This window comes from Bos indicus, chromosome 2 (assembly GCF_029378745.1).
Source record: "Bos indicus isolate NIAB-ARS_2022 breed Sahiwal x Tharparkar chromosome 2, NIAB-ARS_B.indTharparkar_mat_pri_1.0, whole genome shotgun sequence".
In the NCBI taxonomy this organism is placed as follows: Eukaryota; Metazoa; Chordata; class Mammalia; order Artiodactyla; family Bovidae; genus Bos; species Bos indicus.
In genome coordinates this window covers 120,151,867-120,438,944 of record NC_091761.1, presented here as the reverse complement: position 1 = coordinate 120,438,944, position 287,078 = coordinate 120,151,867, and the positions used below count along the sequence as shown (strand labels likewise).

Below are 287,078 nucleotides of genomic sequence, written 5' to 3'. Positions count from 1 at the left end.
CAATCTGTATCAGTTGCCTTATCTGTTGTTGTTTAGTCGCTAAGTTGGGTTGGACTCTTTGAGACCCTATGGACTGTAGCCTGTAAGGCTCCTCTGTCTATGAAATTTCCCAGGCAAGAATACTAGAGTGTGTTGTCATTTCCTTCTCCAAGGGATCTTCCCGACTCAGGGATCAAACCTGTGTCTCCTGCATTGGCAGTCAGATTCTTTACCACTGAGTCATAAGGGAAGCCCCTGTTGTATTATTACCAAGTACTATTAATGATAGAGGATTATAAATGGTTGATAATTATACCATTGGACAGAACAATGGCCGCAAACTTACTCTGGGGGGATTTGTAGACAAAAATTGAAAGGAGATCTCAGATTTGCTCTCTCCTGCTTCAACATCCTTGGCAAGACCCAACACATGGGCTCCAATGGGGACCCCCAACATTCCTTCTGGGACCCCTTAGGTCTATTTTCCTGGTACTCATATATGCATATTGGTACATAGACACATACAGGTATTTATACACACATTGCCATGCATTATGCGTATTGTTACACAGAAAGTAAGAAAGTGCTCCAAACAATGAGGAGACTTCCAAAGGGCACAGGAGCTAACTTGAAGGGGTTCCCACTGGCCGTATCAGGGACAGTCTGAAAACCAAAATAATAAACGATAGTAATGGATTATACACCATCGAGTAAAACAGCAACCTGAGTCCCTGTTGATACAAATGAATGAATGAATGAGAAGGAAATGGTTTTTTCCTTATCATAGAATGACAACTACTAAATATGGATAGAATGAGAGTTAGAAAATCACCAAGGGATGGTATTACAGAACCGGTGGGTAAAAGCCTGATGAGGAACAAGGTATTAGTGGGGTCTCAGAGTAATTCCCCCTTGTTCTTTATTAGTGTGCCTTTCCAGTGGTTTCTACGTTCACCTAGTGTCGAGGTAAGCATCGTCAATATTGGGATAAGCTGACGTGCTGTGCTTTCTGATATGATGTCCCGGATCAGCGGTGGACCAAAGATGGAGCTATCTGGTGGGGTGTCCACTGCCCTGGGTGCAGGCAATAAAGACATGAATTGTATTTCCAAAGAATTTAAAAGTAGTAAAACTGACTAAAATTTATTTGCTGTTTGTGATGACCACATGCCAGCAGTTTGGTGATTAAAATATTGGAAAATAATCTAAGCAATTGTCACTGTTACTTTTGAGTTTTAATTATATATTTCGTATATATACACATGTGTTTCACATGAACATATTTTAGTGACTTATTTTTTAATAAATATTGAGTTCAAAGCAGAAGTGTATTTGGAGAATTCCCAGTTATACAGCTGACCTTGGCATATGCAGCCTCTGAAAAATGTGGGGGGTTTTTTCCACTTTTTTTTAGAGTACATCAATTTCAGTTCTTGAAATCATTTGAGCCAACTTTGGTGCTGTTTGTGCCCCCAACCTCTGTTGTACTATATATTCCAGTATTTAAATAGTAGACTCAAGATAAGCAATAATAGAGTGGTGGCAAAGAAACTGATCTTGAGATAGTTTAATTCTGACATTCTGTGTGACTACCTGGAGTTTTTCCCCCACGTGTGACATTTTTTTGAACTTTAGAAAACGTGTAGTCACCTTTTCAGGTTCACTTCATTGATGGAAAACGGTGTAGAATGAGGAACCATGAAAAGACTTTCCCAGACAAAAACGATTGCTCCACGTGAAGCTGTGCATGCAGTAGAAACAAGGCTGGAAAAGTTAACCTCAACCTTTGAAGAACTGCACGATCCAAAGGAGAACCAGTTCAGATTTTGCTTTCTGCGGTGTGTGACAATTTTCCCCTGAGTTATCTTTGATCAATTGTGAAGTTTTCAGTGAGGTCCATTAGACGCAGAAATATCTGAAGCAGCTGGAATCAGCCTTGATCCCTGTACAGTAAAACATCAAGCTTGGAAATTGCTTCTTGAAGGTTGGTGGACAGAAATTGTGGAGAAACTCATTAACTATGCAACAGCAAATGTGAGGAAGTGACCATTTACATAGAAATGATCATCAGATTTCGAAAAATAGAGCTGAGAAAATAAAAGATGCCGGTCTTACCTGGCCAGAAAAAATAAAAGGGAGATGTCTGAATGCTGCAATCATTTTCTCCAAGAACTGGATACTTTTGAAAAACAGTGTATCATAGAATGTCGATTTTCAGCCGTTTTGCCAGTTTTCATGAAAGAAGAAAAACTGTGGAAGTTTTTTTTTTTAAAACCAAGTATAATAGAAATATTTCCACTGTGGAGCTGTTTGAATCAGTATCAATTTGAAAGAAACAAAACCATGAGCAGCACTGAAATTTCTTGGATTTATTGTGAAAGGGGATTTTCTTGAGTGTCTTAGAAACTTCCCCGTTTTTCTATTTGTTTATCTGTTGATTCATATGCAACAAACTTTTCTAAATTAAAATTAATAAAAACTATTCTTGGAACAACTAAAAGGACAGATTTATCAATCTAGTTATGCTTTCCATTTATCATGAAAATATGAATAAGATCAATTCTGCTGAAGATGTGATAAATTTATAGCAGTTGAGGCACAGAAACAGAAGCTATTAAGTTATTATGCATTTCAGTGACAGACCAATATGTAGGTATATTTTTCTCCCTTCTTCTAAAAACTATACTGATGTAATTAAAAATCATTAATCCATTAAATTTTTTGGTCCTAGAATATGTTTTAATATTTCTGTTTCCTCATATTTTCATTGGCATTTCTGTGTTTCCTTTCTGGGTCATTATTATCACTCATACCATTTCATGAACATCTCTGAAGATAATTGTGTCATATGTACGAGGAGAGTCTGTTCTGGGTGTTGGGTGCCCAAATAGGACACTGAGAAGGATACAGCCTTCAGTGGTATTCCTGCCAAAAGTGTATAATCTGATTCTGATCATGAAGAAACATCAGACAAACCAAAACTGAAGCCATTTTACAGAATAACTTGTCCATGAATCTTTAAAAATGTCAAGGTCAAGAAAAACAAAGAAAGACTCAGGAATTGTTTCAGACAGAAAGGGACTTAAGAGATACAACAATTAAATGCAATGTGCCATTGTAGGTTGGATCCTGGACTAGGAAAGAATAGTAACAAAGGACATTAATGGAGTAGTAATTGACAAAATTTGAACATGGACTGTGGACTAAACAAAACTGTACCAGTGCTAGATTTCCTGTATTTGATGATTGTGTTAATTTCTTTAAGAGTACTTTTTTCCTTAGAAAATATTTAATGGAAAGGGGCAAGATGTCACCATATGAGTGTGTGCGTGTGTGTGCGTATGCAGATATATGTATACACAGACAGATATACATTTTTATCTATATACAGATAAAAGATACACTCTTTTTAGAGTGAATGAGGCAAAATGTATACAATTGGTGAAACTGGGTAAAGGATATTTGGGAGTTTTTTGTACTATTGTTGCGACTTTTCTATAAATTTGAAATTATTTCAAAATGAAAATTTACCCCCTTCCCACAAAACCAAGAATACCTACACAGGTTAAGCTGGACCCAGTGGTATGTGAGGTAACGGGAAGAAGATGACAGCCATCTGTTATGGGTGAACAGAAAAAGGTGGGCGGAACATATCAATGCAGCAAGAAGAATTACGGGAAGGTGACGAGGAGGCTGTGAACAGGTGGAATCTCAGCCACTGGGTATGTGATCTTGGTGCTGGAAGGACCTTTCAGAGTGGCGAGAAGTAACCTTGTGCAAGTCCTGGAAAGAATGGACAAAACTTCACGGAGAAGAGAGAACAGGGGTGAACCATAGGGAGAGCAAGATTTCAGAGCTGGCTGAAGAAGAGAGGTCTGCAAAGTAAATAGAAAAGCAGTGATCAGAGGGCAAAGGGAGAGTTAATGACACTGGTGTCACAGAAGTCAGGGAGGTGAGAATGTCAAGCAGGAGAAAATGGTCACTGGGGACAAATGCCATGAAAAGTCAAATAGGACAACAGGCTGTTAAAGTGGAACCTAGCAAGCAGTTAGCAATAACCCCAAGAACATACCTATAAAGACTCAGGAAAGGACAAAAATTCATTAAGACGTCAAAAACCAAGGTTGGAACTCCAGCCATGATTGGAATCAAGACTTCCTACTGACTAGAACCTGAGGGAAGTGGATTAAGAGGTGGAATTAGCAAGGCACAAGTGATATTTGATAGGAAAGGGCAGGTTGTAAATATCTCATCCTTCCTTCCCTTTCTGTCCGTGGGGCAGACACTTAAGGTATGTTGCAATTGGAAAAAAAGGGCAGCTGTGCTTCTAAAGCTTATGCTTTTTGGGGAGCCAGAGTGTTGTCTCCACAACAATTCTGTCTTAAAAAAGTCCATATAAAACTTGCAAGTCCTAGAAAATGACCAAGTAGGTGGTGGAGAGAGGGACCTAGGAGTGCATTGTATCCTGACTTGGAGGATTCAGGTTAACATTTCTTTTTTCTTTCTCTTTTTCTTTATGTACTAATTTTATTCATGTATTATAATAAGAGAAGAAAGATATTCAAAATAATTATATGAAAGTTCGGACAAATGCCTTTGTGAAAAGGCCTGGGCTACAAAAAGACTGGAGGTGTATACATTCAAATATTGGCCATCAAAGGAGATTTTCCCCTCCTCCTATGACTTTTATTAATTCATAGATTTAAATGTTTCTATCATAAGCATGAATTGCTTTTATAATGGAGTGAAATTAAAGAAAAATTTTTAAAGGAAAAGGAAGTTGAAAAAGTGCCTATGAGTTTGGAGACTGGTGAAAGAATTGTTGAGGGATGGGATGGAAGAAGCAGAAATGCAGTTGCTATGAATAATCGCTGACATTTCTAGAGCACTTTCTGTTTTGCAAAGTGTTTTTATAAACATTATCTCAGTTTGTAGACTTTGCTGGCTGAATGGGACCCAGGGTCAACTCCATCACTGCAGTATAAGGGAGATCTCCCTTAAGAGTTGACAGTGGGTACTGGCCCAGCTCATGTATTGATAACAAAACCACTTAAGTAGCAAAAGTGCCTGGTATTTAGCTCATTCTCACGTGAGTCCCTATTTGGCTTCCCTATTGGGCTTCCCTGATAGCTCAGTTGGTAAAGAATCTGCCTGCAATGTGAGAGACCCTGGTTCAGTTCCTGGATTGGGAAGATCCACTGGAGAAGGATAGGCTACCCACTCCAGTATTCTTGGGCTTCCCTGGTGGCTCAGCTGATAAAGAATCCTCCTGCAATGCAGGGGACCTGGATTCCATCCCTGGGTTGGGAAGATCCCCTGGAGAAGGGAAAGGCTACCCACTCTAGTATTCTGGCCTGGAGAATTCCATGGACTGTATAGTCCATGGGTCACAAAGAGTCGGACACAACTGAGGGACTTTCACTTTCACATGAGTCCTGTGAAGTAGGAGATATTATGGTCATCTTCATGTTATGGATGTAATGCACAGAGAGGGTAGGGGATTTCCCAAGGTCACAGAGAACCAGAGAGCATGGCTCTAAATCTCCTCTGCACTCTGTGGGTGCTCCAAGCCTCAGCAAGACCTGCATCCCAGCATCTTCCTAGCCCCTCCTAGCCGTGCTCTATTCCCGGGTTGTGCATTGGTAGCCCTGAGGCTATATTTCCTTCCCCCTTGCACCATGCAGGGCACCAGGACCACCGGGTTTGCACATGTGCCTCAGTTATCAGATCCCAAGAGCCCTCTGGAGTTCCCCTCTCAGGGGAGGGCTTCCGCATTCTAAGCTTTGTTTCCCCTTCCCCTCTCATCCTTCTGTATCTCCCCTCCCTCACAGGCTGGTGAGTGCAGAGACGGTGTCTTTGCCAGCCTCTGAGATTATCATATGTTCGCTTAATTCTTCGATCTTAGATCTGGGCCTAGGCTTTTGACACAAAAGTCCAGAACACGAGCCCTTTGTCACCCCCACTTTCATGTCATCTCTTCCTGGAGGCACTAACCACAGGAGTGCCCTAGCTAATGGAATTATTTCATGCAACAAATATTGATCAAGTGCCAGGTGTGTGCCAGGCACTGCTTCAGGCACCAGGCATACAACCGAGAATCAAAGCCCAGTGGAGAAAGGACTGGAGGCACAAGGGCATTTTAGAAGGGGAACCCCTCAGCTGATGCTTCAGAATGCTCTCCCTCCCTGCTTCTAAGCACCCCACGCCACTGTGAGGGTGAGAGGGAGACAGGCAGAGGAAACGGAGTCAGACCAGTCCCCAGCATTCACTTGCTGTGTGACCTTGGCCACTGACTTCATCTCTCTGAGCCTCAGCAACATGGTTTGTAAAAATGGAGATCACCAAAGCTGTCTCATGGGATTATGGGAAGCATTAAAGGGGGATCAGTTGCCTGAGTGTGGAGCCTGGCTTGGAGGAGGTACCTAGTAGGGAAGAGCTACCAATATTGTGTTTTTCTTCTCTCTGGGATTTCCCCCACATGGCCATGAACCTCATTTAATCAGCCTTCAGATTTCTTTCCTTGGCCCTCAGCTCTGCAGGAACAGAAATTTGATTTTGTCAGGTCCCGGGGTTCATACTCCTGGGATCCCGATGAAGAAATCAGGTGTCAAGTGTCTCCTTTGTAGTAACCTGAGTACTGGGTCTACCTTCAGACCTGAGGCGACAAGCTTGTGTGGAGTGTAACCAGTGGGGCTGGGTCTTGCTTTAATCCACTCAGCCTCCCTTTAATCCACTCAGCATCCCTGTGGATAGATAGATGGTTCCAGGTTCACAAAACAAAAACTGAGGCTGAGAGAGGGACTGCATTCCTGGAAGGATTTTGAATTAATTAATTTATTTATCTATGTACTGGGTCTCCGCAGCTGCCCACAGGCTCTCTCTAGTTTCTGTGAGCGGGGGTTCCTCTCTGCTTGCAGTGCATGGCTTCTCACTGTGGTGGCTTCTCTTGTCGTACAGCATGGGCTCTAGGGTGCGCGAGCTTCAGCAGTTGTGGCGCGTGGGCTTAGTTGCCCCATGGCACGTGGAATCCTCCCAGACCAGGGATTGAACCCTTCTCCCCTCTTGCCTGGAAAATCCCATGGATGGAGGAGCCTGGTGGGCTGCAGTCCATGGGGTCGCTAAGAGTCGGACACGACTGAGCGACTTCACTTTCACTTTTCACTTTCATGCATTGGAGAAGGAAATGGCAACCCACTCCAGTGTTCTTGCCTGGAGAATCCCAGGGACGGGGAGCCTGGTGGGCTACCATCTGTGGGGTCGCACAGAGTCGGACACGACTGAAGCGACTTAGCATAGCATAGCATAGCATTGTGGAGTACCTGGATGGGCCCTTAATCCAATAACAAGTGTGCCCGTAAATGACAGAGGAGAGGAAGGCTGTGTAAAGACCAAAGCAAAGACTGGACGCTTGCAGCCACAGCCCAGGGACGCCGGGAGCCACCAGAATCTGGAAGAGGCCAGGAAGGATTGTCTTCTGGAACCTGAGGAGGGAGTGTGGCCCTGCCCACATCTTGATTCAAAACTTCTGGCCTCCAGAACTGAGACAGGAATAATTTCAGTCCATCAAGTTTGTCATAATTTGTCACAACAGCCCTGAAAAACTAGTACACCTGCCCACGTGTAAACTTGCGTACTGTAGCCAAACCAAGGGAGGGGCTTGCCGTTAGGCTGAACTTGGTGGTGGCTGGGCTGAGGTCTTGGGGTGCTGCAGCACCTTCTTTGGACTCTAACCCTCTCAGCATGAGATTTCTAGTCTCTCAGATGGCTTCTTCTGGGGCCATGGCTTTAGGTGACCAAGGAAAGCCCAGGAAAAGGATTCTGATTGGCCTGGTTTGGGTTATGTGACCCTTTGGTCCCCACTGGAACCACCTGGTTGGAATAAGAAGCACAGCAATTTCTTTAAAGAGGGAGGCTGTTGTGCTCATAGAAGGTAACAGCCTAGTAGGCAGTATGAATTGATGTCCGCACACAGGTATTTCATCCAGGCCATTGAGAAGCCTGGAAACTGCCTCTCTACAGGTGGATGAAGTGTCGAGAAGAGATGTTCAGATAGGACTGGGTACTCAGCTCAGATGCTCAGACAGGACTGGGGTCTGAAGTCAATCCTGTAAGCTCTCTCCTTCCTCCCCACCCCACCCCAGCGGTGCGCCTCTAGTATTTCTGCATTCCCAGGGATTTATACCACTGCTTTGGTTTAATGGCATTCCTTCCCTTTCAGTCTTGCAGGGATTTTTGTTTTTAGTGAATAACCATGATTTTGCCTGCCTAGTGCCCCGTACTTCTCCCTGGGCAACTTGCCCCTTCTCTTCCTGGCTCTCTAATGCTTCTCTGGGATGCTATAGATGCTGCCCTACCGGCTGCACTTGATTGGTCCAAAAGTGGACACCTGACTCAAGCCGGGCCAATGAGAGCAGACTCCTTCAAGAGGCTGAAGCTCTGATCTGGAGGTTGGAGTAGCCATTGGTGCCCTTGCACTCTGGAGAAAGATTAGCACTGGTTCTAGGGAGGCTGAGAGGAAAGGGGCCTGAGGTATTCTAGTCCCTGGGCTGATTGTTCCTGAGACCTCTGCTTCTTGTACAGCTTGGCTGTTAAGCTTTTTTTGAATTCTGTGAGCCAGTAACCCCTTTCTCCTGCTTATTTGCTAGCCTGAGATGGAGTTCTCTTTCTTGCCATCTAAAGTGTATAAATACTGCTTGGTATTACTTGTGAACAGAATGAAGTCTAGTACAATAGACTCACATCAGGTCACATGTTGGCTCTGTCTCATTTTACCTATGGGAGACAGCTGACCAGAGAGGAAAGTTAGCCATCCAGAGTCACACAGCCTGTGAGCAGTGGAGCCAGGACTTCAAATGCAAGCCCCCAATTGTCCACCACTGAGTCACGTCTTCACGGACTTTTCCATGACTCTGACATGCTGCTTTGTGAGTGGCTTGGAGTGGCTGGCCTTATTCCATTCTCTGCCTCCATTTCCCCATCCCATCCCTGTGGGCATACAATTCCTGGCAGAGGAAAAGGGAGCCAGATGTTACCCGTGTGGGCTGCTTTGAGTTCTTGGGGCCTACAAAAGTCTATTATTATTTAATTACTGCAAATGGTAATTATAAGGGAAGGTAATTGTCTGCCCTTTCATTATGGCACGTTTGCCCTTTTCCTCTGGCAGCCCCTGGGCCAGTCATAAAAAAGAGCTGGGTTTAGATCTGCTGTGACAGCCAGTTGCGGAAGGCTTGTGGAGACCAGCTAGGGAAAAGGGCTGAAAATAAAATAGTCACTGCCATCACTTTCTGAAGGTGATTTGTGGATGATAAGGCCCTTCCATACCCATGAACTCCTTAGACCCTGTAGGGATGGGGGAATTAACACTCCCTGAGCTCCTTCCAGGTCCTAGGCACTGTGCTTCTGGGTGTTGTAATTCTCCAGGTGAGATCATGCCCATAAAAGACCCAGCAAGGGGCCTCACTTATAGTAAATTCTTGGTCAATGGCGCTGTATACAATTTCTAATCCTGACACACTGCCCTGTGAAATAAGAATGTGAGTGAAAGCTCAGTCGTGTCCAACTCTTTGCGATCCCATGAACTGTACAGTGTATGGAATTCTCCAGGCCAGAATACTGGAGTGGATAGCGTTCCCTTCTCCAGGGATCTTCCCAAGCCAGGAATCAAACCCAGATCTCCTGCATTGCAGGCATATTCTTTACCATCTGAGCCACCAGGGAAACCCAAGGATGATTATTCTCATTTGATAAAGGAGCAGACTAAGATGCCCTCTGGTCCTAAAGCTCATGGGAGCCAGTATTTGCACCCTGTGTGTCTGATCTCAAAGCACTCAGGCTTTTCACTGACAACTTGCCCCAGGTGCTCTTGATCCATTTCACAGTTGAAGAAATTGAGGCCCAGAGCTGCAGCATGGCTTACCCCAGCTCACTGACGTTATTAACAGAGTCAGGACCAGGATCTACGTGGCCTGCCTTGCCTGGTTAGGGCTCTGACTTGCTTCTGGCTCTATTCTTCCCCCTATCCCTGGCTTTCCTTCTGTACCTTCCTCTATCCCACCACCCCCAGCTCATTACTGACGATGGAGACACATAGACGACCAAGACATAGTCTTGTTGTTGTTCAGACTCTAAGTTATGTATGCGTCTTTGTGACCCAATGGACTGCAGCACACCAGGCTTCCCTGTCCTTCACTAGCTCCCAGAGCTTGCTCAAACTAATGTCCATTGAGTCAGTGATGCCATCCAACCATTACATCCTCTGTCACCCCCTTCTCCTTCTACCCTCAGTCTTGCCCAGCATCAGGGTCTTTCCCAATGAGTCAGCTCTTTTCATCTGGTGGCCAAAGTATTGGAGCTTCAGCTTCATCATCAGTCCTTCCCATGAATATTCAGGGTGGATTTCCTTTAGGAGCGACTAATTTGATCTCCTTGCTGTTCAAGGGACTCTCAAGAGTCTTCTCCAGTACCACAGTTCGAAAGCATTGATTCTTTAGTACTCAGTCTTCTGTACGGTTCAGCTCTCACATCCATACATGACTACTGGAAACACCATAGCTTTGACTATATGGACACTTGTAGGCAAAGTGATGCTCTGTTTTTTAATATGCTGTCTAGGTTTGTCAAACTTTTTTTTCAAGAAGAAAGTACCTTTTAATTTCATGGTCGTAGTTACCGTCCACAGTTATTTCGAAGCCCAAGAAAATAAAATCTGCCACTGTTTTCCACTTTTCCGCCTTTATTTGCCATGATCTCAGTTTTTTGAAAGCTTTTTCACTCTACTCTTTCACCTTCATTAAGAAGAAGCTCTTTAGCTCCTCTTCACTTTCTGCTATTAGTGTGGTATCATCTGCAAGTACTAAGCTCAATTGCGGACCTGGAAATTCCTGAAGAAGGCTCGCCCAGCCCATAACATTCATTAGTAAAAAGTCACAACATTCTTCCTGACTAAAGGCCAGATTCCTAATCCTTTGAGATCTAAATAAAAATTGACTGGCATTTCCTACCTCACACTTGGTAGAAATCCAATGATGTCCTCAAGGTTTCTTCAAATTCCAGTGAGTTAGAGTCCCGGTCTCTTCCAGCTCTGACTTTCTCCTTCCCCGCCTTTCCTCTCTGCTAATCCAGCCTAACTAGTACCAGCCTATCAGTCAGCATACACTTCATCTTACTAAAAGCTTAAGGAAGCAGAATGGGGGTTGTATCAAGGCAACACAATGAGCAGAAAGTTGAATAATAGATATCACTGTGCTTACAAGTCCTGCAGCCCCCTATTCACTGGCCACCTCTCTCCTCAAGCTCTTCCATTTTCCTGCTCATCCTCACATTTCAAGACAGTGCTCACATATTTCATTTCTCCTTGCCTTCAAAAATTCAATCCCCATTATTTTTAATTGAACGAATGAATGCAAAAATATGTACGGACTATCCAATTTGCCATCTGATGTCCAGTGAAAGGATTAGCAATATGAATGCAGAATTACATCAGGGATAAGTGTGCACAAAAGGAGAAATTTATAGAGTTATGGCAGCATCCTGAAGACACCAGAAGTTCCTATTAGGGGGTGGGTGTTTTCAAGGAAGATTTTTTTCCAGAGGAGATAAGGTGGGAGTGGATTCCTGAAATAAGTACGGGTAGTTAACACTGCAATGGCCTAACCCACACATGATCTCACTTCCTATTTCCCCTGTGAAGTAGGTATTGCCATACTCAGTTTGCAAATGAGAAAACCGAGGCTAGAGAGAGAAAAAACTTGCCTATAAGAGAAAAAGTTGAGGCTCACCTAGCTCTATTGAACTTTTAAACTTATCTATTAACTCTAAAGTCTATGGCCATCTTGAGAGAAACAAAATGAGCAAAGGTAAAGAGAATTAGGTGGGCAGAGAACTCACATGCTCATTCATTCATTCACTTAGCTAACAAAACAAAGCTGTCACCAGGCACCAGGCCCTGTAGCAAATAGAGCTCTGCACTAGGAGTCCAAGGACCTCAGCTGAAAACCTGACCCCAAACTTAGCCAACCATTTTCCTTCTTTGGGCCTCAGTTTTCCCATCTGTGAAGTGGGGGTAACATCCTGCCAGCCATCCTCCCATGGATCCTATGGGGGTGCAATTAGAAGGTGTGTGATGAGGCTCCAGATTGTTGTTTTGGTTCTGATGGGAGGTACACCCCTGTTTGCAGGATGAAGAGGCAGCTAGCTTGAAGGGCAAGGAGAGGAAGATGGAAATTTCATGGCATCAAGGGTCCCACTGTGAACAGGCTGGGGATGCAATGCTATGAAGCCAGCCTTGTACTTGCCAGATGGGGCTGCGGTGCCTGGGACTCACCTGGAACTCACCTGGGACTCACCTGGGACTCACCTGGGGCTCACCTGGGACTCACCTGGGCACCTCCTGCTTCCTCACTCCCCACGTCTATTTGTCACCAAGTCCTGGTGACACGAAGTCTTTAATATGTCCCACGTTTGTCCACTTTTTTCCACCTCTGCTAGTGCCACCCTGGTCCAATCCATCTCCATTGCCCATCTGGCAGACTTTAAAAGTCCCCCTCCTGGCCACCCTGCCCTCCTGCTTTGCCCCATTGCAGCCCATTCTTTCCTCAGCAGTCACAGAGACCTTTTGAGAAGAAGTCTGGCTACTTCTCTGCTTAACACTCACCTCTCCACGACTTCCTATTGCTCTTAAACTAAAATCCTAAATCCTTGCCAGAGCCTGTCTGGGACTTCTAACCCTCAGTGTCCCTTTGCAGCCTCCCTCATTCCATTTGCACTCAATTGTCTTTCTGGCCTTGGGATACAGGAAGCTCCTCTTTGCCTCAGAACCTTCACATACTGTTTTCTTTGCCAGAAGTGCTTTTCTCTTATCTCTTCCCTGGTCTCAGCTTCAGTGTGCCTTCCTCTGGGAAGTTCTCCTTGATCTTCTCTTATCCCCTCCTCACACGCTTCAAACCTCCCCTTTGAAACTCTTATGAGATGAATTAATTATTCACTTGGTTATTTGTTAAATTCTGTCTCCTGGAACAGATGGTGGGAGAACTCACTAAGACCCACTTCTCTTCACCTTCCAGAGAAACAGTCTTCCAGTGTCCCTTGGAACACACACAGTTAGAATATAACCAGAGACTAAATTGTAAAAATTAAAGAGGAAGGAGGTGATTCTCCAGAGGTCCAGTGGTTAAGACTCTATGCTTCCACTGTAGGGAATATGGGTTCAATCCCTGGTCTGGAAACTAAGATCCCACATGCTGTACAGCATGGCCAAAAAAGATAAAGAAGAGGGAGGGAGGCAGATCAATGGGCTGGAGTAGTCATGGCGGGGTTCCTGGAGGAGAATAAGGAGGATTTGAAGAACTGGAGAGGATAAGGTGGTGTTTTAATCGCTAAGTCATGTCTGACTCTTGTGACCCCATGCGCTGTAGCCCGCCAGGCTCCTAGGTCCACAGGGATTCTCCAAGCAAGAATACCAGAGTGGGTTGCCGTGTCCTTCTCCAGGGGATCTTCCTGACCCAGGGATCAAACCCAAGCCTCCTGCATTGCAGGTGGATTCTTTACCAACTGAGCTACAAGGGAAGCACCGGAGAGGATAAGGGTGGGTTGCTGTTCACTCTGTCGTTTGTCCTTCCATCCAGCAAATATATATTCTAACGCACCTGCTCAGTGCTTTACCAGCAGTGTGGCCAGCGGGCTCTGGTACTCTTGGGAACCAGAGGAAAGTGTCCTCCGCATGTAGAGGACCTTGAATAGCCTCCCAGAGGAGGTGATGTTTGAGCCAAGCCTTGATAAGTAGGTGTTTGCCAGAGAGATAAGAGACGAGTGAAAAGAACTGAGGATCCCAGTCAGAGGGAACAGCATGAGCAGAGACCTGGAATCAAGAAGGTGCACAGTGTGTTCAGGGAAGCAGCAGGGTCCAGTGTGCTGGGATTTGGGGGCAAGGGGTCTGGGTACCACTGGCAAAGAGATGAGTTCAATCTCTTCACATCTGGCTTGCACCTCAACACACACTGACTCCATTCAGATGATATTAAAAACCTCTGGGAGGGTCCCAGAAGGCTTTTTAGAGCACATCTAAGTAAAAGTGACCAGGAAAGGTGAGATGAAAGGACAAGGGAGGGAATTTCAGGCAGAGGGAATGGCATGTGCCAAGGCCTTGGAAGACAAAGGGTCAGGCCTGAGATGGCAGCTCACTTTGTCTGGCTGAAGCATAGCTTTCCAGGTGGTTAGACAGGAGGCTGGTGAGGCAGGGCCAGATAATGTGACCCTCCTCTATAAACCCCTTATAAAGATTCCAGCTCAGCAACAGTCGAAGCCTTCACGGTTCTATCTCCCATCTCCCTCCCCCCCATAAACTCCAGTGCCTTTGCCTGTGATATTAGTGCCTAGAATTACAGTGAGGATGGTGATGATAATATAATAACATTTGTTGCACTCTTAAAATGTGTTAGGTGTTGTGTCAAGCACCATTTCTTTGAACAACAATGACATCAACAATCACATGGATTGGTGTGTATTTTAAGTAATTTTTCTTATTAGATTTTATCTGTTACAACAGTTTTAGATTTACAAACAAATTGAGAAGATATTAAGAGTCCCTGTATGTCCCTCACCCCATCCAGTTTTCCCTATTAGTTATATTTTATGTTAGTATGTTATATTTTTAAAAAATTGGTTGCAATTACTGATGAAAACTTTTACTGATCTATTATTATCAACTAAAGTTCATTGTTTATTAAGATTTCCTTAGTTTTTGGTCTAATGTCTTCTTTATATTTCAGAATCCCACGTAGGATGCCACATGACATTTAGTTGTTATGTCTCTCTAGACTTTTCTGGGCTGTGACAGTTTCTTAGACCTGGCTTGTTTTTTGATGACCTTGAAAGTTTTGAGGAGTACTAGTTAGGTATTTTTTTCGGATGCCCCACTATTCTAGCAGATCCCCTGGAGAAGGAAACGGCAACCCACTCTAGAACTCTTGCCTGGAAAATCCCCTGGTAGGAGGAGCCTACCAGGCTACAGTCCATTGGGTCACGAAGAGTCGGACACGACTGAGCAACTTCACTTTCTACTTTCTACTACTATTCTATCTAGTATGACTTAAATTACAGGTTATTGGGAGGAAAACTAGAGAGGTAAGTGTCATTTTTGTCATATACTGTCAAGCATACATACTGTCAATGTGATTTGTGACTGCTGATGTTGGTCTCAATCACCTGGCTGAGGCAGTTGTCAGGTTTCTCTACTGTGAAGTTGTTCTCTTTTCCTCCTTTTTTATACTGTACACTTCGGAAGGAAGTCACCCTTGTAACCCATTACCAAAGAGTGGGGAATTATCTTCCACCTCCTTGACTTTCCACATAAATTATTTCAAATTCATTTTTTAAATGTGCATTTAAAAAAATTAAGTTTTTAAAAATTTATTTATTTATGGCGGTGCTGAGTTTTATTGCTTTGTGAGCTTTTCTCTAATTGTGGAGGGGGGGGCCCTACTCTCTAGCTGTGGTTCGTGGGTTTCTTGTTGCCATGGCTTCTCTCCTTTTGCATGGGCTCTAGGGCACACGAGCTAGAGTAACAGTTACTGCCACATCAGTAACTGTGGCACTGGGGGTTCAGTAGTTTCAGTTTGGCTCCTGGGCTCTAGAGCACAGGCTCAATAGTTGTAGCTCACAGGCTTAGTTGCTCCGAAGCACGTGGGATCTTCCTGGATCAGTGATCAAACCTGTGACTCCTGCATCGGCAGGTGGATTCTTTACCACTGAACCACCAGGGAAGCCAGTGGGCCAACAGGCAAGTCCTAAATGTGTATTTTTAAAATGGAGTATTGTTGCTTTACAGTAGTGTTCAAATTCTTCTGCATGAGATATTTGTTTCCTCTTCCATTTCTTAGCTTATCATTTCCCCGAACTTCTCAACGTGGGCTGATATTTATCACCCCTACTTTCCTGGAAACCAGAAAACTGTCTCTTCTTCCCAACCAGCTCACTCCGGACCTAATTTCTGAAAAGCTTCTCCAGCTCCCTGAGGAAAAAAAGAATGACCTTCTCCCTGTCTTCTACAAGTCCTTCCCCTTTATAACTACAACTAATTGCCACTACACATACCTATCGTAGGGCTTCCCAGGTGGCGAAAGTGGTAAAGAATCCGCCTGCCAATGCAGGAGACATAAGAGACCTGAGTTCAATGCCTAGGTCGGGAAGACCCCCTGGAGGAGGGCACAGCAACCCACTCCAGTATTCTTGTCTGGAGAATCCCAGAGCAGCCTGGCAGGCTACAGTCCACAGGCCTGCAAAGAGTTGGACACGACTGAAGCGACTTAGCACGCAGCACGGCATATGTACTGTACTCTGCTCTGCGCCAGGTACTGTGCTTGGAACTTATCACAGTCGGTCCACATGAGTCCTCTAGTTGTTCACAACCTTGACATCCTGTGCTAGACTGGAAGCTCCATGAGGGCAGGAACTTTGTCCAATTTGCTCACAGCTGTGTTTCCAGCCAACCAGCAGGGTGTCTGATAGGAGGCCCTTAATCACCATTTAACCAATTGGGAAATGCTTCCTGGAGAAAGGCAAACACTGGCAGGTGATTGTTTATGTATGCCCTTCCCCAGGGACTGGGTGCTCCCTGAGGGTAAGGCCAGCCTCGATTCATCGGGACCTAGAGGCCGAGTGGCAGTTGAGTGTCACAGGAGGTCTGAGCCCCTGAAAGGACGCGGGGACTGGCCGCCGCCTCAGGTAGAAGTGAAGTTTGGAAGCTGACACAGCCCGGGAGGCCGGATCGGGAGGACTTGGTGACTGATTGGCTGGGGAGGGTGAGGCGGGAGGAGGAGTCACACACAGATGGCTCTGAGGTCTGGAGCTGGGGGACAGCCGGTGCCACCTCTGAGAGACTCGGCGAGGAGAGCCGCTGACAGCCTCCGGCGGCCCCACCCTTTGGGGGCTCAGGCCTAGGGCCAGGGAGGGCTGGAGCTTAATGAGGGAGGGGTGGCCTGGCATGTACAAACTTCTGCCCCCATCCCCGTGTCCTCGACTTAAAAAAAAAAAAATCTTAGGCTGGATTTTGAACGCGATCGTTGGTTATCAGGTGTGGAGGGCCCATCCTAGGGGTCCCCTCCTGCCTGCGGTCTGCGAGGAAGACCCCCGGGTGCCGCCTGGCCCCGCGCAGGCTCGGCCTGGTCCGGGCCACGGCCCGGCAGGCCCAGGTCCCCCAGCCCGCCGTCGCCGGGGAGGGGGCGGCGAGGCGACGGCCGGGCCTGGGCGGGACAATGGCCGCGGCCGCCGGGGCCCCGGGAGCCCCCGCGCTGGGGAAGGGGCTGGCCTAGGGCCGCGGGCTCCGGTGCCCTCCCCGCGCGGCTCGGGCGGGCGGAGGGGGGCGAGGAGTTCCTTTGTGGCTCTGCCTCCGGCGCGGCGCGGGCGGGGGGCGCCGCGCAACTTTGCGAGGCGGCGGCGGCGGCGAGCTCGAGACGAGGCCCCGGGGCCCGAGCGGGGCCCCCAGCGCGCGGCCCGCCCCCGCCCCCCGCCCGGCCCCCTCCCCTCGCGCGCCGTCGCCGGAGCCCGGCGCTGCCCACTCGCGGGAGCCCCCGGGGCCGGACGGGCTGCGCAGCTGGAGAGGCGGGGGCCCGACGCGGCCCCCCCGGAGCCGGGCGCCTGGCGCGGGGGCTCGCCGAGCGCACGGGGGGCCGCGCGGCGCTGCAGACCCAGCCTCCCGCCGCCGCCGCCGCCGCCTCGGCGCTTGCAGAACCCAGAAGTGAACAGCAGGCGACCCGGAAGGTTTGCGCGCGGCTCCGCACCGAGCCGGAGCCGGAGCCCGGAGCCGGAGCCCCAGCCCGGCCCTGCTCGGGCCGCCGGGCGCGGGGCTGCGGCCGCGTCCCGGAGCCGCCGCCAGCACAGCCAGGTCCGTGCGGGCCCGGGGCGCGGGGAGCGGGCCCGGCGGCAGCGGGCACTCGCCCGCGGGAAAGTTGCGCCGAGTTGCGGGCGGGGGGCCGGCCGGGGCGCGGGCGCTGTCAGCGCGGGCCGGGGCGCTCCGAGGGCCCGGGGCCGCCTGCGCCTCGGGCCCGGCCCGGAGCGGCGGTGGCGACAGCGGCGCGCGGGGTAGGAAGTGTCTCCGGCGGCGTGTCTGGTCTGTTCTCCGAGTGTGCGTGTGTGTGTGTGGTGTGCGCGCGTGTGTGTGTTTTCTTAAGCCGGGCTATTCAAACCTGCTGCAATTCTCCGGTAAACAATGATTCATGGGGCTTAATGCAAATAAACGGATTGCAAACGGCGCGGTTCGCGCACTTTGCAGCCGGCCCGGTGGAGCGGCCAGTGCCGGATTTCTCCCTTTTTTTGCAGATCTGCAGAATATGGCGTCCCTGTCCTGTTTTAAAAATAAGCCAGGCTGCCATTTTTGTTTTTCTTTTGTCTGAAAATTTTAATAAAACTGTCTGAGAATGTGGGAGAGGCGGCTGGAAGCAGAGGGGGCACCCGAAGGGTTGGCTTTTTTCCTTTTCTTTGGCGAGAGCCGCGAGCCTTTCGGGGAGGTGAGACACAATGCAATTGCACTTTAAAGAAAAAAAAAAAAGGAAGCCGCTGGGCGATTTGGGGGGGAGGGTTGGGAATTTAAAGTTAACTCCGAAAGTTTTCTTTTTTTTTAAGCTTTTTTTTTTTTTTTTTTTTGGAAGGCGGTGAAATGCCGCGAAAGGATCTCGGGGCGCATTTCTCCCCCCAGCCAGCCGCCTTTGCGGGATTTTTGGGAAAAGTTAACTGCCCATTTCCTCAGAACTGCGGGGGGGATTGTGGAAGGTTGGGGATGGGGGTTTCGGGGACCAGGGAATGTCTTTTGGAAGAGGCATGTAAGGAGCTATATTCTCAAATTTGGAGGAAAGGGTTGGCAGTAGGGGCTCTGAGTGGGCCCCCGGTTTCCAGCTAAGACCCTTGGCATGAGGAAATAATCCTGCTGTCTGCCACCGTGCCCTGGAGCAGTGTGCAACCCTCAGAGCTGTGAGCTCTGTGGGGGGTGGGGGTGGGGGGGTGGGCCTGTCTCCTTCATGGGTGGCCAGGGCCCTATTGTAGGCGGAAATCTTGTCCTCCGTGCTGGGGTGGCTCCTGCCGGAGAGCCCCTTCCCCTGGTGGGCCTCCTGGCCCTGGTAGGTACCATCTGGGTGAATGCCCTCAGGTGGTTGGCTGTTTGGCTGGGGGCAGGCGGGCAGCCCCAGTGGGTCCTGTCTGAGGGGAGGGGCAGGAGAGTTTGGTGGTGGGGGTGGTCTGAGCCTCTTCCCTGTGGTGTGCTCTTACCGCCTCTGCCCTGCATCCTGGAGGCTCCCTGTTGAAGGGAGTTTACACTTGGGTGAAGTTCCTGGAGCATCCCTCTGGACAGGTCAGGACTTGCTGGCTTTCAGGCTACAGAAGGGTTCTCAAGGTCTACAAGGTCTGGTGTGGCTGGCGCTGTCCAAGGCGCCTGGGCAGGTTGGGCCTGGTCTTGCCCTTCTGGAAAAGTCTGTCTGTCCTAGGAGGACCCTAAGCCTGTCTAACTCCTGCCCCAAGGTCTCCTGGAGGCAAGACCCCTCCAGTCACTCCTATGTTCTGGCTCCACTGGGCAGGGTGAGCTGAATTCAGGCAGAGCCAGGGGTTGAAGGCTGAGACTTAGGGATTCAGGGCTGCAGAACTTGGTGTGTCTGAGCCAGAGGGGAACTAAGCTAGGCATTTTTCAGATGGAGAAACTGAAGTCCAGAGAGGGGAAGTGACTTGCCCAAAGTCACACTGCCAGTTAGGAGATCTGAGACAGAGATGTTCAGGTTTTCACGTCTGGGCTCTCTCCACTGTTCTCTGTTGGCAGAGTGACAGGGGAGGTGGGAGTTGACTCCTGGAAGAGTCATTTTGGACAGAACTGGACTGGGATGGAAGAGCATGTCCGCCTTCACTTGTCCCCCTGCCCCCAACATCATAATCCTGCCTGGGTGTAGAGCATGGTTGTTATCACATCAGGTTCTCCCAGAAACTCATTTGGGTGAAATTGTCAAGGTGAGGATACTCAACTCCATTTTAAAACTTAGGAAACTGAGGCTTGGAGAGGTTGAGCAGTGGCAGAGGAGGGCTTAAACTCAGGCTTCTGGATTCCTTGTCCGGGGAGCCTTTTCCTGGGTAGATTTTGGTACTTGTGGATAGGTGTCTTTCCTAACTTCTAGTTTTTGATTTTTCAGATTCATCTACTGACCTCAGTGACTGTGTAAAAAAAAAAAAGAAAAATGTAGAAGCCTGCCCCCTTAAGACTATCAGAGCTGGTAAGGCCCGGAGAGGTCATCTGGGCTCAGAGAGGGGAAGCCACTGGCTTGAAGTCACCCAGCGATTTGGGTCTCAGCTAGGAGCAGAGCCATGGTTTCCTGTCTTCTTTTCTCTGTGAGACACTCAGAGGGAGAGGGAACCACTTTCCCTGGTCACCAGACTCCACTGGGCCCAGGATATGACTGGTTGCTGGTTGCAGTGATGGGGCCGGGGGCATTATAATGGCCAACACTAGTCTATCTCTAGCCCTTCTGTGGGCAGATGCTTCCCTGCCTTTCTGTAAAGTGAGTCCCTTCCTTCTTTTCTCCCTCCCTCCCTTCTTTCCTTCATCTCCACCCATTAGTTCATTCATTCGTTTGCTAGATTATTCCTTTATTCTTTCATTGTACATTTGTTAATTTATTGGTTAGCCATTTCAGTAGTCATTCATCACCCGTCCATCTGTCCATCCCTCCATTCAATCCCCAGCTTCCCTAGTCCGGGTTGGACAGCCATGTGATATACAAGTACAGTCTTCGAGGGCTCCAAAGCCAGTAGGGTGCAGAAAGCACTAGCTCAGGCAGTATTTGTGGTGCCACATGAGTTCTCAGGGAAGGTCTGTCTGAGAAGTAGAGGCTTGAAAATACTCTTGTGATGGTGAATCTGGGTGCTGGGACCAAGATCCTTTTTTTTTTTTGTCACAGCGTGGTATATGGCTTGTACGACTTTGGGCACATTATTCTCTCCGAGCCTCTACTTCTTGATCTGTAAAATGGGGTAATCTCTATGACTCATGGCTTGTTGGGAACCACCACAAGAGTGTCTACGACCTCTCCCTGCCCTGGCCAGGCACGTGATAAGAGCTTGGTGTGTATCAAGAAGGATTGTTGATTACTAATTCAGGCCCTGCCTTGATTTTGAAAACCATTATGGTTTCAGAATGAGCCCAGTGATCTGGGGACCCTGAAAACCTTGTTTAACCTTGTCATTCCCCTGCTGAAACTCTTCTCATATTTCCTAAGCATTTCAAAGACCAAAAACCCAGTGTCCTTTAGGGGCCTACAAGGCCCTTTATGAGCCTCCCAAGTGGCGCAGTGGTAAAGAATCTGTCTGCAATGCAGGAGACTCAAGAGACACAGGTTCAGTCCCTGGGCCAGGAAGATCCCCTGGAGGAAGAAATGGCAACCCACTCCAGTGTTCTTGCCTGGAGACTTCCATGGACAGGGAAGCCTGGCAGGCTACAATCCTTGGGTTCACAAAGAGTTGGACGTGACCGAGGACATCACACAAGGCCCTTTATGGTCTGGGCCTGCCCGCCCCTCCATCTCAGCTCCCCTATCTCCCAGTCTCACCATGTTCAGCCAGACCAACTTTCTTTCTGCAGCTTGAATTTACAAAGCCTATTGACAGGGCCTTTGCACATCCACCCAAACCTAGAATGCTTGCATGGCTGGTGCCTTCTTGTTTCACCGGCTTTGACTCAGTTGGGGCTTCCCTGGCCACCTGCTCCGTAACAGCTTCCCACTGTCACTCATGGCCACATCATCCCTTGCAGCTCTTACCAGTATCTGAAACTTCTTCCTGTATTTATTTGCACTTCTTGCCTGTCTGCACGGCTGGCAGGTGCTTAAACCCCATGCAGGTGAGTGGGCAGGTGGGTCTAGTGTGGGGTGGCTGTGGCTTTGATGGAGGTGAGGAGATGCCAGGGAGCCCAGGTGTGGCGGAAGCCCTGCAGCGGGGCGGCTCCTGGGAGATGAAGTGACACCGAGCTCTCTGCCCTTCTCTCCCCTGGGAGGCTCCAGGCTGTTGTCAGGAAATAATGAGATGATTAAATCACAGGATCTAAGAATCCCAGTCTCTTCCAATCTCAGAACTTGGCATCTGAGAAGCTTTCTGACTCAGAACCTTTGACACTGGAGTCTGCATTTGATCCAATCTGGGGTTTTTTGTTGCTGTCTAGTCGCTAAGTTTTATCCACTTCTTTGCTACCCTGTGGACTGCAGCCCCCCGGGCTCCTCTGTCCATGGAATTCTCCAGGCAAGAATACTGGAGTGGGTTGCTATTTCCTTTTCCAGGGGATCTTCCCGACCCAGGGATCGAACCCAAACCTCCTGCATCGCAGGAGGATTCTTTACCACTGAGCCACCAGGGAAGCCCCGATCTGGGGTTTAGACCCTTACGTAGAGGCTCTTCACTGCCTTATTTGTTAGTGGCCCCGAGTGCTCACTTTGTGCCAGGCCATGTTCCAAAAGGCTTTGTAAACATGGACATGCTTAATCTTCATTGTTATCACCCCCATTTTACAGCTAAGGAAACAGAGGCACAGAGACATGAGGTAACAGCCAAGTCCACAGAGCTCATCAGGCACATTGTGTGACTTGAATGCAGCACTCCAGGACTCCGCCTTAGAACCCCACAGCTGTTGAGGGGAAGCCCAAACTCACCCGACCCCTCTGCAGAGCGGGAACCCCCTTCCCCCATCCTTGACAAGAGGGCCTCTGATCTCTACTAGAGTGATGGGGAGTTCCCTCCTGACCAGGCCCCTCAGCCTCCCTTTGTCAGACCATCGTCATTTCTGGAAAGATCATCTTTACAGAGGGCAAAGTGCTGCTCCCACCCTGTGAATAACACTTGGGAAGTGATGTTAGCGTTATGGTTTCCCAGTGCTTCTGACCTTGTTGTTTTGTGACTTCAGCAGCTTCTTTCTCCCCACTGGGTTGTGAGCTCCCTGGGGGCAGGCCACCCGGTGCCTGGTGGTGTATGTGTGACCTGGCACCAAGCATACATGCCTCCCTAGCCCCTCCTGTCCCTGTAGCATCGCGCTTGGCCCTGGTCCAGGGTATTGGACAGGCTTGGTGTACTTAAGGCAACAGGACAGTGACATCTCCATGTAGCCCCATATGTACCCAGTCCTCGGAGAACCACTCGATCTAAAGTCACATGTTAACTGAAGAGGCAGACCTCACAGATTAGCCAGCCAAACCTCAGTCTGTCCACTGGGGAGACTGCAGCGGGAAAGGAGAGGTGTGGGCCTTGTCCAGGGCCACCCACGCCTCTGGGTGCCTTGCCTGGTAGGCTTTCCTCTCCCCAGGTGTCACTTGGCTGCCATGGTATGTGTCTTGGGGTCAAAGGCAGCAACAGCCCTGGTAGGGGAGCTGCTCCCTCTGTCACAGCGCCCTCCTTATCTCCACTTTGGTGGGGAATGTTCTCTGATGCACAGGGCTGCAGAGGGCCCAGCACCCCACCTGGACTTGGGTGGGATTGAGAGGTGGGTGGCGTGGAAGTGTGTTGGGGGCTGTGGGTTCAGCTTCCTACTGCCAGGACTATGGTCAGACTCTGGAAGCTGGTAAGGATTTGGGGAGGGGACTGAGTGGTGTGTTGAGTGTTACGGTGTGTGGGGAAGGCCTTGGGATTTGGCTGTGGGGCCCACAGCATCCTGCCTTGTCTCTGCCTCATCCATGTGGCAGAATGTCCGTGGGGGTAGTCCTCATCATTTGAGTCCATCTCTGAGCTTTGAGCAAAGGCTTCATGCTCCTTGAGGGGACAGTCTAGCCATTTTAGCTTCTGGGATTCAATGCAGGGGCACCTGGTTGGGGTGGATACACCCTCCAGACATCACGCACACACATATTCACACCCCCAGTCCTTCCACATTCACCTTTGACCCTACCTCCGCTACCCCACTTTTGCCAGTTTGAGGGGCTGCCCTGCTATTTCAGAAACACTACCAGAGATGCCCTGAACTGGGGCTATAGGAGCTGGGCATTCAGAAGACAAGTCCGCTAGAGTGTGTGTCCACACACGTCAATACAGGCATGCACTCCTGCCACCCACGGATTACACACGGTAGTCATATACCCACGTGTACCTCCCAGGAACCCACACACGGCCGCCTGCCTGCCCCTGCTCAGGTCCTTCCACGCTCATGTGCATGCTGTGTTGATCACCTACACGCAGCCATAATCTTGCACACGTGTGTTTTACACGTCAGTGCATCTTACACGGGCCTTACATCCTTTGGCCAGGATCCCTCCCGCACACCTGTGCACTCACGTGTGCCCATGCCCCACCCAGATCTGCTTGCAGCCTGCCTGGACCTCCCGCCTTCACTCATCAATGCTTCTCGAGCACTTACTGTGTACCAGGCCCCCTGCTCGATGCTGGGGACACCAGTGGGGGGGACCGATGTCGTCCCTGCCCTGGTCTGGAGACTTGAGGCAAACACAGCTGAGGATATGATTACAGACTTTCCATTACCTGCTGGAAAGGAACCACTTTCCTATGACGAGGGCTGTCCTATAGCTTAGTGCTTTTACATTTACTGTAACCAGTGATGATGATGGTGTGTATAGGGGAGAGGTGCTTCAGGGATGAAGTGATCTGGCTTGAAGTTTTCCGGGTGAGGGCATTCCAGGCGGAGGGAAGAGCCGGAGTGAAGGCCCCGAGGTGGGAAGTCAAGGACCACGGAGAGGGTGGTGGCCCTGAGACCTGGGGGAGGTGGGCCTGGTCTGCCGGGGCTTGTGCTAGGTCTTCCGTGGCCTTGACCCTCCCACCCACATGTCCAGCCCAGACCCAACCCATCCCTCTCTCTGATCAGCCCAGCCCTCCCTTCGCGGCTCAGGGCTCACTTTGCAGGCTGCCACGCCAGCCTTGGGCCCCATCTTTCCTGCCCCACAGGCTGCCCCCGAGGAGTCCTGAGATACAGTCCCAGTACAGGCTGTGATCACCTGCTGGGGGTTCCCAGCCTGGGACCCCCAAGGACCTATCTAGAAAGCTCCTGGGGGCCAGGCCGCAGCTGGGGTTCAGCAGCTGGCTCTTGCTCTGAGCTAATCCCAGACTTGGCTCTCTACCAGGCCACCGGGCAGCCCTGTGGGTCCTGAGAAACTGCACCCCGCCCCCTGCCCCCAGCCCAGTTGACATCTCTGGTTGGTCCCATTTCCAGGAGTCTTCAGAAGGTTAGGAAAGGCTCCCATGTGCCTTGGAGAACCTCATAGCAAAATGTTAGCAGCCACCACGGAATCCTTACCACAGACCAGGCTCTGTTCTAAAGATGTTATACCTATTAACTCATCAGATCCTCACAGCAATGCTGAGGAGATACTGTGATCATCCCAGTTCGGTAACAGTCTCTGTGGCTTTGACCTTGTCTTGTTCCAGAATCTGTACTTTCAATACTCAGTGGCCACATTGCCCCTCAGAGGGTCCAAGAACCCAGGCTGTGGTTTAGTTGCATCTCTTTGTTTTATAGAGGAAGGAACAAAGGCCCAGAGAGGAAATGGACTTGCTAAAGGTCACACAGTGAGTGGACAGAAGGGGCTCCCTCTGCCCCCACCAGCTGCATGGTTGGCAAGTTACATCCTCTCCAAGTCTCATTCATGAACCCAGACAGGCAAGGGAGAGATTGCGGTAGAAGCCAGCAGGGTGGAATCTTTGTGGGGTGTGGGGGACTTTGAATAGACGTGTTGAATAGACATGGGTGGGGGCTTTGGGGCACCCTGGATGTGGGCTTTGTAATAAGTCGTCAAGTTGCTCATTTTTGTTCCAGGCATCTTCCTGAATGTGTGTTATATTTCAAAATGTGCACAGCATCCACCTCACAGGGGTCATTAGGAGCCTGAGTGAGAAATGCTTGTAAAGCACCTAACGGTGCCTGGGATGGAAGAAGCGCTCAGTGACTTATTATTATGGTCATTTCACACCGGCAGAAGGAGTTCCCACTGGGGATGGGAGCTGGGGGTCCACAGGGGACGTGGCAGCAGAGGAGGGCATGGGTTCAAAGCCTGCAGAATGTCCTCTCAGCCCTGAGAAGGCAGTCATGGCCCGTTCCCTGGCAGAGATGCTGGGGCTCCCAGAGGGGATTACCACCCTGGGTGTCTGAGTGGCCGATCGTGGGAGAGGGGGGACTGGGAGGGGAGGGTGCAGCATCCCAGCTCCCACTGACCAGGGCGCAGACAGCAGCCCCCTTCTGCTCTGATCAGCCCCAGCCTCACAATGAAAACAGCCCTTCCCAGCCCTGCAGGGCTGCGGAAACCCAGCCTAATTGGATCCAGGACCCTCGGGAGCCTAGTTCCTCACAGGAAGTTCCCAGGAGCAAGTTTCCGAGGCTGGCCTGGGTCTTGGGGATGGGGTGGGGTGCAGCAGCTGGGACTCGGGACTCCGGGCTGTGTAGAGTAGGGGCATATGGAGGGCAGAGGGGTCGTGGGAATGGGGTCTCAAGGTGCTGGGAAGACAGGAAACTTCAGCTTCTCTTTCTCCTAGACCAACTCCTGCTTGTCCATGCAGGCCATCCTCCTGGCCCCATGATGACCTGTCTACTGAAAACCTTGACCATGGCCTTTCTCAGCTCAGGGACCCCTGAACATGGCCCCACATGGCCTTTCATCTAAGTGTCTAAGCCTGGGACTCTGGCCCTTTGTGAATTGCCCTGGCTACCTTTCCCTCCTTCCCCTGCGAATTCCTACACTGGGCTCTTGTAGACCCTATGACTGTAAGTTCTCCAGGTTCCTTTCTCCATGGGGTTTTCCAAGCAAGAATGCTGGAGTGGATTGCCATTTCCTCCTCCAGGGGATCTTCCCGACCCAGGATTGAACCTGTGCCTCCTGCATCCTGCATTGGCAGGTGGATTCTTTACCACTGCACCACCTGGGAAGCCCGTGAGAAGCCACACTGGGCTCACACCAGACCAACATGACGCTGGGTGCTTTCCTGCCTCAGGGCCTTTGCACATACAGTTCTTCCCAGCCAGCCTGCCCTTCGTTGGCATCTCTCTTGACATCTCCCCTTCCCTTCATGCAGTCTTTGTTCATCCCTCAGTGGGATGAGCTCATCTTCTCAGGAGCACCCCTACCCCTAGCCCAGCCCTACCCCAGCAGTACCTTGTTGCCCCTCTCTGGGGCATGCCTGCATGCTGAGTCACTTCAGATCAGTTGTGTCCACTCTGTGACTCTATGGGCTGTAGTCTGCCAGGTTCCTCTGTCCATGGGATTCTGTAGGCATGAGTACTAGAGTGGGCTGTCAGTTCCCGGGATCTTCCTGACCCAGGGATCAAACCTGCATCTCCAGCATTGCAGGCAGATTCTTTACCAATGAACCACTGGGGAAGCCCCCTGTCTGGGGCAGGGGACATATTTTTGAACACACTGCTGTCCTAAGAAGCAAGCAGCTTTTCCCATGTCTTTGCATCCGTGGTTTCTGCCTGGAATGCTCTCCCTCTGCTCTCTCGCTTTCCTGGCAAATGTCCCCATCTTTGAGGCCCACATGGACACATCCCCTCCTCCCATGTGTTTCTTCAGTGAACATCTGTTGAGCAGCTAGGGTGAACTAGGCACTTAAGCACCTACTGTGCGTCCCGTGCAAGGCTCTGGGGTTGTGGCAGGTTCTCAACCCTGTGTTCAAGGGTAGCAGCGGTGGGGAGGGGGATGTTTAGAGCCAAGATACAGAGGCAGGGGAGGGGAAGTGTAAAGGGCCATGGGGTGTGTATAACAGGAGAGGGTCAGAGAGTGACCTTCAGCTGAGACCTGAAGGAAGAGCCCTAGTGGGCTGTGCTGCTGAGTCCCAGTATAGGGTTGTCCAGGAAGTTGCTCAGCCAAGAACCAGACTCAAGCCCTGATCTTGGGAAGCTCACAGCCACCCTGGGGCTCGGGCAGATAAGTCACCAGGCAGTTCTAAGGTAGTGGGATCAGTGCTTTGGTTGCAGTGGAGGAGGAGCCCAGGACACTGCAAGAGCTCAGGGGAGAGGCTGCAAATAGAGCCTAGGACCGGGGTGGTGATCAGGAGGGTTTCCTCTAGGCAGTGACACCTCACCTAACTCCTGATGGTTGATGGGTATCTGACAAGGTTCCCGCTGGGTGATGGCCCCCACATGGAAGGGCAGAGCCTGTGCAAAGTCACGGTGGCATGAGAGCAGTTTGTTTTGGGAACCTGAGAGTAGTGTAGTGAGGCTGGAGGGAGGGATGCTGTAGGGATGTACCTGTCCGGATGCATGTGACCAGCAAGGCCTCCTTAACAAAGGCCTCTGGGCCACCCTGGAGAGTTTGAACTGTGTTCCCAAAGTTATGGCAACCCAATAAGGATTTTAAACAGGAGAGTGAGTGAGAAAGTAGACAGGCTTTCCTTTGTCTGACTTTGGCTCCAAAGTCCCCAGATAGGAAAGAGGAATCCCTTTCTGACTGCACTCCTGGCTTGGGTCTGGAGTGGGGCTCGAGGCTTACTGTGGGCCTTTGAACAAGCTCCTGGCCCTCTCTGAGCTCAGGTCTCCTGGGTAAACCTGCAGGGCCTGAGGCCAGAATCCTAATGGGACCATAGGCGGGGGCTGGGGTGTCTTGCTTGGCCAAAGCTGGCTGAACTGTTAGTGTTATTAAAAATATTCCTTAAAAAGTCATGTAGCCACACTGCAGAAAAGTCAAGAATAGAGAAATGAAGTAAACCAAAACCTACCCCCATTTCTGTCCCCACCCCAAGCCCGAAACACACAGTGCTAGTATTTTGGTATTTCCTTCCTATCTTTTCTTCCAGCACCTGGTTTTTATATAGATGTCATTGCTCTATCTATACAAATAATTTCAAATTCTCCCCCCACTCCCATTATTGTTGCATCACAAGTGTTTTCTAAATGACTGCAGGGTGGTTTTAATCCTTTCTAATGGATCTAGTGTCAGGGTGGAGAGCATGAGCTTCGGAGCCTGACTTTCTGAGTTCAGATCACACACACACTGCATGACTTTGGGCAAGTTACCTAATTTCTCTGTGCCTCAGATCTTTGTGAGGTCAATATGAATGTAAAATGAGTCATTACAATGCCAGTAAACATTGGCTATTATCAATGACTATAGCCTGTGTCACTGTGTAACATGATTTACAGAGCCATCCCCCTGTTGTTTAAAATTTTGGTTTTTCCAGATTTTTGCTACTGGAAAAAAAAAAAAAAAACAAACCCCACTGAAGCAAACAGCTTTGTGCATAAAATTTTGTCTATATTTTCTAGGGACAGATGACCAAGAATAGGATCGCTAGACCAGGAAGTTTGAACATTTTTATAGAGCTCATGACACATTATTGCCAGATTGTTTTCAGAAATGACTTCCAATTTACACTCCCAGAAATAATGCAGGAGAGTGCCAATTTCACCATACCCTTACCAGCATTGAGCATTACCATGTTCTTCTTGCTTTTTGCTATTTTAACATGTGAAGCTCATTTAATTTTCGCTGCTAGGGAAGCAGAACCAGTTCTATGTTTATTAGCTGTTAATAACTTTTTTGGGTCTGCTAGTCTACAGCACTGAGAAGGCAATGGCACCCCACTCCAGTACTCTTGCCTGGAAAATCCCATGGATGGAGGAGCCTGGTGGGCTGCAGTCCATGGGGTCGCTAAGAGTCAAACACGACTGAGCGACTTCACTTTCACTTTTCACTTTCCTGCATTGGAGAAGGCAATGGCAACCCACTCCAGTGTTCTTGCCTGGAGAATCCCAGGGACGGGGAAGCCTGGTGGGCTGCCGTCTACAGGGTCGCATAGAGTTGGACACGACTGAAGTGACTTAGCAGCAGCAGCAGTCTACAGCACACAGTCTCTTCTCAGATCAGTTAGGAAGATAGGGCTTAAGATACAGGAAATAGGGAAGAGTATAACACAGGGGACAACATAGTGCCATAGTGGGTGGCGGGGACTCAGAGGAGGGGGAGGGGACTTTCCTCTATCTAGGCCATGACACTTTCAGTTCCCTCTACTTAGACTATTCATTCATTCAAACATTTATCAGGTACTTTTTGGCTTAAAGGTAAATGACTCAGCCTCTATTGTGCCCTGACAGAGAGCATGTCCAACTGCAGAGATGGATGAGAAAACAGACAGAAAATGGAATGACAGGTGTCTGATGATGGAAATGCAGGGCACAGAGGGAACAGAGAAGAGGGGCGCCCAACATAGCCTCGCGGCGCCCAACATAGCCTCGCAGTCCCAGAAGGCTTCCAGGAGGAAGTGGCCTTTAAACTTGGGCCTAAGGAGTAAGTTGTAGTTAACCAGTGAAATAGGGGAAGGCAGAGAGTTCCAGGGAAAGGTGAGGAAGTGAGAAGGGAAGTGGAGCACCGGGGAAGCCCTTGGTCTGGCTGGGGAGAGCAGAAGGTGGAAAGAGCCAGTGAGGCCAAAGAGGTCAGCAGAGGCCAGTCACGGAAGGCCTCAGGAGTCCAAAGACCTGGTCTGGAAGGAACGAGGGAGCCATTGAAGATTCTCATGAGGGGAATGTTGAAGATTCTCATGAGGGCAATGTTGTGATCTGATTTGTATTTTAGAAACAGCAGAGGGACTGCAATAGGAGAACAGTATGGGAGGCGTGGGTAGAGGTGAGGGTCCCTCGGAGGAGGCTCTTGGAATAGCTGAGGCCAGAGCAGAAGGGGGCCGGTACCAGGGCAAGGAAGGTGGTAGAAATACTCCCGGATGGATCCTGGCCAACACCTGCCAGGACACCCACCCCCCCGCCCCGGTCCTGTGTGCCTGGAGGATGGGGCCTGTGCGGGATTCAGCATGTGGCTATCAGCTGAGCACCCACCATCACTGACCCTGATCCCACCTGCTCCCCGCTGCCTCCAGACGCTTGTCTGTCGTTCCACCCCTCCCTCCGGCTACCAACCACTTTCTTTCTCTCCTTTTTTAAAGAATAAATTTATTGTTTTCATTATAAAAGCAACAACAACATTGCAGAGTATTTGGAAATCAGAGAAACAAAGACAAAAAAACCAGGTTAGCTCCAGCTGCCTCCCCCAGCACTGCCAGCCTCCCTCTGGGCGTGGTTCCCCGCAGCTTGCTTTTTCTGACGCAGGTTTTTATTTTTGCCTCTTTGTAATCATAGTATCTGGACAGTTTTGGGTCCTGCTCTCTCCCATTTGCTTGTTGGGAACTAGTTCCCTGGTGGCCATGGGGTCTGGGCAAATCTCATTTTTTAACGTATCTGGACTGGCCTGGGGATGGGGTGGGTGGGACAAAAGTTGCTTAAATATACCCTCTGTTCTGCAGTGGGCAAAGCTAATCGCCTTCCCCTTGGGCTGCCCCATTTTCTTTGCGACTGTTTGTCTAGGCCTGAACCTCCCCAGGTGGGAGGGCCTGGCACCTGGTGTAACCCTTCCTCAGTGCCCCTGCCCCTAGTTCCTCTCTGTGGAGCTTGCTAGGCTGCCCTCAGGGGCCACCCTCCTGGGAAAGCGTGATGGACTGACTTGGTTTGCGATCCAGACTCAGCTCTGTGACCTCAGGCAAGTTACTTAACCTCTCTGGACCTCAGTTTTCTCATACGTACAATGGGTCTATTGCAACAGTTAAGTAATGGCTATTAAATGCCCTGATACCTTTCTTGGCCTACTGTAAATGTTCAGGAAAAGATGGTTGATATTGTACTTTCTCATTCTGCAAAGAGTTTCTGAGACCACCTTGGACTAGATGCTGGAATGGCAGAAGTGAATGAGCACCAGGTCTACCTGTGTACAGAGCTCAGTCTGGTGGGGAAGTCACCCAGGGAAACATGACTGCACCAGAATGCAACCACCCCTGCACTGCTGCACCAGATCTGGGTGGCGTCCTAACTCCATCACTTGCTAGCTGTGTGACTTTGGGCAAATTGGCCGACCTCTCTGAGCTGCAGCTTCCTTTTCTGTTAGGTGCCTGTCTCACGGTGACATGATGCGTGCAACATACTCAGCACAGTGCCTGGCACTTAATAGGTGTTGAAATCAGTAGTAGCTGCCATTTTTATTATTACTGTTATTGTTATTCCCATATACAAGGTGCTGTTGGGAACACAGAGGAGTGACTGACTGGGGGTTCAGGGAAAGCTCCGTAGAAGAGGGAACACTTGAGCTGGGTCTTGAAGGATGAGTAGAAGTTCACCAAGTGGGAAAGGACACTCTAGGTAAGGAGCCTGTGATTCCAGGTTGAAACCTGTCAATGAGGGGTTTGTTCTTTGGGTGACTGAGGCATCGTGTTCATCCCAACTCCCCTGAGTGCCCCTCACCGCCTCCCTCTGGGTCTGCTTGGGGGCTTTGTGCCCCCACCCTCCTGTCATAGCATCCACCTGTGACTCTGTCCTGGAGGTTGTGGGGTCCCGCTCACGGGAGCTGCTGTGTCCCCATCTGTTCATGTTTGGGATCACAGATCTGTGTCTGTCGGAGTTTGGTGCTGTCTGTCTGCATGTTCCTGTGACTCTGTCTGTCTGCGTTGGTATCCAGGGGACCTCCCAGGCCACACCATGGTGCTGGGGGGCAACCTGCATGCTTCCTTGGTCTCTAGCTCTAAGCAAATAGCCAGGCCTCCTTGGTCATTCTCCTCCCTTGCCCAGGGTAGCTCCTGCCTCTCACCTCCATTCTATTCCCTGGGGACCTTCAACCGGTTCCCTCCCACTGCTGCCTCTCCTGGCTTCTCCAGTCCCACCTACGCTCAGCAGGCAGAGGGGCCTTTCTAAACCACAGATTCTGTCCCATTACCCAACTTCTTCAAGTCTAGACCCCAGGCCTCGAATTCAGGAACTGCCTTTCTAGGTCTAGCAGTGGCCAATGGCTTCAGCCTCATGTCCTGTCTCACGTCCACGCTGATCACTTTAGCTGCCCTCCCACACCATGCTGTTTCTCACCTTGGGACTTTTGTTAAGACTGCTGCTTCCACCAGCAATGTTCCCCACTCCTTCTTTGCCTGGCTAACTTCCACTCATCCTTTAAGACCCAAAGCACGTATCACCTCTGCTGGGAAGTCCTCTCTGATCCTTTCTTTGCATCCTGCTCATCCCTGACTTGGGGGGTAAGAACAAGTGACTTGCCCAAGATCACACAGCTAGTGTTTTGGAGCCAAGATTTGAACCTGGGTGCCCTGGGCTCCAACTAAGGCAGGTTGTTCCATGGTCCAGATGAGGGGACAGTAGCTAGGACTTGTGAAGAGGATGCAGTGGATCTCAGTTTGGAAATGGAATCCCGGGGACGTGGCTGGTGGTGGGTCTGAACTGGGAACGGGGAGGTCAGGGTCTGTGGCAGGAGCACCTGGGCAGGTTGGGATGCCCTACTCAGAGGGGATGGCTAGAGGGTTTACTTATCCCAGGGGAAGGCCAACTCCAGACTGAACAGCCCATGAGCGGTCAGGGAGGTAACTGGAAGGTGGTCCTGGATCTTCAGGGGGCAGCCAGGTCTAGGGGTGCAGACCTGGGGATTTTCTGGTATTTAAAGTCCTGGAGTGGATGGACCATCCAGGGACTGGGGCCAGTGGAAGGAGGAGGCTCCCGCTCACCCTGAGAAGCCTAGGCTGTGGAGGTGCAAGCTGGGAAAGAGACTGAGAAGATGTGGAACCCAGGGCTCATAGCACTGATCTCCAAGGGTCAGGGTGGCTGGGAGGCCATGAAAGATAGGACTGGGAGGTGGCCCACTGGCTTTAACCACATGGAGGTCCCTGGTGGCATGTGGCAGGTTTCATAGCCCAAAATTCTTTCTTTTCACAGAAGCTTGTGGGTCATGTGTCTGTTTCCTCCACTTAGCTCGGGGCCCCCAGAGGACAGGGCTCTTCTCTTTGCCTTCGATTCCCCAGCACCAGTCCCCAGTTTGGCCCAGAGGATGTATCCAGAACCAGTGGATGGGTGGATGGGCGGGCGGGTGGCTCTAGAAGGTGTTTCATTGACCCATCTGACTTTTTCACCTTTTTGAGCAAGAAAAATAAAATGACACCTTGCTCGCCCTACTGCAAGGATCAGGGGTGTGTACCTTGGGGCCCACCGCCCAGAGTCTTGGCTTCTGTCTAGAGCTTTGAAGCCTAGTCTGCATGTCCTGCCTGACTGCCAGCATGTCTCTTCTGCCCGTCTGGCCTGGACACTCAGCCTCCTCTGTCTCCGGTTCTTCTGTCCCCCGGTGCTGTCCTCAGGCTCCACCTGCTGACCTTGGTCCTCTGAGATACCTGGCTGCCCCGCCCAGCACACTCCCTGATGCCTCCTCACAGACAGCATTCCTTCCCAACCACTAGCATAGCCTTCAGGATGCTGCTGGCTGGCCTCCGTCTCTCCCCACTTCACCACTCTCCAGCTCTCTTTGGTGTTAGTGGGTAGCTGCTCACTGTCCCAAACCTGCTCCATGTCTGCTCAAACTGTTGCCTCCACCTGGATGCCCTTTTGCCTTGTACACCTGTCCTAAGCAGATATCCAGCCATCTCTATCCTGCTTAAAATCTCTCTCAACATAAGGTCTGCGTGGCTTAGCTTGGCCCCGGTCACCTTCCCACCCTGTCTTGCAGGTCCTAGGACTGCACAGACGCACACTCACCTTGAAGGTTTGTTGAGGGGCTCATGTGAGATGCTCTTGATGTGCGTCTGGCAATGAGTCGGGCCCTCAATAAGGGCTCAGAAAATCCACTCCTCCCCCTGCCTGTCTTCCCTCAGCTAACACAGGTAGACATACACCAGGATCTGGAGCATTGACCAAATCATGGAGTTCCTTAAGCCCAGCCCGAGAAGGACACAGAGGAGTGAATGCTGTGTGGATCAGATTCCATGACCCAGGGCAGACCCTGCTTCTTGTCCAGGGTTAGGGGTGGTTCCCTTCCTGATCAGGGGTCTGATAAGTGGCAGAGAGGATGCTCTATCCCAGCTATGGGACCCCCTACCTCCCTGACCAGTGAGGAGCTTTGGGAAGCCTGGACTTGGCATCAAACTCAAGAGGAGGAGAGGACAGTTCCCCTGGACCAGTCCAAGGAATGGTTGGGTACAGTGGGCAGAGCACTGGGCCAGGGCAGGAAAGAGGCACAGGGGCCTCTGTCAATCCCATTTTACAGATGAGAAAAACAGAGGTTCAGATTGCCGATGCCCAACACTGCAGGGCAGTGCTTGCTTCTGTTTTCCCATCTGTGTGGCCAGGAGCAAGTGCTTCCCTGGTGGTGGCCTAGCTTCCTCCTTGGCGAAATGGGGGTGCAGATCTTCCCAGATTCCTGGGGCTCTGGTGAGAATGCTGCTGGGTACAGAGGGCATTGTACACCATCAGCGGTGGTGGATAATTGTGTGGGATTGCCTTTAAAATGAATCTGATTATTTATTCCTTCATTTATTCATTCTATCCCGCAACTCACATTGTTGATCACCTTTGGGCCTAGGCACTGATGATGCCAAGCTGAATGAGACAGGTGTCTTCAATTCCCAGTCCTCTCTGAGGCAGCTCCCCAGCTCCCCTTTCCCTCAGCCCTGGAGCCTCCCTACCCTGGCTCTACAGTTCAGATGACTTCACATTTTCCCCAGTGGACAACAGCAGGGGAGGGACAGGTCTGAGACTTCTGAATGGAAGGGTAGTGGGTGCCATGCCATCCTAACACAGGGCCTGTCCACAATCCTAGTCAGGATGCTTTGTCCTTCCTCCGAACAGCTGGAGGGACTGATGAGCTGGACGCTGGGAGTCGGGCAGATCAGAGTGGGGATCTCAGCTCCCTGCTTACTTGCTGTGTGACCTTGACCAAGTCACTCTACCTCTCTGAACTTCAGTTGTAAAGTGGGGATGAGGAGTGTACCTGCCTTTTAGTGTCAGTGTGCCTGGCACAAGGTGGGTACTTAGTAAATGGCAGCCTCCTCACTGATTTTACTGGGTTGAGGTCTTTCTTTGAAAGGAGATGATCCAGGGACCTGGAGCAGTCAGGGAGAACTCCAGGCAGGAAGTGCTGGTATTGGGTTGTGAGGGATGGGCTGTGTTGGATGGGTAGAGAGAAGGGCAGCTTGGTGTTTGTGGGTGGCGGAAACAGGAGGGCTTTTAGAGCTGCCCAGCCACCCAAGAGGAGGGCACTCTGATTCCCACCTGGCCAGACTCAGACCCAAACCGACCCCCAGGCTGGGAGTGAGAGGCAAGACTTTTATATACAGGTATTGAGTTATATGCATGTGGATAATTGTTCCACCAAGGGCTGGGGTTTGCAAAACACATTCCCCAGAGGAAACAGCTTGAGCAAATCTGATGTCTAGTTTTGACTCTTGGCACCCTAGCCCTGTGGTCTTGGACAGGTCTCTTCCCCTCTCTCCAAGCCTCAATTTCTTCACCAAAAGTGGGATAATAGCTCCTGTGACTACTCTTCAAGTAAAGATCACAAGCAATAATTTATATAAAAGATCTTTCTTAAAGTGTTGAGATTAGGTTGTATCCTTACAGAGGGTTTTTTTTCCTGAAACCCTCTGCCTGCAATTCCAGTAGGGCTTCTCCCGCTTGTAGAGCCAGGAAAAAAAGGTTAAAGACACTTCATTTCAGCCTTGCCTGTCAAAAGAAGCAGTTCCATGTAAGCGACCAATACCAGTAGGCATTTAGTTAGTGATTTCTGTAAGGGACAGATAAAGAAGAGAAATTTGATAGGGAGCGAGACTTCATGGAATACCCCTGTCCAGCACAGTCTCTGTAAGTCACTTCTTGACTTACTGTAGGGCCACAGGAAGACGTGAATCCTCTGGAAGACAAAGATAGCTTTGAAGGCCCATCCTTCATAGTGCCCTGGTTGCAAAGCCCTTCTCACTGCACAGGAACTTGCCAGAGCTGAGGGCCACCAGACAAATGGTCACATTCTTCTACTGAAGGGTCCCAAGCCTCAGGCCTCTTCATTCCCCTCTTAAGTACAGTGTTCTGACACATCCTTATAAGCAGAATGTTGTACCTGGCCATGCTTGTTTCTTGAGGAGAACTTTCCAGAGGTACAATTCCCTGGGTCAAAGGGCAATACTGTAACCATTTGAGTCCCCATAAATCATCCTGCCAAATTGCCCTTCACACACAGAAGCAGTTACCTGGTGACCCAAGTTGCCCGCTGTGTTCTGTGGGTCAGAAGGGCAGGGATCAGGGAGGGGCGGTTGCCTCTGCTCTGCGGCCATTGACAAGGTTGCCCCAGGACTCCTCAGTTTGTCCCTGGGCAGCAGACTTGTGTGTCTAATCCATGGGGTTGGCTCTGCAGCCTAGGGTCTCTGTGGGGGGACAGGGAGTAGTCCACTGGCATCAGGGTGATTTGGGAGGGGTGATTTGGGCTGGCGGGTGCTCTGTTCGGGATAGGCCCTTGCTCTCTGGGGCCCACTGTGGGAAACGCTGAATTCCAGAGCTTCAGCCTGGAGGTGTGGTTCTTTGGGCCTGGTGGAAATCCTGGTCTGCTGTGGGGTGAGGGTCCCACGGGGGCAGGGATCCCAGACACTGGCCCAGACTTGAGCGGGCATAGCTGATGGGAGCTCACCCTTGGCCGATGGGGAGGGCCCTCTTCCCTGTGACAGTCGCTCTCTCCCCACAGGATGGCCGAGCCTCGATTTAACAACCCCTACTTCTGGCCCCCTCCTCCCACCATGCCTAGCCAGGTAAGACGGAGCGTCTCCCCTCCTGCCGCCCTCCCCTTCTCGGAGCGGCTTGGGTTTCCGCCGGGCTTTGGCTGCTGCCTGCGGGACAAGGGGTTCAAGGGTGGCCTGGCTGCCCGGGGCCGGGGCCGGGTACGGCCCAAGCCCTCTCAGTCCCTCTCTGCTCCCTCCCGCAGCTGGACAACCTGGTCCTGATTAACAAGATCAAGGAGCAGCTGATGGCGGAGAAGATCCGGCCGCCTCACCTGCCGCCTACTTCGGCCTCGTCGCAGCAGCCGCTGCTCGTGCCACCAGCGCCAGCCGAGAGCAGCCAAGCGGTCATGTCGCTGCCGAAGCTGCAGCAGGTGCCGGGCCTGCACCCGCAGGCCGTGCCGCAGCCCGACGTGGCGCTGCACGCGCGGCCGGCCACCAGCACGGTCACAGGTACAGAGGCCGGGTGGGCGGGGCTGGTGAAGACGGGGCGGGGACTAACGGGGAGGGGCGTGGCCATGTCGCCCGCAGCGGGGCGGGGCAGGCAGGGCCTGGGACGGGGGTGAGGGGTGGAGCTTCCAGCCTTGCCATCCTGTATCCTGTTGACCTGCTTCACCAAGCCAGCCGGAGAGCGTCGAGGTTGGGTTGCTTGCCCGTCAAGGAAGCCAATTCCAGCGAATTTCAGGAATCTAGAGGAGAACCCTAACCAGACTTGTGTGGGGATTGAAGGGTGAGGGAAGACTTCTTGGGTGGGTCCCCATGCGAGGAAGAGTTGGTGGTTGACTAGGGAAAATAGAGCAGCACGTGCAAAGCGAGCATGTGTGTCGAAAGCAAGAGTAGGACGGCGTCCAGGTGGGGAAGGTCAAAGGGTGATGAAACTCATCACCATCACGTGGCAGCTAACTCCAGGTGAGCATCTGTGTTCATCAGTGTCTGTGTTATCACTCCCCGCCCGTTCCGTGAGGTGGCTGCCTTTTACAGACTGAAGTACAAAAAACAGCAGCTTCCTGTGGTTCACCCTAACGTCTCCATTCAGCAGATGAGCGAACTGCGGCCCAGTTTCACAGCCAGTAAGCGGCCGAGACAGGCAATGTGGTTCCAGAGCCCAGGTGTGAACCCTGTCGCTCTGCCGGGGCTCTGCTGAGGCCCCAGATTGTGAAGGACCCCGTGGGCCACCTGGGCAGTTTGGGTTTTTACCTTCAGGCAGTGGGAGCCCCTGGAAGTAGGTGAGGTTAGAAAGCTAGGTCTCTGGCTGTGAGGTGAAGACTTGGCTTGGTGGGACACTGGCATGGAAGCAGGGAGAGCTGCAGGAGAGGGTGGTGGCCTGGGCCAGGCAGCGGCAGAGAGGATGGAGAGAAGGGAAAAGAACTGAGGGATGCTGAGAAGGAAGAGCCCACAGGGCTGGATGAAGGAGTGGGAGGGTGGGCACCGGGGACACCCAGGCATTGCCAGTGAGATGGAATCATAGGAGGAACGGGGTAGGGGACTGACTGTGAGCCCAGTCCTGGATAGATTGAGGCTGCGGGCTGGAAAGACATCCTAGGCAATATTATGGGTCTGGGCTGCCTGGTGCCCACCTCACCCTGCTGGACAGGCTTTTCCTGGTGGCCACTGCAACTGGGCCATTGTTCCTCCTCTAGCTGGCCCCTGCCACCAGCCAGACGCGTCTCCCGCCTCCCTCTCAGAGATGCTTAAGAATCTTGGGGCCCCATGAGCCTCCCTATCCAGGCCTCCTCCAGCCACCCTCTGCACATTCCCTCCTTATTATGACCTTATTAAATTTATTTTTTCATTATAAAAGTAATATTAAAAAAGTAATATAAGCATATTAAGGGAAATTTGGAAAAAAAAAAAACTGAGAAAAAAAAAAGTCACTCATAATCCCCAGCTTGTAACCCAGCAGCTTAGAGAGCCTTTAGTCCCTTTCCTTCTTTTTCCATCGTTTTTGTTTGTTTTTTAATGTGCAGGGGGTGTGTTTTGCTGAGTTTGTGGTAAGGCTGTACCCATGCCTTTAATTTCTTTTCCTACTCACCATTTTATCATAAACATATTCAGTGCATTTTTATTATAAAGGTAATTCATAGTCATTATAGAAAATTTAGAAATTGCAGACAAGCTGAAAGGAGAAAAAAAATTAACCCTTGTCCTACTATTGTTAGCATTTTCATATGTTTTCTCTGTATTTATTTTATTTTATCCTTTAATCACAGATATAAAAAATGGATGAATTCACCAGGTAAAAAATTCAAATAATATGGAAGCAGATAACGTATGAAAATCTCCTTTTACCAACAAATTCTTTGCCCTCCCTAGAGAGAAGCACAATTTACACATAGTTTGGTGTGTCTCTTTTCAGACCTCTTCCTGTGCTTTCACACACACACACACATATTGTCTGTATATACATATGTTGTTTGGATGTGTGTATTTTTTGAAGACGTGGGTTCATGCTGTGTAGGATTTGCTTTTTCACCTGACAGCAGTTTGGCATTCTTTCCTCGTCACTGCATGTCTGTCTTATCTTCGTGGTTTCCCTGTTCTTCATCTTGTGATGAACCACATCTCTTTACACAGTCCCTACTGAGGATAAGCAAACTGTGTCCAGTTTTGTCTGATCATAGTTTTGTATGGAAGGTCCAAGTACACAGATCTTTGTGCTTATGTGCAGATAAATATCTCTTTATGGGCAATTTCTAGAATTAGAATTACTTTGTCAGAAGTCATGTACATTTGAAGTTTTAATGGCTGTTGCCAAAGCACCCTTTATGATTAAGGTTGATAAGCATACACTCCCAGCATGTATGACACACACGCCAAATACCTGTGTCAACTCTGGATATTATCTTTTCCAGTGCGCAAATTTGGGGTTTCTTTTTTTTTTTTCAAGTGTAGTTTTAACTGTATGATAGATATCATTTTCATTTTTTGGTGTACTTTTCTTGATGTTATAAATGTTTCTAGTCCCTTTGTTTTTAAAATAATAGCTGTTAATACAGAACTTAAAAAAAGAAAAGTTCGTTGTCAAAGAATCAGATAGTTAAGCCAAAAAAATTGTTTTAAAATTACCCCTAATTCCACCATCCATATCACATGTTGGTGCATCTCCATCTCCTACTTAACTTTTTCTGTGCCTTAAATGTTTTTGTTTTTTTTTTTTAATTTTACAGTCTCCTTTTTATCGGGCAGTTGATGTTCAGTAGAGAAAATTAATCACAATTTATTGAAACCTTCCCTAATATTGCATATTTCAGTTGCCTCTGATTTTTGCTGTTATAAATGACATAGTAGTGAACATCTTTGTGCTTCAGAGTTTTTTGTTTGTCTGTTTTTTGTTGGGCTGATTTCCAAAGTGCCCCTGTTATAGATAATCAGGCTCATTTAGTCTTTAGATGGGCTTCCCTGGTGGCTCAGTGGTAAAGAATCCACTTGCCAATGCAGGAGACAGGGGATTCCATCCCTGGGTGGGAAAGATCCCCTGGAGAAGGAAATGACAACCCACTCCAGTATTCTTGCCTGGGAAATCCCATGACAGAGGAGCCTGGTGGGCTATAGATCACGGGGTTGCAAAAGTGACTTAACAACAACTGTCCTTAGATGTCTAAAGAATCTTACACAGCTCTCATTTATTGACCCCTGAGTAAAACTCTGCAAAGGGAAGGGGAGGCTCAGAAAGGCTGGCGACCTCTCAGAGACACACAGCTGGGTGGCGGGGGCTGACCTGGCCTCTGGCTGCCCCTCACCCCTGTCCCCACCCCCATGTCTTCACAGGTCTGGGAATCTCCTCCCGGACCCCGGCTGTGAGCACGTCGGAGTCGAGCGCGGGCACGGGTACCAGCAGCCCGTCCACACCCACCACCACGAGCCAGAGCCGCCTCATCGCCTCGTCCCCCACCCTCATCTCAGGGATCACCAGCCCCCCCCTCCTGGACTCCATCAAGACAATCCAGGGCCACGGCCTGCTTGGCCCCCCCAAGTCCGAGCGCGGCCGGAAAAAGATCAAGGCGGAGAACCCAGGGGGGCCGCCTGTCCTCGTAGTCCCCTACCCCATCCTGGCCTCGGGCGAGACTGCCAAGGAGGGCAAGACATACAGGTGGGGGTCTTGGTGGGAGGGGTCCAGCGGGCTTGGGACAGAACCTGGTGCCTCAGGGCTGCCTCTGGAGCCTAGCAGTGGGAGATTGCAAAGAGGGGGGCCCAGAGGCTTGAACGTGGAGGTTGTGGCCCAGAGGGGTGGGGCCTCCTGACGCCTCCCACCCAAAATCCCACAGCCTGGGATTTTGAGAGTCTACTTCCTTCTCTCTTCAAGCAGTATTGTCAACCCTCAATGTTAGGATCATCTGAAGAGCTTTTTAGAAATGCCAGTGCCAGGGCGGTACCTCCAGAAATTCTGATTTAACTTATTGAGGGGAGGCATATGGAGCGCCTGGGATGAGCCATTTCAGAAAGCTCCCCAGATGATTCTAAAGTGTCTATAGCCAGGGCAGAGAACTCACCGAGTGTTGGAGCCCCTCTCCCAGAACCACGGCCCAGCAGGCAGCTCTTCCCGGTGAGGTGGAAGCCTGCTTCCCAGCCTGGTGTCAGCGTGCCTCGAGGGGAGGATGTCCAGGCTGGGGGCCTGCCTGTAGCACCCCCCCCCGGACCCTCCTCCCAAAGCTCTGGCCCTGGTGCAAGGTCTCTCTGACAGAGAGGGTCTCCCCTCAGCTCTCCAGGCATGGTTGGAGGGATCTTCCCAGGGTGAAGCTGCCTCTTGCCCGCAGGTGTAAGGTATGCCCGCTGACCTTCTTCACCAAGTCCGAGATGCAGATCCACTCCAAGTCGCACACAGAGGCCAAGCCCCACAAGTGCCCGCACTGCTCCAAGTCCTTTGCCAACGCCTCCTACCTGGCCCAGCACCTGCGCATCCACCTAGGCGTCAAGCCCTACCACTGCTCCTACTGTGATAAGTCCTTCCGACAGCTCTCCCACCTCCAACAGCACACCAGGTGAGTGGCCAGCCTGGCGCTGCCCCACTGCAGCTGGCTTCAGCTCAGCCCCTGCGCCCGATGCAAGGCCCTTCTCTAGGTGCCTTCCCCAGACTCTTGCTTGGCATACAAGCCCTTTTGTGATACAGCCTCTTTGGTCCTCCCTGGCCTCAACTCTTACTACTTGCCCTGCCCACCATTTGTCATCTGTCTTTGCATGTGCTGTGTCCTTTACCTGATGCACCATCCCCCTCCTTTCCCTTGTTTTTCTGGCCCTCTCTTATCCATCTGTCAGTAAAACCTCCTCCAGGAAGCCCTCCCTGGCCCCCTGTGCTGGTTCCATAGCCCCTGGGCTTCCCCATCCAAGCAGTGGTAGACAGTCTTCGACTTGCCTGGTTATTTACCCACCACCCCCAATATATTGGGGATTCTTGAAGGTGAGGGCCCAGTCTCCTCCATTTCCACATCCCCAGTGCGTGGCACATATTAAGCAGTGAAGCATTTATTTAATATTTGTGGAATAAATAGAACTGACTTTTCCAGGGCGTGTGATTCATCCCTTTAACGAATATTTACACAGCCCCCACCATGTGCAGGCATGCCCCTCGGTGCTGGGAACACAGCAGTGAACAAAACAGAGACAGATTCCTGCCCTCTTAGGGTGTGCAGTCTAGTCGAATATGTGAAAGGGAGATTCAGAGATAGACATGTTTTAAGGGAAAAAAGTTTTTGCAGGGGAGTACAGGCATCAGACTGGCTCACCAAATAAAAACACCATAGTATTTAAAGAAATAAACTAAAGGTTACCAAATTACAGTTCATCTCTTCAGAGGAAAGGAGCCCAGCAGTTTTCTCGCATGATGGTTCTTGTATCTCTAAGCACGGCTGTCTGCCAATATCAGCATTGCAAAAGTCAGGATAAAGTAGTTTCTGCTGCAGAATTCGTAACTCACAGAAAGTGCTCAGGGGTTTCTGTCTTTCGGGCACTAAGACTAGACAGAGGGACCTGAGGTTTGGTTTTGTTTTTGTAATTTATCCATGTCTGTCCATTGTCTTTGTATGCTTTGTCCCAGAGTGCAAGATGTTATGTCTGTTTCTCGGACTTTGAGGCATGATGAGTAGGTTTGATCGTAAGGAACAAATAACAGGATGACCTCAAGATGGCATCAGTCTGCTTTTCTCATCCCCATGCCTCCTAAGGCATGGATTTGACCACATAGATTAGTTTCAGAAACTTTCTGATTTTGTCATGAATTTATTTTTTGAAGTTTGGCTAGCTTTATGGATATGCATGCACGCGTGCTAAGTTGCTGCAGTTGCGTTTGAGTCTCTGCAACGCTATGGACTGTAGCTACCTCTGTCCATGCCATGCCCTCCTCCAGAGGATCTTCCTGACCCAGGGATCTGGCCCTGCATCTTTTAATGTCTCCTGCATTGGCAGGCAGGTTCTTTATCACTAATACCACCTGGAAAGCCCAGTGAAGTGCTGATCAGTAAACAAAGTCCCTCTGCTTGTTTGGTTATTAAAATGAGAGCATGTGACCCCCAAGGTTTGAAACGTAACTTCTGTCAGGAGATTTTTTAAGGCCCCGGGCTATAATTTTAATCTGTGTATGTGTGAAAAGATTTTTCTTACCGTGTTATCTAATCAAAGATCTATCTAAGTTCCTACGTAGGATTAGGAACCTAGACCCATCAGATTTCACCTCTTGTTCAGGTTGTGCCTATACAACCTGTGATGGGAAAGTTACCATCTGTTTGGAGAATCCCTCATTGGTCAGTGTTTCTGGGCTGGCAGGAATGACTTTGCTCATAACCTTAAAGGCAAGGATTCCACAAGCCATGGAGTAGATTCAGTCCGGTTTCCTGGAAGCCTGGGGAGGCTGTATTCCCACTTATGAAGTACAGGCCTTGTTTCTTGCTATCATGCTGTCATGCCTAATTCAATGAAATTTGTCTTCAAATGTGACATTTCTGGCATGGTCATGGTTACAAATTTGATTTACCCAATTATATCCCATTAGGAAGGAGGACAGATTCTCAGTGAACCTGTTTAGAGAAACGAATGGTTCTACGAAGGACAAGTCTCAGTAAAGGCACTTTGAGTATTTTTTAGCAATCGTTCTGGGTAGATTTGCAGACACGGCCAATTACATGTCTTTTTAATAGAACTATCATTTTTAAATTTCCTTGATATTTCATCAGTTTATGTTAAATGTGTATAGTCCCCCTGCACCCTACCCTCTGTGATTCTGCAGGACTAACTGGAGCAAGGAACCATTTAAGGAATATTCTAGTCTAGTTTGTTCAAATATAGCCTTCTAAACTGAATAATAGTGGTAGATCAAAGGAAAGAAAAGGGGGATTTCTCGTATATTGGTGATGGCTCAGTTGGTAAACAATCTGCCTGCAGTGCAGGTGACCCAGGGTTGACCCGTGGGTCAGGAAGATCCCTTGGAGGAGGAAATGGCAACCCCCTCCAGTACTCTTGCCTGGGAAATCCCATGGACAGAGGAGCCTAGCGGGCTACAGTCCACGGAGTCACAAGAGTCGGACATGACTTAGCAGCTATTTCTGTTAGAAGATGGAATATTAACTGCAATTAAGTCACTTTTATCCAGTCCCAGATCATAATTCCTATTCCCTGATCTTGGGGAGTTATCTGCTTTGCAAAATTATCTCCTTCTGGACTAGACTTGGATCCTGGCTGCCTTGGCCTCAGGCAGTATAGGTCATGGTGATGGGGCATCTTGGAAGCCTGTGCCCTGGGTCTCTTCCCAAAGTGTAAAGAGCCAGTGCACTGGTCCAGTCCTCTCCTGAGGCCACGCACTCCTGATATTTCTTTCAGAAGACTCAAGCTCTGACCTGAAGCACAGGGCTTTACGCAAGTGTGAGGCAGAGAGCCAGATGTGTTGCTAAGATTGAATGACTCTGGTCTATTTATCACATACTCAACAAAATCAGAGTGGAGGAGAGTGGGGTCCTCTGTTCAGGTGTGATGTATAATCAGTTGTTCAGATTCAGAGCAAATTTTTTTAAACTTCTTACTTTGTATTGGGGTATAGCCGATTCCCAGTGTTGTGATAGTTTCAGATAAACAGGGAAGGGATTCAGCCGTGCATATACATGTATCTTTTCTCCCCCAAACTCCCCTGCCATCCAGGCTGCCACATGACATTGAGCAGAGCGCCCTGTGCTAAACAGTAGGTCCTTGTCGGTTATCCATTTTAAATGTAGCAGTGTGCACATGTCTATCCCAAACCCCCTAACTATCCCTTCCCCGCATTCTTCCCACTGACAACCGTAAGTTCATTCTCTTAAGTGTGAGCCTTATCCTATTTTTAAGTAAGTTCATTTTTCTCATTTCCTTGTAGATTCCACATATAAGGGATGCCATACGATATTTCTCCTTCTCTGTCTGACTTTAGTTCACTCAGTATGACAATCTCTGCATCCATCCATGTTGCTGCAGATGGCATTATTTCATTCTTTTTAATGGCTGAGTAATATTCCATTGTGTATATGTACCACAACTTCTTTATCCATTCATCTGTCAATGGACATCTAGGTTGCTTCCATGTCTTGGCTATTGTAAACAGTGCTGCAGTGAACATCGGGGTGCATGTATCCTTTTGGATCATGTTTTCTCCAGATATATGCCCAGGCGTGGGATTGCAGGGTCATATGGTAGCTCTATTTTTAGTTTTTTAAGGAACCTCCTTGCTGCTGTCCATCATGGCTGTACCAGTTCACATTCCCACAGAGCATATTGCAGGCAGCAAAGGCACTGACTCATCATCATGATCTTTTAATTGATCTCGTAAAACAGCGGCCCCCAGCCCTCAGGCCATGGACCAATAGCAGCCCATGGCCTGTTAGGAACTGGGCTGCATAGCAGGAGGCGAGCAGTGAGCAAGCGAGCAAAGCGTCGCCTGTATTTACAGTCACTCCCCAATGCTTGCATTGCCACCTGAGCTCCACCTCCTGTCAGATCAGTGGCAGCAGTAGATTCTTAAAGAAGTTGGAGCTCTGCTGTGAACTGTGCCTGTGAGGGGTCTAGTTTGTGTGCTCCTTATGGGAATCTAATGCCTGATGACCTGATTCCGCGTAACGGTGAGTTGAATAATTATTTCATTATAGGTCATCATATATATTATGCACCATGTATCATTTTATTATATATTATGTAATAATAATAGAAATATAGTACACAGTAAATATAATCGGGTTGAATCATACTGAGACTACCGCCCTGCCCCTCTGTGAAAAAGTTGTCGTCTGCAAAACTGGTCACTGTGCCAAAAAGGTTGGGGGGTCACTGTCAAAGCGTGTGTTATGACTGGTACCAATAAGTAGTTAAATCTAGGAGAAAAATCTTTTCAAAGACATTTCTCTGTGGATACTTCTAGTGCTGGTCTCTCTATACATGAAAATAAATTGTTGGGTTTTTTTCCTCCATCTTAAAAAGTACACAAATATATATGTTTATATTACATGTAATTATATATTACATATTATATTACTATATATTATATTTATATAAATTATATGTAATTACATATATACACACATAAAATTAACTCGGAGATTGAGCTTCTTTTCTTTTGATTTGCCAACTTTCTTATGCTAGAAACTTCATAGAACATGGGTACTCTAGTGTTTGGCTAATTAATAAAATGCGAAGAGTACAAAACGTGCTCTCATTGGGAGCATTTGTAAAGCTGGGGAGCAAATCTTTGGTGTTGCCCAGTGGCCAGCTGGAAACTCCCAAGAGCATCTGGGTGTAAAAGATACCTTGATAATTTATTATTCTGAATTGGGGGCTTGGATTTGAGAAATCTGGCAGAGTAGGCACAAAGCTGGCAGAGGAGGCAGAGTTGGAGCGTCAGTCTGGTAGGAAATAAACCCAGTAGCAAGTGATAATTAGAATCCTAGTGTTTTCAGAAATAGCTGTTTGTTTGAAAATATTATTTAAAGCTGTGACCAAACAAAAAATTCACAGGCCCTTGAGGGGAGAGTATTTTGTCAGAATGTTCCTTGTTCAGGGATTGCTCTCTGTTCTTGAGGGCACAGTTTTTTTTCCTTCTCTTTTTTTTCCCGAGTGATTTGAGTTCATAGTGGTTGGAAAGTAAACAAGCAACATAAGAGGGTCCTATCAACATTTAGGACAAATTATTAGTCATTACGCAGTGGCGTATGTAATTAAACCAATGTGTCCTAACCCAGTGACAAAGAGGTGGGTGTCCCCAGTGCCCGCAAGTCCCAGAATCCTTTAGATAAACAAACCCAAAAAAGCCAAACATAAAGAAGCAACCACATTCCAGGTTTCTTGTTTGCCACTATTCCACAGAGACTCCTGTTTTTTGCCCCTGGATCGAGAACCAGACGGTCAAGGCATATAATCAAATCCATCTTCCCAACATTGTGCCAGCAATAAAGGGGGTAAAAGAAGGTCATGTCAAAACAGAACCAGCTCCGGTCAAGTAGTAAAAGTGGAGCTAGAAGCAGGTTGAGCCGGATCCCCCTGGGAGTTGAGAGAGCTGTGCCTGGAAGCATGTGGGGGCTCGTGTAGTTTGAGTGGCCTGGCGGCTCTGGAGCGTCTGGGTGGGACCTCCATCTGTGAAAGGAAGGCACAAGATGGAAAGGTGACTTGCAAAGTGTTTGCGGAAATCCAGACTTCAGAAGGGTCAGCCCTGTAAGTCATAAATACCACGTGTCTTTAAGGAGAAATGAACAGGAATTTGTAGTGAGTCTATTCATGGTAGAGATACAGCAGATGTCTTGTGTTTCTGTAGATGAGGTAACACATCTGTAGGTAACACAGCTGTCGATGCCATGACGCAGAAATCAGGGGTAACCTTGTTTTATGAGGGGGTTAGTCCTCATAAACTAGCCCTCATGAGGGAGTCAGTTTGTGAGGTCTGAGAAAGGGCTCGGTGTTTTTACCTGTTTGGGGAACACCTGCTAGACAGTGGCCCTGGCTGTGCCTGTTTATTCAGGCTGCGGAGTGGGCTTTGCCTCTGTTTTCCTCCTCCTGGCTTTGTGATGCTGTGTGCGTGTGCGATGCTAATTGTGGCAGGGTCGGTTTCCCAAGTGTGATGACAGTGACATCCTAGCAGCAACCGCTCCTTGTCAGAGAGCTTCCAAGTGTCCGCTCCCGCGTAAGGCGTGCAAGGTATGCCTTATACCTACTTTGTATACATACAGGGTATCCATAAAGTCCGTACAGGGTATCCATAAAGTCCTTACACAGCATGAACCTGTTTCTCAATAAGAGATAATGAATCTGAAAAGTGCCACAGAGAGAGAACCATCTCAAGGAAGGTCCATTTTTACTGTGTCTATCATTGTTTTAGTTACAAAACACAGTGGGACTAAGTCACTCAATGTAACATGCCATTTCTTACCTGGAGGATAGAGGATAAATGGTAACTAATGACTTCTCGATAATTCTATTTAAACATAGAATAAATTCCCCCTTTGTTTTTCATAAATTATCTTAAAAGAGATGTGAGTGTATTAAAAGCTAACGTTGTGAAAATGTCTTAGGAACGCTCCTTCTGTAAGTTACAGTCCTTAACAATCCATATTTTTAAAAAAATATTTATTATTTTGGGGTGCATCAAGTCTTAGTTGCGGCATGTAGGATCTTTCGTGGGGAGCACAGGCGGCTTCACTTTGACTTTTCACTTTCATGCATTGGAGAAGGAAATGGCAACCCGCTCCAGTATTCTTGCCTGGAGAATCCCAGGGACAAGTGAGCCTGGTGGGCTGCTGTCTATGGGGTCGCACAGAGTCAGACACGACTGAAGCGACTTAGCAGCAGCAGCAGCACAGGCTCAGTAGCTGTGGCACATGGGCTTACTTGCCTCGTGGGATCTTAGTTCCCAGACCAGGGATTGAGCCTGAATCCCTTGCATTGAAAGGCAGATTCTTAACCACTGGACCACCGGGAAAGTCCCTACAATCCTTATTGTTATCCCCATTTTAGAGGTGAGGAAACTGGAGCTCAGGGAGGCAAAGTCTCTTGCCCAAGGCCACCCCGCTAAGAGGAGGCAGAAGTGAGATGTGAGCCAGAGTGCCCAGGAGCAGCCTGTGGCTTGGTGGGGGTGCGTGGAGGTGGGTGGGGTTGGGAAGTCAGGCTGCAGAAGAAGGTGGGGCGAGGTCCAGGCAGGAGAGAAAGGCGAGTCTTCTGGATGCCAGGGTGAGCTTGGGGCGGTTAGTGGGGTGAAGGAGCAGCCCAGAGGCACTGATTTCAGCTCTGCCTCCTTGCACTGCCCATGCCTGGAGTCGGTGGTGAGCTCCCCCCCATCACTACAGATGTTGGGAGTCAGGGCCAGGTGCTCCCCTAGTGGGAAGATGCCCTACAAAGAGATGACTCATTTTGGAATTGAGGACACGGCCCTGACTTGAATTTCAGAGGCTGAAGAACTTGGGGGCCAGTTATCAGGGGAACTGTGGCTCCCTGAAGCCCTTCTGAGCCAGCCCAGTGCTGAGTGCCATGCATAATGAGAGATCAGTGGCCAGAGGCAGGCTCTGGGCCAAAAGAACTCCTACCACGACCTGGGAGGCCGATGGATGTGAAAAATCCCATGAAAGCGGGAAATATGTGATGGAGGTTGGGGAGGATCATCTGGGTTGGGTGTGGAAGGGTCCATAGCCCTTTCTAGTGAGAGATGGGAATGGTGTTCCCAACTAGGGGAATGGCACGAACCAAGGCTCAGAGGCTGGTCGGGGGCTGGGGATTTGGATTCTGTCCCAGAAAAGGGGGTAACGTAGGGGTGTGAAGCAGGGCTGTGACAAGGTCGGATCCCACACTGCTGCTGTGGTGGAGGTCAGGAGAGGAGAGGCTGAAACTGAGAGTCTAGGAAGGAGGCTGGGCAGCTGGGGCACTCGGGGTGGAGGCCAGAGGAGCAAGGTCCAAAGCAAGGACCTGGTATCCCTGGAGAACCATCAGTCAGTCAGTCAACAAACACTTACGACATACCCTGAGGAGTAGGTGGTGAGGATAGGTGGTGATGATGTGAAGCGTAGTACTGCTGTCAGTGACTGACTTCAGGAGGAAAGAACTCACCTTCCTGTGTTTCAAGTCCTCTCTGAGGAGCCTGTGCCAGGCCCTGGGATGATGGTGGTGAAGAGACCAAGAGCATTCTTGCTCTCAAGGAGGGAGGGAGCCAGTGTCAGTGACTAGACATTGACAAAGCACGTGCCCACACACAGACTTCTGCTCAGGGGTAGGTGCAGGGGCCAGGCCTAGTCTGGGGTGTCAGGAAAAGCTTCCCCGATCAAGGGGCTTTTATACTGGGACCTGGAGTCTAGGTTCTAGCCAGGTATGAGCTGGGGGGAGACTGTGTGTAGAAGAGGAGCAGTCTGGATACAAGACGAAGGTAGGAAGAGACCTGAAATGTTCAGGGTGGGGTGGAGGGGAGGTGGCCGGGCTGGAGCCTTGGGGCGGGGAAGAGGCATGACCTGGGCAGCAGTGGGAGGCAAGGACTTTGGGGTGGGCATTGTGGGGTTTAAAACAAAATCAGCATACGTCCTGGGGTGCCTTGGTCCCCTCTGCCACCTGACCCCTAGCTGACCAAGTTCCAAGCCCTAAGGGGGACAAGGATAGGATGAAACGGAAGGTTTCTGGCAGCAGGTGCAACTGGTCCAGGTGACCGTTAAGGTGCTCCCATTGTAGAGACGGGGTGCAGCTGCCTGGGATGATGTCCCCAAACATGTGACACCCCTAAATGTGCAGGTAGAACAGAGGTCCTCAGAATTGCAGCCCAGCTCCACCTGGCCTGTCTCCATGCAGCCTGAGATGCACTGTCCCTGCCCTTGGGGCTCCCCGTCTACTAGAGAAAACAGAGGAGGGGGCGGTCACGTGCTGAGGATGCAGCCAGGGCACAGGGGTGGTGAGCAGAAGCATCCATCAGACACGGTTGCTGATGAGAAATGGTCCTCCTACCAGGATGCAGGGTGCAGGAGCAGAAAGGTGAGGCCGATCGCAGGTGAAGGGCCCTGACTGGCACTCTAGGGATCTGGACTGTCAGTGTTCATAGTGGGCAGTCAAGGTCATGGGCTCACTGATGGCAGGGAGTGTTCCTTATTCCAGCCTGGTCAGCACAGGGCCTGGCCAGAGGGACCTTAGTTGTTTGATGAATCTGTTGATGGGCAGAGTAAACCAAGGGGGTTGGGGCTTTTGGGAAGGAGGTGGACCACATGGTCAGAGCTGGACTTCCCCCTCTCATCTAATGCTTGTTGGCAACTTAGACAAAAGAGGTCCATGTCTAGCCTGCATTTCATTGCCCACCTGCTTGGCACAGGATTTGCAGAGCAGATGACTGAAGACAAGCCTAGGAGAGCAGGGAGGGCCTCCCGTCCCTGTGTGTGCGCAGCGCTCCTGAGCCTGTTTTGCACTAGATCCCAGTCCCCCTCCATCCTCACCTGGCTGCTGGGCGAGTGCAAGCAGCAACAGCCATCAGAAAGTGCAGCCATCAGCCTTGAAGTCACTGCTCCCAAGTCTCCTTCTCAGTGAGGACCCCCACCACCCTATTTAAGATTACACCCCGACATGACCCCTCTCATCCGCTTTCTTCTCAGAGCACTTATTACCTTCTACACACACTTTACTTACTTATTTCATGCTTGCTTGTTTGTTTCCACAAGGCAGTGAGTTTGTCTGTTTTGTTCACTTATATGTTCTGAGCACCCAGGGTGGTTCCTGGCACACAGGTGCCCGACACAGTAATTGTTAAATGAATGAATAATAATAATAATGGTAAGTGGTGATGGAGTGCTGACTTTGTGCTGATATTTGGCTAAGCCCCTTTGCATATTATCTAATGTAATCTTCACAAAGCCTACCCAGTGAGGTGGACGACTGCATTTTTATACCCATTTTGCAGATGAGGAAACTGAGGCTCAGTGATTTGACCACGGTCACCCAGCTAGTAAATGGTGGAGCCAGGATGAGAACAAAAAGGGGCTCACAGGAAGGACACAGAGGGGCTGACTTTCAGGGCCACCCTGCCCTGAAGTCTCTCAGTAGCTGGGGTGACCAGATAGCCACATTGGGGGTGGAGGTGAGAGTAGGCAGGACATAGAAACTGGGGGCCAATTGGGGAGTTGTCTCCTGAGAGAGGCAGGCAGGCAGGAAAGATCCTGGCAAAGCTGTGAATCTGTTCTTTTCATTGGGTTGGTCTGCAGGTGACTTTTAGAAGAGGGGCAGAATGCAGTCAAAGTAAGCCCAACACAGTGATTACAAGGCCTGAGTGGGTGCTAGTGGAGGGCTGGGTTTAGTGGGGCCCTGTGAGGAGCCTGGATGCTCTGGTCACAGACCAGCAGTGGGAGGCTGGAGAAGAAAGGACAGGGCTCGCCTTTGAAGTCCCAGCTCTTGTCTGGGGCTCACTCGGGGTCAGGGGAAAGTGTGTGGAGCAGGGAGCCTGGGAGGCTTGGGGGCCAGAGGTGTGGGGCAGGCCAGCCAAGGGCTTGAGGGCTGGAGCTGGCCTGGGGGACCTGCCAGGGACTCCACCTCACTGGGCTCCCCATTGCAGAATCCACACAGGCGACAGACCCTACAAGTGCCCACATCCTGGCTGCGAAAAGGCTTTCACTCAGCTCTCCAACCTCCAGGTGAGTGCCTGCCTGCCCACCCCGCCTGCTAGGTGCACGGCTCCCTCCACCCCCTCCAGGGGAGCCCAGCTGCCTCCTGACCCCTGCTGTGCTCCCCACAGTCTCACCAGCGCCAGCACAACAAGGACAAGCCCTACAAGTGTCCCAACTGCTACCGGGCCTACTCGGACTCCGCCTCCCTGCAGATCCACCTCTCGGCCCATGCCATCAAGCACGCCAAGGCCTACTGCTGCAGCATGTGTGGGCGGGCCTACACCTCGGTGAGTGCCGGGCCCCTGGGAGCCTCTCCTTCACCCCAGCCCCCTCAGACCTGTACTGATGCTCCCATTTTCCAGATGAGGAAACTGAGGCCCTGGAAGAGGGTAAGATCACAGTGAATGTCAGAGCTGGGCCATCCACTTCCCCGTTCTGTTTTTGGCTGCCTCAGGCTAAGCTCCTCTCAGGCAGCCTTTTAGCCTGGGTGCCAGAGGCGTGGTTTCCTCCAGGCAGTGGTGGAGGGGGGCCTGTCACCCTGCTTCCCAGGGCCAGGGAAGGAAGGGGCCTTTTCCCCACTGGGGAAGCTGCAACCCCTATCATGGCCACAAGGGGGCATAGTGACCTGGCCCTGGAAAGGTGATCTACCAGGAAAGGTCCAAACAGGGCCAGAAAGGTGCCAATCCCCTGTCCTCCGGTGGGGATTTCCCTAAACAAGGGCCTTTCAGACCCAGGGGAGGGAGTCCAGGTGAGTCACTCATGTGTATCCTTCAGCCTAATCAGATATTCTGGTTAACAGACCCCCACATGTACCCAGTGATCCCCAAGCCTCAGTTTCCTCATCTGTAAGATGGAGGAGCTAATAGTTGTTAACTCATAGCACTGTTGACTGGCAGAGTCAGCGCCTGATAGACCTCAGCTAACACAGTTATTTATTTACTCAGTGTTTACTGAACACTTGTGCCAGGCACTTGGGAATCAGGATGAATCAGACAGACGTATTCTTTGCCCCCAGGCAGGTTAAGAGTCTACTGCTGGAGACGGACATTAAACAAGTAACCACACAAGTGAATATGTAGTGACAGGCCACGGCAACTGCTCTCCAGCAGGCTTTCTCAACCTCGGCCCACGCTGATGTTTTTCTGGGGGTGCTGCCCTGAGCATTATAGGATGTTTAGCAACATCCTTGGCCACATTCCACTTAGCAACCGCTCTTGGAAAATGCCTCTAGACATTGCCAAATGTCCCTTGGGGGAGAAATTGCCTCTGATTGAGAACCTCAGCTATAAAGGAAAAAAAGAAACATACGTTTTGAAAGACAGCTGCAGGGAGGATAAAATGGAGTTGGGGAAGGGAGATGGTTTGGGGTAGGTGTGTGAGGAAGTAGCATTTAGAAGAAGGCGTGGGGGATAATTCCAGGTGAGGAGAAGAGGAGGGGAGGAACTTTCCAAGCAGGGGGACAGTGAATGCAAACACCCTAGGTGGAACCAACGCAGTGTGTTCCAGAAACTGAAAAATAATTAGGTCACATGAGGCTGTGGGGCCCTGTTAGGAAGTTTGCATGTTTTCCCAGGTGGAGTGGGGACCATGGGGAGAAGACTGTCCAGGAGGGTTATTTTGAAAGTTCACTTTGGCTGGAAGGGGGCAGATGGATCGCACCTTAAAGGAGGGGTCACCAGCCTTCAGAGCCATGGTTCTTAGAGGGGATCTGAACTCTGGGAGAAAGGGGCTGTCAGATCTCACCTGGCCTAAGGCCCCACCCTGAACTGGGCCTGACTAGACTCCACAGAACAAGAATAATTACCTTTTCTGAAAAAACATTTTAGTGGATTGACGTTTAAACTACTATAGTATATAAAAGAAACATTTGTGACTAGTGAGCCCTCATGTTTCCGTTGGGGCTTCCCGGGTGGCTCAGAGGTAAAGAATCCTGTCAATGCAGGAGATACAGGAGATCTGGGTTCGATCCCTGAGTGGGGAAGATCCTCTGGAGGAGGAAATGGCAATCCACTCCAGTATTCTTGCCTGGGAAATCCCATAGACAGAGGAACCTGGCGGGCTTCAGTCTATGGGGTCGCAAAGAGTCAGACACAACTGAGCACGCACGCACGCTGCCATCAGACCCCAGACTGCATCAGACTGCACCAGGTGCCAGGCTGCCATCAGACCCCAGGACCTGGCATCAACCAGTCCTTCCTCATCCATATCCCTGTTTTTTTGAAATAAAACTGACATATTGTTCCATCTGAAAATTTTCACTTTGTGTCTTAACTTATCCACAATACCTTTATAATACTTTAAAATGATTCACCATAGTCCTTAATATCATCAAATACTCAGTTGGTATTCACATTTTCATTTGTCTCATGGATGGCATAATTTATAATTTTATTTATTTATAAATTTTATTTTTTAATCAAGATCCAAATAAAATTCTTACATTGCACTGGGTCAGTATAGCTTTTAAACTATTCTTCCTTGCCCCCACCCTGATCCCAACTGCCTTTTCTTTGCAACTTACTCACTGAAGAATAGTCTCCTCGTTTGGATTTTGCTGACTGCTTCCCTTTGGTGGTGGTTGATAGCACTTTGTCACCACATTTGACGGCTTCCTCTGCCCGATGTTGAGCAAACTGAGGTAGGAAGCCAAGAAGTGGCAGATGGAAACCAGAGCACCACCAGGCAGGTTAGTGTGAGGGCCTGTGGGTCTGCAGGTGAGCCTTGGGTCACCTCACCCACCCAGTCTTGGGTGTCTCAGGTCAGACTCAGCCGAAGCTGGGGTGGTGCTCAAAGGACGAACCGAGCATGCCCAGTTTATGCTTCTAAAGTCACCAGTCAGATCAGGCCCCAATTCTTCCCAAGGGAGGGGAGAGCTTGGGGATGCTTCTGCTGGGGCTCCCATCACCACTTAGAATGAAATGTAGAGACTAGGGAAGCAGTGGTCCCCTCAGCCCTGCTGCTTGCTAAGAGCTTTACCCTCATCACCATAGCTACCCTGTGAAGTCCTTCCTTCCCCATCCCTGCCTGCAGAGGAGGAAACTAAGGCTTAGAGGGGCGAGATGACTGGTCCAGCGTTCCACTGCTGAGAAATGGCAGAGCCAGGGTCACCCGAGGCCTACTGCTCCACTCTCACAGGGAGCACCGGCCAGATGGGGGCAGGTCTGCTCCACTGGACAGGACTCCACTGCAGCTGATTGGTTAATGGCCTGGTCCTAGAGAGTTCCAGGTGGTCACTGCTGAGGGACGAGCCTGATGCCTGCCTATTCTCTAGTCAGCACACAGTGGGCTCCGACTCTGGTAAATGAACCAGCCCCCACCACTGGCAGAAATGCAGTATCCCTGCAACCAATACCAATGTCCATCTGGCACCCCCAAAGCTGTGGCTGTCCACCTTTAGCCGGCTCATCTACCCAGGAGCCCTCCAGTGGCTGCTTATAGGAACTGCAGCTCCCCCTGCGCCCTTGCCAGCAGCTGGTTTTAAGTTCTGAATCTCACCCCTGCCCGCAGGAGACCTACCTGATGAAGCACATGTCCAAACACACAGTGGTGGAGCACCTGGTGAGCCATCACTCGCCCCAGAGGACGGAGTCCCCCAGCATCCCGGTGCGAATTTCCCTCATCTGAGCCGACCCAAGGCGCCGCCCCGTCCTGCCCACTGGCAGACACAGACCCAGGCAGCACCGGCCCGACTCCCTCCAGGGGCCCTCCAGGAACAGCCGAGCTCTCTCATGACCTTCCTGACCTTCCAGAAAGCCTGGGCCGCAGAAGCCCTGCCCGGTCCAGCTCCGGGGGCGGCCAGGCCAACTGCAAGATTCTGGACTGTTTTGGTGGCATCCAAAGACGATCTCAGAGCACTTTGAACCTCTCCGCTGGGTTTTCCTTTTCTTCCCCCATCCTTCACTTGCTTCACTGTTTTTTTTGTTTTGTTTTAAGTTTGTTTTGGAAAATAACAACAAAAAAAAAAGATATTTATTGGCCAAGAAGTTGGTGCTGCTAAGACCGAGAAATGGAAAGAACCGGACAGATGGACACAGAGACCCGGAGGGCTGCGTGGGACCTTCTCTTGCCGCGGCCTCGGGTCTTGAGGGGAAGGCGCAGGCCTGAGAGTCTGGACCACAGTGGGGCTCCCGGGTGGGAGGGGCAGGAAGCAGCTGGAGTGAGCCACTCGCCCCCCCGCCGGCTGCCAGCTCGAGCCTCCAGAGCTGCGCCCTGGGCATCACTGAGCAGAGGGACGTGGCAGCTACCAGGGCTGCCCGGGCTTCAGGAGACAGATGGAGAGGGGCCGGGAGGTCCGCAGAACCGAAGGGTGCAGGGTTGGCTGGGCTGGGTGCAGGCCCAGGGACACGGGGTGGGGGCGGGCTGGGTAAGACCCGGTGCCCCCACTGCCCTGAAGACCACCCCAGTCTACCTCAGTGCTGGCCAGGAAACCTATCGGCTACCTCTCCCACCATCCCAGACTGTGGGCAGCGGGGGAGGGAGTGGGCCTGGGGCAAGGACCCCCTCCGCTCTGCAGAATTTCCTCCGCTTGGGGCAGTGCCCAAGGAGGGGTTACTTGTCTTCCCTGCCATGGAGGGGGATCCCCAGCCCAGGCCCTAGGCCGCTCGGCAGGGAACAGATCCTTGGGGAGGAGGGTCCCAAGAGCAGACCCTGCCCTCAGCCCCCACAGACACACCCCAATCTGAAAGCCATGCGTGTCCGTGTATATAGGAACTATGTACAGAGCCCGGAGAAGCCCCCTCTACATCCCCTGGGGAAAAAAAAAAGAAAACTAGACAGAAACTCATCTATATATTCTGTATCTGGAGTTCCGTTTTGAATATTAACTGTGTTATTTTTATACACTTTTTAAGCCTTAACTCACCATTGATTTACCAGTTTAACGTCTCCCGGGGTTTCTTTTCCCACGGAGTTCTCCGCCTCGCCCCCACCCCTTTGTTTGACTTGCGTCGTCTGATACTCAGTATTGTAGCTTTTCGTCCGCATGTTACTACCCTGTAAATACGCTGTTATACATACTGTTAACACCCTTTGCTTTTTTTCTATGGGACCTCCAGGCCACCGTATTTAGAACTAGTTACCTTATTAAAAAAGAGAAAACAGTCTGTTGGCTTCTCAGTCTGCATTGTGGTGGCAGGGAGGTGAGGGCAGGTGCTCCCCCCCAATGCGCTTCAGGAACACAGTTTGCGTTCTATTTAAGAAAAGGGGTGGGGAGGAGAAAAAGGTCAAATGTAGGGGAAGACACTAAAGGGGGCAAGAAACAGGAATCCCAAACCCTCTGCTCTTTGTATTTCTCTGTTGTGAAGAATAAACTGTACCTGCAGCCGGGTGGCAGCGGTGTGTGTGCTCTGTGCGAGGGCGGGGCCGGGGGGCACCTTTCCACGCTCCTCTCCCCTCCCCCGCGCCACCCCCTCCAGAATTGGGAAGGAAGGGAAATGGCCTGTCTCGTGTCCATCACTTGCAGCCAAGAACCACGAGGGCTCCGAGGAGTGCAGTCCTCCATGGGGACTCATGGTTGAGTCAATTTCTCTCTCCCAGGGCCAGCCTTGCTAAGCTCTTGGGGAATTCCTGCATTTCCCTCCTAGGCAATCAAAACATTGACCCCCCGACCCCCCATGGGGAAGCTGTGTGTGAAGGGGCCTTCTTGGTCCCCTCAGTCACTGGGATAGCTGGAGGCTGTGAAACTGGAGCTGCTGTTGCTGCTGCTGCAGGAGTCCCAGGATGAAGCTGACTCTGAACAAAGCCAAGAGGAGAGCCGGAGACACATCACGGAGTCCTGTACCTGGCCCAGTCCCAGCACTGACTTGTTACATAAGCCAGTAAATCGTCATTCGGGTTGTCCTTTCGTTTTCCTCCAAGAGTCAGTTGCTAAACGTTGACCAGCACACCACTGGCTGACTCTCCAATCAGAAATCTCCATTTGGTGAGTTAGGGACAAGTTTGGAGCTGGTGGGCACCTGATAGGGAAAATCCTATGTAGGCAGGGGTGGGGTGGGCTGTGTTGTGCGGGAGACAAGCAGGAGGACAAAGGAGGCAGAGAAGCAGAGATGGACAGAAGAGACCAAGGGCCAGTGGCACCCTCAGCCCCTGACTTCGTCTCCATCTTTTGGCTAGCTCTAATTCCCTGCTTGCTCTCACATCAGTGAATTTATTCAGTATTTATAAATTGCAAATGGTGTAGCTTCTCTTCTTTTCACAGCTATTTGCAAGGCCTCCTCAGACAGCCATTTTGCTTTTTTACATTTCTTTTCCATGGGGATGGTCTTGATCCCTGTCTCCTGTACAACGTCACAAACCTCTGTCCATAGTTCATCAGGTATTCTGTCTATCAAATGTAGTCCCTTAAATCTATTTCTCACTTCCACTGTATAATCATAAGGGATTTGATTTAGGTCATACCTGAATGGTCTAGTGGTTCTTCTACTTTCTTCAATTTAAGTCTGAATTTGGCAATAAGGAGTTCATGATCTGAGCCACAGTCAGCTCCCGGTCTTATTTTTGCTGACTGTATAGAGCTTCTCTATCTTTGGCTGCAAAGAATATAATCAATCTGATTTCGGTGTTGACCATCTGGTGATGTCCATGTGTAGAGTCTTTCTCTTGTATTGTTGGAAGAGGGTGTTTGCTATGACCAGTGCGTTCTCTTGGCAGAACTCTGTTAGCCTTTGCCCTGCTTCATTCTGTATTCCAAGGCCAAATTTGCCTGTTACTCCAGGTGTTTCTTGATTTCCTACTTTTGCATTCCAGTCCCCTATAATGAAAAGGACATCTTTTTTGGGTGTTAGTTCTAAAAGGTCTTGTAGGTCTTCATAGAATTGTTCAACTTCAGCTTCTTCAGCATTACTGTTTGGGGCATAGGCTTGGATCACCGTGATATTGAATGGTGTGCCTTGGAAATGAACAGAGATCATTCTGTCGTTTTTGAGATTGCATCCAAGTACTGCATTTCAGACTATTTTGTTGACCATGATGGCTACTCCATTTCTTTTAAGGGATTCCTGCCCACAGTAGTAGATATAATGGTCATCTGAAAGATATTCCCATTTGAATGCAGAGTACCAAAGAATAGCAAGGAGAGATAAGAAAGCCTTCCTCAGCGATCAATGCAAGGAAATAGAGGAAAACAACCGAATGGGGAAGACTAGAGATCTCTTCAAGAAAATTAGAGATACCAAGGGAACATTTCATGCAAAGATGGGCTCGATAAAGGACAGAAATGGTATGGACCTAACAGAAGTAGAAGATATTAAGAAGAGGTGGCAAGAATACACAGAAGAACTGTACAAAAAAGATCTTCACAACCCAGATAATTACGATGGTGTGATCACTCACCTAGAGCCAGACATCCTGGAATGTGAAGTCAAGTGGGCCTTAGAAAGCATCACTACGAACAAAGCTAGTGGAGGTGATGGAATTCCAGTTGAGCTATTTCAAATCCTGAAAGATGATGCTGTGAAAGTGCTGCACTCAATATGTCAGCAAATTTGGAAAACTCAGCAGTGGCCATAGGACTAGAAAAGGTCAGTTTTCATTCCAATCCCAAAGAAAGGCAATGCCAAAGAATGCTCAAACTACCATATAATTGCACTCATCTCACATGCTAGTAATGCTCAAAATTCTCCAAGCCAGGCTTCAGCAATACATGAGCTGTGAACTTCCAGATGTTCAAGCTGGTTTTAGAAAATGCAGAGGAACCAGAGATCAAATTGCCAACATCAGCTGGATCATCAAAAAAGCAAGAGAGTTCCAGAAAAACATATTTCTGCTTTATTGACTATGCCAAAGCCTTTGACTGTGTGGATCACAATAAACTGTGGAAAATTCTTCAAAAGATGGGAATACCAGACCACCTGGCCTGCCTGTTGAGAAACCTGTGTGCAGGTCAGGAAGCAACAGTTAGAACTGGACATGGAACAACAGGCTGGTTCCAAATAGGAAAAGGAGTACGTCAAGGCTGTATATTGTCACCCTGCTTATTTAATTTATATGCAGAGTACATCATGAGAAACGCTGGGCTGGAAGAAGCACAAGCTGGAACCAAGATTGCTGGGAGAAATATCAATAACCTCAGATATGCAGATGACACCACCCTTATGGCAGAAAGTGAAGAGGAACTCAAAAGCCTCTTGATGAAAGTGAAAGAGGAGAGTGAAAAAGTTGGCTTAAAGCTCAACATTCAGAAAACTAAGATCATGGCATCTGGTCCCATCACTTCATGGGAAATAGATGGAGAAACAGTGGAAACAGTGGCAGACTTTATTTTTGGGGGCTCCAAAATCACTGCAGATTGTGACTGCAGCCATGAAATTAAAAGACACTTACTGCTTGGAAAGAAAGTTATGACCAACCTAGATAGTATATTAAAAAGCAGAGACATTACTTTGCCAACAAAGGTCTGTCTAGTCAAGGCCATGGTTTTTCCAGTGGTCATGTATGGATGTGAGAGTTGGACTATTAAGAAAGCTGAGCGCCGAAGAATTGATGCTTTTGAACTGTGGTGTTGGAGAAGACTCTTGAGAGTCCCTTGGACTGCAAGGAGATCCAACCAGTCCATCCTAAAGGAGACCAGTCCTGGGTGTTCATTGGAAGGACTGATGTTGAGGCTGAAACTCCAGTACTTTGACCATGCAAAGAGTTGACTCATTGGAAAAGACCCTGATGCTGGGAGGGATTGGGGGCAGGAGGAGAAGGGGATGATAGAGGATGAGATGGCTGGATGGCATCACCGACTCGATGTACATGAGTTTGGGTGAACTCCGGGAGTTGGTGATGGACAGGGAGGCCTGGCGTGCTGCAATTCATGGGGTCACAAAGAGTCAGACATCACTGAGCAACTGAACTGAACTAAATGGTGTAGCAGCAGGTAAGTTAGTTAACCTCTCTGTGCCCGATTTTCTCATGGGTAATATGAGGATAATAATAGTAACTTATAGGATGGATATGAGGACTGAATGAATCAATAGATATCTAAGGCTTAGAACTGTGTCTGCAACACAGTAAGTACCCAATAAATGTAACTTGTTATTATTTGATGTAGCCTTGATGAATCTATGTCCTTTATGATCAGTGAACTCTGATTACAGAGGGCTGTCGATGTTTGGGAATTTGGGGGGATGACATCTGAGCTGGCATGGAACTAAGGATGGCTGTGAAGATTTTGCATGTAGCAGTGACGCTAGGGGAATGGGAGTCTGATTTTCACCGGCTCACCTGGAAGCTCCCAGGAGCTTATTGGGTCCTTGAGGGTCGCAGGATGGGTACTGAGGAGAATGATTGACAGAGATACTGATGAGGAATTGCAGAAGGAGCTTATTCCTGCCTCTACAGCCCCACCCTCACGGTGGGCCTCTGGGACAAAGGACGACCTGCTGCCAAGTGATCATCCACTTTGTTCCCCTGCAGCTTCCTTGACCCCTCCCCCTCCTCAGAAAGGTCTCAACCCACCGCAGGAGGCTGCTCCAGCCCAGCTCCAGAAAACCCCTGACTCCTGCCATCACTTCCTCTTTAAAACAGGAAATGACTGGCCTTTGCTGACTCCTCTGCACTCCTTGAAGTTGCTGGAGAAGGGGCAGGCAAGGAGCGGGAGAAGGCAAGTTATTTTCTGGAGCGTCACAACACCTGCACGGAGGGTGACTGGCATCCCCACTTGACATATGAGAAAACAAACTCAACAAAGGTTAAGGATCTAGTCCACAGCCATGCACAGAGTCAGAAAGGGAGCTGATTCCTAACCAGATCTTACCTATCCGAACTCAGGTCTCTGCTGGCCAAGGAGTCGGTCTGTGTGGCTTTTAGTGAATGCTGCAGGGTAAGGTGGACATTCTCCCACCAGAGGAAGGGATGTCAGCTTAGAGTCATCAAGTAATAACCTGTTCTCGGGCACACCTGGCCTGTTCTTAGCTCTAACCAAGAGTCCAAAAGGCCTCCTGGGTTCTGCTAATCTAGTTTAGGCAGGAGACACTGGGACCTAGGAACTGCTTTGGAGAGGGGAGATCATCATCAACTGTGTTGATAAAATGTTTGTAAAAATGGTTTGAAAAAATGGTTACTGTGTAAGCCATCAGAGTTGGCTTACAGAACTGTTGTCCCACCTGAAAACAGTGGAGGCTGTTAAAAATTGAAGGTCTATGAGAACATTACAGAAATGGTTCAGGAGACCCGGAGGGAAATCCCACCCTCTCCGGGCCTCTAGTTTTCAGCTGTTAAGACAATATCTCAGGGACTTCCAGCAGATAACTTCCCCAACTCTGCACCTATTTCCCGGAGGGAACCACCTTTCCTGGAAGGCCTGATGACTTCATGCTCCCATTCGGAACATGCATCTTTCTCTATTGAGGATGAAGAGTCTGGACAGCAGCCACGGATAAGGAAATTTATCTCCCAGACACTATGGCTCAACAGCCGTGGGTCCCATGGCGAGTAAATGTTTTTTTTTTTTTTTTTTTTTTAATGAATCTGGATTCTCCAGGAGAAAGGGCCACAAGGACACTGTGGAGTAATGTATTTTATTATCGCATTGCTTAAATATGTACAAACCCTGCCGAGAGCGGGGGAGGTGAACCGGATGCCACTGTGTTTCTCCATCTGGGGCTCCTGCCCAGCGGCAGCTCTATTTGGCCTGTGGGCCCGTCCTGACTTTCCAGCTGCTGACCTCACTGACTGACTCACAGATGCTCTGGGTCCTTAGACAGTTACGTTCCCTTTTTGGGCCTCAGTCCCCCCCTTTTTTTAAGTGGGGGGTATGAGGAAGGGGCTAAAACATCTCTTCGGGGGTGGGGCCTCTGCTGAACTCAGTAAGGTCAGAAATGAAAGGTTTCCAGGGAGCTGGTGGTGCCTGGGTCGCTGTACAAAGTTGGGGAAGGGATGGACCGCCCGCCTCGGAGAGGCACTCCCCCAAGGCCGGGCCTCCTCCAGCCCCCTGTCCCCCATCCCCGCAGCCAGGCAGGTTTTCATGCAGTCCTTCCGTCCCCTCCAGCGCCACTCCGCTTGCAGAAGGGGCCCCGCCAGCGTCTGGGACCTCCGGGGCTCAGTGCACCGCTAGCGACGTAGCAAGGCATACTCCTTGGGCGCCCAGAGCAGGCGCGGGCGGCGGATCTCGGCCCGGCGGCCTATGTCGGGGCTCCAGCAGAACTCGGGCGACAGCAGCTTGGCGGGCTTGTGCAGCCAGAAGAACTTGTTGAGGTGGCTCTCGTCGTGCCAGCGCGCCTCCAGGCCGCGCGCGCGCGGTCCCGCTGAAGGGCCCGCGCGCAGTGCGCCGTCAGCCGCCGCAGGGCCGCCACGCTGCCCCCGAACACGGCCGCGTGGTAGTAGAAGTCGCCCTCCCCGGGGCCCAGGGCGGCGGCCGACCGCGCGTCGCGCTCGAATGGCAGCAGCCGCCGGGGCCAGCGGTAGTGCCAGGCGTGCAGCTGCGCCACCGACTCGGCCAGCGCCTCGGGCCCGAAGGTGCCGCTGAAGTGCTAGTCCACGTCCATGCAGAGCACGAAGCGCGCCTCGCGGCCCAGGCGGCCGCCCAGCGCTGCGTGCAGCGCGCGCATGCGCGCCATGGACACGTCATGCCAGCGGCGCTCGCGTCCCACGCGCTCCACGCGCAGCCGGCGGCCCGGGCCCAGCGGCACGCGGCGTACCGCGGCCGGACGCTCGGTGAACACCATGAAGTGCTGCTCGGCCGTCTCCAGGAAGCGCTCCAGGTACTTCTCCAGGTACCTGCCGGGCGGGGCGGGGCCAGGCCAAATCAGCCCGGCCGCTGCGCCCTCCGGAGTCCGAGGAGTCGTTGGGCTTACCAGCCCTCCCCATGTCCTTCCTGGGACCCTGCAACCCCAGACCCCAGAACTCCAGAACTATTCAGCCCCAGAGTCGTCCGAGGTGAATTAAAAATCATTGCCCATTGTTTGCCATCCCTGCCCACAGGGGCTCTGTGTCCCTGCCCTTGAACGCGGCACTCCCTGACCGCCTAGGTCAGTGGAGTCCCAAGAAAGGGATGCTGTGCTGGTCCTTGGGAGGACTGGCCCGTTAGCCTTTGTCTCTTTAGAGCTCTGGCCCTTTGCTTAAGCACTCTGAGGCTGCCACGAAGTGAGAGAGCCTGAGCTAGCCATGGAGAAAAGCGCCCTCCGGTTTTCTGCAGGCTACTGGCCTGGTGGGGACCCAAAAGTTTGGGAGCAGGGAGGGGCCCCCGTTGCTGAGTCCTGTCGGAATTCCTGAGCCACAAGACCCTGAGCAATGGTAATAATGAATTGTTTTCTGTCATTGAGTTTGTGGTGACAAACCACAAACCTAGGTAAGTGGGATGTTTGCAATACTAGTAACTTTCTATAAACACACTTTGGAATCCTGGGATCCTAAAATAATAGTAATAATGCCTGATATTTTAGAACATTAATCATGTGGCAGACAGTTTTCAAAGTAATGTGCATTATCTCATTTAATCTTCACCATTATTATCTTTATCTCAGGTGAGGAAACTGAGTCACAAAGAGCTTTATTAACTTGTCCAAGTGTACACACAGTTGGTAAGTGTGAAACCAGGATTTGAACCCAGCCTGGCATTAGAGCCTGTATCCTTACCTGCACTTGCTGTATTCTGGGTGGAACTGGGAGAAGCTGGAATTAGAGACTTAGAAGCCTCAGCGTCCTATGTTGGGTTTATAGAACCTTGGAACTTAGGACCCTGAAATTTCTGGTCCCAGAGACTCTGGGTCCCTCAGGCTGGTGGAAAGTGAAAGCGAAAATCGCTCCAGTTGTGTCGACTGTTTGCGTCCGCATGGGCTATACAGTCCATGGAATTCTCCAGGCCAGAATACTGGAGTGGATAGCCTTTTCCTTCTCCAGGGGATTTTCCCAACCCAGGGATTGAACCCAGGTCTCCTGCACTGCAGACAGATTCTTTACCACCTGAGCCACAGGGGAAACCCTAGAATACTGGAGTGAGTAGCCTGTCCCTTCTCCAGCAGATTTTCCCAACCCAGGAATTGAACCAGGGTCTCCTGCTTTGCAGGTGGATTCTTTACCAACTGAGCTCTGAAGGCTGGTGGAGAAACCCCTTACTCAGCATCCAGAACAGAAGTGGGGGCACCACGGTCCTGGAGAAGCCACAGTTCAGCCCACCTGGCTGCCTGGTCAGCCCTTGTCCTGTTTGCTCCCTGGCCTTCCAGGGGCCCTCCTGACTTTCTCTCCCTTCCAGAGTGTGGGGTACAAATTTGGAGGAACCTTGAGCAGTTGTCTGGGGTATCTGATGACAGAATTCCTTCCCCAGACTTTTAGATATCTTTTTCTGGATGCAAAGCTCTCACTGCCTTCCCAAAGCAGCCCGTTCCATTATTAGAAACTTTTCCTTAGATTGCCTTAAACTCTACCTCTCTGTGCCCTTAGATTGCAGGATCTGATTGCTGCTCTTAGCCAGAACTTTGCCTCACTACTGGAAGGTGAATACCAGCTTGGAGAGCCTGCTGTCCATAATGGGGAGATGAAAAAGTCAGTGCCCTGAGATTTCTTCTCCACCTACTACTCAGGGCTCCTTCTCCATACCTGGGGGCCCCTCATATCCTCGATTGGCCTCCTGTCCTGATCCTGTCCCCTCCCCATTCAGTCAGCTGCCCCCATGGCCTCTCTCTAGACTTGGTCATCATCAGTCTGGGCCCCCCGCCAAAGTTGCAGCCTTCATATGTCCCACTCTGGGAGCCCCCATCCTTCCAGCCCATGTCCTGTGATTCCACCCCCAACAGCCCTTCCTCAGAGTCCTCTGGTCTGCTGACGCTGCCATTCTCAGCATCTCCCTTTCTTCACATCCCTCTTTACCCAGCCCAGATTCGCTCCCTTGCAAAAGCCCTCAGCTCCCCAGTCCCTTTCCTGCCATCAGAGTTGCTTGGCCAGCCTCCCGCTTCCCCTTGTTGGGTGCTTGTGCTTGTGCCTGAGCCACTGGCCACGGGCCCTTCTGCCGCTGGGCCAGCCCCTCTGTTTACCCAGTCGTCGTCTGCTCTCACAAGTCTCACCTGAAAAGACCATTTTCTCACCGAAAACCCAAGGCCTCCGGATGGATCTGTCCCAGACCCTGGGCAGATTCCTTCTTGGTTATGATTCTGAGCTCCTGGCTGCCTGTGCCGGGTGGATTCCATGGCGTTGGTGTCCAGGGAGGAGGGGTCTGCCCTCACCATGGGGGTCTGGACAAGGGGTGCTGTCTCTGCTTCTCCTTGGCATCCTATGGCCCAGGAGAATGGGGTGCCCCACTTGCTATATCACATGCATCCCCACTCCTTCCTGCTAGGATGCCACCATTTCCCTCCCCAGGCCTTACCTGCCTACAGCAAAGACAGTCAGACCCACAGTGAGGTTCCGCTGTACAGCCTCTTTCTGGGCCACGTCTGGGTTGAAGGTGCCATCCCAAATAATGGGAGCCCCCCAGGAAGTACAGGTTAGGACCTCGGGGGCCCTGGCCGGGGCAGTGAGGGAGAGACAGGTTCATCCATTCACCTGCTGGGTGAATGTTCACTGCCACCCCCCACTAGTCCTGGGCCCTCGGGACCACCCAGGCCTGCCCCTAGAAATCTCTGTCCCAGATCCAGCAGAGTAGGGGCCCTGGGTGGAGTGCCTAGCCCTGCCAGGGTTGGGGATGCGAGGAGGACAGGGACACTGGGGCAGAGCTCGGTAGGGTGTGGGGGTGTTCTCAGAGTGGGAGAGGTGGTGGCTTCTCACCCAGGATGCAGGGGACCTGTGAAGTTGTCTCTCAGCAGGGGCGTTCTGGCCAGAGGGCAGACACCCATAGGGATGAGGACTTCCAGATGCCTGTGGGGTGGGAGCAGTAGTGAGGGGGGTGCCAGCCTGCTCAGGAGCCCTCTTTCTCTGCTACTTCCAAGGGGGGAGAGCCCCCGAGGATGCTTGTGCAGCCGTGACAGCTGCCACTCCTCATCCCTCAAGGAGGCACTTGGAAAGGGCCACTTGGGCCCTGCCCCTGCTCGTCCCATTGTGAGGGCTGGGGAAGGGGTTATACCTGAGTACAGGAAGCCCGAACAGGAGCAGCCCTAAGATGCCAAGTGCAAGTAGGATCAGCTGGCAGAAGATTTTCTTCCAGGCCCTGGGAGGTGGGGAGTGAAAGTGAATGAAAGTGAAAGTCGCTCAGTCGTGTCCGGCTCTTTGTGATCTCATGGACTATACAGTCCATGGAATTCTCCAGGCCAGAATACTGGAGTATTTTCCCTTTCCTTTCTCCAGGAAATTTTTCCAACCCAGGGATCAAACCCAGGTCTCCCACATTGTGGGTGGATTCTTTACCAGCTGAGCCACAAGGGAAGCCCAAGAATACTGGAGTGGGTAACCTCTCCCTTCTCCAGTGGATCTTCCTGACCGAGGAGTTGAACAGGGGTCTCCTACATTGCAGGCAGATTCTTTATCGACTGAGTTGGAAGGAGCATCAGCAACTCATCACACATATACATTTATATATGAAAAATGATGTGATTTAATGTTAATATATTATTCTGTCATTTGGCACAGACATTGAAAGGTACAGAAGAGGGTAGATAGTGCAGTCTCTCCTGTTCTTAGCCACCCAGTACCCTCTGCAGGGGGCTAGTCTATGCATAGACAGGCAAATATAAATGCGGTAGCAAGTTCTTTCTCCTTCCCTCCATCCCTTCCTTGGCTTTCCCCCCACAAATGGTCGCTCCACCTTGCATTTTCCATGGACCATTATGTCCATCTGCATTCTTGAAGCGCTTCCTCACCCTCTTTTCCGGCTGCCTAATATGCCTTTGATTGGGACGGCATCATTTGCCTAACCAGGTCATTTCTGATGAGCATGTAGATGTGTAATTTTTTTTGCTTTTCCCCAGCAGCAGATATGGGGGATAGTAACAGGGTGCTTCGCCTGGGTCGGATCGAACTTGGACAGGGAAGAGTCTGGAAGGGAATGCAGGGAAGTTTGTGGCTGGGAGTTGAGAGCATCTGGGGCTTAGGGATGAGTTGCTGGGCTTCCTGGAGGGCAGGCTGCAGTCAGGGGACTGTAGGTCTATGGCGGCTCCAGTCATGGAGTGGGGTCCCTCCAGCAGAGCTCAGCAACCCCATTGCTGGCTCCAAGGAGGTGGACTTTGCGATTTGTCCGTAGTTGCTTGTTTTCCAGAAGGGCTCTGAAAGTTGAGAATTTTAATAAGCTCCTCGGCAGGGGGTGAGGGGGTCTCCTCCAGCTCTCCTTACCCCTGCTGGGTTCCAGTGTCTCTAGATAGACTGAACCCCTGTGGTGAGGAGCCTGGCCACTGGAGCTAGACCCCCAGGTTTGAATCCCAGGCCACCACTTCTTAGCTCTCTGACCTCGGGCAAGATTCTGGGCCTCTACACTTGAGTCTGCTCATCTAGACATGTACTTCATAAGATTACCTACCTTAGAGGGCTGTGGTGGCTACTGAGTTCATACCTGCTAAGTGATTAGAACAAGGCCTTGCACACAGTAACAGCTCAATAAGCTTTAGCTATCGTTGATTATCATTCATATTATCGTTGCTGAACAAGCCCTCAGGATTCTCAGCACAAACTCCCAGCTCCCCTCCCTGCCCTATAAAGTCCTTCCAAAATCTGCCTCCTCCAGTCTCTTCCAAGAAGGCAGCCTGATCAAACCCTCATGCCCCTGCCTTTCCTGCTGCCCCATGTCACTGTTCCTCAGCAGGTGTATCCAGTAAATAGGTCAGAGAGGCCCCTTGCAGTTGTGTATGTACATATTCACCCGTGCATCTCCGTTGGACGCATGGTTCTGTTCAGGTGGCCAAACCTGGGTGCACTGACCCCTCCCTCTGCCTCGCCCACTGTCTGTTGCGAGTCCTCAGGGTGTGTTGGCTTTGCCTCCTTGATCTCCCCCTTCTTTGCCGCACCTATCCCCCCAACCCCCACAGTGACCTTGCCTGCTCATCCCCACCAGGACCTGCCTGCTCCCAGTTCCCCCTCCCCCGAACAGCCCCCAGAGTCAGCTCATAAAATGCCAGCTGCCTTAACTGTGTCCACATTGCATGAGGGAAATCTTCAAAGGGGAAATGCATTTAGTAGGCAAACATATGGAAAGATGTTCACCCTCACAGTAATCAAAGACTTACGGATTAGAACCAGGCGAGATGTTTTGCCTATAAAATGAGCACTTTTTAAAAAGAAATGAAAATAGCCACGCTGTGAGAATACAGCGAGACAAGCACTCTTACACCTGCCGGTGGGATATAAATCACTACAGCTTTCATGGAAAGCTCCTTAGCTGTGGGAATTGAAACTTTCAGCAGTCATCCCTTTTAATCCAATCACTGCAGCTTCTGGGAACCCGTTCAAAGGAGACCATCTTCAGCATGGGAAAACTTTATGCATCAAGATGTTCACTAGTTTCTGCTCATTCATGCATTCAGCCCACGCTTAGTGGTCACAAGCTCAGAACTGAGCACTGCGCTAGGTCAAGGATTCAGAGGTGAGCGAGACACAGACCTTGTCTTCCAGGAGCAGGGTCAGGAAGATGTGATGGCCAGAAAGAGGGGAATGGGGTCAGAGGACAGATGGCAAAGAGAGGAATGGAACAGCATAGCAAAGGCTGTGTAAATACAAGATAGCATTAAGGGCAAACTAGTGGATGGCACCTGAGCCTGGACACATGGGGAGGAAGTCAGGGAAGCTTCCTGGAGGAGGTGCCCTTTAAGCTAGGACCTGAAGGATTAGAAGTTATCCAGGCAGAGAAGACAGTGGAGGGGAAAGGGAGGTCCGTGAAAAAGGGACAGCAATGTGTAGAAGTGAGGAAGTGAGAGAGAGAAAGCATGTGGGACTGTAGGTCCTCCACAGGGGTGGGTGGAGTGTGGATGGGGAGTGATGAAAGGTGAGGCTGGGGATAAGCCGGAACCAGATCACCCAGGACCCACATTCTAGGCTAAGGGGTTTGGACTTCATCTTGAAGCCCTGGGGAACCCTTTTCAGGGCCTTCCCTTCAAAAAGTGCTGCAGCCAGATTTTTATTTGAGAAATACTCCAGCCTGGACATGGAGTGGGAGGCAGGGGGCATGGAGGCAGGAAGACAGGTCAGTGTTGGCAGAGGGTTGGGAGGAGTAGGTGATGAATGGCTGTCGAGGTTGGGTGGGCAGGACTGGGGGACTAGCAAAGGAGATGAAGGCTACTAGTCTGATTGGGGTTAAGGAGCCCAGAAGGCAGGCAGGCAGCCTCAGGAGAGAGTTCTGGGATTCCCACGGAGGGCAAGGATGCTGTGGAGGAGGGAGAGAGCTGGGGCGGAGAGCCAGGGCCCAGCACCGAGGACACGGCTGGGGGCGGGCAGGGGGCTGAGTGAGCAGAGGAGGAAATGGAGGGAGGGGCAGGGGGCTCTTCCCAGAAGTCTGTGTAAAAGGAAAGAGAAAGGATGGGAACTGAAGAGGCTGAGGGATTGAGACTGATGGAGGCGTGTGTGTTTCTTTTACATAGGGAGACGAGCTTGGTTGAACAAGGGCTGGAGAGCACCCATGGAGAAGGCATTGCGCGGGCTGCTCAGATAAACTGGAAAAGGCCCCAGTGTCCAGCGAAGTAAACTTTTTATGAAAATTCTGTAGTCACATGGAAAGATCTTACACAAAAACCTTCAATGGAAAAAGCAAGATCTAAAATTTATGGGCACTGTGATTACAGGTCTACTAATGAAAACATGCACCAGAAGACTAAAAGGAAGAAGTATCTGTGTAATTGGTTACAGGAGGGTTTTTTTTTCCTTTATTTTTCCTCCCACCTGTCTCTAATGTGCTTTTATTGCTTCTTTTAATGAAGGAAAAATACAGAGCCATTTGGAAAGAGCAAGCAGTTTTAAGCCTTTCTAGTGACTGCAAGGTGAAGTCCACCTCAGTCCTGCCTACAGGGCCTACAAAACCATTTCACACACTCACACCAGACCCAACTTTACCCTTCTGGAAATGAGACTGCACAGCCAGCAGACCAAGGTGGTTCTCCGAGTATTGCTGGAAAAAGTAGATGGAGATAAACCACCCCAGTGTTGGTCCGTGGAGAGGAGGGTGAATGAGTAATGCATCCGCGTGCAATGGAGAGCAGCCTGGCCATTGAAAAGGATGAGGTTGGTGGATACGTGCTCTCTGGAAAAGAGGGCCTAAGGGACTCAGTGGAAGAGGAAGTAACAGAACTGTGCATAGAGGCCGACCTCACTTCTGTGAGGGGAAGGCTCCCGTACCCGTGCACCTGTGCATCTGTGTTCTTTTATAAAATGTACATAGACGTGTACATCTCTGTTCTTTTATAAAAACATGAGAAAATAGAAATATAATGTGAGCCAGGAATATAAATTAAATTTTTCTAGTAATAGTAGCCATGTTGAGAGAGTGGAAAAAACTGAAGTTTTAATAATTTAATCCAATATATCCTTTCAATATGTAATAAATATAAACATTATGGAGCTATTTTACAGTTGCTCTTGGAAACGAGGCTGCCCCCTACAGGGACACCATGGGGTGGGTGGGTTGGCAAGGGCAGAAAATGCTGGAGCAGAGCCTTCTCTGCCATCCCATGCTCTTAGCCAGTCCCTCCATCCAGGGCAGCCAGGCAGAGCCATCCCCAAGTGGTCCAGGTGGGCTCTGTCAGGCCTGGGAGGGTTCTGACACCTAGGCCTTCAACGAGCACCCATCAGGTCCTGCCAATCCCTCCTCCCATGTCCCAGCCTGGGAACCCTAGTCCACAGAGGCATCTGCCTGACCCACTGTTCCCAGTTCCTTGCTCAGATAATTTTAAAAGGACCCCCCACCCAGCTCCCACCTGCAGGAGGCCATCTCTCAAGGCCGCCTCACACTGGCTCCTGGACCCTCCTCACTTTCAGGAGGTGGTTAAAGATCAATTGTTAGTTCCTAAGCGGGAATAAATTTGCAGACCAGGACGGTCACTCCCAGTGGGAATAGAGAGCTCTGTTTCAGTGGGAAGTGCATCCCAAAGTCTGTTTTCTGTTCACCATGGGGTCAGAGTTAAGGGCAGCAGGAGAGTCACCATACTCTTCACAAGCTACGAGATCTCCCAGGATGCTGTCTTCCCCCACTGCCCCATTTGTGCCCTGGACTGACCATACCCCACGGCGATGCCCGTCCAGCCACTTTCCCCCAAGGACCTCTATGACTCAGCTCATTCTCAGCGGGCCAGCCTTGGTGCCTCCTTGACTGTTCTGGCCACCAGACTGGACTCCTCTCAGGACAGTTGTCATGCCCCATCTTCCCCCAGACACTGGCAGCGTCCCCGCTCACCTGGGTCCTTCCCTGAAAGCCATGTCAAGGAGCAGGTGGGACAGACTTCTGAGAACCACCTCAGCCAAGAGCCAGGGAAGAAATGACCTGGTGACTGGAACAAAGCCGTTCCAGGCCATGTATCAGAAACCACGCCCCCAGGACCAAGTGGGACGAACTGCCCGGAGAGAACCCCCTGCCCTGGGGCCAATCACCTTGAAGAGGGTGGATCTGAGTAGGTGGCTCTGGTTGGCCAGAGGCACTGAGTCATGTTGTCCCAATGCTTTTTCCTCCCCTGGGGGTGGCGGGGGGGCAGGTCCTTGTGCCCCTCTTCAGGTCCTCTGTGGTGTTTGCCACCCATCGAGAACCCTGTTCTGCAGAGTTCCAGCCACAACTCAAGGGTACCTGATTGAGACTTTGCACACTTCACCTCCAGGAGCCCTTGACCTCTTCAGTAAAACAGTGTGTGCATACCAGTCAGCCAGGATAGGGTAAGGGCAACACAAGACTGTAAGATGGAAAGGTTCTGGGAAGGTTTACACCAGGCGGGTTTTTTTTTTCAAGTGCAGAATATGATTCATCAGAAATCAATTCATAGATCATGACCAAGATTTTAAAATTATGAACATGAACTGAAAATTAGCAGAATGTATTTTACATCAGGATAGGTATTATTGTTTTGCTTCAGTTACATACATCTTAGTACATATATGAGGGTGGGGAACAAACTGTCGGTCACGATCAAAAGTTTTGCAAAATTCTGTGTAAAGCATGAACATCAGGAGCAAATATGTTGAAGGAAGCACCCTTCAGACTGAGGCCTTCCACCCAGAGTGGAGACAGCAGGGGTGTGTTTACCTGTGTCAGCCCTGCAGATCCACGCTATCCTCTTTCAGGAGTTCCAGCTCCCTCTCCCACCTCACATACAAGGACTCTCCAGCTGGGCCTGGCTTTGTCCTCCAGAAAGCAAAAGTCGAGGTCCAGCATGGACTCGCCAAGCTGCACAGGCCACAGTGGCCCGCTCCCCTGCCCTGGAGTGGGGTGGGCAACACGGGGGTCTTCATGGGGGACCCTCCCCACTCTCCCTCAGCCCAGGGTCCCATGCTGGCCCCTGTCCGGCTAGCCATTCCCGACCTTCTGTAGACCAGACTTCCCAAGTCCTAGCTCCATCCTGTGGGTGGTCAACTAGTCAGTTGTTTGTTTCTCCTCTTCTTCCAGGAAGTAGTTACATCTTAAAGGTTTTCTGCAGAGTTGTCATCAAGATGTGGGTATTAGTTCTCAGAAGGTCCCTGCTAATCAATCTCCCTGGGCCCCTCTGTTACAGACTAATTGAGTGCACAAACGGCCTGTGCTTGGAAGGCCCCTTCTTTATTCGAGGCTTAGGCAATCGCCTCCTGTGGCAGAGACTCTCCTAATAGTTCGCTATTCCAGCATCCAAAGAATGCTCAGCTGTCGAGTGAGGCAGTCACCCCAAGGGCGGTGCTGGACACGGAGCCGCACCCACCACAGGTGCGCGTGAGGGTGGGGAGCTCTGGGCTCTGCCTCTGGTGTGCCAGGTATTCCTGACGAACAGCGTCCTGTCTCCCCAGTGGCAGTGGCGGGTCGGCAGGCTCAGAGTTGAAGGGGCCCTGGACCCTTGCACTCCCAAGGAATACCCGTGAAGAACAGGTGGGACCTGAACCGGGGCTGAGTGTGCCTTCAGATGACATGGCAAAGTGTGGAGGATACGCTGTCCAGTCAAGGTGGTCATCCCCCTACCAGCCCAGGGACCCACCCTCTCCTTGCAGGTGAAAAGTAGCTCTTCAGGATCACAGAAAGGCATCCCCGGGGAGAAAGGCACAGAAGGAATGGATTTTACGGATTTATTTTTAAAAAACAAAAAAAGGTTAAAAAAGTCCTTCATTTCCAACCCTGCCTGGGGGTGTGAGTGGGGAACAGCATGAACTGAGAAGGGCACCCACCCTCCCCTGGGGAGAGTCCAACTCTTCCCCCGGAGCCTGCAGCGTGCAGGGCAGGTCAGAGGCCGGCCCTCGCCCTTCCTGCCCCGCCTCCTCCACGGGCAGCTCACACTGCTGCCAGCAAGTTCCAGAGGCAAAGAAGTGTGGGAGCCGAGGCCGAAGGCTGCCTTCTTCACCTCGGCGGTCACTCCAGCTCTTCCGCCCTTGGACGTTCTCTGGGCCCCACCACTGGGCTCTCAGGGTGGGTGGACAGGCAAGACCAGGAGGCGCAGCGTGGCCCAGCCCACTGGCAGCTTCCTTAATGCCGTCTGTGACACAGCAGGGCAGTCGGGGCGGGGGGCGTCACAGTGCAGGAAAGGGCTGCAGAGACACCACAACAATCTGGAAAGGAAAATCTCCTGCTAACCTGCATCGCTTTCTGATCCTGCCTCTGCACCGAGGCAGCCCTTTTTCCTATTCCCCATCCCGAGGCTGAGTGGAGTCCGGGACAAAGCACTAAGTGGCTGTTTGCTACAAAACACCCGGAGATGCCGGGGGGGCTCTCGGCCCGTCAGTCAGTCCAGGCTCCCACACAGTCACACAGTCACACACACAGCGTTAAGGCGTCTGTACTAGCAGGTGTGGCCAAACCGGGCCCAGCTTCTCTCCCTCCACCTGCAGGGGTGAGAGGGGAGAACCCTTCTGGCGGCTTCAGTAACAGGCTGAAGTGGGAGAAGCTGGCAACGGAAGAGCGAGCTGGGCCCCGAGAAAGAAGAGGAGGAAGGCAGGCGAGGGCTTCCGAGGCCTCTCTCCAGGCCCGGCGGCTGCCCTGGGAAGTGACCCAACTCAGGTTGGGAGCCCTGACCACATACCCCCTGGAAAATGGGGGACAGAAAGAGGGGAAGAGAAGCGGGGCTAGAGTCGTGGGACTTTGGAGGAAGCCAGTGCTATCAATATTTACAAGCATAAAGCCCCATCTTCTGTGCCACCTACCTCTCTGCCCCTCCCACAGAAAGAAAGGCCCCTGAGAGCCACCAAGGAGGTCCTGAGACCTCCTCCCCAGCTACGCCCCGCAGCGGGGGCCCTTCCCTTGACCGGCCCTGCTCTGGGCCCCCAGGAGTGTCCACCGGCTCTGCTCGGTCGGGAGGAGGAGCCCCGGCGCCCGGCCAGCCCTAGGAGTCCTTGAGCATGCTGATGCGTGCGTAGATCTTAAGGGCTGGCCCCAGCTTGATGTTCATGGCACTCATCAGGTGGTCCTCCTTGAGCAGCAGCAGAGCTTGCCCGTCGATCTCCTGGGCACGGAACTCCTCTGCGATTTCCTGGCAGCCTGAGGGGATGTGACCACAGACAGTGTCAACCTGGGCTACAAGCGGTCACTGCCCTTCAGAAGCCCCATTTCACTTAACCCTCACGACCAGCCCTTGAGGAAGCCGATGCAGTTCTCACTTTACAGCTTGAGAGGCTGAGTGACTTACTCAGGGTAGCCAGACTCTACCATGGCCTCCTTGTTTACATGTGTCCTTGTTCACCCACCACCCTCTCCATGGACAGGGCTACCCCGGGGAGGCGACTTCACCTTAGTCTTTTGGATAATCTCTTTTGGAGTGAGTCAGCCACTATGTCACGAGGGCACTCAAGCAGCACTCTGGAGGCGCCCACTTGGAGAGGGACTGAGGCCTTCTGCCCAGAGTCAGCCCCCCGCTGCCCTGGGATTGTGGCTGGGAAGGGTGCTCCTCCAGCTCCAGGCCTGTAGGTACCTGCACTCCTGCTGCCATCATTATGGGGGCCTTGAAAGATGCCCCAAGCCAGAAGTACCCACTAAGCCACTCCCCAGAACTCTTGAGATGTTGACTATTATAGGCCACTAGGCTTGGGATAACGTTTCCCAGCAGTGAATAACTAATGCAAATTTTGGTATCTGGAAGAGGGAGTGCTGCCATCACCACCCCTTAACAGTGTGGGTGTGGCCTGGGATGCAGTAGTGGGTGGGGGCGGGAGTGACTTCGAGAAGAATATCTAAGGTTTCCTGAGAGACTTCACAGAAGCCTGATGGCCTTTGAGGAGACTGCTGGGGAGGCTTAAAGCAAAGTGAGGAAATGGTTACTGGAAACTGGAAGAAGAGGGATCCTTGGTATGAAATGGAAAATTCAGCCACACTGTTCCTGGTGGTGACCTGGTGAGTGTGAGACTCCCACTGAACCAGCACTCCGGCTCAGGGGACCCCAGGCAGAGCCTGCAGGTACTGCCTGGCTTCCCAGCGCGGCTGTGGGAAATGCGAGGGGGAAAACTGGGAAACAGGAAAGAGCCTGGATTTGCTGCTTCTGAAAATCCTCAGCCTCTCCAGATGGCAAATGACGCTAAAATTAAGAAATGGTTTTTAGTGCTTGTTTCAGCAGCACATAATCTTAAAAAAAAAAAATGGTTTCCAGGCAAAGACCAAATCCAGGACGCAGTAAAAAAAACAGTCTAAAGATGAGACAGCGGGGGTGTCTTAAATCATCTGTTAAGACTGCAGGAAGCTCTAAGGTGTGGCCTCAGAGAACTGCTGGATCAAATGCTCTCTCAGGATTTTATGGGTGTGACTCACAGAGCCTCTCCATTCAACAGACGGGCTCCTTACACTGTTAAGGCCTCAGTCCCTCAGCTTCAGATGAAGCCTAATATGGAGTAGGGCTTGTCTTGAAGACACTTTTGAATAAGATTTATTTAAAAAGCCCACAAAGAGTGAGAGACTCGTCTGGCAGAAACACTGCTCACTTGGACTCCAAGGGCCAGAGGTGACAGGAAATAAAGGCAACAGGAAGCAGGCTGAGCAAACAACTCCACCAGCCACCTCCTTCCAAGGAGAGGAAGGAGGGGTCAGGTAGGACCCAGAGAGGAGGAGGACCACTCCAGGCTTGGCGTCCTTGTCATCAAGGAAACGCCCACACACGCCTGGTGTGGGCTGGTGACTCCTGAGGCCTCTTGTGTGCTCCCTTCTTCAACAGGCACATCTACTGTGATGGCCCTGTGCCCGTCCCACCATCTCCTAGGTTAGTGGAGGGGAAACGAAGACCCTCCTTGTTCGCAGGTGTGAAGACTGGGGGAACTCCCCTGGAGGAGCTGGACCCAGCGAATTTCATCTGGGCCTGGACCTGAGTCAGATGCTGAGATCTTAAGACCCTGAACCACTGCTGTGATGGGATGAGACCCGTGGGGCCTCGGGTGGGGGTGGGGGTGCTGCATGAGGGGGGAACCTGAATCACTGGGGTGAACTACGCTAACTGGCCTCCAAGTAGCTCCCTCCAATAACCCCTGCTTTCATGCCTTCATGAGGCCTTCACAATGAATGGGGTTGACCTGTGTGGTCAATAAGATACTGTTGAAGTGACAATATGTGATTTCTGAGGCTAGATCATAAAGGGCACAGCAGGTGGCTTCCACCTTGCGCTCTTAGATCTCCTCCTGGGGGGTCAACTGGCTGCCACATCACGAGAATACCAGAGCATGAGTGTTCTGAAGAGACCCGTGTGGACGGTGACCGAGGCCTCTTGCCAACGGCCATTCCCTCCCTGAGAATCACGAGTGAGGCACCTGAGGATGGAGCCAACAGCCCCACTCGAGCCTTCAGATGGCCTCAGCCTTGGCTGACACCACAGCCGCCTAAGAATGCCCACTCCAACCACCTGTGTGCTGACAAACGGTGGGGCTGCAGCGATAGATAACCAACATACTGGGTTAAGTGGCAGAGCCGGGATTTGAACCCAGTTCTGTTTAAGTCCGAAGCCCGCTCTCAACCACCATAGCCAACCACCATAGCCCACTTTAGTCTCTGAATGAACTGGCTTATGGCTGCCATCACTACCTGACCTGGCCAGTGGCTGGGTGAGACTGGCAGGAGAAACCGTGAAAAGGCTTTGGGGCCTCAACAAGCCCAGCCGTGGAGATGCGAGCTCTGTCTTTCGAGCTTCCTTTCTAGATCCTCGCCCTGAGACCCTGCATGCCCAGGGTCACGGGCGGCCTGTGGCTCCCTCACGTGCTTCTGCGTCTCTGTCCAGGCTGCTCCCTGATGCAACCTCTCCATCAGGCACAGGCCTGCGTGGCCACTGCCACTTGGTGTCCATGTCCTGTGTTCTGACGTTCTCCTTGACAGTTTTCCTTCATTCCCACCTGACGCCCCTCCCAACTTGCCCTGGAGACACATAGGGTAGGTTACGTCATCATCTGCCACACAGGCCCCTCGCAGAGCCCACAGATATGTTGGCGTCTGGCCACAGGACACCAGTCAGGGCTCTGTGCTAGAAGGTAAGGTCTCATGGGCAGTAATCTCCTCACGCTTATCCCTGCCCCCTGTTCCTGAACCTGCATCTCTCACTGAACCTGTGGTCTCTCCTGGGGGTAGGAGGTGAGGTCTCTCACGCCCTCTCATTCTTTGCTACTCCAGGCAGGCATGGAACTCCCAGGGCCTTACCTGGCAGAGAGCGGATGAACTCGTAGACATCGTCCACGTTCCACTTGGTGGGCTCACTTGGCAGGAAGTGGTGTCCCATGCCCACCAGGTCCCGCATGTGCACGTCAGGGAGCTCCAGGTCCCGCGGGCCTTGTCGCCGGCGGGAGGTGGACGAGCTGGCTGAGATGGGGGACAAGGGTTCCTCATAGCTTGAGTTATCTGAGCAACGGCTGGAGTCCTCCTGGCTGTGTGTTAGCTGCAGGGCAGCGGTAACTGAAAGGGGGACGGTGCCTGTTGGCTGGGAGCAGAAACAGTTTTCCTCAGGATGGGGGAGTAAACCGCCTCTACAAGAGTGCTGGGCAAAAGCAGGTATAGTCTCCCCGTTCTATCTGGCTGGCTGCTACGTACCTTTGAACTCTAGATCAAAAAGTATCTTTTGCAACGTCCTCTCTCTGATCCTAAGCAGAGAGTCCTACTACTGGTGCACGTACCACCCCACACTGCAGTAATCTCATTACAGGTCTATTCTTTCTCGTAAATGTGGGTTTTTAACCAGGGCTCTACGGGTTTTGGGGACTGGTCTGTGCACGACCCGAAAGAGCATGTAGATTTCCTTATGTGTCCGTTTTTTACTATAGCTTTCATCAGATTCTTAAAGAGGTTTAAGACCAGAACAATAACAATAAACAGCAAAACACATGGTCTAAAGCATCACACTAGGCTGTGAGTTCTTACAGCACAATTCAGAGCTTTAGTGCCTAACAGTTGCTGGCATATAGCTGGTGCTGAAACATACTTAATGAACAGAACACCTCGTTTTTGATAGAGACCTTTAAGGATTCAGTGCTCTGATGCACCGAGAAGCAAAAAGGTGGGGAGATGAAGGGTGTTAGCTTCTTCTCCCCTAGCCCTTCAGGTAAGGCAGGCGTAGCTACCTGGGACAGCCTATGTCTTCATGTGCAGCCCCAGAAGTCAAAGATGGAGGCAGACTGGGAGAACAGGGTGAGCAGAGGCAAGGTCGCGGAAGAGGGACCCTGGGTCCCTCTTGAGCATCCATGGGTCTAAATGAGAGCTCTCTGAAGGGACATGGGGAAGGCTTGACTTGACACATCAGGAGAAATGAGAATATGATGGAGCACTGACAGCCACAGCAGAAAGGACAGTGGGCGCCCAGGGCTGTGCTAGGAAGGGGAGTCGGTGGAGACTTGAGAGAATGAGCTCCAGGCTCCTCTGGCCTCTCACCTGCTTCTTGGTATCCTTGGTAAGTGTCGGCAGACTGGCTTTGCTGGCCCGACGGCGGTTGTGGGTCGTGGCTCCCGCCTTCTGCAGCTTGCTCCGGTCTGAGTGGAAAAGCCCCACTCGTTTGGTGCACCCCACGTTGTACCTGCCAGAGTCAGAGGAACAAGGGAGGTCAGGGCAGTCGCAGGGTGCCCACAGGCCCCAGGAGGAGTAAGAGCAGCCAAGGGGCAAAATCTGAGTCTGTCTGCTCATTCCAATCCTAAGTCCATCACTCAGGACTGGCTGTGTGAATCTGGGCAAGTCACTCAGCCCCTGAGCCTCTGTTTTCCCATCTGGAGTTTGGGATGAGACCACTCACTTTCTGTAACTGGTCTGGCAGTTACACAAGCTCGTGCTTGACACAACTGCCTGGCTCACGGGAAGAACCCAGGGCTGCCCTATTCTACTCCACATGTTACCTGTGCCCAGAAGCTAGTGTCCCCTGTTCTGATGGGGGACAGCTTGGCAAAGCATCACAAAGGTGCCGGGAGGACCTCCAGCATAGCCCAGGGAAGGAGGGCTGGGGGTAACCCTACTCTAACTGGTCCGCAGGGCCCTTCTGCCTGGGGGCCTAGAGTCCCTTCTTTTGGGAGCTCAGGCCCCTTCCACCTTGGCACAAGGACCACACAGCACTTACGAGTCAGACGTCTAGATCCCCAGCTCAAAGACTTTAGGCACAAGTACTTCTTGTGCCTCAGTTTCCCATCATGTACAGAGGGCCTGACAGCAATCCTGGCTCACAGGGTTACTCTGAAGACGAGACGACACCATGCGTATCAACGCTCAGCACAGAAACCTGCGCGTGGCAGGCCCACGGTAAGCACTGCTGCCTGCTGTGAGCGTCTGTCTTCTGAGTCGGGAGGAGCTCACAAGGGAGGTGCAGTCAGTACAGGGGCTCAGGGCAGCGTTTCCAGTGGGGGCCTAGGCAAACCCTACGGAGATGGGAGCTGCCAAAGCCAGGTGCCGGGGTGCCGAGGAGGGCCAGACAAGCTAAATGCCTCTTCCTTCCATGTGGGCTTACCGCTGCTTGCCTGGACCTGCTCATGGAGTTCTTGGTGAACAAGTGACAGGACACTGCTTCCAGGCAGGGCACGGAAATAGGGAGCTGGGCATCAAGGTGCAACCCTGAGAGGGGAGGGGCTGGGCACAGCAGTGGAGTGAGCGTGCTTACCTTTTTGCACAAGCCATGGAACAGAAGCGCTTGGAACGCTTGAACTTGTAGGCGAAGTCCACCCGGCCACAGAGCTCACACTTGAGTTTGAGGGGAGTGCCCTCCTCTTTGGACTCTGAAAGCATGAAAGTTCGTAAGTGTGGACAGTGAGTGGTCCCCACAGGACTGTCCACAGCCTGCCCTGGGGCCTCTCACACTCTGCCCAGCCTGTTCCTCGTGCCCACAGCTGTGCCCTGCAGCAGCAGCCTGGATAGTGCCAACCCACTTTTGCTGCTGTTTTATGACTTCGTACCCTGGACACCTGAGAGTTCCTTCTTTTAGGGGCTAGGAGACAAAACACGGTGGGGAAGGGCTAGCGCCCCTTCTTTACAACCCTAGAAGAAAGCAGGCGACCCTCCAGAGGGAAAGTGCTAATGCTGTCTGTCACTGCTGGTTTGCAATCACTTTACCCTTCCTGGGCGGGGGGTGGGGGGGGTCCGGCTGGCTGCCAGCCTGGGTATCAGAGCCCAGGAGATGGTAGCCATGCAGGCACCCCACCCGCCTCCATTTAGCCAGGGGCTTCTGTGGCAAGTGCAGCCCTTACTTGCTCCAGTGTGCCTCTGCACTGGCCCCTCTCCTGAGAGCAGGCCCCTGAAGCAGTGGAGGAAGGCCGCAACTTGCCGGCTGGCCCATAACTCAGCAGTAACTCCCGGGGATCCGGGGCTGGAGAGGAGGACACACGTTTCCCCGGGGACAGGGGCTCCTATCCACTTTCGAGGGACAGGGCTGAGTGTGCACTGGGGGAAACGTTTGGTCGACCGCCATGTTCACACAATTTCTGGCTCCAAGACCCTCCATGGACAGCAGGAAAGGACCTTCCATCCTTGCTGATGTCCCGGTTCCACCCCAACCAAAGCCCCGGCATCCAGGGTCTGGCACACTACCTTGCAGATAGGGCTCCTCCATCTCTGAGTCAGTGGTGGTGGTATGGTCCTGCTGCGGAAGTTTCTCAGGCAAGAACCCCTGTGCATACTTCTTCTTGAGATTCCCCACCAGCAGGGACGAGCGTCCCACCTAGAGGACAAGGCGACAGGGAGGCCGTGAGGGTCAGGTGGGCAGGCTCGCTTGCTCTCAGCCTCATCACAATCACAAGTATAAAGCACCCAGGCACAGAGGCCAGCCCCCACCCCACCACCATCCAGGCACACCCTGCTCAAGGCCTGTTTTGCTGTTTAGCTCATGAGGTAAGATGCCACTGGCCACCAAAGGACAGGGATGAAAATGGCTTCAGCCCAGGACTGATGGATGGTTTAGAGGTCAGGAGAATATCTCCTCTTCCCAGTTGTCTAAGGCGCACAGGTGGAGACATGGGTCAGGTTCCGGCATCGCTGGAACCAGGGCCAGGCCCCAGCCCTCACATGTCCTGGGGCAGGAACACGGCTGAGGCTGCGTGTGAGTGTATGGGTGACACAGAGTCCTGGCCACCATTCCTGGATCCCTTTCTGTTCTCTCCCTTACCACTGCCCTACCCGAGTCAGAGGGACAGGCAGCCAGAGGAGAAGAGGAACATGGGGACGCGGGGCCACACTGAAAGGCCAACCCTGGACTGGCTCATTCACACTTTGCTTTACTCCCTTTGTTGCCTTTTGTTCGGGCAGCCTGGTGGCCAGACCTCTAGCAGGGAGACTGGGGCTGCTACCCCATCTGCATCTACACTGTGAGGTCAGCTGGTTCTGGTGTTTCTCTAGGAGGCCAAAGGGAGGACGGAGTCTAACGAGGGAGGGGATGTGAAGGGCTAAAGCTCCTTGTAGCTAAGGGGCCACAGGCCTTGACGGACCTCCAGAGGGAAAGCAGATGAGAACCAGCCCAGGCATTTTTGTCTTCTGGCATTTCAGAAGGGCAGTCCACCCATCGCAGTTAATCAAGCTCAGAGGCTTTGACTGACTGTTCAAACCACTCATGGATCCAAAGAAAGCTCAAAAAACAGATGGCATCCCATGAAGATGCTGTGTCTCTACCAGTTAATTTCATCATGAGCGAGGCTGGAGTGCACTTGGCTCTGGGCTCCTCTCACCTATGGAGCAGGCAACCTGTCTCACCAAATTACACGGGCACTACCAGCGCTGGGTGCTGCGTTTAATGAGCCACTTTCTTGCTGCTTCTGTATCTCCCTGCAGTATAATGCTTGAGACACTTGATGAAATGCCCCTTTCTGAAATGCCCCTTACTCTCACTCACTCCTCTTTCAAGGCTCTGTCCCCAGAAAAGAAGTTTTAGGCTAGAACTCTGATCAGTTATCTTCCATTCAGATAGACCTTGAGGATTCTCTTCCATACAGGTTCCGTTTGCTAACTGGCTAAAGTGCTGCCATTTGGGAGCTGAGGCATTCAAACCTGAACGAGGTCTCATTTCCCAAAGTCCATCATCCTGCACCCAACACCCCAGTGTGAACTCCCTTCTAACCAAGGGGTTCCCACTTCACCAGGTGGGGACACAGTTGAGTCTGTGTGGAAACTTCTAACTGAAGGGGTCATGCCAATTATTCTTAATTACTGACCCCTTCTGGATCTTAGGAAGACACTCAATCCTACAAAGAAAATGACTCTGACATTCCTTTGGGGGGAAATTAGCAAGGAAAGAGCAAATTTCTTTTCACATTTTTAGAAAATTTACATGGAAATGTAAAAATATTCTAATACACATCCAAAGTATACTTATTTAAAAAAAAAAAAAAAAAAGAGGGGAAAAGAAGTAGTCCGTACCGGGAAAGGCTCCGCCCCCTCCTGGATCACAAACCCTTCGATAACATGCGTCAGGATTTGGGGTTTCACAATGGCCTGTGGTGGTTTATTCTCACCATTCTGGGGGGCAGTGCCGGTGATGCTGGAGGCAGAGTTTCCGTTCCCTGAGGTCATGCCGGGGCTGCTGAGGTCGGTCAGTGCATGAACAATGCCCTGCCCTGTCTCTGTGCAAGGAAAGCAGGAGAACACAAGCAGATGAGGTCAGAACCAGGTCGAGGCCAGCAGAAGGAGAGCAGGGACTCCACCTCACCCAATAATGCACACCAGGCAGTCCCCTCCCTCCGTGACCCATTCAAAGTGGCAGTTTTCGTGGACAAACCACCATGTGAGTCTCGTCTGTTCTACAACAATGAAGCTAAACAACCAGACATGTTTCTTATTTTTATCCTGCGCTAAGAATAGTTCGACTAGGTTAAACAGACAAGGATTCTGCCTTTTGGAGGAGTGAAGACCTTGGTCAATATTGATCTGGACAAACAAGTTAACATTCAGCTCAAGGGAGAAAAGTGTATTCAAGGTACCATCTAAAACCAGGATGAAAAAAGCTGAACTAGGTAGAGGGCTTGGGGCTTGATGGGTTTGGGGGAAGACAGATTGAAGGAACCTTCCATGAAGTTCCTCGGGCAAGGGTCCAATTTTAAGCATGCTGTGAAATGTCAAAGTACTGAACCCCAAGTAAACATTTTAATATAGATCTGCCTATGCAAAGACTGGCTGCTTGGGATCACTGCATTAAGATATGTGTGTGTTCTATTTCTCCACCAAGGAAGCCACCAGGCAGAGATGAGGTTATCTATGCTGTTTCTGCAGGTCCTGTGCTTCCAATCAAGCCTCTTATCCAGTTCTCAGCTTCACACTCAATCTGATCCTTGGCTGACCACAGTCTCCTTCCTCCATGGACAGCGCTGCCTAAGTTCTCCCCATAGGCCTGCCAGCCTTGCTCTGAAAGGCCTGACAGAGAGCTCCAAAGAGTGTGAGGGGAGCCTCCGCGGAACCGCATGAGGGACCTCCTCGTCTCCACTTCAAACAGTACCTCTCATGAGCTGCTTCACTGTGAGAAACAACTTTTATCTCCTCACTTTTGTAACTCTCTTCCCACCCCTTCCCAGGGCCATTGTCTACCACCACCAACTGTGTGAGCTGAGGCTGCTTTTAAACTGGAACTTCCTAAAAAAGAAAAAAAGAGAAAGAAAGAAAAAGCCATTTCTTTATTGCAACAAGCCTACTGCCAGTAAGCATAACTCAGTGTGTATATGTGTACACACTTTGGAAAATGATTTCAGTATAATTATTAAAGCAATTTTTGCACAAAATTTATAGGAAGATGCTCTTATTTCATGTTAAAGATCCAAAATCCACCACAGAGGAGGAATTTACAAGGCCTAATTATATAGGATGGAGGAATCAAAGTAAACTCATTTTAGGAAAGGTTTATAACTGGCTTTCTTACTAGTAGTCCTAGCGTACAATAAACCAGGATAAATCTTTTTTGTTAAAAAAAAGTTAACCATGACATACATCTTCAGTACTCAGACTTCTATAATTCAGCTGTAATGAACTTCAGAGCTCAGCAGGAGTTACCTGAGAGATGTGATTAATGAGATTTTAAAATAATTCTTTGGAGAGATAGTCATACCACCAAGTTAAGAAAAATTCATTTCAATGTTTATAGTCTCCTTTGAAAAAAAATTTTTGGACAGTTTTGACTTTTCTATAGGGACGGAAATTTTCTACTTTGGATTCAGTGTTTCTAAATTGTAAAGGTGTTTAGGAAGTGAAAAGAAAATCTTTCCTTAACAATCCATGAATAACTAGGAGGACTGAGTTAACTATGCAATCAATTAAGTTTCTTTGCTTTTAAATTTTAAATACGTGAAAAAACAAATACGTATTTTTAAAAATGAGCAAATGTTAAGATAGAAAGCTTAGTATTTAAATTAAAATCCTGTTTTTACATGGCAGCTATTTCCTTCCAATTAGAGCCTAGATGAATATTCCCTAGGTTCAAGCCCTTACCAGTGCTTGACCTTTCTCGGTAACAGCCCCACTTAGTGATTTTCTGGCATTTGCTTGAACACCTCTAATGACAAAGGAACTCACTACCTCTGAAGTAGTTTGTCCCCAACTTGGACAGTTCAAGAAGTTCTTCCTTACAATGAGCCAAAAATCCATCTGTTAATTTCTATCTACTTATCCTGGTTCTATTCCTTAAGACCACACAGAACAAGGCCAATCATACTTGCACAATGGGTAAAAACACAGCCTTAGACTTGGCTTAGAGACTGGTCTCTATCACTCAAGGATTAGCAGCATGTCCTTATCTGTCTCTGAGCCTCGGTTTCTCCAGCTAGAAAATATAGATGATAAGACGACAACTCTATAGCCCTGCTACGAGGGCTAAGTGAGACGATGAATAGCAGTGCAGTGTGACCACACTGGGAAACACTCAAGAAATGCCCGTGGTGTCATGAAGGGTGGCACTCATGACCCCAGTACATATTTTCTCCTCCAGGCCACACTCCCTCTGCTCCTTCAACTACTTCTTATCTGAAAGGCTGCAAGTTCATCACCCTCTGTCATCTCTGTCAGCATTTTTTAAAGTCAGGTAGTCAACCCTAACATATCATATCAAGTATTGATCTAAGAGATCCAGTTTGTAAGAATTTTGTTTTGGAGAGCACAGATGGGCAATGAGTGACTCCCTTGTTTTAGTTCACAGCACTTCTAGGGCTTCCCTGGTGGCTCAGATGGTAAAGCGTCTGCCTGCAATGCGGGAGACCTGGGTTCAATCCCTGGGTCAGGAAGATCCCCTGAAGAAGGAAATGGCAACCACACCAGTACTCTTGCCTGGAAAATTCCATGGATGGAGGAGCCTGGTGGGCTACAGTCCATGGGGTCACAAAGAGTCGGACACGACTGAGCGACTTCACTTCACAGCACTTCCTTGGAATTGATCCGTTTTCCTCTTCATTCTGGGATCATGCCCGCCTGCCACTTTTCACTGATATTTATCACCAAATGGGTGCTGATACCTTATCTCCCTGAGATTTCTCCAACCTTGTTGGACTCTTCTTTTTGGCCCCTCTACCCTACTGATAAATGTACACTGCAAAGAGGTGGTGGTTCCTGAGGGCAGATTCTTTCCTTATGCCAAATACAGTAGCAAACAGAGATATTCACCAGCCCAGGGGCTACAGGGCCAATGCTTAACTCTGGAAAAAGACCTGTTTTGAATTTAAGTTCTAAAAAAAACGGATCTTATTAAGCAAGAGAACAAACTAATAAGCCCTTTCACTACATCCTTAGAACGATCACTCTCCGTTATAACTCTGGCTGGTTGCAGGACAGACAAGAGTCCCAGGGACGGGCAGGAGAGTGCTTTACAACTTGTACAGAGGTTTGCAACGATTCTGTTTTGCAGTCATCTTGCAGGCAAACCCTCATCATCTGCTCTAGTAACAAAGGAGTTTGGGCTATTTCTAGAATGACCATACACGATCTCACCCCCTGCCAAGCTCAGCACTCTGAGATTAATTTAATCTGCTTCCCGCTCTCCCAGACTGCTCTGCGGCTTGCTTAAGGGAAAGCAGCTTAAACGTGCAACAACCTGCCCTGCTGGCCCTGAGGCCAGATGAGAGAGAGACAAAGAAGTCCTCTATCTTTGGAATTCTTCCTTACTCAGTTCCCTTGACTGGTCCCAAGACTGTAAGTGCTGCTGGGATTCTCAGAGGTCTCAAATGCCTTTATACAGAGTGAGGTACCTGGGTCTGCAAGGCAGAGGCCAGGACACCCTGAGAAGGAGAAGCTGCATAAGGAAATAAAACCAAGCTCCAGTGGGGGCGGGGGAAGGGAGAGGTAGAATCTAGCATTTGATTGAAGCTGACCACAAAGGGCCAAGTATTCGGATGAGAATGAACAAAGCAATGTGTTCTGGGGGCGTTGTTACATAACACAGGCCTCAACCTGTAGGCTGCGTCTCAATCTGCTCTCAGGCTCTGGCAGAAACAGTCCTTATAGGGACTGGATTAAAACAGGAAGGGCGAATCCCCTCCCCACTCCCTGGGCCCCATTTGTGAAATTATCTGCTCAGGGCCAGTCTTCTCTGCTAGGCAAAGCAGGGGCCCTATTTAGGCAGGGCTGTCCAGGTCTTGTCTGTATCTTCAGGGCTAACCCAGTGACCAACACATGACAGCCATTTAATAGGTGCTGAACCACAGCGTGTGGAAACTGTGGTCTCCATCTTCACGGTTGACCACAGTTTTGTTCTCCCTAGTCTTCCAACAGCAACCACCAGTTGAGATTGGCAAGTCACTTTCTGAGGCGATAGTGACTGAGACAGAGCAGGTGGGCTGGTGCCTGCCTACAAGAATGGCATTTCTGGCTACCTGGCTCTGAAGAAGAATAAGAGCTACTTCTCAGCCCATTTATTCTTGTTAGAGCGGGGATTTCCTTAGTGGATGGGAAATTTCGCATTAAATCAGCTCCAAAGACTGCAGCTCTGGGTTCCCTGGCCCGCTGTGAAACACTGACGCTGGCTCCAGGCATTCAGAAAGGAATGATGTCCTCCAGAAGCAGAGGCCAGAGGCGCCTATACAAACAGCCTTGCCCCCAGGGCCAGGAGGTAGGTGTCCAGAGAGGCTGAGCTCTCCTGCCCACGAAGACAGAGGTCGGGCTGGCCCTAGCTAGGTTCCATCTGGGCCACTTTGGAACCAGTTATGGTGCTCTTTTGGAGAAGGAAATGGCACCCTACTCCAGTACTCTTGCCTGGAAAATCCCATGGACGGAGGAGCCTGGTGGGCTGCAGTCCATGGGGTCCCGAAGAGTCAGACACGACTGAGCGACTTCACTTTCACTTTTCACTTTCCTGCATTGGAGAAGGAAATGGCAACCCACTCCAGTGTTCTTGCCTAGAGAATCCCAGGGATGGGGGAGCCTGGTGGGCTGCCATCTATGGGGTCGCACAGAGTCGGACACGACTGAAGCGACTTAGCAGCAGCAGCAGCAGATGGTGCTCTTTATAAACACAGATACGGCAAAAATCATCAGTTACGCTAAAATACGGTTCAGTACTAACATTTATTGTGGGTGTTTCAGATGACCTGACCAAGTCTATTTGCCCCGAAAATAAGCAGCCTTGAAGACCTGACTTCAGAGGAGATGAAAAGCAAGCAGGACCTCTCCCTACACCCCTCAGCTTGGCCAGTGGCCATTTACACTTTCTACAGACATGAGGAAAAAGAAGTATTTTAATTTTCAAGACTTCTAACTACCCGTGCCTGGCAGCAGCAGGAGTAAGACAAAGCTAATGAAGTTAATAGAGGATTCAAGGAGGCATAGTAGGTGATAACACGGATCATTTCCTGCAGCAAATTCTGCTCAGCAAATGGCAAAACAAGGTCACTTACACAACACAGAGCGTTCTCTCCAGGCCCCTGGCTGTGAAGTCCTGCTCACTGGGCCTCAGCTTGGCAGGCCAGTCCCATGGGCAGGAGGGGTGACAGCAGGGCTCCTCAGCAACTGCCTGCTCTAGAGAGACCCTGAGCGGAGCGCCTGCAAAGGGACACCCAGGGAAGCCACATCCCAGGCGGAGAGCAGCTGATGCAGACCAGGCACACCGGGCGCTAACATGGGGCGGCAAGCTGAGGGCCCGTGAGCCCTCAGCAAAGGCTGTGGCCACCTTTTACAATCTCATTATAGTCGGGCCCCTAAAGACATCAGTGCCGCTCCGAAAGTGAGGGAGGTACAAAATCTCGTTAAGTACCAATCTGTTAGTGGGGAGAGGGGGGAGGGGGAAGAGAGAGGGAAAGAGGAATCGTGGCTCCATCCGGGGACCCTGACAGAGTAGTCAACTAAAGAGATGCATTTGGTTAACAACCTGCTTTAAAATGCAAATATACACTTGCAGTCATTCACACCTGGCTGTGAATCATTTAGAGAAGCAGAGCGCTTTCCTCCCCAGTTAGGGACAGAAGGTCTGGAAAGAGGCATGGGGGATGAAGAGTGGATATTTTGGATCAGGGGCACTAGTCCTCTGTGGACTGGGGTTAGGAGGGTCCTGGGTCTAACATCTTAATTTTCCAGAGGAGAAAAAGGGTGCGTAATTAAGTCTACATTTCAGAATGAAGGCAAGAGTGTGTGCCACCTAAATGAAGAGACTACGTTCTAAAACGGGCTTCCCTGGTGGCTCAGGGGCAAAGAAAACCACCTGCCAATGCAGGAGACCCGGTTTGATCCCTGGGTTGGGAAGATCCCCTGGAGAAGAAAATGGTATCCCGCTCCAGTATTCTTGCCTGGGAAATCCCATGGACAGAGGAGCCTGGTGGGCTACAATCCTTGGGGTTGCAAAGAGTCGGATGTGATTTAGCAAATAAACACCACCACCACCCACTAAACCATGCATAAAAGGAGCTCTTAGAGGTGGGAAAATTGTACTTCGCTTCCCATCCTGGGTTCCCCTGAGAACCCAGAAGGTAGGCGGCACCAAGGCCAGATGTTTTTAGCTTGTGCAATTCTGCTAAGGACCGAGATGTCAGACACACAAAAGGCTGTGGCCTTTTCTCAGAGGTGCTGTCACCATCCTGCCCTCAGAGCACCTTTGCTCTTGGGAGCCTCTCCCGAGAAGGGAAAAAAGGACTGTGACAGGAAGATCGCTTTGGCCCGCTCTGCGGAGAGCTGGCTGGCACAACGCCAGGGAAGCTGGGCCAGGTGGCCTCAGACGGGCCTCTGTGTCACTGCGGAGTGACCTTGTTAAGTCTGGGTTAAGAGGATTCGAGAGCAGACGGGCTTCCTGGATCTTAAGCATCAAGCCTGGTAGGAGGGATCCTCCTCCCTTGCAGCCATTACCATACAGCTGACTTTCAGCCTGTCTCTTTGGACACAGGCGGAGCGCACAGCCCTTCTGACTCACCCATAGGCCCCAGCTACAGTGGACATAAGCTGAATTGTAAACAGCTGAATGTTTTCCAAGCGGCCACCCCCAGCTCTGGAGGAAGGAATCAATGGAGTGAACAGCCAGCTGCCCCCGCTCAGTTCGGGCGGGGACTCAGGGGGGATTTCCACACAGCTGCAACACTGCTGCCCAGCTCAGGCCAAGGAGCACCGTGCAATGACTACCTCCGGCTGCAGGGAGCCAGGGGGAGTTCTCAACAAGAGCTCCACTTACTGGAGCCAGTCCTCCTTTCCAGTGCCCAGGGAGGGCTCCCAGATACCCTGATGTCACAGTTCTCTAGCAGATGCTGCGATTTCACAAGGCAAAAGGTGTGGAACGGACATGAGAGGCCCTCTGCTAGGGACATCAGAATCACTGGAGACGACAGGAAAAATGGCAGAGTGGAAAGGGCGCCGGCTCTGGGCAGACCTGGGTTCACTCTGGTTCCATCTTTGATCACCTGGGCAGCTTCAAGCACTTGGTACCTGCTGTGTTTGTGTCTCCATCTATATAAATGACCATTATGCTGCCTGTCTTGCAGGTTGACAGTGAATAGCAGAGTTTATACATGTAAAATGCTTGGTTGGCACTGATTACATCTGGAAGCTGTTAAACAGCAGTTAACACTTGGGATCAGAAAGACCCTAAGCTTAAATCTTAGATTATCCCAGGCAAGTTACTGAAGGCCTCAGTTTCCTCATCTGTAAAATGGGATGCTCATCTTTGTCTCATATGGCTGTGGCAAGGATTAAACGTGATACTGCAGATACAATGCAGTGCAAGAGGCCTGACTTACCATTGGAGGGCTCCCATCACTGAGACTCAAGAGACCAGGAAGCCGCCCCAGGCTCAGTGCACTGGGCCTGGCCTCTTGCGGCTCCAGAGCACAGCTGTTCTTTCACTGGCCCAAACTCAGGTTATCACTCATGTTCCTCAGATGCGGTGGCCTACTCAGCGTCCTGTCCCGGCACTCCTGAGTTCAGGCTTCAGGAAGAAATCATACTTCCGCTTTGACAATGAACTGCAACACTAGGGAAATATACCTGCTGTTGAAGGCAGATCACACATCTCAATTCACCTTCAACAGTCATTAATTCAAAGGACATGAGAAGTGCCAGATTTCCTTCCTATGCATTTATTTCATAGAGTTTCAGGGTATCAAAGGAACCCCAGAAACCAGCAAAGAATTTAGGAGCCAAAGAAGAACCACTTTTTCCCAGTGGTTCTTATAATGCCAGGAGGTGGTTTAGCCTGTGAAAAGAAATTACTTTAAAAAGTTGAAGATAAAATCATGGAAGATGGATTTGTAACAGTTAAAAAAACCACCACAAATGTTTAGAAAATTCTCTATTTTCAGGCTGATAACAAGGAAAGGCCACCATGTTGCTGGATATGACTCTTTTGTCTACCAGCTGCAGAAGCAACAATATTTTTAGAGAAATGGGTGAGAGAGAGAGAGAGAGAGAGAGAGAGAATGAATGCACTAGAGAAATCCAACCTTGGTTGTCCTTGTCTATATAATGGGATAGATTATTCTTATCTTGAAAATCAATCTTCTTGATCATTTCTGTTCTTAGAAAACACTGCCCTCTCCCTTTTATAACCATCATCTAAATTTTCAATCACCCTACTTTGCTACCAATAAGCTGACAGAAGAGATTAATACTGGAGGCCTAGAAATGTGGACTTAATTGATTAAAAAAAAAAATAGTATTTGGCTCACATTAATTTTAATTCAGTGTCATTTGCTTGGGCTGTTTAAAAATGTCTTAATATAGCAGTGCGGATTTAGGCCACATATGGACGGTTTCAAATATGCTAAAGATATCAGTAACTAGGGATAATTATACTGTATTTGAGACATAATAGCCATGCAACTAGGGCTTTAAAAATAACTCCTAGCAGTCATGAACTCTCATTTTCTTGCCAAAAGTTCCAATATTCAGCATCAGGCCTGCTCCTCCTAATCTACTGGAGAAGAGTCGGTTATGACATGGCATCTAAAAGCCATTTTTCTTAAGAGAAGCTATGACAAATTTCACTGCTAAGAATAAAATCATCCAAGACACAGGTTTCTGCTTTAAAGAAAGCCCAATGGCAGACTGGGACTCTCTTCAACATCTGGATTTATCTTAGAATACTGGCAATCCCTGTTTAACAGCAATCACTTCTTTGGCAGATGTAGAAAGAATGTTTTCTTTTGGATTGAACTAAAAAAAAAAATCATTTGGAAATTTAAAGTATAGGAAAACACATCCCTTTTCACTAACTATAAATAATTTGGAAGGGGAAGGAAAAAGAAAAAACCATTAAGTATGCTGGCCTAGATGATTTTACAATGAATCACACAGTAACAATTTATTATTTAAATCATATGCTATTTTTTAGTATATATCTTCAAAAACTAATCATTCTTAATAACATAACTGGATTAACTATAAAAAAAAAAATTTTTTTAATTCATGTCAATTCTACTTTTGTAACTAATGGGGAAAAAGCCCTGAGTCTGTAAGACTGTTGTCTTGGATAAACAAATGGCTGATTCTTTTCCTAACAATTCCCAAAATGTCATAAAGTTGAATTAAAGATGGTTTGTCTCTGAGTTTTTTTTTTTTTTAAACAAGTATATCTGTGTTCTGATGTAACTAAATTCAAGCTGAAATTTTTAAGTAAGTCAATGCTTAAAATGAAACCTGCATCTACTTGAACTGTGGTAAGTATTTCAAGTTATCTTAAACAGGCCCACTTGAAACATTTTTAACAGAACACATATTCAAACAGAGTCTTTTAAACTGGTGACTCACACTGCAGTTTAAAGCAGGCCATAAAAACACTGAAAACATAAATCTGTATATGTTCATCACTCTACCTTGAGGGGTTAGTCCCAGCTTTCATTTCCATCAGACAGGTGCTAGTAAGGCACTGCAGAGTCATTTTTGTTACTGGCAAAAGCCCTCAGGGGAGCAGATTGCGTAAGGCAGCTAGTCCTCACTCTTTCTCCAGGGAGTGGAAAACACCCAAGCATCTCTACAATCACTTTTGTGAGATTCCTCCTGACCACAGAAAATCATCATCTTCATCTTCCAGTTGCAAAAACTGGCACCAAAGAAAGGGAATAAAAGAGAAACTATGCTTTTCTGAAGGCGTCTTGCTTCCTTATTCTTATTTCTAGTAGATGTGATGTAGCTTTTCAGAGAATCTTTTCCAGGAGGGAATCAAATCTTCCTGGAGAGTAAATGGCACTGCACAGCTGGAAGAACTTTAATAATATAATCTGGGACTAACCAAGAGGAGGTAAAAACTCCCTGTGAATGTCACACTTCCATGGAGCAGCCTTACTAGAACTGGAACCACTATCCTATTCTCTAGTTTTTCAATTTAAACTTTATGTTGGCTTACCTACCTATCAATGTGAACTGAAAGGGAAGGAGTTTGACAGGAAAGGGGTGAACTTTATTCAGCAAATAAGTTACTGAATGCCTAGAGAGAGGCCCACAGCCCAGAGGAGGACAGAGACTTAATCACAAGAGGAAAAAACTGAGACAAAAAGACATTCACAAACTCAGGGAAAGGTTCTTAATTCTGAGTAAGTGTTTTCTTTCCCCTAAAACAAGAAAACCTACAGAGGGGACGCCGAAGAGCATGCAAGACCAGAGGCACGAACAGTTCAGTTTCATAAAATCATCTATCTATTTATTCCCCTTATTCTCTCTCCCACTGAAAGATCCAAGGGATCCAAAGTATCTGAGACAGGAAATGAGTAAGGCAGGAAAAAGGATGTGGTTTGAAAAGAGTGGATTCTGGGGCTGAGCCAGAGCAAGGCACAGGCACAGGGTCAGAGATGGGGGAAGGGGCCTCTGGGACAGGAAGAGAAGTCTCAGGGTCACCAGTTTAGACTAGAAAGTCAGTGTCAGAGGAGGGATGTCTGGAGAAGCATGAGACACCTTCCCAAGAGGTTCTGCTCCACTGCAATGCAGAGCAACAAGGGCTGAAGAGGCCCACAGCCAGGAGAATCATTACTGGCACAGAAGGAAGAAGAGCTGGAGATTCCTCCTCACTTTGAGGGCAGTGGAAATAATATCTTGAGTGCACCTGACAAAGGCAAGTTAGAAATTAAGCCAGGACCTGGCAGAGAAGTGGACGGGGCTAGGAGGCCATGAAAAATACGAATATTCATTAAGTATCTATGTGCCACCTAGCAATACAACAACAGCTTAAAAAGGCGGCGGTTGGGGGTGGGGGGGAAGGTGATGAAAACAGGAGCTATGGCTCACAAAAATGCAGTTCGACAACTGAAAAAGCAGCTCAAGAACAACAGAAAGTGGACTTGAGATTAATGCTGGAGAGGGAAAAAAAGGCATCTCTTCTTCCCAATGTGTATGGACAAGCCTGGAAACAGATCCTGGGTGGGCTGAGGGGCAGAGCTCCCATGGTGAGTGCCTGGAAAGGGCAGGTGCCGCACGAGCACCACTGCCCATCTGCTGGGCCCTCTGTGAAAGAAGCCAGCCCTTGTAAAGGAGCCGAGCCAGAAGCTCTGGTTCCCGTCTGGCAGGGACTGGAACTCAGGGACAGAAACAGTGGGAAACACACAGGCATCAGCTGATTCAAAAGTGTGGTTATTTCCACACACAGATCCAGATGTTGAGGGTGAAGCGGGGAAAGCCACTTTTGTATTCTCCACAGTGCCTAGGACAATGCTTCGCATGGGTCAGGAGGGCAAACAAGGTGTGTGAAATCTGAGAGGAACCAAAACTACTTAGCTGTGCAGGTATCTTAAGATACGAGATAGAACCTCTTGCCCTGTAACCAACACAGTAAGTTTCTTTCTCTTCTAAAGTCAAAATGCTATTAAGCCCTACATCCCATGTGACCTCAACTTAAGCCCTAAATCAACAGACACTGCCACAGGTCTGAGGCCCTGTACACAGAATAAAAACTGGGGAGGGCAGGGGCAGACATATAGGAGCAAGAAGGAATTCCCCTGCCTCATTAGCCTGCAATTTCCAGACTCATCTAGAAATCCTAGCAGTTCCAACGTTTGGGTTGACTGGGGGTGGGGGTGAGGAATAAAAAAAAAATCCCAGGTGAATGGTAATTGGATTACCCAGTTATGCCCCAGAGTCAAATAGCTGGAAAAGGCCAGGACAGCAGGGCCTGATACGGTTAAAATGACACTATTTTCTAAACCAAAAATTGAGACACTTGGCTGATAAGACAATGGGATGGAATATTTTAAATTGGGGTTGTCCTAGAAAAATTGGGGACATATGGTGGATTTAGGTCGGTAGCTTATTTCACAACAAGGGATCCTCTGGGTCCAATATGCTAATGGAAAGGGATTAAAGATCTGGAATGGGAGATCTAAGGGGGAGAGCTGTCACTGATTTGTTAAACAGGAAAAGGAATAGAAAACTGTGTCTCTGTAGACAGCAAGGCAACAAGGTGAACATTCTAGGTATGGAGCAGGAAAGGAAAGTTGATTAGAACTGAAACTGTGTCAGTGAAATCTGTTCAGGTCTCAAAAGCGGCCTTGGGGGAGGGAGGGTGAGGACTGTGACGGTGGAGTATCACCGGCACAAACTGGTATCCAGCAATATAGCAGTCGCCGACTAGGAGTTCTCATCACTGCAGGGTCACCGTTAGTTGGCAACCTGACCTTGGGCAGATTATTTCCCTCCCTGTGGACTTCAATTTAACGACGGAATCTCACAGGTCTCTATTTTTAATGTAAAGAGCCCACACAATACAATATGCCTTCATTTGGCATGGGAAGGAGAGAAAACGCTCTTCTAAAAATGGAAGAGAGGAGGACACAGAACAGCTTGTCCCTTTCCATCCAATTAAAAGCCTCGTGAGACTAGATTAAAAACAAAACTCTCCACCGAAGTCGCAGGCCCTCCAAGATAGGCAGTCGCCTACCCAGAAAGTAGAGCAGATGCCAGCAGCCCTGTCCCTAAGCGGACCGTCCATCCCCGGGAAAGCGCCGTCCCCGGAGGACCGAAGCGGGGGTGGGGGCGTGCGGGGACACAACGGAAGCGTTGGGCACGCCGAGGGTGACGCAACGGCTGCCGGGGGAGTGAGGGGCAGGCAGGGTCCCCGACGAGGCGGGGGAGGCGCAGGGCACCTCCCTGGCGCCGGGAGGGCGAGAGTCGCAGGCTGGCACGGCCTGGCAGCCGAGTAGGCCCGGGCCGGGAATGGCACCGGAGGGCGGTGGCCGTTGTCTGGTGCGACCAGCGTGGGCCGCAGGACCCCTCCGGGCGAGAACCCCTCCCCCGCCACGGACACTGACCTGTCCAGGGCCCGGCTGGGCCTGGCCGGGCGGGGCCTACGCAACCCCTCGGCCGGGCGCCGCCTCGCGCGGGGTCCCGGGCCCGGGCGGGCCGCCTCCTCTCCGCCGGGAGCCTCCGAGCCGGGGCCCGGGGCTGCCGCGGCGCATCCGACCGCACCGGCCGAGCCGGCGTCCACAAAGGGCGGCAGGGGCGCGAGGCCGGGGTGGGGGTGCGGGCGGCGGCGGATTGCGCGCGCGCGCGCGGCGGGCGCTCTAGGGCTGCAGCCGCCGCGGAGACAATGCGGCGCGTCCCGGCAGGGCTCCCGCGGCCGCCTCCGCCGGGGGCGGGGCGAGGGGCGGGGGCGGGGCCTGGGCGCGCGGGGCGGGGCCTCCAGGAGGCGGGGCGCCAGCGCGGAAGCTGGGCCGCGCGCTTCCTTTGTGCGGCCGCGCCGGCCCCGCCCCCGCGGCGCCCTTGGGAAGGCTCCGCGAGGCCGGTGGCCGGTTAGAGACGTCAGTTTGAGGTTTAGGGAGGCAGGCGCCGCGCCGCGCCTCGCGGACTTCCGCCCTCGCCCCGTCAGAAGTCCCCAGTGCGGTGATGGACTGTCGCCTGGCCAAGTCGGAGGCAGGAAGAATAACGACTAGCACTAATTGAGTGCTTAATTTGTGTCAAGCCCTACATGCTCGCGCTCTCCTCTCACTTAAAAGAGTTCACAATAACCCCACAAGTAGTCATTATCCTCCCCACTGGGAACTAAGTATCAGAGAGGTTAACTAATGACCAAAGTGCCCCAGTTACACCTCCATAAATGGGGATAATGCCTCCTCTTTAGGCTTACTATGCAGGTTAACTGAGGGCATTTACACAAATTGCCTGCAGTGCCTGGCACACAGTTTGAGCCCAGTAAATGTTACTTCTTTTTCTAAACCACGCTGGTTTAAACTAAACTGTGGGGAAGCACCTTCATTCAGTAGACGTGCTAGAGCTTGTGAGACCTTCACAAGCCCCCACCCCCCACGCCCAGCTTCATGCTGAATAGATGATCCGAATTTCTCTCTCCATGCTTGACTTCTATTTCCAATATTTTCTCATATCCTTACCTTTCTTAGCATTCATTCATCCCCCCATCCCTTTCCCCACAGGTCTCATCTCTCTTTGTTTCCACATTTTACATTTATTTTATATTCCCTGTTGGTTTACTTTGCTCTCTTTTTCTTTCCCTCTCCCTCCGCCCATTTTTCAATGCCTTCTTTCATTAATATTCACATTTCCTTCCCCTTTCTGTCCTTACATTTCTTACACTTGTATTTTGTTCTATAAACATGCCCACACTACTCCCTACCTTTATCCACTTCAGTAGTCCCTTCTGGAATGCTGTCTGCCCAGCTCCACATGTCCAGGTCCTACCTCTCCTAAAGGTCTAGACTCAAGAAAAGTAGCTGGCAAACTTTTTCAGTAAGAAATCAGATAGTAAATATTTTAGATTTTGTAGGTCATGTGGTCTCTATTGCAACCATTCAACTCTACTGTTGCATCAGGAAAGTGACCACAGACAACACTACATGCATGTATGTGGCTGTGTTCCAATAAAACTTTATTTGTGGACACAGACTTTTGGATTTCATATAATTTTCATGTATCGCAAAATATTCTTTTGAGTCTTAAAAAAATTTTTTAATGCAAAAAACCATTATTAGCTTGTGGGCTGTAGGGATACTGGTAATATGATGAATTTGGCCCTTAGGATGTAGTTTGCCAACCTTTGCTCTAGAATAATGCCACTTTACCCCCCTGCAATCTACCCAGATAATCTCTACTCAGCAGTAACTTTTCTCTCTTACTTTTTAAAGCACTTACCCATAATCTTTCTATGACATTTATCATATCTTTTACTGTATTTTTTTCCTGTGCACTTCTCATCTTTTCCAGAGGGGCTTAAGCTCCTTGAAGGTAGGGTACAGACCTCCTTTCTCTGTGGATTACCTCCCATTTCACAGTGCTCTGCACAAAGCAGGCATTCAAACATAATACAGATGGATATTTAAATCTTGGGTGGTTGACGGTTGTTTCCACAGTGCAAAGCTTACTTTTCTCATGAGATAGAACGTTAGGAACAGGGTGCTTTGTTATATGTGTATCGTTTGGACTAGATTTCAGAAAAAAATTTTGAGAGTTTTATAGACAAGATGGAGAAAGGAAGGCAAATGTCAGTTCATTCAGAGATTGTTGGATAACAAATAACTGAACAAAGACTGTTGATTACCACCAACCTGCAGACAGGGCATATGTCTTCAGTCAGGTCCTATTCAACATTTCTATCAGCAAATTGGCTAAAGACATGCTATATAATATACAGATGGCAAAGTTAAGCAGAGGCGTTAGTAGAATGAGTGACAAAATTCAGATATAAAACATTCCTCACCCACCACTTATTCTCTCTGTGCCTCGGTTTTCTTATCTTGAAAATGGGCATAATAAAGGTTTCAGCTTCAGAGAATTACTGGCAGGATTAAGTGAGGAAATGCATGTAAAGCTGGCAGAGAGGACTCATTAAATGCTAGCTATTAACTGTTACCATTTTCTGGTGTGCCTCAAACTGTGGGCTAAATTCACAAGACACCATTGAATGGACATAATAACATTCTGGCTCACAATAGACACTGTACAAGTTTGAGATGGAGGGGACCTGAAGTGATAGCAGTTCATGTAAAAAGAAACCACAAAACCAGAAACCAAAACCAAGCCCAACCCCTCTGGGATTCACAAGACACGGTGCTCTGTGAACCAAGGGCATCATTCCCTTGGGTTGGGGGAGTTAACATGGGGTCATAGGTGCAATGTCCTGATGAAGGCAGGTAAGGGCATTACCCCTGAAGCCAGAATTTTGGGGCTGCCCTTTCTTACCTGTGAGACCTGGAGCCTTTCATTTCCTCCTCTAAATAATGGGGACAATAGTAATGATCTCTCAGGGATATCATGAGTGAGCAAAGGAAAACACAAGTTGGCACATAGTAGGTGTTCAATAAACTTTAGTTCCTCTCTACTATACTATGCAGAGCTCTGCCTCTTGGAGGGCTTATAAAGCTAGGTCTAGGTGCCAACCTTGGGTCACTAGCACTTTTTTATATTTGGAATTAATGTGCTTCATTTGGGGGAATCACACTTTAAGAGAATTCATGGAAAGGTGGAATGTGGCTAGACAAGAATGATCAGCATGGTGGAAATGGGAGGTCTTGATGTGTGACAGGTAAAAATTGAAATAAATCTAAAATATTTAGCCTGGAGATGTTTTTTTCTCTCTCTCTCTCTTTTTTTTTAATGGGGGGGGGATGGGGAGAAGAAAGAGACATGATAACTGTCTACACACACTGTAGGAGATGGACTCCATTGCAATCCACAAGACGGAATCACAGCCAGTGGTGGGAGTTCCAGCACAATAGATTTTGACTTAATTTGAAAAGCCACTTTCTGATAATTAGAGCAAACCCACAGTGGAATGGGCTGCTTTACAAAATGGTGAACCCCTTTTCATTGCAATTTGCCAAGAGAACTCTGATCTCCTCTCTTTTAATTTTTCGAATGTTCTTTGCTTTCCTTTGCTTTTCTTTTCCTTGATCCCTCTTCCATTCCTTATAGGACATTTATAACTACTTTGCCCCAAAGTTCTTTTATTCTCATTTCTCTTTCTTCCATTTCCAAAACCCCCTTTCTCTTGTTCTCTCCACCCCCACTCCCAGCACATTGAGTTCAACAATGGAACTGCCTCCCTGAATTATACGTGGCCCATGGCCCAGAATGTCATCGAGATCTGGGCCAAGATGGCTGCACACACTGGCAGAGAAGGAAAGGAAAGTGAGGGGATTGCTGTGGGGGCAGAGGTACCACCATGGTTCTCCTGTCAGGGTAGAGGGATCAGTGGAGCCTCCTGAAACCCAGGGCTTAGAGAAGCCTGACTGCCACTGAGCACTCTCTCAGTGGGGGAGCCCAGAGCAGAGCTGCCTGTTCCTTCAATGAGGCTTTCCATGAATCCCCTGCTAGCTCCCCTTAGGCATTGCCCTCATCTGTGTGCTATGCAGCCGCCTTGTCATATCGCCAACTTCAAGAACACTCTCTCATACCAAGCAGAGCAGAGGACTGAGACAACTGGATCCCTGGGTGAACTCTCAACCTAGCACATGGCGGCAGTGGATACATCTGACAGCAGTGACAGGCCGGCCTCATCTAGAACTTTCAATTCTTTCTCTATCCTTTTATACCTTCTGGGTCCCCTTTCTTTATCCTTGCTTCATCCTCTCAATCCACTCTCTGATCCCACCTACCCAAATTCTTTCTTGCCACTTGGGGTTTATAGTTTCCTTCCCGTTCTAGAGGCCCAAGTGCAATGTGCCAGGGGGTGGCAAGGAGGGCTGACTCTCTTCCCTCCCCCAAGGGGCCCACTACACTTCATACCGTGAGCTGGGGACTGCTGGATGTTCGGGCTCTTGGGCACAGTCAGGCCACCTGGCATGGCAGTGACGATGGCTTGCTGATGTGGTGATGGGCCAGACCGAGTCTCCGACCCACTCTTCTCCCCAGGTACCACTTCCTTCCAGTCATCAGGGGTGCACTGCTGGGGCTGTTGAAGGACAGGACAGATATGATTTGCTCATGAATTGTCTCTGCCTTTCTGGATGTGTCCCCTGTTTCCGTGGAGCTTGGGAAGAAGGACATTAAGATTCAGCCAGCCCCAAGTTAGTGAGAGGCCCCTTTTCTTTCCTGGAGTACTCAACAAGGACTTTGATGCTCAGCCCACACAGATACACATCCCATTGGGGGCCATGGGATGGCCTGAGTGGTGACCTCCCTCTCTGTTCCCTGGGCCTTGGGATAGGCTTACTCACCACCGGTGAAGCAGGCTGTAGTTGTAAGATGACAGCCGAGGCATGCTGGAACCTGCGCTGAGGGGTGTGGGCCAGGCCCTCGGGATATCCGTTGTGAGCCCCAGTGTCTGGTGTGGGAGGGGGACACTGCTGAGAGCTGCCAGGCTTGTGCAGATTGGCAGTGGGGCACTGGAGAGGCAGGGTGGATGGGACTGGGCCTAGCGGCATGGCATGGGCTTCTGGGCTGGGTTGCAGGGCCAGGCTCGGAGGGACCGAGGCCAGCTGGGGATGGGATGGGGCTTGGAGCGCCGGCCGTGATGGCTGGGGCGGTTGCTGCTGCTGTGATGGCTGCTGCTGCTGCATCACAAACTGGGGCTGCAGGTGCTTTGAGGACGGTTGGGAGAGGAGCTGGTGCGGCTGCAGCTGAGCATAGGCTGAAGAGGGAGAGGCCAGGTTAGGTGGCATGGCTTGGCCTGGTCTTCTACTGTGTCCCCCCATCTGCGCCCCCTCCCACATCCATATAAAGAAGGCTCTCCAAACTCAATGTTCTTGCTTTCATCTCTTTCCTCCTTTGCCAAGAGCTTAGCCTGGCCATTGCTAGGGCCTGACTTTCTCTGTTTTTTTTTTTTGCTTTCTTCCTATTCGGAAACACTGGGCCCTTGGCTGGCCCTCAAAGCCCAATGCAAAGCTCACCTCCTCTGTGAAGCCTTCTTGGATCATTCCAGCTGTTCAGAGAAACCCTGGATACTGCAGGGTGATACATTTTCTCTCTCCTCCATGCCCTGCACTTGCTTTGCTCCATGTTTGCAACAGGTGCAGCCCATCACCCAGCCCAGCTCTGTAAGGATGGCTGTTAGTCACCCTCCTGGCTCTGCTCGAGCCGGGCCCCTCCAGGGAGGGCCTGCTGCACACATAGTCCTCAGACTCTGGCGGGAGGCAGCCTGGGCTGGACCACAGTTTCCTCCTGTTACAAGTGGGGGACCTTGGGCTAGCTGTTTAACCACTCAAGGCCTTAGATGTCTTGTCTGAAAACCAGAAACAAAAAAAGCTCTTGCCCAGAATGTTGTAAGGATGAAAGAAAGAAAGAAAGAAAAGAAACAACACAAAAAAACTGTGCAAATAAAATGAGAAAAATGACATAATGTGAACAGCACAGTGCCTGGCACACGGTCACGGTCAGTCATTTAATTTGTATATTCAATCATATCATTAAAAGTGTTATTTCAGTCTTAGCTTAGGTTCTGAGTGTCCTGGGCTTACCTCTACCATACTGACGTGTATCACAATGGATAAGAACTGTTTCTTAGCTATCTTCCCTTACAGGTCATGAACCCCTGATGATTGGAAACAATCACGTATGGCTTTATCTAGAACCTCGTATGATACTTAATAGTAGATGAGGGCTGAATAAATAAATGTATTGTCATGGACTGGGGTTCAGGGGTTGCCATTTGCTCCTTGCCCTTTCTTCCGTTTTTAGCCAGGCTGGCTTGTGGAGGTGAGGATTCCTATATTTTCTCATCATCCTTCCAGTGTCCAGCTCATGCCTTATGGACAGTAGGGGTTCAGGAAATTCAGCTCAGAGATTGGGTGTTCTCACCTTGCTCACTCTCTGACTAGTGGCATCCAGGCTAGCTTAGCATGAGGGCCGCTCAGTTGGACTGGTCCTGCCTAAAAAAGCTGTCCTTGGCAGAGACTCGTATAGCTGGAGGGCCGGCAGAGAGAGGCTGTGCTGTGCAAATACACAGAGGACCACGGCTGGAAGCTCGCAAGTGGATTTTTACAACCACAGGCTCCAAGCCAATGAGGGGAATGCCAATTCTGGGTCCTGAGCTGACATGTGAAAGGATCCTGTGACACAGGTGCAAAGGAAGCAGACTGCACACACAGTTAGGGGAGGCACCTTCTTTCTTAAATTTTGTCTATATTACACATAGGTTCCCAGCTATCTCATCACAAGCCCATGTGGAGTTTCAAGCAGAATGTCAGCAGGAATGGAAAGGAGAGGACAGAAACAAGAGGTGTTAAAGCGACACAAAATGCTCCTTGGTGACCTACTGTTGGAGGCAGAGGAGGAGGGTGTATGGATGGCCCTGGATGACGGTGAACTGTGGCAGAGAGAAACATGGACGGTAATGAGGTTTTGTGAGAAATGTGTGGGGCTTCAGGTGATGGTAGAGCATCCAACTGGAAATGCCAGCAGGCATTTGGTGATTATAAATTGCCCCTGACCCCAACCTGAGCTTTGTCGCCTAATTTCACCCTGAACAGCTCAAAACTTAACAATCAGGTAAAGACTGTTAATCAGGCAAACTTAGTAATCAGGGATTTTTAAGATGATCCTTGTTAAGACACCCAAGAGATACTGCAGAGGCCATGAAGTGCCTGGATAGGCTCTAGCAGTCAAAAAGATCTGCAGATGAGGGGAAGTATCACTGAAGACTCAGGTGAAACTTGTTCTCCCTTATCCCCAAACCATGAATTCCTATCCTGGGAACAGAGTCCATCTAGGGGCTGCTGGTTTGAGCTGAGAGCTGGAGATGGTACAGGTCAGAGAGGCTAAGAGGGTCAGAGGCTTGTCCTGCCACCCACTGGCTATGTGGCCCGAGACAGGTCCTTTTCCTTCCCAGGACTTCAGGGTTTTATCTGTGAGACAAGAGGTTTGGGCTAGATGATCATACAGTCTGATGGGGGCAGGGTGGCTATCATAGGAAAAGAGTTTAAAATTCAGGATTTATAATGTGGAAAAAGGAAGTTTAGAGTAGGTTCTAGATCTATAGTGCATAAAAGTACAGTTAGGCACAGTACACATGTGTTCACCAAGACTGGGAGAAGCAACTGTTGGCCTCCCAGCCCTCCATCCCTGGACCTCCTCTCTGTCCCACTCTCCCCAACCCTGTGCTGCTTGTGGAAGGCCATTGTTTCAGGACAAATGATGCTAGCATATGCTGAGGCTGGAAACAAAGCTCATGAAAGCTTAGAGAAGTTCATAGATCAAAGACTCCAGGATATTTTGGGGCAGGGGGAATGTACGTCCTTAAACTTTCAAGGTTAATAAAAGCAAAGACCATGATTTAACTCCAGCATTGTGCTGAGTCAAATTCCTTTTATTTAAAGCGTTGTAGTACATTTCTAATTGGTCTTTCTGATTCTAGTTTCTTCTCTCTATAATCTGACTTGTGGATAGATCACAAATTAATCTTCCTAGGGCACAGATCTGATCCCTGATTAAAAGCCATCAGGGACTCTCCTCTGTCTGTGGTTGTCTAAGGCCCCTGGTGTTCAAGATCTTCTTACAACATAAAATAACCTTTTAATATTATTTCTTTGATCCAAGCAATCTTTACTGTTCACTGCACCCTGTACAGAAGTTTGTACCCTGTCTCACACTGTCTAGAGTGCCATAAATCAAATCCTCACAACCTCCCTTTCCTGCCACTTCCCAGCAGTGAGAGGCTGGGCAATCACTGGACCTCTCTGGACCTCTGGCTCGTCATCTTTAGAGTGGGGGTCACGATGATATCTACACTCACAGTTATTTCAGTGAATGACTTATCTGCTTTGATAGACAGAATTTAGGATTGTTTCCTCCAAAGTGCCTAGAATTTAGCAGATGCTCAGTGTGGCTGTATGAATGAATGACAGCAAGGTGGAACTCCAGCTTGTTTGTGCCACAGAACTCTTCCCCTTCAGAGCTCGGACAGGCATGAGTTGGGGATAACCCTATAGGCCATTTTGGTTTTATCAGCACTCTGGTTTACTGAAGACCTTCCTCCTGTGTAACCTCTGCTCACCGCCTGCCTGCCCTTACCTTCATCCATCCTAACTGCTCTGCTCACTGTCTGTACAGCATTCCTCTCCACTGTGCCCTTCTGGCTTCAACTTCAGCGCTTCCATTTTCTGGAATGCCCTCCTTCTGCTTCAGTGATCTCAGTAGGGCATAAGCTTCTTTGGCCCAGGCTCAGCTCATGTTCTCTCTGCCTTGACCCTCAGTTACGGGTTTTCCCTCAGAAGTCCTGAATGCGCTTGCTTTTACTGCTGATTTCTTTGATTCATTTGTGATTTAACATGTACTATCTTGTAGATGTATTTCATCAATGTTTAAAAATTCTTATCCCCCACCACCATTTTAACATCTTTTGAATTAGGCTGCATATTACAGTTGATGATGCTGGTTTAATTGGTAGTGCTTTCCTTAGAGGCAAAAACATGGTGCATTTTACAGTCAGTGGTATCTTAAACTGGAATACTTTTTATGCTTTTGTGTGTTTATTTCCTGTCTATCTGGCCAGATTATATGCTTTTTGAGTCAAAGTTTTATGTTTCATTTTTTTTTTAACTTTAGAGATGTGCTTCAGTTGAACTAACGTTCAGTGTTTCTTTTCCCTTCCACACTGTCCAGCACAATAATCTACATGTCCGTAGATGCTCAGCATCTATCTGCTGTCGATCATAGTGAGGTCAGTGGGGTGGTTGACGATGGGCACTTCCCACTGAAGCCACCATACCAAAGGCGGCCGCACCCCTCTTCTCTACAGCTCAGATGGGGCATGTCACTTTTTGAAATATTAATGCACAGAAATCTCTCTGGGCCTTTATTTCCTCCTACAGTCCAGGGGCTTCATTTTTCGCTTGGAACTCTTTTGGCTGCCCCCATCCCCCACTGCTAGAAGGCTCACTGCTTCTAGGGAACAAAAGCTTGGTTCCGTGGGACCTCAGCCATGGCTCTGGAAGGCCTCGTCAGCCCTTTCTGTTACGGAACAGAGGAGGGGCAGGCCTAGGGCCTCCCCACATTAGGGCCCAGCTCAGTGGAGAGACTCTAGGCCAGCTCTACTTTCCCGTCTTGAGCTTTAACCTTGACAGCCGCCTTAGAATCTGAAGAGACCAATTCACCGTTCCCCAAACAGTTGGTTGTTAGCAGCCAGAGGATTAAGGGCCCCTGTGCAGGAGGGCCGGCTGTGAGGGTTCACTGACTCACGCCCTTTGCTGCATGCACTGCCAGAACTTGTGACCAGTAATGGATCTCGATTGATCCTAAGTCTTCCTGGATGCAGGAAAAAGCTCAGTGTCCAGAAGTGCTGGGATTCTTGCCTCAAAACACACGGGAGCTGCGAGCATCCCAGATGTAGGTTGGAGGTTTGCTCAAACACATTTTTCTCTGAGCTGCAATGCTTGACTAGAGTTTGGAATTACCTGGACTACCAGTGAAGGGAGGGTGCTTGCGAGAGAGGAATGGCATAACTTTCTACTACCTACTACTCTTCAGGGCTTAGAGAGTTAAATGAAGAGATACTTTCAGCTATTCGTTCACGCGACAAAAATCACAGCACTGACTACAGAGCAAGCGCTGTGTTTGGTGCTGGCCAAAACCTGGTCCCTAGAATAGGTTTAGTGGAATACAGTTTAGCAAGAGAGAGTTGGTAAACAGATACCCTCAGCATCACTTGGTAAATATTAACGACAGGAGACAAGCACACATTACTGAGAACACAGAAAAGGAGATTCAGCTTGGAAAGGAAAGCAGAGAAGGCTTCCTGGAGGAAGTGAGTATTTAGCATGATTCAGAGTTCTGAAGATGATGAAAGGAAGAGCACGTGGGAAGACCTGAGGCCTTAAATACCATGGTGCTTTCAGGGACCTACAGGGCATCCTGTGCAGCTGAACCCCTGGTGACTGGTGTGAGAACAGCCAGAGAGGAGGCAGTTTGCTGGGGGGTGGGGGGGTCTAAATGATGCCAGCACCCTTCAGAGCTTGCTCATCTCCAAAGATACCTCACGTGATTAGGCCTCAGGGAGTGACTGAAATTGAGGCTGACTCTGGAGGTCAGAGTCCCACATACACATAACTAGACAAGGAAGCTCTTTTAGGAAAATCTGAAGAAATAGGCACATGGATTTTCTGAGATGCAGTCCTGCCAGGCTGAGGCCTAGGAGGAATGTGAGAGGGGAAATGGAGCTGAGGGAATCTCCCTGGCAGAGGAAACAAGTTTACAAAAACAGGGTTGCCCACCTTTGGGACATGCTGTGGCGGGCTGTCTGTGCCCTAATATCTTTAGACCTGCCCTGCAGCTACCTGGCAAAACCACCAGACACCCTCTGTAGGCAGGATTCCTTGTAGGACAGCTTGCAGCATTAGAAAGGCAACTACCCACCCTTGGTAGAGGGATGAAAATACAGCAGAAATGGCTAACGGCATGGATTTTAGAGACCGATCTGGTTTGAATCTTGGTTCTGCCACCTACAGGCTGTGCAACTGAAGACAAATTGTTTAACCTCTCCGAATCTTGATTTCCTCTTCTACAAACAGTGATGCACTTCACAGAGCAGTCTGTTAGTATCAAATGGAAGATTATGTTTCAACCACAAAGAGGAGAGGTTCACTGCCTTTGTTCATGCTGAGAAGATGCACAATCCACGGTAGCTATTCTTAAAATACTACCTGCTATGTATACATTGCTTTGAACTTCTCAAAGCATTCTTATAATCTGAGTCTCATTTACTCCTTACAAGCAGGCTCTGAGGCGAATGGGCAGTGTTCCCATGTTACGAGCAAGGGGAGTTGTTTCCAGGAGACTCCTACAATGCAGCAGATTCAGGGAAAATTGACTTCATTTGACACATGAGGCAGGGTGTCTTGGATCTCATAAACGCTTGAAAAATGCTGACGGGTGAGTGAAGGGTGCAGTCAGCAAGTGCAAATTAAGATGGCAGGCTTTCAAGGGTTAGTTGGAGGCTGTTGAGAACTTTGGAGGTGATCTTGGATGGATGAGGAAAGGGGAGTGTGATGCCAGGAGGAGAGATGGAAGGTCTGCACAGGTCATGTTGGTCACAAAGGGGTTGGGGTTGGGGGAGGAGAGGTGGAGGATCTGTGCGGGGAAGCCCTGAGCAATTACAGTGGTTCTGGGGTCTTGAAGGCCCCTACCCAGAGTCAGAGTCAGTGGTCAGAAGTCATTAACATGCTAATTATTGAATCCCTCCTGTGACCCGATGAAGCAGGAAATAAAAGACGCAGTGAAGGTTTCTAAACAAGCAAGGAGCAAGTCTCTGAGGACGGTGACTCTGGCAAGTATGGGAGGAGGGTCAGGTGGTCAGTTAAACCTCATATGGTCAGCGGGCCTTAAGCAAACCTGGGAGCTGACACAGAGAAAATATGGTCAGAACATGGTGAGAAAGTGGGTGGTGATGGAGGGTGGGAATAAGGAGTGAAAGGGAATGAGTACTGTGAGCCTGCTCAGTGCTGGACACATCGCATCTCATCCATCTTTATAGCATGTGGTAAAAATAACCATCTTAGTCTTATAAACAAAGAAATCAAGGTTTACAGAGATGAAGTAACTGGATGCTGGTCACAGAACCAGTAAGTGATGAGGCTGGGGTCTGAAACCAGGTCTCACTGTGAAGCCTATGCTTTTCCCATTCAAACACTCCTGCCTCCCTGAAGGGAAATGAATCAAAACCGTCTTGAGATTGTAAGCCTGGGTCCAGGAATACCTGATGACTGTGGACAGTGGCCAGGAACGGGAAAGGGGGATCCTTTCTGAAGAGGGAGACCTCCAGCTTTGGGGGTTGACGTATGAATCTCCAAATTTTAAAAATGTGTATGCAGGTGGGGTAACATCCTCTTGGGAGGATCCCATAGACAGCTGGAAATCGCTGGGGATGGGGGTGGGGGGCAGAGTTGGATGTGTACTGAGGAGTCATCTGTGGATGGTGGGGGCAGGCATCTGAAATGTAAAAAAAGGCAAGGTCCACTAGAAGAGAGGTAAACATGACGGGGGATGGATGGACTGAGCGTTTTGGGAGTCCCACAGCTAATGGCGGTGGGGCCAGGGAGGAGCAAGGAGCTCCAGGGCCCACCTATGTGCACAGATGGTCCCAGGCCCACGTGGGCACTCTGGGCATAGATGCCTCCCGGTGCCAGCTGAGATAATCCCCTTCACTTCTGTTCTGGAAACATACTCAGTTTTCAAGGCGCGACTCAAATTTCCATAGCCCCTCTTAGATTTTACACTTGTTCAACTCTAATGCCCATATGGTTGGCATCGTGTTTGGCACATAATAGGTGCTAAATGAGTGTTTGTGGAGCTGAACTGAACAATTAACGAGGGAAAGCTATATGGAGATGGTAACTAATTATTTTTTTCTGAGCCATACCTTCTTCATTTGTGAGATGAATAATTATTGCTAGGAGTAAATGAGATATGTAGGTTAGGCATTTAGTACAGTGCCTGGAACATGGTTGTTCATTATTGGTTGGTAATTATTATTACTGGCAGCAACCATGGATGTAACATAAGAGGAGCTTAGGGGGAAAGAGTCGGGGAAAGAAGGAACGCCCGACAGTTCCAAGGCACACAGTCTGCCTTTCCTCTTTCTCTCTCTCACACACGCACACCCATGGTGAGAAATGTTCAGCAAATATAAAACTTCTCTGCTGATATCTGCTGGCTTCTCCCAACCCTGACCTAATACAAGGAGGAGATGCTTAGTAATCTCAATCTGGTCCTACAGTGGGTAACTGAAATGATCGTCATAATTGGTTGCCTGATTTTAACATTAAAATTGTTGGAGCTAGAAAACAGGACTTCATGTAATGTTTTGGTTTTTACTGAACTTTCTCAGCAAAAGTGTTTCTACCCCGCAGTTTGGCAGGTGCTTTGGGAGGAAAATATGGTACCCAAGGGTCCTGGAATCAGCACGCGTCACACTGTCCAGCTTCTCACAGACAGAATCCCCGCTCCCTGACACAAAACCCTCTCTGTGGTAAAAACAAAGCCACTGTGTGGCAGGCCTTCCCAACAGTGAATTCTCTCTCCTTCCAGAGACCTGAGGAGGGATGAAGAGACAGAACAAAGACCCGGCATCTGGAGCACAATTGTGTGAAAAGCGCCCAGGATTTTCAGTGACTGGACGGCTCTCTTTTATGACAGCATCTCCCTCCTGGCCAGCCACTTTCTTCTCACCTTTGGGCCTCCGTGTACGTCTAGGGGCCTTGAGTGGAGCCACTAGAATGGGGACTCCAAGAACCAAGCCTCTATCAGGAGCTGTGACCCAGCTCCCCCTGGTCTCCTCTGGAGGCCAGACCTAAGGAGACCCTTCTTCTGCCCTCCTGGTTCAGTCTTTCCATCACATTGCGAGGCCCAACCTCTCTGCTCTGCTCTCCGCCCCCTCCCCTCTCCCCCCCCCCCCCACACCAACCCAGGCCCTTGCTGGCATAAGGGACCTTTTCTATTTGCAGAGCCTAAAGAAGCCCGTTGCCAAGGTGACAGAAGCAGGAACAGCAGGGAGCTTGCCATGGGGGGAGGGGCTTTGCCCCTAAACAGCTGTCAGTGGGAGCAGTCCCAGCTGGGACTGCAGCATTTGCCTGCTGGGGAGGGAATGGCCCCCAGAGAACACATTCCTCTCTGCTCTCCCCCCCACCCCCGCCACTGCCCCCCATCACAAGTCTCCACTGGTTACTTTCCCTGCGGGCAGCCAGCCAGCCAGCTCAAAAAATGCTTCAATAACAAACAAAAACCTGCCACTCCGCTCCCCAGTCCCTCTCTCTCAGTCTCTCTCTCTCTCTCTCTCATACATACATACACACACACACACACATACACACACACACACACACACACACACATGCGCACATGCGTACACACACTGATCCCTGCCATTCATTCACAGTGTGTTGGCTGGGCAGGAGGCCAGAAGTTACCTCCTGCCTGGGGAACAGTGGCGGCCCAGGGCAGGTGCTGCTCCTGGCCATCCCCTCCCCACCCCCATCAGGTCAGGAGAATTATTTCAGACTTTTTTTTGTTCTAGAGGCCCTGAAAGGATCTGTTAGCATCTTAAGCCTCCCTGCTGCCTTCCATTCGGGCTGTTGAGGGTGGGGAGTAGAACCATGGAGAGGAAGGGGTGGGAGGGGAAGGGAAGAACTGGGGGGACAGTGGGAGGCAGGAACAATGCAAAGCCTACTGATTCCTGTCACTGGGGAGAGAGTCTTTGTGGTCTGCAACTCACAGCTGCTCCACAGAGAGTTCTTGTACTGCCTATAGCCACATACTGTTAGTCTTAGGCCACAGCTGGGGCCCTGGGCCTCGGTCTGTAACTCATTGGCCTTCCCTTTTATCAGGCTCAAGAGAAGAGAGCCCTCTGCTAGACTGTAAAACCCAGAACAATCTGAGAACCACGAGACTCTTTGAACTTTGGGTCAGGAATAAGAAAGGCCTAGGAAGCCCTAAAAGAGCTGAAAGAGGCAAACACGGCTTGATGATTAAGAGCGCACTGTCTGACTCAGCCAGACGTGGAGTCGGTTTCCAGTTCTGCCACGTAATACTGATGTGACCTTGAGTGATATTTATAGTAATTTCTTGGGTAACCACTCTGAACTTCGGTTTTCTCATCTGTAAAATGGATGAAAATATCTACGGGGGTTCTTCTGAAAAGCAGAAGAGGTGGGGTACATAAAAAAGCCCAGCGTATTGTCTAATACACATCAGAGGTTTTTATCAGTGCTGGTCCCCTTTGTGTTCAGTTTTCTTGAGGCCCCAGGGTTGCCTAGGAGCCTTAGGAGGAAACCTAAGAACTAGTCTTTCCATTGAAGGGTCCTTAGAATCTGGGGGGTGGGCGCTGGATTAGATCTAGGCAGGGGTTACATTTTGACCTGGGTAGAAACGGGATTCTCAGGAAGTCTTGAAATGCAGATGTAGCTCTATGGTTTGTAGGTTGTGTGAGGAGGTAGGAGAAATGTTAATTTGGGGTCCTTGCTTTAGTCTCAGCTGATATCAGCTCATTTTAAGACACCCCACCTCCCCCTACCCAGACTTTACCCTCTGAGCCTCAGTTTATTTCTCCATAAAAGGAAGAAGCTGGACTAGTCTCTGGAGAAAGCAATGCCAGACAGGAAGAAAGGCTCGGAGTCACAGGGCGGTTAGGCTTCTACAGAGAGCTGCCTGCCTCAGCTCAGAGGGTCCGCTGGAGGCAGAGACCACCTCTGTCCTTGAAGCCTCCAGAGGGTGAATAAAGGACCTGAATCCAGGCTCTTCTCGGTTCACATTACAAGGCTCTACCTACGCCTCTGTCGTCTGTCTAGAATGTCTTCCCGTCCTTTGTTGGGGAGACGACTCCTGCTTCAATATCCAGTGCCATTTCCTTGGGGGCAGCACCTCTGTCCATCCTGCCTGGCACAGAGGTGTCCATCTGGGCCCCCCGTACCTCATACTTACTCCTACAATGGCAATTATGAAATTGAATGGATTTGCTTAAAAATCTACCTCCCTCCTTTTGATTGCACCCTCCTTTAGGTGAGAAATCACATTTTGATCATTGTGGTTAATCTAGTAACAAGCACAAAGTAGGCTCTCAAGAAAAATAAAAACGCAGGTTAGACTGGATGGTAAAATGGTCTGGGTGAGGACGGAGTGGGAGTCGTTATTTCAGGGATGTGACCAGGGTGACTCTATCTTTAATGCAAGGTCACACGGTCCATCACTACATTTCTGTGCTATAAGAGCTTGGTCTTCTTCCCAAGACTGATTAGTCTGGCTTCCAGGGCTGTTGGCAGATTTCCTCATTAAAGATTGCCTTCAGTAGGCAGCGCTGGGAGAATTTTAGCAGCAGAGAGAATCTAGCCCTAGGGAATACTGATTCATCTTGTTCATATAATTTGCCTCATAAGTAATCTGCTGGATTATTACTTTTTTAATCTGCAAGGTTTATTCTTGAGTACCACTCTTACTGGCAAACCTTTCTTGGCTCCTCTCTCCCAGGCTAGATGGTGCCTCTGTGATCCTCCGGGGCTCAGAGCTAACATCTACGACAGGCTGCACTCGTCTGTCTCTCCAGACCCTGCCCACCTGGGAGGCAGGGCCCATGTCTTATTTATCTCGGCACCCCCGGAACTGGCAACATAACCAACGCATATTAGTCAACAAATGTCTGTTGAGTGATGAGAAAATAAACTTCTCACTTCCTCATCTCCCTGTGTGGTTCTTACATGCCTCTGGCTAGCCCCTATCCTTTTTTTGCTGACTCTTAGAGAATTTCAAAATACTGTAACTGCCAAACCTCCACTGCCTAGGTGAAGAGCTATGATTTGGTACCCTGAGAATCATGGTACCCATTGTGAAGAAGGTCTTATTTGGGATTGCCCTGGCGGTCCAGTTAAAACTCTGTGCTCCCACTACAGGGGGCATGGGTTTGATCCCTGGATGGGGAACTAAGATCCCACATGACACATGGTGTGGCCAAATAAAAGAAAATTAAATGATGGACTATTTATATGAACAAGGTTCTCCTCTTAAAAAAAAGAAAAAGAAGGTCCCATTTATTTCCACTAACATGGCTTCCTTCTTTAAAGCTGGACAAGAAGCATGAAACAGAATCTGGAGCTGAAGAACATCTCAAGACTGTAGAAGGGGAAAGAGAGACCCATGGCTGACATCTTATCTTGCCCATGGGAAATAGGAGAGTGTGAAAGTTTCCCCCTGACCCATCGTCCTTCTGAGTTTTCTGGGATAGGATCCTTCCTCCTGGAGTGCTTACCTGGTGCAATGAGCGGGTGGGTAGCCACGGTGGGCACCATCCGGCTGAGCCCAGCCCGGCCCTCCAAGCTCCCAGGCACACTGCCGTTGCTGTCTCCTCTCTTGAGTGGCTCTGTCACACTGTCAGTTGTGCCAGACTTGGCACCTGCAGGGGAACCCTGAGCAGTGTTTCTGCCCTGTGATGGGGTAGGCAGAGGCTGGCTACCACCTGGCGTGGGCTTCAGGGCCAAGCTGGTCAGGACAGGCTGGGTGGGGGTAGGGCCCGAGGCTGCTGCAGCTGGTGTCTGCTGTGATCGGAGGGTCAAGTTCTGTACCTGGAAAAGAGGGGTCTGTAGGAGTCCAGAGAATGTGGGTGTGAGCAATGCCGACACATTGTTCAGACAGGGAAGGAGTTAGGGATGGATCCAGGAGTGCTGAACGTGAGAGTTGTTAGATCGTAAGGAAAGCGAGAGAGACGAGACAAGGGGCTGAAGGAGAAACCAGGAGCAGAGTTTCTCAAGGGGACAGACAGAGTGCTGGTCATTGGATTCATCTGCAGAAGAAACTAAATTCTGAGCAGGGATGTCTGCCTTGGCTGGGGCAGGCGGGGGCAGGGAGGCCGGGGCTGCTTCTCCCTTCTGTTACCTCCCCTCCTCCCCCAATCTATCAGGATGGGCTGTGTACCACTTAGAATCATGGCAGGGCATGGGGCTTCCCACACTGGGAAAGGCCAGGGCAAAAGTGAAAGTGAGTCGACCAGCAAGGTCTCCCAGGTGAAGGATTATCCTGTCCTGAGGATCGGGTTTACACATCAGGACGGGCAAGCTGACTCAACTTGGTCCCTGGCACCCTCTGCTGGACACACGGAGGCTGTGCCAGACTCGCGTCTGACCCCCATCCTTTAGATGGGGCTGGTTCCTTCCCACCTCCCACAGAATCTTTACAGCCACAGCTGTGTCTGTGTGCTCCCAGCAGAAAGAAGGGACCTAGGACTCATCCTTGCTCCCTCTTGCATGTCGTTTTTCCTGATTCCTAGAGCTGCTAGCATGTGTAATCAGAGTGGAATTTTCCTCTTGAAAAGCAATGACAGCAGAGCTCATCCTGGGGAGGGTATAAGGTAGTGAGGGCCACCGGTTCTGGCAATCACACTTGCTCCTGCCCTGTGGTCGAGGCCCGAAGCAGGGTCCGGAGTGGCCGAGGCCTTCTCAGAGAGGAATCAAGGAGTGAGTCTAGGGGTAATGGGACACCGTCTCCCACCTGCTTTCCTGGAGCACCCCGAGACGTCCAAAGCTCCTCCAGGGCTCGGGCCCAGACCCAGCATCAGTGCCCCCTCGGCAAGGGTCCCCACCCCCCTGCCCGCCCACAAGCATGGAATCCTCACCTGGGCAGGGGTGGGGGGCCGGGCGGGGGAGCCAGTGCCGAGCTCAGGCTGCACGGTAGCGACGGTGGCCGTGGGCGTGAAGATGAGCTGAGGGGACAAAGGAACAGTGCCGCCTAGGCTCCTAGCTACCTGCACCAGGTTACCTGGCTGGGCCTGGAATCACAGGAAACGAGGCGCCTTTTACCTGCCCACTGTGGGCTCAGCCACAGGACACGACAGCTCAGCCAGGGAGCAGACGGGGTTGGGGGGAGGAAGCGGGGGAGGTGGAAGAGGGAGAGAATCCAGGGGTGCCTCCTGAAAATCTCAAGAGGGCCCTCAAGTCCTGATCCAGGCCGGGCAGGGAAGGGCCAGGGCTAGGGGGCTGTCCTGGGGCTGCACCAAGTCAAGTGTACTTCAGAAGCCTCTGCCAAGAGCTCACCCCAGAGAAGGGGCCAATAGTGATGGCCGGACACCCTCAAGTCCGTCTCTGCAGCATCCTGGGGAGCAGGGCCCCTGGGCTGAGACAGATGCCCTGGAACCATGTTCTAAATCTCACCTGCAAGTTCTGTGGCAGCCTGAATGGGAGGGGAGTTTGGGGGAGAATGGATACATGTGTATGTATGACTGAGTCCCTTCGCTGTTGACCTGAAATCATCACAACATTGTCTGTTAATCAGCTATACCCCAATACAAGATAAAAAATTAAAAAAAAAATCTAACCTGCTCTGGACTCTAGGTGTGGGTCAGAACAGGACTTTCTGCCAGAAGGGATCAGATTAGATTCTTTTGCCCATTTCTTAGTCAAATTTAGATTAGGCTCTGTGTGTGTGTGTGTGTGTGTGTGTGTGTGTGTGTGTGTGTGTTTATACATGCATGAGCAGAGACAACAGTGCTAGAGGAACCAAGAGGAACCAGGTTGTACTCGTGTCTACATCTCCTTGCATGGCGCGCAGGGACTGAGGGTCTCTGTGCGACACTCCCACCCTTGTGAGTCCAGCTCTGGACATGTATATGACAGCATATCTGCTCCTCTGAGTGAGGGCACCCCACTCTGGGGAGGGAGGTGGCCAGGCTCCAGGGCTCCAGTGGGAGCAGTTGAGCCAGAGAAGGGATGGGGTGAACTGAAGACAGAGCAGGTGTGGGTGGTGCCACGTGGGCTGCCTGGCTCCCTGGAGAAGTGGAAGCCTGGTCCCCATGGGTGTCTGAGGCTACTCCCCAGGAATGGAGCTGCACCTCAGTGAGTTCAGAGTCAAGAACTGACGTGCTGGAGCAGAACCAGAAAAGTTCCCAGCGTCAAGCTCTGGCCACAAAAACAAAGCAAGGGCTGGGGCCATACAGCCTTCAGGATGGTATGTCAAGGAGCTGGAGGGAGAACAATTCAGAGCAGGGCTGGGAGAACCGGACTCAGAGTGGGCTGAGCCCAATCTAGACCTAGACCTGCCTGCTTCCTTGGGTGAACAAATACTGCTGCTTTCCTGGGAAAGTCTGCTTAATTTTAGGAACCCCTCAGCTTCTTATGGGCCTCTGTACCTCTTAGGGACAGGTGTCAAGGCGGGACTCTAGGTATGTGTGTGGAGGGCTGATATTGTACATTCAGCCCGAGCAAGCCCACCTGATGAACGTTTGACCAGGTGGCCCTCATGGGAATGGGGGCCCGGCTGGGAATGCAGTGGTGGCAACACAGTTCCTGGAGCTGGTGGCCGCCTTCACCACCTGGGCTGGAATGCACTTTTGGCCCTGAACTGCTGCTGCTGCTGCTAAGTCGCTTCAGTCGTGTCCAACTCTGTGCGACCCCAGAGACGGCAGCCCACCAGGCTCCCCTGTCCCTGGCATTCTCCAGGCAAGAACACTGGAGTGGGTCGCCATTTCCTTCTCCAATGCATGAAAGTGAAAAGTGAAAGTGAAGTCGCTCAGTCGTGTCCGACTCTTCGTGACCCCATGGACTGCAGCCTACCAGGCTCCTCCGTCCATGGGATTTTCCAGGCAAGAGTACTGGAGTGGGGTGCCATTGCCTTCTCCATGGCCCCGAACTAGTGGTGGCCAATCCCTGCAGGACAGTCCCAGCGGACTAAGACCCCACTTCTGTGGGGTATCGGATGTTTGTGCACTTGCTTGTCTTACGTGTCTGAGGGGACAGACCACCTGGGCACAGACCCTTGCGTTCCCTACCGTAACTAATTTTAGGGAGTGGTTTCTGATAAGAGGAGGATAATTCTGTTTCATTCTCAGAGGGAAAGGAAAGGAGGCACCATGGGTAACTTAATTTTGGCCTGGAACCCTACCTTTCTTTGAGTCATGGAGCCACTATCAAAGCTCCCGTCAGCCTTCCAGGCCGCCTTCTTTATGCCACCCCTGCTTTCCTACCAACTGTCCGCCTGGTGCTTCTTCCCCACCCTTCTCTAATTGCCACCCTTCTTTAATCGCCCAGCTCCCAACTTCTCTGCCTCTGTCCTCTTGGCTTACCTGAGCCATGGCCCAGGCTGGGGACTCACCATCTGTGCCCGGAGATACATCTGTGCTTGGCTTGCAGTCAGGGCTGGAGAAGACGTGTTGCCCAGAAGCACGGCCTGCTGGGTGATACCTGAGGCTGCTGCCGAGTTGACGCTCTGAGCCCGGTTGATGAGCTGGGCTGCTGCTGGGGAGGCTGCCAGGTTGATCTGAGGAGAGAGACGCGTGCAGTAGGAAATGGGTGCTTCTGTGGCTTAACTGCACCCCTTCATCCACTTCTTTCTCTCCACCTCCTCTGTTCCTTGGTGAACTCAGCCTTCTTTAGGACCAGCTCTGATTCTTGGGTCCTGGATCTCCCCCCAGCACTGCTGCATCTCTGGCCTGTGTGCAGTGCTGTCGGAAGGACCCCATGGGAAGAGGGCTGAGCCGTGAACCAGGAGCCCTGACATTGTAAAGATGACAGGGAGTTACAAACAGAAATTAGAAAGTGGCACACATTTTTTTTTTTCTGGAGAGAGTAATGGATTCCAGCCATGATTCTACATGACTGAGGATTCACCACCGTTGCATCTGGAGGCTCATGAGCATTTTGGGCAAAGAGGAAGGAAGTGGTCCTGGAACCGTGGGCTTGGCCTGCTGCTCCCACCCTACTTACCGAGGATGACTGGGTAGGGGCCTGTGCGGACACACTGCTGCCGGAAGTGCTCCCTTGTCTGTTGGCCACCAGGCTTGCCTGGGAAAGAAGAATCCTTGTCACTGAGGCCCAGATCTCCTCCAGCCAGGCCCTCGGCCCTCGTCCACCATGGGATGCACTGCAGGGCAGTGATGAGGAGTCATGTCCTTACTCTGGCTCATCTACAGGCCCTCAAGCAAGTGCCTCGGCTTCCTCTTTTATACAGTGGGGACTGCTTGCAGGATTGCCGAAAGGCTTACATGAGGCCGAGCATTTACACAGAAGCACTCCAGCTGTCAGCAAGGACCATCACCCATGCTTCCAGCTTTCTTCAGCCCCTCACCCCGCCCCACTCTATTATACCCGCCTCACAGGCTCCCACGTGGCGAGCTGGGCACAGACTGTCTGGAATGTCCAGCCTGTGCCCTCCCCTTGGCCAGCTTCCTCTCATTCTTCAGTTCCTCCAGCAGACATTCATTCATTCACTCAATGTTCCTCTGGCAGACATTCATTCATTCATTCACCGTTCCTCCAGCAGATAGGCCCCCACCCACCCCCGGACTAAGGTGGGCCTCCTTGTTACTCCTCTTTGGGACAGCTTGTCAGCACTCTGGTATTTAGCTACTTTGCTTTCTTGTCTATTTGGGTTTCTGTCTACTTGCTGTCTCCCCACCACAAGCTCCAGGAGGACAAGGTCCATGGTGCACCCAGGGCTGACATGAACTCTGGCATACAGTAGGTGCATAAGCATTCTGTTGACTGGATGACTGAGCTCTTCTCAGCCACTGAGGGCAGACAAGTGGGCTGCATGGGTGACGGCCTTCTCCTGTGGATGCCTTCTCGCACCCTCAGTCCCCTCCCTGAGGTGTGGTGTTGTGGTGAGGCAGGCAGCTGGCAGTCCCTCCTTGAGCCTCTGCTCGAGAGCTCTGTGGACCCCAGGGGAGGTCCGAGCCTCCCAGAGCCTCTCTCCTCATCTGCTGAAGGATGCAGATGACAGTGGTGCCTACTTTGCAGGGGTTCCAATGAGGAGGCAGTTAGAGAATGTGTGGGAGGGGCGGGGCACCTGCCTCCTCCCCCACTTCCTTTGGCGGCATCCTCGGTCTCACCTGCTGCACGGCCGCCAGGCTCTGGAGCTGGGCGCTGCTGAGGTGCTGCTGCTGCAAGGCCGCCGTCTGCAGCATGAGGTGCTGCTGCTGGGCTGCATACATCTGCTGCAGGTACTGGGCCGCTGTGCTGGGCTGCCGGTGCAGGGCCTGCTGGATCACCTGCGGAGGGTGGGGCGGGGGAGGGAAGAGCCCCTTCTGCAGTCAGGCCTGCTCCAACCCCTCCCCCCGAATGACCAGATCTGTGATCCCCACTCGCCAGGAAGCAGGGGAGATGGCTGTTTGCACAGCTCCACACGTTCCCACCTGATCTATTTCCACCTCTCTTCAGGGTACACACTCCCTGTTCTGTCCGGATACGGGCAGCACATGCCCCTCCAACAACGCTCAGGTCAGGAGACAGGAGACCTGTGCCACCGGGTCCTATGGCAGGCTTGTTAGGTACCCTCCCCACCACTCTGCAGCCTCAGATGAGAGTAACAGGCCCACAGGGGTGATGAGGACAGAGGGAACCAAAGCTCAACAAGGCAGAGAGGGGGAAAGGGATGGGAAGAAAGACACAAGCTGGAAGTGGGGGCCTGTTCCAGCCAGCCAAACTAAAATCTGTCCAAGGGCAACACCCTCCTGGCAGGGTCTGCCCCCAGCTGCTGAGAGGTCCTACTGGTCCCTCAGGAGCCTGTCTCTCTGGCCTTGCGGAGCAGGGATGCTACAGCCACAGAGATGCTACAGGTACAAGGGTGCTGCTGGAGCCGTAGGATGCTGTGCTCCTCTTCTACTTTCTCCCTCCTTCTCTCCATTGCTCCCTCTCTCAAGCCACCATCTCCCGCTAGTCTTACTGCTATTCCCTCTTTTCGGATGGGACTGGTTGAGCCACACTCTCTGGGAAACAACAAACGGCTGCTCTTTGATCCCCTCCCAGTCTCCCATTCCTCAAAGCCTCTCCTCCACCCTCAGGAACAAGGAAAAGCAAACACCTGTCCTCCAGCCCCGAGACCCTGTATCTTCTTCTCTATTCTCCTCCTTTCTTCCTACCTGGTCACTCTCCTGCCATCTTCCCAGGGTGGGGGGTGCCCTACTTGGGCCCTGGCCAGGCTTTGGCCCACTTCCCACCCTTATTCTGCTGAATCCCTTGGCTACAGGGCTGCTCCCACCCTGGGTTCTGCCCCCTGGCAGTGAGCCTCCAGTCTAGCTCTCTTTGGCTCAGAGTGATTTCCAGGGGCTGGTGGCTCTTGGACAAAATCACTTTGGGGCTCAGATTGGGGGTTTTATAAAAACAGGCTGATATCACAGATTCTCCATGGGCTCTGGGGTCTCCCCAGATACCCTTTCCACATACCATCTCCTCCATATGCTTCCTTCAGTGCACTTTCCCCTCTGAGGTTCCTGCTTTACATGTACTCAGTTCTTCTTATACCTGTTCTCCCCGTAATTCTTTCTCCTTATTCCCTTTATCTAGCCTTTCTATTTTCCTTAGACTCTTAAAAGCACCTCCCAGCATCCAGATAGCAGTGGCAGAGACAGACTCTTCCTCCCTGGAGGATGTGAACGAATGGAAGTAGGAGGCACCCCACTGGTTCTGCTTGGGTGTGGAACACAACTTCAGGTCAGTCCACTTGCCAGAGCAGAAATCTCAAATCCCTTTTGCCTGGAATTGTGGTGAGGGGCAGGAGGGGCAGGAGGGCACCTCCTAATGTCAGCAGCTAGAAACACGCTAAAATACTCATGTGCAAAGGGCCAGGGGAGGAGGCTCTGGAGGAGGCGGCAAGGATGGAAGCGTGGTGCTATTAAGTGTGAGATAGCTAGGAGAGGAGACTCCAGAGTATCTAATGGGGTCTGCTCTAGCTAGACTTCTCGGGCTCTCCCACCATCTGCTGTGGCTTCCTCTCCATCCCCTAATCTGGGCCTAGGGCCAAAGCAGGGTAAGGACACTCATCTGGTACATTCAAACTGCAACAACGAAGCCATCAGAAAACACATTTCTCTGCTGTGGTCTTTCTTTTCTGCCTATTTTATCCAGGAACTTCAACCAGACATTGTAGGGAATAAGAACACAGGTTTGGGATGGGGGTGAGGGGTGAGGATCAGGTTCAGCATTCTTGTCTTTACCTGCATGACCCTGGATAAGACACTACTTTCTCTGAGCCTCAGTTTTCTCAACTATAGAATTGTGCCTAATAAGAACCCTCCTCCCAGCTGGAGAAGATAAATAGGCAAAATGCTTTGGACAGCATGCGGTGCCTGGCAGATGGCAGGCAATGTGTGGTCATGACTGCATTTTGGAACAGTGTGTAGTCACCCAGAAGGCCTCACGGATGACATTTTGCAAACCACTGCTTTAGGGAAGAAGGCAGAAGGCTGCAAAGACAAAGGGTTGTTTGGGGGTCCTTTTTGGTCCTCTGTGTGTTAGAGACTTCGAGTTGCCATGGGGCAACGGTCACTTAGATAGTGGGTCTAGGTTGCAGCTGAGCTGATCCTGATCATTTTCTTCTGTTTGCTAGTTCCACTTGTTTGCCCTTAATAATTTCACATGCATCTCCTCCCCACATGGCCCTGTGGTGTCTGAGTCACCAGGTAAGAAAGGCATTTTCCAGCTCTGCTAAGTATTTCCACTCTCCCCAGACCTCCTTGAGGGAACCCATCTCGCATCACTGCTTCTCCAATGATGCACAGACATCTGCCACTAACATACGCCCTTGTGCCCATTCTTGACTTGGCACCCTGGCTGTCCGACCGGACCACGCCAACACGTCCTCCTGGTTAATGAGTAGTCAGGTGGCACCTTACCTGCACAGTCTGCCGGTCAGGAATGCCGCTGTACACAGAAATGTGGGGCCCCGTGGGCCGGCCACTGCCCCCACTGCTGCTACTGCTGCTGCTGCTGACGCCGCTGGCACTGCTGGTGACACTTGTGCTGCTGGGTGTATGGGGGACTGGCAGCTCGTCCTCCATGGCCTATGGGATGGCACAGTCAGGGTGCTCAGGTAGCGGATGAGCAGGCAGGTGCTGGGAGGAAAGAGGCAGAAGGGAAATGCTTAACAAACTAGAGAACACACAAGTAGGCATCTGTCGCCCCCAGCCTGTGGTGGGACCTCTTCTGAACCGAGGTCTTGAGCCACCCCTGCCATCAGGACAAGGCTCGCGAGGCGAGATGTGAAATCAGGTCAGCCCGAATCTAAACCTTATGATCTGTTATTCTGCTCGGGGAGGTGAAAGACAGCCAGGGAGGACCCCCTGTGATGGGCTTCCTTAGGGGGCATCCTTCGCACCAGCAACCTGTTAATCAGTGGGTGGAGAAACTGGACATCAGAGAAATTATTACTTGTCTGTATTTACACAGGCAGTTCTCGAAAGAAATGGGAATTAAAAAAATCTAGAGAGAACAGAATGAGAGAAAGAGGCAGTAAAATAAACTGTAAAAATAAATTATTTAAATGTGATATATGTGACAAAGTCTTCAGCTGAAATGCACACCAGGATCTCACATGTTGTACAGCATGGCCAAGAAATTTTTAAAAAAGAACAAAATTAAATTTTAAAAAGCTAGGGGAAATCACTGCTTAAGGACCAGGTCATGAGTATTGTTTGCTTTGCTTTTGTATTTGTCTCGTTTGCCAAGACAGAAGAGCTTCGAGTATGTTTGGAGTCTGTTTCCTTCCCAAAGTACTCAGCGAGTGCTCCCTGGTCTATGCTGAGCAGGACACCACGTTGAGCAATGTGGTGAAAACCACAGGCTTTGGAGTCAGAGAGACTTGGGTTTGAGTCCTGGCTCCGCCACTTACCAGCTGGGAAGCCTTGGCAAGTCACCCTTCTCTAACCTTCTGTCTTAACCTGGCAGACACGAGACTGATGGATTGTTGGGAGGATATTAACGATAGAGTGCTAAGTGGGGAGTCGAGCATATACTGAGAGTTCCTTATGCACTGGCCATTGTGGTTATTAAAACTGTCCCCAGCCTGGTTCCCACTGTCCAGTTCCAACAGATCGATCCTCTTCCAAGGTGGAACTGGCAGAGTCTCCTGGAACTTCTATCCTGGGCACTAAGGACGGAAGTGCCAGAAATTCCTTCAGGGACCATTGTATGCTTGGGATTCAGAACTGGAAGCTGTGCATCCCTTCAAGGCAATGTGATTGGGAGTGGAGAAGAACTGAGAAAAAAGGAAGGAGTCAGGGGAAAGTCATGCCCAGGTCTCAGGTCAAGTTCCTCTCTTTTTCTTCTTTCATGCTATTCCTAAAAATCCTAATATATATGTGTGTGTATAAGCTTTTCCTTCTACCCACTCCTCCCTATATCTAAAAACCACACTTCTTCGTCATTCTATCATAGAATTCAATTCTCTGCTTGCAGATTATGCCAACTTAATAAATGAAGAAAATAATAATATATTGAGAACCTTAGTGCAAAGAACTAAAATAGTCATTAATAACACCCTGCCATCTTCTTCTCAACATGCTCAGTTTGGAGGTTGTCAGCATTCCTCAGGATGCTGTCCTCAGACTGGGCAAGTTTTACCACGGGCTGCACAAAGTATGGGTGAAGGCTCAAGGACAGGCAGGTTGGAGGTGAGGAAACCCAGGTTACTCCCAGCGGAAGGCAGCAAGTGGAAGTTCAGAGGCCTACGGCTTCCAAAGCAAAGCAAACAATACTCGTGACCGGGTCCTTAAGTAGTGATTTCCCCTAGCTTTTTAAAATTTAATTTTGTTCTTTTTAAAAAATTTCTTGGCCATGCTGTGCAACATGTGAGATCCTGGTGTGCATTTTGGCTGAAGACTTTGTAACACATATCACATTTAAATAATTTCTCTCCTGTATGAATTTTCTGATGTCTACTGAGGTTTGAGCTGTCAGTAAAGGTTTTGCCACACTCAAACAAAACATGTGAGATCCAATTTCCCAGATCAGGGATTGAGCCTGCGCCCCCTTGCATTGGAAATGTGGAGTCTTAACCACTGGACTGCTAGAGAAGTCCCTCTCCTAATTTTTATGTCTGCTTTTACTGCCACAGGGCAAGGCCGCCCTCCATGAATTCTCTTTGTCGTGAACTGCACTCAGCTCTAGGACTCATTTTGGCCACTCACTTGTTAAGAATGCTTATGATGATAATGGTGGTGCAGGCTGATGAAACAGCAAAGCCAGCAAGTATTTCCTGTGCTCCGCTCAGTTGAAATTTACCTTATGTTCTATGGAAGGAAGGGTTGGCTTAATAAAAAGCGACAGACAGAAGGCATACTTCTGATCTTGCAGAAACTGACAACCTAGTTGTAGAGATAAGGCTCTGTTGGAATTAGGAGGCTTACCAAGCAACAAGTCAGTAAATGAGAGTTACGTTCAAACTTGAAATATCCCACAGAATCTCAAAGTCTTCTTTTAGTTCAATGCCCACCTCCCTTTTCCAAACTGTTGACCAGAATTGGGTTTCAGTTCTTGCTTTGCGTCCCACCCTAGGAAATCTCAACGGAAGTAGTACACTTATAGACATAAACAAATAAAATGAAACAAGGCAGCAGCCACAGCAAATAAAGGAGGGGGCAGGCTACATCCTGAGTGGTCAGGCCTTGGCTTGACTGTGTTTTTGCAGTGGCCAGGGCAGATCTTGGGCACAGTGTACACTCAATTCTTGATGAGAAATAAAAGAAGACAACATTCTAAAGACGGCAAGGCATTTGTTTATGGAAAAACTGCACAGGCAAGATAGCAGCTGCTCCCCATGTGAGAGAGAGAGAGGGAAAGAGAAAGAGAAAAAAAGAGAGAGAGAGAGAGAAAGAGAGAGAGAGAAAGAGAGAGAGACAAAGGGAAAGAGAAAGAGAAAAAAAGAGAGAGAGAAAGAGACAGAGAGAGAGAAAGAGAAAGAGAGAGAGAAAGAGAGACAGAGAGAGAAAGAGAAAGAGAGACAGAGAGAGAAAGAGAAAGAGAAAGAGAGAGAGAAAGAGAGACAGGGAGAGAAAGAGAAAGAGAGAGGGAGAAAGAGAGACAGAGAGAGAAAGAGAAAGAGAGAGAGAAAGAGAGAGAGAGAGAGAAAGAGAAAGAGAGAGGGAGAAAGAGAGACAGAAAGAGAAAGAGAGAGGGAGAAAGAGAGACAGAGAGAGAAAGAGAAAGAGAGAGGGAGAAAGACAGAGAGAGAAAGAGAAAGAGAAAGAGAGAGGGAGAAAGAGAGACAGAGAGAGAAAGAGAAAGAGAGAGACAAAGGGAAAGAGAAAGAAAGAAAGAGAGGGAAAGAGAGAAAGGGAGAAAGAAAGAGAGAGAGACAGAGAGAGAAAGAGAAAGAAAGAGAGAGGGAAAGAGAAAGAGAGAGAGACTGACTTCAGCAACATGGGACACAGTGTTTCCTGAACTCTCTTGCCTGTCTGCCCGTTTCTTCTGCTCCCAAGCATGCCTCTCCCTCCTCTCTTCTTCGCCTCAATCCTGGCTTCTGCACCCCTCTTCTGTCTTGTTGACTTTTGCCCCCAGCGCCTGGTTTCCCCATTCTTGTTGCTGCCCCCTCAACCCCATCCTTTCTCACCCCCATGCTCACAGCTGCCCTCCCTCCCCCCGCCCCCACCCCCCACCGTGTGCTCACACTCACCTCTCCTCTTGAATAGTATTCCCCTCTCCCTCTCACCCCATTGTCCTCCTCCCATGGACCCTGACTGGCTACTCCAGTTACCCAGAGGCGCTCTCTCCCTACTCCTCCCCTCTGTTTTCTCTCCCACACCCTCTCCCCGATGCTCACTCTTGGTCCCACTCCCCGGGCTCCAGCTCCCTCTTCTCTCTCTTGCGGTCCCCCTGCCTGGCTCTGTCTCTCCCCCAGGGCTGACCAGGCACGTCCTCTTTTTCATTCTCAGGCACATGGAGAGGAAGGGAGACTCCCTCTTCCTCCCTTTCTGCTGGCTGTTTCTCTCTGTTCTAGCTCTCACTTTTGAAGGCTACCACTGTCTCTCCAGTTTCTCTCTCTCTCTCTCTGGCTCCCTTGCAGTCTCCTGTGGAGCACAGAGGAGGGAAGAATAGACTCTGCCATACAGACTAGGGATCACTTCAAAGGAGAAGTAACCTTTGAGCTGCCCAAACCTACATTGTGTCTCTGCTTTCAAAGCACGAAGCTGCCCAGTCCTGCCTTCCACTCGTCAAAACTTCTAAAATGTTCCCCAATCAACACGTTCCTAGTTTTCCCACAACCTGAACCTCTGATGAGCATCTATAGCATGTGAGGTATGGTTGCTAAGTACTGGGAACTGAAAGGAGACATGGACCCTCATTTCAACATTCATAACTTTTGGAGACTTATCAGAAATGATGACACCTAAGCCCTGTAGCCCAGAAAAAAATGCACAGATATATAAAAAATGTGCTTACAATTGTAGGGGTTAATGAATCTTTAGAAGCCTGCCCCTTAACTCCTGACTCCGTTTCTTAGTTGGTGGGGATTGGGCATAAAGTACAAATTTAAAAATAACAATAATGTTGCCCACCCTGATATGAGTTCCAAATGCGTGGTAAGAGCACACGTACTGGCATTCAGAAGAGTGGTGTGTTGAGGGATATGTGCAGTGTGGTGCAGGGAAAGAGAAGGAGGGTTTCCCTAGGTTTCGCACATGCAGAGTAGTTACTGCTGCAGGTGAACAGATCACCAGCCTTTCCCTCTGCCCATTCTCTGGTGCTCAATCGTCCCAGGAGAGGAGACATGCTAAAGAAGACAGAGCATGGATTTAGGAGTCCAGTAATCCTGGCTTTGGGAATGCCAACTCTACTGTGACTAGCTGCATGGCCTTGGGCAACCACTATCTATGTCCATAATTTTCACCACTCCAAACACAAACTCCATCATCATTTAGCAATAACTGAATGTCCAGCCCCTGATGAATTCTAATCTACTTTCTATCTCTATAAATGTCTCTTCTAGATATCTCATATAAGTGGAATCCTGTAATATTTGACCTTTTGTGTCTAGTTTATTTTATTTAGCGTGTTTTCAAAGACTGGAGAATGGAATGGCAACCCATTCCAGTATTCTTGCCTGGAGAACTCCCAGGGACAGAGGAACCTGGTGGGCTGCAGTCCATGGGGCTGCAAAGAGTGGGACATGATCAAGTGACTAACACTTTCACGTTTCGCTTTCACTTTTCAAGGTCTATCCGTTTTGTAGCATGTATCAGAATTTCATCCCTCCTTACGGTTGAATAACGTCCCATTGTATGTATCTATCACATTTGTGTATCAATTCATCCATTGATGCACACTTGGGTTATTTCCACGTTTTGGCCACTGTGAATAACACTGCTATGAACATGGGTATACAAGTACCTGTTTGAGTCCCTGCTTTCAATTCTTCTTGGGTATATACTTAGGAGTGGAATCGCTAGACCATAAGACAGCATATTAAAAAGCAGAGACATTACTTTGCCAACAAAGGTCCATCTAGTCAAGGCTCTGGTTTTTCCAGTGGTCATGTATGGATGTGAGAGTTGGACTGTGAAGAAAGCTGAGCACTGAAGAATTGATGCTTTTGAACTGTGGTGTTAGAGAAGACTCTTGAGAGTCCCTTGGGCTGCAAGACGATCCAACCAGTCCATCCTGGAGGAGATCAGTCCTGGGTGTTCACTGGAAGGACTGATGTTGAAGCTGAAACTCCAATACTTTGGTCACCTGATGAAAAGAGCTGACTCATTTGAAAGGACCCTAACGACAGAGGATGAGATGGCTGGATGGCATCACCGACTCAATGGACGTGGGTTTGGGTGGACTCCGGCAGTTGGAGATGGACAGGGAGGCCTGGTGTGCTGCGTTCATGGGATCCCAAAGAGTCGGACACGACTGAGTGACTGAACTGAACTGATGGGAGTTCAATATTTAGCTTTCTGAGGAACTACCAAACAGCTTCCCTCAACTCCATTCTTTGATATTCCTGTTGTCCCTGCACCATTTGGTCATTCTCTCTGTTCTTGGGCTCTCACAGTTTCCCCTCTGTTTCTCAATGTGGCATATGGACGCCCATGAGCTGACCCTGCCTGCCTCCCTGGCCTCACTTTCCACACCACACTGTCACTGGAAACGGCATGATTCCCAAAGACTTGAAGTTTCGGACATCTAGTTATTTCTGACCTCCGTGCTTTTACTTATGTTACTCCCTCCTCCCTGTAATGCCCGTCTTCCATTTGTCACTAAACGAGCTCCTCAGATCATCAGAACAACCTGAGGCTCTTCTGAGAAAATTTTACTGAACACAGATTCCTCTAACATTTGTCTTGCTTACTTCAAACTAGGTTTTAATTTCTCCCTTAGAGCCGTCCAGTTGGTTGGCTATTCCATGACACTTTGTGCTTACCTCTCTCCTAGATCTTGTAATGTCATGTCACATGAAACTGATCTGCTTATATGTCTGTCTTTCTCATTAGACTGTGAACTTCTGGGGAACAAGGATTATATCCTGTTTTCCCATTTATACCTAGTGTTTTATTTCATAAATTTTTGTTGAACAAAATTGCGTGAAACATACCACACTCCATCCTACTTCTTGCTGGAAAGCTTTGCTTAATTTCTATCTCATCTGTAGAATTCTCACCAACTCCTTTAAAGCATACACCACTGGTGTTTTAATTCCAGTACCTTCCATCAGTATCTGCACTAAAATATTGATTATTTATTGAGCACCTATTATGTATCAATCTCTATAGTAGATGCTTTATAAATATACATGATCTCTCTTACGGGATAGATTTTATCCCAATTTTGTCAATGAAGAACTTATCAAAGTAACTTATCTAAGGTCATCACAGAACTGGGATGCAAAATTCAGTCTGACTCCAAAGCCAGAGCTCTTCCCACACTACACCCTCTGAGATGTCATTCATGATCTCAGCTTGAGCAATTATTTCAATGACACTGGCCAAAGTCTATACCGGAGCAAACTAGATTTTCAGAGGTGGAAAAGAATTGTGGTCACTGAATTTAACCCCTAATTATTAATTAATGTCTATTAAATATTGCATACTTACAAAACAACCTCTCTCTGTATATAATATAGGCTTCCCAGGTGGCTTAGTGGTAAAGGATCTGCCTGCTAATGCAGGAGACGGGAGTTCATCCCTGGGTTAGGAAGATCCCCTGGAGTAGGAAATGGCAACCCACTCCAATAGTCCTGCCTGGGAAATCTCGTGGACAGAGGAGCCTAGCAGGCTACAGTCCATGGGGCTGCGGAGAGTTCGACATGGCTGAGGGACTGAGCACGCATGTATATAATATACAAAGGATAATACGCAAGGGCACTCACTAATCAATTTAAGAAATCAAACATTACCATAATCCCCCTTGTTTTCCCTATGCAAAAATTGAAGCCTAGCATTTGGGGAAGTGAGTCACTTAAGGAGACTGGGCTTCGCTGACTGTCCTCCAGAAGCATGGACATGGAGGCATCCCTGGCAAACCTACTGGACCTGTGGTTGAATTTGCTCAACTGGAGGACTGGAGTTTGTCCTAAGGAGAAATCTGAAGCTAGGGTCCTGCCATATGTCACTTTCTCACTGGTCTCCTGGTGGAAAGGAACTAGGGTTAGAAAGAAACAGAGTTAATTAGTAAGCGTAGAACAATATAGCAGCTTCTAGACATTTTTGACTACAGTCCACTCTTTGAAGCCAAGCTTGCAGGGCCTTCTGCCCCGAAGCTCTGCTCTGTGGGAAGCAGCAGATGCTCTGAAGGCTCATGGGAGCCACGGAGGCACGGGTGGAGTCTCCTTACACCCCCACCCTGGGGCCCCACATGAGAAAATCCGAATACTTTAAACTTAACTCGGCTTTCAACATTTCACATACCCCTATTCAATTTCCTTTTCAATTCCTACCCTTATTCCTCCCTTCTCCTAACTAGTTCCTTACTTCTCCCCCAAGGCCACCCATCCCTGTGGACTCCCACTGCAAACCTAGCCAGATCTGGTTAAATGGCTCACGTCTAGAACTGGTAGTCTGTTTTTCTCGGGGTTCCAACTCACTGTGTAGTTTTGTGTGAGCTGGCACTCCAAAGGCTGTGATTGGTACTTTAGTCATTTCCCCTTCCCCACCGTGAGGGACCACTTTGAATGATATGCTGACTGTAACTGGCTCCGATAGTGATCTGATTACAGGTCCCTGCTGCCCAGAGGGCCTGAGACCAGCAGCTGGAGAAACACTGATGGTTCTGCCCTCCCAGGAGCCACCAAGTCTGGGGAACACTAGGCTTTTGTCCCGAGGGTCAGGGAAATAAATCCATTTGCTGCGGATTACAGCTGTGACCGGGGTTCCAGGGAAGTAGAGTAGAAGAAACTGAAAACAGAGCTCTCCAAATGGAGCTTAAAGCCTTGGGGGTGGAGTGGGGTCGGCTTCCCCTAATGGAAGTGGAGACTGACTGATGGGAGATGAGCAGTCTAGTGCCCCTCAGAGGCTGCTGGCGCGGGGATGGGGAGTTTGAAGAGGCAGAGGACAGTGCTCTTTGCTGCGGATCTGCCTCTCCTCTGGCTGCTTCTCTGTCGAGGTACAAGTCAGTGTTAGCAAAGTGTTCAAGCTCTCTAGACTCAGGGGCCCGAAAGGAGAACTCCTTGCACTTCCCTACAGTTTCTGCATCAACATAAGTGTCCTGATTTGCACTAATGTGATTATGCCTCTGGCAGCTGTCTGAGGTTACTGATACACTGGAAACAGCCCAGATGGATTTAGCTCAAACTGCTGTGAAAAGTTCTTCTCTCTCCCCAGTCCTCTATATGTTGTCTCCTTTAGTGTCTCCAGAAACCCAACTACATAAAAGAAGGCCCACAAAGGCAGAAATGAAGGATGAGAGTTTAAAACTGGTCACGTAGTCCTAGCCATCAAAATAGAACAATTTCACTGTGAAATAGAACCCAACAAATAAAAAAAAAATATTTTTAAGAGACGCACTGAGAGATGCGGTTTCAATTCCTGGGTTGGGAAGATGCCCTAGAGGAGGAAATGGCAACCCACTAGGTATTCTTACTTGGAAAATTCCATGGACAGAAGAGTCCATGGGGTCACAAAGGGTCGGACACGACTAAGCACGCCCATGGGATGCATCTCTTTTATTTTGTACTTGGAAATAATTTTAGATTTATAAAGTTGGGAGAATAGGCAAGAGCTCCCATATACTCTTATGAACCACAGTATAATCATCAAAACCAGGAAAGTCACATAGATACACTGTTATTAAACAAATTACAGACCATATCTGGTCCTCCTTTTAGTCCTTGGAATGGGCTTCCCTGGTAGCTCAGTCAGTAAAGAAACTGCCTGCAGTGCAGGAGGCCCGGGTTTACTCCCTGGGTCAGGAAGATCCCTTGGAGAAGGAAAGGGCAACCCACTCCAGTATTCTTGCCTGGAAAATCCTATGGACAGAGGAGCCTGGTGGGCTCAGTCCATGGGGTCACAAGAGTCAGACACGACTTAGTGACTAAACCACCACTGGTCCTGGATACCACACAGCATTTGATTTTCACGCCTCCTCAGTCTCCTCTGACCTGTGACAGTGTAGTTCTGTCTGGTCTTTTATGTTATTGACATTTTTTGATGAGAACTGGTCAATTATTCTCCCGACTGTTCTTCAATTTCAGTTTACTTGGTGGGTTTTTTTTTTTTTCCCTCATGATTAGATTGAGGCTTGGAGAAAGCAATGGCCCCCCACTCCAGTACTCTTGCCTGGAAAATCCCATGGACAGAGGAGCCTGGTAGGCTGCAGTCCATGGGGTTGCTAAGAGTCGGACACGACTGAGCAACTTCACTTTCACTTTTCATTTTCATGCATTGGAGGAGGAAATGGCAGCCCACTCCAGTGTTCTTGCCTGGAGAATCCCAGGGATGGAGGAGCCTGGTGGGCTGCTGTCTATGGGGTCGCACAGAGTCGGACATGACTGAAGCAACTTAGCGGCAGCAGCAGCAGCAGATTGAGGTTAGCTTTTTTTCAGCAAAGTGCTGCTGTGTCCTTCCCAGTACCTCATCTCCAGGGTGATATGTTATTGGTGATGTTAACCTCAGTTACTTGGTTAAGGTCAGAACCCTATAAATTTAAATGAGCAAACTTTTTCTGAAACCCCATTGTTTTGTTTGTAATTTATAGACAGCAGACTCTATCAAGTGTTTCTCTAACAAGCTGGTGCTGGCTGGCTGAAGAATATGAAGGGGAGAAGGATCTGATCTCTTTTGGAAGGAACATGCAGATAACGCCATGTTATGTCGGCCCTGGGTGTTTGGGGATAGAGGCAGCCTTAGCCCCACTGCTCTAGGGCAGGGCAGCTATATAGCCTGCATCTTCTGTGGCAGGACCGGCACTTCTGAAATGGGCCTGAGAGCAAATATTTTAGGCTCTGCTGAGACCACTCAGCTCTGCTGTGCAAAAGCAGCCACGGACAAGCCCTAAGAAGAGTATGGCTGTATTCCAATAAAATATTGGTTACGAAAAGGAGGTGGGCTGGGTTTGGTGCGCGGCCTGTAGTTTTCAGGGCCCCTGGTTTGTGCAGACCCACACGGCTGACTGCACACCTGCAGCAGGCTGGCTGACAGCATGGGCTCTGGTGTTAGAAAGACCTGGGTTCAAATTCTGAGCAGGCCACACACTAGCCACGTGTCCTTGAGCAAGTTATATCATCTATTGGGCCTCAGTTTCTTCAGCAGAGAAATGAGACCCCATTTCCCTCATAGGCTGGTTCTGTGGGGTAAATGAGATATCTGTAAAGCACCGAGGGCCACGCTGAGCAGATGGTAAGCACGTGCTGAACGTGAGGAGGCAAGCCTGATCTGGGGTTTGGAGAATGATTACTTTAAACCTGTTCAATAGTGAAGATCCCAAAGGTTGTTTCTGTCATCAGTCACAGTCACATTCAGAAGTCTCTTTATAAAGAACCATGGTCTGGTCTGTTTTATCTGTTTACGTTTGCGCCTGTTTTTAAAAGGCCGTTTTTCCAGAAGGCTCTTCAGGAATAGAAGATTTAGACGGTTGATCTCCGTAGTGAGTAGTGTGCTCTCGAACCAGCCTGCCTGGGCTCCACCTTCAGCTTCTCAGTTTGACTCCAAGGAAGTTAGGAAGTTCCCCCCGCCACCCCATCCAGGCTTTGGTCTCCTCAACTGTAAAACTGGGGTAACGATATCACCTTGTAGGGTTGTTCGGAGTATTAGATGAGATAATACAAAGATAGCAGTTAGATATGTAACTGGCACTTAGTAAACTCTTAATGAATGTTATTTGCTGCTATCATGATTATTATTAATTGCTATTATTGACATTATTAAAGGTTCTTCAGTCTTAACTCCAGGGTTTGAAGATGGATGCTACTCTATTGGTTCAGACAAACTTGAATCCAGTTGTTACATTAAGTTGGTGCCTAATGTTGGGACATTCATCTCTTTAATTTCCCAGCCAGCCATCATACACTGTATCTGTGTCCTTTTTTCTCTCACTTCAAATACTCCTTGTTATGGGCTGAACTGTGTCCCCTCAAAAAGATGCCCGATTCCTAATGCCGACATGTCAGAAAGAGGCCTAATTTGGAAGCGCTGTAGATATACTAAGTTAACACGAGGTCATACCTGCATAGGGTAGGCCCCTCATCCAATGACTGGTGTCCTTATGAAAGAGTGCAGTGTGAAGAGGCAGACACACAAGAAGAGAAAGCAGCCACGTGAAGATGTGGGCAGAGAGTGGAGTAATGTTTTCATAAACCAGGGGATACCTGGGGTCACCAGAAGCCAGGAAGAGGCAAGGAAGCCTGTCAGGGGGAGCATGGCCCTGCTGACCTGGATTAAGGCCTTGACTTTGGATTTATAATCCCCAGAACTATGGGACAACTATGGGACACAGTGGCTGCTGTTTGAACAGCCTCCTAGATTATGGCACAGACTCAAAAGAGAGTTGGTTGTTGTTGTTTAGTTGCTAAGTTGTGTCCAACTCTGCACTCTCATGGACTGTAGCCCACCAGGCTCCTCTATCCATGGGATTTTTCAGGAAAGAATACCGGAGTGGGTTGCCATTTCCTTCTCCACAGGATCTTCCCAATCCAGGGATCGAACCAGCATCTCCCGTGTCTCTTGCATTGCAGGTGGATTCTTTACCCACTGAGCCACCAAAGGATAAAAGAAGACTCTTTTATGAGAAAAAGATACTTCGATTTCCACCAATAACCTCAAAGTTAGAAAACTCTTCTTTTGTATGCCTGGGGACAAAGTAAACTCTTCATCTGATGGTTTCAGTCCGTTTTCCCCTGTATAGTTTTAGCAGAACTCTGCCTTCCTGGGATTTGTACGTGTAAGTCTCAGGAGCCAAGGCTATAAAAAGGCCTCTATAAAAACCTCTCCATACTAAGTTTCTCTGCCAAGCTCACATCCCCCTCCCCATTTCTAGTGCATTCCATTTTCTGCCACCCCACTTCAGCCTTGAACTGGCCTGACGTTGGGTTAAGTCACAGTAGGCTAGTCTGTCTACTGTTGCTACTTTCTGACAAGCATTACTGAGCTAGGACAGAGATTAGGGGAAATAGCCAGGCTTTCAAAGTAATTGTTCAAGGACATGGACATTTATCTATAAAGTGTTTGTTTTTTTTTCCGGTTGTGCTGAGTCTTTGTTGCGGGGGGTGTGTGTGTGTGTGTGTGTGTGTGTGTGTGTGTGTGTGTGTGAAGGGAAGAGCTTCTCTTGTTGTGGAGCACAGGCTTTAGAGAGGACGGACTCTCTAGTTGCCGTGTGTGGGCTCAGTACCTCTGAGGCATGTGGGATCTTAATTCCCCAACCACGGATCGAACCTGTGTCCCCTGCACTGGAAGGTGGATTTTTAACCACTGGACCACCAAGGACGACCCTCTATAAAGTCTTCACCAGACGTATTTTCTCTTCTTGTCCTATGCTCCAAACTGGATATACCTTGGATCTACCGGTGGCCCTGTAGCTATCACTTGACTTGGCATTTGCTCACATTATGAACACCAGGGTCAAGAGTCCCTTGAAGAAGCAGGGGCTATGTTGGGGCACTGCCATTTGAACATGCTCCCCCCAGAGCTTACTCCAAGAGTGTAGCCTTTCTCCTTCAGAGTTTCCTTTATTATTCGCTATGAGGAGCTTAAAAAATGGGGCTTTGAGATATTATAGAGAGATAGATAGCCTGGGGTAGAAGTGATACCTCATACTCTTGGTCTGTATGTGAATGATCTTTTATGCACTAGGAGGCCAGTGCCCTTAGATCCAGTGCTGGTAACTGATAATTCTTGCCATTCTGGGGGTACCTGCTTAGTGATAGGAGCCTGAAATGCATGATCTTATTTATTCCTCACAATAAACCTATGATACAGGGATTATGTCTTCAATTTCCCACAGGAAAATTGAGGTTCAGAGCACCCTAATAAGTTACTTGAGGCCATGGAGCTTGCAAATGGCATGTGGTCTGAAACCAGGGTTGCAAGTCTACATACAAATGGCAGAGTGACTTATGTGCACTCCAGTCTAGGTCTCTCTGGGCCAGTGAATTTCTTACCAATTTAACTTGGCACCTATGGCCTTCTGTCTGATAGACCATCTCACAGGTGTTATCTCAAGCAGGGTGTCAGTACACAGCAGATCTGTCAACTGTAACTCTCCCCAGGCTTGCCTCTGTGTATCCCAGAAATCACACCTGGATTTAGGGTGTGTCTAACATTTGTAAGCCTTTCCTGTACCTATTTTCAGATAATTATCTTATTTAGATATAAGTCTGGTCCTGTTCGCGTTGTTTACAAAATCATTTGGGGGATGAAGGACATCTACCTTTCCTGAAAGTCTACTATGTGCCAGGCACAGTCTCGGGGAGCAACATGATTTAGAAGAAAAAAGGAAGAGTTCTGTATTCAGAGAAGGCTACTTCCATTCCTGCCTCTGCTCTAGCTGGGAAACCTTAGGTTACTTAAGTCCATGGGCCTCAGTTTCCTCATTTGTAAACAGTGCTACTGATATAGATTTTTAAGACTGATTGGAAAAATTGAATAATAAAATGCAAGTACAATTTGCAGCACAGAATAGGCATTTAATAATGATCAGCCTCCTCACCTGCTTACTCTTTCTGGCATTGTTTTGGAGTAGTAATTACTGATCATTACTGCTGAGGAAACAGGGTAATAAAAGCAAAGACATCACTTTGCTGACAAAGATTCATCTAGTCAAAGCTATGGTCTTTTTAGTAGTCATGTATGGATGTGAGAGCTGGACCATAAAAAAGGCAGAGTGCTAAAGAACTGATGCTTTTGATCTGTGGTGCTGGAGAAGACTCTTGAGAATCCCTTGGAAAGCAATGAGATCAAACAAGTCAGTCTTAAAGGAAGTCAACCCTGAATACTCTTTGGAAGGACTGATTTTGAAGCTGATGCTCCAATAGTTTGGTCACCTGATGCGAACAGCTGATCCATTGGAAAAGACCCTGATGCTGGGAAAGATTAAAATCAGAAGGAGAAGCGGGCGACAGAGGATGAGATGATTGGATGGCATCATAGATTCAATGGACATGAACTTGGACAAAGTCCTGGAGATGGTGAGGGACAGGGAAGCCTGGCGTGCTACAGTCCATGGCGTTGTGAAGAGTTGGACATGACTTGGCAACTGAACAACAGCCACCACTGCTGAGGAACCTGCTGAGGAAGCAGGTTCTGAGAAGTCACACGGCTTGTCCAAGATCACACAGCTACTAAATGGCAGAAACCAAAACAGTCTGAATCTAGAACTCAAGTCTCAACTGTCATATGGGAGCTCCTTGAATGTGGAGAAGGGAAGACCCTCAACAATTTGGGCTTTTAACCCTTTACAATTATTGAACATACTCCTATTCTAGGCTTGATTATAAACTCTTCCCCAGCATCCTAAAAGCCCCTTTCTCAAATCTAAGATATTTTCTTCCTAAGCAAAGGGCGGCAGAAAAAAAGGGAAAAAAATCCCATCACACAGGTGAAACTAGAAGAGGTGATAACTATGTAGATTTAACCATGGTATGTACGATGTGTGTATGTGTGAGAGGGGCAGGTTCACGCATGCGCACTCATGCACATGTGTGCTGGGAAGACAGGAGGATGGTATGAGACCAGAAGCTTATTAGCGTCTGCTAGTTTTAGATTAAGTGCCCCACATTACCCCAGGCTCTGAGTGGTAACGGTGCTTTAGAAAAGCAGAGAGTAAGTGATCAATAAACATTGTTCTTACGGAGACACAGATGTAGAGAAGAAATGTATGGATACCAAGGGATGGGGTGGGACAAACTGGGAGATTAGGATTGACATATATGCACTACTATGCATAAAATGGGATTCCCTGGTGGCTGACAGTAAAGCGTCTGCCCACAATGCGGGAGACCCGGGTTCAATCCCTGGGTTGGGAAGATCTCCTGGAGAAGGAAATGGCAACCCACTCCAGTGCTCTTGCCTAGAAAATTCCATGGATGGAGGAGCCTGGTGGGCTACAGTCCATGGGGTCGCAAAGAGTCGGACACGACTGAGCGAATTCACATGCATAAAATAGATAACTAATAAGTTATAACAGTGCTATAACCTACTTTATAGCACAGGGAACTCTACTCAGTGCTCTCTGGTGACCTAAATGGGAAGGAACTCTAAGAAAGAGGGGATATATGTATACATATAACTGATTCACTTTGCTGTATGGCAGAAACTGACACAACATTATAAAGCAACTGTACTCTAAACAAAAATGAACAGAAAAATGAAAATAAAAATGGGTCCTGGAGCTACTTTTCATGCAGTGATCGGCTGGTCAGTTCGCAAGGTGTCTGGATGAGTACTCAGCCAACATTATACTGTGGACAGGTATTGAGCATCCTTCCTCCGCCCACTCCTCCCATCTCCTTTGCAACAGCTCCCTCCTTAGGCCCTCACTACTTTGGCCCAGCCCACCGGTTAAAGGACTCAGCCATTCCTAAGAGGCTTTCTCTTGCTGTGTGTCTGCCCTAGCAACTTGTCCTGGCAGCCAGTGCAGAGCTTTGGGATCACAAAGCAATTCAGAGTTTCCCCCACTCCCACACCCATCCCCGCCCCAGCCCAGCTCTTTCCCTCATTTGTCCCAAAGAATAGCCTCTAATTGCTATTAACCTTCCCCTCAAGCGGAAACACGGCCTGTCTGTGGTCAGCCTGTGATCTACTGTCACCACCAGTCTTTTGCTTCCTATTGTATTTGGAATGTTATGTTCTATCCCATTTTATACCCATATGTTTGCTTTATTTCTTTTGGCATACCTGCTGGCTTTTAGCTTCTGGTATTTTTAGACCATCTTGCTACTGTTTGCAGAAGAAAACTATCTAAACAGGGGTAGATCCTCTACAACTTTCCACTCTTTCCAGGCAAGTGTACATTTACCTTACTTTCCCCCTCATAATTATAAAACTTCGGTAGCTAATTGTGATAGCTAGAATAGGACTACAGAGTGGAAACTGTAAGGAGATAGACTTCAACTCAACAGAAAAAAAGTGCTTACTAACAGTTGGAGTTGTTAAAAGTGGAGGGCTGCTTTGTGAAGAAATGAGTTTTCAGTTGGTGGAGGCATTCAAGCAGAGGGTGAGCCAGGACTGTGGGATCCATGCAGTGTTGCCTCTAGGGTCTCTCTCTCTTTTTAAAGATTTTTTTTAATGTGGACCATTTTATAAAGTCTTTATTGAATTTGTCATAATATCGTTTCTGTTTTATGTTTTGGTTTTTTAACCACAAGGCATGTGGGATCTTAGCTCCTCAATCAGGGATCAAGGACCAAACCCACACTCCCTGCCTTGGAAGGCAAAATTTTAACCACTGGGCCACCAGGGAAGTCCCTCCAGGGTCTCTTTTTAACTCTGGTAGTGTGTAACCACGAAAATCTTTTACTGGACACCAGAAATCCAAGTGAAAATTCAAGCTTTTAGCTTATTTTTAACACTCACATTTATGAACATTCTAAAATGCTAGTCTTGTTTTTCAAGCAACAGGACAACTCCTAACTGGTTTTCATCATTCAAGTTACTAACAAAAAGAATAAATTCCATTAGTGTAAACTTCTTGATTCTCATCATCTACTCAAATGAGAAACTATTGTTCTTATTTCGTGGACATGGCAGCCACAAAGGTAGCTAAGTAGAAAGGCTGATCATTTCTTTTGGACCTCAGAACACTGGTTAAACACAAAACTGGCTCACCCAACCAACATCCATCCTCTCCATGTTTGTTGAGCAACTATCATGTGCTTGGTACTGAATGAAACACAAATATGATTCAGATATTGACTTTGGAGTTAGCAGTTTATGAGGAGAAATAAGAAAAGTACATAAATAAATATAAGAGGAATTGGCAAACATTTTCTGTAAAGGGCCAGACAGTAAACAGCTCAGGCTCTGAGGGCCACATCTGGTCTCTGCTGCATACTTCTTATTTGATCTCCCTCCCCCAACCATTCCTAGTCTGCTGATTCCTGAAATGTAATAAGGTGTAATGTGATAACCTACTGTCCAGTTAGCTAGAAGTTTCCCTTGGAGTGGGCCTTCAAAGATGGGTTTGACTGGGACTCGGGAAGTGGGGAGGTTGCATTCTAGGGGGAAGGAGATTATCCCCATTACACACTGTCCCCTCTTCTCTATTCTTACAGCAGAGGTTTTCAAGGAGTGGGCAGTATCACTTGGGCACTTATTAAAAATGCTAATTTTCAGGCCCACAGTGGTTCCCAAACTTTAGCATACCTGAAAATCCACTGGAGAGTTTGTCAAAACTGACTGCCAATCCCACCTACTGATCTCTGATGCAGGTGGTCCAGGCACCACTATCGTATCATCTCTCAAATCTGTACATAGCGGTTTGGAAGCTTTGCCCTGTACCAGGCTCATGCCCTTTAGTCCATGTACACAGAAAGGGGCTTTGAGCTACTGTAAGTTGGCTCAACTTATCATGTGGACCACAGCCTTGTCTAACTCAATCAAACTATGAACCATGCCATGTAGGGCCACCCAAGACAGACGGGTCATGGTGGAGAGTTCTGACAAAATGTGTCCACTGGAGAAGGGAATGGCAAACCACTTCAGTATTCTTGCCTTGAGAACCCCATGAACAGTATGAAAAGGCAAAAAGATAAAACACTGAAAGATGAACTCCCCAGGTTGGTAGGTGCCTAATATGCTACTGGAGAAGAGTGGAGAAATAACTCCAGAAAGAATGAAAAGATGGAGCCAAAGCGAAAACAATGCCCAATTGTGGATGTGACTGGTGATGAAAGTAAAGTCCGATGCTATAAAAAACAATATAGCGTAGGAACCTGGAATGTTAGGTCCATGAATCAAAGTAAATTGGAAGTGGTCAAACAGGAGATGACAAGAGCGAACACTGACATTTTAGGAATCAGCAAACTAAAATGGATGGGAATGGGCAAACTCAATTCAGATGACCATTATATCCACTCTTTGGGAAAGAATCTCTTAGAAGAAATGGAGTAGCCCTCATAGACAACAAAAGAGTCTGAAATGCAGTACTTGGGTACGTGCCCCTTTCTGAGTACATGCACTACAGGGCACGAGTGTGGTGGAGGGCAAATGATCTCTGTTCGTTTCCAAGGCAAACCATTCAGTATCACAGTAATACAAGTCTATGCCCCAACCACTAATGCCCAAGAAGCTGAAGTTGACTGGTTCTATGATGACCTACAAGATCTTCTACAACTAACACCCCAAAAATATGTTTCATCATGGGGAATGGAATGCAAAGGTAGGCCGTCAAGAGATATCTGGATTTAAAGGCAAGTTTGGCCTTATAGAGTTTTGCCAAGAGAACACACTGGTCATAGCAAACACTCTCTTCCAACAACACAAGAGACAATTATACACATGGATATCACCAGATGGTCAATACTGAAATCAGATTGATTATATTCTTTGCAGCCAAAGATGGAGAACCTCTATACAGTCAGCAAAAACAAGACTGGGAGCTGACTGTGGCTCAAATCATGAACTTCTTACTGCAAAATTCAAACTTAAATTGAAGAAAGTAGGGAAAACCACTAGACCATTCAGTTCAGTTCAGTTCAGTCGCTCAGTCATGTCCAACTCTTTGCGACCCCATGAATTGCAACACGCCAGGCCTCCCTGTCCATCACCAACCCCCGGAGTTCACTCAAACTCATGTCCATCGAGTCGGTGATGCCATCCAGCCATCTCATCCTCTGTCATCCCCTTCTCCTCCTGCCCCCAATCCCTCCCAGCATCAGAGTCTTTTCCAATGAGTCAACTCTTCGCATGAGGTGGCCAAAGTACTGGAGTTTCAGCTTTACCATCATTCCTTCCAAAGAAATCCCAGGACTGATCTCCTTTAGAATGGACTGGTTGGATCTCCTTGCAGTCAAAGGGACTCTCAAGAGGCTTCTCCAACACCACAGTTCAAAAGCATCAATTCTTCGGCTCTCAGCCTTCTTCACAGTCCAACTCTCACATCCATACATGACTACTGGAAAAACCATAGCCTTGACTAGACAGACCTTTGTTGGCAAAGTAATGTCTCTGCTTTTCAATATGCTATCTAGGTTGGTCATAACTTTCCTTTCAAGGAGTAAGCTTCTTCTAATTTCATGGCTGCAGTCACCATCTGCAGTGATTTTGGAGCCCAAAAAAATAAAGTCTGACACTGTTTCCACTGTTTCCCCATCTATTTCCCATGAAGTGATGGGACCAGATGCCATGATCTTCATTTTCTGAATGTTGAGCTTTAAGCCAACTTTTTCACTCCCCTCTTTCACTTTCATCAAGAGGCTTTTGAGTTCCTCTTCACTTTCTGCCACAAGGGTGGTGTCATTTGCATATCTGAGGTTATTGATATTTCTCCCAGCAATCTTGATTCCAGCTTGTGCTTCCTCCAGCCCAGCGTTTCTCATGATGTACTCTGCATATAAGTTAAATAATCAGGGTAACAATATACAGCCCTTGACGTACTCCTTTTCCTATTTGGAACCAGTCTGTTGTTCCATGTCCAGTTCTAACTGTTGCTTCCTGACCTGCATATAGGTTTCTCAAGAGGCAGGTCAGGTGGTCTGGTATTCCTATCTCTTGAAGAATTTTCCAGTTTATTGTGATCCACACAGTCAAAGGCTTTGGCATAGTCAATAAAGCAGAAATAGATGCTTTTCTGGAACTCTCTTGCTTTTTCCATGATCCAGCAGATGTTGGCAATTTGATCTCTGGTTCCTCTGCCTTTTCGAAAACCAGCTTGAACATCTGGAAGTTTACGGTTCACATATTGCTGAAGCCTGGCTTAGAAAATTTTGAGCATTACTTTACTAGCGTGTGAGATGAGTGCAATGATATGACCTAAATCAAATCCCTTATGATTATACAGTGGAAGGGACAAATAGATTCAAGGGATTAGATCTGATAGAGTGCCTGAAGAACTATGGACAGAGGTTTGTGACACTGTACAGGAGGCAGTGATCAAGAACATCCCCAAGAAAAATAAATGCAAAAAGGTAAAATGGTTGTCTGAGGAGGCCTTACAAATAAGTGAGAAGAGAAGCAAAAAGCAAAGGAGAAAAGGAAAGATAAACCCATCTGAATGCAGAGTTCCAAAGAATAGCAAGGAGAGATAAGAAAGCCTTCCTCAGCGATCAGTGCAAAGAAATATAGGAAAACAACAGAATGGGAAAGACTAGAGATCTATTCAGGAAAGTAAGAGATACCAAGGGAACATTTCATGCAAAAATGGGCGTAATAAAGGACAGAAATGGTATGGATCTAACAGAAGCAGAAGATATTAGGAAAAGGTGGCAAGAATACACAGAACTATGCAAAAAAGATCTTTATGACCTAGGTAACCATGATGGTGTGATCACTCATCTAAGCCAGACATCCTGGAGTGTGAAGTTAAGCAGACCATAGGAAGCATCACTATAAAGCTAGCAGAGGTGATGGAATTTCAGTTGAGCTATTTCAAATCCTAAAAGATGATGCAGTGAAAGTGCTGTACTCAATGTGCCAGCAAATTTGGAAAACTCAGCAGTGGCCACAGGACTGGAAAAGGTCAGTTTTCATTCCAATACCAAAGAAAGGCCATGCCAAAGAATGTGCAAACTTACTGCTCAGTTTCACTCATCTCACATGCTAGCAAAGTAATGCTCAAAATTCTTCAAGCGAGGCTTCAACAGTATGTGAACTGAGGACTTTCAGATGTTCAGGCCGGATTTAGAAAAGGCAGAGGAACCAGAGATCAAATTGCCAACATCCACTGGATCATAGAAAAAGGAAGAGAGTTCCAGGAAAACATCTACTTCTGCTTTATTGACTACACCAAAGCCTTTGACTGTGTGGATCACAATAAACTGTGGAAAATTCTCAAAGAGATGGGAATACCAGATCACCTGACCTGCCACCTGAGAAATCTGTATGCAGGTCAAGAAGCAACAGTTAGAACTGAACATGGAACAGACTGGTTCCAAATTGGGAAAGGAGTATGTCAAGGCTGTATACTGTCACCCTGCTTATTTAACTTATATGCAGAGTACATCATGCAAAATGCTGGACTGGATGAAGCACAAGCTGAAATCAAGATTTCTGGGTGAATATCAATAACCTCAGATGCAGATGACACCACCATTATGCCAGAAAGCAAACAGGAACTAAAGAGTCTCTTGATGAATGTGAAAGAGGAGCATGAAAAAGTTGGCTTAAAGCTCAACATTCAGAAAACTAAGATCATGGCATCCGGTTCCATCACTTCATGGCAAATAGATGGGGAAACAATGGCAACTGTGACAGATCTAATTTTCTTGGGCCCCAAAATCACTGCAGATAGTGACTGCAGCCATGAAATTAAAAGACATTTGCTCCTTGGAAGTAAAGCTATGACAAACTTAGTATATTAAAAAGCAGAGACATTACTTTGCCAACAAAGGTCCATCTAGTCAAGGTTATGGTTTTTCCAGTAGTCATGTATGGATGTGAGAGCTGGACCATAAAGAAAGCTGAGCACCAAAGAATTGATGCTTTTGAACTGTGGTGTTGGAGAAGACTCTTGAGAGTCCCTTGGACAGCAAGATCCAACCAGTCAATCCTAGAGGAAATCAGTGCTGAGTATTAATTAAAGGACTGATGCTGAAGCTGAAACTCCAATACCCTGGCCACCTGATGCAAAGAATTGATTCATTGGAAAAGACCCTGATGCTGGGAAAGATTGAAGGCAGGAGGAGAAGGGGATGATAGAGGATGAGATAGTTCACCGACTCGATGGATATGAGTTTGAGCAAGCTCTGGGAGTTGGTGATGGACAGGGAAGCCTGGCGTGCTGCAGTCCATCAGGTCACAAAGAGTCAGACACGACTGAGTGACTGAACTGAACTGAAGTTGATGACTTCTTCCTCTGAGGAAGGGGCTTTGAAGCTTGCTAGGCTCATCTACTGGAGGCAGCTGCTCACTGCTGGTGGCTGTGAACTTGGGAGGGCATTCCTTTCTGCCTCTTGGTTATTGGCATGCATTCTGTCTTACTCCTGATACATTTGTATATTTTTATCACTGTTACCAAACTGTCCCCACTGCATTGAGCTGGGGACTACCTCCATTGATCAGGCCAAAAAAAAAAAAAAAAAGTGCCTTTATTTTGGGATTTAAATGACTTCTAAAAATTCAGATGTGGAATTCAGAGAGACTGAGCTGAAGAGGCAGGTGAAGAAGGGAAAGACAAGCCAGAGGGAGTTCATAGAGGAATCTTAGAGGAGGCTGTGGCCAACCAGACACGGGAGGAGTCATTAATCTGGCAGACATGAATAGCAAAAGGCAATTAGCTTGCTGGGGTTTGCAGCAGCCAATGAAGTATGCAGTTCTCCAGTGGAGAGTCTGGTGTAATGCAGGGTCATTGCTAGGAAACTCAAAAAGAGGACAAGATAAGGGAGGTTAGAGGTGGGAAAGCCATCTGGGACTAGCAGGAGGGGAAAGGAAAGTGTTTGTAGTCTCCATGGCAACTCATTACCCGGAGGAAATGTCCAGGTGTAGCTGTACACCTGTCAGGGCTTGCCATGCTCTTATTCAAGGAAGTGATCTTGAAAATGATCTAGGTGCTCCAAAGTGCATGCATGTGTATGAGCACTCAAGTGTGCCTGTGCACATGCACACACACACTCACACACAAATGTTCTCTTCACATTACTCTTCATTCATCAGCCAATTCCAACTAGGCAGAAGGATAGGCTGAGGACTGCCTGGCTCAGCAACAATAAGACCACATGCCTAAACATTGGTAGGGTCATCACAGACACGATCCCAAACTTCAGTTTACAGGGCTTCCTTAACACATTGGAAAGCATGGTTGGTTTTCCTGTTTCATGCCTCATTCACACGCACATTCTCAGGTCTGTTCCTTGCAGGCATTCTGCAGCCATGTGAATGGATGCTTATCTGCCTGCATACACTCTCCAGACACATTCATTTGTTCATCATCACCTGGATTCATTCTCATTTATTAAGCACTATCTCCTGCTTCTAAAAATGACTTCAAATGTCAGAGTTGCTTCCATAGCTTCTGTTCCTGCTGTCTGCAGGATCTGCTAGCTTTGTCATTCTCTTAATAAAGGAAAATGTACCAATACTGGCTTGACTGAGTAAAAGCCCAACCCGAAGCAGAATGTCCTACCGTGGGATGCAGGTGTGTGGCTGTGGTGTCCCCGCCTTCAAGACCATCCCCTTTATCTCTCTTTGTTTCACTCCCTCTCTCTTCCTGCACAATGCTGCAATCACATACATACTCCGAGCTGGGGGAAAAAAAAAAGACAGCCTAATTTCCTGATGATTATGTTGTTACCTAGCAACAGCCAATCGGGGGCTGGGCTTTTTGCCTGCAGTATTTCATGCAAATAGTTTGGAGAAATTGCAGGGTAACCCAGGCTGCTTAGTCTGTCTTCTCAGGGGACGCATTACAGAATAAAACCAAGCCAAAAGGGGGGTGACTGAAGCCAGTCACATGCCTCAGATAGCAGGCCATCTGATTGCTTTTCCTTTCCCTCTCTGCCCTGTACCTCCTAACAGAACATGAGGGTTCCACAGACAGACACTCATGGAGGCCAAAAAAGTTGAAAAGGGGCTCATTAGCAGCCATCTTTACCCCGAATCTCTGTGTTGATAACCGGAGCTCAGAACCACCTCTGATGCTCTGGAAACCTACTTTCCTGGGAAGGCAAGAAGGCTGTGCTCTAGTAGCTGTCTGTGCAGGATGTGATGGAGGAGCCTCCACAGCCCTCTGTTCAGAAAGGAGCTAAAACCTCGTGGTTCTAGGCTGATTTAAGAGCCTCATCTATGTACCACATATTCTTTATCCATTCATCTGCTGACAGACATTTAGGCTGCTTCTATGTCCTGGCTATTGTAAAAACTGCTGCAGTGAACACTAGGATATATGTGTTTCTTTGAATTATGGTTTTCTTAGGTAAGTCAGAAAGAGAAAAATAAATATAGTATATGAATGCCTATGTATGGTATCTAGAAAGATTTTACAGATGAGCCTGTTTGCAGGCCTGGAAGACAGACGCAGACACAGAGAGCAGACATGTGGACACAGTGGGGGAAGGGAAAGGTAAGCTGGATCGGGAGAGCAGCAATGACACATATACACTACTGTGTTAAAATAGAGAGCTAGTGGGAACCTGCTGTACAGCACAGGAGCTCAGCTTGGGGTTTGCTGACCCTCTAGGCTGGGATGGGGGATGGGAGGGAGACTCAAGAGGGAGGGAAGATATGTATACATATAGCTGATTCACTTCATTGTTTAGCAGAAACTAACACATTATAAAGCACTCATACTCCAATAAAATTTTTTTTTAAACAGCCTCATCTATGTCCATGTTGGCCTGTCTCACGTGGGAAAGCCCATTGTTCACAATTGCATTCTTCCTGGTGCGTGTGTGCTAAGTTGCTTCAGTCGTGCCCAACTCTTTGCAACCCCATGGACTGTAGCCCTCCAGGCTCCTCTGTCCATGGAATTCCCCAGGCAAGGATACTGGAGTGGGCTGCCATTCCCTCCTCCAGGGGATCTTCCCAAACCAGGGATCGAACCTGGGTCTCCTGAATTGCAGGCAGATTCTTTACCATCTGAGCCACCGGGGAAGCCCACTGGCAAATCCTTATTCAAAGGGTTGAACAATGAGTGAAGCTCTCAGAAGACCTCCTTAAAGAGATCTTTGTTGTTGTTTTCCCAACAAGGATTGGGTATTTGATATAAAACATTGTCAGGAGTTATAGATACCAGGTTTCTATAAGGCTCAGGGGCTGGTTCACTCAGATCTAAAACTGGGGTCATAAAAGATGAACTCAGGAGACAGAGAGTCCAGGTCTCTCCCCTGGGGGAGTGAGCCAGGCTTCAGATGGTAGGGATCAGATTTCAGTGATTTTGTTTTGTTGTCATTGTTGACTCAAAGCTCAGTAATCAGCTGCTGGATAGCTCCTTACTGCTGTCTCAGCCAGCAGTCTCACAAAGGTGTGTTGTTGGTCACATGGTGAATAGACAGAGCAGCCCAAGTTACCACTGGGATGGAAAACCAACTCAGAATCCTTATACTGCTGACGTGTAGCTTTTACATAGGTGTAAGACGAGATAATTAGACTTCAGTCATTGCAGGGAGGTGGTGACAGCTTTCCAACCCCTGACATTCACAGCCTCACCATCCACAGCCCTATTATGGAACCAAAGAAAAGAACTGTCAATCTGCCTTTGTTCAGAAAGGCAAGGGTTAAGGAATCTCATTCATCTAGGGGGCTGGAAATTCTCTTCCCATCCCAATCCTATGGTGAATTTCAGAAAATTCCTGGAGTCGGCACTTTTATCCTTCTTGGAAATCACACTATAAGCCCCATTTTATAGAAGAAGAAACTGATGAGTAGCTTGGTCAAGTGATACAAGTGGTTAAGCTGGGACCAGAAAGCTGGTCTTCTCACTCTCAAGTCTGCACTATGACATTCAGATCATCCTAGACCATGCCCAGGTCTTTAGAGCAGGAAAAATAAAAAACGAAACAGCAACAGAAAGCCACTTTTCAAAGGTAAAAAAAAAAAAATCCATTTGCATTTAATACAGTGCAATATGGGGCTTCCCTGGTAGGGCAGTGGTAAAGAATCTGCCTGACAACACAAAAGATGAAGGAGACATGGGTTCGATCCCTGGGTTGGGAAGATTCCCTGGAGGAGGAAATGGCAACCCACTCCAGTATTCTTGCCTGGAAAATTCCATGGACAGAGGAGCCTGGCAGGCTGCAGTCCATGGGGTCACAAAGAGTCGGACATGACTGAGCGACTGAGCCCACACATGCATAGTGCAATGTATCTCCAGTGATTCTTACCTCTGGCTGCACATTAGAACCACCAGATGATTATTTCAGACATACTTACACGTAGGCCCCAATCCAGAGTAATTAATTAAGAATATCTGAGGATAAGGGGGAGGCGTTGTGTTTTAAAAGCTTCCCAGGAACAACTGCTTTGGAAAACGGTCTGGCAATTTCTTATAAAACTGAACATATACCTACCCTAAAACTCAGAAATTCCATTCTTAGGAATTATTCCAGGAAATCATTTGTCCATAAAAGTCTTATACAAACATGTTCCTAGCTGCCTTATTCATACTAGCTAAAAACTGTGGTATATCCATACAGTGGACTACTATTCAGCAATAGAAAGGAACAAACTATCAATACAGGCAATACCTCAGACGAATCTCAAAGATGCTATGCTGGATGAAAGAAACCTTACACAAGAGTGCATACTGCATGGTTCCACTTACATGAAATTCTAGAAATAGGAAAAGTTAAACTAGGGTGGGCAAAATCAGACAGGTGATTACCTCTGGAAGTGGGGTGTGGTGGATAACTGGGCAGGGGGGACTTCTAGGGTGAATGGCAATGTTTTATATGGTGATAGGGGTTGATATTATATTAATGTATATTATATGTATACAAGTATATACATACACATGTTGCATGTATCTGTCAAAACTTAACAGAATAGTGTACTTCAGATCTGTGTATTTCATTATACATATATTTTTCTTCAAAAGAAAAAAGAAATATTGAACTCTAATTAATGATATGCATGCTGAAGGGGCTCCCCTGGTAGCTCAGATGGTAAAGTGTCTGCCTGCAATGAGGGAGACCTGGGTTCCATCCCTGGGTCAGGAAGATTCCCCTGGAGAAGGAAATGGCCACTCCAGTACCCACTCCAGTACTCTTGCCTAGAAAATCCCATGGATGGAGGAGCCTGGTAAGCTACAGTTCAGGAGGTTGCAAAGAGTCAGACACAACTGAGTGACTTCACTTACGCTGAAGTATTTAGGGGTGAAGCATTCTGATGCCTGAAACTTACTTTAAAATTGCATAAAATATAAGATGGACTCATAATGGATGGGAGATGGACAGTTGGATAGATATGTGATAAGGCAAGTACGGTAAGATGCTAACTGTAGAATCTAGATGAACATATATATATAATATTCACTGTGTCAGTTCAGTTCAGTTCAGTCACTCAGTCGTGTCTGACTCTTTGCAACCCCATGGACCACAGTACGCCAGGCCTCCCTGTCCATCACCAGCTCCCAGAGTCTAAACAAACCCATGTCCATTGAGTCGGCGATGCCATCCAACCATCTCATCCTCTGCTGTCCCCTTCTTCTCCTGCCTTCAATCTTTCCCAGCATCAGGATCTTTTCAGATGAGTCAGTTCTTCTCATCAGGTGGCCAAAGTATTGCAGTTTCAGCTTCAGCTTCAGCATCAGTCCTTCCATTGAATGCTCAGGAGTGATTTCCTTTAGGATGCACTGGTTGGATCTCCTTGAAATCCAGTTCAGTTCAGTTCAGTTCAGTCGCTCAGTCGTGTCCGACTCTTTGTGACCCCATGAACCGCAGCACACCAGGCCTCCCTGTCCATCACCAACTCCCGGAGTCTACCCAAACCCATGTCCATCAAGTTGGTGATGCCATCCAACCATCTCATCCTCTGTCGTCCCCTTCTCCTCCTTCCCTTAGTCTTTCCCAGCATCAGGGTCTTCTCAAATGAGTCAGCTCTTCGCATGAGGTGGCGAAAGTATTGGAGTTTCAGCTTCAGCATCAGTCCTTCCAATGAACACCTAGGACTGATCTCTTTTAGGATGGACTGGTTGGATCTCCTTGCAGTCCAAGGGACTCTCAAGAGTCTTCTCCGACACCACAGTTCAAAAACATCAATTCTTTGGTGCTCAGCTTTCTTTATAATCCAACTCTCACATCCATACATGACTACTGGAAAAACCAAAGCCTTAACTAGACGGATCTTTGTTGACAAAGTAACGTCTCTGCTTTTTAATATGCTGTCTAGGTTGTCTTTTTAATATGTTTAATATCCTTACTTCCAAGGAGTAAGCGTCTTTTAATTTCATGGCTGCAATCACCATCTGTAGTGATTTTGGAGCCCAAAAAAATAAAGTCAGCCACTGTTTCCCCATCTATTTGCCATGAAGTGATGGGAACGGATGCCATAATCTTGGTTTTCACAATTCTTCCAACTTTTTCATATTTAAAATTTTTTCATAAATAAATACATTTTGGGGAAAAAAGATCCTCAGATGATACCAGTGAGCAGACACTGGGGATAAAAGACAAATTTTAAATGTCTTATTGAAAAGTCCAAAATGAATAATGCTGTGTGACTAACCTTCTGAGATGACTGTAATCACACCCTTAACACACACACACAGAAAAGAAAAATACCTAGAGCCCTGGAACAAATGGGCAATTTGAAATAAGACTTCCAAGAGTCAGACTAAATCTTATGGAAACCCTATGGCCTACTTCACACTGGACTTAAATAGGACACATCATTTGACATATGGTGTGATGAGACAAAATGTCTGGAATCAGGACAGCTCTGGAAAATCTAGGCAATAGAGTGGCTATATTTAAGCTCTAGAATTGGAAAGCTTTAAACTACACTCAGCAAGTATGAGAGTAAAGTGCTATTCATGACTCAGCATTTGACTTAAAAGCCCCTATTCAGCCCCTAATTCTCCTCCAGGGCTTGTACATCTTCTCAGACTATAATTTTCCCTCCTTCATTTTCTCCTGGTTGGACCACAAATCCACAGGGATCATGCAAGGTTAGGTACTAGAGAGGGAGAAGCTGGTGTGTGGCACCCCGAAAGATCTGAGTGGACAGTTGATTTCAATGGGGTGGGGAGAGCGTGAGGGGAGGATTAATGGGGGGAATAATGCTGTCAAGAGCAATATGGACCACTATTCCCTGAGCTGCCCCATTTATTCTGTGTAATTGCTTCCTTTCCACTGGCAGTTCATCTCCAGATGAATTTTATTACTGGTGCCTTGGCTATCATATTGATTACCAGTTTCATCGATTCTTATCTTGCTAATTAGCATATAAATTAGCCATTTGGGGGAAGCATTAGGCAAAATTGAATTTTCTCCTTAATCTTCTTTCAGAAGGTAAATGAAAATGCATGTGGCCTGTTAAGGTCCATGGTCTTACCATGACATGATCTAAGTGCTGTTCACAGCCAAGGAATCCTTTCCTTGGGGCGAGAGCAGCCTTCCCACCCCATTGGCTGACATAGCTGCCATCAGACCTCCTTGGAGTTACCAAAAGAATCTGAGGCAGAGGCTGGATCTGCAAGTGGAGCTGTGTTCCCTTGGAGGAGACACTCTGCACTGATGGACAACGGTGTCCGCTTCTGCACACATGTGATGCCGTGGTGTTTACTTCCAAGGCTGGAACCAAGAATGCCATTCTGCAACTTAGTTCAGCAGTAAGATAAGGGCTCTGGAATCATAATCTGGGTTGGAATGCTTGCTCTGCCCCTTACCAGCCATGTCATCTTGAGCACTTTAACATCTCTAAGGGTTAGTGTCCTCATCAGTAAAATGGGGACAGTCACAATGCTGACTTTATTGCCGAGCTGTGAGGATTAAGAGAATGTATTCAGAGCACTGTTCAGCACAGAGCCCAGCATGCAGTAGAGCTCAGGGGGTGTCAGCACTGTTCAGCAGAGAAGGATCTTAGGAAACGAGGCACCAGGATTCCCCAGAGGGAGATCTCAGCTTCAAATCAAAATGTTACTCCAAACTCCCAGGTGTCTAATCCCTAGAATAGGTCATGGGCCATTAGCCAGGCCAACTAGGTTCTTGCTACTCAAGACCTGAGCCTCAGATCAGCAAGATGACATCACGTAGGAGCAGGTTTAAAATGAAGACTCTTAGGCTGCATCCTCAATCAGAATCTGCCTTGTAGCAAGATTCCTGGGGGATTCATATACAATTCATTAAAAATTGAGAAACACTGTTTTAAGTTATCCCCTGTTATGGACTGAATGCTTGTGTCCCCCACAAATACATATATTGAGTCCCTACCCCCTCAGTGTGATGGCATTAGGAGGTAATTAGGATTAGATGAGGTCATGAGGGTGGAGCCCTCACAAATGGGATTAATGCCCTTATAAGAGCCACCAGACCTAGAGGGGTGGGATGGGGTGGGAGGTGGGCGGGAGGTCCAAGAGGGTACACATATGTATACTTATGGCCGATTCATGTTGATGTGTGGCAGAAACCAAGACGATATTGTAAAGCAATTATCCTCCAATTAAAAAAATTAAAAAAAAAAAAAAAAAAAGAGCCACCAGAGAGCTTGCTTCCTTTGCTCTGCTCTCTGCCATGTAAGGATATAAGAAGTTAGCTGACTACAACCCAGAAGAGGGCTCTCCTTGGAACCCTATGATGCTGGCACCCTGACTTCAGTCTTGAGCCTCCAAGACTGTAAGAAATAAATGTCTGCTGTTTATATGCTACCAGTTTATGCTATTTTGTCATAGCAGCCTAAGCTAAGATAATCTTACATGGTTAGAGAAGAAAGGGACTTGGAGATGACCTAGTTAGAACATGCAGCTCAGAAAAGTCAGGTAACTTGCCTGGAGTCAGCCCAGGGCAGAGCCCAGACAAGGCTTCGTCCTCTGACCCCGAGACTGGTCCAAGCCCAGCAGGGCCTCCTGCGGCACACGCGCTGCTTCTTTCCTTGCAGCGGTTTCGGTGGTGGTGGTTTTGACGTTGCCTTGAGGTACATCCACTATGGGCTCTAGTAGGCGGAGGTTCCGTTTCATTTGGAATACTGCATCCCAATTACTTGAATGACCTCACCAGAGGATACAGATGTGATGGAAGAAGATACAGAAGCACATTCTTCTCACCCGTGATCACCTCTGCATGCTCCTGCCCTTTGAACTCAGAAAGCTTTGGATGAGGACGCACAAGAACTGCTAACAGGGATGCTCCAGAGTGGTGACTACACGGCTGAGGGACCCAGAGGCTGAGAGGGTGTCTGTGTGGGGGCTGCTTTCACTTCTTTCAAATATCTTTTAAGTTATAAAAATTTTGTTTTATATCCTTTATATCTTTTAAATTTTGTTCCCTATGCATGTAAAACTCTCAGAAATTAGTAAATAATAATTTTAAAAAGAATACCTTAGATAGATGTGCAATTAAAAACAACACCCCGTCTGGCCCTGCCATTTGATCATCCAGCTCTACTTACAGCTGTACTTTTTTTTCTTTTTTCCCTCTCTCCTCCTGAAACCTGAAGCTTCAAAGCATTTGTGGAAAGACGGAATAAACAGTGGTGGAAAGATTCTGAGGCTGGTGTGCAGATATAAACATTGATCTTGCCTCTGCATTATGAGTCAGACTAAGTTTTTTTCCTCACTAGGATGTGAAGTGCTTTACAAACCTTTAAATGACATTAAATAAGTGTAATTATGATTTAACCCCATCTCACCCACTAGATCACGGAGAGTAGGACAAGAGGACTTTTCTCTAACAGGGGTTTCACTGGGTTTGGAACAGCCAGTCAAAACGGAAGGGGATGAAGCACATCACAAACATAATATGCTAAGTCACTTCAGTTGTGTCCGACTCCGTGCGACCCCATAGATGGCAGCCCACCAGGCTCCCCCGTCCCTGGGATTCTCCAGGCAAGAACACTGGAGTGGGTTGCCATTTCCTTCTCCAATGCATGAAAGTGAAAAGTGAAAGTGAAGTCGCTCAGTTGTGACTGACTCCTAGCGACCCCATGGACTGCAGCCTACCAGGCTCCTCCGTCCATGGATTTTCCAGGCAAGAGTACTGGAGTGGGGTGCCATTGCAATATGCATAACATAATTCGTTTTTGTTAATGCCACATTACTGAATGTATAGCTAGCTGGGAGGATATGGACCAAAATGTTAATAATGGTTACATGGGATGATATGGTTACTGCTGATTTTTGTCTGTTCATTTATGCTCTTATTTATTTTCCAAATTGCCTATATTTTTAAAAGTATCTGGGCTTAAATATCACAATATTCTTAGAAGAAAGCATAAGTGAAAAATGAAAATCTCGGGTAAATGGTGTTCATTCCCCATCTGAAGAACGTGTGGCCAGTCATTCAGATGCTGGCGGTGCAGGTCTGTCCGTGGCACCCTGCTGACCGGGGCTAGGGGCAGCCCTCGTCTCTCTGGTACACTTGGCAGTGGACATTCCAGGGACTACCAGGTCGCTGTCAGAGTGAGGAAGCACACAAAGATGGGAGGCATGGACTCCTGGGGTCATCTCCAATCAGAGAGTACAACTCCTGACCCACACTGGCCCTGAAGTGTTCCTGCAGCAGGTCACTCAACCCAATTCACCTCGTCAGCCTTACTTAGTATTGCTTGGATGGCAGATGGAAAAGACGTGGTTTCTGAGTACAAGGACTTTGACAATATCGTAAGGACAATAGAAATACAGAGAACTACAACGCAAGGCACAATGTGGAGAATCCTGCCACGGACCTACAAAGTGAAGGGTGGAACAAAGCAGTATGGGGCAGTGGCTTTGGGGTTACCCAGGCCTGGGACACACGCTGTCACCAGTGTGACTGAGGACAAGGTGCCACACCTTAATGTGTCACTATTTCCTCATCTGTAAAATGGAATAACCACCCTTGAAGGGACACCATGAGCAACAGAGGGTTCCCTGTAAAACTTCTAGAGCAGCACTCGCACAGCAGGCATTCACAGAAACTACGGCAGTTGTTACTGCTTCGGACACTAAGGCAACAAGCGTCATGAGGGCCACCTTACAGACGCTACCACCACTGTCGCCATTAGAAGAGTTCTGTGGAGACACACAGTTACAGGTGAATGGGTATGAAAAAGTTCAGTCATTGGTGCCAAGGTTTCCTGGATGATGCCACACAAAAGGCCAGTCTTTCTCTTTGCTGTTAGACTTGAACATTGCTCTTGGACGTATGGCAAGGGTCTGCTTGGCCTCTAGACAACTGTCTGTTTCCCAGGCTGCAAATGATCTGATGAGCAGTTCATATCCTAGAATTGTGACTTGGTCCACGCTTTCAAAATTTCTCTAGCAAGGCTCCTCTACCAGTCATTGGATTTGGCAAAGAAGCTGATGCTACTGGGGAAGTGGGGAAAGGAGAGACTACAGGAATAGAAGTCACAACCCTGACCCCAAGAACTCTTAGGTCGGAATGATCAGGATATGTGTGGAGGCAGGGGTGGGGACGAAGGTAGCTTTAAAATATTTATAAGATAATATTAAACGAATGGAACTAATTCACAGTTAAGTCTTACTTTCCAAGTAACTATGTTTCTGAAAATTCATGTGTTAATTTTTGTATTTAAAAGATCCTACTGAGGTTCAAGCTGGTTTTAGAAAAGGCAGAGGAACCAGAGATCAAATTGCCAACATCTGCTGGATCATGGAAAAAGCAAGAGAGTTCCAGAAAAACATCTATTTCTGCTTTATTGACTATGCCAAAGCCTTTGACTGTGTGGATCACAATAAACTGTGGAAAATTCTTCAAGAGATGGGAATACCAGAGCACCTGACCTGCCTCTTGAGAAATCTGTATGCAGGTTAGGAAGCAACAGTTAGAACTGGACATGGAACAACAGACTGGTTCCAAATAGGAAAAGGAGCACGTCAAGGCTGTATATTGTCACCCTGTTTATTTAACTTATATGCAGAGTACATCATGAGAAACGCTGGACTGGAAGAAACACAAGCTGGAATCAAGATTGCCGGGAGAAATATCAACAACCTCAGATATGCAGATGGCACTACCCTTATGCCAGAAAGTGAAGGAACTAAAAAGCCTCTTGATGAAGGTGAAAGAGGAGAGTGAAAAAGTTGGCTTAAAGCTCAACATTCAGAAAATGAAGATCATGGCATTCGGTTCCATCACTTCATGGGAAATAGATGGGGAAACAGTGGAAACAGTGTCAGACTATTTTTCTGGGCTCCAAAATCACTGCAGATGGTGACTGCAGCCATGAAATTAGAAGAAGCTTACTCCTTGAAAGGAAAGTTATGACCAACCTAGATAGCATATTCAAAAGCAGAGACATTACTTTGCCAACAAAGGTCCATCTAGTCAAGGCTATGGTTTTTCCTGTATGGTCATGTATGGATGTGAGAGTTGGACTGTGAAGAAAACTGAGCACTGAAGAATTGATGTTTTTGAACTTCGGTGTTGGAGAAGACTCCTGAGAGTCCCTTGGACTGCAAGGAGATCCAACCAGTCCATTCTGAAGGAGATCAGCCCTGGGATTTCTTTGGAAGGAATGATGGTAAAGCTGAAACTCCAATACTTTAGCCACCTCATTCAAAGAGTTGACTCAGTGGAAAAGACTGATGCTGGGAGGGATTGGGGGCAGGAGGAGAAGGGGACGACAGAGGATGAGATGGCTGGATGGCATCACTGACTTGATGGACGTGAGTCTGAGTGAACTCCGGGAGCTGGTGATGGACAGGGAGGCCTGGCATGCTGCAACTCATGGGGTCATAAAGAGTCAGACACGACTGAACAACTGAACTGAACTGAACTGAACTGAGGAGCTCATAGAAATCAGTAACAGGATTGGGAGCTTGGGATCAGCAGATCCAATCTAGTATATACAGGCTGGATAAAAAACAAGGTCCTACTGTATAGCATAGGGGACTATATATATTCAATATACTGTGGAATATGAAAAAGAGCATATATATATATAACTGAATCACTTGGCTGTATAGCAGAAATTAACACAATATTGTAAACCAACAATATTCAATAAAATTAAAAAATACGATTTAGAAGGAATGTAGGCAAAGGATATGAACAAGCAGTTCATCACCATTTGTTAAAAAAAGGTGATAAACCTATAAAAGGATGTCTCACCTCACTCATATTTAAAGAGATGCAAAACAAAACAATACATATAAGATTGGCAAACATTCAGAAATTTGATTAATAACCAGGGCTTATGTAAGGTGGGTAAATACATTTCTCATACTACTTGCTGGTGGGAATGTAATTTGGAATATCCTTTTGGGATGACAATTTGGCAACAGATATCAACATTTTAAAGCACATCTTAAGAAACTCTGCTCCTAGAAATCTACCCTCAAGCATATATACCCCCAAAGTATTTTAAGATACATGTACTAGATGGCCACCATTGTCATAGCAAAAACCTAGAAACAATGAATATTAATCAGCAATGCCATCAGTTCAGTTCAGTCGCTCAGTCGTGTCCGACTCTTTGCAACCCCACGAATCACAGCACGCCAGGCCTCCCTGTCCATCACCAACTCCCGGAGTTCACTCAAACTCACGTCCATCAAGTCGATGATGCCATCCAGCCATCTCATCCTCTGTCGTCCCCTTCTCCTCCTGCCCCCAATCCCTCCCAGCATCAGAGTCTTTTCCAGTGAGTCAACTCTTCGCGTGAGGTGGCTAAAGTACTGGAGTTTCAGCTTTACCATCATTCCTTCCAAAGAAATCCCAGGACTGATCTCCTTTAGAATGGACTGGTTGGATCTCCTTGCAGTCCAAGGGACTCTCAGGAGTCTTCTCCAACACCGAAGTTCAAAAACATCAATTCTTCGGCTCTCAGTTTTCTTCACAGTCCAACTCTCACATCCATACATGACCATACAGGAAAAATCATAGCCTTGACTAGATGGACCTTTGTTGGCAAAGTAATGTCTCTGCTTTTGAATATGCTATCTAGGTTGGTCATAACTTTCCTTCCAAGGAGTAAGCATCTTTTAATTTCATGGCTGCAGTCACCATCTGCAGTGATTTTGGAGCCCCAAAAAATAAAGTCTGACACTGTTTCCACTGTTTCCCCATATATTTCCCATGAAGTGATGTGAAAGACACTTAAAAAGACCCAAACAAATGGAGACATATACTATATTCAGACTTGGAAAACTCTATTATAAAGAAGAAATTTCTTCCTAAATCAATCCATAGATTAAGTGTAACTTCAATATAAATCCCAAGGTTTTTTTTATTTTAAACATGACAACCTGATTCTAAAATTTATATGAAAATGCAAAAGACCAAGAATAAGCAAGACACTCTGGAAGAGAATGATAATGTAGGGAAATTGTGCTACCAGTTATCAAGCTATAATCATTAAGAGTGTTTGGGTTTCTCAGTGGAATATACTCTGTTCTCAAGAATCCAAGAGTTTGGCATCTCTTCCAAAGTCTGCATTCTGTGACATCATGTTGGTAGTTTGAAACTGGTCATGGTCAAAGTATTTAGACCCCACCAGAAATCAACGTGTGCTGCAAGTCAGGGCTTTTTTGAGTATACAAGAGAGGAGAGAGAAGACCTGCCTGCTAAACATACATCAGCACATCCCTGAATGAAACCCAGCAGGGATTCCCAGAAGAGATCCACACATTTAAGAAGACTTGTTACCTGACAGATGGGTATGTCAGATCAGGAAAGGGATGGACATTTCATTAAACAGTGCTGGGAAAATCAGGTATCTGTGCAGGAATAAAATGAAACTGATACCTCATTTCACACCAATCCCCCAGTTAATTTTAGGTAGATTAAATGCTTAAGTAGAAAAGATAAAATTATAAGACTTTAGAGGAAAATCATAATGATTTCAGTGTAGGAAAGCTTTTTTGTTTGTTTGTTTGTTCTGGCTGTGATATGTGGCTTGTGGGATCTCAGGTCACTGACGAGGGACTGAACCCAGAGCACGGCAGGAAAGCATTGAATTAAGCACTAGACCACCGGGAACTTCTAGAAAAGATTGTTTGATGTGGACCATTTTTAAAGTCTTTTTGAATTTGTTATAGTATTGCTTCTGTTTAATGTTTTGGTTTTTTTTTTTTGGCCCTGAGGTATGTGGAGTCTTAGTTACCCGACCAGGGATTAAACCCTTACTCCTTGCACTGGAAGGCGAAATCTTAACCACTGAACCTCCAGGGAAGTCTCTAGAAAAGGGTTTTTAAATAAGAAAAGATTGATAAATTTGCCTATATTAAAATTAAAAACTTTTGTTCATTAAAAGGCATGATAAAGTCAAATTCAAACCTTGTAACTGATAAACATGTTTTTGACACACATCACCAAAAAAGAATTTGCATCCAAAATATTAAAGAATATCTATGAACCAATGAGAAAAATGTACAACAGAAAAACAGACAATAGACTCTACTGGATTTTCCCTTTGGTGAAATACTGTGTGGTCATAAACATACAAAAAATATTCACCTTATTAATAAACAGGAAAATGTGAATTAAAGCCACAATGAGGTAAAACTTCATAGCCATCAGACTGGCAGCAATTTTAGAGTCTGATAACGTCGAACACTGGGGAGGATCGGTGCAGAGGTTACTCACTCTGAGAAGGCAGGAGTGTAAGCTGAAACACCACTTTATGGAACAGGCAGCACTTCACAGTAAAGTTGAAAATACCTGTGGGACCCAGAGATTCTACTCCTGTGTACACACCTGTCCTAGAAACACTGTCACACAAGTTCATAGGGCAGCATATAGTGGTGGTCATGGAGGTGGTGTTGGTTACAGCAAAAACTGAAACTGGTCCAAATGTCCATCAGAGCAGAATGCAAAAATAAATGGTGGTATATTTATACAACAGTGAAAACAAGTGACATACAGCCTCATCTCACCCCTGACAGACAAGAAAAACAGAAAGCTGGGCAACAGAAGCAAGACTGAAAGCAATGGACACAGTATGATTCCACTTACACAGAATTCAGAACAGTCAAAACTAAAAGTATATTGTAAAAGTAACAGTGTATTGTTTAGGGAAACGTTCATATGTCGTAAAACTATAAAGAAAAAGCAAGGGAATACTTATTGCCACAGTTGGCAGAGTGGTATCTCTGAGCAGAGAAGATGCAACCAGGGAGGGGCAGATAGATGTCTCCTAAGTTTCTCTCAACTTGGGTGATCAGTAAATATACTGACTTTATAATTACTCTTTATATCCTACATACACGTATTATACATATTTCTGCATTAAACATTTCACAGTAAAACAAATGAACAAGTACACCCAGGGTCTACCTTGTGCAAAGACACTGTGCGTGCAGAGCTAAGACCGGCTCAGATTCTACCACTACTCTGCTACCATGACTTCCACGGAGCTCACAGGCTTTGCTGTCACTCAGTCTAACAAACATGCTCATTCCTTGTTCTCCTTGATGTCTCAGCAGCATTCAGCACTGCTGACGCCCCTCTCTCCTTGGAATGGTGTCTAACCTTGGTTCTCTTGAAACCACATTCTCCTGACCATTCCTTCTCAAGCTCCTTCAGTGGGCTTGCTTCCCACCACCTAACCATTCCATGCTGGAGTTTCTCAAGGATCATCTCTGGAACCTCATTTTTAACACTTCCTTCTCTTCCTCTCCAGACATTCACAACCATGCTCATGGTTTCAATTATCTTCTGTACATCAAAGATTTAGATCTCTAGCGAAGACCTCTCCTGTGAGATCTAGGTTGATGTATCCTTTATCTAGTCAATACCTCTCTACTTGGACATTCCAAAACCCTCTAAATCTTAACCTGTTAAAAGGGAAACTTTTGATTTCTCTCCAAAATGGGTGTTCTTGTGTTCTCTCTTAGTGAATGGCACTGCCAGTAGTCCTGGACAAATATTACACCATGAAAGTAAAGAGCCTTTTGTTTTTCCTCCTATAAGATGAAAGAACTTGCTCTCTTCTCTTTTTTCTAGAAAAGAGTTGAAAACAAAGAAAATTATATTGGTTACAGCTCTAAGTAGAAATGAAATCTTTCAAAGAACATCACCTGGCAATTTAGGCTTCCTCCATAGAGGGAGCTCAGTAAAGTTAGTTCCTTTCCCTCTAATTACAAGAGCTTCTCAAACACAACAGCACTCCTATATAATTAAAGTATTTTACACCCTCCTCCTTTCAATCCATTGTGCACATTTTCTTGTCCCTTCTTTTTCTCTTTAAAAAACACTATAGTTTTGTACATAATAAGTTCTTAAATAGTTTGATTTTTCTTCATTATCTGTTTCTACTTTTTTTCCTGTTTGTCCTAGCTCACCTCTCCCTGACTGAATGCTACTTCAACCAATAAACATTTACTGGGCACCTACTGTGTGCACTCTTGGACAGAGTGGTGAGCAAGATAAGATTCCTACTCTCATGTGTTTTTATCTGAGGCAGAAAGCAAACGATTAAAAAGCCAGATAGTAATGCACTCATTAGGGAATTAAAATTGGGTCATGGGATGGGGTCAGAGAAGGCAATGGCACCCCACTCCAGTACTCTTGCCTGGAAAATCCCATGGACAGAGGAGCCTGGTAGGCTGCAGTCCATGGGGTCGCTAAGAGTCGGACACGGCTGAGCGACTTTACTTTCACTTTTCACTTTCATGCACTGGAGAAGGAAATGGCAACCCAGTCCAGTGTTCTTGCCTGGAGAATCCCAGGGACGGAGGAGCCTAGTGGGCTGCTGTCTATGGGGTCGCACAGAGTTGGACACGACTGAAGCAACTTAGCAGCACATGATGGGGAATGATTAGTGGCTTCATTAGGCTAGTGGTCAGGAAAGGCCCTGTGGAGGGTTATGGTTAAAATTGAGATCAAACTACAAGGAGACAGAAATTGTGTTCCAGAAAAAGTGAGGAATTGGTGCAAAGTCCCTAAGGCAGAAACAGACTTAGCACGACTGATGACTGCACAGCAGACAAGACAAGTGTGCCAGTGGTATAAAACGAGAGGAAGGCAAGGCTTAGATCACACAGGGCTGTGTACAACCAGGGTAAGAAGCTAGGGTTCACTCTTTTAGAAATATATTATCTTTATGCCTCTAGGTTCTACAGGGATGCTCTCGCTTTCTTTCTCTGCATCCCCCCACCACCACCCTGTCATGCCACGCAGCATGTGGTATCTCAGTTCCTGACCAGGGCTAGAACTTGTACCCCCTGCAGTGGAAGTGCAGAGTCCTAACCACTGGATACTGGTAAATCTCTGCCTTTTAATTTTCTTCATCAGTCTGCATAAGGATTTTGAATCCTATTAGTCTTTGGGTGCTTAGTCCTTTAGTCGTGTCCGACTCTTTGTGACCCCATGGACTGTAGCCCAACAGGCTTCTCTGCCCATGGGATTCTCCAGGCAAGAATACTGGAATGGGTTGCCACGCTGTCCTGCAGGGGATCTTCCTGATGCAGGGATGGAAGCCACAACTCTCACATTCTGGATTCTTTACCACCTGAGCCGCCAGGGAAGCCCCATGAGTCTTTACAAAGCACCAATTCTTGGTTTTGCTGATCCTCTCTCTGACTGTTGCCTTTTTCATTAATTTCTGTTTTTGCCTTACTTCCTCCCTTCTACTTTTTGGGAGTTTAATTTGCTGGTTTTTTCTCCTACTTCTTGAGATGGGTGAGTTGAAAGGAATAAAATTCTCTTTAACTCAACTTTATTTATACCCCAGGAGTTTTTCATTACCATTTAGTTACTTCTGATTTCTACTGTGATTTGTTCTTTGACCCAGGGGTTATATAGAAATGGACTGCTTAACATTGAAATATTTGGGGCAGAGTATGTGTTTTCAGTCACCCTTTTCTTATTGTTCTTAATTACACTGACGTCAGAGAGCATAATTCTGTGCAATTTTAATCTCTTGGAATGTGCTGAACTAGCTCCACGGCCAGGACATACATGGTCAACTTTTATAAAGGCTCCCCATGTGCTCTTGAAGAAAATACGTACTCGTTAGATGTTAGGTGGTTGTTGTTTAGTCGCTAAGTTGTGTCCAGCTCTTTTGTGACCCTGTGGACTTTAGCTCACCAGGCTCCTCTGTCCATGGGATTTCCCAGGCAACAATACTGGAGCCGGCTGCCATTTCTTTCTCCAGGGGATATTTTCAACAGAGGGACTGAACCGTGTGCCTCCTGCACTGGCAGGCGGATTCTTTACCACTGAGCCACCACTGTTAGGTACAGGATTCTATCAAAGTCCATCCGTGAAATTAGTTGTTATTCAAATCTTATATATTCTATTTTTAAAAATATATTTATTTGGCCACACTGGGTTTTAGTTGTGGCATGTAAGGCCTTCATTGTGTGATCTTTAGTTGTAGCAGGTGGGATCTAGTTCCCTGACCAGGGATTGAACCCAGGCCCCTTGTACTGGGAGCACGGAGTCTTAGCCACTGGACCACCAGGAAGTCCCTATATCCTGTTTTTTTGACTGCTTGTATATCAAATGCTGTGAGAGAAATGTAAACATAAAACACCTCAATTGTGAATTTTTGTTCTGCAAATTCTTGGTTTCTGTATTTTGAGTCATTTTATCGGGTAATTACAATTTAAAATTTATATATATTCCCGGTAAATGGAAAGTTTTATTTTTTTGAAGTGATGACTTTTCTCTCTAGAAATGTTTCCTGCCTTAAGACAGTTTTGTTCATTACTGGTATAGCATTATCAGTTTCCTTTTGGTGTATATTTTCGTGATATATGCTTTTTCCATTTTAAAAATTTCAAACCTTCTGTTTACTTATGTCAAAGTTTCCTTGGCGGGGTTACCACTTTGGACCACGTGACTCCTCGTGGTCGGGGGCAGTCCTGCACACTGCAGTCTAGCACCACCCCAAGCTACTGCTTGTCCACAGGACACCCCCTTCTTTCCAGTTATGACAGTCAAAAATACCTCCAGACATGCCAAATGTCCCTTTGGGGGCAAAATCACCCTCAATTGAGAAACACTGGCTGATGCTGATATTTTAGGTAATCTTCTGTAAACAGTATACAACTCAATTATTATTCAGAGTGACAATCTTTGTCTTTTAATGGGAACATTTAGTCTATTCACATTTAATGTCATATTAGTAAATTTTCAGTTTTTGTTTGCCTCAAAATATCTTTCAGTTTCCTTCTGGGACGTCCACCTGAGCGTTTTCCTCTGCTTTGGTCTACTGACAGCGAGAACAGAAAGAATGCAAATCTTCAAAACTACCAGAGGCACGGCAATGTGATTTTACTTTTGCTGCAGAGCACTTGCCAGGCCATCTGGTGATTTTACACAAGCCAAAACATCTCCTTTGGGCATTTGCTGTCCCCCGGCACATGGCTTGGCAAGTGGAAGATATCCTTGTAGGAATGAGAAAAAGGCACCCTTTTTCTCTGGGCAGAAGCAGCTCAGAGCCAGGCAGGGTTCTGGTGACTGGAGTGAGGACTAGATTTTTGCTTCCATTAACTCCCTGGCAGGAGGGCCTTGTAAAGCAAACCATCTGCAGAAACAATTACGGAAGTCTTGGTCTTCGGGCTTCCACTGTCGATATTGAGAAATTAGCCATCAGCCTGTCTGCTACTTCTTTGAAGATAACATTTATTTATCACAGGTTTGTCTTTGGTTGTCTGCAGTTTTACTATGATGTATTTTGAGTGTGTATTTCTTTTCATTTACCAGCTTGGGACTCATTAGGCTTCCTGAATCTATGGATTGTTGTTTTATATTAGTTTGAAAGAATTCTCAGCCATCATCTCTTCAAATATGCCTCTGTCTCCAGCTGCTTCTCTTTACCTTCTGGGACTCTCACTAAAAGCATGTTAAGTCTAGTTAGTCTCTTATTCTATCTTCTATATGTTCTACCATTTTCTCTCCTGCAATCTGGGTAAATTCTTCAGAACCATCATTCAGTTCTCTCCTCAGCCATGTATAATCTGTTGATTAATATATTCACTGAGTTCTTAATTTTGGTGATTGTATTTTTCAATTTTGGAAGTTCTATTTATTTTTCCAATCTGTTACAGCACTTTTTATAGATTCCAGTTCCTGCAGATATTTTCAAGCCCATTAAAAAAATTATTTACATGTAGTCAGCAGAGTTGTTTAGAGTCTGCTTAAAAATCACAATATCTGAAGTTTTTTGTGGGACTTTATGTTGTCTGCCATTTCTATTGGTTATTACTCAGCATAGCCTGTTATGTTTTAGAACTGATTATCTTTGACTGCTGGTCATTATACTTGGAAAAAATCACTTTTGAGGTTGAGTCCTTAGGATAATGGTACAGACTTCTATAAAGGATTTTCTTTTACTTCGGCCGGGCATCAGGGGAGATGACTAGTATTCATTCTGGCCTAAGTTAATAAAAGTGTGAGGCTCCCTGGGTCACCTGTGTCAACAAACCTGAGCTGCTCCAGGGCTGGTTTACTTCCACTTTACTCTTACACTGAAGGTATAGCTCTTCATGGTCCCAGTTTATGAAGGGAAGGGCTTATTAGATTTTAAGTTTTGATTCCTGTCTCCTTTGTCCTGTAAGGCTACCAACAACCCAGTTTGATTTCACAGATATTCCTCCCAGACTAGCAAATGTTTTTAGAGAAAAAGAGGCTTTGAGTGCTCAGCTTATATCTCTGAGTTCTTGCTGTACCCAAGATTTTGACTCAGGTCTACAAATCTTGCTATTTTGTTAGCTCTTCAGTACACTTAAGAAAATTAAAAAGAATATTTCTTTCAACTTTTATAGTTGTCCTCAGTGGTCCTAATTACCTAGCCCAACATTATAAGATATGAAAATTCCTAGATTAAGTGAGATGAGAAGCCAATAGAGGACTTTGAAATAAAGGAGGAAAGTAATCAACTAAGTTTATTTTGGTCACATTTTGTCAGGCTCTGTTTATAAGCAGAAGGGATAACATATTTAAACATTAACCAAGAAAAGAAAATAACAGTTTGAATTGTGTGAATTTGGTATTTGCACAACATCTGCTTTACAGGAATGTGTGTTTTCTCCAGACTAGAAAGTAAGCTCTTGAAGAGTAAAGACCCTGTTTCGTGAGCATCCACTCCTTTCTCTAGAATCTAGGACAAAATAAAACGCCAGTCTTCTTGTCTTCTTTGTCACCCTCCTGGGCCTTCAGGCCACCTTAGGAGAACTACATTCTCCAATTCATCTCTTCCCTCACCTCCTACCTACTTGTGGTTGGGCATTAGCTGAAAACCCAGAGCAATGAAAATGACTGCACATCAAGTCTGAGGATTTAATCAGAGTGCAGGGATGCATGAATAGGTAAATACAAATACAGAGTCTGATCCTGTCCAGTGATGTCCAGCTTACAATGATGTCCAGCTTCCATGACTTTCCTCATATACTCATTGGAGGATCTAAAATAAAACGTTAGCAGCATCACTTTGGGGTGGTAGGATAGCAGGGTTTTTTCCCTTTGGCTTTGCTTATTCTCCACCCCTCCCCCACCTTCTATAATGAAAATGGATTCTATAATAAGAAAAAAATGGATTGATTATAAAATAGAGTTCTTTTCGCTTATGGATACATCTAATCCACCACCTCAGACCAGTTACTTCTGGGTCCAGTCCAGCAAATTAGCAGAGAAGTCTATATTCCCCTAATTCCATCCTTTTACCACGCTTAGTCCAAATACATCTTTTCTCAGCTTTTCGGGCCACCCAGAATAAAGAGGAACATTTCATCATCAGAAGTGGGTAGGTGGTTCATAAAATAGATATTTGTTGAACTGAAAACAGATTGCTAAAGTCAGAAATTTACCCATATAATGGTAACAGAATATCACATATTTCAAATATGATCATTTTCTACCAAATAATCTGCATTTTATACTATCCTTATAGCATTATATGTTCTCTTATACCCAAACTATATAAAAATGTTTTGAGAGAATCACCACGGGGAAAGTTATGGTTATGATGATTTCATGCACTGTCCCTGGAAGGTGAGTCTGTTCTATGTACTTGGCCATTCTGTGAAGAGTTGCTCAATAAAGTTTAATGGTCTCTCCTGCGTGGGGGGCAGTCGAGGGGAGCGGATGAGACCTGCCCCCATGCCTTTACAGAAGAAAAATAAATGCCTGGAATGAACTGGAATTTCCAGGAGAAATGTCTGAGCTCAGTTCAAGCCCCTGTAGGATAACTGCACTGATGCCATTTCAGTGCCATTTTAAACCTTCCTCTCCCACCCTGGTTGGCATGACTCCTCGTCTGCTTCCTCCCTGGCTCTGCTGCTATGCCTTGGAGAGCAGACTGGTCTTTGTGAATGACTGGCTCAGGGAGCATGTGCGGGAGCAGCCCAGAGCCTCCCTCCATGGGAACAGGAGAGGAGAAACTGAAGAATGGGCTGAGAGCGGCGGCTGAATGGAACGGGTCATGCTGCTTCTGAGGCTGAAAAGGCCAATCCTGTAAAGGAGTCGATGAGAGCACCTCCTCGGGTCTGACCCCAGGGGCTGTGTGTGCACAGAGAAGGCTGGGAAACGCAGCCATGCACGTGAGCCAGGCAGTGAGACCCAGGGCTGCTCTCCAGACACACTTATCCACTCATCTGTTTGATTCAATTTTATTTGTACAAAAGGTCGACTCAGGCAAAAGCACACTAAGCCTCTCGAGATCATGGGCTATGCAAATAGAACCTTAATGGAAGATTAAGTCAGCGGAGGTCCCCCTTCAGTGCTTTTCCATTTGTGGGACTGGAACTGGCAGAAGGAGGCGATGAATCACTCTTACTATATTTGAGTGGCTTCCTTACAAAATTAGCAGGTGCTATAAAAAAGCAGCCCCAGAAATACCTAGTAACCAACAATAAAGATATCTTCCTATAAAGAGAATGAACATCATATAATGGTCACGGTTAAAAAGCAAGAATGAAAAATCAAGGCCCCCACTATGCAGGGGGGGTTTCCTGTTTTTCTTTATCACCAGATGAAGAACCAAGACTTTCTTTACCTGGAAACTTTTGCTTATTATGATTACTACTCCAAAATAATTTCTAAATATGCACAGAACTACTTCTCAACAATTGTGTGTTACCCAGCTAGCTTCATTATCTAGTATATTCATTTCTTTAAAATATAAGATCTTGATAGAGTTAAGATTATTTTTCCATGGATTATAGGAGAAATAAATGATCAGGAAAGTGAAAGTAAAGTTGCTCAGTCGTGTCCGACTCTTTGAGACCCCATGGACTATACAGTCTGTGGAATTCTTCAGGCCAGAGTAACAGACTGGGTAGCCGTTCCCTTCTCCAGGGGATCTTCCCAACCCAGGGATTGAACCCAGGTCTCCTGCATTGCGGGCAGATTCTTTACCAGCTGAGCCATAAGGGAAGCCCAAGAATACTGGACTGGGTAGCCTATCCCTTCTCCAGAGGATCTTCCTGACCCAGGAATCGAACTGGGGTCTCCTGCATTGAGGTGGATTCTTTACAAACTGAGCTATCAGGGAAGCAGGAAGTCTGTGTAAATACTACTGATATATTATCATGACATTGATTCCGATTTCACCAAAATGTGTTTAAATTATTAATTATGAAGACTCAATATAATCATTTGTTTATCCCTTGAAAAGTGTATTGTTGTTGTAAGGTCACTAAGTTGTGTTCAACTCTTTGAGACCCCATGGACTGTAACCCGCCAGGCTCCTCTGTCCATGGATTTTCCAGGCAAGAATATTGGAGTGGGTTGCCATTTCCTTCTCCAGAAAAATGTATTACTGTTGATTATTATGTCTTTAACACATAGCTCTATAACTGAGAGAAAATTACCCATGTTCCAGGCCAGAATACTGGAGTGGGTAGTCTTTCCCTTCTCCAGGGGATCTTCCCAACCCAGGGATTGAACCCAGGTCTCCCACATTGCAGGCAGATTCTTTACCAGCTGAGCCACAAGGGAAGCCCAACATAATTGAGAGAAAACTAGGGAATAAGCCTGGAGATGTTAAACTACTTTAAGATATTGCCTATTTCCAAAAAAAAAAAAAAAGCAAGGAAATATGTGCTGGAATAGCTCTATTTTCTTGTTTTTACATTAAGAAATCACCGGGTTAATACTCAAGATCTGATGACCCCTAGAGATGAAGATGAAGCGCTTAATGAAATTCAATAACCGATTTCGACCGCTCTAAGCACACTATGGATAGAAGAAAACGTCCTCAATTTGATAAAGGCCATGTAACAAAAACCTACCACTAACATCACATTTATTTAGTTAAAGACCAAATATGTTCTTCTTAAGATTGGGAATGATTCAATAGTCTATTCAACATGATACTGGAGGTCCTTGACAAAGTTAGGAAAAAAGGCATAGAGATTAAAAAGGAAGAAGTAATACCATACTTATTTGCAGACAACATGATTGTGTTTGTAGAAAAATCCTAAGGAATCTACTCAAAAAACCTATTAGAATTAAAGTGAATTTATCAAAGTCACAGGATACAATAACAGGAAGAGGTAATTTGACCAAGCTGACTCAAATAGTAAGAGAGAAGCCAGAACTCAAACCCAGGCAGCCCGGCTCTCGAGTGTTCCTCTAAGCCAATATCACTGCCAGGAAAGTAGATAAGATTGTATGAATTTGGTGTAGCTAGAAAACAACCACAGAAAAACCATTCCATGATAGAAATCTCAAATGTGAAGGCTCTTTATGAAGATCAGAAGTTTAAAATACAGAGTTGCAACACTGTTGGGCTTTGCTAATAGTGACTGCAACCTCAAACTAAAATGTCTGTCTCTGAGTGACAAGTGGTTTGGTACTAAGAATGGATCAGGTTTTTTCAGTTAAATTGGCCTCTGTGGAAAATAATATATTGTCCTCATTGCCTTATTGTTGCTTTGTTTCACTGCATGTAAATTATGAACTTTGAATTCTTCTTCTAATGAAAGACACCTATTGTCTATCCAACTCTGTCTTGTCCCTCTTGTGGCCCAGAGTACATGGTTGCAACATGAATGGCCCCAGGCTATGTCTATGGTCTATTGACAACAGAATTATGGCGCTGCTGAGGGGAATACAGTGTGGCATCGCGAGAGGTAGCATGGTGTGGTGGGAAGATCTGAACAAGTCATTTGGTATCTCTGGATCTCAGCTTTTCAACTGAATACCTAATGTATAACATCAATAAAAGTTGGAATTTATAGGGTTATTATAAAGATTAAATGAGATGCCTGGCAGATATAAGATGCTAAATAAAAATGTAACCATGATACACCCACACTCACTAACTCTGTTTCTCATACACACACACACACACTCATGCATGTGCAAAGGTTAATACTTGAGGTTGATTTATTGGCCATAATGTGGCCCAAGGATAGACTGCTATAATTGGCTTCACTTATTTTCAGTGAGGCCAGTAAGAACTTGGAGAAAAATATTAGTTCTGGGGCCAGACAGTCAGTAGTTGGTGGAAGGTCCCACAGTTCAAACACCATCAGCATTTTCTTTGACCTCACTACACTTTTGATCTTTATCTCAGTGGTTCTGAATGTTTCACTCCTTGTTTGAATGTTGGGATGAGCTGTGGAACTGATCATTTAAACACTGAAGACCATCAACAAAGAAGGAATTTAAACAGATAGTAGGGCAGTTAAGGAGCTTATTAAAGCCAAGATGGAGCTGGTTACAGCTCTGTACAACCATGGAACCTCAGTAAATCATCATCTGGGCAGTCTCAGCTCTATTTTGAAATTCCTTTTTGACTCTCTGCCATTCAATAACAATGAATTAGTCTCTCAATCCCCCAAACCCTATTTTGATTTACCTAGATGTATGGCTTTGTTACTTTAAGTATAGATCTTCTTTTTAACTATTCAGAAACCAAGTCTGAAGTGACAGAGTTTCTTTAAAGAAAGGAACTCAACAATCAACATGTAAAGACCCTAGGAAAGATGTTAGAGACTTTGACTTAAAAACTGGAGAAACAAGGACCTTCCTTCCTTGAACAACTAAAAAAGTGGACAAAATACATAAAGCAATGCTTTTCAGACACTGGCTGACAGACAGTGCGGGCCTGTGATCAGAGAAAAGAGAAAGTGAGCCCTGAGGCTGCCTCAGTTTACTGCCTGGAGGCAGTTTCCAGAGAACGTCCCAAGGATGGGGAACCCAAACAGAGCTCAGTGGTCTCGCTGGGCTGAAGAGAGCGAGATCAGAGATGCAGGAGGGCACAGTGGCTAGAATTTGTGAAACAGAACCAGAGAGATGGGTGCTACACTGGAGAAGGCAAAAGAGAGGTGCACACTCCACAGTTCTGTTTATAGACAGGCCTCCCTGGAGTCTTTGGCTGAATACAGATCTGCACAGGCATGAGAGGAAACTACTCAATTCCACTATATAAACGAATTAGGAGACCCATTCTCAGAGTTCACACAGGGCTGGGAATAGCTGTGTTCACATCGGAGTAGAAAGACCTTGTACATGTTTCAATGCCATTCTCCCAAATCATCCCACCATGGCATTGAAGCATGTATAATAGCATATATGAAACGAGTCACCAGTCCAGGTTCGATGCACGATACTGGATGCTCGGGGCTGGTGCACTGGGATGACCCAGAGGGATGGTACGGGGAGGGAGGAGGGAGGAGGGTTCAGGATGGGGAACACGTGTATACTTGTGGCAGATTCATGTTGAAGTGTGGCAGAGCCAATACAATATTGTAAAGTTAAATAATAAAATAAAATGATAAAAAAAAGAAAGACCTTGTAAAATACAAGGAATGAGAATCTTCAGAAGGGTATTGCCAGAGTAGTGGGAGCTATGCTAGTCCTAGAATAAAGACTGCTTTGGACCCACCATAACAAAGCTTAAAACCAGTCCCTGAAAGGATCCAACTGATTCCACGTAACTTAACTACATTCCAAAGCAAAGTATAGCAAACAAGAATATAAAATTAACAATGTCCAGTATCCAATAAAAACAACCAGGCAGGAAAAAAAAGTCATGAACCAGAAGAAAACAATATAAATAAAAACACAGTCAGAAATGACAAGGATGAAAGAACTAGCAGACGGGGTTGTTCAAACACCTATAATAAATATGTTCCACATGCTCAAGAAGTGGAGGGAAACAAACATGAGGACAAGAGGAATGAGATGCAAAACAACAAACATCTGGAGATTAAAACATACCATCTGAAATTACAAATGCAGTGAATTAGGTTAACAACAGAATAGGAACCTCAGAAGTAAATGTAAAGACACCACATTAGAAACCATCTAGAATGAAGCTCAGACAGAAGACAGAATAAAATGGACAGAACACCAGTGACCTGTGAGACAATATCAGCAATGTAACACTCATGGAGTTTTAGAAGGAAAAGAGATCTGGGAGGAAAGGGACAGAGAAAAACACCTGAAGAAATAATGACTAACATTTTTCCAAATCTGATGAAAATTATAAACCCATAGGTCCAAGGAGCTCAAATCCAAGCAGAATAAATATACAGAAAACAGTTCCAAGGAGCATCATAATCAAATGGAGGAAATGATAAAAAGAAAATCTTAGAAGCAGCCAGAGAAGAGAGACACATTACAGAGGACCAAAGATAAGAATTACAGCATATTTCTTATCATAAAGTATTCGAGCCCGTAGGAAACGGTCAGACAGCTTTAAAGCACTAGAAGAAAAAAAAAACCTGTCAACTGATAATTCTTTACTCAGTGAAAATTTTCTCAAACTGAACTTTTAAAACAGAAAAACATGGAAATAACTAATTCTAGCATACCTGAACTACTGAATATATTAAAGGAAGTTCTTTAGGCTAAAGGAAATTGATAAAAGATGGAAACGCAAAGGAAAAAAGATTGTCCAAAACAGTAAATAAGTAGGTAAATATAAAATCTGTTTCTCAAAAAAGATAATTATTTAAGACAAATGTAGTAACGTATTAAATAAAATATATGATAACAGCACAGATGACAGGAAGGGAGAAATGGAAGGATACAGTTTTAAAGTTCTACCCTAGACATAAGGTGATATAATCTTGTTTGAGGATAAACAAGGCTACTTAGAGATGTATATTATAAACATGAAAGCAATTACTAAAAAAAGATAAAACAAAGATATAGGCAACAAGTCAATAATAAAGATACAATGAAGTAAGAAATAAGAAACTTGAATAATCCAAACTCAGGCAAAAGAGGGGAAAAAAGAACAGATGAGATAAATAGAAATAAAACAGCAAGATAGTCAATTTAAATGCAACCATATCAATAATTATAATAAATGTATATTGTTTAAACATTCCAATTAAAAGGCAGAAATTTTAATACTGGATAAAAAGCAAGCCCCAACTATAAGCTTTTTAAAAGAAACCTATTTTAAAGGTAAAGACATATATAGTTTAAAAGTAAAAGGATGGAAAAGATACCAGGCACACAAAAAGCACAGGAAAGCTGCATGACCGAATCAATATCAGGCAAAGTAGGCTTCAAAACAAGAAATATTACCAGGAGAAAAAGAAGATCAATTCAGAGTGATACAGGGGTCAAACGCATCAAGACGGCTTATAATCCTAAATGTGTATGCGCTCAGCATCAGAATATCAGAACACATAAAAGTTAAAATTGACAGAACCAAAAAGAGAAAAAAACTCACAGTTATAGAAATTTGAATACTCTTATCCTAGTAACTGATAAAACAAGTGGACAGAAAAATCCAAAAAGGTATAAAAGTCTGGAACAACATTACCAGTCTAATTTAGTTAGAACACTACACTCAATGACAACAGAATACACATATTCTGGATCATAAAATAAGTCTCAATGAATTTGAAAAAATCAAAACCATACAAAGTACATTTTCTGAGCATAATAGAATTATATTTGAAATCAATAATAGAAAGATATTGAGAATATCCTGGAAACAAAACAGCATACTTCAAACTCATCCATGGATCAAAGAAGAAATCAAAAGGGAAATTAGAAAATATTTTGAGCCAAATGAAATGAAAAACATTACGTATCAAAAATTATAGACTATAACTAAAGCATAACTTGGAGGAAATTTTGTAGCATTAAACATATATATCAGAAAAGAAGAAACATCTCAAATTATTAATCTCAGCTTCTACCTTAAGTAGACTGGAAATCAGTGAAATTGAAAGCAGAAAAACTACAGAGAAAAATCAACAAAATGAAAAGCTGGCTTTGAAAAGATTAATAAAATTTGATAAGCCTCTAGTCAGACTGATGAGAAAAATAAAAGAGAGGAGGCATAGATTATCAATAATAGGAATGAAAGATTTGGCAGATATTATAAGGGTAATAAGGGAATACAAGCAATTTTGTGGCAACAAAGTAAACAACTTAGGTGAACGAGACAGATTCCTTGGAAGGCACACTCAAGAAAAAACAAATAACCTGAATAGCCCTTTATTTATTAAAGAGCCTGACTCCTTGGTTTAAAACCATTTCACAAAGCAAACTCCAGGCCCAGATGGTTTTACTGGTGAATTCTACTAAAGATTCAAAAAAGAAATAATACCAATAATATATAAACTCTCCCAGGGAATAGCGAAGAACTTCACTTTTGGAATCAGGCCTGAGTTTGAGGCCTGAGTTTCTGTTTCCATATATATTAGTAATATTACAGTGGACAAATCATTTCACTCCTTAAAGCTGCTCTCTTCATCTGTAAAGTGGGAGTAATAAGAAGAGTATTGCCTTGCACAGTTGTTGTAAGAATTAAATAAGAACTCGCATAATGTCCCAGGACGGAGATGAGCACATATATTAGGTACTTGATAAACTGTAATCATGATTCATTTTTATGTAACAAATGCTATTCTCATAAAACTCTTTCATTCTATTGTAAATAGAATGTAAATCTTCATTTATTAATTTTCGGGGATAGAAGAGTTTTTCCTTTGGGGACTATAATTTCATGGGTAAAAGGCCTTAACACCATATAAAAAAAGCAAAGACAATAATGCAATCTGCAATTCTGAGATGCATATCTTTGGGGAAACAAGAAAAGAAGAGCGAAGAAAGTAAGGATTTTATAAGACAGGAAAGGACAAGAAGTAGGGCCCGAAGAGTCAAGTGTGTGACTGACAGTGCTAACATACAGCACTGGAGATTTGGGGGAAATGAGAGAAAATTAAGGACTTAAATAGCAAAGTCTAAAAAAGGGATACAATCTATTCATTTTCTACAGGAATTCGTTAAATGGTTGGCATCTTGCACTCTGGAGAGATGAAGGTGGAGAGGCAGGAGTGATGATGGGGACAGTAAGTCATGAAGAGTGCAGATGAGACAAACACACACCAGATGCTTTTACACCCCAGGCACCAGCACTGGGGCTGAGATGAAGTAGCAAACAGACCAGGAAAGCTCCAAACTCAGGAAAGCTTGGGTTCAGGGCAAACAAAACTCCGCAAGCAACTCCAAGATACAGACGGTTGTTGTCTTACATCCCCAGCAGTTAGCCCAGCACCCTGCATGACGTCAATAAATCCAGGTTGAAGGAACAGATGTGAATATATATATTCGATAGTAAAACTACTGGCAGTAGAGAAGCTGCGCTGGAGTGGAATTCCTCTTTATCCCAGGGTTCTGCCTCCTGTCTCACTACTGTCCAAACCAGCCTCCACACTGGGGGTGTGATCCTTTGAAAAGAAGACTCTGATCATGTTTCTTCTGAAGTGTTTCAACAGCTCCCTGTGGCCTTCAGCACGAAGTCCAAATTCCTTGGCCTGAAAACCAGCGTTCTGTGTTTGACGCTGGCCTACTTTTCAGCTTTGTTTGTGTCCCTGCCCAACATATGTCATGCTCCCATCACATGGGACTACTGAAATCCCCCACGTGTACTACAGTCTCACATGTACACCCCATCTTTGCACATGCCGCTCTCCTCTCTGAGGTGCTCTCTCTGCCTGAGGCACTCCTCATTTCAAATGTCTCTTCCTCCAGATGGTGACACTTCTAAGCAGCACTACGTGATCCTTCCTCTAACCTTTCAGAAAGTGAAAGTGAAAGTCACCCAGTCATGTCCGACTCTTTGCAATCCTGTGGACTATACGGTCCATGGAATTTTCTCCAGGCCAGAATACTGGAGTGGGTTGCCATTCCCTTCTTCAGGGGATTTTCCCAACCCAGGAATTGAACCCAGGTCTCCTGCATTGCAGGCAGATTCTTTACCAGCTGAGCCACAAGGGAAGGCCAAGAATACTGGAGTGGGTAGCCTATCCCTTCTCCAGGGGATCTTCCCGACCTAGGAATTGAACCAGGGTCTCCTGCATTGCAGGCGGATTCTTTACCAACTGAGCTATGAGGGATACCTGTCTATACTTCTATTAGAGCACTAAGTACAATACCATAATTGATGTTTCCATGTCTCTCTTCCTTCAGAAACTTCCAGACTGCCAGGACTGGGTTCGAGTCATCTTTGCATCCCTAGCTACTAGTATGGGGATATGGAAGCTTCAGAAATGTTTTTTGAACAACAAAAAAAGCAAAGAACAGATTTTAAAGGCCAAAAGTAGAAATAAAGCTTAAATACTTGGGTGAACAAGATGTAGCAGTGCTACTAAGAGACACTTGAAAGTGAAGTCACTCTGTTGTGTCCAACTCTTTGTGACCCCATGGAATTCTCCAGGCCAGAATACTGGAGTGGGTAGCCGTTCCCTTCTCCAGGGGATCTTCCCAACCCAGGGATTGAACCCGGTCTCCTGAACTGCAGGAGGATTCTTTACCAGCTGAGTCACCAGGGAAGCCCAAGAGACACTTAGGGATGCACAAGTCCCTCCCTATAATTAGAAGGTTGTGCCACGGATGGCAGCTACAATGCTCCCCTCCAATTGTCTCTGTTACTGATCAGAGACAGAATTTGGGGCTGGATATACTGGAGGCCTGGCCCAGGATGGTACTTCTTATCTTGTATTTTCCCCAACCATTTCTCACACTCATTTTGCCTTTGAGAAAGCAATTTCATTTTCATACGCTTTAGTGTCACCATTTCAGAATGTTCCAAAAGCCAAGTTCCTCTGTCATGCTCTCATTTTCTTTGTCTCTTACTGAATAGAAAGGGAAATTTCAGTACTAAATTAAGGATGAAAATATTCTGAGCCCAAAGTTAATGTACAACTTTAGGGAAGTTATAGTTGTACATTAACTTTGAGCTCAGAATATTTTCATCCTTAATTTAGTACTGAAATTTCCCTTTTGCTAAGAGTTGGATACGACTGAGCGACTTCACTTTCACTTTTCACTTTCATGCATTGGAGAAGGAAATGGCAACCCACTCCAGTGTTCTTGCCTGGAGAATCCCAGGGACGGGGGAGCCTGGTGGGCTGCCGTCTATGGGGTCGTATAGAGTCGGACATGACTGAAGTGACTTAGCAGTTAGGGAAGTTATCATACCCCTCTACATTACAACAGTCTCCTCCTTAAAATGCAACTGACCGTATTTCCAGGAGGTCACAGGAAATAGTAAAGGTGTTCCTGCGCACCTTACAGGTATTAACCCATTTAATTCTACAATCCTTTGAGGCAGGTACTATTATTATCCCCATTACACACAAGAACACGGAGCACAGGGAGGGTGAAGACTTGAACAGGGCTGTGAAGGTGGCGCTAGTGGTAAAGAACCCACCGGCCAGGGCAGGAGACATGAGAAACACGGGTTTGATCCCTGGGTTAGGAAGATCCCCTGGAGAAGGAAATGGCAACCCACTCCAGTATTCTTGCCTGGAGAATTCCATAGACAGAGGAACCTGGCGGGCTGCAGTCCATGGGGTCGCAAAGAGTCAGACACGACTGAGTGACTAACACTTTCACTTTTCAGAGGATACAATTGGATTTACACTTTTTCTACAAAAACATAATTTTACTTTTTTAAAAAAGCATTAAATATGTAAGTCCACATCACCCACCCCTCAAAAGATTAATTTAGACAAAATTTAAGGAACATCCACTATGTGCAGTAGAATATCATCAAATTACTATCTCTTATAAGCATATTTCCTGATGAATAAATATGTGAATAAATGAAAACTCTTTCACACATGGATTCAGAGAAGCTCTGCATTTCCAGATGTTTCTTCAGAAGGAATGGGTGCCTTATAATAGTCATCTTTCCCCTAGAGAAAATATTCATTCCCACTTCAAGAGGGACAACTCAACTCAAGTCTTTAGAAAAGCCTAGAGCCACCTTTCTCTGTATCCACGGTTTCTACATTGGTTTCCTCCCCCATCAGAAAGAGAACACAGGAAGATCAGGTTACATTGGTGTCTTGGGCCTGTATAAATTCCTGGGAGGTTCTCTCTTCTGTTACGAAAAGTTTCCCTGGCAACCATATTTACACACTCAATTCCCTCCCCTCCTCTGATTCGCTGGTTGGTATAAAAATTAATTTGCATTGAATCGCTGAAGCTTACAAGTTAATCAGTTTAACAGACTCACAAAATGTTAGAATTTGGTTTCTAGCCAAAGCTCACTTCTTGCGGGGACTGTCCCCTTTCTTTTGAAATCTAAATTGTAATTCTGTTCAGTTCAAATATTTTAAAACACATCAAATATGTGTGCTGGATATTTCTGGCTATAGATAAAGAAAAGAAAATTCTCCTAATGGCATCTGGTCAATATTATTAGTTAAGGAAGATCAAGAGAGGAGGATGTACTTTACTTCTAAGTTAAGCGAGATCAGCTATGATAAAGAGCTAGAAGAGACGAGTCAAGGACCAAGACAAAGATGTCTAAGCCCTGTGAAATGATGAATTCAGGCCTAAGACTCTGGGTGATCAGAGCTCAGGACCTGGGTAAAGGAATGTGATATGAATATTAAGAATAAAGTGTCCTTAATTCAATCACCAAGTATTTATTAAACATCTAACAGTGCTTGGTGCTGGGAATATAGCAGTGGATAAGCCAGACCCAGGTTTTGCTTTCATAAAGTTTATAGTCAAATATTTCAATAGTGATCCAGCATTGGCTTTGTTATTGAACCAAGTGTCTCTGGGCTAGGGGCTCATTATATGATTTCCTACAAGGGCCAGAATTAGTTTCAGGGTGGAGCAGGAACTTCCAGACAGAAACAAGCTCAAAAAGTTCTCTTTGGAGAAGGTGAGTTGACAAGCCGAATCTTTGACATATACAATGATTTCTTTATATCTTCAACAACAATGACACATCTCTAGACAGAGAGATGAAGAAGAATGTATTTATCATAGGGCACAAAGTTAGGTACTTTGTAGTATACATACTAAAGAAGAGAGTACACATAAAAATTTAAATAAATAAAAAGCATATAAAGGTATCAGCCATTCTTAAGTATACTCAGCAACCATTTATGGAGCATCCTCTATGTTCAAGAAATAGTTTTAGGAACTGAAGCTACAGGTATGAAAAAGACTGAGTCCCTAGCAATTATAACAATGTTTTAAGTGCTATTAATAAGATGTTACAAACAGGTCTAGGTTTAGACAGCATATTAAAAAGTAGAGACATTAGTTTGCCAACAAAGGTCCGTATAGTCAAAGCTATGGTTCTTCCATAGTCATGTGTAGATGTAGGAGTTAGACCATAAAGAAGGCTGAGCGCCAAAGAATTGATGCTTTTGAACTGTGGTGTTGGAGAAGACTCTTGAAGAGTCCCTTGGACTGCAGGGAGATCAAACTAGTCAATCCTATGGGAAATCAACCCTGAATATTCATTGGAAGGGCTGATGCTAAAGCTGAAGCCCCAGTACTTTGGCCACCTGATGGGAAGAGCCGACTCATTAGAATTAAGACCCTGATGCTGGGAAAGATTGAAGGCAGGAGAAGGGGATGGCAAAGGACGAGATGACTGGATGGCATCACCAACTTAATGGACATGAGTTTGAGCAAGCTCCAGGAGATGGGAAGGACAGGGAGGCCGGGCGTGCTGTACGCCCTGGGGTCTCAGTCAGTCAGACATGACTGAGTGACTGAACAGCAGCAGCACAAAGGAAGGCCAGAGAGGAAGGATACGACTCATGAAAAGCAAACTGGGAGATGCTTCCGAGATGTGATACTTTGATCTTAAAAGACAGAAAAGCTTGTTGTTTTAAGCTGATACATTCGGGAATAATTGTTTAAGCAATAGAGAATTACTGCAGTGCCTTATGGAGACTCCGCAAGCAGCGCAGGCAGGAGACCATGAGCACCAGGCCACTAGACGCTTTCCTGACGTGCACTATAGGCCGTACTCTAACCTCTTCATGGTTTTCATTTCACAGATTCTTAGGCTCACTTGACCCATGATGGGAGTGGAGTGAAAGGAAGTAGCTTGTTCTGGAATGGGAATGACGCTGGTGATAGAGAAAGCAACACAACTGCAAAACCCTGCCTGAGATCCTTCACAAAGGAATCTATGCTGGCTGGTGCTAGGACTCGGTCAAGCGGTCAGCTAGCGTCAAGTGGTGTCAGGATTTGGCCAGTACCTGGTCAAATGATTACTCAGAGAGACTGGGAGTGGGAGGAGCCTGAGAATGAGTACATGTTGTTTTCTAGAGAGCAATAACCATGAAAACCAGAAAAACTGAACTTGTTGTCAGTTCCAAGTAGTGATTATAAAGCCTAAGACCAAAGCCAATACCAAAACTTAAATGTTTCTGGTCTTCATGATCCCTATAGGTAGATGAAGGAGTAGAGTGGGCAAAAAAGCCAAGAAAGGGATAGTAACATTCATGATAAATGTGGGGAACAGGGCCACATGTTTCAAACCTGCTGGGTAGTCCCCAGTGGCTCCAGTCTGGTTAAGAAGTTATCAGATCAGGGCAAATACCTGTTCGACCCCAATTTCTGTTTCAGTAGGTTATGAAATGGTCTTCCCAGCTTCCTAGCAGTTGGGAACTTCTGACTACACAAGAAATATAAATTAACTATTTCTTACTTAAATTGGGAGTAACAACAGGATCAGGACAGTAACTCGATCTAATCATACTCTCATGATATGATGAATGAGGTTCCAGAAGCCATTCTGGGCAAATAATTCCTTGCCTCTTTTTTCTTTTCATACTGGATATCTATTAATACTTGAATTTCAAAATACCCCCCTTTTGCCCTTTATATCAGGAGTCAAAATGAAAAGACAGGAAAATGTGATGGTGTACCATGATATAGCAAGGACTTCAGGTTATGCAACCAAAAGGAATTATCAGGACAAATGCTTTCCTAGCTTTAGGAAGGAGTATTGATACATTTGGGTAGAACCACTTTCATACCAGTGCAAAATAAAAAGGCAGGTCTCCTTGTTAAAAAATTATCAAGAATTTCAAGAGAGCAACAACAGAGCATTCAACTGAGTGTGAGGTCTGTATAAATTCAGGGCCCCGGGAGACTGCACAGGTCACACACCCGTAAAGCTAGCCTGGCCTTCAGGGACAGTATAGTATGGTCCTTTTGTAGAGCTTGAGAGTCAAAACTGGGTCCACATCCCATCTTTGCCCCTCATTAATTATGCGATCAGGCAATTCACTTGGCCTCTCCATGCTTCTAGTAGGTTGTATGGTTGCAGTTCAGTACTGTGAGGATTAAATGGGATAATGAATAGAATGTATACAAGGTGCTTAACACAGGTAAGCACTCAATAAATGGTAGCTATCTATTATTGTTCAATGAAAGGTACAGGTAATTCTCAAAGCAGTAAGTTTAAGAAATGAATTGCTGAACTGCTGTTAAGGATATGAAAGAATGAAAATGATATTTCAGGACAACTAAAATAATGAAGTAGACAGGGAAGAGCAAATCTTCTGTTTGACTCTTCCGCCTTCTCTAATCTCTTCCCTATTTCTTTTTCCTTTTACTGCCAAACATGCAGAAGGTAAATACACGCTGTCTCCATTTCTTACCCACATCTCATGCCCCCATCCTCTTTAATCTGGTATTTAACAGCCCTATGGCTATCCTCCACAAAATTGAGGTTATTTTTAAAAAGCTACTAATGACTCTTGTTCACTAAATAGAATGGACATTTCCCACTTTTTATGTAAAATTTCATACTGATCAATCGCTTCAGCTTGAAACCCTCTCTTTGCTTCATTTCTACAGTACTATACCCTCATGGCCAACAGCATGTCTGATAGGTATCTATCGGGTTTGTGGGGTGAATAAATAAGATGATTCTCTTGTTTCTGTGATATTCCTTATTTTCCACCATACTGGCCCCATTTCTTCTTACCTCCTTGAATGTGGGCAATCTCCATGCTTAGCCTTGGTCCTCTACGCCTCTATTTCTATGCTGTCACGCCACTAAGAATCAAGCGGGAACTACGCTAATCACATGGCTTTAATGATCTCCTACATATAAGACTCCCTGACTTCTCTCTTTTGAACACTAGTGCCTCCCCCACCAGCTTCCAAATAATTAGGGGATGTACCCACTTATAAATTCCAGTATCACCTCAAGATATCTAGCACTTAGCTTTTCCTCTTCTCCCCCAAACTGAGTTTTCTTTCCATCTGCCTTATTTCTGTTGATCTTGTCACTCAAGTTCAAGGCTATATTTGATTCTTCCTTCCTTCTTGTTCTCCATATCTATCAGTCAGAGTACTGTTCATGCTTCCTTTATAACAGTGGTCTCCACCCTTTTTGGCATCAGGGATAAGTTTCATGAAAGATACTTCTTCCATGGACCGGGGCTGGTCAGGGGATGGTTTCAGGATGATTCTCATAATGAACACACAACCTCGATCCCTCACATGCTAAGTTCACAGATGGGTTCAAGCTCCTATGAGAATCTAATGCCACTACTGATCTGACAGGAGGCAGCGTTCAAGCGGTAATGTGAGTGATGGGGAGTGGCTGTAAACACAGACGAAGCTTCTTTCCCTTACCTGCTGCTCACTGCCTGCTGTGCAGCTGACCTAATAGACCACAGCCCAGGGCCTCGGGACCCCTGCTTTATAACACTTATTGAACCTACCTCTTTCTATTTTCACTGCCATCGTCCTAATTTAATTCCTTCTCCCCTCACATCTGAACGATTTAAATAACCAGCTAATTGGTTGTACAGTTCTCTTTCTACCCCTTCTAAAGTTTATTCTATACACTGTTGTTGAGAGTCTTCTTAACATACTACTTTTATAACCCCCATTTCCTCAACCAAACATCTTCAGGCTTTCCATCATACAGGATAAAGCCCTAACTCCTTAGTTTGGCATTCAATGCCTGTTAAAATCTAGTTTCAGACAGAAAACAACAAAATACTGTAAAGCAATTATTCTTTAATTTAAAAAATTAATAAATTTTAAAAAATCTGGCTTCAATCAACACTTCCAATCTTACAACATCTATAGTTAAATCTTCTGATCTTGCCACATTGGTCAGTTTCATCAACTGACCCCTGAAAACTTTCCTCCATGCTCCAGTCCTGTGTTTTATGAACATATTTTCTCCTGTCTAGAAATCCCTCCCACTTTCCTTCTCTGTATATAAAAAAATCCACCGTATCTCTGAAAAAAAGCCTTCCTTGATAATCATAGTCCACAATGATCTCTTTTTGCAATTCTGATAATATCACACGTTTAGTACTTTGAAAATTTACGGAAGTATGCTTTATACTGAATTCTCACAAGTTTATAAAGTAGGTGGCATTATTACACACAAAGAAACAAGGTCAAATAACACGCACAAGTCACACAGCAAGTAACTTCTAGAACTGGGATCCAGATCCTTGTTTAGCTGAAAGTAACCCCTGGACTATAGCACCTCTTTCATTTTCCTGTCTCCTCCAAAGCTCAAATACAGCACAGTATTTACACACAAGCAGGTGCTCAGTAAACATGCTGATTGAGAAGATTGCTTAAGTAGCACCTGTGAGTCTCAGCACTTACAGAATTGTCAATCTCAGCAGAGCAAATTAAGCGTTATCAACCCAGTGTCATGTTCTTTATGAGGCTTGATCTGTACTAGAGTTCAAGAGGGGGATTTGCCAAAAATTCACCATGTTCCATTCTAAAAATAAATTTTGATTTCAGCAAAACTAAAAGGCCCCTTCTCTGAGTCAAACATTAGGTGAGTTTTGGAGATGAGGTCTACTTGACCAACGCTGGGCCCACCCTTCCTCTGTTTCCAAAGGAGCAGGAAGTAAAAACAGGCTGGCTAAGTTGATGGCTTATGAGAGAAAAATGGACTATTTACAGTTCTAGAAGCAGAGGCTAAGGCAGCAGAACAGGATTTTCTCTGCTCTGGTAGCTAAGACCTCAGTAAAAGAAGCCTAATCAAAGTGAATCATGAGTGGAAACTGGATCAAAGAGGATAATAGTAAGATAATAGTAAAAAGAAGTAAGAACAGAAAGAAGGAAGTACTGGAAATATTCTACTGAAGAGATGGTGGTGCCCTTTTCTTCAGTTCCTTGAAGCTGTCAGATCCAACTCTGTTCTCCAGGGCTGGACCACTAACAGCAGGCTCTATCATCTCTGCATGATTTATGGTCTCAGTCCCAAACTGTTTGTTCTGACCCACATCACAGTCCAGCTCCTTCCAGCCTCTCATCTGATTACTCACTTCTCAAGGTCTCACAAATCTGACCTCACAGACTGGACGTTCAGCATGGCTTCCCTGGGCATGCCCCGTATTGCTCCCTGACTGTATAGTTTCGACTTGCCCTCCTGGGACGGCGACCCTAGCATCACATCTATGCCCAGTGTTCCAATCCTCTACCTTGGAGCTATAGCAAATGACTCCTTTCCCACCTTCATATGGTTGGACCCTTCTTGGAAAGATATGAGTGATAGAGACCAGGAGTGAAGCTCAAAAAAATGATGAGGGAAAAATGCGGGGGAGAAGATCAACAAGATGGAATCTATCACTGGAAACTGTGGTGGGAATTAGAAACTCTAGGTTACTTTGTCAAGAAAGGAAAAAGGCTATGGCTGCATTAAAGCTGTTGCCTAGAGATACCATACTCCTAAAGCCTCTAGGACTTCCCTGGTGGCTCAGATGGTACAGCGTCTGCTTACAATATGGGAGACCCAGGTTCGATCCCCGGGTCGGGAATATCCTCTGGAGAGGGAAATGGCAACCCATTCCAGTACTCTTGCCTGGAAAATCCCAAGGATGGAGGAGCCTGGTAGGCTACAGTCCATGGGGTCGCAAAGAGTCGGACACGACTGAGTGACTAGACTAAACTAAACTAAAGCATCTATATTCACAGTTTCCTCTGCTTTGGCTGCTCTTTCTGTTCTTTCCAATCTTCCCTGCAAGGCAAACTCCTATTCATCCTTCAAGACCTTACTTAAACGTGTTATTTTCTGGGAAGCCTTCCCAGATCATCTCACACAGCTATCTGTTCCCTCCTCTGTGCTTCTTTATCGACACATCTATTATGCTGTTACCACTTCAACTGCCAATTTTATTTCTGTCTCTCCTACTACTTCTCTGAGGACAAGGATTAATTATCTTATTCATCTTTGCATCCCCAAGACATAGCAGAGTGCCTGGCAAACAGCAAGAGTTTGTTATTGTGTGATAAAAGACATCAAGAGCAACATGAAAGTGAAATTTGCACTTCACTTGCAAAAATCAAATTGGGTCCTGGTACTTTTCATGTGTAATTGCACTTTCCCTTGATTCAGAAGAAAGGACTTTAGACTCAAAAAAATTCTATTGATATCACCGGTCATCTGCACTACTGAGAGAAATAGCCGTCTTCCCGCGCCCCCCCCCCCCCCCCACCACTTCCAAGAAGCTCCCAGGACAAGCTTAGTATTAGTGGCACACGGCCCATCCTACCATTTCCATTGTAGTGAAAGCTAAATTACACTGTAAGCCTAAAGCTGCCACCATTCTTAGTGAACTGGTGGTGGTGGGTAATTAAAAAAACACACTTCTCTAGCAGACCTAATAGGAGAGTGAGGGAGGAAGATAAATTTAATCCTGGCCTAATAAGAAATTTGTTAGAAACTCACGCAAACAGCCGCTTCCTCTGGACATGACAGACCCGATCCAGGTGTCCAGCAGTGACCTTTTCCCATGAGTGTCAGGCCATCACCCAGCACAGAAAACCAGGGCCCAGTGCCTTTCTTGGGCATCCCTCCTTCTGAAACCTGGCAAATCTTGGGGGGCCTGCTTTTCCTTTAGGGGATTGTCAGCTCCTCCCAGCACCGACAATCCCCAGGTCCCTTGGCTGGTGCCCCCCAAGCACCGCTCTTGCCTTCGTCCCACCGGGGCCCCAGCTTGACTCCGGGTCAAAAGTGCCGGCGGCTGGGCTGTCAGGCCGCGGCTGGGAGGGAGCGCCGAGGTCAGGCCCGACCCCCAGGTCTCCTCCACTCCGCGGGACGCGCGGAGTAGACGCAGGCCGCGCAAGGCCACGGGCTACTCAGGCGCGGGCCTCTGGGCGGTGGGGGTTGGGGGGCGGGGGACTCGGGCCCCCCCCCCCAGATAAACCGCGCGAGTGCGGGTACTCCAGCCGGTTCCCCGCAGCCCCCCGCGAGTCCCGGCCCCAGAGCTGCCCCGCAGTCCTCGCCCGGCTGCGTCCCGACCCCCAGGGCGTGCGGCGGCCGGTCGATCCGCTCGCCCGGTTGCTCGGCCCCCACGCGGGCCCCACGGCGCGGATCCCAGGTCAGGCCGCCGCCGCCTGCCTGCCGGTGCCCACGGCAATGCCCCGCCCAGCGCAGCCCGGCCCGGCCCGGCCTTGACAGCTGGGTGCCCAAAGGGTTAAGCCGGTAGCGCGGCGGCCGGAATGCCCCGCGCGCTGCCAGTCCGCCGCGAGCTGGCCCCAGCGCGCACGCGCCCGCCCGTTACCTGCGGTCGCGTTCGCGCTCCTCCTCCACCTGGCTGCTCTTTCCCGGGGGCCGCCCCTCAGCCCGCCCCCTCGGCTCGGCGCCGCGCACCCTGCTGGCTACTCGGCCAAGGCCTGGGGAGGAGGGGCGTGGGGGCGATTACCATATATTAGCATACCAGCGTGCGTCACGTGGCCTCTCCAGCCAATTGGCACTGTGGAGAGGCGGGGATTGGGTTGAACACGCCTAGGTGCTGCTCCGGGCCTGAACCGGTGGCCATGACAACGTCTGAGAGGGAGGGGGTGAAGGGGGGAGGCACAGAGCATCTTCACTACCTGAGCTGGTGTGAAGGCATCCCCACATTTCCCACCCCGTGGAAGGCGAGGGGCTGAATTTGGCTCCTTTGGCTCCTCTCAGAAGTATTCAGATTCAGCAGACATTTATCGTGCGTTTACCATGGGTCTAACACTTTTCTGCAGAATATGATTCCCTGGATAACCCTGTGATGTCTGTAACCCCACTTGGTAGAAGGGAAAGAGGAGGCTCAGAGAGGGTAGATCACTCACCCAAAGTCACAGAGGCACACTGAATGACAAAACTAGAGATTGAAGCCCATTTCTGACTTCAGGGCCCCTGAGTTATTTTCTCCAGTAGGGGTCTCCCAGCACCTCCTCACAATTCCAGGTATACCAAGCAGCTGGAAGAATCCTCATAGAAATTCTGTACAGGGCTTTAATGTTTCCTTACAATGACCTTTGAGATTAGTAGGCAGAACAATGATGCCCAAATCGCAGATAAGAAATGAGGCTCTGAGAGGTGACAGTGATCTATCTTTGGTCAAACAGCTATTAAGAACTAGTGCTTAATCACTATGATTTACACTCAAGCTTGCTACTTTATAAACTTTTTAATTCAAACATGATGGTATTGCTATGACTATTTTACATATTAAGAAACTGAGGCTTTGGGAAGTTAAGTAAATTGCCCAAGGTGACACAGCTAGGAAGTAACAGACAAAGGTTCAAATCCAGGTTTATCCGGCTGCAAAGCTAGTCTCCTAGAGTCTCATTGGGACTAGGCTCATTTAATTTAGATTCAGACTTCAGAACCCCTTCTCAAACAGAACTTTCTCTCCTATCCTCTTAAGATGTGACCATGTTCTCTTTAATCTTGCAAAATATTACATGACAGGTGATATGTGTTAAGGTCACAGAGGCTAAATATTAAAGGAAAACAGAGTCACCTCTGCAGGTGGGTTAAGGACACTCTATTATTCTCAGTGCTTCAATTTTACCCCTGGGGAATTTGATAGCTTGGTGAAGGCTGAATAGCTTAAAAGAATAGGCGCCTCCATTTAGGCTTTCCTCTACTTCTTCCTCTAGTTTAGCTCAGTGGATCTCTAACTAATTATTGGACAAAATAGTAATACCTCAAACCAAATATACTAAACTTTATAGGCATTTAAAGAGATTAGCAAATGTAATTTTGTCTGTAAGTACATTTAGCCTTATTGGGCTGACTTAAAACCCAATTTCCTCCTAAGCTGTGATGTTTGGTGTTCAAGAGCCCAAACTTGGAGGCAGACCTAATTGGGTTAAAATCCTAATTTGCCTACTCACTAATTGTGTGGCCTAGGGAAAGTTACTTAACTGCTCTGCCTCAATGTCCTCATTTATAAAATAGGATAGGAATGGTGTGAGAATCAAATGAATTAATGAACAAAAAGTATTTAGCACAAGCTATGGCTTAGAAGTAAAACCTCCATAATTGTTAGCTGTTATTGACACAGGAGCTTTAGTAGGAACAGACAACCCACGTGTACAGAATCTCTCAAAGTTTCCTAGCTGGCTTTGGAATTCTGGAGCTGTCTCTCATCCCTTGTGGCATATTAAACAGCCTGTTGTGCTGGTGAAGGCTTGTTATCTCTCCAAATGACATCCTCTCTTCTTAGGATCATAAATAATTCCTGGACTCAAAGGAGCTGGTTTCTCCTGTACATCTCCTAGCACCAAATTACCGGAGTGGGTCCTTGCAGAAAGGGATCTTGACAAACAGTGGAGCCATAAGTCAGGCTTCTTGAAACACTTTTATGAGCGCCTTAATGAGGGAGATGAGCTGTCATCAGGAACTCTTCCCGACCTTCCTGGCCACAGGAAATGAGTTCTTTGTGCTCAAAGGGTTTCCAAAGCTGAGGCGTAAAGAGTTTTCAGGAAGTGGGGCAGTGATGAGAAGCTGTTGACTCAGAGAATCCCAGGGCTAAACAGCCCCCATCCTGCCATTCACCTTATAGGGTCAAATTACTCAGGGCTTATTGCAGCAATAGCACCAAAGGGTGGCTTGCAGGGGTGGATGTTAATCCTTTCCCCGTCCCCCGATGCACACACTTCAACAACCAATCTGCCACCATCCTGAAAGATGCAGCGGTATAGACAGTATTTAAGAGCATTGTCTCTGCAGCTGAAGAAACAAGTGTGAACCCTGCTTCCATTATTCTCTATCTCTGTGTCCTTGGGAAACTTGCTTAACCTCTCTGTGTCCCAATTTTCACATCTGCAAAGTGGGAAAAATACAGTGCCCACCTTACAGGCTCTTGTGAAGATCAATGAGTGACTAACATAAGGTGTTCACTCCAGGAAGCCCTGGAGATATGTTTGCTAATTCAACAAAATAAACATGGAGTCCAATACAACAGTGTACTTTCTGTAGAGGTGACCGCAGCCCTAAGAAAAATGCTCTGGACCCTCTCCTAACTACATGCTGCCCCTTTCCCTTCTGACTTGCAATAGGAAGAAGATGTGCTTCAGGGTTCTACTTTGAATGTGGACTCTGCCGCATTCTGTTCTGTGAAATTGGTCAAGTTATTTTACACCCTCAAGCCAGAGTTACATTATTTGTAGAATGAGACTTACTTCCTCCTGGAGTTGTTCTGAGCATTCCAGTAAGATCGTATCTGGTAGGAGGTGATGAGAGCCTCCTACTCTCAGGACAGAGATCCTTCTTGATCATAATCATGTTTCTCTTTTACTGAGATATTTCTAGTGATGTCTTTACTTTACAGTAATGAACTAATATTTAGTGAGCACTAACACTGGCCCTGTGCTATATATCATATATACTTAGAGTAGAATGAACACCTGGAGTCCAAGATGTGAACTTACCCAAAAACACAGTGGACGTCAGTGGTGGAACCAGGATTCAAGCCTGGACTGTCTAATACCCAAGTCCATGCTAATGACCCTCCATGCCATAGGCTTTCCACTCCAGCTCAGCTCTTGGAACTCAGTTCTCTTTCTTTAGCATTCCTCTCCCATCCATATACACACTGTCCCTGGTGGCTAGCAGTGCCCAGCACAGTAAGTGCTCCACGTGTGTTTACTGAATGGGTGAAAGTAAATGACTATGACATCCTCTTATAGTGATGAAAGCCTCCTTTTTTTCTTGGACTGTCCCCATTGGGGAAGAGAAGCAGCTGGCAACCCTCCTCCCCACCTCCTAGCATCCTATTCCTGCTAAATAATCATGTGGAAGGCTTTCCTCCCTCTCCCTGGGGGAATCAGGCTGCTGCTGCTTTTTTTTTTTTTCCCAGAGATCTAGGAGAGACACAATGATGACTCATCTTCAATGAACATTTGGAGACATGTCAGGGCCGCTGGTGCTTTTAAGGGCTCTGTTAATATCCATCAGTGGGATCATTTCCAAATAATGGCCTTGGATAAGTATATTAGTTTACTAGGGCTGCTGTAACAAAATACCACAAACCAGGTGACTTAACATAAAAATTTACTCTCACAATTCAGGAGACCAGAAGTCCAAAATCAAAGTGCCAGCAGGATTGGTTCTTTCCTGTGGGTGAAGAGGGAAAATCTAATCAGTGCCTCTCTCCTAGCTTTTGGTGGTTGCCAGCAATCCTTGGCTTAGTCGTGTATCACTCAAATCTCTGCCTCCATCATCACACAGCATTCCCTGTATGTCTGTGTCCAACTTGCCCTCTTCTTATAAGGATACTAGTCCTGTTGGAGTAGGACCCACTCTAATCCAGTAAAGTGAAAGTGAAAGTCACTCAGCCATGTCCACTATACAATCCATGGAATTCTCCAGGCCAGAATACTGGAGTGGGTAGCCTTTTCCTTCTCCAGGGGATCTGCCCAACCCAGGGATCAAACCCAGGTCTCTCGCATTGCAGGCAGATTCTTTACCAGCTGAACCCACAGTGAAGCTCTAAAACCTCATCTTAACTTGGTTATGTCTACAAAGACACTAGGTTTTTAAAAGGTGTTTGTGTTCCAAGGCTCATTACTGGCTCCTCCAAGCTTCCATAGGCTGGTCCAGTATTTGAGGGACTTTGGCACTTCAGACAAATCTAGAACCATCCCCTCTCTGACAGTGCAATCCTGCAGCCTTTCTTCCCTTTAGTCACATCCATTGACTAATCTTGGAAGCATCACTTCTCTGAATCCTGCAGCAGATGAGCATGAGGGAACTCCATGGGGGCAGACACAATGTCTTGTTCATCTTTTTTGCCCCCAGTGGTAACATAAAAACCATCATAAAATTGGCTCTCAATAACCATTTGTTTAATCAATGAAAGAACATTTGCTCCAGTTAGTACCAAGGGTCATTTATTTCTCACTGTTTCTGCATCTAATTTTCAGTGACAGTTGCAGAGTTGGTTTAAGATACCTGAATTCCACTCTGAAAGACACAGTTCTTTTGACATGAATATTCCATTTGTCACTACATTATTAGAAGAGATGGTATTTTGCTCCTATTATTGGTGGCTGATACAAATATTGTCCTGCCTCAAGCTGTCATCATGTGAGATCGCAGCCTGGAGCAGTGAGGCTGAAAACTGGGGCAGGCTGGGGTCAGAGATGGGGTCAACCCAGCAGGAGTTGTCAGATGAGAGCAGGGGTGAGAAGGAGGTCAGATGGGAGATCAAAGTCCAGGAACTAGGCAGGTACACAGTCAATCCTGGCTCTCCCAAGGACGGTGGCCTGTGACTGGAGCCCCTTTGGAAAATGTCTCATAGGCAGGTCCCCTGAGCTGGCCGCCTGCTCAAAGGTCCCTGGAGGGTTCTTTGTAATTGATCTGGGTATGAGTTCCCTCCTCACAAAGGGGATACAATCAATCAACATTATTTGGCAAGCCTCATGTTCATATGATCAGATAAACTTTAAAAGCCTGGAAGCAGTCTTGTTTGTTTTAGTCACATGGCCCCAGGCCTGCCGCTAATTTTTAAATTTATGGTTTTAGGTCTAATGCTGGTTATGCATCAGGATCAGCTGGGAACCCTGGCTCAAATACAGATCCCCAAGTCTTACCCCCAAAGATTCTGATTCTCTGAGTGGTCTACTGACACCTAAAAAGACTGTGTGGTGCAGTGGTTCAGGGTGGAGGTTCTGGAGCCAGACCTGCTTAGATTTGTAATGGTTTTGCCATTAACATGGTGAACCTGGGTGAACTTCACCTTCGTGAGCTTCAGTATCTTATCTATGAAAGAGAATAGGATAAAAGAATAGAATAAAAGAGAACAATAATTTTCAGTCAATTGATAGTATGTGAGGATTAATGATTTAACACATGCAAAGTCTTAGAATACTAAGTGCTCAATAAATGTTACTTATGATTATCTTTCTTTGTACCAAGCTCTATGAGTGATTTAAAATCACAATCCTTCTCTCCCTCCCTCTCTTCCTTCTTTCCTTCCTTCCTTTTTTCTTCCTTCCCTCCCTCTCTTCCCTAAACAATTACCAAGGACTCTTCCCTATCAGGGTTTCCCAGGTGGTGCTAGTGGTAAAGAACCCGCTTGCCAGTGCAGGAGATGTAAGAGAGAGATGCGGGTTCCATGCCTGGGTCAGTAAGATCCCCTGGAAAAGGGATGGCAACCCACTCCAGTATTCTTGCCTGGAGAATCCCATGGACAGAGGAGCCTGGTGGGCTATAGTCCATAGGGTTGCAAAGATTCAGACATGACTGAAGTGACTTAGCATAAAAAAAAACCTCCCTACCAGGACCCAAGCTATACACATACAATCCTCTTCAGTTTACAGTCTAGCCTGGAAGCCGGGATTGGCAAGCACTGTTGTACTCACTAACTTCAGCTCTCTGAACGCTTACTGGAGTCTGAGGCTGTGGGCTTCACTTCTGGTGTCCCTCCAACAAGGCTCCCCACCTCCCAGGGAAATAAATAACCTTCATTTCATACCCCCAAAACAGAGCAAAATGGAAGAACACAGAGTCATTTAAACCTGGCATGCCATTTTCTAGCTGATTGACATTGGATAAATCATATTTACAGGGTACTTTCTATCTACTGCCTGCCCAGTATCCCTCGTCTAGCAACACCATACCCCTTCTGTGTGCATAGAACTGGGGAGAACAGCCAAACATAACTGTGAGTCCACCTCTCACCCAAGCCACTGATGACTGGTCAAGGGCAGGCACCTAACTCAAGCCAACCAATCACGTCCCATTTCCAGGACCCTGGAATGGTGCTGAAGCCCTGCTGTCTTGCCTGATTCTGAATGGAGGTGCTATAATCGAAGGAGATGTTGACAATGGGCATTTTCCATGAGGCATACCAAGAAACAAAGCCAGTCAGCCTGACGTTGGGAAGAAAAGCAAAGCCAGTGCTTGGATTGAAGTTTCTGATGGTCTCCCTTTCACAGTCCCCAGCTTTGGATTCTGCAACACGACTTCTAGCTTTATAGTAAAGTCCTCTTTCTGTGGACGTCAGATGTAAGGTATCTCTTGTTTTCACCAGGAAGGCAGGTTTACCTCCAGCAGCTGGTTCTGTCATGCTCAAGAAGTCCACTTCTGAAGGGCTGCTCAAAAGAGAAGCAAATTCAAAGGTCTTGGTGTGGATAAGACCAAAGACCTAAAGAGCTCTGGAGCCTCTGCCCCTACTTTGAATGAGCTTTTGGGTCAGAGCACTTTAGAAGCAGAGAGAGGAGGAAAGAGCCTAGGGTCTTGAACACTAGTCAGGGGGCCAGTCAGGCTTTTCATGGAGGGACTGCAATTTCTAACTTTCCTTAGTTAAGAAGGAAACTCCTGGAGAGCCTCAGTCTCTCCTGCCACTTGGTTGTGTTCTGTTTTTTCATATTTGCAGTTTCTTCAACATAGGCACCCTTTCCGAATGCAGCTGGATTCCCCCCACACTTGGCATGCTTGTTAGGATTTGTCTGTCTCTTTGGGGTGGGAAGCGAGAAGGTGAAAGTAGACATTTCTGTCCTAGTATTTCCTAAGCTGTTGCTATTTTCTTTGCCTCAGGCCTGCTTCTCCTAGCATGTCATGGAGCTGGTTGATGTTACCTCTCCCAGCACCCCTTTTGATCAGCTGGCTGTCAGTTCTTCCATTTCACAGACAGGGGTAACATTTAGCTGGTTTGTACCAGTGCAGTCTCAAATGCTTGCTAAATTAGTGAAATGTTTGTATTGATTGCTGCTGCAAATCCCCTAAGTGCCCCTCCAGCTTCCCATCACCCTCACTTTCTCCCCTGGAATCCCCCAGACCTCTGCACCTTCTGGCAACTGAAAGGTTAATACTTAGCATAGCGGGGACCTCTGGCATACTCACTGCTCTAGAACTTGGCTTGAACATTTGGGATGCTTTCTTCTCTGTTTTAAAATACATCTATATTTTACTTTTTTAAAAAACTTATTTTATTGAAGTCAAGTCTTGATTTTATTGAAGTATAGTTGTGTTAATTTCTGTGGTACAGCAAAGTGATTCAGACACACACACACACACACACACACATATATATATATATATATACACATATATATGCACATTAAAAGTTAAAGTGTTAGTTGCTCAGTCATGTCCACCTGAAACTATCACAATATTGTTAATCAGTTATATCTTAATACAAAACAAAACATTTTTAAAAAATAAGTAAAAATAAAAACATACCCACAGTTTTTGGGCTCTCCTCCCAACCAAACGTGCAATCTCATTTCTCTCCCTTTCCACTTGGGCAGAACTTAGTGTCTAGCTGCTAACAAGTAGAGTGCAGAGAAAGTCCAGGAATCTGACTCCCAAGGCTACATTAGCAAAGCTTCTTTCTGGGTCTTCCTCTGAGGACACTTGAAACCCAGTTTAGTTTAGTTGCTAAGTTGTGTCCGACTCTTTTGCAACCCCATGGACTATAGCTGGGCAGGCTCCTCTGTCCGTGAAATGCTCCAGGCAAGAATACTGGAGTGGGTTGTCATGCCCTTCTCCAGGGGATCTCCTAACCCAGGGATTGAACCTAGGTATCCTGCTTTGCAAACAGATTCTTTACCAACTGAGCCAGGGAAGCTGTACACACACACACACATATAGATTTTTTTCATATTGTTTTCCATTATGGTTTATCACAGGATACTGTATATTTAGTTCCCTGTGTTATACAGTAGTACTCTGTTGTTTGGCATGCTTTGTGATGCTTTCCTGCCCTCTGCCTTACTAGTTAGATATTTTAAATACTCGCCTTGTTTAAAGTGAAGTTTAGAGAAGTTAACTAAAGTAAGTCATTCTTTTACTCATTCACCTACTCATTTAACATGTTTTTATTGAATGGCAGCTTTATGCCAGGCCTGGACATAGTGCTGAGGATACAAGCTGAATAAAACTAACATGGAGTATCCAGGGTAGTGCAGAGACAGAATTGGCAGGGAAATAGATAAACATACAATAAAAGCCCGATTAGTGCTATAAAACAAAAGATGAGGGTGCCGTGGGAGAGAATGACACAGAGACCCACTTTTAGAAACAAACAGAGATCATTCTGTCGTTTTTGAGACTGCATCCAATTAGTGCATTTCAGACTCTTTTGTTGACTATGAAGGCTATTCCATTTCTTCTAAGGGATTCCTGCCCACAGTAGTAGATATAATGGTCATCTGAGTTAAATTCACCCATTCCAGTCCATTTTCGTTCAATGATTCCTAAAATGTCAATGTTCACTCTTGCCATCTCCTGGTTTGACCACTTCCAATTTACTTTGATTCATGGACCTAACATTCCAGGCTCCTATGCAATATTGTTCTCTATAGCATCAGACTTTACCTCCATCACCTGTCACATCCACAACTGGGTGTTGTTTTTGCTTTGGCTCCATCTCGGCATTCTTTCTGGAGCTATTCCTCCACTCTTCTCCAGTAGCATATTGGGCACCTACCAACCTGAGGAGTTCATCTTTCAGTGCCCTATCTTTTTGCCTTTTCATACTGTTCATGGGGTTCTCAAGGCAAGAATACTAAAGTGGTTTGCCATTCCCTTCTCCCGTGGACCACATTTTGTCAGATCTCTCCACCATGACCCATCTGTCTTGGGTGGCCCTACATGGCATGGCTCATAGTTTCATTAGACAAGGCTGTGGTCCATGTAATCAGTTTGATTAGTTTTCTGTGACTGTGGTTTTCATTCTGTCTGCCTTCTGATGGATAAGGATAAGAGCCTTATGGAAGATTCCTTACTAATTTTCAAATCATTCAAGATGTCTTCCTTAATTGAAAATATATTTCTTGTCTACAAATCACAGGTCTTAGCCTAAGCATTTCTGAAGAATAATCAGTAGGGCTCTTGGACAAAATTAGGCTTACTAGGGTCAAAATGTCTATTTTTGAGGCAATATAGTACTGATTCTGGTCTACAGACTGAGCAGGAATTCACCACCACTTACTACTTTTGTGATCTTAAGAGACACATTGTGCCTCAGCTTCATTACCTATAAAATTGCATTAACAATGGCACTTATTACTATGAAAGTTAAGAAACGTTGGTCTGCCTAGGTGGCTCAGTGGTAAAGAACCTGGTGGCCGGTGCAAGAGACAGAGACACAGGTTGTATCCCTGGGTCGGGAAGATCCCCTGGAGGAGGAAATGGCAACCCACTCCAGTATTCTTGCCTAAAGAATCCCATTGACAGAGGAGCTTGGCGGCTACAGTCCATGGGGTCACAAAGAGTCGGACACGACCAAGCAGTCATGTGCACATAAGTATTATTAATACCAATAAAGCAACAAATAGCCCAAGAGGTTATTCTGTGTCTGGCACTACTATTGGCTTCACATGTGAAGTGTTTGGTATGCCTCCTGGCAAATAATAAATAATTTATATTAGCTAATATAATCAGTATTGACATAAAAATTATGAATAAAGCTAACAATGATTTTAAATGGATACTTGAGACATTAAAGCATTACTAAAGATGCTAAAAATTAGGCTGTCAAAGACTATCTTGTGAATGCAGTATCAATTATCTTGAGAAGACTTATCTCACCAAACTCTCTAAATGAGACAGCTTCTTGTAGTTAAAAAAAAACAAAAACCCAACTATAAAGTTAGCCAAATTTGGAAAATAATCCATATGCCCTGTGAAAATTTCACTGTGGATCCTCAGTGATCTCATCTGAAAAATGGGATATGAATATCTATTTTGCTGAGACCCCAAAGAATTAGAGACAATGCAACATGAAAGCACCTAGCACAATGCTTATGAATATTTTGTTATTATTATTATTATTTACAAAAGGGCGGATATCAGGTCTTCTAAAACATCAAAAAATCTAGTAAAATGAGTCATTAAATATCTGTGCCAAGAAAAAAAAAACACTAAATAAAATGATAATGACAACTTGTTAGGATAATAAATTATAAAACATTAAGTTCCTAAGATTTTTTTTCAATTTATAATATGAAACTGAAATGACCATCTAATCTAAATAAATTTAACAGTCATCCCAGTGTTCCATCAGCAACTCAAGTCTAAAGAAAATATAAGAGAATGTCTCTAATATCAGCAAGCAATGTTAAATCAGCTTTACGACAAAAGGGAAAGTATCTACCCAGCTGCTAAGGTCCATTTCCAACAGGGGAAGGCAGTCTCCAAAACCGCAAAGTTCCTAAACAGAGGAGGGTCCAGTAAACTCAAGCAATAGCCTAGCTCCACGTGCCTCGCTGTCATTCAGAAGGTAGGAAGGTGATACACAACACTTCCGAGGGCATCTACTTCTGAGGAAGAATCCTCAAAAAAAAAAAAAACCCAAAACAAAATGAGTCACACATGAACCCCAAGTACTGGACTGAGGCAGAGAAGAAAGGAGCACTCAAGGGAAGCAAAGCCGCATCTCCCACTCTGTTCTGGCTGCCTCTGCCTAAGTCCTCCGCACCTTTGTTGTATGCAAGGATGGTCACATGGAAAGCACATGTTAGATTTCTATTCATCAGAGAAAACATAAACAAAGATGAAAACTGACTACAGTTAAAAACTAGTTTTATTAATATGTTTTAAAAATTGCCATTTGATGTCTTAATGATTATTTTAGTTCATTAAACTTAAAACTTTTTCTTCTGGTTCATTTACTTTCAAAATTAATATTATCTTGAAATCTCTACCTGGAATTTCTTACCTCTCTACTATGTAGTCAGAACCAAGAATATTCAAAAGGGTGGCAATTCACCAGCCATAGAAGGAAAGACTCCATGAAAATGGCCACAAAGTAACAAAAACAAATAAAATCTAATTATAAAATTTCAACAGGCTAATTATAAAAGATACAATAGAACTACAGATGTCTAAAAGCTTATCCTAGCACTGAGTTTGGCTTCAAAACATTTTCAGTTAAACACTACACTTCTAAATGATTTCCATTTATTTAAACAAAGGAACACATATTTAGTATTCCTTTTCAATATTCAGTTATAAGTTTAATTACAAAAAGTTATTTACATATAACATTTGGTCAAATCAGTACACACTGAAAGCCTGGACTTGAGCAAGAAAGATACAAAAGCACCAGAAAAGACATTAGTGGTAACCCCAGCCCTCAGAGATTTGTTAAAGTGCCAAATAGTATTTTAACAGTCCTTAAAGGAACCCGGAGAAGGCAATGGCACCCCACTCCAGTACTCTTGCCTGGAAAATCCCATGGATGGAGGAGCCTGGTAGGCTGCAGTCCATGGGGTCGCTAAGAGTTGGACACGACTGAGTGACTTCACTTTCACTTTTCACTTTCATGCATTGGAGAAGGAAATGGCAACCCACTCCAGTGTTCTTGCCTGGAGAATCCCAGGGACGGGGGAGCCTGGTGGCTGCCGTCTACGGGGTCACACAGAGTTGGACACGACTGAAGTGACTTAGCATAGCATAGCATAGCATAAAGGAACCAGTAAGAGATATCTCAAGGCAATCCATGATGAGCTATCAAACAAATGACTAAGTCAGTGAATGCTCCCTTATTGAAAACAGAAAGAGCTATCAGACTGGGAAAGCCTGCCGGGTAGTTGGGGAAGCATTCCAAAAAAACATTACAAAACCAGGATTTATTAATATTAACTATGAAACAGTTAAGGGTTTACTAATGCACTCTCGATTTCAGAGCATTATCGCCTGAGATGGATGGCAGTCACTGCAAAGTTACTGCTCCTCTCCTGAGTCAGAGACTCAGAGGATGGTTACCAAGGATGGTCACAGCACGCTTCAGGAGGTCTTGCGTATCTTTGAGACGCTTGGGGAATCCTAATGTACATGTGGGGGCGCTAGATAATGCTGGTTTTCTCCGCCTCTTTTGTTATCCACTGGCTTGTCTTTGCAGTACTCTGGTATGTTCTAGCTGAGGTGAATGGTGACCGGGGACTGGATCATGATGCCCCACCTGAAAACCACACTATCTGTGTCAAGTACATCACCAGTTTCACAGCGGCATTCACCTTCTCCCTGGAGACACAGCTCACAACTGGTTACGGCACCATGTTCCCCAGTGGTGACGGTCCAAGTGCAATCACCCTCCTTGCCATACAAATGCTCCTAGGCCTCATGCTAGAGGCTTTTATCACAAGTAATTGTTTTTGTTCTTTAAAAAAATATAGGAATATTTTGGAATGGGTATAATCAGTTATAAGCAATCATACTACAGAACAATTCATTCGCATTATTGACAAGTAATGCCTGAGACTGAGAAGAAAGAGTCAAGGGTCAAACAACTGGAGAAATTTTTAAAAATTTGATTCTATATTAGCCAAAAACATATGAATAAAAAAATCTAAAAGGAATTTTTCAAAGGAGCTAAATATTTTCTTAAATAAGTGAATAAATATGTTCAATGCATATTACTGTCATTTTACCTAGCAGAAGAATTTGTTCTTTTTTTAAAACATTTACTGGGTTAGAATTTTCTCCTGAGTTCATTTTCTCAACATTTACTCAACACTAGTGAGCCCAGAGCACCACAGTCAGTATTGCATGATAGAGAACAAGAATACACATCCTTAGCAAAAAATATATATATATATTTGGTATCCTTTTATGTATTTTACTTTAATGCATTTAAAGCATAATTTTGATAAGAGGTCCATAGACCTCACCAGCCTGCCAATATCTGTGGTGCATTAGTAGTTAAGAAACCCTGATCTAGAGTTGTGGGGGTGGGGGTGGGGTTCAAAGGAGGATGCACTTGAAGCATACACTGAAATCCCCTTAGAGCCAGAGCCTTTTTAAAAGAAAAAAGGTTTCTATAAATTTCAAAGTTAAAAGTTCTTCAATGGACCACTTGTCTACTGGTCCCTTCCCTACCCCAAACCATTCTACTATGAATCTAATCTCTATTTCAACTTGAAGTAATCTGATGGCAACTAAATTGCATTTATTTTCTGTTGTATTTTTTTTTAAGCATGGGTAGGGATATAGGCAATGATGACTCTGACATCCTAACAAACTTCGAAAGTTTTACATCTCTATGTGACAAATGAATTTTTCTTATCCATTTTGAAATCAGTTTTAAAATAAGAATATATGTACTATTTTGAAAAACGCTTCAGGCTAATGAGAAATTAACAAGTTCAATTCCTGACTTATTTGGCAGGCATGACACTAAGAAATGTATAACAATTTGCTAGATCCTTGTCACTCAGAAAAAGTAATGACATTTCTAGTGTTCATTCTAAAAAAAGAACTCAATGGTTTCTAATTTAGGTGCCTTTGTGGCGAAGATTGCCCGGCCAAAAAATCGAGCTTCCTCAATTTGCTTTACTGACTTAGCAGTAGTAGCTCACCTAGATGGTAAACCTAATCTCATTTTCCAAGTGGCCAAAACTCAGCCTAGCCCTCTAACCAATGTTCGGGTCTCAGCTATACTCTATCAGGAAACGGCAAACTCTACCAGACCAGTGTGGACTTCCACCTTGATGGCATCAGTTCTGAGGAATGTCCATTCTTTACCTTTCCACTCACCTACTACCACTCTATTATACCATCAAGTCCTCTGGCTACTCTGCTCCAGTATGAAAATCCTTCCCACTTTGAATTAGTTGTGTTCCTTTCAACAGCGCAGGAAGGCACTGGAGAAACATGCCAGAGGAGGACATCCTACCTGTCCTCCCGAGATCATGTTATATCGCTGTTTTGCATCTCTGTTGACCCAAGGCTCCAAAGGTGAATATCAAATCAAGATGGAGAATTTTGACAAGACTATTCCTGAATTTCAAACTCCTCTGGTCTCCAAGAGCCCAAACAGGACTGACCTGGACATCTACATCAATGGACAAAGCATTGACAGCTTTCAGATCTCTGAAACAGGACTCATAGAGTAAGAAGTATCCATTTTAGCACCCTATTTTTAAATGTATTAAATACACTCAGCCAGTTATGTAGCTGTTTTTCCTTCTTGTATCTCATGTTTTTTTCTTTTTTTTCCAATGCTGATTACATCATGATGATCAAGTCTCCACCCATAAAAAATGGCTGAGCTAACAATACACACTGTGGAAATACAACATTATACAAAGTTGCTATCTACGGTTATCTGCTGAAATCAATGCATGTGACGGTAACAGATATGTATAACAACAGAAATGCTATTGGTGAGTTTATATGAATGTGGTATGATACCAGTAATGAAGGTAAAAATGGACACACTTTACACAGTGAACTCTAGGAAAATCAGTCACAAACTTCTCATTTTCCTCTGCAAGTCAGAGCAACAGTCTAGTTTCAAACCTAGCTCCCTGGGTAGAATGATGATTTCACAATATTTAGTGAACATCCTTTTTAAACTGCTCTTTTTTCAAGACAACAAAGATCATTCCTTTGGTTCCTTATAAAACCAAACTGGGGCAAATATTCCTCCCTTAATTTTTAACAGCTAAGAACAAAAATTCACAAGAAAACACCAAAAAAATAGATTTAACCATAACTCTAAAAGCATTTGGGCATGACACTCAAACACACTTACATATTCATATATTTGTGGCAGAAAGTGATCACAGCAAGTAAAACAAGCACTAGCCTGACGGAAACTGTAGGGTACTATTAGGCAAAGATGCAAAATTTTATCTACTTTATGGGGAGGGAGGGTCAGGATGGGGAACACATGTACACCCATGGCTGATTCATATGAATGAATATTGTAAAGTAATTAGCCTCCAATTAAATTAAAAAAAATAAAGCTATTGTGCACATTAATCAAATAGTGATTTAAATATTACAACTATTCACCTGAATGACTTCCGACCAAAGTAAAAACCTTCCCTTTCTACCTAGGATCCGTTTAATAGTATAAAAACCTCATAGATGTAAATATATTTATGTTTTTGTAGATATAAAGGTTTAGATATAATTTAGCTCCAGGGGAAAAACCACCACTAGAAAAAGCAAAAAATAATTAGGCAATGAAGCATTTTCAAATCCAAGTTTCTGTTTCAAACTTATAACAGGTTTTTCTATAAATACAAAATGAGTGTTTATTCACCAGTAGGAGGTTGGACTAGATAAACCATTATTTCTTTCCAAATCTAATACTCCATGAAAATTATGCTTTCTCTGCTGTTTTGCAGGAGGAGAAGAGGACGACAGAGGATGAGATGGCTGGATGGCATCACTGACTTGACGGACGTGAGTCTGGGTGAACTCCGGGAGTTGGTGATGGACAGAGAGGCCTGGCGTGCTGCGGTTCATGGGGTCGCAAAGAGTTGGACACGACTGAGCGACTGATTTCATCTGATCTGATACTAAGACGAACCCTTTCCCTTACCTCCGGTTTAACTTAAGACTATCCTTTGTATACTTGTCATTTCCATTAAAAAAAAAAATTTAAACTGTCCTCAACCAAAACAAGACCCAAAAAACTCACCCTATCAGATTTCAAACAGATTTGTTGCTGCTCTTCTGAAATCTCCCCCATCCAGGCCTATGTGGGCTAAGTGAAAGATGAACCCTCCCCACTGGTGATGACCCACGCAGGAATCATTTCCTGAAGTAAATACTAGCCAGTAAAGGCAAGCAGTTGTGAAGAGCAGGGCACAGCAGGAAGTCACATTTTCCTATTCTTTGACCAAAAGGAGAAGAAAATAAAGAACTCTGGAGTGCTCTAAGACTGATAATGGCAAAGTATATCAATCACACATAAACTTAATTATTGAGTACTTTGTGGTTTAAAAATTTTAGGCATTCTTAAGTACTAGCTAGACCAACAGATTTTTTTTCCAACCCAAGACTGTTGTAACACAGACAGACAGCAGGAATTCTTATTTCTATAATAAAGTAACAAGATTCACCTAACCTGTGAAAATAAAGTAGTATTGAAGATTTACATGGTATGTTTTTTCCTAAGAGCTCCACATCACTTACACGGGTCACACAAAGAGGATGCCCAAAGTAACATAACTAGGAAGTGAACAGGCCTGTCTGGGCTCTCAGGCTCAGCACAGATGCAGTACCTTCTCCATTCAAGCCAGAGGGATCTTTTACCATACTATTTATACATAAACTTTACATCTGAAAATTAGATACGACTTTCCTTAGACACATATGGACTCCCCCCAGTAAAACTCCATTGGTATACTAATGCTATACAATAACAGACAGCTAAAAAATGCAATCAAATACTTCTGTCTAGGAGATTGAAAGCTTATGAGAGAATGATTCTTTCAAAGAATCACACCTTCTGTGTTAAGCAGATTAAGTTTTCTGCAAAGGCCCCATTATCCTTTCAGGTGAATGGAGTGCAAACTGAAAGAGGAGAAATTTCCTAGAAGGTGGGACCAGCAGCTCTAACACTTGGCTCTATAGCTCACTTACCTGGGCCACCTGGGAAATTAGTGATACTATCTCGGATACATGATCCAGGAGACCACAATGGAATGATGTTAAAAAATGCTTGTGGAAACCAATACAGATAGCATAACAGTCCCAATAAACTGAAGACAAGTAGACACCAAAACCCATAAAGCCCACTTTTATATGTGTGTTGTTGTGTTAGTCGCTCAATTGTGTCCTACTCTTTGTGACCCCATGGACTTAGCCCACCAGGCTCCTCTGTCAATGGAATTCTCCAGGCAAGAATACTGAAGTGGGTAAGCCATTCCCTTCTATGTGGGATATTCCCGACCCAGGGATCGAACTTGAGTATCCTGCACTGCAAGTGGATTCTCTACCATCGGAGCCAAAAGGGAAGCACCTTATATATGTACAAGCCCTTATTACCAACTGCCAGCAGCAACCTAACAGCCAAAAATTGCTATGCCTGCTTCAAAGTATTTCAAAATGCACTGAGTTGAACCTTTCCATATCACCTAGATTTTACTTCAATGATCTTTTAATTTCATCCTCACAGAATCATACTGTAAGATGATTTCTAATGAACAGAAATTATAATTTGAGTATTACAGGCCTTTTTTTGCCTCTACATCCTCCTGTGGGTATTCACAAGGGTCATGCACAATTCTTACTCAGATTTCTATAATTGAACCCACTTCTCTACTTCCTTACTTCATAAGAAGCAAATACATGATAAGAACTGTCTCTAACTTTAAAAAGAACAAATCATTCTGGAACTTTCAGTATTTAAATGATTTTAATTTGCTGCCATAGGACACCTCACAATGATCAGTATGTCAGTATGTCTCAACAAACTAGTTAACTACTGCTGTTCTGGGAGACAGTAAGACATACCATGAGCAATTTTTTTTTTAATCTACAATATTTTCAACAAAAGTTCATTACTTATGAAAGTTCAGAATCATTCACTTCAGTCACTCAGTCATGTCTGACTCTTTGCGACCCCATGAATTGCAGCACGCCAGGCCTCCCTGTCCATCATCAACTCCCGGAGTTCACTCAAACTCACGTCTATCGAGTCGGTGATGCCATCCAGCCACGTTATCCTCTGTCGTCCCCTTCTCCTCCTGCCCCTAATCCCTCCCAGCATCAGAGCCTTTTCCAATGAGTCAACTCTTCCCATGAGGTGGCCAAAGTACTGGAGTTTCAGCTTTAGCATCATTCCTTCCAAAGAACACCCAGGACTGGTCTCCTTTAGAATGGACTGGTTGGATCTCCTTGCAGTCCAAGGGACTCTCAAGAGTCTTCCCCAACATCACAGTTCAAGAGCATCAATTCTTCAGAGCTCAAGCTTTCTTCACAGTACAACTCTCACATCCATACATGAGCACTGAAAAAACCATAGCCTTGACTAGATGGACCTTTGCTGGCAAAGTAATGTCTCTGCTTTTGAATATGCTATCTAGGTTGGTCATAACTTTCCTTTCAAGGAGTAAGCATCTTTTAATTTCATGGCTGCAGTCACCATCTGCAGTGATTTTGGAGCCCCCCAAAAATAAAGTCTGACACTGTTTCCACTGTTTCCCCATCTATTTCCCATGAAGTGATGGGACCGGATGCCATGAGCTTCATTTTCTGAATGTTGAGCTTTAAGCCAACTTTTTCACTCTCCTCTTTCACTTTCATCAAGAGGCTTTTTAGTTCCTCTTCACTTTCTGCCATAAGGGTGGTGTCATCTGCATATCTGAGGTTATTGATATTTCTCCTGGCAATCTTGATTCCAGCTTGTACTTCCTCCAGCCCAGCGTTTCTCATGATGTACTCTGCATATAAGTTAAATAAGCAGGGTGACAATATACAGCCTTGATGAAGTCCTTTTCCTATTTGGAACCAGTCTGTTGTTCCATGTCCAGTTCTAACTGTTGCTTCCTGACCTGCATATAGGTTTCTCAAGAGGCAGGTCAGGTGGTCTGGTATTCCCATCTCTTTCAGAATTTTCCACAGTTTGTTGTGATCCACACAGTCAAAGGCTTTGGCATAGTCAATAAAGCAGAAATAGATGTTTATCTGGAACTCTCTTGCTTTTTCGATGATCCAGTGGATGTTGGCAATTTGATCTCTTGTTCCTCTGCCTTTTCTAAAACCAGCTTGAACATCTGGAAGTTCACAGTTCACATATTGCTGAAGCCTGGCTTGGAGAATTTTGAGCATTACTTTACTAGCATGTGAGATGAGTGCAATTGTGCGGTAGTTTGAGCATTCTTTGGCATTGCCTTTCTTTGGGATTGGAATGAAAACTGACCTTTTCCAGTCCTGTGGCCACTGCTGACTTTTCCAAATGTGCTGGCATATTGAGTGCAGCACTTTCACAGCATCATCTTCCAGGATTTGAAATAGCTCAACTGGAATTCCATCACCTCCACTGGCTTTGTTGGTAGTGATGCTTTCTAAGGCCCACTTGACTTCACATTCCAGGATGTCTGGCTCTGGGTCAGTGATCACACCATCGTGATTATCTGGGTCATGAAGATCTTTTTTGTACAGTTCTTCTGTATATTCTTGCCACCTCTTCTTAATATCTTCTGCTTCTGTTAGGTCCATACCCTTTCTGTCATTTATCGAGCCCATCTTTGCATGAAATGTTCCCTTGGTATCTCTAATTTTCTTGAAGAGATCTCTAGTCTTTCCCATTCTGTTGTTTTCCTCTATTTCTTTGCATTGATCGCTAAAGAAGGCTTTCTTATCTCTTCTTGCTATTCTTTGGAACTCTGCATTCAGATGCTTATATCTTTCCTTTTTTCCTTTACTTTTCACTTATCTCTTCTCACAGCTATTTGTAAGGCCTCCCCAGACAGCCAGTTTGCTTTTTTGCATTTCTTTTCCATGGGGATGGTCTTGATCCCTGTCTCCTGTACAATGTCATGAACCTCCATCCATAGTTCATCAGGCACTCTATCTATCAGATCTAGTCCCTTAAATCTATTTCTCACTTCCACTGTATAATCATAAGGGATTTGATTTAGGTCATACCTGAATGGTCTAGTGGCTTTCCCTACTTTCTTAAATTTAAGTCTGAATTTGGCAATAAGGCGTTCATGATTTGAGTCTCAGTCAGCTCCCGGTCTTGTTTTTGCTAACTGTATAGAGCTTCTCCATCTTTGGTTGCAAAGGATATAATCAATCTGATTTCAGTGTTAACCATCTGGTGATGTCCATGTGTAGAGTCTTCTCCTGTGTTGTTGGAAGAGGGTGTTTGCTATGACCAGTGCGTTCTCTTGGAAGAACTCTGTTAGCCTTTGCCCTGCTTCATTCCGTATTCCAAGGCCAAATTTACCTGTTACTCCAGGTGTTTCTTGACTTCCTACTTTTCCATTCCAGTCCCCTATAATGAAAAGGACATCTTTTTTGGATGTTAGTTCTAAAAGGTCTTGTAGGTCTTCACAGAACCGTTCAACTTCTGCTTCTTCAGTGTTACTGGTCGGGGCATAGACTTGGATTACTGTGATGTTGAATGGTTTGCCTTGGAAACGAACAGAGATCATTCTGTCATTTTTGAGATTGCATCCAAGTACTGCATTTCAGACTCTTTTGTTGACCATGATGGCTACTCCATTTCTTCTAAGAGATTCCTGCCCGCAGTAGTAGATATAATGGTCATCTGAGTTAAATTCACCCATTCCAATCCATTTTAGTTCACTGATTCATTAGCATAGTTTAATAGGCTGAAGTGAACATCTTATTAAAAAGCATTAAATAAAAGCCACTATAAAATATTTTTTAGATCTATGTGAAAACTGCCCTTTAAGAAAGACAGTCATTTATCAAAAAGACCAGCTGAATAAATGACTAAAGTAAGAACAGTCATAGTTTTAGTCTTTGCTCTCGAATACAAAAGCAAACATTCTACTATTTTCTCTATTTCTTCTCACCTGTGAGATGCTAACTACTTTGGAAAAGGAGTTAATAGGCTGCTTCCTAACTTGAAATTTCACTTCATAAGGTAGCCTTAATACAGAATATATGTCTTGCAGAGAACTCACAGACTTAAAAAGTTAAACCAGTTCTAATGATTGTAATTATTATCCTTGGTTTCATGCAATACAGCCCTCAAATAACCATGGAACTCTAAATGCAAGCAATGCTACAACCCCATCTACTGAAGCGAGGCAAGTAACTGAGTGAATTTTTAATAAAGGTATCCTTTGTGAGCCTTAAGAACTAATGCCATGGAAATCTAGATAAAAATACTTCAAAACAGCAAGAGAGTCTTACCTACATCTTTTTGTCCTGGTTTGTCAAAACATGTCACCCCTAGAAAAGGTAAAAACCAATTTCAAATGTAAGAGTAATACATAGATTTCCCATCCATGACACCCATTTCCTATCTTTAATAGCAGTTTTTTCAAATTATAAAACAAATATATTGTTTTTGCCTAACATTTGGAAAACACAGAAAAGCACAAATATAAAAACAAAAATATCCATCTCACCTACCAAAAGCTAGCTTATACAGACCTAGAAGCTTTTTTTATTAGATACATTTTTAGCCAAATTCATGTTTGATTTTAGGTATCTGCTATACAGAGCTTTATAAACTGCTTTCAGAATGTGTTTTTACACAGGATTAAATATTTTCAAACTCATCCTAACTTTTATGGTTATATGGTACATATAGTATTCTACTGTGTAGACAGGGCTTCCCTGGTGGCTCAGAGGTAAAGAATCCACCTGCCAACGCAGGAGATGCAGGTTTGATTCCCAGGTTGGGAAGATCCCCTGGAAGAGGAAATGGCAACCCGCTCCAGTATTTTTGCTGGGAAATTCCATGGACAAAGGAGCCTGGTTGGACTACAGTTCATTGGGTCACAGAAGAGTCAGACATGACTTAGTGACCAAACAATAACAATTGTGTAGATATGCCATTATATAAGAAACCACACTGAAATTAAGTTGTTTGGCTTATTTCCCATTGTTTTATATTATACATGTTATCACACGGACATCTTTGTATATGTATCTGTGCAACTGCCTTTGCTTAGCTTGAAAGACTTCATATAAAGTCACAAGCAATATATAGAGAAGATGCTTTGATTAACAGCAACAAACAATAAAATGAAAATGTGTCTCACTGAGTGCTAATCAAACAGCACATCTAATTAACTATTAAATATCCATGCTGGCACAAAAATATTAATGTATTTATCTAGAATGTTTCTTCCTTTAAGTAAGGATCGTTTAAACATTTCTAATATAATTCTTATTCAATTAGCATTTTGGGGGAAAATGACACCTTGTAACTGTACAGAGAGCCTTCTCCTCTGCAGAAAGCAGAGAAGAAATGCTTTTACACCAAGAATCTTTGTCCCAAGATGTGACTCCTTCAGTTATCTTTCCTCCCAGCTCTGTGACCTGTCCATTTCCCTGCTGCCTCCTCGGCCAAACATCCACTTCATCAAAGCTTCCTTGGTAGAAACCACATTCACCTCTGCCTCTGCCTAAAAACAAGAACACACAGAAAATGATGGTCAGATGTCAACATTTGGCACAAGTTCAAAACAAACATTAATCTTTGAAGTGCTGTCTACATACAAAGCAGGATGAAGTGAAGTCGCTCAGTCGTCTCCGAGTCTTTGCAACCCCACGGACTGTAGCCTACCAGACTCCTCTGTCCATGGGATTTTCCAGGCAGTAGTACTGGAGTGGATTGCCATTTCCTTCTCCAGGGGATCTTCCCAACCCAGGGATCAAACCCAGGTCTCCAGCATTGTAGACAGACGCTTTACCGTCTGAGCCACTAGGGAAGTAGGATATCTACATTTAAATATTTAGCAAGGCCCACTGAATCTTTACCAGTGAGACCAGTAATCGCAATGATGGCAGCGAAGTAGCTAGACCACAGGAGGATTAAAAAAAAAAGTTAGAAAACTGTGTAAGAGTCCCAGTTCCAGTCCTGAACAAGAAACAGTGTCAACATTGAGCTCCTTGACAGAAAAGTCAATAGTGGAATTCTAAGATCAGTAAACCATTATGACAAATCAAACCTTCTATTGGATTATTTTCTTTAAAAATGGAAAATGTGAGGAGTTTGAGAAGAGAGCAGATAAAGTACAAAAACCAGGCACAAATGTTAATTTCTTTAATTCCAGAGAAAGGATAATTTAATAGGGTCAACTCTAAACTATCAATTTTGTGAACTAACTCCTTAAAGAATATTCCACAGCAACCAAAGTCACTCTTTCCCATTTGTGCAAATCTTGGAGAAAAATATCAGGCAGCACTAAATTCAAACCACAGAGCTGGTAAAAAAGTGTGGATGTAGGAATTTATAGAGGCTCCAGTGGCTCAAATGTACACTGGCCTTTACTGAAGGCAATCTGATTAGATTTATCAAAATTTGACTCAACATTCTAATCAGAATTTATCCTAATAGAAATATTTGCACAAATATGCAAATATATATATATATATATATATATATATATATATATGGAGATCTTTGTTGCAATTTTTTTTGCTTTTTTTTGATATAAATTTATTTATTTTAATTGGAGGTTAATTACTTTACAATATTGTATTGGTTTTGCCATACATCAACATGAATCCACCACAGGTATACATGTGTTCCCCATCCTGAACCCCCCTCCCTCCTCCCTCCCCGTACCATCCCTCTGGGTCATCCCAGTGCACCAGCCCCAAGCAACCAGTATCATGCATTGAACCTGGACTGGTGATTCATTTCATATATGATATTATACATGTTTCAGTGCCATTCTCCCAAATCATCCCACCCTCTCCCTCTCCCACAGAGTCCAAAAGACTGTTCTATACATCTGTGTCTCTTTTGCTGTCTCACATACAGGGTTATTGTTACCATCTTTCTAAATTCCATATATATGTGTTAGTATACTGTATTGGTTTTTCCTTCTGGCTTACTTCACTCTGTATAATAGGCTCCAGTTTCATCCACCTCATTAGAACTGATTCACTAAAGAACTGGCTAAGTAAATTTTGATAAAGCAATTCAGTAGAATACTGCTGCTGATGCTGCTAAGTCACTTCAGTCATGTCCGACTCTGTGTAACCCCATAGATGGCAGCCCACTAGGCTCTTCTGTCCCTGGGATTCTCCAGGCAAGAATACTGGAGTGGGTTGCCATTCCCTTCTCCAATGAATGAAAGTGAAAAGTGAAAGTGAAGTCAATCAGTCGTGCCCAACCCTTAGCGACCCCATGGACTGCAGTCTCCATGGACTGCAGGAGACCAGGCTCCTCCATCCATGGGATTTTCCAGGCAAGAGTACTGGAGTGGGTTGCCATTGCCTTCTCCTTCAGTAGAATGCTAGGAAGTCACAAAAGATAAAGTACTGTCATTAAAAGAAATCTAAATTTTTCTGTTGAATAACTAAAGCATGCCAAAGAGCAATACATACTAAAAAAAAATTCCATGTATATAAATGGTATGATTGAATGGTTAGGATCAAGAAGGATATAAATTCAAATGCTGCATCTGGGGGCAAAAGGCAGTATGCACTTTCAGCTTTTTATTTTCTGTGTAGTGTGAGGATTTCCCAACTAATGTATGCCATTTGCATCCAACACATAGGTTAGAAAACTGGGGAGAGGGGGGTAAGAACTGTGCCTAGGGATGCCCTTGGACTGCAAGAAGATCCAACCAGTCCACTCTAAAGGAGATCAGTCCTGAATATTCATTGGAAGGACCGATGCTGAAGCTTAAACTCCAGTAATTTGGCCACCTGATGTGAAGAACTGACTCATTGGAAAAGATCCTGATGCTGGGAAAGATTGAAGGCAGGAGGAGAAGGGGACAACAGAGGATGAGATGGTTGAATGGCATCACCGACTCAATGGACATGAGTTTGAGTAAACTCCGGGAGTTGGCGATGGACAGGGAGGCCTGGAGTGCTGCAGTCCACAGATTGCAAAGAGCTGGACACGACTGAGTGACTGAAGTGAACTGAGGGATGTATTTATACCTAGATAAAATCTTAGCCATTATCCTCACCTCAACTTCTCCAACAGTTAAAACCACCCAAGAAAAAATGATGAATCTTGAATAAAAGTATGAATGCATTCCAAAGCTAAATACAACTGAGTTAAATAACTGTTTCAAATATCCATACAGCATTTCTGCTTTTTAGCATCATTTATCAAGAATTGGCTTCAAATACAATAATACTTCTATATGACATTATGGAATATAAGAATAATGCATAGAATTTTATGTATGTAATCTTAGAATAATGAGTACCCTCTTAACTAGTCCAAGATTCAATATCTTCACTTGTAAAATGGAAGTGAGGACTAGACTTGAACTATAATAATCCTAAAGTTACCTTCCAGTTGTATCAACTTAACTTGAACTTCATGTCCAGTTTTCTACCTCTGTCCTTAGGAAATACAGATGTATTATTTAAGGTCTATCTTAACACAATCTAATACAAACTGTTATGTAACACTGTGGTGATCTCTACAAAGATCTTTTTAGGATGAAAGAATAAAAGTCCCTTGTCCTTTTAGAGAACAATTTTCTCAAGAAAACCACTAAGCACAAAGCACCCTGAAAAAGTATTTTATTCTGGAAACATGTGATTGTGAAAAACAGTGTTCAAAATTTGCCAGAAAAATAAGCAAACCACAAAATATTTCCTGCCAGTTATGACTAGCATCGGCACTGGTCCTCCTTATGAGCCCAAAGCTTTATAAGTGGGCACAAAAAAAAAAAAAAACCCTGATTCTAGAGCTTTCCACTTGTCAAATGTAAGGAACACTCTTCAAAGTGCAAGGCCCATAATCATCTATAAAAGTAGTTCCCATGTGACAAGAAGCAAGTAAATATAACATGGAGAATCTTTCACAAAGTTAAATTTAAATGACTGCCCTAATCTCTGAGATTTCACCCTCTTCTTTGGGGGGATTAAAATATATTTCCTTTAATAATGGTGAAGACAGTACTAACAATTGTGTAGATGTTTTATTTTTAAACATCTTCACCAGATAAAATAAAAAGATGAATTCATGTTATTTCCCTGTTCATTTATTACATTTTACTGTTTCATGATATTCCGAAGTATGAAAGTCAATAATTTTCACATCAAACTTCTCTCAAGTTGAAAAGAGCCAGGCCAGTCATCCGATGTCAGGTCTGCTCATGCCAAAAAAAAAGCTACACTAATCACTATTTATTTAACTAACAGGTCAAAATTAAGTAATAAGCGAGAAAACAAAACCACAGATTAAAGGTCTCATGAAAGCATTAAGAATCAGAGTTGGGACAATGGTGTCAGAAGTATTTCTCACTAAGTTAGTTCATTCATTTAAGTAGTTTCATGTCATCCATTCATATCAATGTTAATTAAGTCACTGTTTTTATCACAGCATCTATCTTTCATATATGTCTCATTTAAATTCTGAATGTAAGAGTTCTATCCTATGTGATAACAATATATGCTTCAAAGAAACTAGAAGGCAGGAAGAAATTTACCAACCCTTCCTCAGTTTCTTGACCTGGAATTTTTTGTTTAACACCTATTTAGAGATTGGTTGGTACTTGCAACATACAACATTGGTGCTCACTTGAGGAACGGGCCACACTTCTTAATTAATAAGACCTCTCACCATCATGCCCTGAAAGGCACTAGAGGAAAAGCTCCCCAAGGACAGCTTCTTCTCAGTGCAAGCCCACTGCAGGAAAACACAGGCAACATCCAAGGAGCGGGCCACAGCCGTCCTCAAAACACCATCAGCACGCCTCCAAGAAGCACAGACTTCACACAATTTCTGGACCAACTGAACTAAGTGCATTTGGGAATCTAAATGGCCTGTGAACCTTTTGAAATACACATGCTTAAATCTCACCACCCAGTATATTCTGCTGCAGATATTATTTCTTGTTGAGTTTTATAGATGATTCTAACAACTCCCCAGGTTAAAAACCACCGTTCTAGAGACTGACAAATTCAGAAGGAAACATGGACAACTCAGTAATAGCACTTGACCTACAAGCAGAGTTTCAGTTGGACTCTTCATTATTCACAACAGCTGCTTTCCCACATTCTGAATGAAACCCCTCCACAGGAATGCACAATTTAATACAGTCTCTATAAAGAGTGTGTATACATCACTCTATTCATAAAGCATAACTTTAAGAAAAAAGAATGTAGATACTCCACACTCATGATCATGCCAACCTAGACAGTGCAAGCTGTGGCCAAAATCACTTCTTTTTTGCAGACACCCAATTCTTCCTAAAGCACCTCTTAAAATTGCAAGGTATGTTCAGACTTCTGCTATGATTAGGCCAACTTAGAAGTAAAAGCCCAAGTAAACATTTATATTACAAACATTAAGAATGCCCTTAAGTAGCAGAAGATCAACAAACTCCAAGTAAGGAGGAGATATCAAAGAACAAGTAATATCAATTATTCTTCTAAGAAAAGATACAAATCTATAAAATATAAAAGTACAGATTATATAAAGGATTGTTGCATAATTTTTTATTTCTTCTACACCCTAAAATAGGTCTCGTACTGAGGAGATGGCTTTTACAAAAGCCTCTCTCTGGCTGGGGACACTCCTGGCACCTGGCCTTATATGGAGACCCGAGTCACAGAGGCCTGCAGGGCCCTGGGTGCCACTCCAGCAGCCAAGGCACTTCAGGGAGCTCTGGCTCTCACAGCATAAGGTCCTCTGGGGGTGAGGAATATGGATCACGAATATTTGCCAAAGAGAATTAGGACCATCTAGAATCATTCACACTCAAGTCTCTAGGCTTGAATTACCCTCTTCTACTCCAAACCAGGGGTTGTGGAGTAGATACACTGAGAAATGGTTCTGGAAACAAATGTTCAGGACACTTATTATGCAGTTAATGTCAAAGGGCAGTTTTTAAAAATCAAATATCAAAATATTTTTAAAGTGAATTATTTATTTCCCTCTCCTCTGTCTCCACCGTTCCGTTATTACTTTCTTTTCGAGTGAAATCTCACCTTGCCCTCGTGAAGAACTTTGACCTCGAGGAGCCCCACCACTGTTCCTCCTCCTCCTCGTCCTGTCAACCGCAGGACAGCAGCACTACTTACGGACATGGAAAAGTTTCTCTGCCAAAGAGAGAAGAGAAAGAAAAAAAATGGATGAAACAGATAAAACTGCATGTTATTCCTCACCATCTCCCACTGCATCAATAAAATGGCATCTAAAGACTACTAGAGACAGGAAACGATCCCCGCACAACACACCAAGATGTTCCAAAACCTGATTTTAGCTGAAAATGTTAAATTAACATTTCAGATCAACAAACATGAACAACCAATGCCTTACACCATGTTAGGCTCTCTATGTACCCAGAAGGAGGCAAGATATGTATGCATCATCATAATAAACAGAGAATACACAGTAAAAGAAATCTGATTTGAAAGGGTCCTTTAATTACTGAAAGGTGGAAATCAGCAGGAGTCACAAAAGGTCTGAATCAACAGTAACAGGATAAAGAAAAAAAAAATTGATCATTTTGCCTCGTGCTGCTGACCAATGTGAATCAGGAACTCCAACTAGTGTTTAATAGAATGACAGGTATCAGGGATAAATGGGGAAGGATAAAAGTAAGAAGCGGGTAGGAGAAGAGAATGCTTGAAAAGAATAAACAATACCCCAATCACTTGGTCATTAGCCTACATTTGCACCCACAGTCAATGTGGAAAAGGGTCAAATATGACAAGAACAGTAGTGGGTGGGCGTCCTTCAAACATGAAGAGGGGACACAGGAAGACAGGAAGTCTGGGATTCAAAAATATGTTTAGTCGATACTTCTGGATAAACGGAACACACAGAGCTTAGGAAAATGTAAAGCACGAAGCAATTACAAAAATACTGGAAAATGATCTATGAAATATCAAAACTCTAGGCATATGAAACAATTTAACAAGAGAGTTTTAAACTCAAAAATTCTTGGAATTTATCTTTACCTGAATACTTTCTATATACTTAGGACCTAGTAAGGGCTTCCCTGGTGGCAGAGATAGTAAAGAATCCACCTGAAATGTGGAGACCTGGGTTTGATCCCTGGGTTGCAAAGATCCCCTGCAGGAGGGCATGGCAACCTCTCGGATATTCTTGCCTGGAAAACTGCCATGGACAGAGGAGCTTGGCAGGCTACAGTCCATGGGGTTGCAAAGAGTTGGACATGACTGAGTGACTAAGTGCCCAGTATATGGAAATACAACTGATTTTTGTATACTGATTCTGAAGCATACAACTGTGCTGTATTCACTTACTGGTGTTAATAGCTATTCTGTGGATTCTTTAGGATTTTCTATATTATGTCATCTTCAAACAGATATAATTTTACTTCTTCCCTTCCGATCTGGATCCTTTTTATTTCCTTTTCTAGCCTAAGAGCTTGGCTAAAACTTCCAACATAATGTTTGATATCAGTGAAAGCAGATATACTTATCTTATTTCCAATCTAAGAAGAAAGCTTTCAATTTTTCATCACTGAGTATAATGTTGGTTATGTGTTTTTCATAAATTCCCTAAATTATACTAAGTTCACTTCTATTCCTAGTTCGTTAAGTTTGCTTATCATGAAAGGGTGTTGAATTTCGTCAAATGCCTTTTCTGAGGCAACCAAAGTGATCAAGTGCTTTTCTTTTCTTCATTATATTAATGGGGTATGTTATATTGATTTTATGTTGCGCCACCCTGGAATTCTGGGGATAAACCCCACTTAGGCATGGTATTTAATCCTTTCGATATGCTGTTGGATTCAGTCTGTATTACAGCTGTATTTTGACAATTAAAGATACACACACAAAAATAAATTGCTTAAACATACTAAATGTTAACAAGTAATTATTTCTGCATTGTAAGTTTATAGGTTAAGATTTCCCTCTTCATATTTTCTGTATTTTCTACAACCAATATGAATATCTTTTATAGCAAAAGAATAAGTATTTTACTGATTTTTCTCATATATGAAATATTATATAGCAGAGATGAACAAACTGAAGCCATGTGTATGAATATGAAATCTAAAAACGATGAAATCTAAAAATCATTACTGAAAGAAAAAATAAGTTGCAGAAAATAATATACAGTAAGCTATCTTCAGTATGGCCTTTCCTGGTGGCTTACGTATTAAAGAATCTGCCTGCAGTGAGGGAGTCCTGGGTTCAATCTCTGGGTCAGGAAGATCCCCTGGAGAAGGAGATGGCTACCCACTCCAGTATTCTTCCCTGAGGAATTCTGTGAACTGAGGAGCCTCGCAGGCTACAGTCCATGTAAAATTTATAACCCTATAAAATGAAACTCTTAGGAGCATATGGATACACAAATATGTAATGACAATATTAAAACATGAATGATGAAAGTAATCTGATTCATAGTAATCCCTGGGAATGCAAAGAGGGGCACACACCCCAGGCAGTCTCAACTGGATGAGAAATTTTGTTTCTTCAAAGGTATACACAGATTATTTTAAGATTAGATTCATTTGAGTTGAAAATATTCAGATCTTTGTAATAATATTCTCTATACTATTTGACATGCTTCTAAATAAAAATATTTTTGAGAAAAATTAAACCAGATATCAGATTTTTTTTCTAATTTTATTTTATTTTTAAACTTTACATAATTGTATTAGTTTTGCCAAATATCAAAATGAATCTGCCACAGGTATACATGTGTTCCCCATCCTGAACCCTCCTCCCTCCTCCCTCCCCATACCATCCCTCTGGGTCGTCCCAGTGCACTAGCCCCAAGCATCCAGTATCGTGCATCAAACCTGGACTGGCAACTCATTTCTTACATGATATTTTACATGTTTCAATGTCATTCTCCCAAATCTTCCCACCCTCTCCCTCTCCCACAGAGTCCATAAGACTGTTCTATACATCAGTGTCTCTTTTGCTGTCTCGTACACCGGGTTATTGTTACCATCTTTCTAAATTCCATATATATGCGTTAGTATACTGCATTTATGTTTTTCCTTCTGGCTTACTTCACTCTGTATAATAGGCTCCAGTTTCATCCACCTCATTAGAACTGATTCAAATGTATTCTTTTTAATGGCTGAGTAATACTCCATTGTGTATATGTACCACAGCTTTCTTATCCATTCATCTGCTGATGGACATCTAGGTTGCTTCCATGTCCTGGCTATTATAAACAGTGCTGCGATGAACATTGGGGTACACGTGTCTCTTTCCCTTCTGGTTTCCTCAGTGTGTATGCCATACACAAAAATAAACTCAAAATGGATTAAAGATCTAAACGTAAGACCAGAAACTATAAAACTCCTAGAGGAGAACATAGGCAAAACACTCTCCGACATACATCACAGCAGGATTCTCTATGACCCACCTCCCAGAATATTGGAAATAAAAGCAAAAATAAACAAATGGGACCTAATTAACCTTAAAAGCTTCTGCACATCAAAGGAAACTATTAGCAAGGTGAAAAGACAGCCTTCAGAATGGGAGAAAATAATAGCAAATGAAGCAACTGACAAACAACTAATCTCAAAAATATACAAGCAACTCCTACAGCTCAACTCCAGAAAAATAAACGACCCAATCAAAAAATGGGCCAAAGAACTAAATAGACATTTCTCCAAAGAAGACATACAGATGGCTAACAAACAAATGAAAAGATGCTCAACATCACTCATTATCAGAGAAATGCAAATCAAAACCACTGTGAGGTACCATTTCACACCAGTCAGAATGGCTGCGATCCAAAAGTCTACAAATAATAAATGCTGGAGAGGGTGTGGAGAAAAGGGAACCCTCTTACACTGTTGGTGGGAATGCAAACTAGTACAGCCACTATGGAGAACAGTGTGGAGATGCCTTAAAAAACTGGAAATAGAACTGCCTTATGATCCAGATATCAGATTTTTTTTAAAGGAAATTTACCACTTTTGAAAAGGAACTTTCTAGCAATTACTGGAGATAGGACCCTTCCTTTCCCATGTATTCTTTATAACAGCAACACCTTTTAATCAATGAAAATATTTTCTGATGACTCTAGATGATACTGGGTTTCATGAATAAAGACAGAATTACCATGCTGATTTTGGACTTCCCTGGTAGCTCAGCTGGTAAAGAATCTGCCTGCAATGCAGCAGACCCCAGTTGGTTTCCAGGGTCGGGAAGATCCCCTGGAGAAGAGATAGGATACCCACTCCAGTATTCTTGGGCTTCAGTGGCGGCTCAGACGTTTAAGAATCCACCTGCAAGGTGGGAGACCTGGGTTCGATCCCTGAGTTGGGAAGATCCCCTGGAGGATGGCATGATGACCCACTCCATTCTTGCCTAGAGAATCCCCATGGACAGAGGAGCTTGGTGGGCTACAGTCCAAGCCGTCATAAAGATTTGGACATGACTGAGGAACTAAGCATACAGCAAAACCTGATTTAGGAGAAATCACAAATGAAACAAAATTACTTATAAAAGTATGATGCTCCAAGTCACCAAATAAATATACCTTTCTTAAAACTTAATGCAGGTTAATAGAGGTCTAATTTTTTTGGCCATGCCTTGTGGCTTGTGAGATCTTAGCTCCCCATCAGTTCTGAACAACCAGAGAAGTCTCAATAGAGTTATTTTAATAGACTTTTCCTTCTTAATAGACTGACTTCACCATGTGAAGCATGGCAAGGGTGCAGAAAAACACCCTGAGTTGTCACAAAAAAATAAAGATGAAAAAAAGTTCTGGAATTAGATAGTGGTGATGTGTTATACAACTCTGTGCATATACTAAAAACTACAAAATTGTAAAATTTTATGGCATGTAACTTAGGTCCCAATAAAGCAGTTTTTTTTAAAAAGACTAATGATGATTCCTCATTTAAAGTGGTATTCTAACAAAGCTCTTTATATCTCTATTTTACTATAATCACCACAGTTCCTTAAAATCAGAAACTCTATTATTTATCTATGGACATCATATACTATAATAGGACAAACACAAAATCTGTTACTTTACAGCCCAAAACTTTTTCTCACAATATCATTTAAAAAGTTTGTGACAGGGACTTCCCTGGCAGTCCAGTGGTTAAGACTTCGCCTTCCAATGCAGGGGGTGCAGGTTCGATCCCTGGTCGGGGAGCAAAGATCTCACATGCCCTGAGGCCAAATAATCAAAACATAAAACAGAAGCAATATTGTAACGAATTCAATAAAAGTTTAAAAAAAAAAAGTTTGTGATAGAAAAGCATGGTTTTAAGCACACTGTGGTCTGAATATTTACATTTTCTTTCAGTGGTAAAAACTGGTGTGAATTAAGGTTTAGCAGATCACGTCTGAAAAACTACATGTTTCTGAAAAGAAGCTCCTCTTCCTTGAAAAATACCCTTTTCTCTCTATTCTAACACACGTCCTTATCTCTACATAGTACTCAACAGCCTCAGATCTAAAGCAAAATATAGTCAACTAAGAGGCATCCATATGCCAAGAAGAGTAAGAAGGAAGCAGACCTGGGGAAGGACACTCCTGAGAGCCTAAGGGGGAACTTCCTATTTTTATGTCTCAGTGGGAAGGAACAAGGGTGGGACCTGAGGCTCAAAGCTACACACACACATCTGTTCTTCTGGGAAGGGCACAGATCCAGTGGCAGCAGGGGCTCCTCCTGTAGGATAGGCAGAAATCCTTATCCAGAAGGTCTGGGGGTCGGGATGCTCTGGGCCCTGGTGGGGAGGGCAATACCCACTGGGATCTGTTTGACCAAACACATGACCATGAGGTTAATGCTCTCCTTGCGATTCTAAGAAGTCAGAACAAGAAAATATTGTTTGGTTTATCTGCTGCTAATTATCAAAATACAGAATAAAAGGTTATTCAGTCACAATTAATATTCTGACAGGGTCAAACATTAAAAAGCCCAGTCACTCACCTCGTCCTCCCTTCAGACTACCACTCTCAGATTTGATATACAGCTGCTGCTGCTGCTAAGTCGCTTCAGTCGTGTCCGACTCTGTGCAACCCCATAGATGGCAGCCCACCAGGCTCCTCTGTTCCTGGGATTCTCCAGGCAAGAACACTGGAGTGGGTTGCCATTTTTAAAAGGAGCTAAGACTTTTGGATCGCAGCCATTCTGACTGGTGTGAAATGGTACCTCATAGTGGTTTTGATTTGCATTTCTCTGATAATGAGTGATGTTGAGCATCTTTTCATGTGTTTGTTAGCCATCTGTATGTCTTCTTTGGAGAAATGTCTATTTAGTTCTTTGGCCCATTTTTTGATTGGGTCGTTTATTTTTCTGGAGTTGAGCTGTAGGAGTTGCTTGTATATTTTTGAGATTAGTTGTTTGTCAGTTGCTTCATTTGCTATTATTTTCTCCCATTCTGAAGGCTGTCTTTTCACCTTGCTAATAGTTTCCTTTGATGTGCAGAAGCTTTTAAGGTTAATTAGGTCCCATTTGTTTATTTTTGCTTTTATTTCCAATATTCTGGGAGGTGGGTCATAGAGGATCCTGCTGTGATGTATGTCAGAGAGTGTTTTGCCTATGTTCTCCTCTAGGAGTTTTATAGTTTCTGGTCTTACGTTTAGATCTTTAATCCATTTTGAGTTTATTTTTGTGTATGGTGTTAGAAAGTGGTCTAGTTTCATTCTTTTACAAGTGGTTGACCAGATTTCCCAGCACCACTTGTTAAAGAGATTGTCTTTAATCCATTGTATATTCTTGCCTCCTTTGTCAAAGATAAGGTGTCCATATGTGCGTGGATTTATCTCTGGGCTTTCTATTTTATTCCATTGATCTATATTTCTGTCTTTGTGCCAGTACCATACTGTCTTGATAACTGTGGCTTTGTAGTAGAGCCTGAAGTCAACACCAGTCAGAATGGCTGCGATCCAAAAGTCTACAAATAATAAATGCTGGAGAGGGTGTGGAGAAAAGGGAACCCTCTTACACTGTTGGTGGGAATGCAAACTAGTACAGCCACTATGGAGAACAGTGTGGAGATTCCTTAAAAAACTGGAAATAGAACTGCCTTATGATCCAGCAATCCCACTGCTGGGCATACACACTGAGGAAACCAGAAGGGAAAGAGACACGTGTACCCCAATGTTCATCGCAGCACTGTTTATAATAGCCAGGACATGGAAGCAACCTAGATGTCCATCAGCAGATGAATGGATAAGAAAGCTGTGGTACATATACACAATGGAGTATTACTCAGCCATTAAAAAGAATACATTTGAATCAGTTCTAATGAGGTGGATGAAACTGGAGCCTATTATACAGAGTGAAGTAAGCCAGAAGGAAAAACATAAATACAGTATACTAACGCATATATATGGAATTTAGAAAGATGGTAACAATAACCCGGTGTACGAGACAGCAAAAGAGACACTGATGTATAGAACAGTCTTATGGACTCTGTGGGAGAGGGAGAGGGTGGGAAGATTTGGGAGAATGACACTGAAACATGTAAAATATCATGTAAGAAACGAGTTGCCAGTCCAGGTTCGATGCACAATACTGGATGCTTAGGGCTAGTGCACTGGGACGACCCAGAGGGATGGTATGGGGAGGGAGGAGGGAGGAGGGTTCAGGATGGGGAACACATGTATACCTGTGGTGGATTCATTTTGATATTTGGCAAAACTAATACAATTATGTAAAGTTTAAAAATAAAATAAAATTAAAAAAAAAAAAAGAAAAACAGAAAAAAATAAATAAATAAAATGAGCTAAGCTTCAGCAAAAAATGGCAAGCTTTCCCCCTGGGAAAACTACCATCAAGAGCAGCTGATTATCAAGGAGTGGCCCAAAGTTCTAAAAAGCAATTGATAACAAGGGTAAAAGGAGCCAAAGTACTGCAAGTCAGTAGTTTAGCCCAAAGGAAAATTCAGCAGAAGCACTGAAATATAGGGGACTGGAATACAAAAGTAGGAAACCAAGAGATACCTAGAGTAACAGGCAAGTTTGGCCCTGAAATTCAAATGAAGCAGGGCAAAGGCTAACAGAGTTTTGCCAAGAGAACGCCCTGGTCATAGCAAACACCCTCTTCTAACAACACAAGAGAAGACTCTACACATGGACATCACCAGATGGTCAATATTGAAATCAGATTGATTATATTCTTTGCAGCCAAAGAAGGAGAAGCCCTATATGGTCAACAAAAACAAGGCCTGACTGTGGTTCAGATCATGAACTCCTTATTGCCAAATTCACACTTAAATTGAAGAGAGAGGGAAAACCATTAGACCATCCAGGTATGACCTAAATCAAATCCCTTACGATTATACAGTGGGAGTGAAAAACAGATTCAAGGGGTTAGATCTGATAGACAAGAGTGCCCGAAGAACTATGGACAGAGGTTTGTGACATTGTACAGGAGACAGTGATTAAAACCATCCCTCAGAAAAATAAATGCAAAAAGGCAAAATGGTTGTCTGAGGAAGCTTTACAAACAGTTGAGAAAAGAAGAGAAGAGAAAGGCAAAGGAGAAAAGGAGAGATATACCCATCTGAATGCAGAGTTCCAAAGAATAACAAGGAGAGAAAAGAAAGCCTTCCTCAGTGATCATTGTAAAGAAATAGAGGAAAACAACAGAATGGGAAAGATTAGAGATCTCTTCAAGAAAATTAGAGATACCAAGGGAACATTTAATGCAAAGATAGGCTTGATAAAGGACAGAGATGGTATGGACCTAACAGAAGCAGAAGATATTAAGAAAAGGTGACAAGAATACACAGAAGAACTGTGCAAAAAAGATCATGACACAGACAACCACGATGGTGTGATCACTCACCTAGAGCCAGACGTCCTGGAGTCCAAAGTCAAGTGGGCCTTAGGAGGCATCGCTATGAAAGAAACTAGTGGAGGTGAGGAATTCCAGTTAAGTTATTTCAAATACTACAGATGATGTTAAAGTGCTACACTCAATATGCCAGCAAATTTGGAAAACTCAGCAGGGGCCACAGGACTGCAAAAGGTCAGTTTTTACTCCAACACAAAGAAAGGCAATACCAAAGAATTCAAACTACCGCATAGCTGCACTCATCTCACACCCTAGCAAAGAAATGCTCAAAATTCTCCAAGCCAGGCTTCAACAGTACATGAACTGTGAACTTCCAGATGTTCAGGCTGGATTTAGAAAAGGCAGAGGAACCAGAGATCAGATTGCCAACATCCATTGGATCATCAAAAAAGCGAGAGAGCTCCAGAAAAACATCTACTTCTGCTTTATTGACTACACCAAAGGCTTTGACTGTGTGGATCACAACAAACTGTGGAAAATTCTTCAGGAGATGAGAATACTAGACCACCTTACCTGCCTCCTGAGAAATCTGTATGTAGGTCAAGAAGCAACAGTTAGAACCCGACATGGAACAATTGACTGGTTCCAAATTGGGAGAGGAGTACATCAAGGCTGTATATTGTCACCCTGCCTACTTAACTTGTATGTAGAGTACATCATGTGAAATGCCAGGCTGGATGAAGCACAAGCTGGAATCAAGATGGCTGGGAGAAATATCAATAACGTCAGATATGCAGAGGACACCACCCTTATGGCAGAAAGCAAAGAGGAACTAAGGAGCCTCTTGATGAAAGTGAAAGAGGAGCGTGAAAAAGCTGGCTTGAAACTCAGCATTCAGAAAACTAACATCATGGCATCTGGTCCCATCACTTCAAGGCAAATCGATGGGGGAACAGTGGAAACAGTGACAGACTATTATCTTGGGCTCCCAAATCACTGCAGATGGTGCCTGCAGCCATAAAATTAAAAGATGCTTGCTGCTTGGAAGAAAAATCTATGACCAACCTAGACAGCATAGTAAAATGCAGAGACATTATTTTGCCAACAAAGTCCATCTAGTCAAAACTATGGTTTTTCCAGTAGTCATGTATGGATGTGAGAGTTGGACCATAAAGAAAGCTGAGCACCGAAGAATTGCTGCTTTTGAACTGTGGTGTTGGAGAATACCCTTCAGAGTCCCTCGAACTGCAAAGAGCTGAAACCAGTCAATCCTAAAGGAAATCAGTCCTGAATATTCATTGGAAGATGCTGAAGCTGAATACTTTGGCCAATACTTTGGCCACCTGATTCAAAGAACTGATTCACTGGAAACGACCCTGATGCTGGGAAAGATTGAAGGCAGGAGGAGAAGGGGATAACAAAGGATGAGTTGGTTGGATGGCATCACCGACTCTATGGACATGAGTTCGAGCAAGTTTTGGGAGTTGGTGATGGATAGGGAAGCCTGGTGTGCTGCAGTCCATAGGGTTGCAAAGAGTCGGACACGACTGAGCAACTGAACTGAACCGACTGAAATATGTCCCCAAAATTGCTAAGTTGTATTGACAAAAACAAAAAAAGAAAGGACTGGTCTATAACTTGTACATTAAAAAGTATGAAGGCCAAGCACAATAAATACTTGCAAATTATTCAACAATGGCAGAAAAAGTAGCATATTCATAGTAAATATACAGAATGTGTTTACATGTAGAAAGCAATACCAGCATAAAAAAAAAGGAGTATGTATTAGTACAGTAAGACAAACAAGGTTTTTTTATTTCAATGTTTTACTTTTTTTTAATGTTTTATTATGGACAATTTTGAACATATATAAAACCACCAAGAAGAAACTCCCCTATACCCATCAACCCAGTCTACAGTCTATCTGACTCCTTCTACAGCCCCATCTAACCCTCCTTTAATGTTATTCCAAAGGAGCTCTTTGGCTTTCAAGATTTTTAAAGGAAATTATTTTTAAGTTTGGAGAAAATTCTTTTAAGAAAAGTTATCATTTCCTCTAAATATTTCAGAATGTTATCTCTAAAAGACATAGGTTTTTATTTAAGTCTGGATTTTGCTAACTTTATCCCTGTGATATAGTTTACTACGTTTCTCTGCTCTCTGCATTTCATGTAAATTGGTGGCTGGACGTAGAGATCTGATCAGACTTGATAAGACTATGCACACGTGGCGGTATGTCATCCCACCACGAGGCCTGCACCGCCTGGTGCATTTTGCAAGGCTAAGCAGTCCCTCACAAGCCAAGCTGAGATCCCCACATTCACTAAGGTTACAGACTGACTTTATTCTATCACTGCTTTTTTATTTACTAGGAGAAGGCAATGGCACCCCACTCCAGTACTCTTGCCTGGAAAATCCCACGGATGGAGGAGCCTGGTAGGCTGCAGTCCATGGGGTTGCTAAGAGTCGGACACGACTGAGCGACTTCACTTTCACTTTTCACTTTCATGCATTGGAGGAGGAAATGGCAACCCACTTCAGTGGTCTTGCCTGGAGAATCCCAGGGACAGCGGGGCCTGGTGGGCTGCCGTCTATGGGGTGGCACAGAGTTGGACACGACTGAAGCGACTTAGCAGCAGCAGCAGCAGAGTAGTTCTACAAAGAGAAACTTCCCTTTTATACATCTGGTATTACCTAATAGAATACAGCTCATATAAGAAAAGAAAAAGCTTTCATTCTTCCTTTCCATTTATTAGTTTTCATAATAATGACTTGGTTCACTAACAATCCTCCAACAGTAAAATTATATTCATTAATGTATTTCAGTTCACTGCAATTATTCTTAACAATACTCAAACTGTCTCATCTTTGCCTAGTGGAAGAGGCTTCAGGTTTGCTCCCAAGTCCTTCTGACCCAACGCTAGTAGTCTTTGAGAGCTTCATTTCTATCTGGCATGTCAAATGTTCCAAAACCAGCTTATTTCTTGCCTCAGATGTGGAATCAACCATTTCACCAGGGAGCCTGATTCTCTTTGGTAATATACATATTAAGACCACAGTCCAGGTGCTAGAAGTGTTCACTGCTATTGGGTTGGTCTTTTGTTTTCTTTCCAATTATTCTTGGACTTAGAAGTCATTGAGTCCAACTCCTATAAGACAGGCTAAACAAGTCAGTAAGAAAACAACATGCCCACAAAAGAGGACCCAACCATTGCTGAAGGACCTTCCAGTACAGTGGTTCACATCAAATTCATGAACATTTGGGCTCTTCCCTGAGAATGTGGACTTAATATCTACTGAGAACTGAAGCTGCTAGTGTTACACATACTCATTTTATAAGTTTCACAACCACTCCCAATAAAACAGATGAGAAAAACAAAGCAAAGGTGTTAAGCCATTTACCCACAATCACAGTCAGCAGAACCAAGAATCAAAAACTAGGTTTTTATGACTAAAAAGACCAAAATCTTTCCAACAACGAGGTCTGAAATTTCTATTTAAAATAGTCACGGTTCAGTCTGCCAAAAATTAATTTTAAAATATACATCAATTAGAAATCAGTTTAAACTATCTTATACTGAATCAGTATGCTCCCTAAGAGTGTCTGCCACTAGAGGGCACATCTAAGCTCTCTTCCCTTTTCTAAGGGAAAACCATCCTAGTATCTGCAATTACTAAGTCTCACTAGAGGCTTTCCAACTCACTGCCCAACACCCCTAATTTCTTCATCTGCTCCTCACAAGGTTTCAAACCCCCACCAACCCCCAGAGAATGAGATGGTTGGATGGCATCATCAACTCAATGGACATGAGTTTGATACCTCCAGGAAATAGTAAGGACAGGGAAGCCTGGCATGCTGAAGTCCATGGGGTCACAAAGAGTCGGACGCGACTGAGCAACTGAGCAACAACCCCCAAGGGCTTTCCATGCCTAGGAACTGAACACTTCTCATAGGTACCAGACCTAAAGAGTAACATGACCAAGAATGCATACTTGAGAGAGTTCTCCAGCTACTGTGAAGGCAAGCTAAGCATAATGCAACCTAGAGAAGACAGTAGCCTGAACCAGGACAATGGTTGTGCTCCACTCAATAACCAACAAATCCTGTCCAAAGTCCTTCTTCACCCACAAATATCTGGAAAAGCTGAAGCATATTTGGATAATGTCCTTCCTTAAAAACCCACCAATGGTCTTTACGTCCTCTAGAATTGTGTTCCATATAGCCCTCTCTTCTAGAAACTCAGTCCTTCCCTATCAGCGTTCCTTCCCCATCATCCTTCCCTACCATCTCTAAGTATATCTAATATTGATTTGCTTAAAAGTCCTCCAATGCAGCATCCCTCTCTGGCGATGCAACACTGGTCATCTTTCCTCTTCATTTCAGAGACGTCTTCACCGCCTCACTTCCCAACCACTTCAAAACCCAGTGCAACCTGGTTTCCCCCCAACCACTCCACTCCTCCAGAAAAGTTCAACAACCCCAACACTAGGCCCAAATGAAATTTCCCTCTCCTTATCTTCTTCACCTTCCTGGCCAGTGGAGATCTGTTTAACACAGGAGGCCCAGTGCTACTCCCAGGAGTACTAGCAGTACCTGACAGGTAGCAGCAGCAGAGCCTTCTCAAACAAGCCCTCCCCAATAACCACAATCCTTGCTTGTTAACTATTGTTCAAAATCCAAACTTCAGCTTAGAATGTCTCTGTAGATGTGTGAAGATGTACAAATCTAAAAGCAGCTCTCTGTAAGGTCACGATTCTCAGTTCCAGGTGTGAACTCTCCCCTACAGAGTAAGGCTTTCTTATTCAACCACTCACAGCCCTTTAGGTCTAACAGACCCCAAACCCTACTCATCAAAACCTCCTTCATCACCTGTATCCCCAAAGACAGGTAAGGGTACCACCATCTACTGAGCGAATGGATTAAGAGTCTCGGAATCATCCTTTACTCCTAATCTAATCATCTCCCATACCCAGTTACCACATTCTACCTGTTTTGAGGGCTTCCCTGGTGCTCAGTGTAAAGAACCCATCTGCTAATGTAGGAGACATGGGTTCAATTCCTGGGTCAGGAAGATCCCCTGGAGAAGGAAACGGCAACCCACTCCAGTATTCTTGCCTGGGAAAACACCATGGAAAGAGCAGTCTGGCTAGCTACGTCTATGGGGCCACAAAAGAGTCAGACATGACTTAGCGACTAAACAACAGTTTTAAATCCTAAATCTCTCAAACCATCCTCTGACCAAGTAGCCTACCATTGTTCACACTTATTACCTCAACTGCAGTCATAAATGCACCTTAATGAGCACCATGCTACAACTGCTGCTGGCCCACAATGGAAGTTGTGTCACAGTTGTCACTATGTGCACAAGGATAAACTTGGTCAGAGCTGCTCATTATCATCATCTTCTCAATCGTGTTGTTCCTAGTAGCTGATTTTAAGGACTGCTTATAACGCCTTCAGAAAGATTATGCTATGATTCTAAATTGAAACATATTGGAAAAGACTCTGATGCCGGGAAAGATTGAAGGCAGGAGAACAGGACAACAGTGGGTGAGATGGTTGGATGGTATTACCAACTCAATGGACATGAATTTGAGCAAGCTCTGGGAGTTCGTTATGGACAGAAAAGCCTGGCATGCTGCAGTCTACGGGGTCGCAAAGAGGCGGACACAACTGAGTGACTGAACCGACTGACAGATACAGAGGATTTAATTACAATCAAGATGTCTTAAAATACATTCTTAGTGGGTATTTACCTATATGTCCCCAGATGTAATATTTACTACTGAATAGTGGAATTATGAGTAACTCTTCTCCTAGTAAGTTACTAATTTTTGTTTGAAACAGAGATAACATTGGCCAAAAAAAAAAAAAGAAGAAGAATGGAAGAATTCACAAGTTTCAAATATTGAAGTAAAAAAAGAGAAAGGCTGAAAAGTCTTCACTGGCTTCGACGATGAAGTCATTGGTGCCTTGAAGAGTACAATTAAAGAAGTTTGGTAGGGACAGAGCCAGATTTCAGAGGTTGGGAGGTAAGAAAGGGAAGACTACAAATGCAGTCAACTTTTTCTAGAATCTTAGCTGCGAAAGGTGAAGTGAAATGAAGCAGAGTAGAAAGAAAATTTCCACTTTCATTTTAGAGGAAAATATCCTAAAGGAAAAGTACTACTGCTGCTGCTGCTGCTAAGTCGTGTCAGTCTTGTCTGACTCTGTGCGACCCCATAGACGGCAGCCCACCAGGCTCCCCCGTCCCTGGGATTCTCCAGGCAAGAATACTGGAGTGGGTTGCCATTTCCTTCTTCAATGCATGAAAGTGAAAAGTCAAAGTGAAGTCGCTCAGTCGTGTCTGACTCTGTGCGACCCCATGGACTGCAGCAACTAGTACAATCAAAAAGTGAAGAAACAATTTAGCAAAAATATGATGGAAATGCAGCTCTCAGAAGGCAGGCTGGATGGGGCTTCAAAAAACAAATGGGAAAAAAGACACGCCAATGCCTATCCACTTGTGACAAGAGCAAAGTATGTTCAAATGACTGAAGATACCTGCAGGCTTTTGGTGGTGGAATAGCAAGTGGTGGGGAATTCACACTCAGTGGCCTCAGTTTTGTCAGATAAGTAGGCAGATGACAGTAGGTTACAGGGTAAGTTTCGAGAAGAATGCAGAAATGGTAGCTGCTGTATCTACAATAGTATTTTTTTTTAATAAACTTTATTTAGGAATAATTCTGGGTTTATAGAAATGTTACAAAGATATTACAGATACTCACTCACTTTCCCCTAATACAAACAACTTACATTACCACAGTACACCTGTCAAGACTAAGACACCAACACTGGCACACCACTAGTAACTATTCACAGACTTAACCCATTTTTCCAACAACGTCCTTGTTCTGTTCCAGGATCTAATCCAGGACACCACACTGCAGTAACAGACAGTAGTTCTGAAGGCCCAATCAAGATGGAGATGGCACCCGCCTGCATGGTTGTGGGCTTCTTTCTCCAACTTAGCCTAAGAGTGAGCTGACAACATGACTGAATCTGGGTTAGGATTTTGTTATCATAATAAATGACGAATACGAAGGCAAAGGGAGGGTACTGGCAAAAGTGTGACTGAGGCACAATGAGGAAGAAAGAAAAAACAAAACAGTTTACAAATGTGCTGGTAATGTCAAAAAGCAGGTTAGGGTAAGAATAAGAGGTGGGAGGTAAGTCGCGGAATCAGGAGCCTGGGAAGACAGGATGGGTCATCCCATGGACTCTGAAGTAACCTCAGGATAATGGCAGAGAGAAGAAAGAAGAAAATGAAGGATGATGCCACAGGGTCCAGATCTGACGATAATAAGGGGAAGAGATAGCTGTCCTGTCAGACAGCATGAACTTCAGCAACCAGCTATTCCTATCTTAGCCAGACCCGGATTAGCACAAGATTAATAACATCATTTCTGCAAATTAGTTCAACCACTTCAAAAAACTGTTTAGCAGTTATCTATTACATTGAAATATACACCTATTCAGCGACCCCACAATCCACTGCTAGACATACATTCACCAAAGAAAATTTCTACCCAGAGATGAGTATAAGATATGCATAGTAGCTTTATTCATACCTGACACGTAGCTATCATGTTTACCAACACAGATGTCCATCAACAGGTGAATGAGTAAGCAAATACACGGGAGCTTCAGGGTTGGTGAAGGTGTGGGAAGGATGGCATAAAGCACTCTGATGTGCCCCTTCCCACATGCCTTGCCCTATGCATCCCTGCCGCCCAGCTGTTACTGACTTAGGGAACATCACTAATAACGAGACAAACTGGCACTGTGTGCCTCCTGATGAGATACACTGACAAGGACGCAGTATCACTCATGTCATATTCCCAACAAAAATGCATAAACTGAAATTAATCTTGAAAAAAAATCAGGGAAGTCCAAATTGACAGACACAAAATCAATCTACCATAGTCACCAAAAACATCAGTGTCAAAAGCTGAAGAATGATCCCAGATTAAGGGAGACTAAAGAGACATAAAAACTAAGTGTACGTATGATTCTTAATTCTATCCTGAACAAGAAAAAAAAAATGCTATAAGATACATTAAAGAGATAATTAGAACAATTTGAATAGGAAATATGGATTAGACAACGGTATCATACCAATGTTACTTTTCTATGATTCTGAAATTTTTATTGTGACTATGTAGAGGAATGTTCTCATTCTTAGAAAATAATGCTGAAATGTTTGGAGGGAAAGGTGCATGAGGTCATGTAAGTCCATTTGAGGACTCTCAAATGGAACAGAAAAAAACTACAAAAATTTAAAATTAAATTAAAATCATATACATATATAACTGCACATATGGAGAAAGAGAAAAAATTAGAGGTAAAGGAGAAAGAAAAAAAAATCAGAGGTAAAGCAAATATGCTGTTCAGTCCCTATGAGTCATTATGTACGACTCTCTGCGACTCCGTGGACTACAGCACGCCAAGTTTCCCTGTCCTTCCCCTCTTCCAGAGCCTGCTGAAACTCAGGACCATTAAGTCAGTGATGCCCTCCAACCATCTCATCCTGTCGTCGTCTTCTCCTTCTGCCCTCAATCTTTCCCAGCGTCAGGGTCTTTTTCAAGGAGTTGGCTCTTCGCATCAGGTGGCCAAAGTATTGGAGCTTCAGTTTCAGCATCAGTCCTTCCAATGAATATTCATTCAGGCTTGATTGACTGGTTTGATCTCCTTGCTGTCCAAGGGACACTCAAGAGTCTTCTCCAACACCACAGTTCAAAGACAGCAATGTCTTCTCAGACATCTTTACAGTCCAACTCTCACACCGTACACGACTAATGGAAAAACCATAGCTATGACTAGATGGACTTTGTCGGCAGAATAATGTCTTTGCTTTTTAAGATGCTGTCTAGGCTGTCATAACTTTTCTTACAAGGAGCAAGTGACTTTTAATTTCATGGCTGCAGTCACCATCTGCAGTGATTTTGGAGCCCAAGTACTTAAAGTCTGTCACTGTTTCCACTGTTTCCCCATCTATTTGCCATAAAGTGATGGGATCGGATACCATGATCTTCATTTTTTCAATGCTGAGTTTTAAGCCAGATTTTTCACTCTCCTCTTTTACCTTCTTCGAGGCTCTTAAAGTTCATCTTCGCTTTCCACCATAAGGGTGCTGTCATCTGCATATCTGAGGTTATTCGTATATGTCAAAGAAAGTTTGTTTCTTCTCAACATCAACTCCTTTTAAAAAAATAACTTCAAGGTACAAAAATGAAACGACATTCTCCATCTATGAGAGCAGAAAATACATTTTCCTTCTGCACCTACCTGTATGACAATACCAGGTATCCTCATTTTTAAACATGCAAACTTTTAAAAATAATTCTTAAAATATGATCTGTTAACACATCTATTAATGACAAAAATTCATGAAGCAAAATTAGGCTCCATTGCTAAATATTTATCCTAAAGAACTAAAAAAGAACTCCTTGCCCAACTCCCCAGGAAATCATCATAAGTCAAAGTTGTCTACATCTCTCTGTATCACACATTATTGTATGAAATTTCACAAAATGCTATGTATTTCTACATTAATTATACTTTTATGACATATCTTCAAAAATACTGTAGATGCTCTGTTGGCTTCTCTCCTCATCCTAAAAAGAATTTAAATTCAACACAGAAATCATTAAGAGGAATTCTTTACCATTAAAAATGTGAGTTAAAACATCTCTTCCATTGAAAGGAGGAGATACGTTACACAAAAAAATGACGCGTGAAATCTGCCTTCAGAGAGTTGGGCTCGCAGCTCATTATAAAACCACAAGTCTAAATTCCCTCTGTCCTTAAAATCTCATGATAAGAATCAGTTTGGAGTCTGCTCTCCCTAAGGTAAGAAAAGATGGCCAGCCTTCTCATCATGGTCACTTTCATTTTCCAAGGCTTTGGTGAGAGCAGATGGCTTTGGGGCCCAGGGAGCTTCAGCTCCATATGCATCTTAAAGCCAGGTAACTTGGCCTCAGTGAGCATACAGCCTGAAATGGCTAGGGAAAATAAATCTGCACACTGGGTGACCGAGGAATAAACCCAAAGAATTCTCATTCATTCCTCCGAGGGTGGATAAGTAGGGCAGTTTTGAAGACAGGAAAGTCACTGGCTGGACTGGATCCTTTCTTTACTCAAGAATATATCTTTATTTATTTAAAATTCAATGAGTTGTACTTCCCTGGTGGTGCAGTGGATAAGAGTCGGCCTGCCAATACAGGGGACTCAGGTTTACTCCCTGGTCCAGGAAGATTCCGTGTACCGTGGGGCAACTAAGCCCATGCACCACAACTGCTGAGGCTGTGTGCTGCAACTACCAAAGCCCACATGCTCTAGAGCCAATACTCTGCAACAAGAGAAGCCACAGCAATGAGAATCCTGCCCACCGCAAGGAAGAATAGCCCAGGCTTGCTGCAGCTAGAGAAAAGCTTGAGCCGCAGTGAAGCCCCAGCACAGCCAAAACTAAATAAGTAATTTTTAAAATGCATTGAGTCCGTCAACAGAGGAATGGATAAAGAAGATGTGATACATATATACCATGAAATATTACTCAGTTGTAAAAAAAAGAACAAGACAGTGCCATTTGCAGCAAGATAGATGAGTGTGGAGATTGTCATATTGAGTGAAGTAAGTCTGCTGCTGCTGCTAACTCGCTTCAGTGGTGTCTGACCCTGTGTGACCCCATAGACAGCAGCCCACCAGGTTCCTCTGTCCCTGGGATTCTCCAGGCAAGAATACTGGAGTGGGTTGCCAACTCCTTCTCCAGAAGTAAGTCAGAGAAGGACAAATATCACTTCTATGTGGAATCTTTTTTTAAAAAAACAAATGAACTTATTTACAAAATAGAAATAGAGTCACAAATGTAGAAATCAGTCTTAGAGTCAACAGGGAGGGAAGGCAGGGAGGGATAAATAGGGAAACTGAGACTGACATATACACATTACTACATAGAGAATAGGTAACTAGTAAGGACCTACTGTATTAACTCTAGTCAATATCCTGTAATGACCTATATGAGAAGAACATCTTTAAAAAAGTGGATATATGTATTATGTTTAACTGACTCACTTTGCTGGACATCTGAAACTAACACAACATTGTAAATCAAATATACTCCAATAAAAACCTTAAATCTAAACAAAAACAAAAGCACTTCTTCCAGGTTATATTTCTTAATGATCTGTGTCTAAATTTCAAAGGAAATTAATTTCTTTACATTTTCAAATAGTCTGAAGTATTTCAAAGACCCTCTTCTTAGAAAGCAATTTCTTTTGAAAAATCCTTTTAGACAGTTCAGTTCAGTTCAGTCGCTCAGTTGTATCTGACTCTTTGCCACACCATGAACTGCAGCACGCGAGGCCTCCCTGTCCATTGCCAACTCCTGGAGCATACTCAAAGTCATGTCTGTTGAGTCAGTGATGCCATCCAACCATCTCGTCCTCTGTCATCCCCTTCTCCTCCCACCTTCAATCTTTCCCAGCATCAGGGTCTTTTCCAATGAGTCAGTTCTTCAAAACAGGTGGCCAAAAATTGGAACTTCAGCTTCAGCATCAGTTCTTCCAATGAATATTCAGGACTTATTGCCTTTAGAATGGACTGGTTAGATCTCCTTGCAGTCCAAGGGACTCTCAAGAGTCTTTTCCAACATCACAGTTCAAAAGCATCAATTCTTCAGCGTTCAGAGTTGAGTAGACTTGGTGCGCATAGTTGGATCTGGGCCAATCATCTTGTGACTCACCCTCGTGTGTGCCCAATCCAGAGCCCATTCACAGTTCAGAAAGCTCTGCATCGTTTACAAGCTGATTTTCCACACCAGAACTTTCCCACAGGTTTTTGCATAGCATTTCCCTGCTCACTTGCCATCCTAGAGAAAACAGGGACGCAATATACTGGGGAGTCAAAAACTGAAGGAAAACTGAACACAGGGAGCCAAAAGCTGAAGGAAGATGCTAGAAACACTTTACAGTTTAGAAAGATGATTCTAACTCAGGGCAAAATGAGGACAGGGAAACCACTTATGAGGCCACTGTAGGTTCCCAGGAAGGAACCAGTGAAGACCATGACCATGGAGCTGAAGGTAGGGGTGCTGGTGGGGCAGGTGGTCATACTATTTCCCTTGTCCCTACAGATGGGGTCTGGAACCTCCACCCCCGGGGTCTGCCTGAAGGTTTTTGGGTTTTTTTCCACTTGTTTGATAATATTTACTGGGTATCTTGGATTCCTTGCTGGCTCAGATGATAAAGAACCTTCTTGCAAGACAGGAGACCCAGCTTCAGTCCCTGGGTTGGGAAGATCCCCTGGAGAAGGGAAGGGCAACTCACTGCAATATTCTTGCCTGGGAAATCCCATGGACAGAGGAGCCTGTCAGGCTACGGTCCATGGGGTCGCAAAGAGTCAGACACAACTGAGAAAATATGCACACATGCACACACTGGTATCTACTATATACAGACACAGTCATAGGCACCTGGGCTGCTAACTCCTGGTGGTAAAAACAATTAAAGCTCCCAATCAGCCAACACTTACTCTCTGTTGCACATGGCACTAGGAACTTTCCATATACGGCCTCACTTGATTTCCCCCAAATCCTGAGGAGTCTTATTTAGTCTTCCCAGTAACCTGGGAAATACCCTCACTCTAACCAGAATCAGGATCCTTGGAGATGGAGTCTGGAGATCTCTATTTTAGAAATAAGATGTTCTGGGGTATCCCATGTTTGGAGTATACCAAGAAGATGGATCTTGTGACCCTAACTTTAAAGATGAGGGTCTGTGCAGGGCAGAATTTGCTCAGGCCATCTCTAGCCCTGTGGGTCTCCTCACTGGAACTGCCGCTCAGAGGGAAGAAGGCAGGTGAGTCATGAGCCCAGGAGGAGGGACAGTGTGGGGACCCTCTTCACTAATGTTCCAGGTGAGTCTGCTGTGGACTTCACCCCAGGGTTTCAGGAGACAACGAGATCTTACAAACTTTGCATTACCAATACTCTCTTCTATACAAGACAAACTTGAATATGGGTTTAAAAGTGAAAAAGTCATTCAATCGTATCCGACTCTTTGCAACCCCATGGACTATTCGGTCCATGGAATTCTCCTAGCCAGAATACTGGAGTGGGTAGCCTTTCCCTTCTCCAGGGGATCTTCCCCACCCAGGGATCAAATCCAGGTCTCCCAAATTGCAGGAATATTCTTTACCAGCTGAGCCATAGTAAGTTCAGTTCAGTTCCATTCAGTTGCTCAGTAGTGTCCAACTCTTTGCGACCCCATGGACTATAGCAAGCCAGGATTCCCTATCCATCACCAACTCCCAGAGTTTATGCAAACTCATGTCCATTGAGTCCATGATGCCATCCAACCATCTCATCCTCTGTTGTCCCCTTCTCCTCCCTTCTTCAATCTTTCCCAGCATCAGGGTCTTTTCCAGTGAGTCAGTTCTTTGGATAAGGTAGCCAAAATATTGGAGTTTCAGATTCAACATCAGTCCTTCCAATGAATATTCAGGACTGATTTTCTTTATCATGGATTGGTTGGATCTCCTTGCAGTCCAAGGGACTCTCAAGAGTCTTCTCCAACACCACCGTTCAAAAGCATCAATTCTTCTGTGCTCAGCTTTCTTTATCGTTCAACTCTCACATCCATACATGACTACTGGAAAAACCATAGCTTTGACTAGATGGACCTTTGTTGGCAAAGCAATGTCTCTGCTTTTGAATATGCTGTCTAGGTTGGTCATAACTTTTCTTCCAAGGTGCAAGCGTCTTTTAATTTCATGGCTGCAATCACCATCTGCAGTGATTTTGGAGCCCCCAAAAATAAAGTCTGTCACTGTTTCCACTGTTTCCCCATCTATTTCCCATGAAGTGATGGGACCAGATGCCATGATCTTAGTTTTCTGAATGTTGAGTTTTAAGCCAACATTTTTACTCTCCTCTTCCACTTTCATCAAGAGGTTCTTTAGTTCTTCTTTGCTTTCTGCTCTAAGGGTGGTGTCATCTGCATATCTAAGGTTATTGATATTTCTTCCGGCAATCTGGATTCCAGCTTGTGCTTCATCAAGCCCAGCGTTACTCCATGTAAGTTAAGTAAGCAGGGTGACAATATACAGCCTTGACGTACTCCTTTTCCTATTTGGAACCAGTCTGTTGTTCCATGTCCAGTTCTAACTATTGCTTCCTGACCTGCATACAGATTTCTCAAAAGGCAGGTCAGGTGGTCTGGTATTCCCTTCTCTTTGAGAATTATCCACAATTTTTTGTGATCCATACAGTCAAGTCAATCCCCGCCTGGCAGGCAATTTTAAAACTGCAAGTGCCACCCAGTGGCGGCAATGAAGAATTACCGTGTCCCTACACAGCTACAAGAAATTTGCTAGGAGAGTAGAGCTTTAACCAAAAAAGAAAGAAAAAAAGATAATTATGTGAGGTGATGGATGTGTTAATTAACTAGATGGGGAATGTTTTCACAATGTATACATATATCAAATCTTGTATATGTCAGTGAAGTCGCTCAGTCGTGTCCGACTCTTGCGACCCCATGGACTGTAACCTACCACTTATATATGTCAACTATACTTCAATAAGGCTAAAATTCAAAAAGATTAGCTGGTTAATGTGAAAAATCATGGACTTTCAAAACTGAAAGAGGCTTTAAAGAATACCTAATAAAGAGTGTTGGAATTTTTATGGGAAGCAGTTATTAGTAGTTTATTTGCAGATCACTTTGATCTTTTAAGACTTGTTTTTAAGCTCTTTCAAGGTTGGTCTAGCCTTTCCTCTTTGGCCAATTCAACCCACTTTTAAGGCGTGGTATGTCTGGACTCTCTACCCAACACCGTATGCATTCAGTGAAATCTCTTCACTTTGGCTGATGGGAATAAAATGCAGTTCCTGATATTTCTGAGTTTGGGGAACTGTTCGGCTCTGCAGGAATCGTTCCTTCCCTGGAAGTGTTTTCATCTCCCTCATGGCATGTCCCCCCACGTGTGTACAATTCATGTTTAGCCAAAGACTCGGGGAACCCCATGCAGAGCTCCTCATCTGCTTTCCCTCTGCCTGCTTGCTCTGTCCTGTCAGTTCTGGTTGTCTTGACCTCTGCAGATTTCCATCTCTGACTCTTTAACTCAGTGAGATTCCTGGGCTCTGTGTGGGTTTCCCTTCTTTATGCCAGTTTGGATTTTACCTTCCAGGCATAAAAAGAGAATAAGAAAAGAAAAGAAAGTGTTAGTCGCTCGATCGAGTCTGACTCTTTGCAACCCCATGGACTGTAGCCTGCCAGGCTCCTCTGTCATGGAATTCTCCAGGCAAGAACACTGGAGTGGGTTGCTATTTCCTTCTCCAGGGGATCTTCCTGACCCAGGTAACTAACCCGTGTCTCCTGCATTGCAGGCAGACTCTTTACCATCTGAGCCACCGTAGAACTCACCTCATTTCCTCCCTCTTCTCCTGTGATGCCTGCTTTCCAAGGCCTTTTGAGCATTTCATCTAGTCATCCAGCTGTTTCTGACAGGGTGCATGTGTGGGCTGTCTGATGCTCTCAGGGCAGGAAGCAGAATATTCCAATCTTCACTGGAGCCGGCAGCCCCATCCTCTAATTGTTTCAACATTTTAAGGTAAAATGGCTTCAAAGTTACAGAAAAGCTGCAGGATCAGGACAAAGAACTTCTGTACCTCCTCTGTCTTGAGGAACTATGGGAAATAGGAAGCTGGAGATGAAAATGATAGATTTAGCTGGAAAAGTCCAAAGAATCAACCACCCTCTACAGACACACACACACACAGACACACCCTACAAACTCAAGAAACTTTAGAACTAATAAACTGATTTTCAGCAAAAGGTGATTATAAAAGAGAAATTTACAAAAGCAATACTTCTTCCCTCCACTATATCATTAGTTTAAAATATAATGAAAAAAATTCACAGTAAGATATAAAGTATGAATTACACGAATGACTTTAACAAATATGAATAGAACCTAGATTTAAAAGTAAACAAAAATAAAACTAAACAATAGCACTTTGCAGAGAAACATAACAGACTTGATTAGAGAAGAATATATACTATGGCCTTGAAAATAATATATAATGTTATTAAAATATTCAGATTTTAATTCCATTAATTCTTTTTAACTAAAAATAAATTCTAATACATGTATGAAAATAGTCAAGAAAATTTTTAAAAATAATGTGATAGCAGACTTTCTTACAGTTACTAAAATGTATTTTTAAACTATGGTTATTAAAACTATGTGTATAGGCATATAAATAGCCATTTAGTGACAAAAAACCTTGGATAGTTTTATTTGTGTTTTTGCACATTGTAAATGCAGTATCACGGCTAAGAAAAAAGAAATCGTTTCTAAAGGTAAAAGAAAAAAAAGAGAAACAATCATTCATATCCAAGGAACTTAACCGAAAATCCATAAGTGGACCCATGAACAGTGTGCTTTGAACTGTGGTGCTGGAGAAGACACTTGAGAGTCCCTTAGACTTCAAGGAGATCAAACCAGTCCATCCTAAAGGAAATCAGTCCTGAATATTCATTGGAAGGACTGATGCTGAAGCTGAAGCTCCAATACTTTGGCCACCTGATGCTAAGAGCTGACTTATCAGAAAAGACCTGATACTGGGAAAGATTGAAGGCAGGAGGAGAAGGGGACGACAGAGGATGAGATGGTTGGATGGCATCACCGACTCAATGGACATGAGTTTGAGTAAACTCTGGGAGTCGGTGATGGACAGGGAGGCCTGGTGTGCTGCAGTCCATGGGGTCGAAAAGAGTCGAACATGACTGAGCCACTGAACTGAACCAAACTGAGTAAAGGTTTCACATATCTTGGTAGTAAAAATGTTTTTCTGAGTGAGATAATGGATTTTTCTAGATCACATCATCCCTTTTTGTACTTCCTGTAACAGAGCAGTTTTAGGGTTACAAGAAAATTTGAGCAAAAGTTATAGAGAATTGCCAGATCCTCTCTACCACCCTCCCCAACTCCCCGTATTTTTCACATCTTGGTTAGTGTAGTGTATTTGTCACAACTGACAAGCCAGTATTGGTGCATTATTATTAAACTAAAGCCCATACTTTGCATTAGGGTTCACTCTTGGTGTGGCACATCCTATGGATTTTTACAGTTGTATAATAATGTTACCCACTCTTAAACAGTAGCATACAGAATAGAAGTTTCACTGCCCTAAAAATCCTGTGTCCCCCTCATTATTCTCCCTTCCCCCTGCAACTATTATTATTATTATTTTGCTGTCTCCGTAATTTTATCTTTTCCAGCATGTCATGGAAACACATGGTATGTAGGCTCTTCAGACTGGCTTCTTTCATTGAGTACTATGCATTTAAGTTTCCTTCCTGTCTTTTCATAGCTTGATAGTTCATTTCTTTTTATGTTACTTAAAAACATCCCTCTGTATAGTGGAGCAGTTTGTTTATCTATTGAGCACTTATTAAAATAAGTAAAAAAACACCCTTTCTTAGAAAGGGGTATAAAGCACATTCAAGGGAAAATGAGACTGTGTGGCAGAGACACCATATGATGGTGCTGTGGGCTGGGCACAGCCAGGCATTCCAGGGGGCAGGCATCAGCTTGCCTGGGCTGGAGAGGGGACTGCAGAAGGAAGGGCAACGGAGGAGGTGATTCGCTGGAGCCCTGGGCTTCTGGGTCCTGGGAGAGAGGGCGGAGGCATGACAGGTGCCGGAGCAGTTAGATCTTATGTTGCTTCATGTTGACCTGTGTCTTGAGGAATTTCCTGCCCAGCTTATGGTGGGTTTCAAACCACTCATCCTACCCCTTCCTAGCAGCTGCAGCCTGGAAAAGCTCACCACTGAGCTGTCAATTTATAAATATGCTATAAGAATTTCCCAGGAGGCCAGAGGCTCAAAGCCTGGACATTTAGCACGTTTGTGGCCAAACTGGCAGGCTGCTGGTTGTCACTGGTGCTGGGGTGTAATTCACCAGCTAACAACAGTCAGAAAGCCTGACACCATTGCATCTCTAGAAGCAGGGTGGCTATAGGAGTTGGCAGAGATGTTGCTCCCTGAATTCTAAGACTGTCAAATAGGTCCCAGGGATGACTGTGTCCTTAAAGGCCATCTGGTCTACCCTGGAATGGGCCATTGGAATCCTTCCGGTAAATCCCCCAAATACGTGACCTTCCGGCCTCTGCTCATTTACCTGCACTGCCTGCACCAGTCACTCCATCTATAGACAGCTCAAATTATCAGGAAGCTTTTCTGAAATTGAAAGCCTGTCTCTATCTACCCAGAGGTCCTGGTTCCATGGCACTGGGCCATTTTTCCATAGTTAATGAGCCATTTGAAGCCATTCACCTGTCACTGTTCCTTTCTCCAGACTAGAGGACTTCTGTGGCCACCCGCCTTCCCCCATCAGAGCCACCATCTGCATTAACCCTGCATGTAGTTAGCTAGAGTCTCTCTTCTTCCAGAGAACTGAATTAGGTTTCTCTTTCTCCAGTTATCTGGGGAGGCCTTACAAATAGCTGTGAAAAGAAGAGAAGCAAAAGGCAAAGGAGAAAAGGAAAGATATAAGCATCTGAATGCAGAGTCCCAAAGAATAGCAAGAAGAGATAAGAAAGCCTTCTTCAGTGATCAATGCAAAGAAATAGAGGAAAACAACAGAATGGGAAAGACTAGGGATCTCTTCAAGAAAATCAGAGATACCAAAGGAACATTTCATGCAAAGATGGGCTCGATAAAGGACAGAAATGGTATGGACCTAACAGAAGTAGAAGATATTAAGAAGAGATGGCAAGAATACACAGAAGAACTGTACAAAAAAGATCTTCATGACCCAGATAATCACGATGGTGTGATCACTGACCTAGAGCCAGACATCCTGGAATGTGAAGTCAAGTGGGCCTTAGAAAGCATCACTACCAACAAAGCTAGTGGAGGTGATGGAATTCCAGTTGAGCTATTTGAAATCCTGGAAGATGATGCTGTGAAAGTGCTGCATTCAATATGTCAGCACATTTGGAAAAGTCAGCAGTGGCCACAGGACTGGAAAAGGTCAGTTTTCATTCCAATCCCAAAGAAAGGCAATGCCAAAGAATGCTCAAACTACCGCACAATTGCACTCATCTCACATGCTAGTAAAGTAATGCTCAAAATTCTCCGAGCCAGGCTTCAGCAATATGTGAACCGTGAACTTCCAGATGTTCAAGCTGGTTTTAGAAAAGGCAGAGGAACCAGAGATCAAATTGCCAACATCCACTGGATCATGGAAAAAGCAAGAGAGTTCCAGAAAAGCATCTATTTCTGCTTTATTGACTATGCCAAAGCCTTTGACTGTGTGGATCACAATAAACTGTGGAAAATTCTGAAAGAGATGGGAATACCAGACCACCTGATCTGCCTCTTGAGAAATCTGTATGCAGGTCAGGAAGCAACAGTTAGAACTGGACATGGAACAACAGACTGGTTCCAAATAGGAAAAGGAGTACGTCAAGGCTGTATATTGTCACCCTGTTTATTTAACTTATATGCAGAGTACATCATGAGAAACGCTGGACTGGAAGAAACACAAGCTGGAATCAAGATTGCCAGGAGAAATATCAATAACCTCAGATATGCACATGACACCACCCTTATGGCAGAAAGTCAAGAGGAACTAAAAAGCCTCTTGATGAAAGTGAAAGCGGAGAGTGAAAAAGTTGGGTTAAAGCTCAACATTCAGAAAACGAAGATCATGGCATCTGGTCCCATCACGTCATGGGAAATAGATGGGGAAACAGTGGAAACAGTGTTGAACTTTATTTTTCTGGGCTCCAAAATCACTACAGATGGTGACTGAAGACATGAAATTAAAAGACACTTACTCCTTGGAAGGAAAGTTATGACCAACCTAGATAGCTAATTAAAAAGCAGAGACATTACTTTGCCAACAAAGGTCCATTTAGTCAAGGCTATGGTTTTTCCCGTGGTCATGTATGGATGTGAGAGTTGGACTGTGAAGAAGGCTGAGCGCCAAAGAATTGATGCTTTTGAACTCTGGTGTTGGAGAAGACTCTTGAGAGTCCCTTGGATTGCAAGGAGATCCAACCAGTCCATTCTGAAGGAGATCAGCCCTGGGATTTCTTTGGAAGGCCTGATGCTAAAGCTGAAACTCCAGTACTTTGGCCACCTCATGCGAAGAGTTCACTCATTAGAAAAGACTCTGATGCTGGGAGGGATTGGGGGCAGAAGGAAAAGGGGATGACAGAGGATGAGATGGCTGGATAGCATCACTGACTTGATGGACGTGAGTCTGAGTCAACTCCAGGAGTTGATAGACAGGGAGGCCTGGCGTGCTGCGATTCATGGGGTTGCAGAGTCGGATACGACTGAGCGACTGATCTGATTTTATCTTCTCCAGTTATCAACACACCTCCTATCTCCTGCCTGGCTTAGTGCTGAGCATTCATATTTCTGGGCTCTTGTCTGCTCCCATGCTGCTGGGCCCACCCTTTCCATGCTGGGTAGACAGTTCAATTTTCCTCTGACAATACGATCTCACACCAATTGGCCCTTATTCCTTTTATGCTCTGATCATCAATTAAATGATCCTTTCTGTTGCCTGTGATCATTTTGGTGGGCCTGTGCTCATTTGGGACTTACATCTTATCAATGGTTGTTCTAGAGGTCCAGTCTTGCTATGGTGCCCTTTTCCTGCCTTTCCCCCTGGTATGGTTTACCTGTGACCATCTTACCAAGCCTTAACTTAGGAGAAGACAGTCTTACCATTGGCCCATCAGCCGGTGGGGTGCCCCCTTCCTTTTGGCCTCCAGCCCCCTGCCTTGTATGGCTCACCCAGAGCCCCCGCAGGGCTGGTGGGGGGAATCTGTGAGGCTCCTTGATGGGAAGGGCTCTGCCTCCCACTCCTGGGGCTCCCACCTTGTCCTTTCTGCTGGCCCTTTAAGAGTCACACCCGCTCTCTGGGGCCCCTTTCTTCACCCTCTGCTCCTTTGGATCTTACTGTTCCTCCCCTCCCACTGTGGTTAGGGTGGGGGGTGGTTCTGTTCAGCTTTATAAGCATTTTTAAAAATCTGAGCTCATGGAACTATTTCGCTCGTGTCAGGTGGGGCTCATGTTGACTTACTGTCAGGCTGGAAACCTACAGGAATTGCGGGCTGAGTGCTGACTTAGGACAGGCATTGGGGAAGGTGGAGGCTGGTGGGTGGAAAACAGGCATTCCCCCTGGTGCTGGCACTGATGGAGCTGCTGGAACCTGCTCTGGGAAGCAGAAACCCAGGCGCCACCATAGAGTAAGATCTGGGCATTCAAATTGAGCATCGCCCCTCGAGAAACTTCTTAGTTTTTCTATATTGAAATAATTTTAGGTTTATGCAAGAGTTGCAGAAATAGTACTGAAAGTTCCCATATACACTTCACCTGGTTTCACCTAGTATTAGCATCTTATGTAACCATGGTACACTGTTCAGAACTAAGAAGTGAGCATTAGTACACTGCTTTTTTGGGGGGCGGGCATGCATGTGGCATGTGGTATTTTAATTCCCCTACCAGGGATCAAACCTGTGCCTCCTACAGTGGAAGCACAGAGAGGTCTAACCACTGGATCCCCAGGGAATTCCCTGATATACTGTGAGTGTGCTAAGTCACTTCAGTCGTGTCTAATTCTTTGCAACCCTATGGACTGTAGCCTGCCAGGCTCCTGTCCATGGGATTCTCCAGGCAAGAATGCTGGAGTGTATTGCCATGCCCTGGTCCAGGGGATCTTCCTGACCCAGGGATGGAACACCTCCTGCATCTCTCTTACATCGCCTGCATTGGCAGGTGGGTTCTTCACCACTAACGCCACCCTGGAAAGCCCTCCCTGATACATTACTCCTTACAAAACTTCAGGCTGTTTTCAGATTTCCCCACGTTTTCCATTGGTGTCCTCTTTTTACTTGCCCAAGATTCCACATTAATCAGTCATGTCTCCTTCCCTTCTCTCAATCTGATAGTTTCTGGATCTTTCCTTTTCTTTCATGATGCTGACCCTTGGGAATAGCACTGGTCAAGTGTTTTGGTATTTTGTAGACTGTCTCTCAGTGTGGATTTATCTGATGTTTTCTCATGAGTAGACAGGTTATGAATTTGGGGGGAAAGACATCAGAGATGAAGTGTCCTCGACACTTATCAGCACACATGATGTCAACATGACCCAGGGGTGCCATGACCCTGGATCACTTGGCGAAGAGGGTCTCTGTCAGGTTTCTCCACTAACAGTTACTATTTTTTATTTTCCACACATTCCCTCATTAGAAGGGAGTCTTTTCTTCTCCTCCTTATTCTTTTGGCACCACCTTGCAGCTTGTGGGATCTTAGTTCCCTGAGCAGAGACTTCTACTTTGGCAGCTGGCGGACCATTGGATTTCTGCAGCAAGGTGCACTTGAGTGCTGGAGGAGAAGGGATGAGCTCCAGCCTCATCTCAGTGGTAGCAATGTGTTCCTGAAGCTGAACAAGCTCAGGCCAGTTTCGTTCCACCCTCAGACACCAGCACCAGGTGAGCAGCATCCACCCCGAGGCGCCTCCTTGGTTTTGTCTCCTTTAGGTCTTTTTAGTGGCTGAGTCAACAATTGGTTCATATTGTTAAAATAACTCGCCTGGTTTATGTTTCCACTTGGACATGACGAATAGACAGGAAATTTCTATTGAAATGCAGTCTCAAAACTACACTTTTAAATCTTTTGTAAGGCTCTGCATTAAGTTTCATTGTCCCTTGGTATTTCACATCAGCAATGGCCACTGGAATGCGCTACATGCCCACCTTTGGGCTAAATAAAACATTCCAGGCTAAGACCCAGGGTGGTTTCTTACTTCCAAATCTAAATCTTTGAATTCCAACACTCCTCATTCCAAATTCAGAATTAAAATTAACAACTATATTTTGGTATTAAAAATGTAAATTAAGTTTTGGCAATTAATATCAATTAGAGAACAGCTTTCTGATATTACATTCATGTAAATGATACTGGCAGTGTCCGGACTCTTCCACGTATTTTGTTCTGGAATGTACTTAAAACAAAGACTCACGTGCTGAAGGGCAGAAGCAGGAAGCAAAACACTACTAGTATCCCCATTTTCCATTGTATTAAAGAGTCCACAACCAGGTCCTTGCTGATATTTTCCATTTATTACCGCAGTAGACAATTGCTCTGAAAGTGCAACACTAAATCACTCTTGTCACAGCCTCTGCTCCTCCACTGGCAAATACTTGGAAATTCATTCTTGGAGCATCGTGGACCACAAGCGTCTCTCTGGGTGGAAAACTGTCACTGCCAATGTCACAGGGCAAACACACACACACATGAACAGGAGGGTAAGAGGAAAAGAGCACTGGCGAGGCGTGGGGCCAGTGTCTGGGGGTCCTGGGAACAGCCCACCTGGGCACACTGGACGCCCCACCTCCAGCAGCCACCCAACACGTCTGCTAGGTTGGCAAATGCCTGGTGCACCTTTTTTTCCCTTTTTCTCTGGAAATGGTGATACCATAACTGCAACTGTGTCCTGTCTCAGCGTCACAGAGGTCCATGGAGTCATTAGGAATTGAAAAGACCTCGTAAGCTTGTGTGGAAAACAGGTGGTTTGGAGAACTGACTCTTCGATCTCTGATTTAAAGCTGTTAGGCAGAAGATCTGGAGAGTTCTAGGGAAAGACACTGCTTAGCAGAAATAACTCTTGTTCTAGCCAGCATATTTTTGATGGGGAAAAAATAACTTTCAAATACTGCAAAGACAAAGAGGAAGGTGGGGGGCGGGGAGTGACATCAGCAGCTCTAGAAAACACAAGAGACTAAGAAATTAAAACGAGACCCCCCCCTGCCCCCCAAAAAACAAAAACACAAGTATGGACAACTAAGCACTCGATCTGACAAAACCTTCACTTGTGAACATGTAACAAACATATGCACCCACACACACATGCTAACAGTCAGTCAGGTAGATGCCCAGAGGGCAAATCCAAACGTCCGCTCTCTTTGGGATTTTCAGGGCAAATCTGAGTTTAGGCATAAGTGAAGACCTCCCTGGTGTCTAAACTCAGGAGGCAGCGTTTGTTCCCTGCTTGGGCCAACGTTGCTCCTGTATTTGTCTGAGCCCTTCACAACTGTCTGGGCACTAGAGTTCATTCTTCATACTCCTGGAGTTTAAATTGCTGCTAGACTTCTCTGATCTAATTTCACCTGCAATGGAAGCACCTCCCTTCTGGCCCCTATACGCCTCTGTTCTTTTAGGAATAAGCACCCCAAGACAGTGGTAATGAGAGTGTTCAGGAGCTGGAAAGTAGGAAGAGTTAATATAAATACCAGAAGGAAATGCCTGTTACTCTCCTATGACTTCTCTGAGACCAGGTGGCCAAGGACCCTGGCCTGCAAGGATAGGTTTTAGGGGAGGCCTTAATTTAAGGTACTGCAATCTGTGCTCACAAGAGCCAAGTAAGATGGCACTCCTCGGAGGCTGCTGAGGACTGGTCCTCGGCACTTGGTCCAACCCTAGGTGTTCTCTGACCTCTCTGACTTCAGTCCTTCTGGAGTCAGATCACCCGGCTTCTGTGGCGTGTGCCTAGTCATTTTTAGAGCCTGCCTGCAACACCCCACAAGGTTTGTGTTGGGCTTCCTGGATCAGCACACACCAGCTAACATATTTACCAGATGATGAGGACTGACAGCAGATTTCTCTACCATTGCAGACAGGCAGAGCCGTGCAAAGAAAGCCGTCCATCACGGTCACCTTTTCTCCAGATGTCCTAGTTTTGAGATCACAGAACTGACCATGTTAACACCTGGCAGCAGCCAACTTCTGCTTCCCTTCTTGCATGAGGGGAATGCAAGAACCCACAACAACAGGCTGGACACAACAGGTCCTGCCCATCTGGGAACCTGGGTCAGAAACTGCCCTCAGCTCCAAATCCTGCCCTTGGAACCCCTAATACAACCTCGCTCCTCATCAAACTGCAGTTTGGTGCAGTTTAATTTACAATCATACCTTCTAAGCCGCCTCAGTGAGACCTGTGTGGTCCACTGGTTACAATTCTAAGTGCAGCAGTGCCTAAAAGGAAAGAGTCCCACAGGAGGGAAGACTGGAGGGCATAAGGCAGGAGACTACAGAATCAGTAACACACGTTCCGAAAGGGTGGCCTTGGGGGACAAAGGTGTGAAATAAACAAAATGTCCCAATAATTTAGTGGCAGATCTAGAAGAGAGCATTTATAGCTATCCTGGGACTCTCCAACAAAACGCTTTTCCTGGATGCACAGACATTCGTAATACTGCTCACTCTCAGTCGACAGCTCTGGCTTGTACACATGGTCACGACACCCTTCGTACAGCAGAGGCGAGCACGACAGAGTGCCCGGGAGGCACCTGGACAGCACACATCAAGACAAAAGGCTGAACTCCCCCCCAACAGAACCCCGTTAAAAAAAAAGTCTGTCTATTACAAAGTCACGTGTTCCGTTTTTTTCCGCTTTATAAAGTCAGCGACGCTGGAGGGTGTCTAGCGGAATCCGTCCTCCAGGAATGAGTGCAAAAGGGGAGCACGCAGCTCGGGGACGTCCCTTCAGTGAGCAGATGGAGGGGCCAGCCGGAGACCTCCCATCCACTTCGGACAAACACACACATACAGGAAAGGATTATTGCCAGCTTGTGTACTCTCACAAGGTGATTTTTGTATTTCGAAAGCTTGAATTGTCCCTGAAAGAAAAAATGGGAGAAAAGAGAGCATTCAATACACAGTGTCGTCTCTAGGCAACACACACACACAGGGGGAAACCTGAGCTCGGCAGCTCTGGGGCCCACCTGACACCCTGGGACATTCCTTCCTTGCTCATCTAATGCCAGCATGGCCACCTGCCCCACAAGTCCCTTCAAATGCTTGGGCTCAACTGGCTGTAATAGCAAGAGGTCAGAAACAACCCAAATGCATGTGAACAGGGGACTAAATATTAATGGGATACTGTGCAGCTTTTAAAAAGGGAGAAAGAAGCTCTCTACTGAGACTTCTGTAAAGAAGTCTTTCTCCCAGAGAGACCAATAGGGTAAGGTGCAGAATAGCACGTGCACGTGACACACGACTGTCTGTGTAAGCAGAGGTGGAGGAAATATGGTTTTTATTTGCCTCGAGTTAAGCCATACATACTAAAACGCTGTAAGGCTCCATGGGAACCAGTAACAGTGGCTACCTGGGGCGTGTGCTGGCAGAGGAAGGGGACTCTGGAAATTGGGCCGATGGAGAACGAGTGGAAGGGAAACCTCTTTTTTGGTTTTCTTACACACACATATGCACACAGAAAATGTTTTAAAACCTGAATCATTAATTTGTATTATATACTCAAAAAAAAACCAACCAACCAGAAATCCCTTGGTTCAAAACTGACAGCTGCTTACAAAAGGATATTCCAGGAGGTGAAATCTGGACACCCTTCATTTTAAAAACTTGGCATGTACATCCATGTGTGCGTGTGTGTGCAAGTGTGCGTGTAACAGATCACAAGATATCTTCTTAGTTGCCTTCTAGGGGATGCAGACAGGTTTGGCTGCCCACTAGTAACCTCTCCTGTTTCAGCCTAGAAATCCAACACCTTAGCCATTTTAATCCCAAAATCTCAGGGCTAGAAGGGGCTTTAAAAGTCATTGCACCTACTGCTCTGGCCCCAGGCTTCAGACTTAAGTTTGTGTGAACTTTTGAGACATAATTTCTCATTAATCTGATTTTGGAATCATTTCCTCCATTTAATTTTAATGGCACATTCTAGAAGCTCTGGTTTTCATTGACCTGTCGGAGAATTGCTACAATTGTCTGGGTATCTGGCAACTGGACTGGAGAGAGTTAATACTGACGAAAACGTACGCTCAGCCCAGCCAAACAGCAGCGTCTTCCTGCCAATGGCTAACCAAGTCTCCCCCGTGATGGTGGCAGGCTGACAGTAACTTACAGCCCTCACTACACAGACAAGTTAACTGCAGATAAGAACACCGAGAGGGAAACCGGAGCTGGCATGGGTGAACTCTGGCTGGGAAGAAACTGATATTATCTCAAAAGCCCACTGGCAATTTTGTAACTGACACGCATGACCATGCAGCTCCATGATCAATGCTACTAGAGTTTGAATGATTCCCATCTAAGGAGTTGACTGAACACAAAGAGAACTTAGAGGAGTGATCATCTTTTTAAAGGGACGTCTAACAGGACAGACTCCCCTGAGGTGCCGCAAATAGCTAGCGAAGAAGGAGGCGTCTGAGAGTAAGACAGAAAAGCAGGAGTCACTGAGGTGTGCCAGTTGAGTACCCCCAGGAACACTGTGCTGCAATACTGAGGGCTGTATGATGGGAACACCTCTAAAAACAAAGACGTGGTTAGGAGGGAAGGATTTGTTTGGCTTCCTTCTTCCCCTTTGATGCCATCTCGATCCCCATGGGCCACCTGGTGGCTCAGATGGTAAAGAATCCTCCTGCAATGCAGAAGACCCAGGTTTGATCCCTGGGTGGGGAAGAGCCCCACAGATCAACTGGATCACAAGTCAATCAACAGGGAGATCATAAAGGCAGAGCTTCAGGAAGGCAGAATCAGAGAATCTTCTGACTATGGGAGAAGGATCTGTCTTGAAGTGGGAGAAATGGCAGGCAAATATCTGGACTCAGTCCTTTCACAGCTGTTTAGTGATGTAAAGAAGAGCATTCTTAGGATTAATTGTTCCCATGAGCAGGGCATCTTATCTTCTGAGAGAACTCCTGTGCTGTGCTGGAGCTGCGCCAGAAACAAATTCTCTCGGGTGGCAGGTAAACTAAGAGCTCTACAACGCATTCCCATTCAGAAAGAGATAATATTTAATTCTACTGTCATAGATCTCTTCACAGAAATCCTAAGAAATCAGAAGCATTTTAAAGTTTATTTGCAAAACAGAAATGGGAAAGAACAGAGTAACGGAGCTAAGAGAATCCAGCTGTTTTTCCTCCAGAATCTGATATAAAAGAAAAACAGAGAGGAACGAGGGTGGGCAACAGGCTCCTGATGACAGGCTGAAGCAGGCCGGTGGCAGTGGGCCCCTCAGGTCCAGCCTTTGTTTTTTTTTTTTTTTTAAAAAAAAGTGGGCTGAGAACAGCCTGGTGCCAAATTTAGTCTGAGGAATGTGTTCACCTCAAAAGCAGCTGGGAACTAATGCTCAGCTGTCCCTCACCCCAGACTGCAGTGCACAGACAGACGAGAAGACAGGAAGGGAGAAGGTAGACAGGAAGTGGCAGAGGCCACAAGCAACTTGTTTTCCCCCCTAAAGATGGGTTTCTGTTCTTTTAAAAGCAAATTAAAATTTAGACAATTAAGACTGAGCACTGGAAAGTTAGACCCTACAAGCACCTTGTGATGGGCAGACTGGGAAGGTTTATTAGTTTTGTTTTTTCAGTGGTTTTCAATAATATATAAGACTGTTCAGAAGGAAATGATAACACTTTTTACATCATGGTCTCAAAGGAACATTCTCTGGCTATTCAGCTGCCAGCCCAGGCCAGCTCTGGCTTCCTCCTCGCTCCCTCCCTGCATAGTAAATCAAACAGCAAACCACCTAGGTTCACTCGGGTAAACTTCAATCTCTCATCTCTGCCAAGTGACCACATCAACTTCATTCCCCATCAGTAGAGACCACTGCTCTGCGCATGCCAGTCTAGACATACAGGGCCCAGAATCTCCGCCCCTATCTCCCGGCAGCTAACTGGGACTTCTGCTGAAGCTATGGTTAACAGTGCCATGCTTATTTGTAACGCTAATAGAGGTCACATGACACAGTCCTAAAATATCAGCAGCTACATGGAATGGCACAAAACAGCAGATAAATTGAGGAGAAGTATTTGTGGTTTAAGAATTATTTAACTAGCAGTTTACTCCTTTTACTTGGCTGGAGAAAAGGGAGGGAGGACGAGAAGGCTAAAGTCCTAGGGGGCCTCTGAAATGGCAGCTGGTATGTACTCCTTCTTGGAACACCCAGTTAAACACTTTCAAGGTAAAATCAAAAAACATGAAATAAAAAAATCCTTCTCAAGTCTGTTGTGACAGGGAAGTGAGCTGGGTTTTTTGTTTAGACTCGAACACTCCTCTCATTCTCCCAAGTCTGTGCTTCAAGGAGAATACTTAACCCATTGAAGGAATGCACCCTTCAAGCCTGCCCCATAAAAATGACATGGGGTGGGGTGGGACAACAAAAAGAACAAAGAGCCTACAAAATAGCAATTATGCAAATTTCAAAAAAATTCAAAGGTATTTTTCCTGGGGAATCTAGTGCCAGCTGAAGGGAGAATGAATAATTTTAAGTTTTCTTCTATTCTGTCTCTTCCAACTTCATTTTAAAGCCCCCTCCCAGGTGCCCATGGAACCTAAGATGCTGTTGAATTTTAAAGGTACCATCATTCTATGTACTTTGAGAAGTAAACACTGCCATTAAACTATGACAAAAACCTTTCTTATCACATTCAGTGTAAAAATCCTAATTTTAGGGATCTTCAAAGCAGGAAAAAAAGGAATTTTATATATGGTAATGCTGTTAAAGGAAGTCCTGTATCGCACCAGGACTCTGGAAATTTTACTTACGGACGTATTTTGAATGTCTGCTATTTCCCAGCCTACAAATCAACGTGTCGGTATTAGAACTAATACATGTTTTCATCCCTCTTTGATATACTAGCCACCATCTTAGAATTCTATATTGAGTATACTTTACAGAGAATTCCTTTGAATTTCAATTCTGAAAACCTAGCATTATCATCTAAAAACTGAATTTGTGATGAAGGAATTAAACTATTTGAAAAAAAGATATGAGTGGCCTGAGTGTACAGGAACTCCAGGACTGTTTGTTACTCAGACCCCAGCCACTCGCTCTGTCCCTCACAGGGTCATACTCTTTGGCTCATCTAGGGAAGAAGGCAGGTCTCCTTTCCTTGAAAAAGTCTCCCTTGCTTCCTGTTCTGAAGCGGAGTTCTGAAACAACTATTACAGCTGGCATGTTCTTTTCCAATTTGAGAAATCCTCCATTTCTTAGGGATGGGGTCGGGGGGTTGGGGGCGGGGATAGTTAACGTCCAGGGATGTGCTTTTGGGCCAGGCACATGCAGACCCTGTCCCTGTAGCCATTCCTCTCATCCAGAATAAATTCATCCAATCCCTTCTGCTAAAGAGACAGACATGGACTGGGAACTCCCTTAACTGAAATATAAATATTCTTAAAAGGAATGCTTCGCTGACCCAGCCTTTGCTATCCCAGGGCCCCTCTCTGCCAGCAAACACATGTTGGTCTCACCATAATACCACCTGGAACCATGCTTCCTACATAGCCCTGAAATCTCCCCCATCCCCCACCATTCACTTTAGCCTTTGAAACTTGGAGGTTCCATCACTGTTTCCTCACAATTGATAAATACCACCAGCAAATGAGACACACCTCTCGCCTAAGTCATACAGGGGCCAGAGGAACTGCCCTATTAGTCACAGGACACTGCCAGATAGCTTAAACATGGTCATGTCTGGGAATTGAAAAAAAAAAAAAGACTTCTGGTCCATTTATAGTCATGAAATGTCAGGATCCAGAGACCAGAGATATTAGTCTGTGGAACCTCACTTTCCAGATCAGAAAGCAGAGGTGCAGTGAGGCTCATCGACCTGCCCAGGGGTTAACTGGGAGACACATGACCCAGGGAGGATGGTAAGTCAGCAGCTCTGGACTCAGTGTTTTCCTCCAAGACGGTGGGTGCCTGGAACAGGCTCAGTGTTGGCAGAGATAAGCCTAGGGGCAGATGGGGAGGGGCAAGCCCTTGGGAGGAGGGTCCTACGGTTGGGAGGGACATCACAGGGTTACGGAGTAAGATAGACGAGGCCCTACCCTGAGTGTGAGAGACAGAGGGGGAGCGTCCGATCAGCGGCCGCTGCTGTTCACCAGGCCATGAAACTCCTCCCAGGCCCTGGCAAACCAGAGACAAAAAACACAACAGCACATTCAGATCAGAGGCTTTTTAACAGAGAGCAGACAAGATAACCCCACACCCCAATTCAGATACCCTCAAGGTCAGGTGGGGCCCACTGATACCTGGAAGCACAGCAGCGAGGGTCCCTGCCTAGACTTTCCGGTTAAGCAGGGTGGCTGACACCTTTCAGGGGCACCTGGCACTTCTGGCTCGTGCTACTGCCCATCTGGCCCTCACTGTCCCCGAAAGGACTTCCACGTCCTTCCAGCCACTCCTTCCACAAGTCTACTAGGGAGGCCACGGAGGTCAGATTAAATTCACACACCATGGGAGACACTTCCCATTCACCGAGGTGAGGGGCAGCAGCGCTTTCTGTCTTGGGGATGTGAGGACAGGAGGCAGAAGTGATTTTTCTCCATCAGGCCTCACCCTGATGAGGTAAAGGCAAGTACCTAACAGCATTAAGATGCTGATGCAAAGACGTGGTGAGGAAATAAGACTGCTTCATCTGCTTCCATACTTCAAACCTTTCAGCTCAGACCCCAAATTCGTATCAGGTTCCATGCGTTTCTGATAATACACAAGTAATGATTATCTTAAAAAGTTGTATGTGCCACAGCATTTCCAAGGACCAAACTCCTTTGAAATTGCCCAGGACCCATGCTCAACGCAACTTTAATGCTTATTACCTAAATTTAGAAACTGGAGCTAGGAAGGGATAAGGAATGTGACTGAGGGGCAGAGTCTCTTGGATGACGTTCCACAGAGAATGAGCCTTGGTGGCTGCAGGCCAGACACCAGGAGAAAGGCTCCCTCGTGCCTCCGAAGCCCTGACCCACCTTAAGTTCTCTGAGAGGAGCTGACGTCCTTCCTTTTTGCCTGAGCCATTTTTCAGCCACTTAGGGACAAACTGTCAGGTAACTTCCCTGGGAATTATACATAAAATGGGTAATTTGGTGCCTTCGAATCTAAAATCCCTTACCGTCAATTATTCCATTTGTGGCTTAAAGGGGTGAAATACTCATGGTAACAACATATAGGGTTTAATATGTTAAAATTATTTGCTCACTACAGGTTTAATATTATGGTCACTAAACTACACTTCATCACTAGGTCTCCTACAGATAGCTTTTCTTCTTTTTTCAAATAGGAAGGGATGAAACAAAGACCTGGCCCAATAAATTCATTCTTGCATGCAATCATCACATCAGTTTCATTAGTTATTTCCCTTTTGAAGAGCAACACTTATAAATTAATGATGTAGCTCTCAGAACAAGAGACTGATCCACAGTTAATGGTTTCTTCAGAGTATCGCCAAAATCCAGATACATGTATGTTCACTGAATGGAAGGAAAACGTTAAGAGTGCTCAGTAAGCATGTGTCTTGTCAGTTCACAAACTCAGTTTCCACGGAAAGACATGTTTCACAGCTCTTTCTGGAGAGATGGTAACACGATGAACTTTGAGTCCATCAGTGATGGCAGGAGGTCATTTCACTCTTCAACTCCAAGTGAAGATAAAGAGAAAGCAAAATCTGACACCCAGGCAATGACCCAGGAAACCCCTCTTCTCATTCTAAGAGTAAGGTTTAAGTTATATTTAAGCAAGTTAGGTGTCAACAAGAAACTGCATGGCTGTGTTGAAGGTTCACCTCATTTATCCTTTAGTTTCCAGAAAGGCCTACACTAGTCCAAACGGAAGTTCTCTATGTCAAGAACTTACAGAAATAGGGATTTCAGAGTTCCCCTCTAATCCAGTTTAGCATTAAACTGCCCTCCTATTTTCTTCAGCAGTATATTCTTTACATGGAAAACTTCAACATGAAGAATCTGGGCAAAGAAATTTCCTCAGGTGGATTCAGTGGAGATAAAATCACTGCTCACAGTCATTGGTACAATCACTGGTTTTCAATGCTTGACTAAGTAAACCAACCGCCTGAAACTAGGTGCGAATGTTCTGGCTATTTTCCACCTGGCATCCCAGGCATATATGTAATTTTAAAACTTGTTTCTTTGAAAGGTGAACAAAGAACAAGTTAAATGTTATATCTGGCATGTAAACTGAGTTTCCTAAAAACACTTTTTCCCCCTATTATCCTAATACAACCTACAGGGAATTCTAAACAGATTCAAATGACAGGGTAACAATGAGTCCTTTCAAGACCACTTTTTACCAGCTGGCTTACCAGCGAGCAAATTCTAAGGGCAGAAATCTCATCCCTTAACTCTGCATTTGCCCCCACTCTGGCCCAGCCCCGCTTCACAGCATTGCCCTCGGCTGGCCCTCACGCTTACAGATGAGCTGGGCCTCCTGCTGATTTGGGCTTTACCTTGCACATCAGCGTAGAGGGACATTTCCCAAAAGCAAAGCCTGGCCAGCAATGATGCTGGGTGATGCAGCGCCCCCAGCTACAATTTAGCTGTGGCAAGAGAAGGGATGGTTGGTCCCTGCCTACCAAGTTCAATATTTAAATACAATGAAATCTAGATGTGGTGGAGTCCCCACAATTTGACCCATTTCTCCTCTAAAACAAATGAATAAAGACAAGTCACCTACCCTCAGCTCTCTGTGCAGAGGGGCCTGGTCAGTCTTCCCAACACTGTGGCCCACCGAGTGTAACAGGCCCTGTCTTCCCCTTCCCATCCCAGGCCAGAGGCAAAAAAGGACTCAACAGACTATTCCAAAGAGGAATTTCCTCACAAAAGACTGCTGTTTTATACGGCCCTGTGGTCGACCCAACTCTTCTCCTGGTGGTCCCATGATTCTGGGGTGCAAGTCTGGCTGTGTTATGAGGCTGTCCGCCTGCAAGGACCCAAATCTCTGAAACCTCAGCCACACACCTAACACTTGATTTGACCATTTTCCCACTTCTCAGTGGGCCCGTGCACCCTTAAGGGACTGACTGTTAGCAGTAAACAAGGGTGTGAGGCAGCAAGCAGTGTTCCCTCTGCAGCAAAGCAGCTCACCATGCCCCTTGCGCAGCGGCAGCAGTCACCTCCTAGCTCAGCAAGGGGTGCTAGCAAGGAATGCAGCAGGAAAAGGCCATGAGCAGTGTGATGAAGGAAGGCTGGGGAACGAGACACTTGAGATAGGACGCTGGAGACTGGATGGAAACACAGCAAGGGGGAGGGACACCTGACTGAGAAAGCTGAGCCACCCCTAGAACACTCCCCTCACCATTTCCAGGACCCCTCATCTCCAGAGTACGTGGGAGAGAATAAGTGTTGCTCTTTCCTCCTCATGTCCCTTCAATTCTCAAGTCCAAGCAGTTGTTGTTCCTTGGCTCAAACACAGCCACGCCTGTGGAAGAGCCATGGTGGAAGGACAAAGCAGAACAGTCCTGGCTTCCGTTCAGATGTGGCAAGGCTCAGAGGGGTCAAGGTCAGTTTGGTGCTTTCTGATCAACTCTTACACTGGTAGGTGGCATCAGGCTCAACCTCTGGACCAGCTATATTAGCTGAAATTAAGATCAATACATGTGGACATCACAGCGGAAGGCAAGAGGGAAAGGGCCATAGAACGTCATTCTTTGACAAACGCTGAAAACATAGAAAATATGTATTTCCACACATCAACCATCTCCATCTTTCAGGAACTTTTAAGTAATTTGGGGTAAGTGATCACAAAAAGCAGCAATGACAGAGCCACCTCCAGGATGCTCAGCTCATGTGCTAGTCCTGATGTGTGGTCTGTGGGATCCCAGGCCTCATGGAGGCGGATGGGCGGTCAGATGGCACAGCTCAGGGCATCACTGCCAAAATGGAGCAGCACAGCCACTTTGGAGAACTCCACGCTATGCCCACAGCCATCTTCACAGATGCTATCAGGCCACGTGGCCTAGTGTGGGCAAAAGTGGTTTATTTATGGTTTGGGTGGAAGCTCTACAGAAAACCTAAAGTCACATTAAGCCTTGCTAGATTTCTCCATGCAGGTTAGGGGCTTGAAGGCCAAGTTGCAGCACATACATGCTGAGCCTCAAAAACACATGGGGGGCTGGGCCATGCTGTGGTCAGATGTCCTAAGGAGCAAAGTCACACAGGACAAAGACACGTCCCCACCCCCAGGTCCTGGTGCACGACAACCCTAGGGACTGGGCAAAGGGAAGGGCTAGAACTTTGCGAAGTGTATGCAGGGTGAGCTCAGAGAGGAAGATGAGCTGGCTCCAAGGGGAGAACAGAAGGGGAAAGGCTGGCAGAGAGCTTGCGGTTGGGAGGCTTTGGCCGGTGAGGAAAGCCCACTTACACAAAGCAAGGAAGCTCTACACACACAGCCGCACACAGACGGAAGCAGGGCTTTACCTCCAAGCAAGAGATGTCTTTGAAGTAAGACAAATGAAGTCAGCCAAGCGAAGGTCAAGGATCCCCCTTTCCAACCTGATGGACTTTTGAGCTGAATTCTAAATCAGAAATCACTCTGTTCCTGTCCTCAGCATGACTGGTGGAAACTTAAATACCAAAAAAACTGGGGTCTCTTTCTGAGAGCCAGATGTCACCTCAGTGTCAGACCTCAGCGGAGATGGAACAAAATACCGTGTGATGTGATACCATGGGCTTATGGAAATGAGGCTGCATTCCCCAGATGGCCCTCCACGGAGAAGTCTGTGCCATTCCTTAATATGGTGACAGTCAGTCTGAAAGGCCACTTCTTTGATGCACCATAAAGAGCAAGAGCATGAGACAAGCTAGTTTAGCACCATTTATTAAGTGATCTCAGCTGTTGTTGTAGCTGCTGCATGTCAGCCTGTTCTTAAAACATAAAATGCTCTTCCAATTCCTCTTGTCCGGGACGGAAGGATCTTCCAGGTAGCACACCAACAGAACAAGAGACTCCGATGACGCCGGCTTCAATGACGGTGCCATCCAGAGAGGGAGAGGGTCATGGCACATTCAACCGCGGCTTCCAGAGGTTTTGAAAAAGGAGCCTTTGGGAGCCCAGCCTGCCTGGCATTCTAGTGGAAGTGCAAAAGGTTGGCATGTTGGGAGAGAAAGAGAGGGAGCCACGAGGGGAAAGTGGCATCTAGGTGTCAAGGAGGGGTTTCTGGCCCCTGTGGCTGCAGGGCTGGAGGACTAGGCAGACCTCTGATAAAGCAGCAAGCAGCAGACTAAGGCACCAAGCCCCAAGGCTAGCCTAGACTCTATGGACCTGTATACATTGCTACAGAAGTCAGGAAGAGCTGCTTCAGGGTATTTGAAAGGGAGAACAGTGGAGAGGGGAGAGTTGAAAAATCTCTCTTTCCCTTTCCTATCCGGGTGAAAAGGTTGCTTAGGGGTGGAGTGGGGGAATTGGGGGGGTGGGGCATTTGGGAACACTGAACACAAGAGTCCTAGTAAAAGTAGGTGTGGACCTCTCCAGCCTAGACTGAGTCTGGCTGGAGGACAGAAACTACTTGTATTCCAGAACAAAGAATAAGAAAAACCTGCCAAGAGAAAAACAGTGCTGACCCAGGGCTGCCAAGGCAAGCCCTCAGGGTAGTAATGGCTAATAACTGCTGGTGGCTGTGATGAGCCACACCCAGCCATTTCAGACAGACCACCTCCTATGGCAGCATTCCCAGTTAAAAACTGGAGCTTAGCTGGTATGAGCCAGTTCCACCCACAACATGATCTGTAAATGCATGGGAAAAGATTCCCAAACGATCTGCCTGAGCGCCATCGTTGGGCTCATTACTATAATGCTTGTAATAACAGCGTGGTGATGTTATTACTAACAATGATGAGAGCAATAATCCTTGACCCTGTGAGAGCATTCCCCATCTGAGGACCTTCAATTACAAAGACTGAATCAGCCTCACAAACAAACCTGCTCAGTAAAGCCCTCTTACCCCCGACTTTTCCGATGGGACAGGTGAAGCAGAGTGGCAGAGACTTTTCAAAGGCACGCAGTGGTATCTGAGTCAAAGGACAGAACTACACCCATAGGTCCTGACTCCTAGCTGGCTTGCTCTCCCTTTACATGTGAGAAAACTCTTAACAGCCACTCCCCACAATGTGTCTATAACACCCTGAGTTTATTTATGATCTTTGGTCACTGAAGGAGCAACCCCGGCCAGTGATTCTCACTTGTGGACGTCCAGCTCCACTCCCCTGAGTCTCAGGCAGACTGCTGAGCTAACTTCCCCTCTGGCATTCCTGCTCCCCTTAGAGTCTACTCTCACACACACACTGTTCTGCTTCCACTTCGACTTCAGCTCTGCACACAAGGAAATAGAGTCATCATTCCTGGTAAAGAAGTCAATTTCCCGGGACAGAGAGCAGACTGAAGCTAACAAGTTAAAAAGACATGCAAAAGTGGAGTGAGAGACAGACAGGGAGGAGGGCCTCACTGTTCAGTGAAATTATTTTAGAAACCGCAAGAAAAAGAGCACTTTGTCTTTCATTTTGAGACAGTGGTTAGTGAACTAAAGACAAGACAGCCTGTGTGAATACAGCAAGCCCAGGTGGTTCAGCTGGGACTCTGCAAAAGGGATCTCTCATCCAGAGCACCCAGGGTGCAGGCAGGCAGAGAACCGCACCAGCAGAGAACGGCTATGAGTGGACAGAAGCACTGGGGGAAGACTGGTCTGTCCCTTCTCCTTAAGTCAGTCTCCTGGAAGACCATATTCCTCTGGACCCGACTAAGGACCTACTTTTGCTGAACTCAGGGACACGCCCCACACCCCCCCAATCCCCCACAACACATACTTGATGCTGTCGGTGTGGGTTTTGTATTCCATAATGGTGTTGGGAGGTAGGTTAAGCACTCGCCGAAGCGTATCCCGTATGCGGGCCGTGGTGGCTTGATCGCTGGCAGTCTTATTCCATATGGAAATAATGTCCTCCTATAGGAGGGACGACAGAAGGATTCATCAAAGGAAACTGGAGGCAGTGAGAAGAGCAGAGGTGACACACATGAAAGCAGACCTGCCCGCGAGGCGGCTTACCTGAAAGCGGACAGAGACCACAGCCCCGCAGATCTCCTCCCCAACCATGAACTGTTCCCCCAGCATAGCCAAGATGAGATTCTCCCAGCAGCGGGATGCCAAGCCCTTCCGCAGTCGAATTATCCACTTTCCGCCATTTTTATTTGCATCATCCTGTAAAAAAAAAAGTATTAAAAGTTAAAATATGGTCTCATAGCATTAGGGCCAAGGATCCATGATCACTGAGAAGTCTTGCTGTTTTCCAACTATTCAACTCTATAGGAAAATGTGGTAGGACTACAGGAAGAAACGAGAAAAAAGAAACACAAGGTGGGGATCCTTGCAACCAGCCATTAAAGAAAAACAGCCACACAGACCCTTTAAACCAATCCTCTTTTGGGAACTCCCTGGCAGTCCAGAGGTTAAGGCTCAGCACTTTCAGTACCAGGATCCAGGTTCAATCTCTGGTCGGGGAACTAAGATCCCACAAGCCATACAGTGTGGCCAAAACAAACCAACCAACCAACCCTCTTTTTTGAAAACTACATCAAAATGAAATAATGTCAGATTTCAAACACAGATCATTCCTTACTTCATTTGCTAAAAGTTTATCAAGTGTCACCATGTCCCCAAATACAGACATGACATCACAGTCTCTACCCAGATCCAGTCTAGTGAAGCAGACAAACAAGAAAACTAATTGCAGTAGTGCAGTCTGACAAGTACCGCTGTAACAGAGATACATACAGGAAGTTTATGAAGAACAAGACAGTCAGAAACACCCAGGAAAAGGAAAACATTTCAGCTGGGTTGTAAGGGACACAGGAGTTAGCCAGGTGAAGGGCTCTGTGGGCACTGGGAAGGACATGGCTATGTGCAAACACTGACTGTGAGGCAGAGATGCAAAGAGGAAGATCTAGCTACACTGAAGGGAGGGTCTAGAGAGGACAGGTGACAAGTGCTGAAAAGTAATTAGGAGTAAGATCATGTGTGCAACAGAAAACTGCATAAGATTTTTAATTAAGGTGTGTTTGTGTGTGGCAGGGGCGGGGGTTCCCTGGTGGCTCAGATGGTAAGGAACCAGCCTGCAATGCAGGAGACCTGGGTTCGATCCCTGGGTCAGGAAGATCCCCTGAAGGAAGGAATGGCTACCCACTTCAGTATTCTTGCCTGGAGAATCCCTGTGGACAGAGGATCCTGGTGGGCTACAGTCCGGGGTCGCAAAGAGTCAGACAGGATGGAGTGACTAATGACTAAGCACAGCATAGCACATGTGTGTGTGTGATCATGTCTGTCTTCTGGAAGAATGCTCTGGCATCAGCACAGAAAAGATGGGACTACAGCAAAGAGATCATAGAGCTCAGCTCTGGGTCTCCGGTGACTGCCCCTAAGCTTATTTTTACTCACTTTAACCATATGTATACTATGGTAATGTATAACACACACATAAAACTAGTCTATGGGAAGTTCAGTTCAGTTCAGTTGCTCAGTCGTGTCCAACTCTTTGCGACCCCATGAATCGCAGCACGCCAGGCCTCCTTGTCCATCACCAACTCCCGGAGTTCACTCAGACTCACGTCCATTGAGTCGGTGATGCCATCCAGCCATCTCATCCTCTGTCATCCCCTTCTCCTCCTGCCCCCAATCCCTCCCAGCATCAGAGTCTTTTCCAATGAGCCAACTCTTCGCATGAGGTGGCCCAAGTCCTGGAGTTTCAGCTTCAGCATCAGTTCTTCCAAAGAAATCCCAGGGCTGATCTCCTTCAGAATGGACTGGTTGCATCTCCTTGCAGTTCAAGGGATTCTCAAGAGTCTTCTCCAACACCACAGTTCAAAAGCATCAATTCTTCGGCGCTCAGCTTTCTTCACAGTCCAACTGTCACATCCAAACATGACCACTGGAAAAACCATAGCCTTGACTAGACAGACCTTTGTTGGCAAAGTAATGTCTCTGCTTTTGAATATGCTATCTAGGTTGGTCATAACTTTTCTTCCAAGGAGTAAGCGTCTTTTAATTTCATGGCTGCAGTCACCATCTGGAGTGATTTTGGAGCCCAAAAAAATAAAGTCTGACACTGTTTCCACTGTTTCCCCATCTATGGGAAGAGTAATCCCCCCCGCAAAAAAATCCTTCAATGTTGCTCTAACACCATGTTAGTGAGAAAACAACCTTTGAAAACCATCCACACGAACAATGGAATCGGGGCTTTTTCCTAGAGTTCCCATTTCCAAGGATGTACCAAACTGTTATGCAGCTTTCAAAGAAGACTTTAACCAACACCTGGCACTAACCCCCAAACCAAACAAACAAAAACCCCCCGAAAGACAGAAAACTTCCTCAGAAAAACAGTCTAAGGCTCTCAGTTCTCACCTCCCACATGGGTTTAATTCCTTCTTTGAAGAGATGGAAGTCGCTGTGGCCTGTCAAGTCCCCGGGACGCACCATGTGGCTGTAAAACCTCCAGAACTGCTCCACCTGCAGAGAGAAGACAGCAGAGTCAAGAGAGGCGCCTTCTTTTTCTTTGGGTGAATGTGAGATTTAAGAGAAGAGCATAACCACGGAAGACACTCTGCTAGAGGCTCTACTTTTTGGAGGACAGGTGTTCATTCTGGGGATTGTGGGGGAAGAACAACATCTAGAAGGGAAGCAGACTATCTGTTTTGATAAAAGAATAATGTCATACTGTTGACACAAGAATAAACTCTTTAGGCGAGAATTGCCCAGCCTCAGCCAGGAGCCTTAGTTGGTAAAATGTCAATACGCATCCTCCTGTGGAAGCCGCAGGAGAATCACCACATGCTGTAGGAGGACTTTGTTTTACACAATAAAAACCACTTAGGTTTGAGGTATATTCAGGGCCACATAACCTCAGCTTGAACCAAATCACTTAAAAAAAAAATACAGTATTATTAACATTGTGAATTAACTAGTCATTGTGCTCTATAGTACATGCCCAAGACTTATTTATAACTGCAAGTTTGGGCACTTCCTGATCAGAGGTTTACTGCCAAAATACAGCATTAGCTACACTAAAGTACACTTTATTTCTATAGAAATAGTTATTGAGCATTAAGTGACAGAATCAACCGCAGGCACTACTCCATACCATGGTGCCCTTGCTAAGGCCCAGATGGTCCAAAAACCAAGCAGGCCTTAGCTTCCTCACTCAGGGTTTAATTCTCTCTTCTTAGCTATAAAATTTCTCTTTACTCCTCCTTCACAGTCCTGTTAGAAAATATACATATTTCTCTATAAAATGTATGCTTATTTATATTTATCACACTATTTCTGTTTTTCTCACTAGTGATTTGATAAGAAATTACTTCCCTGTGCATAAGCATGCGTTCATGCTAACTCACTCAAGTTGTGGTCAACTCTCTGGGACGTTACAAACTGTAGCCCACCAGGTTCTGTCCATGGGATTGTCCAGGACAAGAATACTAGAGTGAGTTGCCATGCCTTCCTCTAGGGAATCTTCCCACCCCAGGGATCGAATTAACATCTCTGACATCTTCTGCATTGGCAGGCGGGTTCTTCACCACTAGCGCCTAGTGGCGCTTCCCAATTGGGAAGCCCTTGATTACTTTCCTATTCCTCTGCAACTCACAGAGAGCACCTACAAAGTACTGGGCAGTCAAGTGCACACTTTACAAGTAAAGAAAAAATGTGTAACAGTCTGAAGAAAACAGCTGGTATTTGCCAAGAAACTGCTGAAGACGCTCTAAATAAACATGAAGCAAGATTCCATAATGTGCAGGTAAAAACAGGTACCATGCAGACAGAGATTCAGGTCACACTCCCGGATGTGGATAGCAACTGAGGAGAAACCCTAGACTGTGTGAAATGGCTGTGCCTCTCAATCCTCTAGAGCACAGAAACACGGGAAACATCTCATGTTACAAGGAAATTAGGAACGAAGCCATCTGCAGGACTTCATCACAGTATTTCACCTCAGCGAGTGCCATGCTTAATGATACCCAGGGATCTGGGTCAGTGAATGGTCCTATGCATACAACGAGCAATAATCTTTTCCCCACTTTAACACAGTGCAAAGAAATGAAGCTCGCCTTCTAGAAACTGTAGCTCACTGTGAATAAGGACTTGATGGAAGTGGTGGGGACAGAGCATACCAATCACCCCCAATCCTCCAGTGGAGCACTGCTTTATTAACAGTTTGGTCTCCACCAATCTGAGAGCCATTCTCTACAATCTTATGGCCAGAATTCTATACCCAAATCACAACAGAGATGAAATAATAGGCAGGTTGAGAAATAGTATTAAAACTTTTTTTTTTCATTCTCTTAAGGCAACTTGCATTTTTAAAACTTTCAACTGAAACCAAAAAATCAATGTTTAGATTCAGAACATGGAATGCAGAAAAGACTTTAGAAATCATCTCGACTACTTTCTTTGCTTTATAATTGAGAAAACGGTTTCAGAACTTGCCCCAGCTCACAGTCAAGCAGCAGAATGAATGACACTTGTGATCCCCGAGTCCAACGCTTTTTTCATTTCAAGATATAGTTTTCTTAGTCACCTCAAGAACTTTTAAATAGTGTCAAATACTAGGACCGAGGACTAGTGGGAAATACTACTTTAGCATCATTAGTTTCAAAACGTAACTACTTTTCTGTGAGGAATATTGTGGGACACTTCCCAATGCCTCGACTTACATGACACTGGTGAGTATAAAGCAGCATTAACCCAAGATGATGCTGATGATCGAACTGTTCAACTTAGCATATATGCCCAAAGAAAACAAAAACTCTCCTTGTACAAGCTGGGAAAATTCACACATATTTTTTTTAAGTGGGAAAGAAAAATGCTAGAAGTAGTTATAATTATGCTAAAATAATTGAACAAAATCCTGAATGAAAGCTGATTCCCCAGAGTTCAGTTTCTTCTCTGATCCTAAGTGCTTAACCAGTTGTTCATAACACTATGGCTGCCATTTTACCTGAAATGTCTAGCAAGCTATCAAAATTTTTGTGGATTCAGGAATGTTAGGATGACATGGATAGTTTTTTTTAATTCTATTGTTCTCTCTTCCAAGAATTCCTTCCTCTCATCACTTGTTCAAATTTTCTGAATTCAATCTTAAACCCATCTCCTTCCCAAAGAGGCTTCTCCAGGCTGAAATGAATCCCTTCACTCTGAACTGCAAAAGCACTCTAGCTATTTATGCACCTCCTAAACTGCCTCCCTGTATTAGAAATTCCTGGGCATGTCTTATTTCCCTAAGGGCAAGGTTTTTTTAGTCATTTTAGAACACTATTATGCCCCAAATTCATTCAACAAACTTTTCTTGAACCAAATATGTACCCGTGCACAGCTACTTCTAATAATTCAAAAAAGTCTTAATTTAACAGTAATAAGAGAGCACAGGCCAACTAATACAAGATCTTTGCTTGTGGCTGAAATATCAACTCAACATAATCAGATGATATGATTATCATTATATATGCATCTGTTTAATAAATATAGCCTGTCTGGTAAACAAACACTTTGAAAAACTGGAGCATCCTGGCATGCATTTGGGTATACAGAAGACTGAAAGAATGTAGGCTTTGGAAGGTGGTTTTTACAGCCTACCCAACCTGAGTCTCAATACTGGTTCCTCCACTTAATCCAGTCAATTATAACTGACTTGAGACTTCAGATCAGATACTTAACCCAAGTCTCATTTTTCTCATTTGTAAAATATGGATAACATCACTGACCTCATAGGGCCATCATAACGATCAAAGGAAACTATATAAGTGACTATTATTGTGTGTCCTTCCTCTTTACTAATTTATTTTAAAGTTTACTGTCTATTATTGTTTCCTTTTCCAGTGTCTGCATTTTAAACAGAACGAATACCTTAATAACTTCAAGAAAATAACGAATCCTGCATTTGATTCTGCCCACAGATCAACTGTACGAAATACATAACAATCTTCACCAAACAAGACTGGCTTTAGTCGCAGACAAGCCTCTCACGGTTTACAACTCTAGTTTTCTGTGAGGAAGATGAGACAGTGCGTGGGCTCACTGTACTGACAGTGCCCACAAAAAAACAGAGACTTGCTTTTCCTTCTGAACACAGAACAAAGACGCTAGTTTATGTGTAATCACTGACATATCTGAAACCCGATGTGAGGTTATTAAAACAAAAACTTTTAAATTTTATTCTCAATTTTACTGACAAGCTTCATGAGGATACCACGTACTATAAAATTTTGTATCTCCCATAACACTTTGCACACAGAAAGGACTCCATAAATACCTACTTAAACAAACCAGTGTTTTTGTACTGTCCCCATCTGATCAATTCCACGATTTATGCACTTATTGATTCTGACATATGTTGCCTACGGATATATAATGAGAAATAGAAGAATGAACCAATTTAGCTTTACAGACTCAGGTCAGTCAACTAAGGAAACCAGAGTCCTATGTAGGTTACCAGGAGGGTAGATAAACACAAAAATGTAAATACAGACAAGAATGTACTACCAAAGCTTACTACGTTAAACCACCCAGTACTCACAGAGGCAAAGGTGCCAATCTGTTTGATATTCTGTTCATAGCTCTGTGAGCTGGTGGGACGGCCGGGGGTTCTCCTGGAGTACCAAAAAGTGTAGTTATACTGCAGTGGGTGCTCGGCCGGCCCAGGGACGACAGCCTGTGAATCAAAGGAGGCGTGTTAATCTGGGCATTTTCCACATGCTCTGAGACTGAGAAAACATTTCCCAGTGTTACCCCTTACCACCTCCATTAAAAAGGATACATCCTCAATTACCTGCAATGGGCTCAAGATTCCACTTACATGGTAAATTAGTGGTTAACTCTAAGTTCCTGTAACACTTTCTGTGTTCTTAATGCTTTCGTAACTTTCTACCTCCTACCATGAGTATTACGCTTATATCTCATCTCAACATATTCCCAGGCCAAACACTGCCTCCTCTATGACACCCTATCACTTACTGGTTCATGACACTGGGCAAGTTGCTTAACCAGTTTGTGCCTCAGTTCCTTATCTGTAAAATAGGGAAAACAATAATGACCACCCTCATGGGGCTGCTGAGAGGATCAAATTAACAGCTGTGAAGTGCTTAGCACCATGCCTGACACATAGGAAGTACTCAAAAAATGACAGATCCTAGGATTACTGCTACTGTTAAATGTAAGTGCCTTGATTCAGGCTCACTCACCTGTGTCCTTCTAGCATGTAAAATGCCTGTATTTGGAATGTAGTAAATATTGTGCAATAAATGAATTAGTAATTGCTTTAATATTTCAAGAAAGAAACTGAGAGATCTATCTCTCGTTCGCTAAAATTCCTCTCTTCCAAGTCACTTTCAGCCTGAATTATTACCGACTAAAGAGTCGAACATTCTAAGTGATGGGCAGGACTGAAATACGGAACAGCAGCTTCTGAAGCAACTAACACCCTTGCTAAATTCCAGGATTAATCTCCCCACCTCAGGCTAGGAGAATGTTGGAAAGCAAGGCAAGAACTCAAGATCCTGTGGCAAGGGGAACCTTCAAAGTCCCAAGATGAACTCCAGTGATGCAACAATCTTTTTAGAGAACAAAATCAGACACTACAAAACAGGGTGTCATCAAGTGCATCCAGCATCCTTCAGATTTCACAAGATCACCAAGTCCCCAGTCCAAAGGCAATGACATCTGCACAACACAGAACTCACCTTCCTCTTGCTGCTGCTCTGACTCTTGTCTCGTTCCGTTTTTTCCTTCTCACCATCTTTCTGTGTGCTGTTTTCTTCATTCTGATCATGGTCCCCACTGTCATCATCTTTCAATCTGAATGGGAAGGCAAAACAACAGTACCCCATGACTGAGCTGATTCTTGCTTATCTAACAAGGCTACCAGGTCAGATGAACCACCATGTAACCAATCAGAAGTCACTCAAGTCATAGGCAATGAGGTGCCCATGAAAGAAAGAAAAGGAAGCAGAAAGGCAACTGGGAGGATTAAGCAAAAATGAAAATGCCCATCAGCTAATTTGTGAATTACAGAAAGCACCATATTCTAGTTTTCTAAAAGTCTGCACAAAAAAGCAAGAGGTAAACAGTGTAAGGGGTTGTTTTCTATGCCAAAAATAGTCAATAATGAGGAGAATTTCTGGATTATATAACTGTTTTGGCATTTCAAATGAACTTGAGAAACTTCCCTTTCTATCCTGCCACTTCTAACTATCTTTCCTACCATTCCCCGCTGCTACTGCTAGTCATTTAATTTCCAAGCTTAGAACTCTCCACTGTCCTGTGCCCTTCCATGCCCACCATGCAGGATATAATACAAGGAAATGTAAGATCCTCTACAATTCGACTGTCAACTGGCATCCCCTTTCCCTCTCTGCCTCCCAAAGCAACCCAGATTTCCACATCTGTGCTATATGCAAACACCACCCCTCAGCCTAAGGCACCATTCCTCCCACATCTGTTTTTCCTACTAGATAGAGGGGGCCCTAGATTGGTGTCTTATTAACCTTTGTATCTTCAGCAACGATGACATGATGCTGGAGTGATGTTAAATGAAAAAGAAATGAAAGGAAGGAAGAAATGTCTTCTTGTCTTGTAAGTTCAGTCAAAAGTACATCAGGTGCCACCTTTCAGGAGCAGTGAAACTACCCTCAGCGCTGTGTATTGGTTTGCTATGACTTCAAACTCACTTATTTATGACTTAAATGAAGATGCTGTTTTGAGATAACAATGAAGTGTCAGTTCAGTTGTGTCACTCAGTCGTGTCCGACTCTTTGCAACCCCATGCCAGTTTCCCTGTCCATCACCAACTCCCAGAGCTTGCTCAAACTCATGTCCATCAGGTCAGTGATGCCATCCAACCATCTCATCCTCTGTCGTCCCCTTCTCCTCCTGCCTTCAATCTTTCCCAGCATCAGGGTCTTTTCCAATAAGTCAGTTCTTCCCATCAGGTGGCCAAAGTATTAAAGCTTCAGCTTCAGCATCAGTCCTTCCAATGAATATTCAGGACTGATTTCCTTTAGGAGTGACTGGTTGGATCTCTTTGCAGTCCAAGAGACTCTCAAGAGTCTTCTCCAACACCACAGTTCAAAAGCATCAGTTCTTCGGTGCTCAGCGTTCCTTATGGTCCAACTCTCATGTCCATAGATGACTATTGGAAAAACCAAAGCTCTGATTAGACGGACCTTCATCACAAAGTAACATCTCTGTGTTTTAATATGCTGTCTAGGTTGGTCATAGCTTTTCTTCCAAGCAGCAAAGTCTTTTAATTTCATGGCGGCAGTCACAATCTGCAGTGATTTTGGAGTCCAGGAAAATAAAGTGTCACTGTTTCCATTGTTTCCCATCTATTTGCCATGACGTGATGAGACCAGATGCCATTATCTTCCTTTTTTGAATGATGAGCTTTAAGCCCACTTTTTCACTTTCCTCTTTCACTTTCATCAAGAGGCTCTTTAGTTCTTCTTTGCCTTCTTCCATAAGGGTGGTGTCATCTGCATATCTGAGGCTATTGATATTTTTCTTGGCAATCTTGATTCCAGCTTGTGCTTCATCCAGCCTGGCATTTCACATGATGTACTCTGTATACAAGTTTAATAGGCAGGGTGACAATATACAGCCTTGATGTACTACTTTCCCAATTTGGAACCAGTCTGTTGTTCCATGTCCAGCCCTAACTGTTGCTTCTTGACTTGCATACAGATTTCTCAGGAGGCAGGTAAGGTGGTCTAGTATTTCCATCTCTTGAAGAATTTTCCACAGTTTGTTGTGATCCACACAGTTGAAGCCTTTAGCATAGTCAATAAAGCAGAAGTAGATGTTTTTCTGGAACTCTCTTGCCTTTTCTATGATCCAATGGATGCTGGCAATTTGATCTCTGCCTTTTTCTATATCCAGCTTGAACGAATGAAGTCTATCAGGATATTATGTGTAGTCATTCATACACATTAACAGGTCAGTAGGCGAGTAGCTCCTGCTGGGAGCTTATCAGCAAAAACAGATAAAGAAGGGAGCATGGTGAGGGGACATTTAGACTATAAATACTGAGTGTTGTGTAAGGAATATCCAAGTTTCCATCTGAGCAAAGCTGTCCTTTGCTGATCTTGCTCTCCGAAGATTGTGAGCCACTTGCTTCTGCAGTGACCAAGCCAACTCTTTGGTGGGCAGTGGTGTCAAACCCTGCAGCTGTCTCTGAAGAGAAGGGACATTAGCTCTGCTGTGGTAAAGCTGACTCCTTTAGCAGTGGTGACAAAATGTTTAGCGGCCCTGCAAAGATCAGCCTGCCCATAACCACCAGTGCTGGAGTTTTCTAGCAACAACTGACTTTTATGTTTGAGCTGGTAGCTGAACTTCAGTTCCTGATTGGCAAAGCCTTCTCACCCAGTGCCAATTCATATAAAGGTACACCTGGGACTAAATTTGGACTGTATTCCTTTCATCTCCCTGTGCCTGGAACAATACTGTGAGTAATCTACCACTGGTTTGGAATATGTTATGTTATTTCTTTACTAGCATCAGCATGTTACTGGCTTATGAAATTACTTTAACTCCCACAGTGGACCGGTGTTAAATAAACTACTGGCAAAGAAAATCTACCCCTGAGCATATTCTGTCACCCTCCAAAACAAAATACTAGGGCTCTCAGTGAACCTAAAATTCACTGGATCTAGACAAAAAGATAAATGGAAGGTGAATTCACAAAGATAGTAAAAATTCTGTTCAGTCTAGAGCTGGACCATCAACTTACGGATCTTTTCTGAAATCACTTTTCTGGCCCTACCCAGTCACACAGAATTTGACAATTCTCAGGATAGTTACTAGAAGCGGTCAAACTGTAACTCAGACACAGGAATACCTCAGAGCTATTGTGGGTTTGATTCCACATCACAGCAATAAAGCAAGTATCACAAGAAATGGAGTCACACAGATTGTTTGGTTTCTCAGTGCATTTAAAAGTTAGTTGACGCTACACTGTAGTCTGTTAAGAGGGCATTAGGAATATGTCTAAAAAAAAGTACGTCTTAATTCAAACCTTAGAGTGGACAAACTACACATGTGTTGGGGTGCCCGCTCTGCCCATTTCACAGCCCTGGCTGTAGGATATACTCCTGAGATCGTGCACTGTGCCATGCCCAGCCCCAGCCCCTCCCTGGCCAAGGCAGGACGATAAAGGGCACTGGTAGCCCAGCCTGTCCAATAACCTACACCTCAGTGCCTTCCTGACTCCTCCCTCAGGTCTTCATCCAGGAGGTGAAAGATCTTACAGATTCAGGAGCTGGTGCAGTCAGTCATATGAGCTGCATGTAAGAAAAGCCATGAGGGAATAAAGACAATAAGCAAAAGCAGAGAAGGCCAGGAGGGGCAAAGGGGATGGAGCAGATGAGCAGAGAGGAGAATGAGGTTTTTCGTGATGCTGCCATCTCTTTGGCTTCCCTGGACGCCTGGGAGACCTAATGGTGCTTACAATAACTCCTTCCCCATTATGAAATTTGAGTCCGCAGGGTTTCCTTTTGAAGCGGGGCCTGTCCTAGCATCCAAGTCCCACAACATTACCAGCACACTGTGTGTATCAGATGCTATGAATACCTGACACACAGTCTTTTCCCTCCTTTCCGTCCAGTAGTACCAACCCACTGCAGTCCCCAGCTTCACGCCTCTGTTGTGTTCATCATCTGGTCTTTCAAGGAGCTCCTCTTCCCCTCCTTAACTTGTCCTTTAGGACCCAGACTAAGGGCCACTTTCTCTTAAAAATATTCCCTGATCTCTCTCTAGGCTGGGTTGGGACCCCTTCTTCTAAACATCCCCATATCAATGTTTTACTTGTCCTAGCTATACTGTCAGTTTTTTTGTCTCCTGATTACAAATATTTCATGAGTCTTTGTTTCTTTTTTCTTATTGCTTAGGTCCAAGATAGCTCCTGATTCTCTTCTTTAGGGCATATCCCAGGGACTCAAACCATTTCTCTCTTCTCAGCCCCCAACTTCCCACTATACCATCTGGGGTCCTTTCCCTTCAATCTTGGTTGAAAAAGGGCACAGTTGCTCTAGCACCTCACATTTTGCTAGCTCCAAGCAAAGCATGTAAGTTTCTTTCTTTTTAGTGCTTTTGCTGCTAACCACTACCGGGAAACAGAAAAATAATAACAAGAATAATTATGTCAGAGAAGAAACAATGCTACTGTGACCCTGGTCCTCAGCTCCCAACTCCCTTCTAAAACAGTAACTGGAAACCTTAATGGACCTTCATCTAATGTTGTTATTTCTTGAGGGTGGAGTTCTGCACTCTGGGACAACATTTAAGGCAAGTCATTCACATCCTATCTTCAGAGGCTACTCTTCCCAGCTGGATGCTGGATCTGAGCAAAGATACTATCCAGGTGGAAATATCAGTGCTCCTTAGACTCAGGCAGGCAATTAGCATCTGAAGCTATCCATGCTGAGTGGTGCCTGATCAGCTCACCAAGCTTCTCCCCAGGTATGTCCTCATACTCTGACTGGACAATTCACTGCAGGTAGGAAATTGGGCTAATCCACCTTCACATGTCCAGTATCAGGAAATTCAGGCAGAAAAGAAACAAGTTTAACACACGGATTTCTAAAATCAAGGCAATACAAGGCAAATAAGTGCCAAATAAGTGGTTCAGATAGTAGGTAAGAATGGGCCAAAGCTAACAAAGAGAACAGGGACAAAATAAAATCTGGCACCTGGATTTGAAAACCAAGCTCAACCCAGTAGGGACTGCAATACTTAGAAAGCATCTTAACGGTTTTACATGTGAACAGGATTGATAGCAATGGCACCTACTGACTTGATGGGAGTGGGGGGAAGGAGGGGGGTGTGGGGGTGGATTAGGTTACACATGAAGGCCATACAGAAAAGGAGACTAGAATTCCTCTGCAATCTGAGCCCATCAGATTAGACTAGAATACTCAAGTCCAGACACTGGACTTGTAGGACTCTGGCAAACTGAAACATGTCCACATGTCCTTAGGAGCCAAGTGGTGAACCATATAGAGACCAAACAGGCAACCAGTGGCCTACAAACTGCACTTTTTTGAATTAAAAAAAAAAAAAAAAAAAAAACCCTAAGGGTTGGAGTGCTTTCTTTAATTGCTAATTTCAAATGAAAGACAGTTTACTTTTTTCTCGTGAATAGCTAGAAGACAGATGTTTAAAAAAATCTGGCTCAGTATAATGAATAGTTAATAATTGGAACTAATTAAAAATGACCCAGGTTAGGGACTTCCCAGATGATCCAGTGGTTAAGATCTCACACTTTTAATGCAGGGGGCTCAAGTTCAAACTCCGGTCAGGGAACTAAGATCCCATGAGCCACAGGGCACAGCCGGAAGAAAAGAATCCGGGTTAATTTTTGTCAAGATGTGCTTGAACCAACGTTAAACAACCTGGGTATGAATCTCACCATATGTGGCCCTTCCTGTTGTGGGCAACTTATTTCATCTCTCTGCTAAGTCACTTCAGTCGTGTCCGACTCTGTGCGACCCCAGAGACAGCAGCCCACCAGGCTCCCCCGTCCCTGGGATTCTCCAGGCAAGAGCAATGGAGTGGGTTGCCATTTCCTTCTTCAATGCATGAAAGCGAAAAGTGAAAGTGAAGTCGCTCAGTTGTGTCTGACTCCTAGCAACCCCATGGACCGCAGCCCACCAGGGCTCCTCCGTCCATGGGATTTTCCAGGCAAGAGTACTGGAGTGGGGTGCCATTGCCTTCTCCATATTTCATCTCAGAGAGTCTCATTTTCCCTATTTGTAAAACAAAGCAACAAGATCCCCCTTACAGGGTTGTTTGAATCAGTTAATATGTGAAAAGCAGCAAAGTGCCTATAGAAGCCATTATTGCCATTTTCAAATTAGCTTGCTGCTGCTGCTGCTAAGTTGCTTCAGTCGTGTCTGACTCTGTGCGACCCCATAGAAGGCAATGGCACCCCACTCCAGTACTCTTGCCTGGAAAATCCCATGGACAGAGGAGCCTGGTGGGCTGCAGTCCATGGGGTTGCTAAGAGTCGGACACAACTGAGTGACTTCACTTTCACTTTTCACTTTCATGCACTGGAGAAGGAAATGGCAACCCACTCCAGTGTTCTTGCCTGGAGAATCCCAGGGACAGCAGGGCCTGGTGGGCTGCCGTCTATGGGGTCGCGCAGAGTCGGACACGACTGAAGCGACTTAGCAGCAGCAGCAGCAGCAAGCTAATTTGAAAATGGCAATAATGGTTTACTGCAGACCAAAAAATGGAGAAGGAAATGGCAACCCATTCCAGTGTTCTTGCCTGGAGAATCCTGTGGAGGGGGGAGCCTGGTAGGCTGCTGTCCATGGGGTTGCACAGAGTCGGACACAACTGAAGTGCCTTAACAAGCATGCATGCATTGGAGAAGGCAATGGCAATCCACTCCAGTATTCTTGCCTGGAGAATCCCAGAAACAGAGGAGCCTGGTGGGCTGCTGTCTATGGGGTCGCAGAGTCGGACACAACTGAAGCGACTTAGCAGCAGCTGCAGATCAAGAAATATTTGGGTAGGAATGGACCAGATGACCCATAAAGTATCTTAAGATGAAATTTTGATTTCTTCAGTTTGGTGGAGAAAGGAGTATAGGGTTGGCAGAAAGCTCCACTGAGACAGGACCCCAATCCAGAGCTAAGATTTGAAGGGCTCAGGATGGGGTTTTTGTTGTTCAGTCGCTAAGTTGGGTCAGACTCTTTTGCAACCCCATGGACTATAGCCTGCCAGGCTCCTCTGTCCATGGGATTTATCAGGCAGGAATACTGGAATGGGTTGCCATTTCCTTCTCCAGCGGACCTTCCCGACCCAGGGATCAAACCTGCATCTCCTGCATTGGCAGGCAGATTCTTCACCAGTGAGCCACCAGGGAAGTCCCTGGAGATGGGGGGTGGGACAGTGGTAATCAGTATAGGGATGTGCTCAGCTACACAGTGGGCTACAGAAGCAAACTCCCAAAGACTTTTTTTCAAGTAGTAGAGCCCTCTCAGCAACCAGGAAACATTCCTGAGGAGCTGCCAAGAGTGCTGGAATCCAGGACCTATGAATTTGCACACCAGCACTCACTGTCCTGGAAAAAGTCCAATTTCCCCTCAGCAACAGTGGGTCACAAACTAAACTAATGGTAATTCCACTTTACATGTATATCTCTCTATTTAACACTTTACAAAGTACCTTTAAGCACTGCTGAATGTGATTTGATCCTTATCACACCCAGTGCAGCAGCAAGACACTAATCACTAATGCAGTTTGGATTAACAGAGGCTCAGAGACTCGGTAATTTTCCTGCTGTCAAATAGCTGGTAACTTGTGGGTCTGAGGCTGGAAATCTAGGTCTTCGGAAAAGAAGACAGATTTACTGCTAGACTATTAGAAGAAAGCCAAGAACAAAAATCTACCTCCAGATACAATTGCTGGAGGGAAATGTGCAAAAATTTACGCATTTCCTTTCTGCACCTCCAAAATGTTTGATGCTAGAACTAGGACTCAAACAATAGATAAGGTTCACCCGTTGGGTAAGAAACTGAGTTCTGGGAGAGTATGTTGGAAGAGGGCGAAAAGAGGACGAAGAAGAAAGGAAGTAGGAAGGAGTCTCAGGAAGATGATGAAAATTCCGTAACAGAGCAGCCGCTGCGCTAAACGCGGCAGCCACATTACCTCACTGCATCCTCGCAACTCTGTAACATGGGCTCTGTTACGGTCCCTACTTTGCAAATGAGAAAACTGAGACTCAGAGGAGAGGTGACCTGCTTAGGCCAGAGAGGTGTGTGAGAAATGCTGAATTCAGTGGCAGGGCGGCCAGGCTGCGGAAACAGCCAAACGGCCGAGGTCTCCGCCCCTCCACGCCGCGGGTAACCCGCACTCGGGCGGGGCGTCCCAAAATCTCCTTCCGGGCCGCACGGCCACCTCCTGCCCCCAGGACACCGCACTTCGCCCTGGGTCCGTACGACCCTGGGGTCCCCGAGACCCCTGCATCCCTCGTCCCTAACCCCCTCATGCCCGCTGGCCGCACAGGGCCGGCCAGACCGCAGCCCGAGTCAGAGATTGTGGCCTGTGCCGCAGTTTGCGCCGCCTGCAGTGCGGGCGGGGGTGGGCGCAGGGAACAGTTGGGGGGAAGGGGCCCCGGGGGACGGCCACGCGCCACTCACGCGTCGAACTTGTTGTTCATCCTCTCGCCGCCACCGTCGCCACTGCCTCACGAAGTGACTTCCGCTTCCCCAGGTCCCTCCGCCTAGGGTCCGGCCACTTCCGGTTGCTCAGGGCACAGCGGAACGTTGGCGCTTTGGCCGGGTAGGGGGCGGATATCCCGGGACGCTTTCCTCCTGAGCTGAGGCGCTCAGGTTTGGCGCCTGTGTGGCGTGAAGTCGGGTCTCGGTTCCTGTGCCGGTCCTTGTTCCTGCCTGCCGCCCGCTCTGCTTAGCCGAGGGCGTCCTGACCGCCTCCCGAGGCGGGCTCCGAGAAGGGCAGCTCCGAGTCGCTGAGGGAGCCGGCTCTTGCTAAAAATCCCGACTCCACCTGCAGTGGAGCTGCGCGATCCTGGACTCTCTCCTAACCTCCCTGACGCTGTTTCTTTGGTACTGGCCGTCCTTTGATATACTACCCGTATCTTCACGTTGCCTTGTGGATTGATCGAGATAATCAGTGTCAGGCTCTACACAAAGTTGCCCTCAATAAACGGTAGCGATTGTTCATCTTTGCTTACTTGTGCCAGGAGCTACAGAGCTCCTCTCCACCTTCCGAGGCAGAGAGGGTGAGAGACTCACCCCAGGTGGCTGAGCTTGTAAGAGGCTTACAGGAACCAGCAGTGGTCCCTTCATCATCGAATTACCTGCTGCTCCAAATACACAGCAGTGCGTGCAGCGCACACACACGCTCTGGAGTAAATGCAATGAACCTGCTGATGAGTGATTTCGAAAGCCAGCAACCCTGGCTATTTCCGGGGTCTTGCTCCCCGCCCCCCAACAATGTCCCGTTGTCAGGATACTGTAACATTTTTTTAATCTTCATCGGCACCTTTGATCCTGTGATGAAGGTAGATAGGAACTGATATCTGTGCCCATATTTACAGATGAAGACACAATTTCAGGAAGCACAAATGTGCTCGTGTCTTGTCACCAGTAGAACTCAGGGCTCAGGCTCCAGCCATACTCTAAAAGCATGGCCTTCCCCAAAGACCAGCTAGCCTCCTTGTTTCCTAACTAGGGCCAAGGGAGGCTGGTCAGGGTCTCCTCTCAGGCTCCCTACTTCCCTCCCTAGCTCTTTCTTGTCTTAACCATCCCTTCAGACCAGTGCAAATTCCCTGGCCTTTGAGAAGAGAAAGAAGAGGGGTCCATTTTCCAAGCCATAGAACTTTCATAGAATGTCTAAGATTGGGTCAGAGTTGGGAATTCTGAACTCCAAACCTTATTTATCCACCATTGTTCTGGCAAGCCCCTCTTACTCTAGGCCCCAATTTGCCCAACCTAAACACAGGGGAATAGTGACTCTTGCTTATCTGTAATGCTATGAGGAGCTTTTGAGAATGAAAAAAAGAGAATAAAACTCATAAAATGTTTGATGCCTACAGCCCCCATAAAGCAGGCAGATGCCACCTGAAGTGGGCTGCCTCCCTTTCAAGAGAGCATTGGCTGCCACTCTTCACTTCTCTCATGACTCCCCTCCTTTAAGAAGCTGCAGGGAACTTGCAAAAGGGAAGAGAGGCCCAGGCCTGGAGGGCTAGGAACTTGTCTAGCTGGGGATAGGATAAACAGAGTCCTTAGGGTTTCAGAAGTGATGGGAGTTGACAACACTTTGCTGAAGTGAGGGCAATGCCAGGACAAGCAAGCCAGTGCCACGTGCATGCTGATTCCACTACTGCACTCTGCCCACATCCCAGCCCCAACCACTCTGGGGTTCCAGCTCTGTCTCTTTATTTCCCCAGCTTTTCTCACATATCCCCCAAGAGTGTTTCCCAAATAGTATACTCATGACCTCAGGAGCAGAAAACAGCTGATAAGACTCCACGTGGCTAGCAGCAATTGGTCAGCTCAGTCAGATGAGGGCAGATAGGAGCGGGGGTCCCCAGGAAAAGGCAGGGCAGGTACTCGGTTGTAGTGGGCCATGAGGAAGATGCCAGCAGTGCCACAGACAAAGAGCGAGAGCATGGCCAGGAAGCAGACTCGATCCAGCACTCGGCCCACCAGGAACCACTCCTTGTTCCCCTGAGGGTGGAAGGCAGGGTAAGAGGTGACCAGAGGTGACACCAAGGCTGGATCTCTGGAGCATCCTTAGCCACCCAGCAGGCTTCTGCTCTTCATTTCCTTGAGCCCTTCTCACCTACTTCAGGTCTGACCCTGGCTTTCTCCATGGTCCCATGGCGCCATTCCCAATTCCACTTTTTCCATGCCATTGCCATACCATGGCCACCCCACTCATCCTGCCCCCATCTCAGGTTCAAGTTTGCACACCAGGTGTGCAAACCCTACCCCACCCCCTGCTGACTTACACTGTCAAAGTGAGTCTGCTGGTGCCGGGCACGGGCAATGAGGTTGCAGGCCTCCACGCAGGCCTGGATGGCCGGGGCGGCCTGCTTCAGGCTGCCACACCATTCTGGGCTCTGCCCTGACTCTGGGCCTTTCTCTGTTGATGAGGAAGGGTAAGGTTTGGGAGTAGAATGGGGGAGGAACAGTCTGAAAAAGTGGCCCCCACTTTCTTAGGGACCCCAGCCCCTCTCTTCCCAACCTGGACGTTTGCCGACCCCTCATCCACTGTGCCTGGCACCTTGGTCAACAGATGACCCTTCCTGTCCATCACACCCCCTGCCTTACCAAGCTTCTCCAGCGCTGCCCTCACCAGCCCATTGCGCTGGCGCTGCCGGAAAAGAAGCTCACTGCGGGGCAGGCAGAGGGCCACCTCCTCCCCAGCTGTGATTGGCCACCCTGAGGAGGAACCATTCTGTAGACGGGGGTGGGCATCCTGCACAGCCACTGGGGCCAGTGGGCGAACGTGCATCCGTAACAGCTGGGGCAAGAGCCGCAGGAACACCTGGAGAGATGTGCGCGGCTTAGCCTAGTGGATAGCAGAACTTCCTGGGTGACCGGGCTTGGGAGCAGAAGGTAACAATTGGCACAAAGAGTTCACGTGATGGGGGCCCGAGGCAGCCTGGCAGGGGCAGTGGCTTGGCCCTGCTACGGCTTACCTGTCCTGAGCCAGACACTGACCTGGAGCCCCCAAACTTTTGTCCACATCAGAATCACCAGGACACTTGTCATGAACACAGGTTCCTGGGCCCCACCTCTGACCCAGGATGTCTGGGGCAGGCCTGGGAATCTGCCTTTGTAACAAGGGTCCCGGCTGACTGCTGCAGGTGGGCCGCAGCTCACACAGGCACTGGAGCCACTCGGCCCGGGCAGAATCCTGCCTCCTCCACTTTCTTGCTGTGCAACCTCGTCTGGGATACTTAACCTCTCTGTGCCTCAGTTGTCTCATGTATAAATGGGAGATGAGACCAATACCCATTTCACAGAAGTCTTAGGAAGGTTAAATAAGTTAGTATACGTAATATGCCTCCCACAGAGTAAGCACTATATTATTCTTGATCCATCTGGGCATGTTCAAGATACACATGGGGCTGGTCTGTTGCTGAACTTGGTGGGTGAGGAATGTGCCCAGGGCCAGTAGGGGCATGTGAACAGACAGGGCAGGAAGAGGCTGAAGTAGGCAAGGGTAGGGAGCTTGCCTTGCGGACCCCTCGGGCCATGGAGTGTGTGTGGGGGGACCGCAAAGACACGTTGAGTACGACCACAGCGTTCACGACAATGAGGATGGTCACCACCAGGAGGAAGGTCAGGTACCTGCAGGGCGGGATAGGCAGGTGGTGGGGCTGGTTGCTTCATCTCCAGATACCAGTCCCACCCCTCTAGTGGCTGACTCCCCCACATCCCTGGGATTGAGGATTGTAGGGAGTGGCAAGAGGGCAGTACCCTGTGTTCATGAGAACGGAGGAAAGGAAGTGGGCTCAAGCATGAGAGCCAGCCTTACTTGCTGATGAGTGGCACCGCCTGGGAGGTCTCGGGCACCTTCTTGGCCACGAGGAAGAGGAAGACGGTCTGGGCCAGGAGCACGTTGATGGCGACGGTACACTTCTGGCCCCCCGCTGCCCATGACCAAGAGGCCCTCAGAGCGGATCTCAACCTCCCCACCATGGGGCAGTCCCCTCCCCACAAGGAGTCCATGACCCTGGTGCCAAGTCATAGTGCCATTCTGTCCTCCCTGCTCCCTGTGCCGCTGGCCGGGCCATCGCCCCCCTCCCACCAACACTAGGTACCCTTGGCAGGAAGGAAGTAGATGAGGATGGCTACGGAGGAGATGAGGACACAGGGCGCGATGATGTTGATGACATAGAAGAGGGGCTTGCGCTGGATGAGCAGGTAGAAGACGACCTTCTGGTGGCCTGCCTCCTCGGCTGGGGCCGCCTCGTCCAGCAGCATCTTGGCTGGCCGGTGCCGGATGGCCCACTCCCCATTTTCTGCAGGCAGCAGGCGGGGGTGGGCACAGGGACTGGGGGCGAGCTGATCCCGGCAGCCCACGGAACCCAGTGCCCACAGGAGCAGCACTGTGCGGGGAAGGATGCTTGACGCCCCTCCCACCAAAACCAGAGTCACTATCAGTGAGGAAGATCAGCTTTGCTGGGCCTTTAAATGACATGCATTTTATGGTTTATGGGAGCTTTCACCTTGAGTGACACCGAGGGGGGCGTGGTCTCGGTCTGGCTCCGCCCCCACAGCCAGGTCCTGCATGGACCTTGGATGGCCATTACCTGTGAAGGCCTCGGGGTCGATGAAAATCCATTCGATGGTCTGACCGTCTTCCTGGCTCAGCTGCAAATTGATCTCATTGGTGCTGTAGGTCTGGGACCTGGGAGATGGGGGTGGGAAAGAGGATAAATTGGAGTGTGTGTAGATTCACCCAGGAAGTCACACAGACCATCTCCTGAGGGCAACTGTGGGCAGTTTTGCCTCAAAAAGCACAGTCAAGAATTTCTGAGCTCTTCACAAAGCCTTGGCATGAGATGGGGCGGGGCGGGGCGGGGCGGGGCAGGGAGTCCGGTTTTCGAAGTCTGGGGAAACTATAGATTTTAAGGACCAGGAGGTTGCAGCCAGAGCCGAGGGCTATCTGGGGTCCCTTCCTTCCGTTGCCTCCAGGGCACAAGGGGCCGATGGTGAGAACAGGAAATACAGCCTATACCTCTCTGATCTGTTTTTACTGAAGAGGATCTCCCGATAGGTTCCCTTATTTAAAAAAAAAAAAAAAAGGCTGCTTCTCTAAAATATAGGGAACCCCTCCCACAGACCGCCGTCCCCCCATTGATGGAGGAGGACACTGAGATAGCCCTGGCCTCTCCGTGGGTCTGAGGGTGCAGTGATCTAAAGTGTGTGTGCATGGGTCTGTGCACATGTGTCATGGGCATGCATGTGCCTTCTCGCCCACCCACGGCAGTCCCTGATGGCTGTCTTTGGCGGGGAAACTGAGGCAGTGAAGGAGAATGAGTGAGGGGTCTGGGGCTTAGCAGGGAGGGTCGTGGGCATCTCCAGATGTCTGGGCCCCAGAGAGGTGGAGCCCGGCTCCCCACCCCTGGCCGGAAGCCTCAGATCCCCACCTGGCCAGGACCCCTCTTTGATCCGCTCGGAGAACCCCCCACCCCCATGCGTGGGTCTCCTCACTGGAAGATGAGGGAGCAGTTCTGCCAGTCGAAGGGGAAGAAGGTGACAGAGACGGGGCAGGAGGAGCGGAAGATGGCCGGCGGCAGCCAGTACACACAGCCATCGGGAGACACGAGCACGTTGCAGTAGAGGGCCACCTCGAACACGCCGTCCACGCTGCGGACAGGCCAGGGTGTGGGGCTGGGGGCCCGCGCCCCGACAGTCCCTGCTAGACTGAGACACCCCCCCCCCACAACCCTGACCAGTCCTCTGCCCCGAGTGGATGGGGCCCCGGGACACCAACCCTTCCCAGCCACCATGCCCCTGCCTGGTCCCCCGCTACCCCAGCCTCGGGGACCACTGCCTCCTCCAACAACCTCCCACAACACCCACCCTACAACACCCACCCCAGCTCTCCTCCATACGGGTCATGACCACGACCAACAGTGGTTAAGCTCCCTGCTTGTCCTGTGCCTCCCGAGGGAGCTGTCCTTGTACCCACGGTAGTGGGGAGAGCAGCCACCCAGGCGCCCCAGCCCTGAGGTGGTGGAGCCGGGGTTGGATCAGTGCTGCTGGTTCCCGGGCCCCACCCTCAGTCCCCATGCCCTGGCGCCCTCAGGGGCCCCAGCTGCACCCTCTGTTCACCTGTCTCTTTCCCGGAGGCCCCCTTGTCCTGTGGGCCCTGCCCTGCCCGGGCCCCCTCCTCACTTGTTCTCCAGCACGATGTCTGGCCGCCACACCATGGTGGATGGCACCCGAAGCACCCACAGGCCGCCGTAGTCTCGAGGGTCCCAGCGAAGCCGGTAGTCACACCACTGCTGCAGGGGGAGGGGCTGCCAGACCCCATCCTGCCCCCAGGACCCGGGCCCCCTCCCAGGGCAGGGAACGCAGAAGAGGCAGGATGGGGTGAGAGGGAAACAGGCAGCTCTAAGGGGCCTCGGGGGCCTAGAGTGGAGCTGATGGAAGGAGGAGGGCAGTCTAGCAGCTTCTTACCATTTCTATCCAGACGTTGGTGGTGAGGGCCTCCTCTCGCTCATTCTAGGGGTGCAGAACAGAGGACAAAGTCCCCATCATGGACTGACTCCCCAGACGTCCCTACAAGACCCCAGCCTCTTGGGCAGCCCCCATGGGAGTTGGCCAGCTCCCTGGTGGGCTGCCCAAGCCCTCTCTCTCTCCCCTGTGGGCCCTGCCTGTTCCTGCCTGCTGGAGCCACCCCTTCACTCCCCAGCGGGGTCCCGGGGGAGCAGTGGGCTGCCATCCCTGCCCCCACCCCCAACACACACACACAGGCCTGTGCTCACCAGGGAGATGAGGTTGGTAAGCGTGAGCTTCAGGCTGACGTTGACCACGTCCGAATCGTGCTCAGCAGGTCTCAGGTGGGGGTTGTAGCCTTGCATCAGGTCCCCGAGCAGACGCTCCTCCTGGTTCCGGCCCTTGGCCCCTGGAGCAAACAGCGGTGAGAGCCTGGGACACGGCCTCTGGGGCAGATCAGGGCGGGGGCGGGCCACGGGAGCAGGGGACATGGAGAAGTGGAGAGTTGGGGGGTGGGGGACAGGCCTCGGTAGCACCCCTCCCCAGACCCTCCATCCCCTGAGTCCTTGGGCTCCTGGTCCCGGCCTCCCCAGGAGGACCCGCTGTGTCCACACCCAAGCAGACAGCTAGCAGCGGCAGAAGGAACAGTGGCCTCTGGCCCCCGCACATGGTGCCACAGTTCTCCGTAGGGACGGGGTGGGACTGCAGTTCCCCCCCGGGGCTGGGGGTGCAGCCTCCAGGGCTCATGTAACAGCCCACATTCTCCCACCCCAAGCCACCCTGGCCAGCCCAGCCCAACCCCGCCAGCTGTCTGACCACAGCGCTGTCAGCTGTCTCCGGGTGGACACAATGCCGGGCTCAGATTACCCAGGCTGGGGAGGACAGAGGGGCTCCATCTGCCCAGACCGTCCGGCCTCCGTCCCCACTCTCAGGCTCAGTTGACCCAGTCCTCTGTCCTTGTTCCGGCTGGGGGCTGAGGACACAGCTGGGGATAGATGAGCATGGGACAGAAAGGCGGAGCGCTGAGGAAGGGTCCT

At 46.6% G+C, this 287,078-nt stretch overlaps 5 protein-coding genes, 3 long non-coding RNA genes and 1 pseudogene across 16 annotated transcripts; 3 read left to right on the top strand and 6 right to left on the bottom strand.

The window, feature by feature from the left end:
• Nucleotides 1-17,752: 17,752 nt before the first annotated feature.
• Nucleotides 17,753-58,352, top strand: ZNF362 (zinc finger protein 362). 2 transcript variants are annotated; one of them, XM_070774223.1, is made up of 9 exons: nucleotides 17,753-17,857; nucleotides 31,971-32,095; nucleotides 37,446-37,509; nucleotides 37,683-37,929; nucleotides 41,245-41,566; nucleotides 42,231-42,455; nucleotides 52,976-53,054; nucleotides 53,156-53,314; nucleotides 56,535-58,352. In XM_070774223.1, exons 2-9 carry the CDS (start codon nucleotides 32,058-32,060, stop codon nucleotides 56,649-56,651), a joined length of 1,251 nt encoding a protein of 416 aa, XP_070630324.1. In that variant the 5' UTR covers nucleotides 17,753-17,857; nucleotides 31,971-32,057; the 3' UTR covers nucleotides 56,652-58,352. The 2 variants fall into 2 exon arrangements, with proteins under 2 accessions (XP_070630324.1, XP_070630331.1); XM_070774230.1 differs by lacking the exons at nucleotides 17,753-17,857; nucleotides 31,971-32,095 and adding an exon at nucleotides 19,195-20,219.
• Nucleotides 36,280-37,890, bottom strand: LOC109572165 (uncharacterized). Its single transcript, XR_002182750.2, has 3 exons — nucleotides 37,752-37,890; nucleotides 36,958-37,131; nucleotides 36,280-36,436 (listed from the first exon to the last, which is right to left on the bottom strand). It is a non-coding gene; the product is annotated as an uncharacterized lncRNA (long non-coding RNA).
• Nucleotides 58,353-63,513: 5,161 nt separating the features above from the next.
• A3GALT2 (alpha 1,3-galactosyltransferase 2) lies at nucleotides 63,514-74,926 on the bottom strand. Its single transcript, XM_019984246.2, is given in 6 exon segments — nucleotides 63,514-64,247; nucleotides 64,250-64,727; nucleotides 67,312-67,446; nucleotides 67,710-67,799; nucleotides 68,005-68,088; nucleotides 73,246-74,926. Coding segments are annotated over 6 exon segments (1,092 nt in total). The 5' UTR covers nucleotides 73,365-74,926; the 3' UTR covers nucleotides 63,514-64,061.
• LOC139177675 (uncharacterized) lies at nucleotides 66,152-72,413 on the top strand. Its single transcript, XR_011562220.1, has 2 exons — nucleotides 66,152-70,449; nucleotides 71,441-72,413. It is a non-coding gene; the product is annotated as an uncharacterized lncRNA (long non-coding RNA).
• Nucleotides 74,927-75,072: 146 nt separating the features above from the next.
• Nucleotides 75,073-188,786, bottom strand: PHC2 (polyhomeotic homolog 2). 6 transcript variants are annotated; one of them, XM_070774191.1, is made up of 15 exons: nucleotides 188,700-188,786; nucleotides 123,746-123,964; nucleotides 120,965-121,123; nucleotides 119,841-119,918; nucleotides 119,230-119,394; nucleotides 116,759-116,911; nucleotides 115,400-115,712; nucleotides 102,894-103,306; nucleotides 102,463-102,628; nucleotides 84,781-84,983; nucleotides 82,963-83,092; nucleotides 82,040-82,154; nucleotides 80,833-80,974; nucleotides 79,612-79,888; nucleotides 75,073-76,488 (listed from the first exon to the last, which is right to left on the bottom strand). In XM_070774191.1, exons 2-15 carry the CDS (start codon nucleotides 123,908-123,910, stop codon nucleotides 76,334-76,336), a joined length of 2,634 nt encoding a protein of 877 aa, XP_070630292.1. In that variant the 5' UTR covers nucleotides 123,911-123,964; nucleotides 188,700-188,786; the 3' UTR covers nucleotides 75,073-76,333. The 6 variants fall into 6 exon arrangements, with proteins under 6 accessions (XP_070630292.1, XP_070630284.1, XP_019834251.2 ...); XM_070774183.1 differs by lacking the exon at nucleotides 188,700-188,786 and adding an exon at nucleotides 187,865-188,240; XM_019978692.2 differs by lacking the exon at nucleotides 188,700-188,786 and adding an exon at nucleotides 187,865-188,239 and having other exon boundaries at nucleotides 116,759-116,845.
• A 5,705-nt stretch (nucleotides 188,787-194,491) lies between these two features.
• LOC139177664 (uncharacterized) lies at nucleotides 194,492-211,418 on the bottom strand. Its single transcript, XR_011562207.1, has 4 exons — nucleotides 211,304-211,418; nucleotides 211,005-211,209; nucleotides 209,987-210,025; nucleotides 194,492-195,501 (listed from the first exon to the last, which is right to left on the bottom strand). It is a non-coding gene; the product is annotated as an uncharacterized lncRNA (long non-coding RNA).
• Nucleotides 201,058-203,250, top strand: LOC109577024 (inward rectifier potassium channel 13-like; annotated as a pseudogene).
• Nucleotides 211,419-248,598: 37,180 nt separating the features above from the next.
• EIF4E2 (eukaryotic translation initiation factor 4E family member 2) lies at nucleotides 248,599-279,626 on the bottom strand. Of its 3 annotated transcripts, XM_019978672.2 has the most exons (8): nucleotides 279,478-279,626; nucleotides 271,018-271,132; nucleotides 269,856-269,990; nucleotides 265,694-265,798; nucleotides 263,345-263,497; nucleotides 263,106-263,242; nucleotides 256,344-256,422; nucleotides 248,599-251,176 (listed from the first exon to the last, which is right to left on the bottom strand). In XM_019978672.2, the coding sequence occupies exons 1-7, from the start codon at nucleotides 279,495-279,497 to the stop codon at nucleotides 256,377-256,379; spliced, it is 711 nt and encodes a 236-aa protein (XP_019834231.2). In that variant the 5' UTR covers nucleotides 279,498-279,626; the 3' UTR covers nucleotides 248,599-251,176; nucleotides 256,344-256,376. The 3 variants fall into 3 exon arrangements, with proteins under 3 accessions (XP_019834231.2, XP_019834238.2, XP_019834222.2); XM_019978679.2 differs by lacking the exon at nucleotides 256,344-256,422; XM_019978663.2 differs by lacking the exons at nucleotides 248,599-251,176; nucleotides 256,344-256,422 and adding an exon at nucleotides 261,108-261,373 and having other exon boundaries at nucleotides 279,478-279,625.
• Nucleotides 279,627-281,221: 1,595 nt separating this feature from the next.
• CHRNG (cholinergic receptor nicotinic gamma subunit) lies at nucleotides 281,222-286,820 on the bottom strand. Its single transcript, XM_070774152.1, has 12 exons — nucleotides 286,656-286,820; nucleotides 286,311-286,450; nucleotides 286,003-286,047; nucleotides 285,718-285,827; nucleotides 285,031-285,186; nucleotides 284,127-284,224; nucleotides 283,635-283,835; nucleotides 283,349-283,463; nucleotides 283,047-283,161; nucleotides 282,136-282,352; nucleotides 281,814-281,947; nucleotides 281,222-281,529 (listed from the first exon to the last, which is right to left on the bottom strand). The coding sequence occupies exons 1-12, from the start codon at nucleotides 286,786-286,788 to the stop codon at nucleotides 281,356-281,358; spliced, it is 1,638 nt and encodes a 545-aa protein (XP_070630253.1). The 5' UTR covers nucleotides 286,789-286,820; the 3' UTR covers nucleotides 281,222-281,355.
• Between the last annotated feature and the right edge of the window lie 258 nt (nucleotides 286,821-287,078).

What these genes read in the sequence shown, in the direction of transcription:
- ZNF362 (XM_070774223.1), top strand. Translation starts at nt 32,058, where the DNA reads ATGAGTAGAAGTTCACCAAGTGGGAAAGGACACTCTAG. An exon ending in AGTGGGAAAGGACACTCTAG is followed by an intron (nt 32,096 to 37,445) that starts GTAAGGAGCCTG and finishes CTCTCCCCACAG; the next exon opens with GATGGCCGAGCCTCGATTTA. An exon ending in CTCCCACCATGCCTAGCCAG is followed by an intron (nt 37,510 to 37,682) that starts GTAAGACGGAGC and finishes TCCCTCCCGCAG; the next exon opens with CTGGACAACCTGGTCCTGAT.
- PHC2 (XM_070774191.1), bottom strand. Translation starts at nt 123,910, where the DNA reads ATGGAGGACGAGCTGCCAGTCCCCCATACACCCAGCAGCACAAGTGTC. An exon ending in TGTATCTCCGGGCACAGATG is followed by an intron (nt 116,912 to 119,229) that starts GTGAGTCCCCAG and finishes CTGTGATTCCAG; the next exon opens with GCCCAGCCAGGTAACCTGGT. An exon ending in GGCCCCCCACCCCTGCCCAG is followed by an intron (nt 115,713 to 116,758) that starts GTGAGGATTCCA and finishes CCTCTTTTCCAG; the next exon opens with GTACAGAACTTGACCCTCCG.
- EIF4E2 (XM_019978663.2), bottom strand. Translation starts at nt 279,497, where the DNA reads ATGAACAACAAGTTCGACGC. An exon ending in ATGAACAACAAGTTCGACGC is followed by an intron (nt 271,133 to 279,477) that starts GTGAGTGGCGCG and finishes CTTCCCATTCAG; the next exon opens with ATTGAAAGATGATGACAGTG. An exon ending in GAATTAAACCCATGTGGGAG is followed by an intron (nt 263,498 to 265,693) that starts GTGAGAACTGAG and finishes TTTTTTTTACAG; the next exon opens with GATGATGCAAATAAAAATGG.
- CHRNG (XM_070774152.1), bottom strand. Translation starts at nt 286,788, where the DNA reads ATGAGCCCTGGAGGCTGCACCCCCAGCCCCGGGGGGGAACTGCAGTCC. An exon ending in CGACCCCGAGGCCTTCACAG is followed by an intron (nt 283,836 to 284,126) that starts GTAATGGCCATC and finishes TGCTGCCTGCAG; the next exon opens with AAAATGGGGAGTGGGCCATC. An exon ending in CTACTTCCTTCCTGCCAAGG is followed by an intron (nt 283,464 to 283,634) that starts GTACCTAGTGTT and finishes GGTCATGGGCAG; the next exon opens with CGGGGGGCCAGAAGTGTACC.